This window comes from Urocitellus parryii, chromosome 11 (assembly GCF_045843805.1).
Source record: "Urocitellus parryii isolate mUroPar1 chromosome 11, mUroPar1.hap1, whole genome shotgun sequence".
Taxonomy (NCBI): Eukaryota; Metazoa; Chordata; class Mammalia; order Rodentia; family Sciuridae; genus Urocitellus; species Urocitellus parryii.
In genome coordinates, this window is record NC_135541.1 from 48,875,948 (window position 1) to 49,151,878 (window position 275,931).

At 35.0% G+C, this 275,931-nt stretch overlaps 4 protein-coding genes across 10 annotated transcripts; 1 reads left to right on the plus strand and 3 right to left on the minus strand.

Annotated features, from left to right (window-relative positions):
- Nucleotides 1-12,863: 12,863 nt before the first annotated feature.
- On the minus strand, nucleotides 12,864-15,821 carry Insl5 (insulin like 5). The gene is made up of 2 exons (XM_026409029.2): nucleotides 15,647-15,821; nucleotides 12,864-13,096 (listed from the first exon to the last, which is right to left on the minus strand). The coding sequence occupies exons 1-2, from the start codon at nucleotides 15,819-15,821 to the stop codon at nucleotides 12,864-12,866; spliced, it is 408 nt and encodes a 135-aa protein (XP_026264814.2).
- An 11,154-nt stretch (nucleotides 15,822-26,975) lies between these two features.
- On the minus strand, nucleotides 26,976-138,867 carry Dnai4 (dynein axonemal intermediate chain 4). The gene is given in 18 exon segments (XM_026409354.2): nucleotides 26,976-27,064; nucleotides 51,707-51,863; nucleotides 53,569-53,795; nucleotides 54,403-54,501; nucleotides 57,554-57,675; nucleotides 58,050-58,207; nucleotides 63,388-63,539; nucleotides 64,940-65,026; nucleotides 75,620-75,816; nucleotides 91,290-91,484; nucleotides 101,636-101,791; nucleotides 112,079-112,218; nucleotides 115,175-115,331; nucleotides 120,240-120,352; nucleotides 121,754-121,938; nucleotides 127,002-127,179; nucleotides 138,641-138,724; nucleotides 138,726-138,867. Coding segments are annotated over 18 exon segments (2,532 nt in total). The 5' UTR covers nucleotides 138,809-138,867; the 3' UTR covers nucleotides 26,976-27,022.
- A 76-nt stretch (nucleotides 138,868-138,943) lies between these two features.
- Nucleotides 138,944-197,312, plus strand: Mier1 (MIER1 transcriptional regulator). 7 transcript variants are annotated; one of them, XM_026409345.2, is made up of 16 exons: nucleotides 138,944-139,072; nucleotides 140,105-140,205; nucleotides 142,722-142,795; nucleotides 153,449-153,473; nucleotides 153,609-153,645; nucleotides 158,106-158,251; nucleotides 168,478-168,639; nucleotides 169,527-169,659; nucleotides 171,553-171,617; nucleotides 175,898-175,970; nucleotides 183,241-183,392; nucleotides 184,018-184,099; nucleotides 185,310-185,404; nucleotides 188,061-188,188; nucleotides 192,340-192,479; nucleotides 194,288-197,312. In XM_026409345.2, the coding sequence occupies exons 1-16, from the start codon at nucleotides 139,006-139,008 to the stop codon at nucleotides 194,614-194,616; spliced, it is 1,809 nt and encodes a 602-aa protein (XP_026265130.2). In that variant the 5' UTR covers nucleotides 138,944-139,005; the 3' UTR covers nucleotides 194,617-197,312. The 7 variants fall into 7 exon arrangements, with proteins under 7 accessions (XP_026265130.2, XP_026265084.2, XP_026265076.2 ...); XM_026409291.2 differs by lacking the exons at nucleotides 142,722-142,795; nucleotides 153,609-153,645 and adding an exon at nucleotides 139,180-139,385 and having other exon boundaries at nucleotides 138,988-139,072; XM_026409311.2 differs by lacking the exons at nucleotides 138,944-139,072; nucleotides 153,609-153,645 and adding an exon at nucleotides 139,359-139,389 and having other exon boundaries at nucleotides 142,719-142,795.
- Nucleotides 197,313-206,021: 8,709 nt separating this feature from the next.
- On the minus strand, nucleotides 206,022-252,707 carry Slc35d1 (solute carrier family 35 member D1). The gene is made up of 12 exons (XM_026409725.2): nucleotides 250,433-252,707; nucleotides 249,627-249,660; nucleotides 249,442-249,528; nucleotides 248,669-248,736; nucleotides 247,120-247,191; nucleotides 246,447-246,515; nucleotides 244,224-244,326; nucleotides 241,066-241,158; nucleotides 230,553-230,620; nucleotides 229,348-229,426; nucleotides 226,091-226,173; nucleotides 206,022-210,385 (listed from the first exon to the last, which is right to left on the minus strand). Exons 1-12 carry the CDS (start codon nucleotides 250,633-250,635, stop codon nucleotides 210,277-210,279), a joined length of 1,068 nt encoding a protein of 355 aa, XP_026265510.2. The 5' UTR covers nucleotides 250,636-252,707; the 3' UTR covers nucleotides 206,022-210,276.
- Nucleotides 252,708-275,931: the final 23,224 nt, after the last annotated feature.

The following is a 275,931-nucleotide window of genomic DNA, read 5'->3' on the forward strand; positions in this document are numbered from 1 at the left end:
TTAAATAAAACTGTGGGTAGTAATTATTTTATTTATCCTTTAGCTAGAAAGTTAGAATTTCCTGCAGTCCTTTTTGATGAAGAGAAATTTTGGCAATATATGACCATGTATCCTGGCCAACAGAAGATAGTGGAATAGTCAGCATGGTATACACAAATGATAAATGTTAATATGCCTCAGTGCTGCATATAAAGGAATACTGGTTTTCATTTTGCACTTAATAAATTGAGCAGCATTCATTAACTGCAATTATTGTTACATGTACCTGACAGTTGAAACTGCTGAGGTAGAATTAATGACTTCATAACAATTACCATGGTCCCATAGGGCCTCAAGCTAAAACTAGAAGCTCTTGTGGGCTGCCTGCACTTTACAAAATTGTGGAAGGACGGTACACTGGCTCTTCGATAATGGAAACTATAACTGAACAAAGGCTTTTTAGGACACTGAAGTAGACATTATATTAAATATACATGATGCTTAATAGTAAATGTATCTGTAACACATAAAATCACGTATTAGAAAGAGACACTACTTTTAAATATACACTGCCTGATGTGTCTCTGAATAGGTTCGCCCCCACTAATGAAATTTTACACAAAATGTATAGCTGGCAGCTTAACAAATAAAACATGTATACTTACCATTTTGTTCCTCTGAATTTAATACCAAAGTGACCCAGTGTGGTTTTGAATGGATGGGCATTAAAATTTACAGGGCTAAAATAGCTTATTATTCTGCTGGTTAATGTATCTTATACCATGGATCATTTATTTTTATGGAGCTTTCAGGCCTTTGTGTGCATGTAAAACGATGCTGTGTTGTTCCTGGATGGTAAGTCGACTGCCTAGAGGACATTTGTTAAAGGTCAAAGACAAATCTTTCACATATGGAGAAAATTAGCAATGTTATAGTCCCAAGGAAAAAATGATGTGTAATTCATATCAAAAAGAAGTTAACAAATGGAAAAACCAGTTATTGCTTTCTACTTTTAAATGTTTGGGTGTCTTACTTTTCCCTAAAATGTAGTACAAAATGCCTGCCTTTTAAATCCCTTTCCTTCTCCTTTTTCTGGCTTACCAAATAACTTTTCAAAGTGAATTTGTCAATTTTCAGGGTTTTTTCAAAAAAAAATTTTTAGCTATTGATGGACCTTTGTTTTATTCATTTATTTATATGTGGTGCTGAGAATTGAACCCAGTGCCTCACACATGTTAGGCAAGCGCTTTACCACTGAGCCACAACCCTAGCCCCAATTTTCGTTTTTTTTTCTGTTGGTGCTTTCATGGGAATATGTGTGTGTGTTAATCTATCACAACCAATATTTGTCCCGTCTCCACAGGTCGATTTTGGATCTGGATTACATTATAAATCTTGTAACTAGATGAGCTTTGTGTTTTTCATTACACATTTGTGAACAACTTCCTTCTTGGACCAATGGCAGGGACAATCTCACAACAATTTTGCATGAATAAAACAGAATGAAGAAACATTTGTAGTAGACAGAAAGCCAATTGTAAAAATGTTTTAAAAAGTATTTTTTTTCAGAGTGCTAAATTCTAATCCATGAAATAATTTATCAGCATTTATTCTAAGTTTTAGCGGGCATCAAAGCCTTAAAACATGGTAACAGGTAAAAAAAACAAAAGAAGCAGTTCCTCATCACATTGCCATGTACTACTGTAATTCAGATGGATTCAGAGATGAATTCCAGCAATTATATAGCAGTAGAAGAATATACAGTAAAAACCAACTTCTTGTGACTAATTTAGGAGAGTGCCAGTTACCACACAAAGCCTTGGGGTAAGAAATTTTTAAAGAAATGACACTGTAAATTTGCAGGAGTTATTTTACTCTAAAACATGCTTAACATCCCTGGCATTTCCCTAGGCTTCCTATGTGCCATTCTTCTTCCCAGACCAGCTATGTCCCTCCTCACCTCAGAACATTCACTTATGCTCTTCTCACCTCAGAACACGCCTCCCCATTCCCTGTCAGCACCTTTCTTCACTTTTCTGAGTCAGCCTCAGGTCTCTCCTTCTCTCCAAGTCCTTCTCCCCCTGTCGCATCCTCCTGCTCTCTCTTCTCTGATGACTCTCATAGTTGAACTCCTGCTTGTTCCTCAGTTAATTTTTTTGAATATTAGTTTTGTTTCCCCATACTAGGTCAAAACAATTGAGTACATGGACCACATATCCTGACAACACCTTACAAATAAAATCTAATTCATCCTTACCCTTAAGTACGTGGCCCAGAGTTGCCCAACTCCAAGCTTCACAGAAAACAGCAAAGCACAGTCCCATCTTTGAGGAACGAGATCGAATCCCATCAGAATAACAGATGGAAGGAGACCCTCATCGTTATACCAAATACATATATGATGATGTGAGGAGGAAGAAAAAAAAGAGAGAGAGAAATGTGTCACATTAGATTGGGTAGAGAGAGGTGATGGGAGGGGAGTGGAAGGGGGGAGAGGGGATAGGAAGGGCAGCAGAATAAAATAGACACTAGTATTGCTGTATGTATGTAGGTGGCCGTATAACCAATGTGATTCTGCAACCTGTACACTTGGAAAAATGAGAATTCATACCCCATTTCAATCAAATGTATGATATGTCAAGATCATTGTATTATCAGGAGCAACTAATTAAAAAAAAAAAAAAGAATAACAGAAGTACACAGGTGACCACAGTATAGGGCAGAATTTGTAGTCACAGGAAAAGTTCAGGCTGCTTTTGTCTGATTAGAGGATTTATGGACAGCTTCGTGAAGGGGAGTAACAACTTCATCTAGACTATGAAGCAGGTGAGTAGAAGTCCAACAGACACAGGAGTACAGCAAGGAGTATAAACTGGATCAAACACAGCATTTGTGAAGGTAAGTTGGTTAGAAGGTGGTAAGACTGGAAGGTGACTGGGTAAGGCAGTGACCCTCAGACCAAGGGGAATCATCAAAGGCTTTTCAGTAGAGCAGTGTAGGTGAAGCAACTGTGAGCAGATGGTGGAAAAGAGCAGGAAAAAAAGAACATGTAGGAGAGATGAGAGGTGATGAAAATCTGACCGAGGCAATGGCATTGAAAACAGGAGACAGCCGTTGTGTGCGACTTTACATGGACAACGTCTAAAGCACTCCAGCCTGGAGAGATGGCCTAAGTTTTCAAGCTCTGGGTGTTTGCAGACTTCAGACCAAATCCTGCCATTCCAGGCACTTTTTAAGTAAAATTAAATAAATCACTGATCTCACCAAGCTGCAACTTCCCTGTAGTAAAGTAATAATAATGTTGGTGCCTACCACACAGGATTTTGGAAGATGAAATTCATATTTGCTAAATTTAACAGCATAATCCCTGATAGATAGCCCCTGATGAATAGTAGCTCCTGTGATTGAAAGTTTAAATCTAAGTAATTAGAATTATGATTCTGTTAGCAAAAATAGGGATATCAACAGAAAGGGTTTGAGAAACAAAATACCAAGTTTTGTTTGGCACTGGGAGTTTCAGTTAATAGTGGAACATTAGATAGAGACAGCCTTGGGCAACAGAAACAGCAAGACTGGAGCTGAGAAGCCACATCAAGGTAAGAGGTTTAGGACTTGGCAGTCATCCAAATGGAGACTTAGCATCTTCCTCCTGCTTTATAAAATATTCATTAGCCAAATCTTCAGCAAGCATAGTCAGTACTAATAGCAAATTACTGAAAATTCAGTTAGCTCTGGGAATATCAACCAGAAACACTCCCCCAAAACCAGCAGGGAATTTACTTTTCCCCACAAAACCAAAATTAAGTGATGTCTTCCTTTATTTCTTGATTAAAAAAAAAAAAGAAAAAAAATCCTATACGATCCCTTTGGGTTGTCAGACATCAAAAGAAATGTAGTTTCTTTAAAAAGAAATGTTAGCTTCTCCAATGAAAGTATCCATGCTGTCATCTGCTGTCATTAACAGAATGACTTTAAAAAAAACACATAATGGGAGGCCCTATGACCAAGTCCAACAGATTATGTGCCCAAAAGTCAAGGCTAGTTTAGTTCACTCACTTCATAAATTCTTGGGAATTATTCTATATATGGGAATGATTTTTAAAAACAACAGTTGAAAAATTAGAGCTTAACCCTCTTAGAGAATGAACGTTCCCTTGCTGAGACCATCATGTAACCTATCCTTCTAGATAATGCCAAAAATGCATTAAGAAAACTCAACCTTACATAGTTACTGATAGTTTGCTGTGCCTTTTTTTAATATTTATTTTTTTATTTGTAGTTGGACACAATGCCTTTACTTTATTTATTTATTTTTACGTGGTGCTGAGGATCAAACCCAGGGCCTCACACATGCTAGATGAGTGCTCTACCCCAGCCCCAACCCCAGCCCCTGCTATGCCTCTTTACTTCTAGCATTTTATACAGGCGTGGCCTCCGCCCACCATCTCTGATTTTCTCTGTTGTTCTCCTCGTCTGATACTTTCACCTTCTGCAATCTGGTTCTCATTTCACCAATGCGTTGCTTTCACAAACAGTAAAAGTGTTCCCACAGGCCAAATGTGCAAAACATCCTCCTGCTGCGTTCCACCTCAGCTATCTTCCGAACTCATTTCTTTTGAGTAGCCATGTAATATAGGTGTTTGGGGGATTTTGTTTTTGTTTAAAAGCATAGGTTTGAAAATAAACATCTCCTTTTGCTGCCAATCTTTACTAGCTGTGTGCCTTTGGGAAGGTGGCTAGTTCTCTGTGCCTGTTCCCTCAAAGGTAAAAATGATTATAATTGTGGTCACCACTTAGGTTCTTTTCATGAAGACTGAACAGGAAAAGTATACATAAAGTATTTGATGCATAGTGGATGCTTACTCTCCACCTCTCATTTCTTTCCATAGAACCTGTTTCCTAAAAAATGGAGCAGATATTTTTGCAATTTCTGTTCATCACCATAATTCTATGCCTTATGTTACTTGGTTGGTTTTTTTGTTTTCTTTCTTTTTAAACCTTTAATTGTCTGCTACTACCTTCTTTGAATGGCAAATACTTTCTCTTCAAGTCCACCTTTATTATAGTCTTATTCAGTCCCAAAGTTAGCTTTTCTTTGTTCATCTCTACTTATTTGGGGGTATCTTCCATTCAGAAGTCTTAGCTCCTACAGCAGTACTTTCATGGTTTCTTACACTGATTTTGCTTTCTGCTACTTATTTTTTCCTTAGTGCCCATTTGAACTCATTTATTCTTTTCTTCACATGTATGAACAAACTGCTAGCAATTTATTGAGACTTAAATATGTTAAGTATCTAATTAAAGTCTCCTGCAATCTCTTTTCAAATACTTCTTTACCAATTTAACTAGTGCTTTTTAGTGCAAGATATAACTTGAAACTTATATGTCTCCACCCACCCATCAGGCTATTTCCCTACCTAGCAAGGCAAGGAACCAGTACAACCAGTATGGGGAGCACCGGCTTCACTTACATTGATGATGAAAAAGGGAAAATGATGTTTCCCAGAGACAAGGATGAGGGTGTCATCCAATGTCCAGAAGATAGATAATCAACCTGACTTGCTTAAGGGGTGCTGGGAAATCATTGTTTAAATTCATATTATATATGTTAAGTTTAGATACCCATTTCATTTTAAAACTGAAGAAAAATAAACTATATTTTTGTTTAATTATACAAATGGTCCTTTGTATTTCCCTTTACGATGATAGGATAGCTAAAAATATATTTTTTGAAAAACACAGCTAATGTGCTTGCTTGTGTTCCAGTTTACAAGCACAAGTAAAAGTCACCTAAGGAATCACTTCAAAAACAAATAACACCATTTATTGACTGGGTTATTTGATTTTTTGGTGTTAAGTTTTTTTTGAGTTCTTTATGTATCCTGGGGATTAGTGTTCTATCTGACCTGCGTGTGGCAAAAATTTGCTCCCAAAGTGTGGGCTCTCTCTTCACATCATTGATTGTTTCTTTTTCTGAGAAGAAGCTTTTTAGTTTGAGTCCATCCCATTTATTAATTCTTGATTTTATTTCTTGCACTTTAGAAGTCTTGTTAAGGAAGTCAGGGCCTAATCCAATACGATGAATATTTTTCCTATTTTTTCCTCTATTAGGCACAGGATCCCTCGTCTAATTCTTAGGTCTTTGATCCACTTTGAGTTGAGTTTTGTGCATGGTGAGAAATAACTTAACACACACAAAAAAAATCAAACAACCCAATCAATAAATGGGCTAGGGAGCTGAACAGACACTTCTCAGAAGAATATATACTTTCGATGAACAAATACATGAAAAAATGCTTGAAATCTCTAGTAATTAGAGAAATGCAAATCAAAATTACTCTAAGATTTTTATCTCACACCAATCAGAATTGCAGTTATCATGAATATAAACAACAGTAAATGTTGGTGAGGATGTAGGGGAAAAGGCACACGCATACATTGCTGGTGGGACCACAAATTGGTGCAACCAATCAGGAAAGCAGTATGGAGATTCCTTAGAAAACTTGGAATGGAACCACCATCTGACCCAGCTATCCCACTCCTCAGTCTACCCAAAGGACTTAAAATCAGCATACTATGGTAACACAGCCACATCAATGCTTATAGCAGCTCAACTCACAATAGCTAAACTGGAACCAAACTAGATGCCCTTCAATAGATGAATGGATAAAGAAATGTAATATTACTCAGCACTAAAAGAATAAAATTATGGCATTTGCAGGTAAATGGATAGAATTGGAGAATATAATGCTAAGCAAGTAAGCCAATCCCCAAAAACCAAAGGCCAAATATTCTCTCTGATAAGTGGATGTTGATCCATAATGGGGGGGCATGGGAAAAATGGAGGAACTTTGATTGGGCAAAGGGAAGGGAAGGTTAGGAAGGGGGCATGGGAACAGGAAAGATGGTGGAACGAGATGGACATCATTACCCTAGGTACATGTATGACTACACTTGTGGTGCGACTCTGCATCGTATACAATCAGAGAAATGAAAAGCCGTGCTGCAATTTTGTACAATGAATCAAAATGCATTCTGCTGTCATATATACCTAATTAATATAAGTTAATTAATTTTAAAAATAAAATGAGCAAAAAAAAAGAAATAGTATCAATCTGGAACATTCAGAAATTAGAGAAAGAGGGAACACTTCCTATCTTACTTTACAAGGCTAACTTAAGTCTGATATTAATATCTTATAAAAATATTGCAAAAAAAGAAAATTACAAATAAATGTTTTTTTATAAAAATGTTTTAAAAAATTCTAAGCAAAATGTTGTGAATAAAATAGTGATATGTAAAAATGGGACTACATTATTAATAATATATTATTATTATTAATATATTCTAGCAATTTGTTTGTGTGCAAATAAGTAAAAACTCACTTAAAAAGTTATATAATTAACTCTATGTGTATTGTATTTCAGTGATTTTTTAAAACTTTCACCAGGCTTAAGATACTATATTACAGCTTTTTCTTCCAAATTTTTAAAGAACAGATAATAGCTTCACTTTATAAAACTAAAATAATTTTTATTGCCAAAATATATTAGAGATCAGTTTTTCTATAGACTTGGGTACAAAAGTTCTAAATAAAATACTAACAAAGCCAGTTCTTCTGAATATTTGAAGAATACTACACCATTGTCAAACTTATTCTGAACAGAGTAATTTCAAAATAAGGAAACACCATCAATATAATTCTTCACATTAGCAAAAGAGAAAAGCGTAATATAATAAAATCAAATAAGTATTTGAAATATGTAACAACAAAGTCCATCATTATGTATAATTATAGTGCACCAAAATATGAAAAAAAATATAATAAATTAGAAATTTAGAAGACATTTCTAACAAAATAAGTACTTGATAAATATGTAGTATAATACAGCTCTTTAGATAAGCAAAAATAATGAGTATATATAATTTAGGCATATATTAAATATATTGCTTTGTTGTCTATAATTTTACATTTACTTCTGTGTGTGTGTGTGGTGCTGGGGTTGAAACCAAGGCCTTGTGCTTGTGAGGCAAGTATTCTGCCATCTGAACTATACTCCCAGCCCTTGGTGTATTTACTTTTAATCAGCAAATGTCACTCAGAGTAAGGAACACTGAAGCCATCTCCATGGAGGGATGTCCATCGCCACTGTTACAAAAATTCTTTCAGTGGCTGCCTTCCCAGTGAGACCTCTGCCCCCACCCAAGCCTCTCTATTTCCCTTCTAGGGCTTATTTTCTTCTCAGAATCAGTCATTATCTGATATTTCTCTTCTCTTTCTCTTCCTTGAAAATATTCACCTTTTTTGTCTATTTTATTCACAAATATATCCTCAGTATCTAAAACTGCGTTTGGTATCTTATTCTCTAATTAAATAATTATTGAATAATAAATAATGTAATAAGACAAGAATGTGAACCAATCAATTCAGAAGTACCTTTTTACAAATAAATGATAATATTGTATACCTAGATCCATTTACCTGTCGTGCTGTTTATCATATTTTCTCCTCAACATCCCACCAAGTTTCTTTTGGGTAGTAGAGTTCAACTTCTGCTCCATCAGTTCCTCCCATAACCTGTCTGACTGTATTTTTTAGTACTGCTGGGCCAACAGTGTGTGATCAGATGTCTCTGTACCTAGGAGACATCTGGTTTCTTTTCCCAGGCTTCATCATAGATGTGAAGTGGTTCCTTTCTTCTTCTTTTCCTTTTTTTTTTCTAATTTTGTTAATTTTATTTTTTTGTTGAGACATGATATTTGTACCTTCTTACAAGGCATTATGTGCTGAATTAATTGATATATAAATTGAGTAATGATCAAATCAGTGTAATCAGTTTATCTGTAACTTTAATCTCTCATTTCTATATAGTGAGTACGTTCAAAATCCTCTCTCCTAACTATTTGAGGATATTACAATGCCTTATTATCAATCATATTCACTCTACCATGCCATAGAACACTAGAATTGATTCCTCCTAATTGTAACATTATATCCATTGGCCATTCTCTTCCCCCTCCACACACACACACACACACACACACACACACACCTTTTTCCCCTCTTCTCCCCAGTCTCTGGTAACCACTCTCCTACACTTTATTTCTAATGTTGGAAACATTGTGTTTTCATTTCTGCAAGTCATTATGTATGTAATCATCAAAGTTGTAGAGATGTTCTCCATTGGTACATCCCAACTATTCGTGCAAGCTTGTGATTTTTGTTGACTGTTCAGTCTAAGATGGGATCAATTACAACAAAACAATAAAGGTCATATAGTTTGAGCCAGGAATGGTAGCACACATCAGTAATCCTTCCCAGTGAGACCTTCCCAAATGGTAGTAAAACTTGAAAAATAGGCATTACAAAGAAGGTAAAATAAGCTGTTATCTCATCCAGAAAAAAAAACTTGTCATTGTATATTTTCACTGGAAATTTAAACATTTACTTACAATTAAGTAAGAATCAAGGTGTTTTTTCAAAAGACCTGAAAATGTAGTCCTTTGACACCTCCTTGAGAAAAGCCAGGGGCATATATGTGTCAACCAAGTCCCATAAACAACAGAAACTCAGAGTGTGTTTGAGCAATGAGCTCCTTCCTGAAGTCTGGGCCACCTTGATTTTGCCTCTCTACTGCAGAGATAAAAGAACATTCTATTCTCATTGAATTGAGAAACCAAGACCCAGATAGCCAAGCCAACTTGGGAGAATGAAGCAGGATGATTCCAAGTTCCTGAGCAACTTAGGGAGACCCTCCTCAAAATAAAAAGGCTTTGGGGTATAATTCAGTAGTAAAGAACCCCTGGTTCAATCCCCAGTAGTTAAAAAAGAAAAAAAGAAAAAAAAGATTATGCAGTTTGAGCCCTTGCTTTACTAATTATTCTGTAGCATCAGATAGGTTATTGAATTTCTTTGTACCTCCATAGTTTCACATAAAATATGAGGATAAAAGTAATAGGGTGTTTCAATGTGTTGTGAAATTTACTTAGATAATGTATGTAAAATGCTTAGCACAGTACCTATAACACATTAATTCAATAAAATAGTAGTTTTTTTCCCAATTACTGTGGATAAAATACGTGGACCTTGCTGGTCTTTTCTAGTTTTGTTTTGTTTTAAATAATGTGTTTGGGGCTGGGGCTGTAGCTCAGTGGCAGAGTACTTGCCTAGCATGCCTGAGGCACTGGGTTCGATCCTCAGCACCACATATAAATAAACAAGTAAAATAAAGGCATTCTGTCCATCTACAACTACAAAATTAAAAAAAAAATTTAAAGGAATGTGTCTGAAATTGAGCCAGGTGCAGTGGTGCACACCTATAATACCAGCAGCTTGGAAGGCTGAGACAAGAAGATTGCAAGTTCAAAGCTACCCTCAGCAACTTAGTGAGGCCCTAAGCACCTCAATGAGACCCTGTCTCTAAATAAAATACAAAAAGAAAAAAGAAAAGAAAAGGCTGGGAATGTGTCTCAGTGGTTGAGTCCTCAGTGTTCCATCCTTGGTGTGTGTGTGTGTCTATGTCTATGTGTGTGTGTGTGTGTGTGTGTGTGTGTGTGTGTATATATATATATATATATAAAAGAATGCAACTGAAATTTATTTTCATGTTACTATTAAGTAATGGCAGTTGATTTCTGTAGGCCTGCCATCTCCAAGGAAATAAAGTCATTCTCAATTGTGAAACTTGTCTTAAATACTTATAATCTACAAATCTTTTTATACTACAAGTTGTAAGAATCCTGTATTTCTTTTGAAGTTGGCAGAGTTAATATTTTACCACTGTTGTGTCTTAAACACTTTGATTCAATATGCTTTGATTTCACTGGTTTTCTTGTTTCCTAACTATTTTACATTATGTGCTTGCTTACAATATTTGTTTTATCTTAAAACATTCTGATTATACTATGGACATTCATTAAATGAACATAACAAATAAAGAGAGAGACACACCTTGGGGGAAAGCAAGGTATGAGCATTTGAGGGAGAATGTTAAGGATGCATTGTGGAGTTCCCAGCTCTTCTTCTAAAGGACGCTTGGAGAGGGATTGAGTATGGGAAGGATGTGGGAATGGTATCCGTCTGGTGATCTCTTGGTTCTGATGGTCTGGTCAATCTCAGGATCCTTAGGCTGACATGGTCTTCATTATCTGATCAGGAAAAGTCCTCTAAATTACATCTTTTTTTCATGACATCAGATCTCTCTTTTTAATTAACAATGTACAGGTAGATTGACAGATTTCCCAGGAATCGGCAGGTTTAACAGTCCTGCAAGACAGACTGGTGTACCAAGTAACATGCTTGGAAAAGTATGTGGAACTTAAGAATTAAAATCTGGGGCTGGAGTTGTGGCTCAGTGATAGAGTGCTTGCCTGGCATGTGTGAGGCACTAAATTCTATTCTCATCAGTATATATAAATAAATAAAATAAAGGTTCATCAACAACTAATATATATAGTTTTAAAAAAATTAAAATCTCATTTCCTGTTCTTTCTTCATGCCTTTTTTCTACCTATTTCTTATTTCTTCTATCCTATCATGAGTACCTGGTGGTAAAGAACACTTTGACTATTAGACCAGTTTAGTATGACTGCTTTGATTCATACTGAGCAGCTTAAGTTTGGATCCAGTAAAACACAATCCACTTAGCTGTGTTTAGCTATGTGACTTAGGACATATTTTCTTTTTCTTTTTTAATTTTCAAAATTTGTTCCTTCTAAATATACATGATAGTAGTGTATTTTGACATATTATACACATATGGAGTATAACTTATTCTAATTAGGCTCCCATTCTTGTGGTTGTGATGTGGAATTTCACTGGTGGTGAATTCATAAATGAGCATGGGAGAGTTATGTCCAATTCATTCTAGTGTCTTTCCTATTCCTGTCCCTTTTCCTTCGTTTATTACCCTTTGTCTTAATTCTACTGAAATTCAATTTCCTTATCTGTGCATTGATGATAAAGTACTGTTTGTAATGCATGAAGGAAGGGTTTAAATGCTATGCACAGCATGTTGACATGACCACCTGACATGGAGTGGGTAGTGTTCAAAGATTGACTAGAACAGTTGAACAGAAATTTTGACTTTTTTTTTACAACACAACTGAGGGGTTGGCTGTCAGAGTAGAAAAGGAAATGTTGTTTTGTGGTTGTCTTGTCTTTTTATCTGTGAAGATATCTAACTGCACAACAATGGCTTGGCTATCTGGGTCTTGGTTTCTCAATTCCAGAATGAGAATAGAATGTCCTTTTATCTCTGCAGTAGAGAGGCAAAATCAAGGTGGCCCAGACTTCAGGAAGGAGCTCATTGCTCAAACACACTCTGAGTTTCTGTTGTTTATGGGAATTGATTGACACATATATGCCCCTGGCTTTTCTCAAGGAGGTGTCAAAGGACTACATTTTCAGGTATTTTGAGAAAAACCCTTGATTCTTCTTTAACCATAAGTCAATGTTTAAATTTCCAGTGATACACAATGACCAACAAGTTTTTCTGGATAACAGCTTATTTTACCTCCTTTATAATGCCTATTTTTCAAGTTTTACACACCATCAGCATTTTCTATTTACTGTTGGAAAGGTATTCACAAATTTTAAAAGAAAAAAAATCACAATGAGCTCGGTTTAATGGCATTTTTATTTCATTTTGCACAGTATTTTAAAATTCAAAGCATTATTTAGAATTGGAAAAGAATGCATTCACCTTGGCAAAGGGAGAAAATAGGCCTCAATGTGTTTTTAACTACTAGACACAGCTTTTAGAAAAAACCTGCCAACTGAAAGCCATGTTTTATGATGGAATACTAGCATCCTACAAGGCAGTAGAACAAGGAGATTAAATGCATGGTAAAGCTCTGCCACCCATCGAGAATTTGCTTTTTCCTTAACAAAGTGTGCTCAGATCAGTCATGGAACAGCCCTCCGTGCAGCACAAAGTTTCTAAGTCTTGTCTTGACATCACCAAATGTTTCTTTGACTCCCAACGCCTTTCCATGGATATCTGTCCATCCCCAACATGTTCCTCGCCTGAGGAATCCACTTTGGGCAGGTCCTGGGCTATGTTTTCCTCAGAAGCCTCATGTCTATTTGGGAGTTGAAAGTAGTTTCTTTTCTCACCTGTAGGAAAGAAAAAAAAAATACTACCTTAAATAGCCCAAACAAAGAAGGCAGCAGCCACCTTCTGCTCTTGAAGAAATGAATTAAATTTCTGAAATGAAATTGAATCCCACATGTGATTTTTAAAAACATTGTTCTGATTTCAGAGAGATTTGGCCTTTGAGGAACAGCCCTGTCATGTCTACTCTTCATTTTGCAGAGAAGGAAACTTCAATTTAAAGAGCTAAGAGTGACATACCCAGTGTCCATTGGCTGGTTAGAGCCAGATCAAGGCTTGACTGCTGCTGGCCACCTCTGCTCCACAACTAGCAGCTTCCCAAGGTTTTTTTTTTTTTTTTTTTTTTTTTTTACTTGCTATAAGCAAAGAAAAACCCTGTGTGTTCCCTACAACATTGATGAGAAAGGAAGGACATGGAGACTTAAACTTCTATATCTGAAAATAAAATGTAGGACATGCTGTTTTTATTTACATAGCTTCTCTCACTTACAATTCATTTAAACTTACTTTTCAGGGCCTTAGCACACTAACAGCACCAAGAAAATTAGATGAATAAATGCTGGTTGGTAAACCAGTAATTGACCATATAAAGAATGTATGGGAAAACCTGTGAAAGTTTTAGTACATAATATTATGATTTTGGTGGTGTCTAAAAGAGATCGACTTATACATTCATCTCACTTCCCCAATATTTCAGAGATATTTCAAATGTTTTTTTTTCCTAGTACATTTTGGTTTAGTATTCTAGAGAGCAACATAAATCCTAGTAAATATGCGTACTCTCTTAAGATTAAAAACCCTTATTGTTTCTATTGCTACCTAGTAATATAAGCCTCAATGTTAAAGCAGTAATGGCAAGATCATGCTATTTCAAGATATTAGACCACCAAAATATGAACGCTGTGGGTCATTTTCTAAAATATTTTGTTTACCAAGTTCATTTTAAGCTAAATTAGAATTTTTACAGTCTTATATGTAATTGCAGCATTTATTACTAATCAGTTCTTATATTTTTTATTGTAAAGCATAGCAAATAAAACCCATTGTTAAAATAGAGTCTTTTAAAATTTTTTATTTGTTCTTTTTAGATATACATGACAGTAGTATATTTTGACATATATACATGGAGTATAACTTAATCTAATTAGGAACCCACTCTTGTGGTTATACATGATGTGGAGTTCACTGGTCATGTATTCATATATAAATATAGGTGAGTTATGTTTGATTCATTCTACTGTCTTTCCTATACCCATCCCAACTCCCTTTTTAAATCAAGTACAAATAGATGCATACTGTATGATCTGACTTAAATGTGGAATCTAAAAATAGTGGAAACACAGATGGAGAGAGGAGAATAGAAGTTACCTAGAGCTGGGGCAGGAGGATGGGATGTTGGGGAAATACTGGTCAAAAGGTACAAAATTTCATTTAAATGGAAGGATTAAGTTTGAGAGATCAGCTGTACAACCTGGTGACTACAGTTAATAGCAACATGTTCTATTGTTGAAAATTGCTAATAGAATAGATTTTTAAGTGTTCTCACCACACATTCATGCACATACACACAAACACAAGATAAATATGTGGGTGTTGTATATGTTAAATAACTTGGCCATTTCACAGTGCATACAATATTAAAACAATATGTTGTACATACACAATTTTATTTGTTAATTTATAAAAAATAAAGTAATAAGTGCTGTCATTTATTGCAATAGTTTACTCCCTTTGGTGCAGTGTAGAATAAACAAATATTTTGACTCTTGAAGCCAGATAGACCTGATTTGCTTCCTAGCCACATGGCTGAACACCTACGTGGACAGTTTTCTCCTTGGTAAAATGGTAAACAGTGATAATATTATCTACTTCTTGCATCCTTATCAGACTGAATGAAATGATACATATAAAACTGCTTGGCACTTAGTAAGTGCCCAATAAAAATTTCTTCCTTTCATCATTATTTGACACCTACCCGAATTCCAATTTATTACATTCTATAGTTATCTTGGTGTGAAAATCTTGCTATGCCAACAGTCCCTTGAAATTACTTACTTCTATGTATTGCACATCGATAACACCTGCAGTAGATGCTAAGCTCATGGAAGGAGCCAGGCAATCCTACGATTTCAAACAAAAGCCTAAAGAAAATGAGATCTTATTGTTTTTTAAAGGTAACTCACCTTTTTCCCAAGCCAAATTCAGTTTATTTGCATAATCCCCCAGACTGATATAGAAATGGCTTAGCAGTTCTTAGAGAAATAGTTATTAAGATAACCGTTAAGCCAGGTGCAGTGGCACACACCTGTAAATCCCAGCAATTTGGGAGGCAGAGGCAGGAGGATTGCAAGATTGAAGCCAACCTCAGCAACTTAGCAAGACCCTTTCTCAAAATATAAAATAAAAAAGAAAAGGGTGGAGGATGTAGCTCCATGATAGGGCGCCTCTGAGTACAATCCCTAGTACCAAAAATAAAATAACTGTTAAGAAAATCTAAGGGGGAAAAAAAAAGGCAGGTCTAAAGAGTAAGGGGCACAAGGGAGCCACATTACCTTGCTGAGCTGGAAGGATCCCCTCCAGGTGCCTTCTCCACCTGGAGCTGGCGCAGATGTATATGACTGTTCTTCTGTACTCCAGCCCACAGAGCTTCACAATCTCCTCGCTCCTCGCCTCTGAGATGGCAAATAGGACAGAGAGTAGAAACAGAGTGAAAATGGAGCCCTTCATTTTGCTCAGAACTGAATGAGAATCAGATAGGGAGTAAATTGCCCCGATCAAGTTTTAAAGAAACCCTCACCCTTTTGACTAATTTATACTAACATCCCTGACACTTTATTGGTCAAAACCTCATTTTAACAATATTTGCTAAGCACAGAGGTCACACTGTGAAGTTCTGATAATGTGTTTTTATGATTATCGCTAGCTATTCGGTCACTTCTGGAAACCATTATTTAACTGTTAGTCACGTTGGTGAGACAATAAACAGACACTCTCTTGGGAGACATCACAGAGACTCATGGACTCCAGAAGCAGCCAAGCATGAATCCCAATCTCTGCTTTGCCACTTACTGACGGATGCAGGGCAAGTTTCAAACACTGAACCTTAAGAACCGTATCAAAAGAATGGGAAACCCCACCTGATAAAAGATTTTTTTGAGTATTAAAAGCAACATCTATGTCAAGGTGGTGGAGAGCCACGCTTACCCATGCAGACTGACATGTCCTGGGTTTGATTCCTGGCTTCCCACTTACCAGATCTAGAATCTTGGAGCAAGTTTTTTTCAGTGTTCTTATTTGTAAAATTTGCTGCTGGTAATAACTACGTCAGAGAGCTAATGAGATAACATGTCTCCCACTTGATACAATAAAGAGTCAACAATTTGCTGCCCTCTTCCCTAACCATCAGAATTGACTAGGAAAGACAACTTTTGTTCAGAATTCAGGAGAACCTTGACTAGAATCTTCATTGCTATTCTTCACCCCTGATTTAAGTTGCCTTTCTGAGTATACCTTTCTATTATAACAGAAAACTAAAACTATAATCCCAAACAGCTAAATAATGAAATTTCTCTTTCGGTAAGCCCTCTGAAAACATATTTCTGCAAAGCTCTTAACCTAAACTGAGAAGGATGGCACTTAAGATCTCAAAGAATTGATGACTCGCTTTTGAGCAAATTGAGAAAATAACTTTTTAGTTGATTCTGTGGGGGGAAAAAGAATTCCCTCAGTCTGTGGCCAAGATCCTATCGCCCACACTTCCTAGTCCATCATTTTCTTTTGTAGGAAACAGGAAAAGACAATAAAACATATACATTCTGAATAAAAAGTATTCTCTCAGAAATTAACATTATTTCAAATAGTCTGACTTTCTCCATCTCTCTGACTGCAGCGTGGAGAACAGATGAAGAGTGGCAAGACTTGAGATAGGAAAAACAAAGAAAGACTATGGTGATCATTTAGATGAGGTGTGATGATGGCCTAAACTAAGGCCAGAGCAGAGTGTCTAGGGCAAAGGGGTATTCAAAAGATAGGAAGCTTAGTATTGATTGGGTATCAGGGTAATAATGTACAGAGAACAGTGAAAAGTGGTATCTAAATTTCTGGCTTGCACAACTGAGAGGTATATAGAGTCATTTCCTATGAAGGGACCAAGGAAAGAGGAATAGTTTTGTGGTCAGACAAAGCTATTCCATCTTTTGATGGAGCAGAATTACAGGTGAACCTGTCTTTTGTCCAGGGGATACCTTCATCACCAAACCTAACACACCTGGAGCACCAACAACTCTTCAGTTGTTCGTAACCAAACTTCTTCCATCCTTTCAAGATTTGTATTCCCTGCCTTGATAATGCCAGTTTTCACAAAGCACTACAGTGAAGCTATGATCAGGGGCTATCAACTGGGATTTTTCACAACCCAAAGGATGATCCCTTTCTTGAATGTCAGGCATTCTGGAAACTGAATCCTTTTGTCACCCTCACTTAATCCCTCCGTTTTCAAAATTAGTTTCCTCATCTTGGGATGCTGATGAGAAGCCACTATAATCTGAACTCAGTCGATAGAAAAATGGAGGCAAGCTTATCAATCTGGTCAATTATCCTGATGAAAAAGTTAAAGGCCATAACAAAAGCCCTAGGTGTGCAGCCTCACATCTGGAGACCTCATTTTCCCCATTTTAAGTTCGGAGGGTTAGGCCGGATTGCTCAAGGGCTCTTCTGAACTTGAAATTCCAAGTCTTGCTATAATTATGTGATCATGTTATTCTTACCTCAAAAAGCTTCAGAGGCAAAGTGGACTGAATTATACATATATGATTGTGGGAAAACAAACTCCAATGTCATGTATAACTATAATGAACTAATAAAAAACATTTTTTAAAAGACAGGAAAAAAGGAATGAAAACCTAACAGGTTGTCATATAAGACTGTCCTCTCGGGTCTCCAAATAGCACTCCTTCCACATATTTCAGGGTCCAATTGGAGGACAATGAAAATGAATATTTCCATTTATGACCAACCACAGTTTACTGTTTGTACATCTAACAGGAACATTTAATCCTTTTTGTTTGTAGGTTGACATAACTATTTGCCCTCATCTAGTCTGTTATTCACTTTACTCTTTGTGTGGCTTTTAACATTGGGGCTGCTATAACAAAATAGAGTGTCTGGGTAGTTTATAAATAACAGCAATTTATTTTTTATAATTCTGGAGGCTGGAAATAGAAAGATCAATGTGCCAGCATTTTTAGATCCTGGTGAGAGCCCTCCTGTGGTCTATAGACTGCTGCTTTCTCACTGTCTCACATGGTGGTAGGGGAAACTAGTTTTCTGGGGTCTCTTTCATAAGAGCATTAATCTTAATTATGAAGACTCTATCCTCATGATCTAATCACTTGCCTAAGCCCTCAATTTCTAATACCATCATTTGGCAGTTAAAATTTCAATATATGACTTTTTGGGGACACATACATTCAGGACATAATAATATGTAATGGTCCTACATTATAGTTTCCCCATTTTCATAATGTTATTTTGAAGTTGCAATGAGCTAAAATAAATAAAGCACCTATTATAATGTGTGGTGCTTATAGATAATAACTTAGCATCATTTGCAATGGATTAACAGTTTTTATGTTTGATTGGAACTAGTTAGTATGGGAACTTTACTGTGTAACTCTCAATCCTAAACAATCCATAAATTTGCACTGCTGTAGTCTTTTTCTTTCTTTCCTTTTATTCTTCCACAAATAAATTCTAAGGTAGAGCTTTAGGGTACTGTATCTTGAAGTGTTTTCTTTAGAACATGAGTCTTTGCAGATATTTTGGGAAAAAATGATTCCATGTTAAGACCCTTTCTTAGAGATTGATAATGTATATTAATATAGTAAGGACTCAGAGAAACCTTATTGTTAGGAAATTTCTTCAACCTTAATTCAACTTTTCTCCCACATATTTAATCCTGGAAACTCTCTAATGATGGAACTAACATCTAGGATAGCCATGCATTTCCAAAGTAGACATTTCTAGTCTTTCTCTGTTCAGGAATATGATAGGATTATATTTCTCTGTTCCTTAAAGTTGGACATGTGACGTATTTGGGCAAATGTGAATGGAGGTGACATATATCACTGGAATTTAAGGATGGGCACAGACTGCCTCTCCTTTGCCTTGATAAATAACAATTTAACGCTGGAAACTGGTAGCTGCCTCTGTATATTATGGAGTAGAGAAGTCTATTCACCTATAATGAATGTGCAATACGAATGAGAAAGAAACATTTATCATTTAAACTCGCTGGTATTCAGAGATTGTTGGTTACAACAACATAGCTTGGCTTCTCTTGCTGAGTATAATTATCTTTAAGTAACTGACATCTTGCAGATGTAGAAAATGTTTATAATGATCCAAGATTTTAAAACAGGTAAGATCAGTTGTTTTTTGTTTGTTTTGGGGGAGTTTTTTTTTTTTTTCCGTTCTGAGGGTGGAACACAGGGGCACTTAATCACTGAGCCACATCCCTGGCCCTATTTTGTAGTTTATTTAGAAACAGGATCTCACTGAGTTGCTTAGCACCTTGCTGTGGCTGAGGCTGGCTTTGAACTCTCCATTCTCCTGTCTCAGCCTCCTGAGCCCACTGGGATTACAGGCGTGTGCCACTACGCCAAGCTCAAGATCAGTGATTTGACTTTAATGACTGGAATTAATTTCCACATGCTCAATATGATTATCTGAAGTTCTACTGTTAACATAAACCAAAAATTCAAATTAAGAAGACCACGGATTTAGTAAACATCTTTCACCTGTATACCATTTGTCAAGGAACTATGGCTATTGTGCACCTAGTCATGGTGTCTGAGGCAGATTGGCATCAGTTGGAAGTACTGTCTATGGCATCGGATTTGGGACATTAAATCTCAGTTCTGGCATTTAACATCCATGTGAACTTAGGGCATATTTAATGTCTCAATCTCAGTTTCTTTACTTCTAAAATTAAGATAAAAGCATGGACTTCATTAGGGTAGTTGTAAGAATTAAATGATGAGTACTGATCAGAGTCTAGCACAAAGGAAACTTTCAATAGTTTGATCATCAATGAAAATTATAATGGTGATGATTTCATCAAACAATTCCTTGTGTCTTCAGTGTTAGAATGATACAGTATCCATATTGGTACTCTAATTTCTAATAAGAGACCTTGAGAGAGTATTTTACCTGTGATTTGATTTTCTAATTTGTTAGATTGAAAAAATCACAGGATCAGTTATCATTGCTAAATTATAAAGCATATCACATATAATTATTTTATAATGACTGAGATCTCTATATGTAAATGCATTAGCAAACATTAATTTATTTTACTTTTTATTAGTTTTTTTATTTATATATGACAGCAGAATGCACTACAATTCTTATTACACGTACAGAGTACAATTTTTCATATCTCTTGTTGTATACAAAGTATATTCATACCAATTTGTGTCTTTATACATATATATTATCTTATTGGATAGTAATGTCCATCACATTCCACCATCATTTCTAACCCCATATCCCTCTCTTCCCCTCCCACCCCTCTGTTCTATCTAGAATTCGTCTATTCCTCCCATGCTCCCCTTCCCTACCCCACTATGAATCATCCTTCTTATATCAGAGAAAACATTCAGCATTTAGTTTTTTGGATTTGGCTAACTTCACTTAGCATTATCTTCTCTAACTACATCCATTTACCTGCAAATGCCATGATTTTATTCTACTTTATTGCTGAGTAGTATTCCATTGTGTATACATGCCACATTATTTTTATCCATTTATTGAAGGGCATCTTGGTTGGTTCCACAGTTTAATTGTGAATTGTGCTGCTATAAACATTGATGTGGCTGTGTCCATTCATTCTTAATGTGTCTACTCTTCATGGCACAACTATTTACCTAGCTGTTCCTGGGCGTCATTCATGACTCTTCACTGTCTCCGTTGTATAAAACCGTCTCTATACAAACATCCATTAAAGCACCAAATCCCATCAGTTCTACCTTCTGAATTTCTATGTGATCCATAATCAGTCTATCCCTTCTTGCATGACCTCAACAATCATTCTTGATTGGCCTTGTCATCAATCAATTTTCCATACTGCTGCCCAGAATGATCTAAAACGTAATTAACGTAATTATTACCAACCTTTAAAACCCTCCTATAGTTTCCCATTTCCCTCAAGAAAAACATCCAAATTTCTTTAATGTGGCCTACAAGATGTTTCATGATGTGGCCTTTCTCTACTTGTTCAGGTTCAATTGTGTTAGATACCTTCAAACTCTAAAAGTTCTAGTGATATTGAACACCTTACAGATACTGAAATTCCTTATCGTTTTTCTCTTTTTTTTTTTCCACCTTTGAAATCTGGTTAACAACTTCTGCTCTACAGGTATCTGTGGAATGGATATTGAAATACTATTTGCATAATTTTTATGGATCTTTCTTACCATTCATTTTAGTGATTTTTAAAAATGTCCTATCATAAAAATCAAAATGAGCAAGTAACATACAACACAATAGCAAACCAAACCAGAAAAAAAAACAATAATAAAATGATCTGATTTTTAAAAAATAGGCAAAGAACGTTTTTTTTTTCAAAAGACTTACAATAGCCAACAGGCATATGAAGAGGTGATCAACATCACTAATCATAAGGGAAATGCAAAGCAAAAGCACAATGAACATCACTTCCCATGTTAGGATAGCAGTTATCAAACACACACGAGAGAACAATATTGACAAAGATATGGAGAAAAGGAAACCTTTGCACACTGTTGGTGGGAATATAAATTGGTATAGTCATCACACAAAATGAAATAGAGATTCATACAAAACTTAAAAATAGAACTCCCATGTGGTCTTGACATTCCACTTTTGGTTATGTATCTAAAGGAAATGAAGATATCCTCACTCCCATGTTCCTTCCAGCATTATTCATTATATTCAAGATACAGAATCCACTTCTACGTTTCTTGATGAAAGAATGGATAACAAATGTGCAATGTTAAAATATATCTTGAAAAAATTGTTACTTAAAGCTTTATTTTGTATGAACAGAGCATCTATTTTCCTTTTATGCTTTTATTGTTGTCATTTTGCACTTCTAGAAATAAAAACTCAAGCCAGATGTGCTAATGCATGCCTGTAATCCCAGTTATTCTGGAGGTTGAGGCAAGAGGGTTGAAAGTTTGAAGTCAGACTCAAACACACACATACACACACACACACACACACACACACAACATGGGGGACAGATGGAGAATGCCACAGAGTTCAATCCCCAGGATCACACACCTAATAATCAAAATATGTGCAATAATTTGAAAATTTAAAAAAAATCAGTGAGTTCTGATGTAAGATCCCTCAAATATCCTGTTCTTCCTGGAATAATGATTCCATATCTTTTAATAGGTGACTTATTCAAAGAGAATACATATATGATAAAAGTATATTTTTAATGAGTTATTCTGAATGCTACTTAAATGTCTTGTGAGTTTTTAGAAAAGCAATGCCCATTTTTATAAGATCCATAACAATGTTTTATATGTTCCACCTTAGTGGACATGTTTCATTTTCTGTTTAATTCAGAAATTAGTGTCATGTAAATTACCAGCCTTTTAGTTTTATCATCAAATAAGTATGCCAACCCAAGGAAATGAAGGCAAATAGCCTAGTAAATGTTCTATGGGTTGGGAGATAGATTTGAGTATTGAACAGAATTCTGAACAAACAAGACACAAAACCTAAATGTTACATGAAGGAGGAAATGAGCTCATGAGCAAAATCTGTACCTCCTGGGGAAGGAGAGGGCAACCACAGCCAATCATGAAGGGCAAAGAGGTTCTTCAAAGACTAGGACCTGGGGATGTGGATCTGGGTATTATGTACTATGTACAATGCTGGCATTGTGCTGGTGGTTTATCTTGGAGAAACATCGTTCCCAAAATGGATGGCAGGAACACAACCTCACAAGATAATGCTAGTATTTGCAAAAAGACAATGATCACAGATTTGTTTTTAAGCCTTTGTCTTAAAGGGAAATAAATAATTTTACATTGTTATAGATCAAAAAAGCTGACTATATTTATCTACTTTCCAGACTGATTTATATTCTCTATATATTCCACTGTTAAAATGTTTTTTATCTTCTTTGATGTTAAAATATTTTGTTAGTATTTTGAGGAAATTATGTTTAAGATATTAAATGATGTAGTGATATAGAACAAGCATGAAACCATAGTTTTGCCACTAATTTGATAAATCATTCCTTCAACGAATATTTGTTGCATTCCTACTCTGTAGAGATAACTGTTCTAGATGCTAGACACAGTGTGATAAGCAAAACACATAGACCCTAACCCTTCAGGAACTTAGTCTATGAGGAAAGTGGATATTAAGCAAACGATTTACAGATAGACATTTAGCATACCAGGTATGAATCTCAGTTTAGCAATTCAGTCATCCAAGAAACATATCTACATTTTCCAGAACTCAATAATTTTCTCATTCCAAATTTCCATTCCACTCAGCTGGTAGAAATAAACCTCATGCAAAGCAAGTTAATGTCAGTCCAACTCAGGCTTGGTTTCCTTCCATCTTACTCTGCGCCAAGGAATTTCTAGTATCAGAGATGCTGCTTCTTCAGTGTTTGGCTTCTTCAGTTCTAGTGGCTCGTGGTTGCTTCTGCACATCACTTGTTGCACAGGGAATAGTTTTCAAAGATGACTGTGGTCCCTCCTTAGTTGCTACTTTCTGTACAATATTTTTTAGCAACATGTTTTTTAGACATGGGTTTCCTATGTTCTGTGGCTCCCCAGGCTCCCTCTTTTCTGTATTCCCCCACATTTCCCATCCCTGAGGAAACATTGTATTTCTTTTTATGTTTAAGACACTTGGGTCTATGTCCCAAATACCTTCCCTAAGTTCTATGCTTTTATAGAACAAAATGGATGTCTTTGATTTATTGTCATTTTACATGTCTCCTTAAACTCATAAGCACAGAACTGGTCATTTGAGAGGAGAAAGATAAGGAGGAAAAATAAGGATTGAAACATTTCTAGATATTGTCCCTCAACCATAATTCCTGAAATGGTGCTATGTGGGAAATCCATGGAGGCTTGAAAACATTTAATGAAAGGACCAAATACAGTCTGGCTAGTCTTATGGGATGGAGCTCAGAAACAATGTTCCTTACAAGTTGAGATATTAAGAGAGATCTGAGGGTGAGTAAAGAGTTAATATGCTGAAGGAGAGAGATGAGTTGGGAGCTGGCTGTACAACAGAACAATACATATGTGTTGAGGACGAATGGCAGGTGAATGCTGAGAAATATCAAGTTTACAAGCATTATCCTCTTTGGATAAAACCTTAATTGCAGAAAAATATTCATGCCTAAATTTTTGGGTACATTTCAGCAAATTATATGGACATTAACCATTTACTATACAGTAGTAGAAAGTATGTAAAAATTGTTCAAAGCTTTGTGCTTGTGTTCAAGCTTGACCAGTTACCAGTAGAATGGTCTTTGGCATGTTAAGTACCTCTCCAAGCCTTAATTATAACATTTGGAAAACAGATGCTATGATGATATTATAATTACTTGCCAGTCTTGTTCCATAGAATTATCTGAGGATACATGGGATAATGAATGTGAAAGTGTTCTGCAAACTGTAAAAAATGTGAATATGCATTATTACTACTATATTGATAACTCAATCTAGTCACAGTAAGATTCAACATTTTCTTGTAGAGAGACTCTTGTGACAAAATAATAAATATTAAGCATTCTAATTTATCATTTATAATTGTATATTATTCCATAGAGATGAGCCAAATCAATGCACTAAATATGATACAATTATTTAAGTAATGAGTATAATCTTCCTTTCCTATCTCAGCTGGAAGAGTAGCTAACAATATACTCTCAGAAAACAATAATGTAAGTTGTGTATGAAAGATGCCTGATAGGAAGTGACCAAATGAAGTAATGAACACCTGGCACAGTCGCCACTTCTAACCAGCACACTGATGTGGTGTGTGTTGTGTGTGTGTTTAAGGATAACATGAGATGGCTAATGGCTAAGCAGAATTTTCATTCAATTCTTAAAAACATATGGTAGGGGCTGGGAGTGTGGACCAGAAGTAGAGCACTCGCCTAGCATGCATGAGGCACCAGGTTCAATCCTCAGCAGCACATAAAAATAAAATAAAGATCTTGTGTCCACCTATAACTAAAAAATAAATATTTTAAAAAATATATATGGTAATTAGTTTACTACAAGGATTCAAAGCTAGCTAAGAAAGCAAGCAAATGACTCCTTCTGAAATTCCCAGATAAAAGGTAAAATTTAAAAATTGATGCTAATCTGCAAGTATGGGTGAATCATTTAAGACTGTCAGTGCAGGGATGGGAAGGGTGGAGTAGAGTAGGTTCAGTGCTTTAAGATCAGTTGTCCAGAATCTGAACAGAACAGCTTTCTCATTTAGGTATGAGGAACCTAAAATATGTACATTTTTAAAAGATAAATAAATATATAATAAAAAGGAGCATATTTTTAAATCAAATTTTTATTTTCTTACACAAATTGTTATAGAAAGTTCAATCTTCTAGAAAGACAAAGATAATCTTATTCACTTGTATCAGTAGAAAATTTATAATCCTTATAACCTGACCTAAACTCTCAAATCTACCTGAAAATTCCCTTGCTTTTGTTTAAAAGATAGCTCCAAAGAAATGAAGACTGTGAAGCAATGGACACTTGAAAAAGGTAGTTCCCATTGTTGCACTAATTTAATTCTGTTTAAATATATATGTGTGTGTATATATTTTTCCCTAGGGAGCTTAGTACACATGCTCTCCTGTCCACTTACAAGAACAGGCCACAGGACACAGTTAACAAACCCAGGACTTGTTAAATCACATGGAGCCACCTCTTTGCAATCTATATTTGGAGGAATCATCCCCCTATTTCCACAACCTGTCTCTAGTGTGACCTATACATCAGAGACTTTCTATTTTCTTGCTGAGTCCACTAAAGTCCGAGCTTAAAGTCCAGAGCAGATTCAGAGGAAGATGTCCTAGTTTGTTCCACATTAACTTTTCTCACTGAATTGGGAGAGTGGTGCCTGCTGGCCAAACAATATAATTCTGATATTTGCTGTTATGTTTGTCAGACAGTCTAACAAAGTTCTGTAGCTGCATCTCTCAGATCAACGAGGATAAAATTTAAGGTTACAAATTGGATATGAGAATACACTGCTCTCATTATACTAAAAACTATGTAATTATAAATCTTGGAAAACAAAGCTTAAGGAGCAGATTAAAAATTGATGGAATTTTGTATTATAAAGATTTGGTTTAAGTAATTCTAATAATTTTGCTCTTATATCCTGTGAACTTGTTAACCTTGCTTATTCTAGTAGTTTTTTCACTGAATTCCTTAAATTTTCTGTGTATAAGATTTGCATCTTCTATGAATAAAGACAGTTTTATTTCCTAAAAAAATAATAATTTCCAAATTTGGCTTCTAAAGAAATAATTTTCTAATGCATTTGGTCATTTTATAAGTGTGGGTGTATATATAGTATATATATGAGTATACAGGATATATGAGTATAGCATATATATATGTAATATAATATGTAATATATATACTCATATGACTAAGTATAAATACCTTAATTTCAACAAAATTCTTAGAACTTTTACTTTCATAACAAAGTAATCATATATTTCTGAAAAGTTCATTACATTTAAATGGAAGTTATATATCAAGTGTTGTTTTCTATAATCAAAATCCTAGCTTACAGCCTATTTATACAAACTATTAAATACTGAACACTGTTCCTTTTTCTTTAAACAACAACAACAACAAAATATTATAAATGATGAATTATCCTGGTTAGTTTGACTTGGGTCCAAGCAAAGCGTTTATTGCATCTCCCTGAAAAGAAAAGAAAAAAAGTCACACAACTGAAATGCAATAAAATGCAACTTAAAACGTAAAGTAATCTTTAAAATACCATTTAAAGTTTATAACTCAGTGATGCACATGTAAAAGGCATCCAATAAGAATGAAAATGGGAACAAATATGGTTAACTTTAAACAGTGACAGGTACTTCCTAGTATAAACTAGTTCTTTCCTATGAAAGATTCTTTTAATGAAATACGACAAATAATTTTTTAAGAATTCAATAGAGAAAAATTTTAGTAGCTCTTAGTGAACCTTAATGCTTAAACCTGAGCTTTATGTTCTGTAAAATACCTGTAAAACTTAATGATATCTTCAGTTCTTTCATGATCTGTCAATGCTTCATTTAGTGAGAAGCACCTCTCAATTTCCATGTGGTTCTGTATTTTCATTTAATGATACTTACATCTTTGTACTAAAAAATGACAAAATTATCATATATAAAAGGATTAAAACCAAAGGTTTTTTTTAAAGAAAGACAATAGAATATATAAGGAAAAGAAGCAGAAGACTAGTTTTCTCCATTGTCTAATAAATGTAATCTTGAGAAAATCAACATCTACTTCTAAAGATTGTTGTGAGAGCTGAATAGCTAATTTATGGGGAAAGGTTTTGTAACCTTAAAAAGTTGTAAACACTTTAGATAATATAAGTTTTGATAAACTGTATATGCATGGCATACATCATACCATCTTTGTCACTTTCCCATCCTTCAAGCCCTAACGTGCCAAATTAGTTGCCCAGTCCTGTTAATTCTAACCTTAATTTGTTTTTCAAACTTTCTACTTCAGTCTCTCACTTAGGAAAATGAAAATAGATCACTTCTCTAATTTGTTCAATGTTTATCCTTAGTGACTAAGGCAGAACTTGTCACATAGTACAAACTCAGTAAATAATCTTCAATGAATGAACAAATGGTCTATTTTTTTCTGCCTTCTATGTCTCTCAGAACTAATTACATATTAAACATTTATGTTTCTAAGATCCCATTTTGAACATTTCACTTTTTAAAACTTTTCCTTTATTTTGGAAAAAATGTAAATACTAAAATCACAGAGAAAAAATGTGGCAAATATATTAGATTGAACTGTAACATTAAAAATAGTATCCAAGAGTGATTCTTTAACAGTTTACTTCCAAAAAAGACTACCTTCCTGCAATGCCCTATTGAAATTGACTTCCGTCAAATTCTTTAACTATAAATCTGTTCAAGGCAAGATTACACCCCTAGCAACCAGCCCACATCATGCCAGAAGAGCTGGAGCTTTCCCATCATGAATGTGGGGCAAATCCTGTCAACAGTTTGCTACATTATAAAGTTACAGATGCAACAGACTTCCTTAACAAAGACCCTAAAACTCAAGAAATAAAATCAAGAATCAATTAGTGGAATGCCATCAAATTGGAAAGCTTCTACACAGCAAAGGAAATGATTAAGAGCATGAATAGAGAGGCTACAGTATGGGAGAAAATCTTCTTACAGGATATTAATATGCAGAATATGTAAAGAAGTAAAATCACATCAACTCTCCTTCCTAATAACCCAATCAATAAGTGGGCAAAAGAACTAAACATATTTTTCAAAAGAATAAACAAAAATGCACAACAATTATATGAAAAGTGTTCAACATCTCTAGCAATCAGGTAAATGCAAATAAAAACTATACTAAGATTTCATCTCACTCCAGATAGAATGGCAATTATCAAGAGCACAAACAATAATAAATGCTGGTGAGGATGTGGGGAAAAAGGTACATTTATACATTGCTAGTGATTGCAGATTAATATGACCACTCTGGAAAGCAGTATGGAGATTCCTCAAAAAAAAACAAAGAATAGAATCATCATATGATCCAGCTATCCCACCCCTTGGTATTTATCCAAAAGAACTAAAATCAACATAATATAATGATATAGCCACATGAAATTTTATAGAAGCACAATTCACAATAGCTATATTAGTAAATCAACCAGAGGCCCATCAATACATGAATAGATTAAGACATTGTGGTATATACACACAATGGAGTTTTACTCAGACATAAAGAAGAATGAAATCATGGCATTTTTTTTTTTGGTAAAGCGATAGAAATGGAGAACATAATGCTGAGTGAAATAAGCCAGTCTCAGAAAATCAATGGTAGTGTTTTCTCTCATATGTGGAAGCTAGAGCAAAATAGAGGAAAGAAGGAGGGGAGGATCGGATATCATAAAGATAAGGGGAAGATCAGTAGAGTAGAAGAAGATTGAGAGAGGCAGGTTGGGAAAGGGGAGGAAACATAGAATGTTTTTAAAAAGCATACTATGTATAACTAGAAAGAACCAATCAAAAATAAATAGATAAGCAAAAGGAAGATCTGTAGAGGAAGGAGAAAAGGGAGGAACATGAACCAAAATCGAATTCCATGCATAAACGAATTTGTCCTGATAGACCCACTACTATGCATAACTATAATGGTTAAATAGAAAAAATAAAGAAGAATTAAATTTATAGGTGCAAGCCTTGTGCTCTTGATAACTGCCATTCTATCTGGAGTGAGATGAAATCTTAGTATAGTTTTTATTTGCATTTACCTGATTGCTAGAGAAGTTGAACACTTTTCATATATTTGTTGTCCATTTTTGTTTATTCTTTTGAAAAATATGAAAAAATATGAAAACTAGGCTGATGTTATCCCTAACCATAAACCTGGAGCAGGTAAGACAGGACTCATTCAGGAAGGGCCAGAATGTCAGACATCATGTCACTTAAAATATCCAGGACACAAAAATTCAAGTCCTGCTGTGCAAGGCCACACAGGATGACCAGCAATCACAGAGGGATAAACATGGTCCAAAACTACTTTGATCTTTATGATTTTTTCCCTAATAAACACTTCTACAGCATTCTTGGTGCATGTACTGTCTGGTAGTTTGCCTTTTATAAACACATAGCCACCTAAATCAATGAATGCCATTTTTGCTTTGGATATTTTTAAGTTAAAAAAAAAAGAAACTTTACTGATAGCAATTAAAGCTCCCTTTATCCCCTAACCAATCTTGTTTTCCCCTTATCCCTCACTTCCCACAGGCTGCCTCCATAAATTGGTTGCATATCTTTCTTATAGATGAAATCCTTTAAACCTTTGAGACACTCTTGGTTGAAATTAATAAAAAATACAATAATGTTACTTGATAAGGTATTTTGACAAGAAATGATTTTGACATTACTTACTTTGAGACTTCAAATTACTATTATGGCTAAAGTTATTCTTTAAAAACTAAGGAAGACAAGGTATATCAATCAAGCATGAGTTCAGGTGTGACATCATACCCTATTAATAGGTTTTTGTTGCTGTTATTTAATATCACATACATATAACTGAACCTTTCAAATACAGTGCCCCAAATCATGAAAAAACATTTGTATCAATAAACTGTATTCATTTAATAATGTATGGGATACATTTATTAAAAGAAAATTTTGCTCACCAGTCTTTTTTTTTAAGTTGTAGATGGATATAATATCTTTATTTTTATTATTTATTTTTTTATGTGGTGCTAAGAATCAAACCCAAGGCCTCACATGTGCAAGGCAAGCACTCTACCACTGAGCCAAAACCCCAGCTCACTCACCAGTCTTAAATCATTAATTTGTGTGTGTGCATGCACACACACACACACACACACACACACACACATACACAAACACTACTCCTCCAACACTCACACTTTGCTAAAAATGTTCAAACTATGGGAGTTTCAATTTCTGCTTGCAGAGCATACTGCTCAAAGAAAAAGACGGTTCTAATCAATTTACATCCAAACATAAAAAAAAGCATTTTTCTCCCATACTCCAGTCTATATTTTAACTATACTAACTATAAATGCTTTCACTAAGAATATTGTTTTTATGTTTAAATAGTATTAACATAAATTTTGGCAGCTTCCTTAAATTTGCTTTTATCACTCATCACTGTTCCCTAGATTTATTCCAAGTATGTCACATTGGCACATTAAGATACACATCATTTAAATTTCTGTATTATAGTAAGACATGGGAAGATGCCACCTTTTGCTTATCTAAGTCTTCCACTGAAGATCACTTCCATATAGAAATAATAAACATTGTTCATTGTTTTCACATTAGCACGTATTTCACATTATTACTAATTAATTAAACAAAGTCCTAGGAGATGCATACAATATAATCAGATGACATTTAAACATCTCTAAGGGTTATAGTCCTACTAGATAGGAGAACTATAACAATTGAGAATTTAATGACATGGTAAATAAATGAACTGAAGTAAATCAAGTGAAGCAGCAACATGATCAGTAATACACACCCTGAGGTGAGAAACATAGGTAATATATAAGGAGAGCTTGGAAGACATATCTATGCGCCCACTACATCTGGAGGGCATTTACAATTTCAGTACAAAGCAGAGTTCAGTCCAGCAACAATGGGAGTTGGATAGCATCTCTATTTTCTTTTACAATATATTAATTTATTTTTAGAAAACAGCAACTTTATTTTATTTATTTATATGTAGTGCTGAGAATCAAACCCAGTGTCTCACACATGCTAGGCAAGTGCTCTACCACTGAGCCACAACCCCACCCCTAATTTTTAATTTTTTTAAATTTTTTCTTTTTAGATACACATGAGAGTAGAGTGTATTTTGACATATTATAAATACACTCTAATTAGGATGCCATTCTTGCAGTTATACATGATGTGGAGTTTCACTGGTTGTGTAATCATATACGAACATAGGAAAGTTAAATCCAATTCATTCTATTGTCTTTCCTAGCCCCATCTCCCATCTTCATTCCCCTTTTTCTAATCCAAAGAACTCCTTTTCTTCCCTGCCTTATTGTGTGTTAGCATCCAAATATCAGACAGAACATCCGGCCTTTGGTTCTTTGGGATCGTAAATTTCAATTAGCATGCAGTCTCCAATTTCATCTAGTTGCTGGCAAATGCCATAATTTCTTCTTTATGAATATATTCCATTATGTATGTGTACCACTGTTTCTTTCTCCATTTATCTATTGAAAGGCACTTAGCTGGTTCCATAGTTTAGCTATTGTGAATTGAACTGCTGTGAATATTGATGAGGGCACATCACTATATTTTACTGATTTAAAGTCCTTTGGGTATATGCCAAGGCGTGGGATAATTGGGTCAAATGGTGGTTCCATTCCAAGTTTTCTGAGAAATCTCCATACTGCTTTCCAGAATGGTTTCACCAATTTGCAGTCCTACTAGTAACATATGAGTGAACCTTTCCCTCCACATCCTCATCAACATTTATTGTTACTTTTATTCTTGATAATTGCCATTCTGAAAAAAATATTGCCATCCTGATTGGAGTGAGAAGAAATCTGAGTAGTTTTAATTTGCATTTCTCTAATTGCTAGAGATATTGAACATGTTTTCATTTATTTTTGACTATTCATATTTTTTCTTCTGTGAACTTCCTCTTCAGTTTCTTAGCCCACTTATTGATTGGATTATTATTATTTTGTGTGTATGTTAAATTTTTTGAGTTATTTATATATCCTGGAGATTAATGCTCTACCTGAGGTGCAGGTGGTAAAATTTCTCCCATTCAGTAAGCTTTCTCTTCATGTTCTTGTTTCCTTTGCTGCAAAGAAGCTTCTTAGTTTGACATCACCCCATTTATTGATTCTTGACTTTACTTCTTGTACTTCAGGATTCTCGTTGAGGAAGTTGGTTCTTAAGCTGACACGATGGAGAGTTGGGCCTATTTTTTCTTCTAATAGGCACAGGGTCTCTTGTGTAATGCCTAGGTCCTTGATCCACATTGAGTTTTGCGCAAGGTGAGAGATCTAATTTTATTCTACTACATATGGATTTCCAGTTTTCCCAGCACCATCTGTTGGAGAGGTTATATTTTCTCCAATGTATGTTTTTGGCGCCTTTGTTTGAGATAGCTGTATTAATGGGGGTATGTTTCTGTGTTTATTGTGTTCCATTGGTCTTCATATCTATTTTTGTGTCAATACCATGCCATGTTTGTTACTATAACTCTGTAGTAATATTTAATGTCTGGTATTGTAAGCATCCTGCATCATATTTCTCATTAAATATTGTTTTGGCTTCTCTAGGCCTCTTATTTTTTCCAAATGAATTTCATGACTGCTTTTTCTATTTCTATGAAGAATGTCATTGGACTTTTAATAGGAATTGCATTAAATCTGTACACTGTATGGCCATCTTGACAATATTAATTGTGCCTATCCAAGAACATGGGGGATTGTTCCATCTTCTAAAGTCTTCTTTAGTTTCTTTCATTAGTGTTCTCCATTTGTCATTGTAGAGGTCTTTCACCTCTTTTGTTAGATTGATTCCCAAGTCTTTTATTTTATTTTTGGGGGCTATTGTGAATGTGATAACTTTCCTAATTTCTCTTTCAGCTGATTCATTATTGGTATATAGAAACTCAATTACTTTATGGGTGTTAATTTTATATCCTACTACTTTGCTGAATTTGTTTATGATTTCTAGAAGCTTTCTGGTGTTTTTTTTTGGGGGGGGGTATTTAAATATAGAATCATATCATTGGCAAATAGGCATAATTTGAGTTCTTCTTTTCCTATTTGTATTGCTTTAATAACTTTCTTTTGTGTAAGTGCACTTCCTAGGGTTTCAAGGACTATATTGAATATAAGTGGTAGAAGAGGACAGTCCGACCTTGTTCCAGTTTTTAGAGGGAATGCTTTCAATTTTTCTCCATTTAGAATGATGTTGGCTTTGGGTTTAACATATACAGCTTCAAAGTTGAGGTATGTCTCTACTATCCCTAGATTTTTACTATTTGAACAAGAATGCATGCTGTATTTTGTCCAATGCTTTTTCTGCATCTGCTGAGATAATCATGTGATTCTTGTCCTTAAGTCTATTGATGTGATGAATCAGGTTTGTTGATTTCTGAATGTTGAACCAACTTTGTAACCCCACTCGATCATGATGTACTATCTTTTACATATGTTTTTGTGTAAAATTTGCCAGTATTTTATTAAGAATTTTTGCATCTGCTGGACAGAGTGGTGCACACCTGTAATCCCAGCATCTTGGGAGGCTGAGGCAGAAGGATCTTGAGTTCAAAGCCAGTATCAATAATAGCAAGGTGCTAAGCAACTCAGTGAGATCCTGTCTCTAAATAAAATACAAAATAGGGCTGGGGATGTGGCTCAGTGGTTGAGTGCCCCTGAGTTCAATCCCCGGTACCCCAACAGCCCCCTGCTCAAAAAAAAAAAAAAAAGATTTTTGAATCTATGTTTACTAGGGTTACTGGTCTGAAGTTTTCTTTCCTTGATGTGTCCAAGTCTGACTTTGGCATCAGGGTCATAATAGCTCCATAAAATGAGTTTGGAAGGTTTCCCTCCTTTTCTATTTCATGGAATAATTGGAGGAATATTGATGTAGTTCTTTGAGGGTCTGGTAGAACTCAGCTGAAAATACATATGGTCCTGGGCCTTTCTTTGTTGATAGATTTTTGAGGGTGTCTTCAATTTCATTGCTTAAAATTACTCTGTTTAATTTTTCTACATCCTCCTGATTCAATTTGGGTAAGTCATATGATCTTCATCATTTTCTAATTTATTGGAGTACAGATTTTCAAAGTTGTTTCTGATTATTGTCTGAATTTTAGTAGTATCTATGGTGACATTTCCTTTTTCATGACCAATTTTAAAAATTTGAGTTTTCCCTCTTTTTCTTCTTTAGCATAGCTTAGAATTTATCAATTTTATTTATTTTTTCAAAAAACCAACTTTTTGTTTTGCTGAGTTTTTAATTTTTTTCCAATTTCATTAATTTTGGCTCTGAGTTTAATTATTTCCTGTCTTCTGCTTTTAGTGTGTATTTGTTCTTATTTTTCTAGGGCTTTGAGATGCATTTGTTGACTTTCCATTCTTTTAATGAATGAAATCAATGCAAACATTTCTTCTCATAGAACCACCTTCATAGTGTCCCAGAGATTTTTGATGTTGTGTCACTATTCTCATTTACCTCTAAGTATTTTTAAATTTCATCCCTGATTTCTTCATATATCCATTATTCATTCAATAGCATATTATTTAGTCTCGAGGAGTTACAGTAGTTTTATTTCTTATTTTATCATTGATTTCTAATTTCATTCCCTTATGATCTGATAGAATGCACGGTATCATCTTTATTTTGTTGTATTTGCTAAAAGTTGCTTTGTGACCTAAAGTATTGTCTATTTTAGAGGAGGATCCATGTGCTGCTGAGAAGAAAGTGTATTTGTTTGTTGATGTATTTTTTAGTTCTGTAGTTTCTTTGTTTAGATTTTGTTTGAAGGATCTATCCAGTGAGAGGAGTATTAAAGTCACCCAGTATTATTGTGTTGTGTATTTAATTCTTGAAATTGTGAAGTCTTTGTTTAATGTATGTAGATGCTCCATTGTTTGGGGCATAAATATTTACAATTGTTATGTCTTGTTGATGTAGAATTCTCTTGAACAGTATGAAATGTTCTTCTTTGTCCCTTCTGATTAACTTTTGTTGAAGTCTACTTTAACTGATATGAGTACAGAAACCCTTGCTTGTTTACGAGATCCATGTGAATATTTTTTCCCATCCTTTTACCATAAGTATGTGGATGTCTTTGAATATGAGGTGAATCTTTTGGAGACAGCATATTCTTCGGTCCTGTTTTTTATATCCAATCATTGGATTGACGTGTTTAGGCCACTCACATTCAATGTTATTACTGAGAAATGATTTTTATTCTTTTTCATTTTGATTTATTTCTGGTTTTTAATTTGAATTAATTTCTCCTTTGACTATTCTTCTAGTGTAATTCCTCCCAATGCTGGTTTTCACTTTATTTTTCATTTCTTCTTCATAAAATATTTTATTGAGTTGGTTTTTGTGGTTCAGACTTTCTAGTTGTGGATTCTTTTAATGTTTGTTTTTACTATCAAAGGTTTTTATTTCACCATCAATTCTAAAGCTTAATTTTGTAGGTTATAGTATTCTTGGTCAGCATCCATCTTCTCTCAGACCTCCTAGCTTTAAGGATCTAGGTTGAAAAATCAGCTGAAATCTAGATTGATTTCCCTCTAAATGTGACCTGTCATTTTTCTATGGTAGCATTTAAAATTCTATCCTTATTCTGTATGTTACGCATTTTCATAATAATGTGCCTTGGTGTGGGTCTGTTGAAATTTTGTATATTTGGGTCCTATAAGCCTCCTGTATTTGATTTTCCATTTCATGCTTTAGATTTGGGAAAATTTCAGTTATTATTTCATTAAAAGATTTGGTTTGTATCTCTGAGTCTTTATCTATCTCAATAAATCTTAAATTTGATCTTTTCAGGTTATCCCATATTTCTGAGAAGTTCTGTTCATGTTCATGTTTTCTTAACATCTTTTCTCCATGGTCAATCTTGTTTTCAAGATTATATATTTTGTGTTCATTGCATGAAATTCTGTCTTCTAAGTGGTCTAGTCTGTTGGTGATGCTTTCAATTGAATTTTTAATTTGATTTATTGATTCTTCCATTTTGAGGATTTCTGTTTTTTTCCCCAGAATCTCTATATTTATATTTTTATTGAAGTGACCTTTTGCTTCCTATATTTTCTCCCTTACATTGTCCTTTACCTCACAGATCAATTTAATTATGAGCATTCTAAACTCATTTTCTTAACATTTCTTCCACTGTGGTGTCAATGGATTCTGTATTTTGGTTAGTTTGGGTGATTTGTTCCCTTGCTTTTTCATTTTATTTGTGTGTTTAACCATCTAGCATTGGTTTTGAGGCAGTAGAGTTTCTACCCTGTGGACTTAATAGTGTCCCAATTAATTAATTAATGAATTATTATTCTAGTACCTCACAGCTAAGCAAGAGACAGATACAAACAACAGCCAATGCAAATAACTTACATCATTAAACCAAACAGTTTTTGTTATGTAATCTACACTGTTGATTGTCACAATAATCAGAAATTATATCAACAGTTATTGCCCATGGTATAAACAGTAAGTTTTCAAAAAGATTTACACTTTCATGTAGTGGAAAGGGATAGAACAGAAGTGATGTAGGATGTGATGATTATGAGGGAGGAGGAGAGAAAATAGAAGCAAAACATTAAAGAAAAAGTAAATCAACAGAGATTGACTGTTGGCAGAGGAAAAGAGAAGATTCAAGGGAAGCAGGTAAGTGAGAAGAAAAATATGTATAAAATAAAAATTAAATTAAAATAAAGACATAAAAGAATATAAGAACAAAATTGATATATACTCATCAAACATGTTAGCCCTTTAAATACTGACTCATGGAAAATAAGTGTAGAAAAAATAGAAATGAGAAAAAATAAACAGATATGAATATGTGTAAGTAGCCAGTTAAAGATAGAGTGAATTAAGAGCAAAGATGAAGAAGTGGGGCAGGGTAGAATAAGATTTCAATAGGTGAAGAGGGTAAATGAAGGAGCAATGTAGGATGTGTTTATTAGGGAGAAACAGGGGAGTAAAAGAATTAAAGGAAGAGTGAAAGTGAGAACAATAGAATTTGGCTGTTAAGAAACAAAGAGAAACAGTGAAACAGACAATAAAAAATCAATCCAAAATATAGTAATCAAAATCCTAACCCTCAAAAAAAAACAGAGCACGGAAAAATAACTGCCTTAAAGAAGTGCTAAAAATGAAAAAGCAGAAACAAATATACATGTGTATAAATGTATAAATGTTCACCATGTATGAATTAGTACACATTCAAAAACAAAACAAAATAACAGAATAGTCAATGAGAGTATATGCACACTATCTATGCCAAACTGTCTTTACATTTCTCAGTTTCCCTTCTCAGCAGGGTGGTGTAAGGAGCTGTGGAAAATACTTTTGGCTTCCCTTCCAGGGAATAGTTGCTGTTGGGTTCTATAAGACAAGTTTCTGCAAGTGAAGCTCTCAGGGGTGGGGCTTAGGTCTCATACTGCTCCAGGTGTTTTATTGCTTGGGGAGTTATCGGGCCTTAATGAATCAATACACACCTAGGCCTGTACCCCACCACTCTCCCCAGGGCACCAGTCATGGGAAGGAGAGTCAGTACTATGCCCATCCTGTTGTTTGGAGATACTGCCCTTTTTGGCTTCCCAAGGGTTGTTTAGCACTGAGCTCAGTCACTCAGCCCATTCAGATTCTCCCTGATTCTGCGCGCTGCCAGGTTCAAGGGAGCGGGGAGGGCAGGCTTTCTCCAGGCGTCTCTGATCTGTATTATCCCTAGACAAAATGGTCTCTATGCCAAAAATTCTTTGTGACGGAGATTATCCTGATTTACTAGACTCATTTTAGATCTCATGGTTAGCGTCTGCTGGATTCATGTGACTCAGCCCTGAACTCAAGGATCTAAGTTCCTAGTGTGAGTTGGTGCTGTTGTCGCATGCTTGGAGGTACCAATGTCTTCAGCTTGGATTCATGTGACTCAGCCCTGAACTCAAGGCTCTAAGTTCCTAGTGTGAGTTGGTGCTGTTGTCGCATGCTTGGAGGTACCAATGTCTTCAGCTTGGGTTCCCTGTGCACAGCAGGCAGACTCATGTGACTTTAGTGCACCAGTTTAATAAGCCAAATATTCTGGGTTCAGGACAGGCTGGCCTTCTGCTCCTGGGACTCCCCACACCAAGACTTTCCTAGCACTTTTTAGTCTTTTCCAACCTTGTGTGTTAATTTTCCCTGTTCCTGCCAGAAGCTCAGCTCCATATCTATTCTTTAACCTTTTCTGATGTACCTACATTTCCCACTCTTCAAGGCTCTCTGTCCAATACTGAATATAGTGGAGTGCTTTTTTCATTCACCTCACAGAGAAGTAGTTTTCTAGCTACTTGAGTCCCGAGTCATAAAGCTGTGAAAAAAGCTTCTTCCTGTTTATCTGCCATTTTGTCCTAGCATGTCTATCTCATATGTATCTCAGTTATCTGAGATAATAATTTCCAAAAGTACTTGTAATGTTATTCTTTTTTTTATCCACAGAATAAGCATTTGTATAGAAATCATGTAGCAAATGAAAGAGGTAGTTTTGATAGTTTTAATATTTTGTGTTAAGAAATTTTTATATATTCATATTTTATTTATTATATATGAGAAATTTTCATATTAGATATTAACATTAAAATTTGATTTTTACACAAATTTGTAACTGAATATAGACTAGTAAATATAGATTTAAATTTATGTTAATTAACTTATAAAAAGCATTGGAACATTAGGGGCTGGGATTGTGCCTCAGAGGTAGAGTGCTCGCCTGCACGTGTGACAACTTGGGTTTCATGCTCAGCACCACATAAAAATAAATAAGTAAAACAAAGATATTGTGTTTAACTACAAATAAAAAATAAACATTAAAAAAATAAAAAAGCATTGGAATATTAAAGAAAATTTAAAATTTGTCATATTTCAATTTTTTAATTTATGACATTAATAAGACTACTTTAAATAATTAAGATTTGATTGTCTATAAAACAACTGAAGTACTTAAAATCCAATATTTTAAATTCCCCTTTTGCTCCTCCCTCCTCCTTCCACCTGATTTTCTTCCTCTAGTCCATGGGTCTCCTTCTATTTTTTAAGATCCCCCCCAGCCCACCCCTGCCAGTTTCCACATGCAAGAGAAAAATACAACCCTTTTTATTTGAATGTGGCCTATTTTTCTCAACATGATGCTCTCCAGTTCCATCCATTTTCCTGAAATGATATTTTTTAATTCATTTTTATGGCTGAATAAAATTACATTGTTTATATAAACCACATTAACAAAATTTAACTGTTTCAAAATCTCACTTAAAATGATTATTAAAATCTACATTACTAACTTGTAGAAAAAGTCAACCAATTTTTTACAATGATAAAATTGTAAAACAGGAATTCACAGAAAAGGAAAATACAAGATCAAAAAATTTATGAAGCAACATTCATTCTCACTGATAATGAAGAAATATGCAACTGAAATTACATAAGCTACTAGTTCACATTGATTGAATTGATAAAAATTAAAGTATTAGCCAATATCGAGTTCTAGCAAAGCTAGAGAGAATTAGAAACTCTGAGACAAGGGTAATGGGAATATATAAATTATAAGAGCCTCTTTGGACAGTATTTCAATAACACAGAAAATTCAAATACTATGGAAGCCAGTGATGCTAGAGAATCACATCCTGTATGTATAAAATATCAATGTCAGTTATATATAATGACAAGAAATGAATCAACATGCTAATACTCACAGGTATCTCTTCCACCACTATGCATAGCATACATTAATAAACATTTTAAACAGTATAAACACCCTTTTTACCACCCCAAGTTCAGAGTTTGTGGACCAGTTCTTAGAGTTCTTGTGAAATAGAACCAAAAGAATCATGAAATTGAGAGAGAGAGAGAGAGAGAGAGAGAGAGAGAGAGATTGATTTAAGCCTTGAGGCTCCATTTAGGATTTGAGGGATATGAACAGAAAAAGAAAATAATGCAGAGTGCCGGGGATCCCAATAGTCAACTGTGGGACCCCGGAGATCCAGGCCGACTGATTCTTGAGGCCTGCCCAGCAGCTACAGAAGGCTTGGTGCTGCAGAGAAGCGATTAATTAGCAAGCAGGGAGAAAAGTGGCTGTGATTCTGTGGAATCCCGCCAGCCAAGCCCGCACTGACCCCTGGGCTGAGTACGGGATTACAGAAGGGGAAGGAAGCTTTACAATTCTATCCCCCACAACGGAAACAAAACAATAGAGTGCCGAGGTTCTCAATAGTCACCCTCCACACCCAACGAACGGCAGGCCCAGAGTACAGTTTGAACTGCGGAGAACCATCACTCAGGGGAAATCTGGTCTAGCAGGAGAAACCAAGACTAGCAGGAGCAACCAGGGGACTAGAGGCAAGGCCCTCGCGACTGGGCGGCTGGAAACCGCAGGCCCGCCGGCGACAGTTCACCCACTGCCCGCGTAACTGGGAGGTAGGAGAACGCCCGCTCACTGACGACCAATCACCCGCCCGCGGCCTGTGATACTGGGCAGCTAGAGACCACCCACCTGCCGTGACCGGGAGCTGAAACCAAACAGGGACAGTCCAGTCACACCCCCCCATTAGGTCACCCCGGCAAGGAGCCTGGGGCCCCTCATAGCAGAGTAGTGTCGTCACTGGAGCTCGGAAGTTGATTTCCTTCCCAGAGGAATCCACGTTAGCAGGCATAGTTTAACAACACAAAGGAGAGACATCAGAGAAATACAGAACCAAAACAAATCTATAGAAGAGAGCAGAAACACGACAATCAAATAGAACTGGAAAGTAACATGGACAACATGAGAAAACAAGGGAAAAAAGGAGTACAAACAATGCAAGACAACTTAATTCTACAGGAGGACATAGAAACATCAGAAGCAGGGATAGGGAAAGAACTCAAGGCATACCTAACTCGAATGGAAAGGAATATTAGAGAAGACATGAGACAGCAAGTCGAAGCAATAAAAGTATATTTTGAAAATGAATTAAACAAACAAATTCAAATGGCAAAGAATGAGCTCTACCAGGAGATAAAGATCTAAAAAAAATCAAACAATAATCCTAGAATTGCAGGAAATTATAAACCAAATGAAAAACTCAAATGAGAATATTACAAACAGACTTGATGAAGTAGAAGTCAGAACATCAGATAATGAAGACAAGGTTTATCAACATGAAAAGAATATAGTCAACACAGAAAAGATGCTTAAATCCCACGAGCAATCTATTCAAGAGATATGGGATGTCATAAAAAAACCAAATTTGAGAGTCATCGGGATAGAAGAAGGCACAGAGATTCAAACCAAAGGAATGGACAGCATATTAAATGAAATAATTATAGAAAACTTCCCAGAGATGAAAGATGGAATGGATTGCCAAATCCTGGAAGCCTACAGGACCCCAAACACTCAAAACCATAATAGACCAACTCCAAGACACATAATTATGAAGATAGCCAACGTACAGAACAAGGAGAGAATATTAAAAGCTACAAGAGAAAAAAAAAAAAGCAGATTACATTCAGCGGTAAACCAATTAGGTTAACGACTGATTTTTCATCACACACGTTGAAAGCGAGAAGATCCTGGAACAATGTATTTCAAACGCTGAAAAATAATGGATTCCAACCAAGAATACTGTATCCAGCAAAATTGAGCTTCAGATTTGACAACGAAATTAAAATCTTTCACGATAAACAAAAGCTAAAAGAATTTGCAGCAAGAAAACCAGCACTGCAAAGCATTTTGAGAAAAATACTACAAGAAGAGGAATTGAAAAATAGTGCCCAAAACTAACAGCAAGAGATATCTCAGTAAAGGGGGAGGAAAATAACCAAAAAGTAAAACTAGCCAAACTAAAATAAATAAATAAAGAAGCATGACTGGAAGTACAAATCATATCTCAATTGTAACCTTAAATGTTAATGGCCTAAACTCACCGATCAAGAGAAATAGGCTAGTAACCTGGATCAAAAAAACAAATCCAACAATATGCTGCCTTCAGGAGACTCATATGATAGAAAAAGACATACACAGGCTGAAGGTAAAAGGTTGGGAAAATCATACCACTCACATGGCCCTCGGAAGCAAGCAGGAGTGGCCATACTCATATCGAATAAAATCAACTTCAAACCTAAGTTAATCAAGAAGGATAAAGAAGGACACTATATACTGTTAAAAGGAACCATCCACCAACAAGACATAACAATTATCAATTTGTATGCACCAAACAATGGAGCTGCAACGTTCATAAAACAAACTCTCCTCAAGTTCAAGAGTCAAATAGACCACAACACAATAATTATGGGTAACTTCAACACACCACTCTCGCCATTAGACAGATCCTCTAGACAAAAACTGAATAAAGAAACTATAGAACTCAACAGCACAATGAATAACCTAGACTTAACCGACATATATAGAATATATCAACCATCATCAAGTGGATACACATTCTTCTCAGCAGCACATGGATCCTACTCAAAGATAGACCATATATTATGCCATAAGGCAACTCTTAGTAAATATAAAGGCGTGGAGATAATACCATGCACCATATCTGATCATAATGCAATGAAATTGGAAATCAATGATAAAAGAAGGAAGGAAAAATCCTACATCACATGGAAAATGAACAATATGTTATTTAATGATCAATGGGTTACAGGAGACATAAAGGAGGAGATGAAAAAATTCTTAAAGTCAAATGATAATACAGACACAAAATTCCGAAATCTATGGGACACAATGAAAGCAGTTTTAAGAGGGAAATTCATTTCTTGGAGTTCTTTCCTCAAAAAAAGAAAACACCAACAAATAAATGAACTCACACTACACCTCAAAAACCTAGAAAAGGAAGAGCAAAACAACAGCAAATGTAGTAGAAGACAAGAAATAATTAAAATTAGAGCAGAAATCAATGAAATTGAAACAAAAGAAACCATTGAAAAAATTGATAAAACTAAAAGTTGGTTCTTTGAAAAAATAAATAAGATAGACAAGCCCTTAGCCATGCTTACGAAAAGAAGAAGAGAGAGAACTCAAATTACTAACATACGGGATGAAAAAGGCAATATCACAACAGACACTACAGAAATATAGAAGATAATTAGAAAGTATTTTGAAACCCTATATTCCAATAAAATAGAAGACATTAAAGATATCGATAAATTTCTTAAGGCATATGATTTGCCCATATTGAGACAGGAAGACGCACACAATTTAAACAGACCAATAATAAAGGAAGAAATAGAAGAAGCCATCAAAACACTTCCAACCAAGAAAAGCCCTGGACCGGATGGGTATACAGCGGAGTTCTACAAAACCTTCAAAGAAGAATTAATACCAATACTTTTCAAGCTATTTCAAGAAATAGAAAAAGAAGGGGCTCTTCCAAATTCATTCTATGAGGCCAACATCACTCTGATCCCGAAACCAGACAAAGACACTTCAAAGAAAGAAAACTACAGACCAATATCTCTAATGAACTTGGATGCAAAAATTCTCAATAAAATTCTGGCGAATCGAATACAAAAACATATCAGAAAACTTGTGCACCATGATGAAGTAGGATTCATCCATGGGATGCAAGGCTGGTTCAATATACGGAAATCAATAAATGCTATTCACCACATCAATAGCCTTAAAGACAAGAACCATATGATCATCTCGATAGATGCAGAAAAAGCATTTGACAAAGTACAGCATCCCTTTATGTTCAAAACACTAGAAAAACTAGGGATAACAGGAACTTACCTCAACTTTGTAAAAGCTATATATGCTAAACCTCAGGCCAGCATCATCCTAAATGGAGAAAAACTGAAGGCATTCCCTCTAAAATCTGGAACAAGACAGGGATGCCCTCTATCACCACTTCTATTCAATTTAGTTCTCGAAGTACTAGCCAGAGCAATTAGACAGACAAAAGAAATTAAAGGAATAAAAATAGGAAAAGAAGAAATTAAATTATCGCTATTTGCGATGACATGATAATATACTTAACAGACCCAAAAGGGTCTACAAAGAAGCTGCTAGAGTTAATAAATGAATTCAGCAAATTGGCAGGTTATAAAATCAACACGCATAAATCAAAGGCATTTGTGTATATCAGCAAGAAAACCTCTGAAACGGTAATAAGGAAAACCACTCCATTCACAATATCCTCAAAGAAAATAAGATACTTGGGAATCAACCTAACAAAAGAGGTGAAAGATTTATACAATGAAAACTACAGAACCCTAAAGAGAGAGATAGAAGAAGATCTCAGAAGATGGAGAAATGTACCCTGTTCATGGATAGGCAGAACTAACATCATCAAAATGGCGATATTACCCAAAGTTCTCTACAGGTTTAATGCAATGCCAATCAAAATCCCAATGGCATTTCTTGTAGAAATAGATAAAGCAATCATGAAATTCATATGGAGGTAATGCCAACAGAGCCTTCATAGGTAGTGGCCACAGGTTTGAAACGGGGCTTGGGATAGACAGTAAGGACCCACCCCTTGCATTGGTCACCCGGCAAAGGAAAACGAACTGTCGCCATTTGCAAGAGATACCACCATGGCAGAGAACTGATGTCATTAGACTGCGGTGGAGGAGATAACTTCATTGAAACCTGCAGCTACAGGTGTGTAATTCCCAAGCCTTCCCTCTCCACATATCGGGGAAAACTTAAGGGCCCCTCCCAGCTCTCCCGTGAGCGCGGTAGCCAGACGGAGGGAATTAGAGGTGGCGCGGGACCCGCGGCGCGGAACTACTGCTCGCACCAGTGCTGACACCTGAGGTCTCTTGCACCAGCTACCGGGGGCGTGGCTACCGGAGGGCAAGTAAAATTCGCTGAGGATTCTCAGCCCCAAGCTCTACAAACTTAGGGTCTGAGGGAATGGCAAACTGGAAGAGTGTGCCCACTCATTCATGAAAACAGGGCTCCCGGGAGCAGCACACGTGGCATGTACCCAGTATTGTGGTGAGCGGCAACCGTGAGAGGGGCCTGGCTAGAGGAAAAGTGGGGAAGTGACTAGACACAAGAGGAGGCCCTAGGCACTCAGGATTGGAGACTCGCACAGTCTGGGAGGAGGAGCTGCTGCACAGGGATTGGTTCCCGCGTATTGACCGAAGAAACTTGGCCTGGTGGGCACAGCGCCACCTACTGGAAGAGAAGTTAATGAAACTCTAAGACTGCATTTATTAGTTTTTTTTTCTTTTTTCTTTTCTCTCTTTTTTTTTGATTTGGGTTTTTCTTTCATTTTCATTTTTCTTTCTTGTTTTTTAAATTTTTTTTACAATTTTTTAAAGTTTTTTTTCTTGCAATTTTAATTTTAATTTTTTTTATTATTTTTTTTTAATTTTTTTTTCTTTTTTTATTTCCTATTTTTTTCTTCTTTTGTCTTTTCATTTCTTTTCAATTATCTTATCCCCCCTTCCTTGAATTCTACCTGCTTACTCTCATTCTCTTTAGTGACTTCTTCCCTTCCCTTCTAATACCTTTCCTCCCAAGCATCAAATAAATTTATAGGAGTAAACAGTAACTCAGCAGTCTAACAGAACAAGAAGTAACATGAGCAGCTTCAAAAAGCAAGGAAGAAAAGGAGTACAAACAATGCAGGACAGCCTAAATATTCAGGAGGACCTAGAGTCATCAGAAAAATGGTCATATAAAGAACTCAAGGAACACCTTAGACAGATGGAATGGAACCTTAAAGAGGATACGAGACAGCAAATTCAAGCAGCGAAAGAACACATTGAGAATGAATTACATAAACAGATAAAAGAAGAAGTTAAGCATCTTTATCAGGAGATAAGAGATTATAAAAAATAATCAAACAATAATTCTAGAAATGAAGGAAACGATAAACCAAATTAAAAACTCAATTGAGAGTATCACTAACAGAGTGGAGCAAGTAGAAGCCAGAACGTCAGATAATGAAGACAAAATATATCATCTTGAAAAGAGTCTAGCCACCTCAGAAAGGCTGGTAAAAAATCACGAGAAAAACATCCAAGAGTTATGGGATACCATAAAAAAACCAAACTTACGAGTCATCGGGATAGAAGAAGGTACAGAGATTCAAACCAAGGGAATGAGTAACCTGCTGAATGAAATAATTACAGAAAACTTTCCAGAAATAAAAAAGGAAACAGATATACAAATTGAAGATGCATACAGGACACCGAGCACACAAAATCACAGTAGACCAATGCCAAGACACATTGTTATGAAGCTATCCAACATACAGAACAAAGAGAAAATATTAAAAGCTACATGAGAAGAGACAGATTACATTCAGGGGTAAACCAATAAGGTTAACAACGGATTTTTTATCACAGACACTGAAAGCAAGAAGGTCATGGAACAATGTATTTCAAACACTGAAAGACAATGGATGCCAACCAAGAATTCTGTATCCAGCAAAATTAAGCTTCAGGTATGACAACGAAATAAAAATCTTTCATGATAAACAAAAGTTAAAAGAATTTGAGCCAGAAAACCAGCATTGCAAAGCATTTTGAGCAAAACACTACACGAGGATGAAATGATAAACAATAACCAAAACCATCAGAAGGAAGTGCCTCGGTAAAGACAGAGGGCGAGGGGAAAGATAATCATGGAGAAACAAACTAAATTTTTTAAAAATAGGATAAATAATCAAACATGGATGGAAGTACAAACCATATATCAATAGTAACTCTGAATGTTAATGGCTTAAACTCTCCAATAAAGCGACATAGGCTGGTATCATGGATTAAAAAAACAAATCCAACAATATGCTGCCTCCAGGAGACACATCTGATTGGAAAAGACATACACAGGCTGAAGGTGAAAGGATGGGAAAAAATATACCACGCACACGGTCTTCGTAAGCAAGCAGGGGTGGCCATCCTCATATCGAATAAAATCGACTTCAAGACTAAGTTAATCAAAAGGGATAAAGAAGGACATTATATAATGTTAAAAGGAACCATTCACCAAGAAGACGTAACAATTATCAATATTTATGCACCAAATAATGGTGCTGTGACATTCATAAAACAAATTCTCTTCAAGTTCAAGAATCCAAATAGATCACAACACAATAATTATGGGTGACTTCAACACACCTCTCTCACCATTGGACAGATCCTCCAAACAAAAGTTGAATAAAGAAACTATAGAACTCAATACCACAATCAATAACCTAGACTTAACTGACAAATATAGAATATATCAACCATCATCAAATGGATATACTTTTTTCTCAGCAGCACATGGATCCTTCTCAAAAATAGACCATATATTATGCCATAGGGCAACCCTCAGTAAATATAAAGGGGTGGAGATAATACCATGCATTTTATCTGATCATAATGGAATGAAACTGGAAATCAATGATAAAAGAAGGAAGGAAAAATCCTTCATCACATGGAAAATGAACAATATGTTACTGAATGATCGATGGGTTACAGAAGACATAAAGGAGGAAATCAAAAAATTCTTAGAGATAAATGAAAATACAGACACAACATATCGGCATCTATGGGACACAATGCAAGCAGTTTTAAGAGGAAAATTCATCGCCTGGTGGTCATTCCTCAAAAAAAGAAAAAACCAACAAATAAATGAACTCACACTTCATCTCAAAGCCCTAGAAAAGGAAGAGCAAAACAACAGCAAATGTAGCAGAAGGCAAGAAATAATTAAAATCAGAGCGGAAATCAACGAAATTGAAACAAAAGAAACTATTGAAAAAATTAACAAAACTAAAAGTTGGTTCTTCGAAAAAATAAATAAGATCGACAGACCTTTAGCCATGCTAACGGAGAGAAGAAGAGAGAGAACTCAAATTACTAACATACGGGAAGAAAAAGGCAATATCACAACAGATGCTACAGAAATACAGAAGACAATTAGAAATTATTTTGAAAACCTATATTCCAATAAAATAGAAGATAGTGAAGACATCGATAAATTTCTTAAGTCATATGATTTGCCCAGATTGAGTCAGGAGGATACCCACAACTTAAACAGACCAATATCAATGGATGAAATTGAAGAAGCCATCAAAAGACTACCAAGCAAGAAAAGCCCAGGACCAGATGTGTATACAGCAGAGTTTTACAAAACGTTTAAAGAAGAATTAATACCAATAATTTTCAAGTTATTTCAGCAAATAGAAAAAGAGGGAGCTCTTCCAAATTCATTCTATGAGGCCAACATCACCCTGATTACGAAACCAGACAAAGACACCTCAAAGAAAGAAAACTACAGACCAATATCTCTAATGAACCTAGATGCAAAAATCCTCAATAAAATTCTGGCGAATCGAATACAAAAACACATAAAAAAAATTGTGCACCATGATCAGGTAGGATTCATCCCTGGGATGCAAGGATGGTTCAATACACGGAAATCAATAAATGCTATTCACCACATCGATAGTCTTAAAGAACCATATGATCATCTCGATAGACGCAGAGAAAGCATTCGACAAAGTACAGCATCCCTTTATGTTCAAAACTCTAGAAAAATTAGGGATAACAGGAACTTACCTTGACATTGTAAAAGCTATCTATGCTAAGCCTCAGGCTAGCATCATTCTAAATGGAGAAAAACTGAAGGCATTCCCTCTAAAATCTGGAACAAGACAGGGATGCCCTCTATCACCACTTCTATTCAATATAGTTCTCGAAACACTGGCCAGAGCAATTAGACAGACGAAAGAAATTAAAGGCATAAAAATAGGAAAAGAAGAACTTAAATTATCACTATTTGCAGATGACATGATAATATACCTAGAAGACCCAAAAGGATCTACAAAGAAACTACTAGAACTAATAAATGAATTCAGCAAAGTGGCAGGATATAAAATCAACACGCATAAATCAAAGGCATTCCTGTATATCAGGGACAAAACTTCTGAAACGGAAATGAGGAAAACCACTCCATTCACAATATCCCCCCCAAAAATAAAATACTTGGGAATCAACCTAACAAAAGAGGTGAAAGATTTATACAATGAAAACTACAGAACCCTAAAGAGAGAAGTAGAAGATCTTAGAAGATGGAAAAATATACCCTGTTCATGGATAGGCAGAACGAACATCATCAAAATGGCGATATTACCAAAAGTTCTCTACAGGTTTAATGCAATGCCAATCAAAATCCCAACGGCATTTCTTGTAGAAATAGATAAAGCAATCATGAAATTCATATGGAAAAATAAAAGACCCAGAATAGCAAAAGCAATTCTAAGCAAGAAGTGTGAATCAGGCGGTATAGTGATACCAGATTTCAAACTATATTACAGAGCAATAGTGACAAAACAGCATGGTACTGGTACCAAAACAGGCAGGTGGACCAATGGTATAGAATAGAGGACACAGAGACTAATCCACAAAGTTACAACTATCTTATATTTGATAAAGGGGCTAAAAGCATGCAATGGAGGAAGGATAGCATCTTCAACAAATGGTGTTGTGAAAACTGGAAATCCACATGCAACAAAATGAAACTGAATCCCTTTCTCTCGCCATGCACAAAAGTTAACTCAAAATGGATCAAGGAGCTTGATATCAAATTAGAGATTCTGCGTCTGATAGAAGAAAAAGTTGGCTCTGATCTACATATTGTGGGGTCGGGCTGCAAATTCCTTAATAGGACACCCATAGCACAAGAGTTAATAACAAGAATCAACAAATGGGACTTACTTGAACTAAAAAGTTTTTTCTCAGCAAGAGAAACAATAAGAGAGGTAAATAGGGATCGTACATCCTGGGAACAAATTTTTACTCCTCACACTTCAGATAGAGCCCTAATATCCAGAGTATACAAAGAACTCAAAAAATTAGACAATATGATAACAAAAAACCCAATCAACAAATGGGCCAAGGACCTGAACAGACACTTCTCAGAGGTGTCCATACAATATCCATACAATCAATCAACAAGTACATGAAAAAATGCTCACCATCTCTAGCTGTCAGAGAAATGCAAATCAAAACCACCCTAAGATACCATCTCACTCCAGTAAGATTGGCAGCCACTATGAAGTCAAACAACAACAAGTGCTGGCGAGGATGTGGAGAAAAGGGTACACTTGTACACTGCTGGTGGAACTGCAAATTGGTGGGGCTAATTTGGAAAGCAGGTTGGAGATTCCTGGGAAAGCTGGGAATGGAACCACCATTTGACCCTGCTATTGCCCTTCTCAGACTATTCCCTGAAGACCTTAAAATAGCATGCTACAGGGATGCTGCCACATCGATGTTCATAGCAGCACAATTCACAATAGCTAGACTGTGGAACCAACCCCGATGCCCTTCAATAGATGAATGGATAAAAAAAATGTGGCATCTATACACAATGGAGTACTATGCAGCAATAAAAAAATGACAAAGTCATAGAATTTGCAGGGAAATGGATGGCACTAGAGCAGATTATGCTTAGTGAAGCTAGTCAATCCCTAAAAAACAAATACCAAATGTCTTCTTTGATATAATGAGAGCAACTATGAACAGAGCAGGGAGGAAGAGCAGGAAGAAAAGATTAACATTAAACAGAGACATGAGATGGGAGGGAAAGGGAGAGAAAAGGGAAATTGCATGGAAATGAAGGGAAACCCTCATTGCTATACAAAATTACATATAAGAGGTTGTGAGGGGAATGGGAAAATAAACAAGGAGAGAAATGAATTACAGTAGATGGGATAGAGAGAGAAGATGGGAGGGGAGGGGAGGGGGGATAGTAGAGGATAGGAAAGGTAGCAGAATACAAGAATTACTAATTGGGCATTATGTAAAACTGTGGATGTGTAACTGACGTGATTCTGCAATCTGCATTTGGGGTAAAATTGGGAGTTCATAACCCACTTCAATCTAATGTATGAAATATGATATGTCAATAGCTTTGTAATGTTGTGAACAACCAATAAAAAAAATAAAATTAAAAAAAAATAAGGCTGACAGAAAATCTAAGCCTACTAGGTAGCAACTCTTGGAATCTATGTCCTTTCCATTACAGTACACTAAAGATACTTAAAAATGATATATCCATTGCATGTTACAAAGTTACAACTGAATAGATTAATAAAACACAAATTAAATTGAGTCTCACTCGGCCAGAGTCCAAAGCAGTAGGCATATTTCTCAGTTCATACACAGCGACCTGTCCATCACTGTCTCCCACTAGAAGACAATCTGTTTGTTTGGCAAAGAGAATAGTTGTGAACTTGATTCCAGGGTTAGCCACATTCACAATCAGAGGGTCCAAACTGTAATGAAACATTTTATTTAAAAATTCAGTTGTCATATTAAAATGGTATTTGTTAACATACAAACTAAGAAAAGTTCCATATTTCTTTTTTTTTAACTTCATGTTAAAAAAAAACCCTCAAAAGCCTCAACAGGTGTTCTTGTGCACACCTATAATCTCAGTTACCAGGGAGGCTGAGACAGGAGGATCTCAAGTTCAGGGCCACACCTTAGCAACTTAGTAAGGCCCTAAAAAATTTAGCAAGAACCTATTTAAAAATAAAAAGGGCTGGGAATGTGGTTCAGTAGCTAAGCAACCCTGTGTTCAATCCTGGTACTAAAATAAACAAACAATAACAAGAAAAAGCCTCTGTTTTTCCAAACTCAAAATAACTATTTCACACTCAGAATGTTCATTGGATTCAACACTGCAACAGGATTCCTGACAAAAATTCCAGCCTGCCAGACTGTCCAGCAGACTACAAACTTGCTAGAACCCATGAATGTTTGAGTCAATTCCTTAAGGTACATCTAATATAGATATGGAGATGAAGATAAGTGATTGAGACAAAGGCAATCATTCTGCTGGTTCTGCTTCTCTAGAGTGCCTTGACTAACACAACTTATTAAATAACATTTATATTTAACAGAGGAATGCATTAATCCAAATGAATCTCTGGAACATAAGAGGACATTCTGAACAGGACCTTTTTCTTGTGTTGGTCATTAAAAACAATCCATTCATGCCCTCAAAAAAAGAATAGAAGTAGCTTCTAAATAAGTGTTGTCCTGGGAACCATAGTTTTACCAGAAAAATTAAAATCTGAGCTTAGAGCATTTAAATTGCTACTTTTTAATGTTAGTTATCTCCTACTCAAAAGTAATTAATTTTGTTATGTAGTCCTTGATTTTTGGTTGATACTGATTTATATAACAAATTATGACAAAAATTTTAAGTTATTGAATTATTAACTTCTAGAAAATTGTTACTATTAAGAATAGACTCACTGAATAAGATTATTTATTTTAAGCAAAATATACTTTCGTGCTCCTTCTGCTAATTTCCATAAAAACTTATGATACTTTCTAATGGAAATAGCAACATTAAACTTTTCATTCCAGCATGTAAAAATTTTCATATTAAGAAGAATAGATGGATCTAGATGACCTTCTATTATCCTTGGTGTAACATCTTAAACAAAAAAAAAATTAAGTACATATCCTTTATGAAGAGTTTTGAAATAAGGTAAGAGAATAAATAAATATTGCAAAAATAATTATTTTGTCTCCTTTCTTTATATTATTGCAGAAAATCCTTAGTTAGAAATGTAAGCATGCTATGTATGATATGGCAAAATAAATCTATTGTCATGTATATCTAAAAAGAACAAATTTTTTAAAATAGGAAAATAAATTAAGCATGCCTCCCTGGGTTCTTCTACAAACTAAGCAATAAATAGAATTTAAGGTAGTTATGATAATCTATATCAGCCTGTAAAAGTTTGAGAAAATGAGTAAACTATTTTCATTCAGATGCTTTAAAAATACATGTTATAAGTAATCAATGTTAATATCATATCTTGACATATATGTCTTTATTCATAAAGGACTCCTGTGAAGTAAATTATTATTATTTGTTTTAAAGTAACTATAATACTCTTTAACTGATGTCATAACTATCAGGTACCAATTAGTTTAAACAGCTTTAAGAAAACATTAACTTACGTGCTAATATGAAGGTCCCAAATCTCTACTCTGCTTTCATTAGCAGCTGCAAATATATAGGATGATTTTGGAGACCAGGCAACATCATAAACAACGTGAGTAGTTGGATAAAAACTCAAAAATGGTTTGAGATTCTCCTGATGCCATATCATAACACCCCAATCTGCAGAACAGCTTAAGAATACATCATGACAAAATGGGTTCCATGTTACTTTATACACTGGGCCCTAGGAACAGAAAATTAAATACATTGGCAAATAATACTTAATATCTTACATTTAAAACTTGACTGGCAAATTAAAAATACTAAGATTTCTAGCATATTCAACATCATCCATTATTGCATAGGTATTATGTAAGCTGAGAAGAATAATATCATAAATTTAATCCTCCCTTAATTAGTCCATATAGAGATGTAAAAATACAATGGTATCATTAAATATTAATATATTATACTTTCTTTAAAAAAATAACAAGTAGTATTAAGAAAATCGAGAAATGAAGGAGAAAAGGAAAGAAATGTGAATTGAAAAATGATAAATATATAGATTAGGTATGGGCAAGAGACAGTTTTGGGGATCAATATAGTATCATAAGTCTTTTAGAAACGAACAGTGTCACTTCCATAACTTGCAAGAAAAAAAATCAATGATAACAAGAAGTCAAATAAAATATATCACACATTATTGGTGCTTTTTAAGAAAGCACTTAATTCAAGCTACTATTTTTACTACAAATTGTAAATTTATCGCATGTTAAATATACTATATGTAATACTATTTTTGCAAAAATATTATAAAATAAATTTCCCATACCTATTATAATTAAACTAACCTTATGTCCTCTGTAGGTTTCTAGGTATTGTTCATTATATGAACAAGAACACTTGTGAATATGACCTTCTTCAGTGCCAGCCAAATAGATATTTGTGTCCTACAACACAAGAAATCAAAATGTATTGGCCTGTGATATATTAGTGAGTGTGCTACAGATAGAAGGTGGGACAATTCAGGGTCTATTGAAATCAATTAAAAAACCAAAATAATATTCAATATAGTTGTCTATTGCCTTTTTCTTTCTGTTATATATTTATAATAATGAAATTACTGGAAATATTACAGCACAAAAGAAAAAATATATATATCCTGTACTAGAATAGAGGATATTACTTAAATATCCTGTTTAAAAATTACATGGAGATAGGGAAGAGAGGTGGGAGGGAAAGGGAGGGGGAAGGGGATTAGCAAGGATGGTGGAATGTGATGATCATCATTATACAAAGTACATGTATGAAGACTTGAATTGGGTGTCAACATACCTTATATACAAACAGAGATATGAAAAAATTGTGATATTTATGTGTACTAAAAATTGTAATGCAAAAAAAGTACATGTATAATGGCATAAAAAATTACATGGAAAAACTTTGACTTAAATAAGGAAAAGACTTCTTAATGTTTAGATTTGCCTAATGATAGAGCTAACAATCTAGGGAAATGATAACTGCTTTTTTCACTGGAGATAGTCAAAAGAAAAGAGATGACAACCATAAATATTTATGTATACAATGTTGAAGAAATTGTAATTACTGGGAATGAGAGGTTGAAGCAGATGGCATCTCAGACTTCTTGAACATTAAACATGTATGCTCAATAGGGATTTAAAACATCTGTGCATAGTGGGTCATGAAAAGTCTTTAAAAAGGCTGAAAGTCAATACTCAATGTACTGGCTATACAGAGTTATGGTCATAGACCAACAACATTGTCATCACGTGGGAGCACTTCTGACCTGCAAATTCTCAGGCTCTACCCCAGACCTACTAACCAGAATCTGCATCTTAAAAAGATTCCCAAGTGATTTGTATGTACATTAAAATTTGATACACATGCAGTAGCATATGTAAGTATTTAAAACTGCAAGGTCAGTATCAAAAGGTCAGTTGCCTAGTACATAAACTCTGAAATCTCATGCAAGAGGTTTATTGAGGAGTGGTCTCAGAAACAACCTCCAAGAGGGAAACAGGACTGGTCAAAGATTTAGGTTGTTATTATGGTTGTTATTAGGTTGTTATTATTTAGGTTGTTATTATGCCAACAAATAAATAGGCAAATTCCTTAAAACACATACATTCCTAAAAGTCACTCAGGAAGAAACAGATAACCATAACAATTAAAATTTTGAATTTATAATTTAAAATTTCCCTATAAAGAAAATTCCAGGCCCACATGACTGATTAATGCAATAAAATATAATAAAGAAATTATGCTATTTTATGCTAAACCTTTTTTAAAAAAGAATTCTGTGGGGCCAGTATTACCGTGATATCAAAATCAAACACATAAAAATAAAACTTCATATCCATTTTTTTTACAAAGATACAAAAATTTCACAACAAATTTTAGCATATTGAATCAAACAGTATATTTAAAGGGTTATAAGTCATGATCAACTGGGTTTTATTCCAGGAATAAACATTCAAAAACAATAATTAATGTAATTCATCATATTAACAAGCTTAAGAAGAAAAAATTTATATATTAACATCTGAATAGAAACAGAAAAAGCATTTATCAAAATCCAATATCCATTCCTCATAAAAATTCTCCACAAACTAGTAATGTAATGGAAATTCTACAACATGATTAACTGCATCTACAAAAACCCTTCAGTAGGTTTTATACTTTAACAGTAAAGGACTCAATGCTTTTCCCCTAAGATCAGGAATAAGACAAGATTGTGTCTGTTTTCCTCACCTCTATTCATTATTGTATCAGGAGGTTCTAACCAGTGTAATCACGCAAGAAAACAGAAATAAAAGGCAACAAGATTAGAAAGGAAGAAAAAAAACTGTCTTTATTTTCAGACCACATGATCATCTGGAATTCCTTAGCAAATGGCATTTCTAACACACCAGACTAGGGTCTCTCATCCCAGCACTATTTACATTCTGGGTCAGATAATTTTTTGTTTGGGTAGTTGCTGGTAAACAGGAGGAGGCTGGTTATTGGTACATTGTAGGATATTTAGCAGCACCCCTGTTCTCTGCCCACTAGATGCCAGTAATTCTTCTTTATCTTCACCCCACTCAGCAAGTTTTAACCACCAAAAATTTGTCCAGACAATGACAAAAGTCCCCTGGAGGAAAAATCCCCCTTCTCCTTGCTCATGTTGAGAACTACTGTTTTCTAGAGTCAAAATGAAGGTGTATTACAGGATTTGTGAATGAAGTCAGTAAGAAGATGGCTACAGTATAAAAGTGAAAAATAAAAAAGGCCTGAACTACATTCACAATAGTAGCCTTGATCTGGAAAAGAAGGGACAGTAAGATTTAAATATTGTTTGAACAATAGGGTAGAATAGAGAAAGAGCTCAATTTTTGTTTGCATAGTGAAGTAGAGGTGTTACTAAAAAGATGATCATATTACATGTAACAGAGAACATGGGATTTGTTTTCTGAGAAATCAAAAGTGTCTGAATTTTCTGATCCCTAAGTACTTACAGATAAGAAGAATTGGAAAAAAAAGTAGAACTTTATTAACTATGCTCTGATTTGACTCTGGTCTTGACAGACATGAATTCAAGAGATCTTCCTAATTCCCCAGTCCTGAAAGTGGTTACTCCCACTGAAATGCAGAGCACTATATAGATTTGGGTTACATAAGCATAACAGAGTAGCAGAATGGCCAATAGGGGCAAGATAGGACATTGTTAATCACACACTTGTAAAGAGAATCCTTCCATAGTTTCTCAGAAATGCACACCTCTCCTCTATCTGGAAAAGGAGGTAAGGGGCATAGTATATATAGCCAACTAGAATATGCCATTCCACTTAGGGTTGACAGCTATATCCATGTTTATTTTTTCATGTACAAAGCACAATATTTATTAGAATGTCAACATTTTGTCTTATTTTATATCTTAATATATTTCAATTATTGGAAATTGTTATATGCAATAGTCAACAATGGGTTGAAACAATTCACCTTGGGATGAAAAGCAAAACACATTCCAGGAGCCTGTCGAGATATCAAAGCTTCACCTTTCTTCTCTTTTTCCCCTCCTTTCTTGTTGATGCCACCAGTAGTTCGTCTCAATCGCATCAAGTCTTTATTTAAGGAAAAAATATAATTTGTCATTAATCACATGAAAAATAGTTCAAGCATCATGTGTATCTTCTCCACAATATTATTTCTGTCATCTTTTGCATGTGATTAGGGTAAAATTAGCAAAAATTAGAACAATGAGCAAACACAGTTTTATTATTACTAGTTCATTAGGATATTTTAATTCCATACATTTCAAAACAAAGATAATGCAATGTTTATATCTTAATATATTTCAAAATATATTAATATATACATATATTTATATATGAATCACATATATGTTTATATTATATATGACATATACTATTTATATACTATATTATGCTAAAAATATATGTGCATTTATTTTTTTATATATATATATATATATTACCATGACAGTCCAATCCTTTTCGTATAACCCATTTGGAGATTCTTCCATCTGCTGATATAGAAACTAGGATTTCTCTTTTGTCATCACCTGTTGTTCCTCGATCTTGTTCTATCCACTGTAGTTGCCATACAGGACCCAAATGTTTTCGAGGTGATTCACTAAAACAGGAAAATGTCAAATATAGGCTCATCATCATCATTTTTTAAAAAATTATAACTAATTTATGAATGTAATGCAAAAATAGCATGTAATATCAGCAAATGAGCTATAGACATTCATCAACATCCAATGAGATTTATTCTGAGAGCTTCAAGGTAGGATAAGGTAGTAGGATAAAGTAGTCTTGTAAAGATTTTTTATCTATGTGTATTAATGGTACAGGATAACAGATTTATTGTAGCCTAATCTTACATGCATATAACACAATTTGGTCAATTTCACTCCCCAAATACTCTCCTGACCCTCTTTTCCTCTTTCCCCTTGTTGTGCATCATTCATCCTAAAGGTTGCCCTTCTACTATCATGATGTTCTTTCTCTCTTTTTCCTCCTCCTTCCTTCCCATAGGAGAGAAAACATGATACTTTTCTGAGCTTGACTTATTTTGTCAACTTTATGGTCTCAAATTCTGTCCATTTTTTCATAAATGGCATAATTTTGTTCTTTGTGTGAGAAAAATACTTCATTCTATATAGATACCACATTGTATCATTCATCCATTGACAGGCACCTTAGCTGATTCCATGGCTTAGCTTTTGAGAATTGTGCTGTGATAAACTCAGATATGCAGGTGTCTCTATAGTGTGCCAACTTTAATTTCTTCAAGTGTATACCCAGGACTGGTACAGCTAGATCTCCTGGTAGTTCTATTTTTCAGTTTCTTGAGGAAACTATTTTCCATAGTAACTGTACATCCCATGGACAGTGTGTGAGGGATCCTTTTTCCTCACATCCTCACCAGCATCTAATACTATTTGAATTATTGATGATTGATTGCCGTTTTCGCTAGGGCCAGATGAAATTGTATTATTTACTTCTAGTTTCATTATTTAGTTTTGTTTGGAAGATCTATCCAGTAGTGAGAGAGGTGGGTTAAAGTCACCCAGTATTATTATATTGTGGTGTATCTGACTCTTGAAATTGAGAAGAGTTTGTTCGATGTACATAGATGCTCCATTGTTTGGGGCTTAAATATTTATGATTGTTATGTCCTGCTTATATATACTCCTCTTAAGAGGTATGAAATGTCCTTATTTGTCTCTTCTGATTAACTTTGGTTTATCTGAGATGAGAATCGAAAACCCTGATTGTTCAGGCAGTCCATATGAGTGGTAAGTTTTTTTCCCATCCTTTCACCTCAGCCTGTGCATCCACTCAGCCCATGAGGTGAGTCTCTTGAAGGCAGCATATTTTTTGGTCTTGCTTTTTAATCTAATCTGCCAACCTATGTCTTTTGATGATGAGTTTAGGCTGTTCACATTCAAGATTATTACTGAGATATGATTTGTATCCCCTGTCATTTTGATTTATTTCTGGTTTTTGGATTTATCTTAGTTTCTCATTTGGTTGAATGTCCCTTTAGTGTAGATCCTCCCTTTGCTGGTTTTCACTTTTTTTTTTCCAATTCATTCTCATGGAATATTTTGTCAATAATACTCTGTAGTGTAGGCTTTCTAGTTGTGAATTCTTTTAATTTTTGTTGATCATGGAAGGTTTTAATTTCATCTTCAAATCTGAAACAATTTTGCTAGATATAAAATTCTTGGTTGGTATCCATTTTCTTTCAAAGCTTGAAAAATATTATTCCAGGACCTCCTAGCTTTGAGGGTCTGGGTTGAGAAATCAGATGAGATCCAAATTGGTTTTCCCCATAAGTAATTTGATTTTTTTTCTCTCACAGCCTTTAATATTTTATCTTTATTCTCTGTTACTCATTCTCATTATAATGTGTCTTGGTATGCATCTGCTGTAATTTTGTACACTTGGGGTCTTGTAAACCTCTTGTATTTGATTTTCCATTCCATTCTTTGGGAAATTTTCAGCTATTATATCATTGAGAAGAGTGTGCATTGTTTGGTTTGTATCTCTGCTCCTTCATCTATTCCGATGATTCTTAAATTTGGTCTTTTCATTTATCCCATAATTCTTGGATGTTCTGTTCATGGTATCTTATCATCTTCTCTGCCTGGTGAACTCTACTTTCAAGATTATATATTTTGTCTTCATCGTCTGAGGTTCTGTCTTCTAAGTAGTCCAGTCTGTTGGTGAGGCTTTCTATTGAATTTATAATTTGGCTTACTGATTCCTTCATTTAGAGGATTTCTGCTTGGTTGTTTTTTTTTTTTTTTCACAATCTCTAACCCTTTATTGAAGTGGCCTTTCACTTCCTGTATTTTTTCTTTGATTTCACTCATTATACTATCCTTTTCTTCACATATCAGTTTAACTATGTACAATCTGAACTCCTTTTTGGACATTTCTTCTACTATGTTATCAGTGGCTTCTGTTGTTGAAACATCTTGATTTGTTTGGGGCACTTTATTCCCTTGAGTTTTCATGTTGTTAGTGTATTTTCCCAACTAGAAATATGGATCTAAGGCAGTATAAACTCAATAGTGTCCGTAAAGGTTTCTAGCACTTCGCTTTTAATAGTGAGAACAATATTAACAGCACCCAGTCTACATGATATACAGCCTTAATCTTAATAGCTCCCACTAAGGTGTCTACTGCTTTCTTGTATCTACAGTACAAACAGAAAATTTGTTAAAATGGTTTACAATTTCAAATGCTGGATGAGAGAACAGAGGTAGTGTAGTATTCGATATTCGTGAGGGAGGAAGAAAAAATCTAGAAGTAAAAATTCACAGGAAGAGTGCAAGAGGAGCTGACAGAGATTGGAGAAAATTTAGAAAGAAAATCCAAGAAAATAGACAAGAGAGAGGAAGAATATGAACACAGAGAAAAAATTAAAGACATTAGAATACAACAAAAATGCAAAACACCATTCTTATATCATTGTCCTCCACACACTGATGCATAAAAAACATCCTGTTCCAAATATGGTAGAGAGATTAGCAAATCAAAAAATAAAATAAAATAAATCTTGCTGGAAAGTCAAACTGTCTCTGTCAGTGTTCAACAGTTTCTCAGCCCTGTCTCTGACATCTTTCAGGATTACCAAACCCAGATCAGCTCTTGTAAACCCAGTCTCTATCCCACCCATCTGGGCTTCAGATACCTCAGGCTCATCCATGCTGCAGTCCCAAGATCTCAATGCTGCTCCTACTGCAGAGAGACCACTAGGGATACACTCATGCAAAGGAGCAACTCCAAGATGGAGCAGCAAGACAAGGGCAACCAGTACTCTGAGCAGGAAGATCCCAGGCTCCTCAAACCCACAGGCATCCCCACTCTAGACCTGCAGGTCCTGGTTGGAGTTCCCAGTCAGAGGCTCTTGTGGTGGTAAATCTGTTGGCACCTGGGCCTCATGCCCTGGCTGGTGTCCCCAAATGGGTGCAGCCACATGCAACCAAACCTGGAGTCTCCTCCAAAACAGTCCTCTAGGCCATGGTAGCAGTGATAGTGGCAGTGGTTGTTGGAAGCAGCTAGCAAGTCAAAAGCAGTTGTGGCTACAGCTGCAACTGCCGCTGTGGGGACAGCATCACCAGGCAATATCTGGGGGTCAGCAGCAGTGTTGGCTTCAGTTGCATCTGGGGCAAAAGTGTCTTCTGTGGAAGCAGTATCCAGAAAGAAAACCTCCAGGCAACTTCAGGCTGGCAGTAGCAGAATCAGAGGCAGCAGCAATGGCTATAGTGGTACAGGTGGAAGTTGATTGACAGAAGATTTCCAGTTCAGCGGCAGAGACCCCGGAGGTAGCGATGGAAGTAGTGTCTGAGGTAACTGAGCCAACCAAGAGAAGAGACCTTCTGGAATGGCAGCAGTGTCTGTGGGGCAGCAGCATCTGCAGCAGTGGCCCATTATCATCATCTTTTAAAGGCCTTCAAGTGTAAGTGATAAGAGCAGCTCCCTAGAGTATTGTGACCTACTTATATAATGATGTTTTTATTGTATTTCAAAAAACAGGAAAGACAATCAATTTGCCCTAATATGCACTAATGTTTTTCAGGAAGGAAAATTTTACTGGCCTATAATTATATTAGCTATCCCTTAACAGGAATACAAAAGCAAAGATTGTATTTTATTACTCCATACATTAGGTCCTTCTCAGTTTAGTTGTGTAAATTCTGACTTTTACTTTATTTTAGACACATTGACTATAAGTGTCTTATTTTTTATAAACTATTTTTCATAGCTTAAATGAATTAGTCATTTAAATAATTTTCAAGTAAATAATTCTTGCAATATTTTGCTTTCTTGCTATGTTTCAAGATTGCACACTGTGGTTCTCTTTATGGTTGATACCTGATTGTTTCTGCAAAATTAAAATCACGTTTCAGATTACTGACTTCTATCAGAGTAATGGGGTGCTCTATTCCTAGTACTTATTCCCTTGATTTTGTTACATAAACCTCCCAATACAACAGTTTGGAACTTTTTAAAAATCAAAAGTGCCTTTTGAACATTTGTAAAAATTATGGATCCTATTCCTAGACACAAGCATAAAGTTCCATTCTTACAAAATTATGAAAATAATTTCAAAGTTAAGGTTCAAAACCTTTGCTTTAATGACAATTTCCCATTCTAACTAAGTTATTCAAACATTATTACAAGTATACCATTTTTAGGTTGTATTTGTCTAGTAAAAAACTTAACCAATTTGAAAAATTTTCATCTTTAACTTTCTCATTTTTTCAACATAACTCACTCATTCATCATTCATTTACTTTCTGCTGTTCCATGCCTGATATTCTGTGACATACTGAGACTACAAAGGTAAGACTCAATCCTTACTATTGAGGAGTTTATACATAATCTTGGGAAGTCTATCTGTCTATCTATCTATCTATCTATCTATCAATCTATTTACAAATAATGTGTATACAGTGTGACAAGGGCCATAATGAAGATATGTATAGTACACACAGAAGGAAAGAATGAGAAGCCTTCCTGGAGAAGATGGCCTGAAGCAATTGTTTAAGAATAACAATAAATTGTTAGGCTGAAATAAATTTGTTGGTGAGGTGGGAGAGAAAAAGATGAAGGAGATAATTGAAATAGGAAACAGAAATACAGATGGAGAGCATGAAGAAGTATTACATGTTTCAGAAATAACAGTAGAAATTTCAATAACACAAATATTCACTTAAAACTAAATAACATTAGAGTAAGTCTTCCTGAAAAAGTATGTATTGTATATTTACCTAATTCTTATATTCTCACCTACTATCCAGAATTGGAACATCTGTGTTGCTCTGTACATTATAAACTGCAATTGTGCCATTGTGATAGCCAACTGCTAGCAGGTTAGGTGTTCCAATTGAAAAATCCACAGCAGTAACTCCATATGGACTCTGATAAATGCGTTCTGGCCACTGAATAAAGAAATAATTATATTTTAAACTTGTTTTCATAGATGATAGATAGTAAGGCAAGATATGATGGTGGCAGAGACTAATCTGGTAGCAGTAGGGAGGTGAAAAAAATCAGTCCACATTCAGTTACTCCTGTCTTCCTGACTCTATTATAGATAAAAATAAAATAGTTTTATTTTTATCAAAGTATGAATCAATCGTACTTGATATCTTTAATAAATACGTCACTGGATTCTATAATACTATAGTATTTTGGTATTCTTTCAGCAGGATTACTATGAGCATCACATATCTACCTTCTTATGGAAACATATAATGGGTAACAAATCATCTAGCATATATTTCTGTATTCCAGTATTTATTTTAGACCTGTGTTACCTATTATATCTAACATAGAAAAATACACCAAAACATTCTAATTTGCTCTGCTGCACAAGTCCATCCAGTGTAATCTAAATTCTGTCCTCTTTCTAACCACACATGTGGAAAAGAAGACAAGTTACTGATAAATTCTCTGTGGACCCTTCCATATTTAGAACAATTTGCTTTTTTCTTTTATGCTATATAAACTTAGTGTCCTGACAGATTGGGGTTATTTAGAAAAAAATAACCACTTTTTATATACTCTTTAAACACTTCTCTAAATTTTTCACTCTGCATTTCAGTTGCTTTTTATTTATTTTGTACTGGGGATTGAATACGGGGTACTCTACTACAGAGCTACTGAGCTACTCACATTTTCATTTTCTTATTTTGAGACAGAGTATTGCTAAATTGCTAGAACTGGCCTTAAATATGCAATCTCCTGTCTCATCCTCCTGAATAAATGGGATTACAAATGTGTGCCACCTCTCCCAGTTTAGATTTCAGTTTGGAATTAAAACTAAAGTAACAGACTGACTAGGCCTTTTTTAGAAAAACAGATTACCATGATTCTTACTTATTCTCTTTTAAAATTAATGACAATAAGAAAGTCAACTTATTTTATATCTATTGAGGATAGCAGAGGTCATGTGATAAAGACCAATTCATAATGTTAAGAAACAATTAAGTCTAAAAAGAAATGTTTAATTTTTTAAGAATTTTCATTTGTATATTCATTCTTCTTTATAATTAGCTGTGATTATATAATTAATACTGGTTCAATTATGCATCATCAGATCTAACAGCATATATAAGATGCTCAATAAATATTTATTAAATGAATTCATGAATGAATTCCCTTTACCCTATATAATCAAAAACATATTTTAATTATTATGGAGATAAACCAATGAAAATGAAGAAAAAAATCCTAACAAAATTTTCTGAAGTTTATTTATTATATAAATTATAAACTTTATGAGAATTTTGTCAACATTTAAATAATTAAACATGATTATTATTTCTGTTTGGGTTACCATGGGATTCTTTATTGACCAGCAGCAAGCCAATCCTCTTTTTTGCTCTCGAAATCCAAAGTGCCCATAGCCCACAGCCAAAAGGTCCTAAAAAACAAATAAAAAATAGATTTAAAATAAGACAGGGTAGGAATGTAGCTTAGTGATAGAGCACTTGCCTAGCATATGTGAGGCTCTGCGCTCAATACCTAGCCCAGCAAAAAATAAAAAATAAAATTAAAATTAAAAATTTCAAAAATATTTGGAAATATATAAAAATATCTATTAATGAACTATCTTAAACAATGCTGGCAAAACTTTTTGATTGCAGAAAAAATACCAGTAGAATATCTGTTTTCACCCTGTCCCTCCATTTTCCTAAGTAAATAAAATCAATCAGTATAATCCTCATTTTTGGGATAAAGAATAAATATCTACAAAGAACTAATTGGTGAGTTCAGTGGTGCAATCAGTACTTAAAAGAACTCATTGCTAACAAGTTCTCTTACATATTGACATAATCTTCCCACGACTGTTAAAGACATTTGTGTTAAAGGCAGATGCTATGGAATGAACGTTTCCCCCACAAAATTCATATATTGAAGCCTTAACTTCCAATAAAATTGACTTTGAAGATTGGGCTTTTTTGAAGGCATCGGAACTCTGTCTTTTCCACGTAAGGATACACTGAGAAGGAGGATGGAAGAAATTCACTGGGAATAAAATCAGCCAACACTCTGATCTTAGACTTCCAGACTCCAGAACTGACAGAAAACACATTACTGTTGTTTAAGATGCATAGTTTATGGCATTTTGTTATGGCAGTCCAAGCTGACTAATATGGCAGGTCAGTTCAAAAATGCATATGTAAACAAATATGGACAAAAGTCCAATGACTGACCAAACCCAGATAATCAGAATAACTTGATTTTTAAAATATTATATTTTCTGGTAACCACCCAACTTTAAAAACCAATGTCATCTCTCCACAATTCCCTCTGTCTTAAGACTGTCTTCAGAATTACCCTTTCATCAGACATTAATAAACCCCTTGTCATCTCTTTGAGATTCTACATAGGCACTACTCTAAGAAGCATTCTCAGTACCAAAGAGACTCTCTTTCGTACTCCCACAGCATTATTTAATTTTTTTAACCAAAGCATATGGAAAAGTATTCTATGGGCACACTCTATGTGTAACTCAATTACTGCTGCACCTTAACAGACTGCCAGAAGAGTGACTGTCTAATAAATATCTGAAGAATAAATTAATAAATATTATATGCCATATAATGTACCATATCTAATATACTTTTTAGTTTTATTCAAAATAATTTAATCCCAATAGCAATGAATTAATTTTGAAAATGCAAGATTATTCATTTACTGAAAATGTTTCATACATCTTTATTGAAGACTGCTATTAAAGTAGTAAATCCCATTTATTTATAAGATGTTCCAAAATGTGGTTTTATGAAGACAAATCTGTAGCAAGCCTACTTTATTTTATTAAAAATAATAAACATAATAAAATGATGTATCATTTAGGTTTCAATACAAATAATTATACATAAATGACAACTATTACATTTGCACACCTAACCTGATAAAATGTGTTAATGAAGTAATAAGACTAATTCTTCTTTTATTTTCAATTTGTTCATTTTAGTTACACATGACAGTAGAATGCATTTTCACATATCATATATACATGGAATATAACTTCCCATTCCTGTGGTTGTACATGATGTGGAGTTACACTGGTCACGTATTCATATATGAACACAGGAAAGTTATGTCTGATTCATTCTGTTGTTTTTAATCTGCCCTTCCTTCCCACCATTCACCCCTGTCCAATCCAGTAACCCCCTTTCTTCCCTTCCTCACTGCCTATGATGAGTCAGCATCTGTATATCAGAGAGAATATTTGGCCTTAGCATGATAGTATCCAGTTACATCCATTTATTGGCAAATTTCATAATTTCATTGTTTTTTTATGGTTGAGTAATATTTCATTATGTATTTTCTTTATCCATTCATCTATTAAAGGGCACCTAGGTTGATTCCATAATTTAGCTATTGTGAATTGAGATGCAATGAACACTGTGGCCACATCACTACAGTATGCTGATTTAAAATCCTTTGAATTTATGTCAAGGAGTGGGATAATTGTGTCAAATGGTGGTTCCATTCCAAGTTTTCTGAACAATCTCCATACTGCTTTCTAGAGTGGTTTCACCAATTTGCATTCCCACCAGCAATATATAGGTGACCTTTTTTCACCACATCTTCACCAGCATTTATTATTACTTGTATTCTTGATAATTGCCATTCTGATTGGAATGAAATGAAATCTCAGTGTCATTTTAATTTGCATTTTTCTAATTGCTAGTGATGTTGAAAATCTTTTTCATATATTTGTGGACTGATTATATTTGTTCTACTGTGAAGTGCCTGTTCAGTTCTTTAGCCCATTTACTGATTGGGTTATTTGTTTTTTTGGTGTTAAGATTTTTGAGTTCTTCATATATCCTGGAGATTAATACTCTACCTGAGGTGCAGGTGGCAAAGATTTTCTCGCACTGTGTAGGCTCTCTCTTCATGTCCTGATTGTTTCCTTTACTTGAAGAAACTTTTTAGTCTGACACATCTCACTGATTCTTGATTTTATTTCTTACACTTCAAGAGTCTTATTGAGGAAGTTGGTTCCTAAGCAGATATGATAAAGAGTTGGGCCTACTTTTTCTTCTAGAGGGCACAGGGTCTCTTTTCTAATGTGTAGGTCCATGAAGCATGTTGTTTTGTGCAGGGTGAGAAATAGAGGTCTAATTTCATTTTATTACAAATGTATTTCCAGATTTCCCAGCACCATTTGTTGAAGAGGCTATCTATTCTTCAATGCATATGTATGGACCCTTTGTTCAGTATGAGATAACTGTATTTATGTGGATTTCTCTCTGTGTTTTCTGTTCTGTACTATAGTCTTCATGTCTGTTTTAGTGCCAATACCATGCTGTTTTTATTACTATATGTTTGTAGTATAATTTAAGGTCTGGTATTATAAAGCCTCCTACTTCACTTCTCTTGCAAAGCATAACTTTGGCTATTCTGGGCCTCTTACTTTTTCCAAATGAATTTCATGACTGCTTTTTCTATTTCTATGAATAACATCATCAGTACCTGAATAGGAATTGCTGTGAATTTGTATAACACTTTTGGTAGTATGGCCATTTTAACAATATTAATACTGCCTAACCAAGAGCATGGGAGATATTTCCATCTTCTAATGTCTTCTTCAATTTCTTTCTTTAGCATTTCTCTAGTTTTCATTGTAGAGGTCTTATACCTCTTTTGTAATTTTGATTCCCAAATATTTTATTTTCTTTGAGGCTATTGTGAATGGAATAGTTTTCCTAATTTCTTTTTCAGTAGATTCATCATTGATGTATAGGAAAGCAATTCATTTATGGGTGTGAATTTTATATCCTGCTACTTTGCTAAATTAATTTATGAGATCTATAAGTTTTCTGGGGCAATTTTTTGGGGGGTTGTTCTAAATATAAGCATGTTGTCACTAAGTAGGGATAGTTTAACTCTTCTTTTCCTATTTGTATCCCTTTTACTTCTTCTCTCTAATTGCTCTGGTTAGAGTTTCAAGGAATATATTGAGTAGAAGTTATGAAAGAGGGCATCCCTGCCTTGTTTCAGTTTTTAGAGGGAAAGCTTTCAATTTTTCTCCATTTAGAATGACATTTGCATTGTTTTACCATATATAGCTTTTACAATGTTGAGATATGTTCCTACTATTCCTAATTTTTCTAGTGTTTTGAAAATAAGTGGATGCTGTATTTTGTCCACTGCTTTTTTCTGCATCTATTAAGAAAATCATGTGATTCTTGTCTTTTAAGTCTATGGATGTGATGAATTACATTCATTGATTTCTGTATGTTGAACCAACTTTTCATCCCTTGGATGAACCCCTCTTGATCATGGTGCACTATCTTTTAAATATGTTTTTGTATAAAATTTACCAATATTTTATTAAGAATTTTTGCATCTATGTTCACCATGGATACTGATGTGAAGTTATTTATCCTTGATGTGTCTTTGTCTGGTTTCGGTATTAGGGGGCTTCATAGAATGAGTTGGGAAAGGTTCCCTTCTTTTCTATTTCATAGAATAATTTGAGGAATGTTGGTGTAAATTCTTCTTTGAAGGTCTGGTAGAACTCAGTTGAGAATCCATGTGGTCCTGGGACTTTCATTGTTGGTAGACTTTTGATGATGTCTTCAATTTCATTGCTTGCAATTTATCTGTTTAGATGTTCGATGTTCTCCTGATTCAATTTGGGTAGGTCATATGTCTATAGAAATTTGTCAATGTCTCCAAGATCTTATATTTTATTAGAATTTAAGTTTTCAAAACAAGTTCTGAATGTAGTCTGTATTTCAGTAGTGTCTGTTGTGTTATTTCCTTTTGTATCACAAATTTTAGTAATCTGAGTATTCTATTTCTCTTTGTTAGCTTGGCTAAGGGTTTATTAATTTTATTCATTTTTTCAAAGAACAAACTTTTTGTTTTGTCTATTTTTTGGATTTTTTTTGTTTTAATTTCATTGATTTCAGGTGTAGTTTTCATTATTTCCTGTCTTTTATTGCTTCTGGTATTTATTTGTTCTTCTTTTTCTAGAGCTTTGAGATGTAATGTTAGGTTATTTATTTGTTGACTTTTTATTCTTTTAATGAATGAGCTCAATGCAATCAATTTTCTTCTTAGTATTGCCTTCATAGTGTTCCAGATTTTTGATATATTATATCACTATTCTCACCTGTAAGTATTTTTTAAATTTCATCCCTGATTTCTTCACATTTCCACTGGTCATTTAATAGTGTATTATTTAGTTTCCAGTTGTTAAGAGTAACTTTTATTTCTTATTTTATCATTCATTTCTAATTTCATTCCCTTATGATCTGACAAAATGCAGGTATTATCTCTATTTTGTTGTATTTGCTAAGAGTTGCTTTGTGACCTAAGTATGATCTGTTTTAGAGAAGGATCCATGTACTGCTGAGAAGAAAGTGTATTTGGTTGTTGATGTATGAACTATTCTATGTTATGTCTGTATAAATTATTGATTGTATTTTTGGGGGGGTACAGGGATAGAACAATTGAGGGACACTTGCCCAGTGAGCCACATTCCCACACCCTATTTTATATTTTATTTAGAGACACAGTCTCACTGAGTTGCTTAGTGCCTTGCTTTTGCTGAGGCTGGCTTTGAACTTGAGATCCTCCTGTCTCAGCCTCCCGGCTGCTGGAATTAAAGGCATGTGCCAACATACCCGGCATTGACTGTATTTTTTAGTTCTATAGTTTCTTTGTTTAGTTCTTGTTTGAAGGATCTATCCAGTGGTGAGAGAGGGGTACCGAAGTCACCCAGTATTAATGTGTTGTGATTTGTTTGATTCTTGAAATAGTGAAGGGTTTCTTTGATGTATATACATGCTCCATTATTTGGGGCATAAATATTTAATATTGTTATGTCTTGTTGATGTAGAATTCCCTTGAACAGTATGAAATGTTCTTGTCAATCTTCAAATGTCCTTCTTCAAGCCAATTAACTTTGGTTTGATGTCCACTTTATGAGAACAGAAATCCTTGATGTGAATGATAAGATCCATATGAATGATAGTTTTTTTCCCATCCTTTTACCTTAAATCTGTGGATGCTTTGAATACAAGTTGAGTCTTTTGTAGACAGCATATTGTTCGTTTTTCTTTTTTTAATCCAATCTTCACTCCATGTCTTTGGTCAGCGTTGAGGCCATTTACATTCAATGTTATTATTGAGAAATAATTTTTATTCCCTGTTATTTTGATTTATTTCTGATTTTTAATTTGAATTAGTTTCTCCTTCGACTATTCTTCTAGAATAGTTCCTCCCAATGCTGGTTTCCCCTTTTTTCATTTCTTCTTCATGAAATATCTTATTGAGTATGTTTTGTACTGCAGGCTTTCCAGTTCTGAATTCAATTTTAACTAACTCTTGTTCATTATGGAAGGTTTTATTTCATCATCAATTCCAAAGCTTAGTTTTGCTGAGTATAGTTGTTGGCTGGCTTCCATGTTCTCTCAGACCTTGATATGTTATTCCAAGGCTTCCTAGCTTTGAGGGTCTGGGTTTAAAGATCAGTTGAGATCCAGATTGATTTCCCTCTAAATGTGACCTGTCATTTTTCTCTGGCAGCATTTAAGATTCTATCCTTATTCTGTATGTTAGGTATTTTCAAAGTAATGTGCCTTGGTGTGTGTCTGTATATTTGGGGTCATGTAAGCTTTCTGTATTTGATTTTCCATTTCATTCTTTAGATTTGGAAATTTTTGTCTTATTTCAATGAAAAGATTGTACATTCCTTTTGTTTTTTATCTCTGAGCTTTCTCTATCCCAATAAATCTTAAATTTGGTCTTTTCAGTTTATTCCATATTACTTGAAGTTTTAATTTGGTTTATTGATTCCTTCATTTCAAAGATTTCTGGATTTTTTTCCCCAGAATGTCTCTTTCTTGAAGTCATCTTTCACTTCTAGTATTTTCTAATTTCACTCCTTATACCATCCTTTGTTTCATGTATCAGTTTAACTATGTAGATTCTAAACTCCCTCTCTGACATTTCTTCCACTGTGGTGCCAATGAATTCTGTTACTGGAGTATATTGGTTTGTTTGGGGCAATTTATTCCCTTGCTTTTTCATCTAACAGTATGAATCTAAGGCAATAGAGTTTTTAACCCTGTGGATTAGAATGTCACTGAAGGTTTCCAGTACCTCACTGTTTAGGGAGAGTCAAATAACAGCAATAACCAATTCAAACAATACACTGCATTAAATCAAATAGTTCCTACTATGACATCCACAATGTTAATTATAATAATAAACAAATGATATGATCAGTTATTGCCTACAATAAAACAGCAAGTTTGCAAAATGGTTTACAATTTCAAATGTTGGACAGGGAGAGAAGAGAAATGATATATAGGATGTGATGATTATGAGGGAGGAGAGAAAATAGAAGTAAAAAGATTAAAGAAAGAATGAAAGAGAATAACAGATTGGCTGATAGTGGAAGAAAAGGAGAAAAAGAATCAAGGAAAACACATGAGAGAAAAATATAAAGTGAAGTATTAAAAATTAAAAATAAATCAAAATAACAGAATGTAAAACAAAACTAAGACATTACTAATCAAATATCCTAGTCCCCCAAAAATTCATTCATGAAAAATAACTGGCTTCAAAAATGCTAGAAATGAGAAAAAAATCAAGTATGAGTATGCATAAATATTCATGTAGCATTAAAGTCACAATTGAAAAGAGAAAAAGAATTTTTAAAAAATTCTTGATGATTAAAAAAGAACAAAATCATGTCATTTGCAGGTAAATGGATGACAATGAAGAAGATAATGCTAGGTGAAGTTAGCCAATCCCCAAAAAACAAATGCCAAATGTTTTCTCTGATATAAGGAGGTTGACTCATAGTGGAGTAGGGAGGGAGAGCATGGGAGGATTAGATTAATTCTAGATAGGGAGGAGGGGTGGAAAGGAAATGGAGGGGGCAGGAAACTAGCAAGGATGGTGCAATGTGATGGTCATCATTATACAAAGTACATGTATGAAGACTTGAATTGGGTGTCAACATACTTTGTGTTCAAACAGAGATATGAAAAATTGTGGTATATATGTGTATTAAGAATTGTAATGCAGGGGCTGGGAATGTGGCTCAGGCGGTAGCGCGCTCGCCTGGCATGCGTGCGGCCCGGGTTCAATCCTCAGCACCACATACCAACAAAGATGTTGTGTCCGCCGAGAACTAAAAAATAAATATTAAAAATTCTCTCTCTCTCTCTCTCTCTCTCTCTCTCTCTCTCTCTCTCCCCTCTCTCACTCTCTCTTTAAAAAAAAAAAAAGAATTGTAATGCAAAAAAAGTACATGTTCAAAGGCATAAATTGGCGTGAACATAGAGAGATATGAAAAACTGTGCTTTATATGTGTAATAAGAATTGTAATACATTCTACTGCTGTCATGTATTTATATATAAAAAAATCAATAATAAAAAAATCTTGATGAAAAGTTAAAGAATCTTTCCACTGAATTTCAAAACATTCTCAGCTTCTTTTCTTAGTGGGGTATGGTGGGGTCTTCTGGAGCATGATACTTCACCCTGGGGATTGCTGAAGTGATAGAGGTAAACCCATAGATGGAATTCCTGGAGGCAGGGTTTAGGCTTAGGTGGGCTCCAGGTTCTTCACTGAATGCTAATTGGTCTGGATAGTTTAAATCAGTGCACTTCCAGTGCCCAGAACTTGCTGGTCCCTGTGGAAGACTGGATCCCAGGGATCTCCCTGGGTTTCACTCAAGTTGTGGAGGAGCTAATTCTGAATTCCTTATATCACCTGTGGACCCCTTGTTTCCTGGTCTTGGGTTCAGTCTTTAAACTCAATTTATCCTGCCTCCACCCTTCCAAATTCCTGGCCAGATATGTCTCTCCAAGAAGGTCCTACAAACCATCAGATTGGAGGGGGAGGGATAGAGCCAGGTAGATTTCCACAACCATTTGTCCTCTATATAAACCTCTCTCCATGTCTGATTTTCTCCTGATAAGTTAAGCACACTCTTTGTTGTGTAATGTTTGCTTACTGGGCCTATATTTCAGGCAAAACTCAGGTTTGCAAGAAATTGGCTCTTTTAGCTGCCAGTATCCATGCATGTGCTGCAAAATCATTCCTTCCTTTGTCCTCTGCATGCCGTGCGGAGAGATGGTGGTTTCTTTCCCCCACAACGATATTGTGCACTGCGCCTTTCAGTTTAAGACAATTTCCTTGATCTCTAAATGCTCCATACCTAGACATGCCTCAGGTCTCCTAAAAGTGCAGGTTCCTATAATTGCCTTATCCCTCCACTTTGCTCATGGAGGGACCACTTGGGATATTGCTTGCTGCTTGGTCATGGCAGTGGCTGAGCTGCTGGGGATTTCTTCCTTATTTTATTATATCCAACCTCTTGAGTCCCCGATCTGCTTTGAATGTCTAGTTTTAAATTCCAGTGAAGTCCACCACCCTGCTTTTTTTGTTCACCCACCTTGATGAGAAGCTGCCTTTCTGCTTTTTTGGTTTCACATCATGGAACAGCTAGGAATGCGATCTCCTTTATTCCGCTATCTTGAAAACCACCATAAGGCACAATTCAGGATAGCTAAACTGTGGAATCAACCTAGTGCCCTTCAATAGATGAATGGATAAAAAAAATGTGGCATATATAGACAATAGAATATTTATCAGCAATAAAAGAGAATAAAATCATGGCATTTGCAGGTAAATGGATAGAGTTGGAAGAGATAATGCTAAGTGAAGTTATCCAAAAAAACAAAAAACAAATGCTAAATGTTTTCTCTGATATAAGGAGAATGATTCATAGTGGGGTAGGGAGAGGAAGCATGGGGAGGAATAGATGAACTCTAGATAGGGCAGAGGGGTGGAGGGGAAAAGAGGGGGCATGGGGTTAGAAATGAGAGTAAAATGTGATGGACATTATTATCCAAAGTACATCTATGAAGACATGAATTAATGTCAATATACTTTGTATACAACCAGAGATATGAAAAATTGTGCTCTATATGTGTAATAAGAATTGTAATGCATTCTACTTTCATATATAAATAAATTACTTAAAAAAACAAAACATCATAAGGCTAATTCTTAAACATATGTAATACAATGTAATTCTAAAAAAAATAGTTTTGACCACTTTAAAAACACACTATCTCAAAGATAATGTTATTCTCCAAAAGGTTTCTGAAATTGCTAAATTCCAAAATTTAGATTTAGAAATGGGAAATGTCTTCAGAATGAGTTTATAAACTCCAGGAGGAAATTGGCTTTGTTATTCTATAATTATTTCTTCTTTACAAGCAGACATACCATTTCTGAGCTTGATTCAGCTTTTTGTTTGTTTGTTTTAAAAGGATTTTTGGCAGTGCAATAGTTAAGGGTGAGAACTTGGTGCCAGGTTATCTGTTTAGATTCTGACTGTTTCATTTAATAGTTGTGATCATTGGGTAAGTTATTTAAACTTTTTGTATCTCAGCTTCCTCATCAACATAATGAAGAAAACAATAATACCTAAAAGTGTTAACACAGGTATAACACAACACTGTCTGGTTTATACTGTTTAAGTGTTTGCTAATATTAGTAGTAATAGCATTTAAAGGAATCTCAAAATTATTTTGCCTATTTGCAGAGTCATTGGATTGAAGTATATACTTCTAAATATGACTATGATGAGAATCTGAATTTTGTTACATGAGTTTTGGTATATGTTAAAATTAATCAACCATATATTACTTTCTAGCATGTGTCTTAGTATCTGAAATGAATTGAGAATACCATGTCCCAAGTACATGTCCTAAAATAAAAATGATAATGTTTTATATATATGTATGTAAACACACACACACACACACACACACACACACGATCTTGTAACTGTTTTTATTTTCCCTTTTAGAAATATGAAGTAGTTTTAGGGACATTCTAAAATTGGGGAATAATTTTAATTAATTGCCTCATAGAGGAAAAAAGTCTTCATTACTAGAATTTGACAGTTGTCCTTAAATCCTAGAGATGGAATTATTAAAATATTTGATAACTTACTGTATTTGTTTTATTCCAGGCAAGGCTGCTTATGTTAAGGCCTTTGGTTAAGTCACAGGAAAAAGACCAAAGTCGTTCCAAATTGGCTGGTTCTCCAACTATTTCTTCTATTTCTTCCTCCTCCTCCTTAACTTCTTCCTCTACTTCTTCAAGTTTTTCACCTTCTAAAACCTCTTTAGGCTCTTCAGGTTCAAGTTCTAAAATAAAATAGAAACCTCATTGTATTCTATACCTTTAGGGGGCCTTCCAAAGTCTCCAAACAGGATATCTATCTGCCACTTAGAATTTAAGCACCATAGATCTACTAGATCATATGACCAAAGTGATAGGGTACTTTGAATAGTAGCCTGGATCTGTTGCAGTCTCCGGTTGTTCTGGGTCCTACTGAAAACTAGCAGTTTTATTCACCGCTCAGTAAATGGGCCAGGCTAGAACATCCAGATTAGGAATACACTGCCTCCATTGTGCCTCCTGCTTTTCTTTTTGGTTGGAAAGGGACCAGGTGCAAAAACTTCACCTTAGAAGGTATAGCTCAACTTATCCCACCCCAAGGGATTCCTAGAAATTCCACTGAGATAGAAGTTACCTTTTTCTATCAAATTTATTTCCCACTCTGTGACGTGCAAATGTCTCACCATAGGTTTAATACTTGTTTACTAGGTCCAACTAGTATAATATTATCAATGAAATGGACCAGTCTTGTGAAAGTGAAAGACCGTGTATATTAAATTATGACACAGGGCTGAAGAACTGATATATCATGGAGATAAGATAGTAAAGGTATATAGCTTCCAACATTTTTTTATTTTGTCACAGAGATTGAAAAGGGAAAAAGGGGCATTGCCTTATCAATAGTTATACATGATATATGAAGGAGACATATTAGTTTGCTCAGACTATGAAGTTCCATCTGGAGTGCCAGTTGCCCTTGGAGTTACCACCTGGGTTAAGTTGATAATAATTCACTGTGATTCTCCAAGATTCATGTTTTCTACATAAGCCAAATGCATGAGTCAAATGAGAGATATGGTGGGAACCCACATCCCTGCATATCTCAAGTCTTTTGCAGTAGCTCTAACCTCTACAATCACTCTGGGAATGTTTCATTGCTTTTGGTTTACTATCATTACTATCCAAACTTCGTAGCTTACATTAACATTCATTCTTGGCGTTATATATTCTATGAATCTTGACAAATGTATGACATTTATCCTCCATTATAGTATCATACTGAACAGTTTCACTGCTCTAAAGGTTTTCTATGCTCTACTTTCACCCTCTCCTGCCCCCTTACCCCTGGCAAGCATTAATCTTTTCACTCATTCCATAATTTTGCCTTTTCTCAATGTAATGCAGTTGGAATCATGCAGTTCGTGGCCTTTTCAGATTGACTTCATTTGCATTTAAGTTTCCTCCATGTCTTTCATAGCTTGATAATCTATCACTGAATAGTATTCCAATATCTTAATGTACCACAGTATATTTTTCCATTTATTCTTGAAGGACATCCTTGATTGCTTCCAAGTTTTGGCAATTATGAATAAAGCTCCTATAAACATCCAAGTTCAGGTTTTATATGCAAACAAACATTTTAAGTCATTTGCATAAATACCAAGGAGAAATAGTTAGATTGTATGATAAGAATATTCCACCAGCAATGAATGAGAGTTCTTCCACACCTTCAACATCATTTTGTATTGTCAGTGTTTTGAGTTTGGCCATTCTAATAGGTGTATAGTGGTTTCTCATTTTTGTTTTAATTTGCAATTCCCTAATGACATATTTTATATGCACAATTGCCATATGTGTATCTTCTTTGGTTAAATGTCTCTTCAAATCTTTTATTTATTTTTAAATCATGTTTTTTATTCCCTGATTGTTGGGTTCTAATAAATTTTCCTATATTTTGCACAATTGTCACTTACCAGCTATGTTTTTTCCCCACATTTTATTGGTGCTACTATAGTTGTACATAATGGTGGGATCTGTCTACACATTTGTACATGCACATTATATAATTTGGCCAATATCTTTCTCCAGCTATACTTCTTCCCCTCAGCTATGTCTTCAGTGATTTGTTTTCTTATTTTCTTCCGTGATTTGTTTTCTTATTTTCTTAATGGTATATTTCACAGAACAGAGGTTCTCAATTTTTACAAGGTCCAGCTTATCAACTATTCCTTTGAGTTGTTTGTTTCTTTGATGTTTTATTTAAAAAAATCATTTCATTTGGGCATGGTGCTACATGCCTGTAATCCCAGTGACTCAAGAGGCTGAAGCAGAGAAACTGAAGTTCAAGGCCAGCCTCAACAACTTAGCAGAGACCTTGTCTTAAAAAAAAAAAAAATCTAGAGATGTAGCTCAGTGACAAAGTACCTGTGGGTTCAATCTCCAGTTCCAAAAAACAAAACAAAAAATAAATAAATAAATAAATAGTCATTGCAATACCCAAGGCCATTAAGGGTTTTCCCTGTTATTTTCCAGTAATTTTATGATTTATGTTTTGAGCCCATGATCCATTTGTGTAAATTTTTGTGAAAGTTTGAAGATCTGTGTCTAGATTCACTTGTTTTTTTTTTTTTTTTTTGCCAAATCTAGTTGCTCCAACACCACTTGTTAAAGAGACTATCTTTTCTCTGTTATATTGCCTCAGTTCTCCAACATTGTTGCTCTCCTTTGGTATTGAATATTCTAGGTATTCTAGGTCTTCTAAAAGTCCTCCCTCCCACTTTCTCAGTGACCCTTTTATCTGTTTCCACTTACTTATTTTTCTTGTAGTTATGGGTCACATTTTCCTCCTTCTTCATGTTACTAATAATTTTTATTGATGTTGTTTGTTGTGTTATAAAGCTGATGCATGGATTTTTTTTCTTTAAAAAGTGTTTAAGTTAATTTGGACAAGTAGTTAACTTACTTTTAGGTTAGAATTCTATTTTATGGCCTTTTAAAAAGATTGTTGGAGAGTTTAGACTAGCCTTAACTCTGGGACTAGTCAAGCCTTATTGTTAAAGCATCATCCTCTAGATATCTATTGAATGCCTCAGTTATGCAACAAGGTCTCTCTGTGGCTACTCAAAACTCAATATGTATCTCTCCATCTGGTGTGAACTTTGATAAATAATTGTTCTTTGCTTGACTTTATAGTGTTTTATTCTAAATGTATAGTTTAGGTTGCAGTCAAAGATTCAATGGCAGATTTTTGCAGTATTTTATCTGCTATAGCTCCCTCTTCTCTGATTCTCTATCCACAAATTCCAGTCCTCCCAGCTTTCCTGACCTCTAGTCTATGTCTCATCATATAAGCAAAATCACAACACTGTACTATGGTTCCCATTCCTGCATGTGGTCTCATAACTGTCTATATTCTAATTAAAACTAGAAGTACTATTTCACTTTTTAAAAAAGATCAATGATGGGCTTCAAATTACTATGGTAGGCTTTTAATTATTATGCATTAATCATAGTAAACTTGCCTTCCTACCATAAACAAATTTAAAAAAACCCTGGATGTGACATCTGTTGTAAATGTTTTTAGGCACTGAACAATAGATAATGCAGGACTGTGAACTACATGGTAAAGCTCATTTTAGCATAGGAACAATTTCCTGATCACAGAGCTGGGAAGTGCTTTAGGATGGTGGAAAACATAGTAATACCAGGGGATTCTCTGAGTATGAGCCCATTACTGTGCTTCTTTTGTTATGAAGTTAATTCCTTGGTCAGAAACAAAGCTGTGTATCAATAACATGACAGTACAAAAGTTGGTCTGTAGGACCATAGACCATAGTTTTAGTACAAACATACTGGTAGAAGGGAAATCCATATTTAAAGTAAGCATCTATTCCAGTAAATACAAAACAGCAAGATGGACATGGTTCTATAAAATCAACCTGTCACCAGGTAGAAGACTGTGGAATGGCTCCATATTGAGAACTACATTGGTCTCTGCTGCTGGCAAATCAGTGATTCAGCACTGATAACAACCAGGTTGACCTTAGTGAGCATAGGCCCATGTTGCTGAGCCCATGCATAGCCCTGCCACTATGGCCACTTTTTTCATGAGTCCACTGGGTGAAGAAAGGAGTGGCTGGAGAAAGAGACTTAATAGTATCCACAGTATGGGTCATACTATCCACTTGATATGAATTTTTCTTCTGTTGACATCATCCTTTGATGAACATTAATATATGACATAAATATCTTCACATCCTTTGCCCATTTAGAGTGGTCCATCCACACAACTCTTTGCCAAATTTTTTCATCACTAGTTTCCTAATCACGGTCTTTTCAAATCATTGACTCTAGCAAGTGAATCAGTTTACAATCACACACCTGGATATTTCTCTTTTTAAGCAATGTGTACAATCAGGTGTACTGCTTGAAGTTCTGCCCACTGAGAATATTTTTCTTCGCTAGTGTCTTAAGAAATGTACCAGAAAAGGGCTTTAGTACTGCAGCTGTCTACTTTCAAGTGGTGTCTGTAAACCTATTCCTAGTCCTCTTTTCCTCTGTCAACTGATTATAAGATGAAATCATAGATGCAGAATGAAAGAGAGAAGACTCTCTAGCAGAAGTAAGAACTATGGGCATTTGGGCCACTTCTTCAAGTAACTTACTTGTACCTTCAGGAACTGCTTGGGCCCTAACACTTCCATTTGATGATGAAGTACTTACTACTGTGCATGCCCAACTTCATGGCTTGGCGGGTAAGATAACACCAGTCTATGATAGTAGCTCAGGTCATATGGTAATTTGATGGCACATGGTCAAGTATTCAGTTTCCGTAAAGGCCTAGTTATAGGTAAATGGCTGCCTCTCAAAATTATAAAGGCCTGTCCTGTGATTAAAGCATTATTATTATTATTATCTGCCACTGATACCTCAAGTACCACTGGATATGCTTGATCTTATATGATCCAAGTGGCAAAGGAGTTTGTATATAGCATTCTTCTCTTCTGAGCCCCCAAGTTAGCAACATGAGGGTCACTCAGTAAATGGGCCAGAGTGAAGCATTCAAACAAGAAATGTGTTCTCTCCAAAATCCTAATAGACCCACTAGTTATTATATCTAGGCAACTTATCTTTGTAGACTGTAGGAGAAGCCAAATGCAGCAACTTGTCTTTAAACTTAGAAGTGATATCTTTACATGCTCTATACCACCTAAACCACTATAAATTTCACTAAGGTAGAACACTCCTGAATTTTAGTTGGATTTTCTATCCTCTGAAATGAAAATGTTTACCAAAAAGTCTAGAGTAGTTGCTATTTCTCATTCACTAGGTCAATCGGGATAATATAATAAATTCAATGGAGCAGTATAATATCTTTTGAAAGGGAAAGGCAACAAGACACATAACTTACTGTGAAGTAAATTAGGACATATGGTTAGAGAGTATACTCCTGAGGCGGGACAGTGAAAGGATACTGCTGGCCTTGCCATTCAGAGAGGTTTAGCACAAGCATTACCTCTTGCCAGCTGAAAGCAAACAGCTCCTGGGTGGCTTTATAGATAGATGTGCTTTAAAAGGCATTTTTCAGATAAACAGCTGCTTACCAGATACTAAGAAATGTGTCACTTTGTTCAAACAGTGAAACTACATCTGGTACAGCAACTATAATTGGAGTCAACATAGTTAAGCTTATGATAATGCACTATCATTCTCCAAAATTCATCTATCTTCTGCACAGGTTAAACAGAAAAGTTGAATGGAGATGTGATGAAATCATCACCCTCACATCTTTCAAATCCTTGACAGACTAATCTGTGCAATCCCTCCAAGGATGAGTACTGTTTTCAATTTATCAAGAGAGAAGCAGTATAATCCTTCCATTTGGTCTTTTCCACAGTAATAGCATTGACTCCATAGGTTAGGGAATCAATGGGGGGATTCTATCAGCTGCTAAATATGTTGATTCAAATTATGTATTCTCAATCTGGGAAAATAATCACAGGATGAGTTCAGGAACCCACTGGAACCTACAGAGTCAGACTTAAGCTAAAACTCCATGGATCACTGAACCTACATAAGCCCCTTTTCTGACTGCAAGGCCTCAATGACATTTTAAGTCTCCTGGAATCAGTCATATCAGATCCAGTGTCCAGTAGTCTGAAAGGTCTGATTATTCTCTTTTCCTCAATACATAGGTATTCCCTTTGAGGCAGGAAGGGAGAAATATTAACAGATTAATATATAGCTAATCCATAAATAAGTTTATAGATTAAGTATAAATTTATGATAGTATACCAGGGCCATTCCTTAAGGGAACCTGGTCTCTCTTTAATTCAAAGGGTTCTGGGTCTATAAATTGGCTCAAATCTGGGAATTGATTGAGGGGTGATAAATCTATTTTTATGATTCAAGTTAGACACATTTTACCTGGAAGTTTTCTGCTTACAAGATCAAGTAAGAATTTAGTAGGCTTTCTATTTATTTCACTTCTAGGAACACCATGATTAACTAGCCAATGCCAAAGATCTACAGAAATCAGACTGCTCTGATTATGGATTTGTCTCTGCTATTCTTTACAGTAACTAAGCCACCTTGCCTTTGATAGTTGAATGCCACCATTTGGCCCTGCCACCTTAGGATTCAATTATTCCCATTGCCTTTAAATTTTCTAATTGAGTGATTTTGATTCCCACTGTTAAGTTTTGGCATACAGAAAGAGAAACCACAAATCATTTTAATGATGTGGGACTCCCCATACAAATCTGTTTCTTAAATTCATGAAAGATATGTGAACCCTCCTAGCATGGATGACTAGATTTTAAGTGAGAAGTTCACTCTAGCATTCCAATCTCTCCTTTTCTACATGACACCAAGGGAGACTGAGCATCTCACTCATGATGGGTCAACTTTTAAACAAACCAAGAGGGTAACCTATCAGAGCTCTAACTCCCTATGTTGCAACTTTAAGTTAAGAATATCTGCTTGGTAGGCCCACATTAATAAATTTAGCCTGATCCAACTTTATGTTTTTTACACCATTATCATACTTGTAATTACCATTTTACACCATTATCATACTTGTAAAATCTATTCTTATATCTATCCCCCAGAAATTTGCTTATATAAATTAGAAAATTCAAGGAGCTCTTGTAGTGCATCACCTCATGAGTCATACTTTTTATCTCATCTTTAGGGACCTGCTGAGACTTGAATGTGATTATAGATCTAGAAGCAAAAAAGGGTGGTGGGTGTATGTCTTAAGGAGAATCAGTATTGTCTTGCTTGGGAACTGGCTAAAGGGAGGCAGACAATGAAGTTTATTTCCTCATACATGTCACTAAGTTCCTTACCACTGTGGTTTGGAATGCCACCCACTGAAGGGTGGAGAGAACATTTCTACTGGCAAAATTCATCAGAATTTAGGAGCTCACTGTCCCCAGCTTCATTATATTCCACAAATCCTCATCTCAACTTTCAGGATCCTGTTGGTTCCCAAAGATGCCCTCACATTAACAGGAGATATCCTGTGAGGCTGAGAGCTCAATTTCATTATAATTCAGCCAATCACTTTATGAAAGCTTATGTTTGATTTTCATTAGTTTTGACCCTGTGATTATAGGAGAGAAGATTCTCCTTCAGGGAATATTTAGACGGTCAAAGGTTATTTTTGTGGTGCTTGGTCCAGGAATTAAAATCCTCAAGTTCATCCTTTCTTTCCATTCCTTTGTCTAGGGACATTAGGCACAATCAACCAAAGTTATCATATTCCTTCACTTTCCACAAATGTTATAAAATATCATAAAAAGAGTCATTAAGTTCCTTCCTCTTATAAGTGTTTAATTAGGAGTATCCAATGCAGATATTTTGTGTATCTCTTATAAACAGTTAATGCTATGGACTATTAATGCTTTCTATACTCTTTGAGGTAGAATTCTTAGCATTGTTAAATCTTATCAGGTTAGACAACTAATTTTAAATCTGATAAGATTAGAGAACAAATTTCAGAAACTCTAAAGTGAATTAAGGAAATTAATCCTTAAAATTCTGTTCTCTAAAGCTGCTCTTGGTACCAAAATCTGAACTAGACAGCATTCTCCTGAGAGGCATAACCAATAGAACTGATGAATAGATGGATAAAAAAAACTTATTAGGGGAATTGAGTCCTATAATTATGTAGATTGAGAGATTCTAAGAGGTTGTTTGTAAGCTGAAGACAAAGGGAAGCCAGTACTGTGGCTCAGTCCTAATCTGAAAAAGCTCAGAACTAGGAAAGTCAGTGGTGTAATTCTCAGTCAGAAGCCAAAGGCCTAATAACCCAGAGACCTGCTAGCACAAATCCTAGAGTCCAAAAGTCATAGAACCTAACGTTCTAATGTCCAAGGGCAGGAGAAGAAGGGTATACAAGTTCCAGGAGTAAGAGAGGGGATGTAGAGAAAATTTTACTTTTACCCTGCCTTTTTTTTTTTTGGTACTGGGGTGTGGGGAGCCATTTCTGACACGTGATTGGGTGGCTCCTGTTAAGGGTCTGAGGCGTTCTGGCTGTGTCAGAACTTTCCCAGCCCTTTCCTGATGAGAGAGCCCATCCGTGTGGGGATGTGCCTGACCACTGACCCTGGGGGCCCAATCACTGACCCTGACCTTGGAGTGCAGTCCCCCCTCAACCTTCATTGGATGGAATTCTCCCCTGAATCTCTTGTTCCCAATAAAAAGCTACTCCCAGGCTGTTCACTCTCTCTCTCTCCTGCTAGCCCTGAGTAATCCTTGCTGCCCTGCTGGGCGGTTAGAGGAGGGAACCAGAGATGGGAGCCGTCTCAGACCTGGCAATAGAAATAAGGTAACTGAGTCTGTGTGTTTTATTTCGATCTCATCTAGCTAACTTTTATGCCAAGAACCTCATTAATGAAACCATTGCGCTGGCCGCATGGTGGACTGGGGGATTGAACTCACTGAGCAATGTCTCCAGCCCTAGTTTATATTTTATTTAGAGACAGGGTGTCAGTTGCTTAGTGCATCCCTGTTGCTGAGGCTGGCTTTGAACTTGAGATCCTCCTGCCTCAGCTTCCCAAGCTGCTGGGATTACAGGCAAGTGCCACCACGCCAGGCCTTACTCTGCCTTTTTGTTCCATCTGAGCCTTCACACAATTGGATAGTACCTACCCTCATTGGGTGATAGCAGATATTCCCTACTTGGTCCACTGTTTCAAATGCCAATCTTTTCTGGAAACACTCTTACAGACATACTCATAATACTTTACCAGTTATTTGGGCATCCCTTAATCCAGTCAAGTTGACACAAAAAAGTAATCATCACAGATAGCACTCAGGAGATAAAAGTCTGAATGTACCTAATGTCAAGGCTCCAGGATATACAGAGTAAAACTGATAAATGTAGAGGAACCAACACAGATAATCCGTAATCCTAGTTGGGGCCCCCCACCCAGGTGCTGGGAAATAACCTAGGCCCTCACACTATGCTATACCCCTATCCCCAAGATTTTAATACTATAATTGCCTTAACTGATAGGTCAACACACACTCAATAAAGATAAAGATTTTAACTATCAATCAATTTGATATAATTAAAGAACATCATGCCAAATAACAAAAGAAAACAGAACATTCATGAAATTCTGAGGCATAAAGTCTCTTATATTTTAAAACACAGAAATCATATAAAATTGCCATTAACAGTGTTAAATTAGAAAATAAATAGTTAAAAATTATTTAAAATTTAAAACATACTTCTTGGGCTAGGGCGGTGTAGCTCAGTGGTAGAGCGCTTGTGTAGCATGTGTGAGGCACTGGGTTTAATCCTTAACACCACATAAAAATAAACAAATGAAGTCATTCTGTCCATTTACAACTACAAAAGTAATTTTAAAAAAACCACACATACACTTCTAATCTCTTGGCTCAAAGAAAAATCCACATGTGAAATTAAAAATTATTTTCAATTGGGGGCTGGGGATGTGGCTCAAGCGGTAGCGTGCTTGCCTGGCATGTGTGCGGCCCGGGTTCCATCCTCAGCACCACATACAAAGAAAGATGTTGTGTCTGCCGAAACTAGAAAATAAGTATTAAAAAATTCTCTCTCTCTCTCTCTCTCTCTCTCTCTCTCTCTCTCTCTCTCTTTCTTTCTTTAAAAAAATTATTTTGAATTAAATAATAATAAAAAACACAACATATCAAAATTTGTGGTATATAATTGGTAGAGTACTTACAGAGAAATTTACAGTATTAAATGTCTATGTTAGATAAGAAGAAAAATGTGAAGTTAATGACCTAAACTTCTACCACATTAAACTATAAGAAGAAGAGTAAATTGAACACAATGTATATAAAAACATTTTTTAAATGGAAGAAACTTCTTAAAAACATATAATTTAAGAAAATCAAGAAAGCAAACCAATGATCCACAGACAGATTAGTAAATATCCAATTAGATTAATAAAAAAATCACTGTTACAAAAATCAAGAATGAAACAGAAGCTATAATTATTATATCTTATAGATATTATGAGATATAATTTAAGGAGATAATATTATGAATCTATTTATTAAAATATATTTAGCAAAACAGACAAAATGAACAAATTCCTTACAAGTTACCAAAATGAACACTGATAGAAATAGAAATCTGTTAAAACAAATTAAAAAAAAGAAAGAAAAACAACAACAACAAAAAAGAAATAGAAATAGAAATCTGAATAACCCTATATCCAACAAATACACTATATTTGTAATATTAAAACTCCCCACAAAGAAAAATCAGCCCAATGCTTTCACTAGTAATTTTACCCAATGGTCAAAGAATATTATAAAGATTACAGAATTTGAAAAAGTGAATGAAGGAAGATTTTCAAAACTCATAAGCTCATCATAAAATTCATGATACATTAGTTCTTTAAAAGAAAATTACAGAAAAACATATGTAGGAGCATGTCACAAAAATTCTTAAGAATAAGTATTAAAGAATAACTGAATCCATCAATATGTAAAAAGGATAATACATCATAACCAAGTGAGGATTAAGTACAGGAATTCAGTTTGCTTTAACATTTGTTAAATCACTCAATGTAATTAACCAAATGGACAAACTTAATAACTAAAAGATCACTTTAATAGAAGTAGAAGAAAAAAATAATAGATGAGAACTTTGGACAACACTCAATAACCATTTATCTTAAAATTGTCTAGCAAAGTAGAAAGAGAAATAAACTTACTGAAACTAATAAAAAGCATTTCTAAAATTCTATAATTAACAACATATTCAACAATTAAATATTGAATGTTTTCTCCCTAATGTTCTCACCATGAGTATTCGGCATTTTCCTGGAAATCCTACTCAGTGCAATAAGTTAGCCAATCCCAAAAAGCCAAATGCTAAATGTTTTCTCTGATATAAGGAGACTGATTCATAGTGGGATAAGGAGGAGGGGCATGGGAGGAATAGACATTCTAGATACAGCAAATGGGTGGGAGAGGAAGGGAGGGGGAATGGGGATAAAAAAAGATGGTGGAATGAGATGGATATCATTACCCTAAGTACATGTATGAAGACATTAATGGTGTGACTCTACTTTATATACAACCATAGATATGAAAAATTGTGCTTTATATGTGTAATATGAATTGTAATGCATTCTGCTGTCATACATAACAAATTAGAATAAAAAAGAAAGATAGAAGGCTAAAATATTGATAAATAAAATCATATTTGCAAATAATATAATAAAAATACCTTGATTACCTACTATATATTGCTTATAAATATACATACATATATATTTATAAAATAGAAATCCTAAAGAAGCCACAAAAATAATAGACCTAATAAGAAAACTCTTTAAGAATGCAAGTGGAAAGCCAATATACAACATCAATGATTTCTATACACTAGCATGAAACAATTATAAAATTAAGTTTTAAAAAACAATAACATTCAAAACATCAAAGGCTAAAATTTAAAAAGATAAAGGGAGACATTGAAAATATTTTTAATTGCTGATATTTACAAATTCTTACCTAAATAATATGATCATAGATGAAATGAATGTTGAAACAATGTTCATAGATTAAAATACTAAATATTATTAAGCTGTCAATTCTTTCCATCGATTCAAGATTCGATGTAACCTAAATCAAAATCTTTGCCAAGTTTCTAGTAGAAATTGGCAAACTGATCTATAAAACATATATGGTATAAAAAGCAACTAGAATAGTCAAGGTCATGTAGTAAAAGTTTTACAGGAGTACTCTAACTGAAATTTACTATAAAGCTACAGTAAACAATAGTGTATTGCTATAGAATAAAAAATAGCAAGAAATGGAGTGCAGAAATAAACTTACATGGTAATGTGATTTTGGAACAAGTGTCAAATAAATTAATGGGGGAATACAAATACTGTTTTAAAAATTATGCTAATGGTATTGGCATCAAAACAGACATGAAGACCACTGGAACTAAATGAAAGATACAAAGACAAATTCACATCCTAACCATCTTTGATAAAGGTGACAAAAATATATCTTGGAGAAAATATGGGTCTTTTTAACAAATGATGCTGTGAAAACTGGATAGCTATATGTAGAAAAATGAAATTAGACCCCACTCTCTCACTCTGCACAAAACTCAAATAAAAGTGGATTGAAGTCTTCGAAATTAAATCAGAAACTTTACAAATGCAAGAATAAAACATAGGGTCAACACTCCATCATATAGGTGCTGGCACTGATTTTCTTAACAAGACCCTCAAAGTGTAAGAAATAAAATTGAGAATCAATAAGTGGGATGCCATCAAACTAAAAAGCTTCTGCACCAGCAAAGAAAGTGATTAAGAGTGTTTAGAGAGAGCCTACAGAATGAGACAAAATCTTGGCTAGCTACTACTCCAATAGGAGATTAACATCCAGAATATACAAAGAACTCAATTAAAAAAGATCAATAAATGGGCAAAAGAACTAAACAGAAACTTCTCAAAAGAACACAAATAGCCAACAAATATATGAAGAAATTTTCAGTATCTCTAGCAATCAGGAAAATACAAATCAAAGCCATACTAAGATTTCATCTCATTCTGCCAGAATGGCAATCAAGAATATATGCTGGCTAGGTTTTGGGAAAAGTTACATTTGTACATTGTCAGTGGGAAAGGCTTGTACAATCTCTCTAGAAAGCAGCATAAAGATTCCTCAAAGAACTAAAGATGAAATCACCATATGACCTAGCTATCCTACTCTCTGGTATTTTCCTAAAAGATCTAAAACTAGCATACTACAGCAACATAGCCACGTCAATGTTTGTAGCAGCATAGTTCACAATAACTAAATTATGAAATCAATCCAGATGCATATCAATAGATGAATAGAATAAAAAACTATGGTCCACATATACAATAGAATTCTACTCAGCCATAAAAAAAGAATGAAATTATGGTATTTTCTAGTAAATCGATGAAAATGGAAAATATAATGCTAAGGGAAATAAGCCAAACTCAGAAATGCAAAGGTTAAATGTTTTCTCTTATATGCAGAATCTAATGCTAAAAAAAGGAAAGGGGAAGGGAAGGATAGAATAATATAAAGAACCAACCAAATATAACTTATTAGACAAGTGAAAGGAAGTCAAGTAGAACCGAAGAAAAAAAATAAGAGAGGGGAGGGAGGATGAGAGGAAAAAGTGGGGGATAATGGACTGAAATCCATTTCCATGCATTTATGAGTTGGGATAAACCCAACTACTAAGTATCACTATAAAGTTCAAATTAATAAATCTGAAAAAATTGTAAAATTATGCTGAAAGAACTGCATCAAGGGGGGGGGGAGAGAGAGAGAGAGAGACAGAGAGACAGACAGACAGACAGACAGACAGACTGACAGACTTGAAATTTATGTTACTCTGCTCACAAAAATTAATCAAAATAGATAATGTGACAGTAATTTATCTTACCATAACTATTTCACTATATATGTATCTCATAATATGTTGTATATCTTACATATATACAATGAAATTTATTAAGAATAAAAACATTAAAAAATCAGAATACATAATGGACATAATCATAAAAGCTAAAACTATGCAGCTTTTTAGGAAAAAGCCTAAAAGGAAATCACTACAACCCTGGGACAAGGAAAGATTTTTTAGAGAGGTCATGGAAAGAATTAACTTAAAAAAATTAATAGATTATATTTTATCAAAATTAAAACCTGCTCATCACGAGATTTTTTTCAGCTACCCCTAGCCTGATCAAGAGATATAAAAAATAATAAATTGATAAGCCAGAGAGTTAGAGAAAATATTTGTAATATATGTACTGAAAAAGAGTTTATATGCAAAATATATAAAAGTAAGCTTCAACAACATGATCTTTAAAGAGACAATTTTACAGTGGGCAAAAGCTTGGATTAAACATTAAACAAAGAATGCCCCTGAAATAAAACTAGGAAGTGGTAATAAAAGTCAAAAACTGAAAAGTATCAATGGCAATGGAAAAGGGAGACTGAATATGAGAGATACTGTGAAAGTAAGCAACTAATTGAATGCAGAAATATAAAGAGCCAAAGATGCTTAGAAAGGTTTTTTGGCAGTTTTTTTTTTTTTTTTTTGGAATAGATTCTCCTTAGTTATACTTGACAGTAGAATACATTGTGATAAAATTATACAAACATGGAATATATTTTATTCTGATTCAAACCCCAATCGACATGATAGTGGGATTTACTTAGGTATTTTCATGTGTACACAGGAAAATCAAGTTAGATTTATTCTATTGCCTTTCCTATTCCTATTTCCTTTCCTTTCTTTTATATCTCTTTGTCTAATATAAAAAAATTCTCTTCTTCCCCTCCCACCCTTTATTGTGGTTAAGCTTCTACATATCAGTGCAAACATTTGACCTTTGGTTATTTGGGACTGGTTTATTTCACTTAGCATGATAGTCTCCATATCCAACCATTTACTGGCAAATGTCATAAAGTCATTCTTATTTATGGCTGAGTAATATTCCATTGTGTATATGTACCACAATTTCTTTATCCATTCTTCTGTTGATGGGCATCTATGTTGATTATAAAGTTTAACTACTGTGAATTGTGCTGCTATAAAGATTGATGTGACTGTAGCATGATGATTTAAAATCCTTTGGATATATGCCAAGGAGTGGGATAACTGGGTCAAATGGTGGTTCCAGTCCTAGTTTTTTGAGGAATGTCCATACTGCTTTCTAGCATGGTTTGCACCAATCCTAAGTCCCACAAACAATGTATGAGTATTCCCTTTCTGCAGAACCCAACATTTGTTGTTACCTGTATTCTTTCTGGGGAATGCCAACATTTGTTGTTACTTGTATTCTTGATAGTTGTCATTCTGACTGGGGTGAGATCAAAAATCAATGTAGTTTTATTTTGCATTTCTCTAGTTACTAGAGAAGTTAAACATTTTTCATATATTTGTTGACTATTTGTACTTCTCTTTTGAGAAAGGTCTGTTCAGTTCCTTATACATGCTTATGAAGTTTTGAATCTAAGACAACCTTCTGTTGGTTCCCTAACCTGGACTTCACTGCTACTTACATGTTTAGTATTGAAAACTGTATAAACATGTCCTCTAATAAGTAACAACCCAGCTTGGAGATTAGATTTAGAAATATGTAAAAATACCTTTTAAATTTCTTAAGTTATCTGAGTTTATCTAAACATAAACATTTTTTAAAAATACCTTTTAAAATAGGAAGTTGACGATAAGCTGCAAGTTTGGGTTGAAATATATTTTCCATTAGAACACGTTCCATGAAAAATAAATCTTGATGAAATTTATCAGATTTTAATATTGCATCTGAGTGGTCCTCTTCATCATCATGGATTTTAGACATAATTACATTTTCTATATCCATAAGAGAACTAGCTTCACTACCTGCAAAATACAAACATGATACAATAATAAAATATCTAAATAATACTAGATGGTTCACACATTCTAAAAATTCAAAAATGACATGTTGTCATATCAATTTGTTTTCCTCCAGTTTCCAACAACTTTAACAGACATTTATTAAAATGTTTTCTGTATAAATAAATGCAATATAAACATATATTGACTTGTTTTGGACTTCTTAACCATAAAAAAAAGCTGTTTTTCAAAAGGGAAGTAATGATAACCTCCTGAAATAATGTGTATCTGCCTTCGTGTGTTTTCTGTTGTTATATCATAATGCCATAAACTAGGAAATTTATAAAGAAAATAAACTTATTTCTTACAATTCTGAAGGCTGTTAAGTTCAAGTTTGAGAAGCTTCACCTATAGAGGGTATTTTTTTACTGTTTCATGACATGACAGAAGGCATCACATGGCCAGAGACAGGAAGCATGCACTCAGGTCTGCCTTCAATCTCCTATACAGCCACTAATCCTACCATTGGGGCCCCAACCTTATGATCTCATCTAACTCTAATTATCTACCAAAGGCCAAACTTCCAAATATCATTAATATGGATTTCAGGATTATGTTTCCAACAACTGAACTTGGGGTGATACATTAAAACTTCTTAACACTGAAGTAAAATTATCAGTCTTTATATAATAAAATTCTGACTTGATGATTGTTTTATGGAAACACTACACTTCTGTAGTAGTTTTTTTTATTACTGCTATAAAAAAAGTACAGTGACTTAAAACAAGGCAAATTTACTGTCTTCTAGTTCAGTAGGTTAGAGGTCTGAACCAAAACCAAGGAGTTGATATAAACAATGTTCATTTTGAAAACTCAAGAGAAATATTTGTTTCCTGGACTTTTTCAGCTCCTTAGAGGTTTCCCACAACCTCTCCTCCATGTTCAAACACAGAAACATTGCATATTAGACCTTCTTCTGTCAGTACATCTCTGTCCCAGACCAAGCTAAGAAAGGTCCTCCAGTTTTAAGTACTCACACTAATCCTCTTACCATGTAAGGTACTCTGAGACTCCAGGGATTGGAATGCGTACAAATTTGGGGGACCATAATTCTGCCTACTACTCTGTTTAATAAACTCTTAAATAGAATGAAGGAAGCTGGGTGTGGTGGTGCTTGCCTGTAATCTCAGTGACTCAGGAGGCTAAGGCAGGAGGATTGGAAGTTCAAATCCAGCCTCAGCAACTTATTGAGGCCCTAAGCAATTTAGCAAGGCCCTGTCTCTTAAAAAACAAACAAACAAACAAACAAAAAGAAAAACATAAAAAGGGCTGGCAGGTATTACTACTTCTGTGAAAACTTTACCCTATTCCACCTGCTAAATTCAACTAAAAACACTGGAAATTTTATATGTAATAAAAAATAAGGAGTCCCCTTGAAGGGAAGAAAGAATAGGGGAAAACAAGTAGGAGGATACTTGAGAAGCAAGGAATGATACAGTGGTGAAATCCTGGGGTATTCTTTTTGTTTCATACATTCCCAAGCCAGCAATTTGGAAACGCCATTAGGCATAGACAAAAATGCCCACAGAAGCCTATTCTCTTTATCCAAAGGACCAGAAAAGGAACATCCATGAAAGAGAGATTTTAGATGACAATCATTTTACTCCAGCCAAACACTACAAAAACAAAACAACTTTGTCAGTATGAAAGTCTAGGCTCCCACTTCGCCTTGGTGGCTTGGAAAAGGTTTTATTTGTTTTGTAACAAGGTACCTCAATCCTCTGACCTTCTACTATGTGCAGTATCAGAGAAAGCACAATAAAGTCAGGATAATCATCTCCACCAAACATAAAGAAAGTATCAGAAAAGAACAGTTGGGGAGCCTAGAATTCTACACTCATCTGGAAGTAACAAATTTTCCCTTCCCGACCCTGCTGGAGTAATCAGTGTTGGACTAATGGATTATCAGAATTTTTATCACTGCCCAGCAGTAATGAACACAACCTCCATTCTGTAGTGTCAATGGAGGCTACATGTGACTCTGTAATAAGACAATCCTATACTTGCTAGCCACAAGGTATCAATGGAACTCAGAGCATCCATTACTACTCAGCAGTGATGAGGATATCAGAGGAAACCAAGTGGGATATCTGGACTTCCATTCCCACTTAGTAGAAATCAGGCAATGACTCATATTTTCCCCTGCTAGCATAGTGTCCAAAAAAAAAAAAAAAAAAAAAAAAGCCTAGTAAAATGGAAAGTTTTAAAAAGATCTGAATCCTAACACAATACATAAAATATCCAGGTATCAATTGAAAGACATTCACTACACCAAGAACCAAAAAAATCTCAACTTGAATTAAAAAACAAACAAACAAAAAAGAATAGATACTAACACTGAGAGATGGTAGATTTTATCTGTTAAAAAAATCAAAATGGCATCATAAAAATGCCTCAACAGTATTTATGAACACACTTGAAGCATACAAAAATTAGGAAGTATCATCAAAGGAATAGAGCATCTTAGCAAATAAAGAGAATCAAATGGAAAATTTATAAATGAAAAAATACAATGAACAAAATCTCAAGTCAGGGACTCAACAAGTCAGGGGTTCAACAACAGAATGGAGAGAAGTAGAGGGACAAAAATCAATAAACTTGAAGAAAGTATAATAGAAACAATCTAATTTTTAAAACAGAGAAAATAGTGTGAGAAAAGTGAACAGAGATTCAGGGACTTGTGGGACTGTAACAAAAGGTATAACATTATCATTGGCATTTTAGAAGAGGAGAAAGAAGGTATGATGGAAAAAGTACCTGAACAAATGATAGCTGAAAACTTAACAACAAAAGATTAAAGAAACTAAATGAAGCTGAAGGAGAATAAACCCAAAGAAATATACACAAGAAACATCATATTGAAACTATTGAAAATAGAAGAAAAAAATCTAGGGATCTAGTGAAAAAGGAATTATATCTTATCTATAGAGGGAAAATAATTTCAGTAGCAGTAGGGTTTTTATCAGAAACCAGAGATGCTAGAAGCAGGTAGCCCACATTCTTTTAATGTTGAATGAAAAGAGGTGTCAACCCAGAATTCTACACTCAGTGAAAATATCCTATAAAAATAAGGGAAAATTAAGATATTCTTAGACTGCAGAATACTAAGAGAATGTCTCTCCCCCCCCCCAAAGAGAAAAAAAGCCCCAAGAATAGCTAAAGAAATTCCCCTAAATAGGAAGAAAATGTGATAAAAAGGAATTTTGGAGCATCAGAAAGGAGAAAAAGGACAATGGGGAGAATTAAATAAAATATAACTTCCTACTTTTGAGATGTTTATGATTGAAGAAAAATTACATTGTCTGATGTAGTGCTATATCTAAATATCTAAATGTTTCAATATCTAAATATTTAGAAATATTTAAGACAAATAGGGAATTATGAAACACTGTAATGGTAGATAAGGTTTCCTGGAACTGTTAAAATGTTGGCATCAGTAGACTATGATAAGTTATTTGTATAGAGTGCAATATGTAGAGTAAATCCTCAAAAAGTTACAGAGATAAACTAAATATATATATGTCTTTATGTATTAGAGTAGAATCATAAAAAACATTGAGTAAACAGCAAGAAGGTATTAAAAAGATAAAGAAGAAACAAAAATAAAGAGAGCAAAAAAAAAACCCAAACAAACAGTAGCCAATTTACTGAGTAATATATAAATAAATGTTGGGCTGGGAATGTGGCTCAAGCGGTAGCGCACTCGCCTGGCATGTGTGCGGCCTGGGTTCGATCCTCAGCACCACATACCAACAAAGATGTTGTGTCTGCCGAAAACTAAAAAAATAAATGTTAAAAATTAACTCTTAAAAAAAATAAAATAAAATAAAAAATAAATAAATGTTAAATACAAATTATATTTACAACTCAAAGGCAGAAATCAGCAAATACGGGATTAAAAACATGACTCAAATATATGATGTCTATAAGAAATTTATTTCAAATATGTAATATAGGTAAATTGAAAGTAAAAGGATAGAAAAAGATAATCTATCAGGCAATCATTATCAAAAACAAAGTAGGAGAGGCTATACCATTATATGCAACAGACTTCATAGCAAAGAAAATTACCAGAAACACATAGCAATATTATATAATGACTGCAACAAAAAGATATAGTGATCATAAATGTTTATATAGAAAAAAGTAAGACTGCAAATTAGGTAAGGCAAATACCATTAGAACAGAAAGGAGAAACAAATCCAAAATTCAATAAACTAAAAAGATAGTGAATTAGCAATAAAATACACAAACCCAACAACATCATTAGCTTTTAAAAAAAAAAAAATCTTAATTACTCTCTACCCAATGCCCATAGAATACACATCCTGAACCATAAAACAAATCTTACAACATTTAAAAGAAGATAAGTCATACTGGGTTCAAAGAAGAGAGATCAAACTGTGTTTTTTAATCATAATGGAATCAAATGAGAAATCAATAGTGGTAAGATAAAAGGAAAATCTCCTAAAACTTGGGATTTAAAAAACCACCCCAGATAATCTATGGATCAAAAAAGGAAGTTGTAAGGAAAATAAAAAGTAAATATATCTAATGAAATGAAAGCACAACATATCCAAATTTGTGGAACACAGACATAGAAGCTCTAAAAGGAAAATTTGTCACATTAAATGAATATATTAGAAAACAGAATAATCAATAATCTAAACTCCTTAATCAATAACAAAGTCAAAAGAAGAAGAAGAAGAGCAAAATAAACTAAAAGCAATCAAAAAGACACAGAAAATATAATATCAGAAATAAATTAATATGGAGGTGAAAAAAAATAGAGAAAGTCAAACAGAGAGGATCAATAAAATTAACAATCCTAGCAAAACTGACAGAAAGAACAAACTGCTAAAATCAGGAATAAAATAGGAGATGCTATACCCCCTGCCAAAATTAAATGGAGCGGGGGAGCCCAGGCACAGCGTAGGCCTGGGTCCACCCCGGACCACCAACGCCTGGGAGCCCAGGTCTAACCCACTTCCATCTTGAGACAACTATAGCCATCCCCATAGCCTTTCCCATGCCTTTATCTTGGGAAAACAGATAGGGCCTATAAGCAGCTGCAGCTTGGAGAAGGCATCCCAAAGCCAGTGTAAGGCCCACCCTTTCAGCCCCATCTCTGAAAGATGTTGCATCCATCTTGGCACACCTCCACTGTTGTCTCAAGTTACCTCCTGCTATTGCCACCACCACCTATAGTTGCAGTAGTATCCATCCTGGGACATAGGCAGGAAGCCCAATACCAAGGTGAGGTACAAATAATCTGAGGTACAAATAAACTGACATAAATGGAATATTTCAATCTTCAATGTGGAAATACATTTTCTTCTCAATAGCATATGGATCCTTCTCTAAAAAAGACCATATATTATGCGACAAAGCAACTCTTAGCAAATATAAAAAAGTAGAGATACTATCCTGCATTCTATTGGATCATAATGGCATGAAATTAGAAATCAAAAAATAGAAGCTACTCCAACACCTGGAGACTAAATAGTATGCTACTAAATGAATAACAGGTTTCGAAAGACATGAGGAAGGAGATTAAAAAATTTTTAGAGGTGAAAAGGAACACAGATACAACATATCAAAATCTCTGGGACACTATGAAGGCAGTACTAAGAGGAAAGATCATTGCATGGAGTTCATTCCTTAAAAGAAGAAAAAGTTAGGCTGGGGATGTGGCTCAGCTGATAGAGTGCTTGCCCAGCATGCACAAAGCCCTGAGTTCAGTCCCCAGCACCAAACGAAGTAGAAAGAAGAAGGGAGAAGAAGAAGAAGAAAAAAAGTCAACAATTAAATGACTTAACACTACATTTCAAAGCCCTAGAAAAAGAACAAATCAACACCAAAAGCTATAGAAGAGAGGAAAAATTAAAATCAGGCAAAAGAAACAATTAAAAAAATTGACAAAACAAAAAGTTGGGTCTTTGATAAAATAAATAAAATTGACAAACCCTTGGCCATGCTAATGAAGAGAAGGAAAGAGAAAACTCAAATTACTAACATGTGATGAAAAAGGAAATATCACAGCAGACACTACAGAAATACAGAAGATAATTAGAAATTACTTTGAAAACTTCTACTCCAATAAAATAGAAAATATCAAAGGCATCGACAAATTTCTAGAGTCATATGATTTGTCCAAATTGAATCAGGATGATATACACAATTTAAAAAGATCAATTTCAAGCGATGAAATAGAAGACACCATCAGAAGCCTACCAACCAAGACAAAGTCCAGAACCAGAAGGACACACAGCTGAATTCTACAAGACCTTTAAAGAAGAATACCAGTTTATCATAGCCATATGATCATCTGAAGAGATGCAGAAAAAGCATTCAACAAAATAGAGCACCACTTCATGTTCAAAACACTAGAAAAACTAGGGATAACAGGAACATATCTAAACATTATAAAGGCTTTCTATGCTAAGCCCCAGGCTAACATCATTGTAAATAGAGAAAAATTAAAAGCATTCTCTCCAAAAACTGGAACAAGACAGGGATGCCCTCTGTTACCATTTCTATTTAACATAGTTCCTGAAACACTGGCCAGAGCAATTAGAAAGATGAAAGAGATTAAAGGGTTACGGATAGGAAAAAGAACAACTCAAATTGGCACTAGATGCCAACGGTATGATTCTATACCTAGAATACCCAAAAAATTCCACCAGAAAACTTCTAGAACTAGTAAAGAATTCAGCAAAGTAGCAGGATATAAACTCAACATCCATAAATCAAAGGCCTTTCTGTATATCATTGATAAGTTCTCTGAAAGGGAAATAAGGAAAACTACTCCATTTACAATAGCCTAAAAAAGACATAAAATACTTGGGAATCAACTTAGCAAAAGAGGAGAAAGACCTCTCAACAAAAACTACAATATGCTAAAGAAAGAAATTAAAGAAGACCTTAGATGATGGAAAGATCTACCTCGTTCTTGGATAGGCAGAATTAATATTGTCAAAATGACCATACAGTGTACAGATTTAATACAATTCAATCAAAATCCCAATGACAAGCCTCATAGAAATAGAAAAAATAGTCATGAAATTCATCTGGAAAAATAAGAGACCCAGAATAGCTAAAGCAATCCTTAGCAAGAAAAGTGATATAAGTATATAAGTATAACAAGCCTTAAACTATACTACAGAGCAACAATAACAAAAACAGCATGGTACTGGCACCAAAATAGACTAGTAGACCAATGGTACAGAATAGAGGACACAGAGACTAACCCACAAAATTACAATTATATTATATTAGACATAGGTGCTAAAAACATACATTGGGGAAAAATGACCTCTTCAACAAATGGTGCTGGGAAAACTGTAAATCCATATACAACAAAATGAAACTAAACTCATATTTCTTACCATACACAAAACTTAACTCAAAATGGATCAAGGACCTAGGAATTAAACCAGAGACTCTGTGTCTAACAGAAAAAAAAGTAGGCCCTAATCTTCATCATGTAGGATTAGACCCCAACTTCCTTAATAAGGCTCCTATAGCGCAAGAATTAAAACCAAGAATCATTAAATGGGATGGAATCAAACTACAGAGTTTCTTCTCAGCAAAAGAAACAATCTGTGAGGTGAAGAACCTACATACTGGGAGCAAATTTTTACCCCTCACACATCTGATAGAGCAGTAATCTCTAGGGTATATAAAGAACTCAAAAAGCTAAACAGAAAAAAAAAATAACCCAATCAATAAATGGGCCAAGGACCTAAACAGACACTTCTCAGAAGGAGATATACAATCAACTAACAAACAACCCAATCAACAAATGGACAAGGACTTGAACAGACACTTCTCACATGCAGATATACAATCAATCAACAAATATATGAAAAAATGCTCATCATCTCTAGCAATCAGAGAAATGCAAATCAAAACTACTCTAAGATATCATCTCACTGCAGTCAGAATGGCAGCTATTATGAAGACAAACAACAATAAGTGTTGGCAAGGATGTGGGAAAAAGGTACAATCATACATTACTGGTGGTACTACAAATTGGTGCAGCCAATATGGAAAGCAGTCTGGAGATTCCTTAGAAATCTGAGAATGGAACCACCATTGGACCCAGTTATCCCTCTCCTCGGACTATACCTAAAGGACTTAAAAACAGCATACTACAGGGACACAGCCACATCAATGTTTATAGCAGCACAATTCACAACAGCTAAACTGTGGAGCCAACTTAGATGCCCAGTTCTGTGGATAAATGGATAAAAAAAAAATGTGGCATATATACACAATGGAATTTTACTCAGCAATAAAAGAGAATAAAATCATGGCATTTGCAGGTAAACGGATGGCTTTGGAGAAGATAATGCTAAGTGAAGTCAGCAAATCCCAAAAAAAGAAATGCTGAAATGTTTTCTCTGATATAAAGAGGCTGATTCATAGTGGGGTAGGCAGGGCAAGCATGAGAGAAATAAATGAATTATAGATAGGGTAGAGGGGTGGGAGGGGAAGGGAGGAGGCAGGAAATTAGCAAGGATGGTGGAATGTAATGGATACCATTATCCAAAGACACGAATTGGGTGTCAATCTACTTTATATACAAACAGAGATATGAAAAATTGTGGTATATATGTGTAATGAGAACTGTAATGCAAAAAAAAGTACATGTATAAAGACATGAATTGGAGTGAACATACTTTATATACAAAGATATAAAAAACTGTGCTCTATATGTGTAATAAGAATTTTAATGCATTCTGCTGTTGTGTATTTTAAAAATAAAATCAATTAAATTTAAAAAAAGATGATGACTATTAAAAAAAAATACAAATGTTTCTTTTTCTGAAATTCTTCCCTTCCTTGTTCTCTGGGAAACCTATAAATAATTCACTATAAATAATTATGATTAAAACATAGTTAAAATCTACATGAATATAAATGTGATTAAAGAAACAAAAGAATATAGGTCATATACTAGAAATTTAGATTAAAATAAAAGACTAAACAAGATAAAAAGACCAAATTTAAAGATCTTAAGGATCTGAAATCTCTTAAGGAAATATAGTCAATTATAAAGTAGCTGTTTTCTGGAATTTATCAATTTTCTTTAAACTTCATGTTTAAAACTATTTAGTAACTTACTGAACTTTCAAATATTACATCTGTCTTTGGATCAAAATCAGTGAAAGTGAAAAAAGTTTAATTATGAAAATTTGTCAGAACTTACAAAAACTCTGTGAGGTTATAGTTATTCTGAAATAAAGACTATTCCTTAAATTTAGTAATATAATTTTATAAAGACTCTGCAAGAGAGATAGATAAAATCAGGTTAATCACAAAATATTTGCGAGTGGATGGCAGGCATAACGATCTATGTCTGGAATCCCAGGTACTCAGGAGGCAAAGAGGACTGCCTCCATAATTTAGCAAGAACCTGTTTCAAAAATAAAATAAAGTGTAGCTCAGTAGCTTCACTGGCTTCAATCCCTTGTACTGCTAAATAAGTTTAACAAGAAGAACAAAGGAATTTAACAAACTCTTTACAACTGGACATGGTAAAAACTTTTCCATGTTGCAAATATGCTAGGAAAGTTACAATTTTATGTACTTAATCACAACATTTTATCTTAAAATTTAGAATACTAAAAGCTAAATTGTAATGCAGGGTTTCTTAGCCCTGCATTAGGGACTTCTTTGTTGTAGGGGCTGTCCTGAATACTCAAAAAATTTTAGCAGACCCTTGACATCCACCCACAAGATGCTCTGAAATGTCTCCAGACATTGCCAATGTACCTGTGGAGATAAAATCACCTGCAGTTGAGAGTCACATTAATGTATTGCTGTTTTAAATGGGTTTTGATTAAAACATAGTTAAATATATATATATATATATATATAATAGAACTCATGTGTGTGAAAGAGTGTGAGACCAAGAAAAGAAGCCATGAGAAAGAACTTTGAAAATTCTGCAGATATCTAGAATTCAAAGCAGTGTGAAAGAATAACAGCATTATTACAGAGTAAAAGCTTTCTGTTCCATCAGAAAGAAAACTTTGCCATTGTTAAAAAACAATTTAAAATGTCATGTGAAAGCATCACTCAAAAAACTGAAATAAATAAAATCTTACTTTTCCCTATGGTACTTTGTACCGGCCCTTGATCCCAATCTTTAGGACGTACATTTGCTTTACTATCTGATTTAATTGCAGATTGTTTTGATGATAAAGATGAAAGTTCTAGAGCATTGTATGAATCAAACAAATCCCAGGTAGTGGCCATCATGCCTAAAGAGAAAGAAAGGAAAAATTATTTGAAATCAAAACTATTGTATCAGATTTACACAAAATCAGTCATAGCAAAATCTAAGAATATCTAGTACTTATTTTCTTTAAAATCACTGTTTTTATAATAATGGCAGAAAGTAAATAAAGATGACAAATAATTCATGAGACCACCTCAAGAGATCCTCTGTCATCACACTATTAGCATATACAAATACCTTAGTGCTTTAGGGATAGCTCCAAATTATCTTTACTGTAATTTCTGATCTCCACACCTCTTTTCCTTCTTTTTCAAGCTTATCTGGTATAATATCAGCAGTCTGTTATTATGGGTCCACTTAGTGATATGGACCTGGATAATAACATGATAAGATTTTTATATTCTTACATATCATGGTCAACACATACATATTATAGTCTCCAGATCTGTTTATTTGAGAAGAAATGATTCAATTTTTATCCAGTAAAAATTTCTTATATTCCTATTAATGTGAAAGGTTATACTTGTTGAGAAAATGATAGATTCTGTTTTCAAGAAATTTGTAGAGTAGTATGGTTATTATCTCTTTTTAAACCTTGTTTAAGTTTGATAAATTTGTTCATATCATCTAAAAATAACAATAGTCCCCAAACAAAAACTGGGCATATTATTAATCTTCAAATAATAATAATAATTTAAAAGTTGCAACCCCTTTCACTGCTGATTTATACCACTTTTTAGCAATTATTTTGTCAGTGATCACAAACAATATATTTCTAAATGTTAAACTTCCTAACTTTCAGTTAAATCAAGGTGTTTTAATAAAATAATTCTTTTCCTTAAAAATTAAAAATAGAATCTAAACTCAATAAATGCAGTTACTTCATTGCTAGAACTATTGTTTTCCTAATATGAAATAAAGGAGCTTTGGTATCTAATATTTTCAATAAGTAAGAATACTAACTCAAAATTTCATAATTTTCTATCTTAATGAAATTTTTTAATAGCATCTAATGAGTAATACAAAGAATAAATATTAGTATATTTTAATGAATTGGAAAGAGTACAATTTCTATGTTTATAAAGAGATCTAAGAAAGAAATTATATCCATGAATATTGAATTACTTTTTTTTTTGGTAACCTTTAACTGAAAGTTTGGTAAGCTCAGTATGTAGGAATATATTGTTACACAGTCATTAATAATATAATTGCTACACAAATAAATATACATATTACAAATTAGCAATGTTAAGATATTAGGGTGATTTAAAACTTTTTTATTTGAAGACAACAAATTACTGCTAATTTTAGTTTGAACATAATTACTTTTCTTAGTTTAAATAAGTTTAACAGAAAACCTCCAACCCATCAAACTATAAGTTAAATATGTTCATTTTTATATATCAAATAAAATATACCTCAATGATAAATAAATTTATGTCTCAAAAAATATATTTACATATCTCAATAAAGCTGTTAAAAAATAAAATCTCAAGCTACAAGCCCTAATATTATGTTCAAGAAGAGTAATAAATAAAAAATGACTGCATTTTCCAATTTTATAGTTATATATTATTAAAGCTCTTAATTTAACTGGTAACAGAAAAAAAGTAGTTTAAATTATACTTTTTTTTTTTCCAGCACTTCTGGGTTGGTCTAAGATATTTCCAGTGGGAAATGGGTTGTGATAGGAGAGTGTCCAGGAGCTTTAAACAATTAGGGGTGTTCTATTTGTTAGGCTGGCTAGTAAAGCACATGGAATTAATTCTTTCTTTACACTACACATATGTGTTATACACTTCTATTAGTGGTAGTATTTCACAATAAATGTTTTTTAAGTATTAAATACATTATTTACACTAAATATTTCAAATACAACCAAGTAAATAGTAAGGTTTAATCATACAATAAAAGCATATCTCTTCTCTGCCTGATTTTGAATGAAACTCTGGAGATCAAAATATTACCTTCATTACTGGTAAGGGTGATTGAAAAATGTGGTCTTAAATCTACAACTAAACAGATTAAATACTTCTTTACTTCAGAATGTATGGAATAAATACTAACTAGCACAGCTAGATAAGCAATAACCTATTCAGCAGGGGTGACATCAGAATGCAAGCCTTCTGCAAGTGAAAAATCATAACTAAAAAATTTGGAAGTGGTCGAGCTTTAATTTATTTTCCTAAAAATTTCTTTATCACATTAGTCACTTTTCCTTTCTTAGGAATGAATGAATAAAGTACACAGAGAGGTCAGAAATTATTAATTTAGCTGAATTACTTCTGTAAAGATTCACTTAACGTGAGAATGACTTTCCCCTGACAATATACATACAGCAAATTCTGGTAAAGGTGGTTGTTCAAATAACTGAATTTCTTCAATTTATCTAAAGACACCTAATGGAAAGGAGATCAGGAATTAAATTAAGAGCAGTAATGGCAAGCTATATACAGAGAAAAATCCAGGTAGATAACACTGTGTGAGGGGTGGTGGGGTGGGTGTCTTTCACTCCATTAATATTGTATATTATATAGATTGATTTCCATATGTTGACCCCCTCTTGCATCAGTGGGATAAACACTACCTGACCATACTGTATAATCCACTTAATATGCTGCTGAACTGAGTTTATTTATACTTTGTTAAGGATATTTACATCCATAATAATAATGAACATTGGTCTATAGTTTTCTTTTATTTCAATTTCTTTATCTGACTTTGGCATCAGAATAATCCTGGTCTCATGAGTTTCAAAATGTTCCGTTCTTTTTTTTCCCTTCTCATTTTTGAAAAGATTTGTATTAAATCTTCTATAAATGATTCATAGAATTCACCTGTAAAATCTTTGATAGGAGGTTTTTGGTTACTAATTCAATCTCTTATTGTTTTGGTAAGCTTTAGCATCACTGTGACCAAACTACCTGACAAGAACAACTTAGAGGAGGAAAAATTTATTTTTCCATATGGGTATCAGTGATCTCAGTCCATAGAGGCTCCATTCCTCTGGGTCCAAGGTTGAGGCCGAGTATGGACTCGCTAGGTTCCAGCTCTCATAATCCAATTACTATATATCTGAACACTTCTGCACGAACACAAGACACTGGGGAATGTCTTATATCCAAACTATTAAATCTGTCATGCATCAGTTGAGATTTTCTATTTCTCCTTGAGTCAGTTTTGGCACTTTGTGTGTGTCTAGGAATTTGTCCGTTTTATTTAGTTATCTAATTTATTGGCATACAATAGTTCGTAGTATTATATTATAATCCATTTTGTTTGGGGAAGGTCAGGAATCCCACTTTCACTTCTGATTCTGGTAATCTGAATCATTTCTCCATTTTTGGGTAGTCAATCTTGCAAAAGTTTTGTTAATTTTGTCTATCTTTTCAGACTACCAACTTTTTTTTATTTACGAGTTCTGAAATCTTCTTATCTCCACTCTAATCTTTATTATTCCCTTCCTTGTGCTAGCTTTTGTATCTTTACATCTTAAGGTATAAAAGTTATGTTACTGGTCTAACCCAGACCTCACACTTGCTAGGCAAACATTCTACAATGAGCTATATCAGCTATAAATGCCGCCCTAAGCATTGCTTTCACTGCAGTCCATAAGTTCTAGCATATGGTATTCTCATTTTTATTTGTCTAAAAGTATTTTTCAACTTCTCTTGTATTTTATTCTTTAACTTACCAGTTGTTTAAGAATATGCTGTTGATTTCTACATATTTGTGAATTTTCCACTTTTCCATCCATTATAGATTTTTAGTTTCATTACACTATGGTCAGAAAAGTTCTCCAGATGATGTCAAAATTTAAAATTTTATCAACTCATGTTTTGTGTCCTAATATAATGGTCTATCTTAAAGAATGTTGCATGTAAACTTGAGAAAAATATGTATTTTGCTGTTTAGAGGTTGAGTATTCTGTGTATGTTTGTTATTCTAGTTAGTTTATATTGCCATTAAAATCCTATATTTTCCTACTGATCTTGTTCATTGTTCATAATTGGCAGTGGTATACTGAAACTATTATTGTAAAATTGTCGATTTTATCCTCCAACTGTGTCCATTCTTGCTTTGTATCTTTTGGGGTTTTCTTGTTAGGTGTATGTGTTTATAACTGCAATATCTTCTTTATAGATGTTTTTGTTTCTTATAACAATTTCTCTAAAGACTCTTGCATAATACTAGTATAACTGTCTTAACTTTCTTTTGGTTTCTATTGGCACCCTTTCGCATATACTTGTGTCATTGGATCTAAAAACCCTACTCCTTACACAGCTCCATCCCACCACTTTATGTTGTTTTCAAAATTATGTTTACACATTATATGTCCATTAACATAGTCTTATAATTATTGTTTTTCTTTTGGAGAGTGGGTACTGGGGATTGAACTCAGGGGCAGTCAACCACTGAGTCCTTTATGAATCACTTTTCTATTATTGCTTTCAAGATTTTTCTCTTTGTGTTTTGACAGTTTAATTATCTGGTGTCTCTACATGGATGTCGTTGTTTATCCTTCTTATAGTTTGTTGACCCTTTTGGAAGTGCAGATTTATGTCTTTTATCAAATTTGAAAAGACTCTGGTCATTTCTTCTTCAAACATTCTTTGCATCCTTTATCTCCTTCCTCTATGAGAGTGACATTATGTATATATAGCCATGCTTATGGTATCTCATGGGTCCCTCAGGTGTTGCTCACTTTTATTTTTTTCTTTCTGCTACACAGGTTAGAATTTTTAAATTGATCTATCTTTAAGAATCAATGATTATTTCACCATCTTGCTCAAATCTACTATTGAGGGCTGGGGATGTGGCTCAAGCGGTAGCGCGCTCACCTGGCATGCGTGCGGCCCGGGTTCGATCCTCAGCACCACATACCAACAAAGATGTTGTGTCCGCCTAGAACTAAAAAATAAATACTAAAAATTCTCTCTGTCTCTCTCTCTCTCACTCTCTCTCCTCTCTCATTCTCTCTTTAAAGAAAAAAAAAATCTACTATTGAAAACTCCAGTTTTTCCAGTTCAGTTATTATACTTTCAATCTCCAGAATGATTCTTTTTACAATTTCTTTTTATTGATATTCTTTATTTGTTCATACATCATTCTCTTCACTTAGTTTAGATGTTTGTCCATAGCTTCATTTAGCTCTATTAACATATCAAATGTAATTGATCTAAATTTTTGTTTAGTAAGTCCCATCTGTTTCCTCATGGAAAGTTTGTTAATTTATTCTTTAAATGAGCCACATTTTCTTGTTTCCTTGTATCTTTTATAATTTCTTGTTTAAAACTGAAAATTTAAATTATTATTTTAATTCCAGAAACCAGATTCTTTTGTGGGGGGAGGGGTACCAGGGACTGAACTCAGGGACACTTGACCACTAAGTAACATCCCCAGCCCTATTTTGTATTTTATTTAGAGGCAGTGTCTCACTGAGTTGTGTAGTGCTTTGCCGTTGCTGAGGCTGGCTTTAGACTTGTGATCTTCTGCCTCAGCCTCCCAAGCCACTGGGATTAGAGGTGTGTTGCCACTGTTCCCTGCCAGAAATCAGATTCTTTATGCTTTTTGTTTTTAATAGTTTTCTGAGGATAATAATTCTTTGCTTCGCAAATTTTAAAAACAAAAATTTTGTAAAATTCTGTGTTCGCTGTCTTCTGTTCTCTCAGAACTCTTTGTTCTTTAGCTTGTGGTAAGCTACTGTCCTATCAAAAATTTCCTTGAATTTCTAGATCTCCCCTCAACCTCCTCTCTCTCTCTCTCTCTCTCAAAAAAAATGCTTTTTAACTAAAAAAAGAAGGAAAAGAAAAAAAAAGAAAATAAATCAATTCCCAATCTTTGCAGATATGCTCTCTGTATTGCAACTTTCCTTCAATGTGTGGACAAGCTATTTATAACTTTTCCTTAGCCTTCACTTCCTGTGTGTACTGAGCCTAGAAGTCAGTTAAAGGTAAAGACTTAGGATCTTCTCATATTCTTTTGGAGAATGTATTCTACCCAAAGCATGTATGAAACTTTTCAAATTCCTCTGTATTTCCAGGCCTTACTCAATACTCTAATTTCCAAAACAAACTCATCTGTACACTTTCCTTCACAGGGTTTGAGATATCCCTTGTTTGGTTAAGTTGTATACTCTTGCCACAAGTAGCAGTGAGTTTTTTATGACAACTTCTCCAGAGTCTCTTTTGTGAAATACTAGTATACTCATATAATTTTCTTTTGGTTACTTCTGACATATTTTAATACATATTTGTGTCATTGTATATGTTTATTTTTCTTAGAATGTTTTAGCTGTGAATGGATAATTATGAGTATAATGCATTCTACTATTGTCATATATGTAAGAAAAAATAAATAAAAATAAAAAGTAAAAAAAAAAAAAAGAATATTTTTGAAGAATGCCCTATGTACAGCTGCTTTATTGCTTGATAGAGTTTTGAGTTTGGTGAAAAAAAGAAAACTGCTTTGTCTCAGTCCTTCAGGTAACCCCAAGACAATTAAAGAAAACAAACTTAATTCTTTGAGAATACGATAGGCCAAGATCTCACACTGCAAAGATGGGTTACTGCCTTTAATACTACCACTATGTGGGGTATGGTGGCACACATCTTTGATCCCAGCTACACATGAGGCTGGAGGACGTGGATCATAAGTTTGGGCAACTTAGCAAAGATTGGGAATTGATTTCTTTTCTTTTTTTTTTCTTTTCCTTCTTTTTTTAGTTAAGAAGCATTTTTTTTTTTTTTTTGAGAGAGAGAGGAGGTTGAGGGGAGATCTAGAAATTCAAGGAAATTTTTGATAGGACAGTAGCTTACCACAAGCTAAAAAATAAAAAGAAACTTGGGATGTAGCTCAATATTAGAGTGCCCCTGAGTTCAATTCTTTGCACAAACACACACAAAAAGACCACCACCTTAGAGGGAGTGAGGAAAAATAAGTGAAGATGCCACAAAAATTTCCTAGCAATGTTAAACGGCTTTTGTCGTTTATTGCTAAGAGTTAATGGGGTGCTTTTAATAAATCTTTTATGTTACCTACATTTTACTTCTTTAGAACTCACTTTTCCTTCAACATTTTAATGTCACAATTTTGAAAGATCTAGCAAAGTTTTGAAAGAATTTAAAGCTAGTACCAATGTATTTCATTTCGTAAGTTCTCTGATTAGCTTTCTGAATACTTCCTTTATTGCATATTAAGTTGCTTTTTTCTTGATTCAGCTCTTGCTTGGTTGCTATAGACCTTTGACTATTTTCTAGAGTTCTAACAACAGTTCATTTTTTTTTTTTTTTTTTTTGGTGGTGCCAGGGATTGAACCCAGGGCCTTGTGCATGCGAGGCAAGCACTCTGCCAATTGAGCTATATCCCCAACCCCAAGAGTTCATTTTTTCTCTCTCTTTTTTTTTTTTTTTTTTGACATTTCTTTGGAGAAACATATTGCTGGAACCACCTATTCTGCCATCTTTGCTAATGTCTCATAAGACTATTTGTCAGTTAATGCTCTTGAGGTATCTGCTAGTCTAGAATAACCTCAAAAGCCTATGTGTTAAAGGCTCTGTAACCAGCATATGGCACTATTGGGAAGTGGTGCAAACTTTGGAAGGTGGGACCTACTGGAAGGAGTTTAGTCAGTCAGAATGTTCTCGAAGGAGATATTGGGATGCTTGGTCTCTCCTTTGTATTTTGCTTTTTGTCTGCCATGAGGTGAACAGAGCTCTCCTTCCACATGATCCTAACACCATAGGCCCAAAAAACCAGGGCCAGGTGATTTTATATACATATATGTATGTATCCAAAATAAATCTGTCTTACTTATAAGTTAATAATCTCAGGCATTTGTCACAACAGCAAAAGGCTGATTAATAAAGTCCTAAACAGATATTAATATTTCATACAAATAATGATCACTTGGTTTTCTCCTTAAGAATATTAATGTTCCACCAGGCACCGTGGCACATTCCTATAATCCCAGTGACACAGGAGGCTGAGGCAGGAGAATCATGAGTTCAAAGCCAGCCTCATCAAAAGCGAGGCACTAAGCAACTCAGTGGGACCCCATCTCTAAATAAAATACAAAGTAGGGCTGGGATGTTACTCAGTGGTTGAGTGACCCTGAGTTCAATCCCCAGTACCCCACCCCCACAAAAACAAAGAATATTAATGTTCTATGTCTGTTCTTGTCTTACCACCAAAGTTGAAAATGCCAATACAAATGAAAGATTACTATAATAGTGGTATGCTTTTCTGGTTCCTATATTTCCATGGGGATTATCTCAGTTAATATTGAAACAAAATGTTTACTTTTTATTTCAAATATTTTATCAAGAAAGATCCTACTATGTCTTTACAGATAACTATATCAAGACTGAATCTGAATATTTTAAATGCTTTTTTTTTTTTTGTAAGAGATATTAATCTTCTGCCCTCAGTACTCCTCATTCTAAGGTTTTCAAAGCCAGACTGGCATATACACCATTAGTACTCTGACCTTCAGGCCTTCAAACCATACTATCAGTTTTCCTGGGTTTACAAATAATAATTCATGGTACTTCTCAACCTCCATAACCATATAAGCCAATACCTTATAAAAAAATCTTTTTATACAGATATATGTTACTTAAAAACAGTTACAAATTAAGAAAGTTATGATATCATTAGATAATATAATCTAATTCAATTACCATCATATATGTGGTCCATCACTGATTGAAACATGGTTAGCACTGCATGACTATGTGTGTACATGTGTGTGTGCACCTTATTGATTCCATTTCTCTAAAGAATCCTGCCCAATGTACACATATTATAAATTATTCTCATATTTATGGATTAAGCCTCTAAGAAGATCCTTGATGTGGGCTATATTAGGGGGGGTTAGGGATTATTCTTTAGTAAAAACTTTCCCATTACTTCAATTATCAAGTAAAATTCTGTCATTTTTTGAGCAGTTTTGATAATTTTGAGTTCTATAAAGAATGATTCTTTCCTTTATTTTTAAATCTATTAATAAAAGTAGCAACAAAGAACTCCTTAATCATAAATCCTAGAATTAGACTTAGCAAATACAGCTTAATAGCTACAGACCTCTCCATGTTGAGTAATCTCTAAAATTTGTAGACTGGAGAAGCCAATCTGAACCATATTTTCTGCTGCCTGCAGGGTACCAGGAAAGGGAAAGCAAGGAATCATGCATATCCACATTTCTACTCCCTAACTGATCAATTAGGTAAGTCACACCTTTATTCCTAGGTAGAAATAAGTAAGAGAATAACAGTGGAGATGAACACACTCATTTATACTCTCTCAAATAAAAGAAAATATTAGGAATAGGGAATAAATGCTCCCACCTATAAGACAGATTAGGCAAGATACACATGTTTGCCTCATCTATTTCTACAAATGATTTAATAATTTTTGTTTTTCTAGGTGTAACACTAATTCATTAATAAAAATGTTTTTATTAAAAACTGATTAAATGTTTTTGCTAGAAGTTCATTTTAATCTTTTAAAAAATTAGTTTATAGTTTTGTTGAGTAGTAAAGGCAGTTAAGATCATCTGTAACCTTCCTTATAAGTATTCCTTTGGTCATACAGGAATGTTCTATATCTGTTCTTGTCTTACCACAAAAGTTGAAAATGCCAATACAATGATGAAAGATTACTGTAATAGTGGTATGCCTTTCTGGTTCCTATATTTCCATGGGACTATCTCAGTTAATATTGAAATGAAATGTTTACTTTTTATATACAGACTTTTGGCTATAAAATATTCTCAAGGATGTTAATTTGTAAAAATTGAGAGAGTAAGTGCAGTCATTAAGAACATAGGCTCTGGAGTAAGAACAAGTTAGCTAATTTTTTTTTTTTGGCCTATTACTTCATCTACAAAATGTGCAGTAATAATAGTGCCTAACATATAGAGTTGTGAGAATTAAACCAGATAACATACATGAAGGGCCTAAAATAATGTCTAGAACATTTAAAATGTTAATTGTGGTAGATATTCTTTGTGACATACTAAATAATAAATTTATAAATCTTTCATGAACAATTGAAGAGTACAGAATACTATGATAGAGTATACAAAAAATCAAGATTGAGTTATGTTATTCAAATCTATATCTTTATTACTTGTTACCTTATTTTTCAAATTCTGAAAACTATAGATCACAGTACATAATTACTACTGTGAATTGTCCAAATTATTCTATTTTTGCTCTCTATATTTCAACATTTATTTGTTGATTGTCAGACTCAAGGAGCATATACTAAAACATAGTAGTTTATCAAGGAGAATAAAACAAATTACCTTTGTCTTCTGTTATGATTTTATCACACTGAACATCTTTATTCTTTGGCGCACCATTAAAAGTCTGCATCATCCTTTCAACATATAAGTCATTGCCTAATCTATTTTTACAAAGGCTTTCATAATTCTTATTTCCTTGGCTGTAAATAATAAAAAAAACCAACTCATTAATAAAAATCAATTATAACTGCACATATTCTCTATGTATGTCACCATTCTCCATTTATGTCCTCAGCATCTAGATCTAGGATTTGTTACTTCTGTTTATTCTTATTCATAATGAATTATTTCTTTATTGGTTTGATGCATTTTTACTTGATATTATTATCATTAATGTGGCTATACCAAAAAGTGAAGTCAGAGTTCAAAAATATTCTTCGGAAAAGATTGACTTCCAAAGGATGCTTTTACACTGTACCTCTCAACATCTGGACTGCTTTCAGTATCCACCAGTAATATACTAGCACTATTTCTATAGAGGTTTTAATAAGTTCTCTATAGAACTTTAATGTAAATATATAAAGTTATATACTCCTTCAAAATACTACTTTTGTGACATCCTCAAAGCATATTTTCAGAATTGGTCAGTTCTTAGAACTTTTTTAAAAATTTCATTATTTTTTTTTGCTCTGAGGAATTTAGAAATGTGTTTTCTAACTTCCAAATGCGTATATGTGGATGTCTTTTAATTGTGGCTTATATTACTGTTGTTGTTGTTGTTGTTTTTCTTACTGTACTGCATTGTCAGAGAATTTAATCTATTTGATTCTACTTCTTTAAAATTTTTGAGATCTTGTTTCATGGATGTTCCATGTTCTCAAAAAGAATGTGTTCTCTAACTGTTAAGGGCAGAGGTATGTTAAGTGCAGAGGTCATTAAGATTTTGTTCAAATTTTCTGCATATATACTACTTTATTTCCTGGTTGACCTATCAATGATTAAGAGAAGTGGTAAAATCTTCTATGTGTAATGATACTTATCAGGTTTCCAATTTTGTTCTCTATATATTGAGATTATTTTATTAGGAGTATTTAAGTTTATGCTTATACCTTTATACTATTGAGTGACCTTTGCCTCTGATAGGTGTTGTCAGTTTGTTTCTTTGAAGTGATAAAAGTTTTTTTTCCTATATTTTTCTTCTATTTTAAAAATATCCTCTTTGTATTTGGTATTCTGGAGTAGTACAATGCACTGAATGTTTTTTATAGCTTTCTTATTTATTCCTATTTCTGTGAAATGGTGTCTCTCAATAGTTGAGAAAGTCATTATGACTCTGACCAGTACCTCTATTTAATTCTGTTTTGCTCTTTCTAACTGTATTAGACATATATCAGACCATTTTATTCTACTATAAACATAAACATATTTTTAACTTTTTTATACTTTGTTATTTTGTATAATTTATCCAGATCTATTTTCTAATTTATTAAATCTCTAATCAATTATGCTTACCATGTTGCTGTTTATTTTCAACAATCATATAAATATACTTATTATAAAGTTCTTTTTCCAAACATGAGTCATAAATTTGATAGTTTCTTAATGTTAATGATGTTTTAACTCTTGCTTAAATATTTCACACATATATATCTGATAATATCATTATCCATAGCCCTCAGTGTCTAGATCTAGGATTTGTTACTTCTGTTTATTCTTATTTGTAATAAATTGTTTCTTTATTGGTTTGATGTATTTTTACCAAATTCAATCTGAGGAAACAGTAAGAGCCTGAATGGGGTATGCTTTCCTCCACAGATTTGTGTTTGCTTCTGAAAACAGCCAGCATTCCTAGTAATTTAGGATCTCTTAAGATAATTTAGGTGCTTTTCTCTCTCCTTTATTTTCAAAGATATAGAGTCTCATTGTGTTGCTCAAGCAGCCCTGAACTCCTGAGCTAGGTTGTTTTTATTTCTTTTCTTTTTGTTAATTTTGGGGATTGAACCCAGAGCCTCATTATTCTAAGCACATATCTACTATCGAGCTACATCCTCAGGCCCCTTTTTTGGGGGTCCTAGGTACACTTTCCCTTACTTTGTATAAGCCGGTAAAACTGTTATTCATGACCTAATTCTCTTAAACTTTAGAGTCCAAATAATTTTATAATTTTTTATACTTTGGGGAGGGCAATGTCCTAAAATTATTTTAGCAATAGATTTTATAGCATTATGAATCACATTTAAATGACATTTGGGATGAAATAATCTGAATAATTGTATTAATACTCTATATAGATTATATTAATTTCAGACAGAAAAGACTTCAGAGCAAGAAAAAAAATCAGAGATAAAAAGGGGCATTACAAGATCATAAAAGAGCCAATTCTCCAAGAATATACAATAATATGTTTGTGTCTAACAACACAGCATCAAAATACATGAGGCAAGAATTAATAGTGTATTTATACTCATTAATAAAGAGAAATAAAAAACCTGCTTCAATAGAGTAAACTCCTTTACTTCCCCCATAATATTTTCCTTTAAGTCTTAAATATAAAAATGTCAGTTCTTTCTTTTGAATTTATGTGTGCATAAAATATAGTTAAAATCTATACTGAGACTTCTTTATTGCCTTTATTTTTGTCTTAGAAAGTCACATAATTTTTTAAGTTTAGTTAATTGACAAATAATATGCACAAATATATGGGCAAAATGTAGTGCTTTGATATATATATATATATATATATATATATACTACTTAATCTGATTTTGTTTGATAAAATCAGAGTAAGTAGTATATCTGTCATATCAAACATTTATTATGTCTTTGTGGTGAGAACATTCAAAATCTTCTCATCTAGCTATCTGAAAATACACATTGTTAATTATAATCACCCTACTGTACAACAGAACACCTTGTACCTATTGATTAACATCTCCTCTATCACCCTTCAAAAGTTCACCTGATTATTAAATATGGTAAAACCATGGATTTTTCCTCTATGAAAATTTACATATAATATAAGCATAATTTCACATGGCACATACAGTTAGTGTACATTCAGAAATCCCCCAACGACCCTTCATAGAAACAAGGTACAGAACCCCTGCTTTAGCATCTGACATATAGAAGCAATGTAGACAGTTGAACTATACATACGTTACTTTCTCAGCTTCTTCAGATTCTACAGAGATCGTAACTGTTGGCAGGTCAAAAAATCGTAGCATTTCTGACTCTGTAAGTATTATCTCTATATTCTTCTCAAGGTCTTCTTTTGTTATAGTTGTTTCAGGCACTGCCCTCATAACTCGTAAATCTGAAATACATAATAAAAGTCATTAACTAATTCATATTTTTATTTTGCATTTTTTCCTAATTGCCAAAATATATGATGAGTCATATGTTGCAGGTGAGCTTATATGATAAAGGAACAGCCCATGGTTTGAAATATAGTATATTCCACTTCTCTGAAACCAAACTGCATCTTACAGCCCAAAAAGTGTCTTCTTTGCTGACTGTAGCTATCAAGCCTAGACTAATCTTATATCCAGTCATAACTAACTCCAAGAAAATCCCCATTATAACTGTTGGCAGGGATTCTGCGCTGACTATTGGTACTACTCTTGCAGAATGTGGGCATAAGTTTACTTGGGGGGATATAGCATGTAACCCTTCTGTAAGCCCTGAAGTTAATTTCTAGTCTATATCTACAACAATCTTCTTATTGTCTTTTGATTTAGATTATAGATAACCTCAAATCATCTTCGATAGGAGCTTCAAAGCTTCTTCAATAGAAGTTCTCATTGACTATATCAATTAAAAAGGCTCAAGATTATTTTGAAAATGATTGGCAAAAAACATTTAGGACAGTCAGAAGTCTAAGATTCATGGAAAATTTTACTGAGGATAGAGTTTTGGGGCTGAGTGAATTTGGAATTGGTTATGTGGACAAAAAAGAGGCATGACATGGCATTATGTTGGAGTTTAATATATTCATTTAATCAAAGAGTGTGAAGAAGGAATCCTTAGGACTTCAGGATGAGTAAAGCTTGAACAACTTTAGGAAACTAAGAACATACAGTTTCCAGAGAACTTAATCTCTTCTAGAGAAGGCCCATAGACTTAGAAAAACATATTCTTAATAACCTAAAAAAAATTATTTTTTAAAAATGTAAACCAATCACCAAAATTTGGAATGGCTAAACAAATTATACTCTTCTGCGAAAACTAAATAGTAGCTGAATGTAATTTTCAAAATCATGAAAATATATTTGTGATAGAACACAGAAAAGTCTGGAGGAGTAATCAGAGAGGGTGCACCCCAAAGCAGATGTCAACAACACACCTGCCTAAACTTCCAGAAGGTCTCCATTCTTACAGACCTATAAAGAAAGTACGTCACTTGGGCACCAGCACAGTAGGCACAGTGTTGAAATCCACTAAGTGGCCTAAGTCATAGGGAACTACACTAAGAACTCTATTTGGAATTGAACTCAACACTACACACAAACTGACAGACATGGTCAAGAGAAGGCTGCTTACTTAAAGAGGGCCTTCATCTTAAAGTGAAAGAAAGTTCCATTCCAACAAATGCATTAATCTCAACATAGAAACAGAAGAAATATGAAAAACAAAACAAGGCTTATCTGAAAGTTAAGTACTCCCTAGAAACTGATTCCAAAGAACTGTAGGACAAAGAATTCAAAAGATTGATTTTTAAAATAATCAATGTATTCAAAGAGTATATGAATAAATGGCTGAATGAATTAAGAAAGAATGAATTATGAAAGAGCAATTCAATAAGAGATATAGATTCTAAAAAAGAACCAAACACAAATCTTGGAAAACACTCAGTTGGAAGCCTCATCAATGGATTAGATAAAAAAAATAAATAAAGAATATCAGGATTTAAAAATAAACTCATCACATTTAGAGAATAATAGAGAAAATAGAAAACAATTGTGAACAGAGCATACAAGATCTCTGGGACAACATTAAAAAATCAACCATACAACTCATACAATTTGATGAGTAAGTCAAACTACAGGCTAATGATACAGAAAACCTATTCAATGAAATAACATCAGAAAAATTCCAAGTTTGGGAATTACATGGACATCTAGGTATTGTAGGCATTTAGAACATAAAACTGACAAGACCAGAAAACAATCTGCATGACATATTACAGTTAAACTGCCAAAAGAATAGAACAAAGAAAGAATGTTAAAAGTATGAAGTCAGTTGTAAAGATCAAACCATCAGAATAATTGCAGAATCTCACAACAGAAATTCAAAAGGGCAAGGCATGGAATGATATGGCTTAATAGCCCTGAAAGAAAATAACTACCAACCTAAATTACTAAATCTAGATTTTTATGGTTTGGATATGAGGTGTCTCCCAAAACCTCCGGTAAATGTAGGCATATTCACAGGTAAAATTATTAGACTATGAGAGCTCTAATCTCATCAGTTCATCCTACTTTGAGTGCTAACTATAGACTAGTATGGCGTGGTTGGAAAAGGCATCTCACAGGAATAGAGGGCATGATCTGGAAGGGTGCATCTTCCATGTGACCCCCCCCCTCCCGTTTCTTCTCCTGAGCCTGCCATGAGCTAAGGAGCTTTCCTCCACTGGGCCCTTCCCCCATGATATGCTGCCTCAACTTGGGTCCACAGCAATGGAATCAGTCATCTACAGATTGAGACCTATGAAATCATTAGCCCCAAATAAACTTTTCCTCCTTTATTTGTTCTTTTGGTCACAGCAATGGAAAAGATTAATAAAACACAGCTGTTCCTTCAGATTCAAAGAAGAAATAAACTCTCCAAGATAAGCATAAAATAAAAGGATTCATGACCACTAAATGGACATTACAGAAGATGCTTAAAGGAATCAGATAAGGAAGCAAGGTAAACATAACCACGACAGCATGGTAAAGAATAAAGCTTACTAGATGAGTAGGTAAACAAATGAGAAGCAAGAAAGAATCAAACAAAACTATTTCAATAAACCATTCATTCATTGAGGCCATCTAAAGAAAAACTGCATAAAATGCAGTTTGAGCCCTACCTTACAAATAAAACTAAAAGCATCCCTAATAATAAACTTCCTCCTGGTTATGCAATGTAACAATGGTTCTCAAACTTTAGCATGAATAAGAATAATTGAAGGACTTATTTAAGGTTTTACTAAATTTTTAAAAAATCAATAAATTTCTTATTTTAGAGTAGTTTCAGATGTATAGAAAAGTTGCAAGAAGGATGTTGGAATGTAATGGACATCATTATACAAAGTACACATATGAAGACTTAAATTGGATGTCAACATACTTTATATACATACAGAGATTTGAAAAAAGTTACATTAATTGTAATGCAAAAAAACACAAAGTACATGTATAAAGGCATAAATTGGCGAGAACATACTTTATATACAGATACGAAAAATTGTGCTCTATATGTGTAATAAGAATTGTAATAAATTCCACTGCTGTTGTGTATTTAAAAAATAATAAAATCAATAAAAGATAAAAAAAAGAAAAGTTGCAAGAATATTAGAGTTCCTGTATACCCTGCATTGAGTTTTCCCTTTTTAATACTATCTATCATATTTAATACAACTAAAGAAACTATATGGATACTTCATTATCATCTAAAGTCCATATTTTATTCCAAGTTTCTTAGTTTTTAACTGTCATTTTTCTCCTTCAGAATCTCCTCCAAGATATCTAACATTATATATAGCCGTCATGTCCCCTTAGATTCCTCTAACTGTAACAGTTTCTCAGACTTGTTTTTGATAACTGAGTTTTGAGGAATACTGGTCATACATATATTTTGGAAAATGTGCTTCAGTTTCGATTTGCTTGATATTAAACACAGTTATGGGCTTTTCTAGAGGAAGACTACAGAGGTAAACTGTCATTCTAATCAGATATTTAGGGTACATGTTATTAACATGACTTATCACTTATTAACCTTAACAACCAGGCTGAAGTACCATTTTGTCAGGTTTTTCTGCTTTAAAGTTATTCTTCTCCTCCCCACTATATATACTGTATTCTTTTAGAAGTAAGTCAAAATGAAAAGTTCCACCTTCTTGAGGAAGGAATGTCTACATTATTTATCTAGAAATCTTCTGTAAAACTGATAAAATCAGCATACTGTAACAATATAGCCATCTCAATGTTTATAGCAGAACAATTCACAATAGTCAAATTATGAATTCAACAATATGCCCATCAATAGACAAATGGATTTAAAAATTGTGGTACATACACAAAATGGAGAACAACTTTTTTTTTTAGTTGTAGATGAACACAATACCTTTATTTTATTTATTTATTTTTATGTGGTGCTGAGGATTGAATCCAATGTGTCACCCATGCTAAGCAAGTGCTCCAGCACTGAGCCACAACCCCAACCCACGAACATCTTGCTGAGTAAAATAAGCCAGTTTCGGAAAATCAAGGGTTGAATATTTTATCTCATATGTAGAAGCAAAATAAAGCAGAGGAGGAGGGGAGGATTGGTATCATAAAGACATAGGGAAGATCAGAGAGAAGATGGAGGAGAGGAGGGATGAGAAAGGGGGAGGAAATGCAGAATGAATTTTTTAAAATAAAAAATGTGCTATGTGAATATGTAAATATACCATAGGAATTTCACCTTTATGTGTAAGTAGAAAGAAACAATCAAAAATAAATAGATGAGCAAAAAAGAAGATCAGGAGAATGGGAAGAAGAGAGAAAAATTAATTAAAATTTAATTGCATGCATATATGAATTTGTTAAGATGAACCCAACCAACTACTATGTTGTTAACTATAATGCTTTAATAAAAAAGAAAGAAAAAAGAATTCTTCCATAAAGATTAGTCTAATCTGTGTCTTTTATTCATTCATTTATATCAGTATGGATTCATAGTGTTTATTTTAGTGATGGATCCAATATGTTTATTATTTGTTGGTTATTTGAGATAAAAAGAAATATGAAAATGATTTCTATAGCTACCAGAGATACCATGGGAGTATCTATCTATCTATTTATAAATATAATTAAGACATGGAAGGATTCTACAATGGTATCAGATTGTGACAAAATAATTTAATAGCTTTAAAAATGTATGAAAACCTCATTGAAGGAGTTCTGGGAAAGGTATGAACAGAAATATCAGTGGAAATGAGTAGACACTGTACAATTAAAGACAGTAGTATTTTCATTACCTGTTAAACTAGATAGTCTTTCTCGTCTAAAGGATGGTTCTTCTAAGTCTTCTGCTATTGATTCAGTTGTTGATATACTTGACTTAGAAATGGTACTGCTTCCTATAACTGATCTTTAACAATATTAATAACATTGACATTTAATAACATTACTCATTTATTTAAATGTTCTTATGGACAATATATAAATTAGAATATATTATCAGAAGGGAGAAATCAAATATACTATAATCATATCAACAATATAAGTCAAAATAAGTTGATAAATTAACTTTTAAAATACTAAGTTGATTTTTTATCTTCTTTAGATAAAAAGTAATTCAAAATATATTTTAGAATAACACATGCCAGATGTATGTTTAAACAAATTCAATGTATTCCCAATGTATTTAGGACAAAAATCCAAAATATAACCTACAATCTCAGCCTCTTCATCTCTATTCTCTCTCTTGCCTTAAGATTATTTTGTTGCTTGTCTGTTTCTCAATCTTATAGAGCTCATCAGAGCCTCACCCTGAAGTATTTATCCTTTCATTTTTCACCTCCTTTCTGCTCATTATTCAAATTCCATCATAAAAATGTGATTTGTTCAATTTATAAAGATCCTCCCAAAACTAAATAAAAAACACATCTATGTACTCAGCAGGAGATCAATGGAAGAATCCAGAAATAATTTTCTTAAACATATGAACTTAACACCATTCCATGATATCATACAAATTTTATTTTTTATTTATAGTTTTCAACTGCCCACTTAAAGAGTGGGTCAACTTTATTGGAACATTCTTTTGTTTTACCTTGCTTTCCCATGACTTTCATTGGCAAACTTGGGGGCAGTCTCTAGAGCAGTATATAATTGTTCTGTATTCAAAAATAAACTAGAAATCAAACCCTAGCAGAATAAGGAATTTCATGGGAAAGGGAGCAAAATCCTCCCCTTCCCATAAAAATATAGCATAAAAGAAGCTGAAGAAGATAAGGAAAAGTATATAATGAGTATTTGCAATCAACTCTGTGTGATGTTAGCCCCTTATTTTGGTTCCCCAGGTATTCTTAAGTAAAATCTACATACTTTTTACAAACCTTTTCTTTTTTGGGGGGTTTACCGGGGATTGAACTTGGGGCACTTGACCCCAGGGCCACATCCCCAGCACAATTTTGTATTGTACTTAGCGACAGGGTCTTTTAGGGTTGCTTAGCACCTCACTTTTGCTGAGGCAGGTTTGAACTCAAAATCCTACTGCCTCAGTCTCCCAAGGTGCTGGGATTACAGGCGTGCGCTATAGCACCTGGCTCACAAACATTTTAATGTGAGAGTGCAGGAAGTCAAATCATTCAGAGTTCTGCAGCTAATTAAAACATAAGCAACATAGAGAAGGCACACTAGGAAAATAGGCTTTAGCTGAGAAACTAGAGACAACTGCTATCTAAGTTATATATACGCAATTTAAATAAAAAGACATATATATATATACACACACACACATATATATGGAGGAAGAATAGAACAATACCTTGTAAACTGCCCTAACATACTAGGATTTACTGTATTCTGATACAGGCTATAGGAAGAAATAAATTCTGATCCAAGTGATCCTTCTTGTGATGTCAGTAGTTTACTTGGTTTTGCTGTACCAACATGTGGGTCTGGACAATAAAGAGGTCGGGGAGTAACATCAATTCCATTTGCATCAAACACCTGTAGAAAATAGTATTTTAAAATTAAATAATTTAAAATGATGGGATTTCTATTATTTAGACTTAGAAAATAGAAACAACTCTACTATAAAAAAAGTTCATAGGATAAGATAAACAATAATAGAAAATTTTATACACAAAATTTCTTAACTAGGCATATATTTTTTAAAATCTATGTTTTATCTATATATAATAAATAAGCCATGCATTACTTAATAATGAGGATATATTCTGAGAAGTGTTAAGTGGATTTTGTCATTGTTCAAAATACAGTAGTTACCTAAACCTAGATGGTATAGGTGAATTACTCAATGTGGCCTCTCAGTGCAATCAAGAAACAGTATAAACACAAAACATATGAGGCTGTGCTGGCATAATAGCCATGCTGTTTTACAGCAAACTTTGAAAAATAATTATAAAAAGTATTTAGCATAGTAAATACACAAACCAGTAACACGTTTATTATATTTTGTACTATACATAACTGTGGCACAATTGAAGGTTTGTTTACATCAGTATCAACACAAACACCTAAGTAATGCTTTGCACTAAAATGTTACTATGGCTATGATATCAGCAGGTGATAGGAATTTTTCAGTTCCACAACAATCTTACCGACCATTGTCATAAATGCTGTCATTGACTCTTACATTGGTATGCAGCACATGATGGCATTAATTGTGGGAAATAAGAAAGGTAGAAAGATATCCAGTTGTTAATATTTTAGCCTATTTAATTATTATATATACAGACTTTAAAAAATTCATTATTTTAAGTTAATATTTTATTCTCAATTTGTTATATATTTCTGGCTAATTTTTAATTCTTTTAATCATAAAATTTTAAATACAAATATGTAATTAAAATAGAACTGCACACTTAAATAAAGTAAATATCTTGTAATCAGAACTAACATAAAATATTAGAACCCTGATAGCAACTCCAGAAACCACTCCCTAGTCTTAAACCCTTCCAGATTATAGCATTCTCTCTCGCTGATGATAATCATTAACTTAAAAGTCTTTCTTCTTTTTGTTGTTTTATGGTGTGCTTCCTTAAACAATATATTTTTTAAAACCCGTGTTGAAGTAAAATATACAGTACACCCATAAATTTACAGCTGACTTTTCAACAGAACACACACATAACCAGCATACAGATTCATAAACACAAAATTACTTTATCACTGTGCTACATCACCTGTATTTTCTATTTTGAGAAGGATCTCACCAAGTTATTGAGACTGGCTTTCAACTTATGATCCTTCTGTCTCAGACTAGCAAGTTGCTGGGATTACAACCATGTACACTACTCCCGGGCGAATCCTTGTTATTTTTAGCCTTTAGTATTTTTGTATAAATTTTAGAATTATCTTAATAAATGTATAAAAAAATACAGATTTTGATTGAACTGGCAAAAGATCTGTGAATCAAAATTTGCACAAAATCTACATACTTAAACATGACCTTTCTATGCATGAAAATAATCTCTCTATTCTTTGGATCCCAATAAAAAATTTTAGTGTAAAAATATTGGTATGTGCATCTTTTATTATACTCTTACACAATTACTTGATACATTTTTGTGCTATTACAAATATTACTCAAAATATCTGATTTTTAACTATTTGTTGCTTGCATGCAAATTCATATAAATATGTTTTTTCTTTGTTTTTAAGTCTGGTATCCAATAAACATTAATAATTCACTAGGTGACTTTAAATTTTATATGTAGATAATTCAGTAATCTACAAATACTCAATATTTTGCTTCTTTCTTTCCAGTTTTTACTTTCATTTCTTTTTGATGCCAAATTGAACTAAGACTTCCAAAAATGTTGGATAGAAGTGGCATTTTTCCCCCCAGATGTCTTCCCATTTGATACAATCATTTCTGTAGGACTTAACAGATACCCTAAATTCTATTAAGGAAGTTCCTCTTGATACCCAGTTTTTAAAAATTTTTGTGTAAATCATGAATATTCAATATTACCAGATATTCTGTATTGAGATAACCATATGCTTTTCTTTTTTTTTCCTTCCCCCTTTAAGCTATCAATGTGTTGAATTACATTCTGGATTTTTGAATGTGAAACCAATTTGATTTCTTGGTATAAATCCAAATTCCTTATGGTATATTATGCATTTTTGTTGTTATTAAATAGCATTTGCTATTATTTTATTGGCATATTATTTTCTTCATCTATGTTTGCATAGATGAATTATTATGAGAATATGGTTGTATTCATAGTTTAATGTCAAAGTAACACTACCCTCATAAAATGAGTTTTGAAGTACATCCACATTTTGTGTTCTGTTTTCATCCATATATGCTTGGCATGTATCACAAGTAAAGCCATCTGGGCCTAGAATTATCTTTGAAAGAAGGTTTTCAAATTACTCATAAAATTTCTCTAATAGCTTCCACTTTTAAAGAATTTTTCCATTTTATCTAATTTTTAAAGTTCAAATTGGAATAAAATTACATGTAATATGCACTAATTAATTCTTTCAATAGCTTTTAATATATATGATTGAGTGAGTTTGAGTATTTTCACAGATAAGTGCAACTATCACCACAATTAATTCCAAACATTTTAATCACTTCAAGAAGCCCTGTATCCTTTAATTATGACCCCTTAACCCTTGTCTGTCTCCTAGTCCTAGGCCAGCACTAATATACTTCAGGTCTCTATAGATTTCATATTCCGGACTTTGATATGAGTAGATTAATACACCATGGAATATTTTGTCACTGGTTGTCTCAATTATCATGTTTTCAAGATTCATCCATTTTGTGATATACACCAGTGTTTTATTCCTTTTCCTGCCTGAATAATAATCTATCATACAGATATATTACAGTTGCTTAGCCATTTTTTCATTGAAGGACCATTTCCATATTTTGGCTATTATGAATAATGCTGCTACAAACATTTATATACAACTTTGTTTGGGAACACTTTAATTTTTCATGGGGTATATATACCTAAGAGTTGGGCCCTAAGGTAAGTAAGACTGTTTAAACTTTTAAGGAACATTAAAGAAAACACACTTTTCAAAATTAACCAAATCATTTTACATTCCCACCCACAGTGTATGAGGGTTCTGATCTTCAAATCCTTACCAACCAATGTTATCTTACTCTAATTACAGCATCCTGGTGGGTGTGAGTTGGTTATAATTATGATTTGAATTTCTGATGATTAATATTAAGCAACTTTTCACATACTTTGTGACCATTTGTGCTTTCCTTGGAGAAATGAGCAATTAGATTATATACCCAATTTTTAATCAGGTTATTTGTCTTTATTGATGAGTGGCTAGTGTTCTTACATATTTTAGATAAAAGTCTATGTACCTACCCTGCAGTTCAGCTCTGAGCTACTGTCCCTCTGTAAACATTATAATTCAAGACCAAGATTTTGCTATCTATCCCTATGGAGGTGGCTGGCATTCTCCCGTGAATGTGTATTACTTGTTTTACCCCAAAAGCTTCACTTTCAAGGTGGCTAACATTCTCCTTTACACTCTCAAGATGGCCAGCATTCTCCCTTGAATGTGGATCCACTTTCTTAAACAAACCGGTCTCTGACTGGCACATGCTAAAATTTTTTTGTCACATATTCCAAGGACCTCTTATCTTGAGTTGAGGTCCTCCTCTCTGGAACTCCTCTGGTGATAACCACACCACCTTTACTGTCTTAATCATGGTTTTACTTTGGTGAACAAATTTATAATAGCTACTTTGAAATCTTTTTTGTTAAATCTGACCATCTGATCCCTCTCACTGGCAGTTTCTGTTGTCTGCTTTTTCTTGTGCATGGTTTGTGCTTTCTGTACTTCTGTGGAAAACTGGAGATTTTAGATGATGTATTATAGTAACTCTGGGTATTGATACCTCCCTTCTCTTCAGAGCCTGATATTATTATTATCTTATTTGTTTAGTGATTGGTTGAATTATTTTATTGAAGCCTATATTCCTAGTATGGATTAACTATCCATTAAAAGATGATATTGAAGTCCTAGTTCACTGAGATTATAACCTTATTTGGAAACTGAGTCTTTGAAGATTTAATCAAGTCCAAATCACTGGAGTAAGCACTAACCCAACGACTCTTACCCTTAAAAGAGGACATTTGAACAGATATACACAGAGGGACAACAAAAAAAAAACAACACATGGGGATAATATGATATGTGATGATATTGGAGTGATGCCTCCACATGGAAAGGAATACCTGGAACTACTAGAACCTAGAAGTGAAACATGAAACAAATCGTACCATTCAGACAGCACACCTTGATTTCAAATTTCTGACTCCCAGAACTAAGAGACAATAAACTTCAATTATTTTTTAACAATTTCTTGCCCTTTGTTAAGGCCTAGGAAACTAATATCCCCCATCTCATTTCATAGCCCTTTGCTGTTGATTCTCAGTGAGATGGTATAGTTTGGGTGGGCTCACAAACCTCTGGGAATGTTCTGACAGAATTAAGGTTCTGTTCCCCTCTTTCCCTGTCCACACTCAGTTCTTAATTGCTCTATTATTTTCAACAATGCCCTAGGGCATAAATGCCCTACAAATTAATCCAATCATGAAGTCTGATTTGTCTTTAAAAGACTGTGATTTTAATGTCCCATCTAAAAAATCATTTTCTGATCCATTCAAAGTTAAATATTACGCACTTTTCTATATATGTTATGTTTTGATTAAATGTTTTAAAGTCTTTTGTTATGAGACAATTCTGATAATTAATTTGATGACATTTTCAAGAGTACATTGCTGAGGAGAGTAGATGACAGTAGTATATTAGCTATAATTAACAACAGATAATTCTTAATGTTCTAAGTAGACTTTCCTTATTCTACTACAATATTCCTATTATTCATAGTGAGTTACAGGAGCCATTTGCTACTATTATGCTGTAAGGAATGTTACGGAGTAAAAATTTTAATCAAATCAATATTTCTATATTTGAAGTGATCAGTTGATTATTCTAAAATTCCAATAGTTTTACATGATGTCATTTTAAAATAAACCCAGAATTCTCAAGAATATTACCTGTATTGACTTAATGTTGGGAATATTCAATTTTTCTATTGATCTCATTTCAGGTGGAATAAGTAAGTTTCTTGATACAGTCAGTTTGCTTTGATTTGAACCAATATATCCTTTGTTTGGAGCTTTTCCTGTGGCATTAAAGCTAATAGACCTCCTTGGTAATAGTGAGGCATTATTCCTATATCAGGAAAAGACAATACAATACAAGGATCCATGATTGAAAAGAAAAATCAATACAAACAAAAAAGGTACACTTTCATTTATAAACATGAATAATCTAACCATATAACATGAAATAAATAGCTGCTTAAGAGATTATTTTGCATAAGCATAGTTCTAGAGAGTTTATATACACTATGTGACTTTTCTCCTCACAACAACTCTAAAGAGTTGCTGTTAACTTTTTTTCTGGTGTGTGTGTGTGTGTAAGGGTGGAACCCTGGGGGTACTTTATTACTGAGTAGATCCCTAGTCCATTTATTTTTATTTTGAGACAGAGTCTTAGTAAATTCCTGAAGCTGGCCTCCAACTTAACATTCTTATGCCTCAACCTCCCAAATTGCTAGGATTATACGCATGCAACCATGTGCACTATTAACAGTTTATGTAAAATCACAGAGGCTTAAATAGGGAAAATTGAGTTGAGATTTGACACAGGATGTAAGATTCAAAGGCTATACTGACTTTTGTGAGTCTTATATTCTTACTTACAAAACAGGGATTATAATAGTATCTAACTCAGTTTCTTATGAGTAAATGAATTAACTTTGGTATTATGGTTAAGAAGTGTCTGGCACCCAGAAAGCACAAACACTCTGCAGTTACACAGGCAAATTTAAACAGAAAAGAATATCATGTTCCCATCTGAACAAATAATGATTTTTTGAAAAATTTTTTTAGTTCTAGTTGGACACAATACCTTTATCTATTTTTATGTGATGCTGAGGATCAAACCCAGTGTCTCGAATATGCTAGGGAAGTACTCTACAGCTGAGCCCCAGCCCCAAATAATGTATGATTTTTAATAAGAAAAGTTATAATCTAAATATTTGTGTCTGAAAGAAAAAATTTTACTTTTGGATTTACTCTGTAAATTCCTAAAAACAGAACCTACTTTCTATTCTTTCTAGTGTTCTGTACTATAGTTTTCTATAAAATGAGGATGATCTTCCCTTAGCTTATAAAAAGGAAATATGCTGCCAAAGAAAACATTTTAATAATACTTTAAATTTTTTAATCATAAAAGATCAAACAAGAATAAAATATCTTTAAATGACAATTATCAATCCAGTTTTCATATTTATTTTCTTCACAGCATTGTTATTACTATTTGACATTTTGTTTCTTGTTTTCCACTCTTCTTAGAATGTAGGCACATTCAGGGTAGAAACTGTCATACTCATTGCTATGTTCCTAGCACACAGCCTAGGGCCTAATATATCATAGGCGCTAAACACATACTTTTTAAATTAATGTGAAAATGAATTCCATTTGCACACTATTTCAAACATGTTCAAGTATCCTACCCTATTTCGTTTCTAAAGGACTACACTATCCTGACAATACAAATAAAAGGTTTCAATTATGTAAAAACGCCTTCATATCTTTTCTCTACCTGCTTAAAATTCTGCTTCCTGCAAACTCATCAATATATTCTTATCTTTTTTCCTCATTCAATAAGAGTTGATATTCTATAAGACTAATATTTCTAATATTTTTATCTATGTTTTGAAATGTGTCTCTTCTAGGGAACTCTTCTCCATGAGTTAATCCCAAGTCTTTTAATCGTATTATTTCCCCATGAACATGCTTCAATCATCTCATCTTTTCTTTAGCTATGCCTTCCTCTACCTATTAATACATCTCTTCTCCCTTTCATAGTTCAGTTTTCTAAAATATTAGTCAATAATACTGTCTCTTTTCTTTTTTCTTTTTTTTTTCTGTGATGCTGGGGATCAAACCTAGGGCTGCATGCATCCTGGGCAAGTGCTTTACCACTGAGCTTCATGTCCCACCCTGTCTACTTTTTTGCTTCTCTTATCTAGTTCCAATTTTTCATTAATATCATCCATTCCTTCAAATTGTTGAATCCAAGGCACTCTTCACCTTTGTAGCATCTGACAGTTGACTATTTCCCTTTATGAAAAATTGACTTCTCAAATTGGTTTCTATGACACCAGTTTCTTATTCTTTAACCTCCTTGAGACCTCTGATCTTCCATTTTCTACTAATTAATCTTTTAGATTTCTCTTCATTTCTAGCTAATTCAAAAATCCACAATACGTCAGTAGAATCATTCCTTTGTTGCTACCGTCCAGTCTCTTATTTTTCTTTCTCCTTAACTTTTTGCCCTAAAGTCCTTTTTACAAAGTCCAGTCCTCAGGGCTGAAGTCGTAGCTCAGTGGTAGCTCAGTGGTAGAGCGCTTGCCTGGCACATGTGAGGCACTAGTTTCAATCCCCAACACTACATAAAAATAAAGAAAGAAAATAAAATTATTGTGCCCAACTACCAAAATAAATTGACAAATAGATACATAGATAAATAAATATATAAAAGATGCAAAATCCAGTCCTCATGTTCTATTTTTCCTTTAATAAACTCCTCTTTCATATATTACAACAGGCTTGAACCTCAGCAATCTATTTTCTCATTATATACACCAAACCTGGTTTCAGTGGCCATGTATATTCTACTGTCTAATACCATCACTTCTGTCTCTCTTCTTCCATCCTCTGAAGATTTTTTACCTTGAACCATGGGTGCTCTCTCTCCAATATTATCCCTGCCATAATTATTGAGTATTTCAATATCCATGAAGCTAATCCTTCTACTACCGTAGCTTATTAGAAAACTTAGATAAATGATGTTATATTGCTACTTTAACCACTTACCCTAATGATCAATATGCTTGACCTTGTCTTTAGAAAGGTCAATGCTTACTTCCTATTTTTTCAGTTTAAACACTCTCTTAAACCACAACATCAACAATCCTTCAACTCTATTATGATCTTTAAGTCCAGATGCTACCATCTTATGTACCTCTATGTATCTCTTCTCTCTTGATCTTAAAAGTTATCATAATTGATAACTTTTAATTAATATTAATTATTATAATCATTCCTTTCTTACATTCTCATCCCCTTTTCCCTTCTTTTATGTCATAACACTTGCTGGTAAAACCAAAACCATGGTAAATTCCAATCATGCTCTTACTTTAACCTTGCACCTATGTATTAACCATGTTTCTAGCTTCTATAAATCTGATGTTTAAAAATGTGCCCTACATGTACAAGTCAGACGTAGCTTGTTCTGGACAATATGGAAATATGCCTAAGTTACTGTGCCTTGGTTTCCTGCCTCCCTCATATCTCCCAACCCCAGAAGTCCTCCTCTTAGGAGGGGATTTTTCAAATACATATCGATCAACAGCAAGTCCACACTCCTGACAACCTCTTTTGAAATCCCACATTCTGGACCACAATACTTGTTCCAATCACTCTACTGTCAAGTGCCAACCCAATAGATAGCCTCTATGCTTCAAAAACAACTAAAATTATTCAAAGTAGTCAATTCTGTTTATACTGTCTTACCCATTCCTTCTGGAAGAAACCAAAAGAAAAGCTCTTATTCACAGTAAACCTCCCCATACCTACCCTCTACACTAAAGCAAATAATCATTTCAATATTCTTATCTTACTTATTAGCAGCATTTGATCTAGCTGTTCCTTTTTTTTTTTTAAACTTGGATTGTGGGACACTCCCTTTACCTGGTTTTCCTCTTAGTTTTTCTGTAGCCTTCATCATTAAACTTCTCTTTTCTTTCTATATTCATAGTCTAATGAATTCATTCAATGCTATGACTTAAATGCCATTATGTGAAAATGAATCCATAATACACAACTCTAACCCATATACCTACCTGCCTACTTGACATCTATTAAGGAAATTTAGCAAGTCCAAAACTGAATTCCTGGTGTTAACCACCATTACCATTTCACCCTTTTCAGGAAATTTACTTCTTATAGTCCTTCCCATTTTATTTTTTAAGGATATTCTGTTCTCCCAGGTGCTTAGGTGAAAAAAAGTAAAAATATATCCAGAATCCATTCAATTATCATCATCTTTATTGCCACTATCCTGGTCCAAACACAATCTTATCATTTTTGGATTACTGCAGTGCTCTTTTAACTGTCTTTTTACTTTACCTGGATCCCCTGAAATCTATTCTCCACACAACCTTTTAAAAGCACAAGCAAGATCAATTCAATTCTTATTATAACTTGTGACATATAAAATAGTCATATTTCACAAGAAAACTTAAATCCCAAAAGGACAAATGAAATACCCAAATTTAATCAAGAACTCATAGGCCATGTGTTTGAGCAAATTTCTTAGTCTGTTTCTTTACTTCTCTGTAAATTAAGGTTAATAACAATACCTAATTCAGAGTTAGGGTGATCATTAGTTTTATTTCTAAAGTACAATGAGGAGATAAAAATTATAAAATAAAAATTTAAAGACTCAAAGAGAAGGTAATAGGGTCAAGGGAAAAAACTGGAGAGAGAAAGAAGAACCAGACAGGAGGCATTCAGGCAGGCAATAAATGAACCAGTAAAGTCCAAGGTTAAGGAAATTAAAAAAAAATCTTCAGGAGGATAATTATTGTCAAATGCTCAGAGAGATGGAAAGAAAGATTGAATCTGGTGACCTTTGAAATCTTTAGGTTATGATTTAGGTTATAATCCTTTGAGTAGTTTCTAAAAAGCAATAGTGACAACAGATAAGAATTAAGGAGTGAACAGACTTTCTTTTTTTTTTTTTTTATTGGTTGTTCACAACATTACAAAGCTCATGACATATCATATTTCATACATTAGATTGAAGTGGGTTATGAACTCCCAATTTTACCCCAAATGCAGATTGCAGAATCACGTCGGTTACACATCCACAATTTTACATAATGCCCAATTAGTAATTGTTGTATTCTGCTACTTTTCCTATCCCCTACTATCCCTCCTCCCCTCCCCTCCCATCTTCTCTCTCTACCCCATCTATTGTAATTCATTTCTCTCCTTGTTAATTTTCCCATTCCCCTCACAACCTCTTATATGTAATATTGTATAGCAATGAGGGTCTCCCTTCATTTCCATGCAATTTCCCTTTTCTCTCCCTTTCCCTCCCATCTCATGTCTCTGTTTAATGTTAAAATTTTCTTCCTGCTCTTCCTCCCTGCTCTGTTCATAGTTGCTCTCATTATATCAAAGAAGACATTTGGTATTTGTTTTTTAGGGATTGACTAGCTTCACTAAGCATAATCTGCTCTAGTGCCATCCATTTCCCTGCAAATTCTATGATTTTGTCATTTTTTATTGCTGCATAGTACTCCATTGTGTATAGATGCCACATTTTTTTTATCCATTCATCTATTGAAGGGCATCTGGGTTGGTTCCACAGTCTAGCTATTGTGAATTGTGCTGCTATGAACATCGATGTGGCAGCATCCCTGTAGCATGCTCTTTTAAGGTCTTCAGGGAATAGTCCGAGAAGGGCAATAGCAGGGTCAAATGGTGGTTCCATTCCCAGCTTTCCCAGGAATCTCCAAACTGCTTTCCAAATTGGCCGCACCAATTTGCAGTCCCACCAGCAATGTACAAGAGTACCCTTTTCTCCACATCCTCGCCAGCACTTCTTGTTGTTTGACTTCATAATGGCTGCCAATCTTACTGGAGTGAGATGGTATCTTAGGGTGGTTTTGATTTGCATTTCTCTGACTGCTAGAGATGGTGAGCATTTTTTCATGTACTTGTTGATTGATTGTATATCCTCCTCTGAGAAGTGTCTGTTCAGGTCCTTGGCCCATTTGTTGATTGGGTTATTTGCTATCTTATTGTCTAATTTTTTGAGTTCTTTGTATACTCTGGATATTAGGGCTCTATCTGAAGTGTGAGGAGTAAAAATTTGTTCCCAGGACGTAGGCTCCCTATTTACCTCTCTTATTGTTTCTCTTGCTGAGAAAAAACTTTTTAGTTTAAGTAAGTCCCATTTGTTTATTCTAGTTATTAACTCTTGTGCTATGGGTGTCCTATTAAGGAATTTGGAGCCCGTGAACAGACTTTCTTTTGGCTTCCAGTCCAATATGTAAAGCCCTTGAAAGTAATCTTTTTATTTTTGGTGGTACTGAGGATTGAACCAAGGGGTGCTCTACCACTGAGCTACAGCACAAGATGTTTGTTTTCTACTTTCGTTTAGGTCCACCAGAAAATTGAGATCATAGGGAAAAGAACTACCTTGAAAATTAAAGAGGTAGGTGAAAACAGAATAGCAGTGTACAGAAAGCAAAAACTGCCAATGGAATAAGTAGTAGTAGGAAAACTTAAAGGACAATTTACTAATTACTGAAGACTGAGTGCAGACTACCTTGAGAGATAAAAACTGAGGATCCAGCATTATGGAGGGGCCCACACTTTCATTTTCACCTCCATGAGTTCACCAAGTTCCCCGGATGAAAATCAGAGACAAATTCCCTCAGGGTTCTAGCAGATGGATGGAGAGTAACAATTCTGAAATACAGACAAAATGTTCTGTTCTCCTTAACAAAGGCCCATCTTCAAGGAAACTATTTTAAGAACTTAACCAACTTGGGTTTAACAACAGCATAATGGATGCAGGAAAAGAAAATACCCAATTCTAGCCTGGCACGGTGGCATACACCTGTAATCCCAGCAGCTCTGGAGGCTGAGGCAGGAGTATCATGAGTTCAAGGCCAGCCTCAGCAAAAGTGAGGCGCTAAGCAACTCAGACCCTCTCTCAAAATATACCCAACTCTGATACCTATTAGTTATCTTGTCCCAATTAAAAAGAAGAAAAAAATGCTAAGAAACACTCATAAAGTTTACACCTCAGGGATAAAGGCCCACTAAAAGATTTAGTTGTTGGATTACAGAATACATACCCTTCTCCCTAAATCTTGCCACCACCACACCTGGGCTCTGTTAATAGGACTAAATTAATTACCACTAAAGAACTACAAGGCTCAAACTCCACTTAAGAAGGAGGCTCCATCTACTATGGTAATAAAAATGGCATGCTATTGGCACCAAAACAGACCCATGGTACAGAGTAGAAGACACAAAGACAAACCCACATAAACACAGTTATCTCTTACTAGACAAAGGAGCCATAAACACACACTGGAGAAAAGATAGACTCTTCAACAAATGATGCTAGCAAAACTGGAAATCCATATGTAACAAAATGAAATTTGCAAAAAACTCAAAAAGTTGATCAAGGACCTAAGCATTAGACAAGAGTTCCTGAGCCTACTACAAGAAAAAGTAGGTCCAACTCTCCATTATGTCAGCTTAGGAACTAACTTCCTCAACAAGACTCCTAAAGAGCAAGAAGTAAAATCAAGAATAAATAAATGGAATGGTATCAAACTGAAAAGATTTTTCACAGCAAAGGAAACAATCAAGAACGTGAACAGAGAGCCTACAAAATGGGAGAAAATCTTTGTCACCTGCACCTTAAATAGAGCATTAATCTCCAGGATATACAAAGAACACAAAAACTTAACACAAAAAAATCAAATAACCCAATGAATAAATGAGCTAAGGAACTGAACAGGCACTGTCAACAAATACATGAAAAAATGTTCAAAAGCACAAGTATTTAGAGAAGTGTAAAATGTAAAACTACACTGAGATTTCATCTCACTCCAGTCAGAGTGGCAATTATCAAGAATATAAGTAACAATACATGTTGTCCAGGATGTGGGGGAAAAAGGTATATTTATACATTGCTGGTGGGACTGCAAATTGGTACAACCACTCTGGAAAGCAGTATGGAGATCACTCAGAAAACTTGGAATGAAACCAACATTTGACTCAACTATCCAACTCCTTGGCATACACCCAAAGGACTTCAAATCAGCATACAACAGTGATGCACCCACATCAATGTTTATACCAGCATACTTCACAATAGCTAAGCTCTGGAACCAACTGGGTACCCTTCAACAAATGAATGGATAAAGAAAATGTGGTATACATTCACAATGGAATATTATTACTCAGACATAAAGAAGAATGAAATTACGGCATTTGCTAATAAATGGATGGAACTAGAGACTGTCATGTTAAATGAAATAAGCCAATTCCCAAAAACCAAAAGTCAAATGTTCTCTCTGATATGCAGATGCTAATACACAACATGGAGGCAAGGGAGAGAAGAACAGAAGTTTACTGGTTCAGATAAAGGTGAATGAGGGAAGGGAGGGAGGGAGGATAGGAATAAAAAAGACAGTAGAATGAATCAGACATAACTTTTCACGTTCATATGTATACATGAACAGTTTAACTCCACATCATGTATAATCAAAAGAATGTAAAGTATACTCCATGTATGTATGTCAAAATACACTCGACTGTTATGTATATCTTAAAAGGAAGGAGGCTCTAAGGAAACTTAAACAAACAGAAGAGATAAAACCAAGAACACTGGAAGAAACTAAAGCTTTCCACAAACAGTAAATATAAAGTCATAGCCACACAAAAATAAAAACTCACACTGAAGGCCTATTTATCTTAGTTCATGTTACACCATACAATATGTTCTATTTTCAACAGAAAATTGTAAGGCATATCAAAAGGAAAAAAAAATGGTGTGAAGAGACAAAATAAGCATTAGAACCAAACTCAGATACAGCAGAAATATTAGAACGGTTCAACCAGATTTAAAATAACTTTCCTGAATATGGTAAGGGATCTAATCTAACAGGTGAATAATATCCAAGACAAATGGGCAATGCAAACAGATGAAAATACTAATACAGAATTGAAAGGAAATATGAACATATAGGGAATCAGAATAAAGGAACTAGGCAGTGTTAGCACAAAAGGACCAGGCCAGGTGCAAACTTCACAGATCATCAAAAGCCTTTATTCAGGAACACAGAATAAAGCCACTGATGGACCCACTTTCCTGGTGGAAAATAAGCCACTGGCCAAAGGAGGAATCTGGGCTCCAGTATATAGGTTATACTGAGAGGTGACTTAATTAATAAACATGTCAGTTTGGGCACTCAGGAATTTGGTTTTTTGTTGTTGTTTTTACTGGGCAAAGTAGGGTCTGGGGTAATCGGTCAGCATCTGGGATTTGTTTTTACTGGGCACGACGGAGGGTTGGAGGGTCAGTGGCCAGCATCTAGAAAGGAATTATTTTGGGAGAGATCAATACTTAAGTCTCTTCTCAGGGGCTGTCATTCTAGGTTTGATGGACACCTTCTCCCCAGGACTTGTTTTGTCACTGGGAAAGAATGTATTGTGAAAGGATCAATGCTATCAGTGTATGGCTTTCTTTTTCACTCCTTTTTCCAGGGTCACACTATCTTGGGGTTTGTCACTTCTCATATGTAATAGGCATAAAAATGAAATAAAGGTGTTAAAGAAAGAGCCAGTGGTTATTTTTTCCACAATGAGAGATTTGTCCAATATTATTAAGCCAATGGGAAGGATCTAATTCAGGAGAAACTGAATTGAGAAAGTGGAAAATTGATAAATGATTTGAGAGATTCTTTACAAGTTCAGGATTAAATCCTAAAAGGAGGAAAAGGAGAAATAATACATCAGGTCAAGCCAACAGGTTGCAAACTTTAGTGTCTTTTTTTAAAATTATATAATATGGCAATACGGCTACCTCAAAAAGATTACATTGCTTCCCATTCTATCCCATCCTTTCTTTAATAATTAATTTATTATTAATTTGTCATTATTTAAGAAATTCCCAAGGGAATTTTCCTAACACTCTCAGCCACTAAAGAGCTGTATGACTTTTAATTCACTTTGAGATTTTCAAACCTAAAGGTGGAAACAAAAACCAGACAAAATGAACAGTAACCAATTACTTAAGTACATCTTTACACATTCCTTTGTTTAATCAATAAATATTTATGAAGCATGTTCTTTAGGCTAAAAGACACATCAGGGAACAAAACAAAAATCTGTCCTCATTGAGTTTAACTACTTGTGAAGGCAAATTAATAAGCAGGTATATAACTATAGGGATAAATTTTATGGAAAAAATAAAGGGTGAGGGATCAAAATGCTGGATGTATTATTTTATGGATGGTGATATCTGGAAAAAAATGAGTTTAAGAGATTATCTTGGAGCATAATATTCCAAAGAATGGTAAATGTAGACAAGCACAAATACGAATAACGTGCCTGATGTGTTGTGTAACAAAGCATGCTGAGAGTAAATTACCCAAATAGCACCCTGTAAGAATGTGAGCATTTACTCTAGTAAAATATGAAAAAACTTGAGGAAGGTGTTCAGTAGACGAATCACAATGATAACTTTATGGAGGGTGCTGGGAAAAAGATTAGGCACCATAATGTAACAATGAGTTATATGATACTGCTAGTCTCAATTTATTTTGCAGGTAAAAATCATTGATTTATTGGGGTATAAGAGAGACGTCCAAGGTACTCCAGAGTTTTTCACCTCAGAAACTGCCAAGTGGAATTCACCATTTACTAAAATGGGAAAAACTTGCAAAAGAAGGATTTGGGTTTTGAATATAAATTTTGAGATGTCTTATAATTTCTAAGTGCAGATGTTTCCTTTTTCTTGGGAGGTCTTGGATAGAGCTAAAACTTGTGAATTACCCTTATCAGTGATTTTAAAAGGAATAAGGCAGTAGTGAAGAGAACAGGTTAAGGAATGACCCAGCAACACTCTTGATGTTCAGTTATGGGACAGGTGAGCAGATCCCAGTTAAGTATTTTAAAAGAAGAAGTAGCCATGAACCAGGGGAATATCTAGGGAAGAGCGAAAACAAAATGAAGTATTTCAAAACTCAAGAAGTGATCAATTAGATCAGAGCTACTAATGGGTCAGTTAAGAACAAAAGTGTAAACTGGCTACTGTGTTTGGCTGGATGGCTATTGTTGACTTTCACAAAAAGGCCTTTTTTGGTGGAGTGGTAGGATGGACAAAAGCCTGAGTACCATATTCAAAGGCGAACAGAAGGTTCTCTTCCAAGAACTTTCAACAAGTTGCGATGAAAAAAAGATCAATTGCGCTGAAGAAGATTGGAGAAAGGGATGTTGAAGGTTTGTGAAGAGAGAACAAAAGTGATCTGGAAGTGCCAGAGAGATAAATAAACTGGGGAACTTCAGTGGAATTTAGTGAGGAGCCCAAAGGAACCGTTTCAAGTTACAAGCGAGATAAGTCAGCAGAATTTTAAGGCAGGGTAGTTAAAAAACAAAATCATCTAGTATCAAGCATAGTAATGTTTGATCTGAGGTTCCAGAAGCTGATGAACCTGAGCATGTGAGCACAGCATAGAAGCATCAAACCAGAATGTAGATGGGCGGGGGGGGGGGGCGCCCCCAAACTCTAAGTACTAGGAGGACAAGTGGTCCTAAACAAAACCAGGTCTTCTCAGAGCAAGCAGAGCACTATTGGTTTTTAAAAGGCTGCTCCAGGCGAGAGAAGGAACCACTGCCGCCTGGGAGGGCTGCTGACCATACCCAGATGCAGTAAAATGACCCCTTTCCAAATCTAGGGAGAGTATCTAGAAGGGCTCCCTCGGCTGCCCACGGGAATTGAATACGATTTTCGCGCCGGAACTTACGGCGAGAGGTTTGGCTGCTTGCGGCTGTTTGTCGGAGAAACGGGCATGGTGGCGACGGGTTTGGGAGTTGTCGACCACCCTTTCCAGGCTGCTTCTGGAGTCCCCTGTTCCCCAACCCGGGGCGTTAGCGGGTAGCGCCGAGGCTCAGAAATGTTTGCCGGGCGCCATGGAGACGGTGGAGCCCTGGCTCAACAAGCGGCCGCGCGGTTGGCTGGCGGCTCGAGGCCGAGGAGGAGGGCGGAGGCGGAGGGGAGGGCAGAGGGTTGGTGGAGCAGGAGGAAGCTCCGGACGACGACTGGAAGGAGGAGGCGGGCGGCCCGGGCCCCAGGCCCCTCCCAGGCTCTGAGTCTCCCGGCTGCAGGCGGATGGATGGGGCTTCTTCAGGCGGTGGTGGCAGCAGCGAAGGTGGCGGCGGCGGCAGCGGCAGCGGCTGTAAGTGCAGCCTCTATACACCATCTCTCCCCTCTCACTCCTCTTGGGATGAGGGGCTCCTGAGGTGTCCTCAGTCCCCTTTCTCTCCCTCCCCTCCCCCACTGCAGAGTACCGCCCGGAAGACTCTTAACTTCCGGGGAGGGGCTGCCAGAGAACGCGCCTGGTCGCGGGCCGAGCGGAGGCGCCAGCCACCGGAGGCGCATGCGCAACTCCCTGCCTCCGCCCACCCCCTCCGCGCCCGATCTTTCTGCTTCGCGGTGGCGGCAGCGCGGGTCTCCCTGGCGTCCACGGCGCGCTGGGAATCCGCTGCGGAGTGAGTTCGCCTCGCCCCGGTTGCTCCAGCCCCTTTTACCAGTCGGTCCTCGATCCTGGTCGGGGTGGGGTCAAATGATCACTCCCCTGTGGCTCCACCCCTTTCCCCTGTGTTTCCCCAAATGTGTCCGGCCCTGGGAGGCTCCCTCCGAAACACTGCAGCCCTTGTGGAAGCGGGGTTCTGGGCCAACCTGCCCTTTCTAAGGGAGCAGAGGAGGGAAGAGACTGCAAAGATGGGATTGCCTTGAGGGAGCTAGGCGTGCTTGCTTCCTTTGGTGATGTTTCAGCTTATAACGGAGAGGTCCTGACCTGGAGCGCATCTCTGGTCCTTGCATGCTGTGTGACCTTGGGCGAGTCGCTATCCTTCTCTGGGCTTCAATTTTCCCCATTTAGCGCTCCTCCCCAAAACGCTAAAACTGTAATTTTGCAGGAAATCTTATCGCAATTTTATGACCAGTCTAAGGCCGCTTAGCACACACGACCCCGAGTTGACCGAACCTTCTTTCTTAACTCGTAGGTGAAATACGGCGACCTATTTATTGGGTTACTTTTATTCCTTTACTGTTGGTTACAAATTGCATTAATTTTTTCCCAAAATTGTACTGGGATACTTGACCTAGTTCCCAGTAATGTTTTTAAAAATTTGAGACAGAATGGTGATCTTGGGATAAAAATTGTTTCTGACTCTTTGCTACTGAGGCTCTCTTTCCTTTAATCCAGATGGTGTGGTGGCTCGATTCTCCCAGTGCCTGGCTGAGTTTCGGACGTGGTTAAGAACCAACTGGTTGAGGTTCAATGCAGACAAGACGGATGTGATGCTGGTAGGCAAGGGCACACTTGGAGATGAAGGGAGGGAAAAATCCAAACTCCCTCAAATATTATAAATATTACATTACTTTTCTGTATGTTCCAGTGTTTGAGAACTACTAACAGGCCAATAATTTCCAGAATTTGAGTGAGATACTTAACATCAGCGATGTATAAAATCTTAACATGTTAGTTTGTAATATACTGATGAAATAGGGCCACTGGATAAAGCCACTAGATAAGAATTATGAAAAGAAAACCAGAACTGTTCTCTGAAGAACCAAAGGCTATATAAGTGTTTGGGGTGTTAATAATAAAAAAACTAACAAAAGTATGATGCTTATTGTTGCATAGATATGGGCTTCCAAATGTAATACATTACTGCTTTTGCAACCTGCATTCTGCCTACTAATGTGAAGGTAAATCTAAAATGTTATTTAAGAAAACGAGTTTTAATAGTTTATAAAACAATCTCAAAAGGACTTGGACCCTGAAAATTATTAGATACAGAATTTGGTTTTAGGATTTTCGATGTGTTGTGTTCACCTATTTCAGTATATCAGCCCCGGAGTTAAAATTGTCACTAGTCTTTCCTTGGTGCATTTTGAGAGCTTCCTTTTTGACTTGCATGAACATGTTCCCATAGTATAGGTGTATACATTTCTTGTATTTGAATCAGGAGTTGGTCCTGAATAAAAGGTTATATTTCTTAGGCATAAAATTGTCAGATGAGTTTTTTTTTTATGGGTTAGTTTAAGGTTGAGGTAAATTTGTGACCCTAAATGCATCTGTCAGTAGCAACATAATATCTTTAACGGGTTCATGTGTGTTTGTGTGTATGTATGCATTTTATAGTTTCTGAAATTGTTGAATAACTTTTGAATGGAGGATTCAGTAAGTTGCTCAAAAATATTTCCCAATATAATAATAATTGTGAGTAGCTAATGTAGAAAATTAGTATTAGTTTGCTTAAAAACAAGGAGAGAATAAGAGCAAAAGAGGCATTTATTTAGACTTTCTGTAGGGATTTTTTTGTTTGGGGATATAAGCCATAATACTCACATAAATTTGGAATTAGTCACAATTTTTTGACTTGTACAGTTCTAACAGAGCTGCCATTTTGGCTGGAATTAATAATATACAGTACAATAATTTTGAACAAGTCATAGTTAACAATGATTTTTCTCACGCTTTTAGCTTTATTATGTCCTGTTTGTAGCTCTCTTAATAGCAATAGGATTTAAAGATATAGTTTTGTTAAATTAAATCAATGACTGTTGGCATTTGAATACAAAAAAGATATCTGTTGAATTAATACAAAGTACCAAAGAACTAAGGGTAATAGATGAAAATGACTAAGTCAGATTCTGGCTTAATAAACAGAAGAATGTTTCAAAATTTGAGCTTTTTTTGAAAACAGCAGTCACTTTATGAGATATGGTGAATCACAGGAAGTGTTTAAACATAAGCAGAAAAGCCTGGTAGTAGAAGCATTCTGAGGAATTCCTATGCCAAAGTATAAAGAAATTGACTAAAAACCTATAAAGTCCCATCCAACACTAAGATTGTATGACCAGTGAATAGTTAGTTCTTATGTATTTTATACTTAAGAGGTTAAGCAAGAGTTTTGAGAAAGATTTTTTTTCCTTAAAGAAGCTCTGTAAAGAATAAAATGAGTGAAAGTAACTGAATTCCATAGTGACGTGTTACCTATAACTTAGAGTACTAGAACTTTTTCTCCTTCCTTTAGATTGACTAAACCTACATTTATAGGAAAAAAAATGTGGAGGGAATTTTTTTTCCTAAATAACAATGCCATTTAAAGTTAATAGCATTGATAAAGAATTATTAAACTTAAAAGTTGTTTAATAGCAAGATAAATATCCATTTAAAAATGTCTTAGACCCAATTTCCTAACTTCCAGTATTCATTTCAGTACTTAACAGGACCTGATCCCTTGTTCTTTATTCCAATTGGGATTTTTGTATATGGTTGAACTGAAGAATCAAAGAATTAATGGACTAAAGCAAGCAAGTTATTTCTGTGCCTTGTATTTTAATAATGCTTTAGTCTTTCCCTTGATAGCCAGCTCAATTTCATATATTAACTTTCATGTTTTAATGGAAAACTTTCCCTAAACTTTCTGGTATATAAAACCTAAGTTTCTTCTACCTCTAGGCCTTTTGTTGTTTTTATCTGTACCCACCTCAGGGCCAGGCAGATACATTGTTTTTTGCCTTTAGCTTTTTTCATCAAGTGTATCAAGAAAACGGTTTATTAACTGACATTTCTAAAAAGTCATTTTACTTTCAGACCAAAATAAAAAAATTCAACAGGGTAACTCATAGAAACTATATATCTGTGCTAAAATATTTATTCTCTCAAAAGAATCCTCAAAAAAACACTTTTATATATTTTCTTAAAGATAAATGGAAATACTGTACAGTACAGTTAATGGTAAAAATTGTTTGTAGACTTGGGAACTTTAAAGTTTTCCTTTCTCTTCTTTCCCTTGCTTTTCTTTCAGTAGAAAATGTGCATCAGATGTTTATGTTTAATTGGTTTACAGACTGTCTGTGGACTCTTTTCCTGTCAAATTACCAGGTAATGTCCTTTCACTTAGCAGCTACTTCATATACCTGTAAATGCAGTTTATTCATGCACAAATTATTGGACATAAGAGTTTCAAGTTAACATTGTCTTTGGAAATATTTAGGAAAATGCTTGATAGAGCCTAGAATTTTAAGGGAACACAAATAATTTTTAAAACAGTGTCCCCCATATTGCATTGTAAACGTTTAAAAAATTGTGTATGTACACATTTATGCAATATATTATAGTCTCACATTATTTAGAAGAAATGAATAATTTTCATTTAATTATTTGATTTTTGGTACTAACTTTTGTTGAAACTGCATTAAGAATCCTTAAAGATGGGGGGTGGACAAAAAAGTGTCTTTTGAATAAGTCTTTTTAAATTCCTGGTTTAGTAAAGTATTAGTGTCCACTTTAATAGTGCCTTGGTATTGGCTAGTATCTACTTTAGTAATGGAAGTGAAACAAGTTTGTTACTTTGAAATCATTGGCTCTGGCAGTCATCAGTATTGGTATCAAGGCCAACTGGCAGCTCTAGGCCAATACATTAAAACTTTCAAATCGCAGGCATTGCAAACAAGTAGGTTCTTCCATGCAGTCAAGTAGATTATTTATGTCAATCAAAGAATGACTTCTCATTATTTTACATTTAAAATTTTTGTTTAGGTGTGCAAAAATTCAACCATTGATGTATGTTGCTACTGGCGTCATACAGTGTGTGAGGAAAAACAAATGAAATTTGAGGATGGCAGACTACCTAACAATCCCTTTTCTTAATCTTTGCTCTGCCCCTTCTAAATTGAGGCAGGATCTCAAGTTCAAAGCTGGCCTCAGCAAAAGGGAGGCCCTAAGCAACTCAGTGAGACCCTGTCTCTAAATAAAATACAGAATAGGTCTGGGGATGTGGCTCAGTGGTCCAGTGCCCCTGAATTATTCAATCCCCGGTACAAAAAAAAAGATTTTGGATGTGGGATGTTACATTTCCTGTCGGGAATCACCGAGAAATATTTGTAAAGGGATAACCGCTTTACAGTTCGTGCCGCTGTTGCATCCCAGCAACATCCGTTCTCCAGCATTCAAAAATGACCGACTTGTAAAATAGAACGTATTTTCCACTGCTATGTAAATGCTGGACGGGGCTCTGGTACCCTCTCGCGCCCTCTCCGCCCGAGAAGCGCGGGCTCCAGACGCAGGTCCTTTGGGGCGGGCGCCTGGCGCGAAGATGCCCAACTTCCCCACACCCACCTTGGCCCCGCCCCGTCCGCGCTCTACCAGAAGGGCTGGCCGCGGGGCCGCGCGCGCGTTCTCGCGTCCCTGCTCCGCGCGTGCTAGCTGGCCTTTTCCCTCCAGTCCAGCCCAGCCGGGGCGCCGCGAGGGGGCGGAGTGGGGTGTGGTGGGCGCGCTCGGGCGGCTCCTGCGCGTTCCCGCCGAGGCAGCGGCGGCGGGAGCGGCAGAGGCGGTGGTGGCGGTCGGAGTCCCGTTGCCGAGTCTCACATCCGGGTTCTGGCCGTGACCCAGCCGCGGCCGCCGCGGAGATGTGACCCGGCAGTACGGCAAATATGGCGGAGGTAAGGGAGCGAGCTCCCCCTCCCTGTCCCGGAGCCGGGCGCCCCCGGGCCCTGGCCGGGGAGGAGTGGAGTGGGCCTGGCCAGGAGAGGCCCAGCCCTGCTGGCGCCACTGCCCACCTGTTGTCCGGAACAGGCCGCGCTCTGGGCGGGAGCTTTCCCTGGAACTTAGTTGGGATGGGTCCGGGGGTAGGAGAAAGCGGAGACGTAGTTGGACTTCGGGGCCAGTTTGAAGGGCTGGGTGCTGCGCAGTAGTGCAGGGCGAGGGGGAGGGGGCGCTGGTCTGGGAAGGGGTGCCTGTGGCGCAACTTCGCCGGCCGGTGCCAGGGCCGGAGAGGAGCCGCTGCTTCCTCTTGCGAAGTTTCTTCCCTCCCTAACCGAGATGCTGTTGCGCCCTTCCGCGTCACCCCCACCCGTTTGCTACTGACACCCATTCGCTGTTGGTGGAGAAAAGGCTGAACGGCCTTTAATTCTCCTAGTAAAGATAAAATGAGCGTGGAGAAAATCACGTTCCCAATTCCGCCTTTCAAACTAGGGGAATCTCCCCATTTCTCCGAAGAGTTAACAACTCCCTCCCCCGCCTTTCAACCTACACACCGCCGCCGCCAGGTAGAACCTCTGGAGTTGCTTTTCTACCCTTCAACTTAACTCCCTTCACCGTTTAGCACACCCCCCCAAATCCAAATCAAAGCTTATTTTCCTTCTGATTTTTGTTTTCTTAAAAATCCCCCCCCATCCTTTCTTGTCTTTGCTCATTTTCTAGTAAACAAGTTTCCAAAGCCCCTTTCTGCTATGTTAGATTGGTTTGCATGTTTGGAACACGAAATTGATGACAAACAACCACTTGTTGGTTTATAATTAATTGGAACTTCGTATATGCTTTTAAAAATCCAAATTTTGTCTCTCGTTTAAGGTTTTAAACGTAGGGAAGTTTTGTGATTTATTTGTTTTGTTTACTTTTTTTTTCCACCCATGTGAGAATTTCATTACTCTTTATCCCTGAGTTCGCAGTCCTGTATTTGGACTTGTGTGTCTCCTTGAAAAGCCACTCAACATTTGGTTAATATGGCATTACTCTTGTTAGAATTACCATATTCATTTTTAGAGACACCTAAAAATAGATTCAGGAAGTAGGTAATTTTATTTGTCCTTTAGCCCCCAATTTTTAACTCCTTTATTTGCTAACTAAAATCAGTCGTATTTTTGTCAATACCATAATACCCTTTTTAGACCTTGGAATACAGAAAAATGGTTAGATTGTGTAGCTTTTTTTAGGTACCTAAAGGTTTGTTTTCTGGAAGCTCTTAGGATGTTATTTCTACTTGTCTTATGGAAACGAGATTTATATCTATGTCCGGGAGTATTTGATGTTAAAGGAGGAAGAGGTTTTATTGTACCATGACTTTGTGCCGCTAGTATTTAAAAAAACAATATTTCTGATGTATATCTAAATTTAGATCTTATATTTTCATTTCTTTGGCTTTTTGTGGTTAAAAAAATTGCGTTTCAGAGCACAAGAGTTGGAAAGCATAGTCGTTTCTGTTTCACTTAAATGTGACTGGATTTAATCTAGTAGTCTGATGGTTTTTACCTAGATTTTAGAAAGCAGTGAGGATCGTATTGTGTATTTTGCTTGATACGTAGAGAAGGAGTAGTAATGTAGCAATGGACCTCCTTTCGGTGGGTTTTCATTAGATAAGTAAAATTGTGTTAAGGAAGTAGTGTTTCTTCCCTTGTGGTGCTCAATGGTTTAAGCTTTAAGTTGTGTGATCATAATCCAAGATAGGTTACTAAGGAAGAAAAATAACTTTATATGAAAATACATTGAAATTTGATTTTTTAAAAAAGTCATCTAGAAATTTTACTGCCCGGTGTACTGAAAACATGTTTATTAACATCTTGTTTCAGAAATTAAAGATGGTTTCATTAATGTAAGAGGGGAGAAACAGTATTTGGAGTCACCTATCATTTCCTAATATTTTCTAGTTATGCTTTTTATTACAAAGTGTATATTTTTCTTAAATATTTCATTGTTTGGAGAATGGAACTCTCATGTTTTCAGGAACACATGGATGGTTCAATTTCAAGAAGAAAAATGATTTTATTTAATGACTTGATATCTTTAAATCATTTTTTATATTCTTCAGTTACTTGTAGATGGTTTTATTTATTGTGACTTTAAAGGAAAAGTAGAAGAACCTTGGTGTGTCCTATTAAACAATCTAAAATAGATGAAGAGGTAAAAAGTAAAAATAATTTAAATTTTTTGGTCTCAATACTTCAGTAATTGAGCTGGGGATGTAGCTCAGTGGTAGAGAGCTAGAATAGCATGGATAGACCATAGGTTCTATCACCAACACTGCCATAAACAAACAAAAACAAAACCCTCAAACTTTAGTAATTGTGATGATTTTTTAAAGACTGTTGGTTTCAAAAGATTAAATGAATGAGAAATGCTTTGTTTATAGCATCCTTTTACTTTTTGTGAGCTCTCAGATTTATTCTTTATGATACATGTGGTAAAATAATTCATATACTGAACTGTTGTGCTTTTGATTAAGTAGACCTGAGTATTGATGTTAACTTAAGAAATAACAGTGCAGAGCAGCAGTAAGCAGTTAAATCTTCGGGGGGAAAAACAGTTATTGAAGAAACATGTCTCCAGAGGAAAATGTGGGTTTTATGCTTCTGGGTTTTCTTTTTGTTGTTGTTTCCTACATAAGAGAATGACCCTGACTTTTTAAGAAAATATTTTAATTCTTGAATTCAAATTATTTTAGATGTATTAAATATGCTAATTATTCATAATTTTGATCTAATCATCTTAATTGAATCCATAATAGGAAGTATGTATTTAATGGTTTAAATTGTATTAGTATTAAAAACACTTAATATACTCAGAAAAATGGTAAATGCTCCCTTTCTTAGCACTTTTTGGTAAATTTCACTTTGTTTATTCCTTAAAATTATTTACCATCCTTTTAAAAGGAGGCTCTCCTTGTCACACTTAAAAGAAATTAAAGGGTAGTTACAGTTTTATGAAGGCACTGAGAGAGAGGAAAAAAAGAGGAAGAAATAGTTGATCCTTAGGGTTTTATAAGGAATGTGTTATAGGGACCTTGGGAATGAACAATTTGTCATTTATTTTCAAAGTTTATAAACATGTAAGGGACTTTCTTCTCAAGGAAAAAAAAGCTTCAGCACAGTGCAAGACCTGTTCTTTTTAATTTTTTCTTCTTTTATCCTATGTCATATTTCTATAATAAAATGAAAAAAATAATTAATTTAATACTGCTAAGTATTTTAATATTTTTAAAGATGGTACATGAAGTATTCACTCACTATTTATTTCTTTTAAAAATACTCCTTAGTACTTTTTTTTTTTTTAAGAGTACTTGGATTTTGTGCTTTAAGGAAATAGGATCATGTCAGTGTGTGAATTTCTACTGTAAGCAAAACTTGTTCCACTGCAATGGATTTAAGCCTTAAATAATTCTATATTCTGGTATTTATTTATTTATTTTTAGTCTATACTTCAAAAAAAATTAAGGTTTTATCCAAAGTAGGCATGAGCACCAATGCATTAGAGTCCTAAAAAGCTTAGTTCAGTGGAAGTATGAGAGTTGAAATACCTGAAAACTTAAAAGTTTGGTGGGACAAAGAAAGAAGTGAATCACTGGAACTGGGGTTGTGGCTCAGTGATAGAGTGCTTGCCTCACATGTGTGAGGAGGCACTGGATTCTTAGCACTGCATATAAATAAATGAATGAAATAAGGTCCCTTAACAACTGGGGGGAAAAAAGAAGTAGTAGTGAATTATTTTAAGATAATTCTGGAGGGACTAATCAGTTTCTCAAATAATTTAGAAATAAACACTTCTATTGAATCTTAAGGGCACCGAATCTCTCACCCCCTTACATATGAATAGTAAACAGCTTCATTGAAATTTCTTGATTGATGTTCAGATCAGAAGATTTGCAAATGGTTTCAACGTTTATTGCAGTAATTAAACTGTTCACTGCTGGGGGTCTATTCTGTTGAGCTTATTTTGTGGCTTAGAAGTATGACTGTTATATTTTGTAGATAAGCAGTTTGTGAAGTAGCACCCTAAAATAACTTTTTGCAAATTGAGGTTGTCTTTTCCTTATAGTTCTAGATTCAAAAAAAAAAATTATTCAGAAGAGAAAATATGTTCATTCATTTAGCTAAATACTCTTTAGTAGTATTACACATTTCAAACAATTCATAATAAAAGTAAGAAACTTGGGTCTTGAAAATTGAAATGATCTAAATTTTTCATCATAGAGAAAGTGGAGCTTGAGCAGAGTTTATACAGTTTTTCCTAAGTCATACAGTTAGTCTGGCACAGTTAAGAGTAGAACACAGCCTTCTGCATTCCTAATGCTTATTTTCCATAATATCATTCTATCCTCTAAATTATTCTTATTGTTGTAAGTTTATTAATTTTAATTCCAAAACATACTTAACTGTTTTATACCCTAGCATTTCTGAAAGTAACAGCAAAGTATGGGACATAATTTTGTATGGCAGGAGACGGTACTAAGCCCTGGGCATAGTATCCCTGCAACTTTTATCCAAAAATAGGGTCCCAAACTCCTTCCTGACCTCTGTCCTTAATTGCTTTGAGAATCTGATTTAGCCTCTATAACTTACGGAGATGTTGGCTACACTTAAAGAAATGGTGATGGAATTGGTTTGAGGGGGGGAGTTTTGTTCACTTATTTGCATGGAAAATAAGCTTTTGATTGGCTGAAATAAAAGAGCCTAGGAATACTTCCTGACTATACTACCTTAATTTTTTTTTTGTAAAAATGTTAATAGTCTAGCCTTTTTCTAGAATCAATCTTTTATCTCCAGATTACAGTTTTCTGTTGCATGAAACACTTCCCACCATTTTCCACCATGTTCTAGAAAAGTGAAAAGAAATATTTGAATAATTAGGAGGCATTGAATATTTGTTATAACTGTTAGTAACTTTATCAACTAAATCTTAAATATACTGACAAGGATAACATGCTATACAAAAGTTAATAGAGCACTTTTTTCATTTGAGTTAGCATACTAATTACTTTTATTTTATTTTATTTTTTTAAAGAGAGAGAGGAGAGAGAGAGAGAGAGAATTTTTAATATTTATTTTTTAGTTCTCGGCGGACACAACATCTTTGTCGGTATGTGGTGCTGAGGATCGAACCCGGGCCGCACGCATGCCAGGCGAGCGCGCTACCGCTTGAGCCACATCCCCAGACCACTAATTACTTTTAGGTTTGTCTTTCCAGTATTGTTTCCCATCTCTGATAAAACAAGTATATATGCACCAAAAAATTTTCAAAATTATAACTTTGAAAAAACAGTACCAAGTACTAGGTTTTTTTAAAAATTGAAAAGAGAAAAAAATGAAAATGGTTTATAATTCAACAAAAGAGATTGGAAAATTCCAAGAGAACAGAAAAATTTAAACTGAAAAAAGCCTCTTCTCCCTAATTTATCCCCTAGAAAAAGCTATTATGAACAAATTCTTATGTATCTTTTTGAGGAAAAAAAAATTTATGCATATTCTACCCCAGTTTGTTGCACATTCTACATTTTTTAAATCTTAATTTTCTTAGCATTTTTTTCTCTTTCAACACAAACCTGTCTGTCTCATCCTTTTTAATGAATTTATGGTGTCCCATGGTTTGAAGGAGCTATATATTATTTTGAACTAGTTAAAATGGATTTTGGTTTCCCCCCAACTTTTTGCTTAGAACAACATTGTGGTAATGAATGGTATACATATATCTGAATGTACTGTTTTAGGTATATCACAAGGGGAAGTTCATGTTGGCAAAATGATGTCAAAAATTGTTGAGCTAACTCCTTTCTACCAGTAAGGTCTAAGTGCATTTTAAATATTCTTAAACCACAATTTAAAAATTTTCCAGCTTACACTCATATTTTGATCTTTTTCTGAAACCAAGTGTTTCTATAAGCACTTGTTTACGTTTAATTTTTTGTTTGTTTTCATTTTCCCCCTCTCTTACCCCTTTCTAATTTGCTGTAGTAATTGTAAATGGTGCAAGTTTTCTTGGAGGGTATTGTTAGATAGAGATATCACTTCCTAAAAAGACATAGGTTACAGTCTGGTAAGACAGATGTCAACTCTGTTCACATTTTAAACGTACTTTGAACTGATAAAAACCATTTTAGAAGGAAATAGAAAGTAAGGGGAAAGAGAAAAAAGTTAGCAAAAAATTATGAGGTTCTTTCTCTGGAAGGTATAAAAAGAACTCTGAGGTGTCAGAGGTTGTAGGCTTCATGTCTGACTTCATTACCACAGTGGAACCTTTATCTCATTTTATATCCCTGGGTTTACTAATCTATAAAATAAGGTAATGTTAGATTTACGGTTATGATCAAGAAACTATGCCTTTGAAAATGTGTAGCATTATGTAAATATAAATTAGTTCTATATTTTTTCATAGCTAAATAAAAATTGCCCTCATTCCACCCTGAAACTTCCCATATTATAATATAAGCTCACATTTTATCTTGAAAGATAATCATTTTGTCAGTTGAACAATGTAATGTTCACAGTATGAACTGTTTTCAGATGCTAGTTTTAGAAGCTCATTTTTTATTTAATTGGATATAGTTAACTTGCAAGAAACTAATCTCATTCCTGTCTCCTAAACTGACACCATAAAATTTTATTTTGGATGTAAAATACTAAAATGTATATGGATACTAAATATGGGCAAACCATTCTGCCTTTTGCTCTTCCGTGCTAATCAATGCTTGACACATTACAGTATCTCTGATGTAATGTGATCTTTGATGTAATCTTTGAACTTTGTGTGCTTTGCTCTATGTGGGCTATACTTACAAATGCTACCAGTTCTCTAAATATTGGTATCTGAAAAAAAATGGAAAATATTTGGAACCTTTTCAGAACTTTAAAGTGGTAACTATTGACCAATAAAATAATGATTATTTAGGGTTGGTGAGGCCTCTTGTAGATACCATTTGCAATTCAGCATCCCTAGAATTATTCTAGGTAGTGTCAGTAAAAACATACCCTTCAATTTTAGTAATTTGTTTTTAATCAGAAAGCCTTTTTTATCATAAGACTGTCAAATGAGATAATTATTGGAGTGTAAATTAAAACTAAATATTTGCCTAAGAACTATTTCTCTTAAGTTTCTAATTCATAAGTAATGCATGTTTTTCTTGTTTATGTCATATAAATTTTGTTCTAAAAGTTCTCTAAAAAGAAAACCAGCATTGCAGGTGTGATGGTACACTCCTTATAATCCCAGTAGCTGGGAGGCTGAAGCATGAGGATCACAAGTTCAAAAGCCAGTCTCAGCACCTTAGCCAGACCCTACACAACTCAGTGAGATCCTGTCTCTAAATAAAATACAAAACAAATGGTCTGGGATGTGGTTCAGTGGTTAAGTACCCCTGAGTTCAATACCCAGTACTAAAAAAGAAAAGAAAACCAACATTGTAAGACTACTCCCTGTGGTAGTGAACAATCTGATGAAGGTGGTCAATAATGTTCCTGTAGCCTTGTATGGAGATTGGGTTTATACTTGGAAAATAAAATTTAACTGCATGAAACATGAGTGAATTAATATTTTACAATATTATTTTGCTGTGTAATAATTGTGATGGTTAAAACCATTTCAAGTCGTAGCTGTGCCCCAAAAGATGTTAAGCAAGCTAGAAACCCTTTTTGTGGTTACATTACTCTCTTCATGTCACCCCCACTCTTCAGGAGTAATTAATTGGAAGAAAAAAGCATTATATTGGCTGTTCCAGCAGAGTAACTTTTAAATAATTGTAGTGTTGTGGCATTGGAAATAAAATACTAGATATTGTTAATTTTTTTAGATAATGCTATAAGAAAGAACCATTCCAAGAATTGATAGGGAAAAAAAATAGGACCTTTGAAAAAGTGTGCCCCAAGAACCCAAGTCACCATGAAATTTAGAATGCCATACTTAAAATAGTACACTGTATACAATTTTCAAAATGGAACTTAAAACATTTTATAGGAATTTGTCTTTGACCCTAGCTTTTGAAAAATTAAGCATCATTTTCCTAATTTCTTTTTCTTCTTGCCTCTCTCTGTCCCATTGCTTAGCAGAAGCAAAGAATACTACAGTATCCCTATCATTCTATTGCTAGTGCTTTTGGCCTTCCTCCCTGTCTGTCTTCTAATGGACGTGAAATAGGTACCTCTGAATGAATTGGCAAAGTTTTATTTATAAATTTATGTCATTTAAACATCTTTTACTGAATTTGTCTTGTAGGAATATGTAGATAAAACTTGTTTATAGTTGTAAATTAACAATTGAGGTAAAATACAACCACATACTTACTGACATAAGTTCCTACAAATTTTCATCTTCATGTTTTCCAGTTGCTTGTGGTTAAATTTATGAGAGATAGAATGGTACAGTAGAGGAAACGTTATAATTGGAAATCTTGCAGTCTCCCCTTAGATAACCTACCCTTTCTAGTCTTTAGTTTGAATGGTTACTAATTCTGTGATAACTTTTAAGAAATAATTATTTTTTGTTAAAGTTAGCCTATACTTCACATAACATTTTTAATTCTTTCCTTTTTCTTTCTTACAACATAATTTTTATTTATAATGATACCTTTAAGTTGTTTCTGCCTCCATTTTCACAATTCATTTTTTTAAAGCCATAGACCAGTTTGATAGCAAACTTTGTGCATAGTTTTTTCTTTATTGGAAAGATAAAATGTATTTCAGAAAATTCTAAGATCTAAAATCATGCCTCTTAATCCACATGTTATGAGGCCCACTTTTGCTTTTAAAATCTGAATGAATTTCATATTATTATCTTCTTTCTAGATTCAGTAGTATTCTAGATTTTTCTCTATGCTTAAATATAATAGAAAGTAAAGGGTTATGTTGAAGGTTTTAGTTTATTTTAAAACAATTCAGACATTAAAGCTTATCATAGTTTTTGGTGTGATGTTTGTCATCAGATGCTTCCTATATTGTTTGGGAAGATGTGCTATACAAAAATGCTAATTTGTCTTTTTTTTCTCCCCCTCTTCAGCCATCTGTTGAGTCTTCAAGTCCAGGTAAGTATTTTCTATATTTTTTTTATGATCTATAATTGCCTAACATTTGTCCTATTAGTTGCATAAAGGCTAGAGGAGTTAGACTGTTATCTGACTTGCTTTTTTTCTGAATGCTTCTTTTCTCTGGGGAAAAAGAAATGGATGAAATGTTTGACTGCCCATGAAAGTACAGGTGAGGCTGCTGTGGGTTTGTCCTCATGACTATTTTTGGGTCCTCTTCCTCCCTTCCCCTCCTTTCCTCTTTTTCATTGATGAATTGATGAATTTTTATTATGATTTCAAGTTGTTATTTGAATTGAAGCATATGCAAAGTGTATGCTTTAAGAGGGAATCAATTAGGTTAGACATTTATTTGTGTAGGACATTCAGAATGTTTCATTTGAGAAAAAAAAACTTATTAATATATTTATTGGGGCAGGAAAATAGAGTAAAAAAAGATTCAAGAATTGAATAGTATTGTAAGTTAAGGAAGCAATTCTTAAATTTAAGTAGGATCAAGTTTTATTCTCTGTCCTTTCATCTAGAATTTTTTATTTTCCCTCAGATACAGTTCTTTTATTCCTATCTTCAAGGTGTAAACTTGTGATCAATTAGGGTCACAGATTTTTTTGTTTGGTCACTGTAGTGGTGTTTAAAAATTAGAATATTTTATATAAAATCTAAATTTAAGATTTAGGGTTCTCATGATCTCAGGATCTTTGGTACTTCTGGGTACAGCATTCATATTGAAGTTCAGGAGCAGGAAGGAAAGAGTCAGGTACTAGTCTTTTTGCCATAGTTTCCAGGGACTTTACCAAGTCATGGGTTATTTGGATTAAGGAGCATCCCTATGTAGAAGAGTGTGAAAGGGAGCCTTCTGAGGCCTGGTAATGTTTTATTTAAAACACATCTCACATATATTGAATATTTAGATATGAGATACATTCCACATTATTCCATATTATTGTAGCAATCACCTTTCTGTGTCTTTAGTTTTAGGAAGAAAGCTTTTTTTCAGAAATGCTTAAAATAATGGTCCAGGGTCCTTTTCATGATTAAAAATCATTATATACGTTAGGGTTGGACTAGATTACTTCCGGAACCCTTGTAAATAACTAGAGTGCTCAGTTTACAGTTGATTTTGTCTTTATTTCAACTGAAAACATTTTACTTTTTCTAACATGCTTTGTGACGTTTCTGAAACTCAAGGATATTTTTAGCTTTCTGGTTTATAGATATGTTCTGGATGGGTTGAAATTGGAAGTAATCTGACCTCACATAAGTATTATATCATCATATCTTTTTTAGAAAGTAGAATTGTTTCCAGGATTTTTTTTCAAACTGATCATTTTCATTGCAAAAAAAAAGGTTCTAGTGTTCATTAATATTTAGACTGTTTAGATTTTTTTTATCAGTTTTGAGGCATTAAGCAGCAAGTGCATAAATATATAAAAATAACTTCTCCAAAACTAAACTCAGCTTGCATCAGCCTGGGCAGAACAGAAAGAATAATGGAGGTTAAAGAACACAAATATCTTTAATCACCTTTGCTACTTGTTGAATACTTATATATGTAGATTATTTTATTTTTTAGATTGTTTTCAGACTGAGGAAAATATTTAGAGTTAGACAATGTTTTTTAATATCAGGCTTCTGCAGAAAATAATGTTTGTTGTAAATAATGCTAGTAGAGAATTAACAAAAGTTAATGGAGAAAATCAAGAATTAGAAGCCCCATGTTAAAAAAAAAAAAAAAATTGGTCCATGGCAAAAGACTGTGCCCTTTATAGCATGTGTACTTTGGAATCAATGTTAATAATTATAATCACATGACCATACTAAGTGGTTTGTTCAAGACTTCAGCCAATGTAACCTGTAAACCAAAGTGGAGGTACAATGAAAAGCTTTACCTATGACACTAGTAGCCATTAGAATCTTTGAAAAGGCATAAACTACCTTTTATGCAGTAAGATGGCATTTTGTGATAAAGCTGTGATATTTGCCTTAACACTGAAGCAAATTTTTATGTATACAACGCACTAGACTCCCTACTCCTAAGAATTTATTATTGTGGTATCCTCCCCGATCCTCACCCCCGGTCCTGTAAACAGCCTAATGATGGACCTAGCAATTGACAGAAAGGAATAGGATGATTAGTTAGTTAGGATGATTAGTTACCTAAAAAACAAGGTAAAAAGTCAGATAAAACAAAACAGTCAGATTAAAGCTAGAAAAACAACAGAAACTGAAAGTTAATAAGTTAACAGAAAAAAGTGCAGTGTGTATGTGGGCGAGAATTTGGAATGAAACGGGAGAAATTCACCTACACCTTGTTATTTAATGTACTGAGGCAGTGAAATGTCTTACTTGGCTTTACAGATGATGACAAAAAATAGGGACTTCTGGTAAGTTAAATAGTACTTGTGATTTGATACTGTGTATTCATGGCTTGAGGTTTGTTTGTTTTTAGTTGGTAAGAGAGTAACGAATAGTTAGGAATTAGTGTGATTATTTTTGATAATACATGCATTTAAGAATTATGTTATGATTAGGATAATGTACAAAGAAATGGTATGAGGTTTGGTTTTTTTTTAAGGGTGTTTCTGTCTATAAAGGAGAAGAAAAGTAGAGCATCATCTGTAGAAAGACTTAATTATTGATTGCTGTGTATCTCGGAAGATTCCTGTGTGAACTGAAAGTTTCCTTTGAAAACTTGGAAAAAAGAGATAACAATTAAGACAAAAGTCTACATCTAAATTAATCATTCTTAAATTGTGCTCCTATGGAAACCGTTTCCTCTGGAAACCCTCACTCACTGTTAGGATGCCCTTCTAAATGTATGCCAAGTTTTTCTTAATTCCAGTAGAAATTAAGATAGTATGCTTTTCTAGGTTTTTTGTAATTCTAAAACTGATAATTATTAATAACTCATTTTAATATAATCTTATATATGATTTGGCTAACAGTTATATATTTAGTAATTCATATTTAATACCATTTTTTTAAATGCTCCTCTGAGCACACTGCCTTCATAGTGTGCTTTGCTGTCTGACCTGGCTTGCGATTCACTCATCTTAGTAATAGGCTGTTCTTAAGTACTCTTTGAAACAGGATACTTAAGGACTTACATAAGGCATGGAGTGCAGTAAAAACATAGGAATTGGAATTAGACACAGGATTCAGATTCCATCTTTGCCACCTACAGTCCCTATGAGTTCTGGGGTGCTACTTAAACTCTCTAAACCTAAAGTCTTTTTTTTTTCCTCCTTTTAAATGGTGTGACGATACCTACTTGATAAAATTGTTTGAAGATTAGTGAGGTACTGTATGTGAAGTGCTTGAGCATACTATCTGGCAATACTAAGCAGAAAAAAATGGTTCTTATTTTTAAAAAATTTGGAAGGTGACTGAAGAGCTCTGAGCTTTTGGTATTTTCTTATCCCTAGTAGTCTGGCTTTTAAAAGTCAACCTGTATGTCTCTTTGTTTTATTTAATAGTTCTCTTATTAGAGTGAAAAAGGATTAGTACATCTGTTAATATAACTTCAAACAGTTTAAATTGATGTTAAGTAATGCTTTTTCAAACTTAAGTCCAGGTTTGGCAATGGTCAAATTTGTTGATTAATTTATAGAAACTATAATTCCCAGCCTTTACAGTCTACCATTACAAAGATTGACCCTATTGAGTCTAGCAAAATTCCCTAATCACCAATATAAAAATGGACAGGCTTCCATAATAGTTACCCTAGACTATATTTAATGGTTTCAAAGAGAGTTTTTGTATGCAATTTTAATAAATTTTGCTTTTATCTCTGTCTTTGAGGAATTTCAGAACAAAATCAACTTAGTAAGTTAAAGTCACCTACTCAAATATTAGAATGTGTTCTCAAGGAAGTGCTGATAGAAGAATACTTGAGTTCATCTGTATTTTCACTATACTATATTGTGTCCCAGGTAATTCAATGATATGGATACATTCCAGATAAATGTGTCATTGAAGAGTGTGTATACATAAACCTAGGTGGTATAGTCTACTACACACCTAAACTGTATGCTATAGGCACCATTGTATATGCAGCCTGTCATTGACCAAAGGTCTTTATGCAGCAGATAAGTATATTCAAATGACTGTTTATTTCACATTACAATGTATTCTCAGGGGGCAGAGGGATCCTTACTCATTGCTCATTGAGTCTATCAAACAGTATTTAAATGGTTAAGATTGTGAGTTTTCCTACACCCAAAGTCATTTTTAATTGATATGATCAATTCTTTACAACTTAAGCTTCACAATCAGAAGATTACAGCACAGTTTTTAAAGCTATAAATATTTACCCTCCCTCAATTTTGCAGTTGTAACTGAACCTATAGGAGTAAAAACAGGTCAAACTCTAAACTCTTAGAAGAGTGTTTTATGTAGGACTGGGGATGTAGCTCAACAGTAAAGCTCTCTCCTAGAAGAGTTTTGTGTGTGAGTGTGAGTGTGTCTGTGATAATGAATAAGTTCAGGAATTTTAAAAAGCAGTAATATTTACTGTTATAACTTTCTGTGATAATTTTTTTACTTATATGTGGCTTCAGTAATGTATGTACACTAAATTAATAAGATATACCTAATTTGGTTTACCATATTTTTTAAAATATTCTTTACCAGGAGGTTCAGCAACATCAGATGACCATGAATTTGATCCATCAGCTGACATGCTGGTTCATGATTTTGATGATGAACGAACATTAGAAGAGGAAGAAATGATGGAAGGAGAAACAAACTTCAGTTCTGAAATAGAGGATCTTGCAAGGGTAAATAATATTAAGAGCTAGAGGATGAAGCAGTTATAACTTTTTTGTGGAGAGAGAAAACATTGAAATTTTGATGCTCTGGTTTCAGGGAATATCATTTGATCATAGGTGGAATATTTAAAGTTTGAAATTAAATAGTGTTTAAAAAATAGTTTTATTATGTGAAATAATAGAATTCAGTAGTGAATTTGGTAAGGGGTCACAGGGCTGGGTCAAAATGAACTATAAAGTAAAACAATTCTAAATTTCCTCTTACATTCCTACTACTTTTCCCTAGTTACTATACCTTTTATTTACTTCCCTTCAAAGCCAAAATATTTTAAGAATTGTCATCATCTCCCATTTACTGCATAAAGTGTTCTGGATTGTTCTGTCCCTTCCTATCAAGGTGACCCTTGACATTAATTGTTATATTCTTTATTATATTCACTTTTCTCTGTCTACCTCACTTTTTCTCAGTGCTGATAAATGCAGTTTACTGTTCCCTTCTTCTACTTGAATTCTGGAGTACCCCACTTTACTTTTTTCTATCCATTCTCTCCCCCTCGCACCATTGACTGTCTTGCAGACTCTTCTTCCTTTAGCCAAGATTTAAATGTTTGCATTTCTTGATTCTCAGTTCTGGAACTTGTGTTTTTTCCCTCCTGTTTCTAACTAGATAAATGCACCTCAAAGTGTAGTTATGAGGGTCAGCTGCATCATCAGAGTTGTCATAGACTTATATTTTTTTAATATTTTTTATCTATCTATCTGTCTATTTATGTATTTATTTATTTGGTGCTGAGGATCTAACCTAGTGCCTCACACATGCCAGGCAAGCAATTTACCACTGAGCCACAACCCTGGTCCATAGATTTATTTTTAAAACAACAGATTCCTCTGCCTCTCTCCAGGCATATGAAATCAGGATCTCTGGGAATGGGATTCAGGTCTTCAATGTCATTAAGCAGGTTTGAATTGTGTGCACAACAAATTTTGAAAATCTGATCAACCTGTTTTTGTATATGTTCAGTTTTTCTATATTGCTAGTATTAAATTATTCCCTATCTCCAATTTGTTCATCCAACTTGGCATGTCTGCTTGAATATTTCAACAGACATCTCTAAATTTTAAATATCCAAGCAAGAACTGTTGATTGTTCTTTCTGTGACTGTTCCTTCCCTACTTCTCTATCTCTGAAACATACTATTACTGTTTACCCTTTTGTTTAAGTCAGAAACTAGGGAGTTAGCTTCCTTCTCTCCCAATATCAAATTTCTAAATAAGCGTATCATTTCTACCCACAAAAATATTTCTTGTCTGATTCTTTTGTTCCCTCTCTTCCCAGGTTGCAGTCATTTCTATCCTAGATTATTACTATAGCTTCTTAACTTGTTTCCCATTTCCTCTTTTACTGTCTTGCTCCTACTATATTTCTTCCCAGCAGCCATGATGGTCTTTTGAAAATGTAGTTGAGTTTATTTCAACCTCCTGACTTCCTGTTATTCCTAAAGAAAATTCAACCTTGTGCAAGGCTATCTGAATGATAAGATTTCTCATCCATATACTGCATTGCCCCTGTTATTGCTATTTTATAACCATACTAGCTGCTTTGTTCTTGGATATTCCAGTTTCTCCCTGCTTTGAAACTTTTTCAGCAAATAAACACTCTGGTACATATTTTCAAAGGCTAGCTGCTATGGATTTGTTGTTGCTCCTACAGAATGGTCTTTCCTATTCCTCAGTTAGTGTTATTTTTCGTTTCTTGGTTTTAACCACTATTGTATCCTATTCAATGCTTTTTTAAAATCCTAACTCAATTTTTAAATTTTTATTTAATTTATTATTTGTAGCCTCCACGAATTTAGTGAGGAGAAGGGACCTGTCAGTTTTGTTCACCAGTGTAATTTATGGTACATAGCAGAGTGATCACTCCAAAAAAAAAAAAAAAGAATGAATGACTACATAAATCAATCTGGCATGCTCTATAATATGATCTGCTTATACTCCATGTTAAAAAGAACATTAGATAAATGACAGTGCCAACTTTTAAGGATTTGGAATATATAGTATGGAAAAATGACTGTTTTTACTTTCATAGTAATAATGACTATGTTTCAGAATTTTAGTTTGAAGCTGGCATGATAGTATGTACCGGTAATTCCGGTGACTCAGGAGGCTGAGGCAGGAGGATTGAAAGTTCAACGCTAGCCTCAACAATTTATCAAGGCCCTAAGCAACCTAGCAAGACCCTGGCTCAAAATAAAAAGTGCTAGGAATGTAGCTTAGTGGTAAAGCACCTCTAGGTTCAATCCCTGGTACAAAAAAAAAAAAAAAAAAAAATTAAGAGCTTATAAAGAAATTCTCTTGCCATTTAGGCAAGTCTTATTAGATGGTACCATTTTGGATCATTTAGTGATTAGAGCTGACTTAATCCATAGTGCCTAAGCAATTTAATAATTTAATTATTTTGAGCCAGAGAAGAATATCGGTCTTGGTGGCAGTGATGTATATTGGTTATCACAAAACCTTTCAAGAATTGATTAAAAGCACATTAAAAACTTAGAAGTCTTCTTTAGATAGCATTAGACAGGGATAATTTGCTTGGAATCAAAACCTAGGTGAACATCAAGGGAAACAATTGATTTATGAAATGGATGTTGTGGATGGTACTGAGGATTAAACCCTAGGCCTTATGCATGCTAAGCAAGCACTCTACCAAGAGATCCATCTTCAAACAAATTTGTATATTTGGGGGCAGGGAACAATTAATTTATCACTCAGTAGCTTCATATATTTCTGAAATGGAAAGGCAGTTATTTTCAATTGTTTGCCTATAGTCACAGAAACTTTAGCTATATTTTCAAATAATCTATCATGGGGTAAAAGGCATAGGCATAGGAGGGACATGTTATATTTTCCATATTATCACATTCTGTGTTAGTACAGTGTGTAATAATTTATGAGGTGGAATGATGGTTTGCTTCTATTTCAGAGAATGGGCTATTAACATTTACTCAGTATAAAATTGTTAATGGGTCCTGTTGATATTATAGGTATATCATTATCTTTCCCTGTTTCTCTATTTCACATTTCTATCTCCTCTTAGTCCCCCCAAATTTGCTTTCAAATAATCCCTCTTTAGGAAATAGTAATTAAAATAGAATTATTTATAAAAGTTAGAAAAAGTAACAAAAAAGACAATGGAACCAATCCTTTTATTTCACCCAGTCTTATTCCTTCTCACATTCTTCTTTTAACTTTTCTCAAAAACTATTGAAATCTTAGGTTTAAGAGTATCACCAATGCTTTCGTATGTAATCTGAAGCTAAGGTGTTTGAGGGCTGGTATGTTATATTTCCTATAGTTATAAAGTTGTTAGGTATGCATCAAACCAAATTTGTTTTTGTTCTTATTTTTAAAAAATGCACAAGATTTTATGTTGATTACATTTGCTTTTATAGAAACAAAATATTAATTACATTAGAAAGTGACAGTGTGTTTTTCACCTGACATATTGGTTGCATGTAATGATTTTATGAAGTAATTGTGAACAAACTCCTAATAATTCGTTCATAAAGTGACTGTAACTGCATAGTATGGCTTTAAGTTTGATTTGAATTCTAACTTTTTAGTGGAAACTGTTGATAGAAGCAGCTTTAATTTGTACTATTATAATTGTATGTATGTAGTCAACATTAAAGGTATTTTAATTAAATAAATTTAGTATTTAAATGTTTTAATGGGGGCTAGGATTGTAGCTCAGTGATAGAGCACTTGCCTAGCATGTATGAGGCCCTGGGTTTGATCCTCAGCACCACATTAAGATAAATAAAATAAAAAAGGTATTGTATCTATCTATAACTACAAAAAATTTTTTTTAAATGTTTTAATAGATATAAATAGGTTAGAATTTATTGTAGTGATAGTAGGAAGAATATCAAAATCATTCCCAGAGTAAAGAAACTTCATTTGCCATGAATTTAGCAGTTCTCAAGTTTAACTTTGTTTTCCAAATACTCTTAAAATTCAGATATTAGTAATTGGACACAATTATAGCACTTCATTTGGGAAAAGAAAGATCAGGATTAGCTGTATCTTTATGCATTTAGATATATTTTTGGAAAAAAATCACACTTTAGCAATATTAATATTTAATATATATTTTTTTACATTTGGCATGTTCCCAATGAATCTCCAGAGCTGGAGAATAAAAATTAAAATGTGAGAGACTGAGATTTTTCTTGAAGTATACATACAACTGAATTATATAAATACAAAAGAAAGCCCAGCGAAGGGATTATAAAGAGTTCATTGCCTTCATCTCTTCATAGTTTACCTTCTAACCAAGCCCCAACCCCAAGAGGTTGGATTATCTTAGGAACCATCTCTCTAATCTGAATGTGGTCCCTTAGGTCTTCCTGGCTGGAAATAAGGTTCTTTCCTTCTTTCTCCTCTCTTCATAAGCATTTATGGTTTTGTCCAATTTGGTACAGTAGATATAAGAGGAGTCTACCCACTTAATGGCCCTAACATCTAGGCTAGCTAACATCTGTTGCCACATACAATAATTTCTTAATGACTAACCCTTTGGTGCAAGAGAGAAATCACCTCTTTTTCAGCCAGATGATTGACAACACTCCAGCCTTATTACTGATGTGTTTGATAACTTTACCCTCTCATCTTACACGTGGAACAGACTTCATTTTAGATATTTTGTCTTTTTAAAAAGTCTATATTTTTACCTTTATTTGGCTTCCCTTTAGCTTATGCAGATATGATTGCCCCCTTTTTGTTTCAGTGCTTAGATAGCTTATTTCTTAAAGCACAATATATAAGTAAATGCATAGTCTTATATTTTTGTTCACTTGTATTATGCCCATTTTCACTGTTCCTCATAATCTATTAACCCAGTACTTTTTATCTTCATACTACATCAAGGTAATGTGCACTTACCACATTAGGTTTCCAGGAATTCAGGAAGGCAATATATATACATATATAAGTAAGTGAGTTAGCTGCCTGGGTTCATAATTCAGCTGCACTCCTTAATCAGCATGGTGACTTGGGATTAACATTGTTAAGGTTCAGTTGTTATTATAAAGACAATATATCTAAAGCACTTGGCTCAATATCTGGCACATGATGACCTCTAAATAAATCTTAATTTCAAAGCTATCTGTGACCCACAGCTATGATCTACTGTGTTCCCTCTTTGTTCCCCCTTTTCTATTCTGTTAATATTTGTATGAATGGGAATAAAACACTGCTAGGTTATTCTGATGTTCCAATTTAAGTTGAAAGCCCCTTCCTTAGTCACCTGGTAGAATGCAGACTTGAATAACATGAGAAGTCTTCTAAAACAGGTGACTAACAGCTCCTAATATAGTAACGAACTGTTGTTCGAATTTATTCATCAGTTTTGTTTTTTCCCAAGAGGGAAATAACAATATTTGCTGTATAAGATAGCATTACTGTGCATAGCATCAGAACCTGTGGAGTACAAAGACAGAAAGAAATCCATCTAGAATTTACTGCCAAAATGAAGAATTTGGCATAAGACTCAAGGGATTTCATTAAGGGTAACCAGGCCTTGGGAGCTCCAGGGCCACCAAGATATATTTTCTTTGCTTCTACTTTTCTGGTTTTCCTTTTTCATATCAACTTTTGTCACCTGGTGCTGTCAGTTTCTAAATGTCCCAGATTCACTGCTTGTGACAGTTGTCTTTCTTTAACTGGTATCATTCCAGAAACAAATCATGAAGCGCCGGTTATCTGGGTCATACTGTGTCTGCCTACTACCGAGTAAGGGTTACTTCTATTTACAGACCAAGGAAAACTAGAGAAAAAAACAAATCTGTTCACAGTTGAATCATGGATGACAATCTGAACATTCTCAACTTGGTTATTGAAAAAAAGGACAGAAGGACATGTCTGGACTGATGAATACTGCTGTACATTGTTGCCTGGGGTCTAAAAGAGCTAGGAGAAACCTATGAACTTTTCAGTCTGTCTGAAGATGATGACCATCATATGTTGTCAGAAACTCCGTAAACAAAGAATGTATGAAATTCAGTACCAAATCATCCAAGAGTTAACACCTTGTTATCTGCACACAAATACTGATGAATTGCTCTAAGTAAACAGTGTGCTAAGAAATGTAAGAAAGAGTATACAGTATATAATAAATTATTGTTCAAGAGAATGAAGGAAGTTAAAGAAAAACAAGAGGAACTGATTGTCAAGAGATGCAGACTGTTCTAAGAGATTCTACTTCTGAGTCCAGTCAAAAATAAGAATTGTATACTATCCCTCTGCAGGTTTTTTTATGTTTTTCTGTTTATCTTATATACACACATACACATATACAAACAGACAGTTCTTTTAATTGAGATGTTTGTACATATTTATGGGGTACATTATGGTCATTCAGTAGATGTGTACAGTATATCATAATCAAATCACGGCAGTAAGCATTTCCTTCTCTTAAGCCAGTTGTCATTTTTGTGTGTTGGGAATTCATGCTGTCCTAATCATTTTGAAATATATGTGATTGTTTTAACAAGTAGGTACCCTACTGTGTTAAGGAAGAAACAAAAATAATTTCTATATTTTGATTTGGGGCCCTTATATCCCCTTCTCAGTATCTAGTGACCATTATTTCTTTCTGTCCTTATTAATCTCCACAAATGAAAATTTGCATATTTCTCTTAATTGACTGAATAATGACCTCTAATTTCATACTTGTTGCAGTAAATGAGATCTCTTTCTTTTTTATGTTCAAATAGTATTCTATAAATATTTCTCATCTTCTTTATCCATTCATCCACTGAAGGATATCTGGGCTGATTGTATATTTTGATTATTGTGAATGGTACATGGGGTGGCAATGAACATGAGTGTGCAGATATCTTTTTGATATGATTTCATCTCCTTAGGATATATACCCAGTGGTAGAGCTGCTGAGTTATATGGTAGTTCTTTTTTTAGATTTTTAAGGAACCTGCATACTGATTTCCATAATGGCTATACTAATTTACATTCCCACGAACAGTGTATGTCTTCCCTTCTCTTTTTGATGATAGCCCTTCAGACTGGGGTAAGATGATATCTCATTGTGGTTTTTGATTTGCAGTTCTCTGGTGATCAGTGAAATTGAGTTAAAAACAATATTTCTAATTTAACAGTAACAATAAATCATCATACCTCAAAAAAGTTCTTGAGTATAACACTTCCTTTTAGAAGCTAAGTAACCCTAGAGAAACCAGGTTAAAAACAAAAATACCAATCCTAACTTTATCTATAACTGATCTTTCAGTAATGTGTAGCTATTTGAAATTAATTTCTTTTTGCTAGTTTCTGTAAAGTGTATCTGTTGTAATCAAGTTGACCTGATTTTTCATTTTTTTTTCTGTTGCCACTTCCTGTCTTCTTTCTGTCACAGTTCTATACTGTTTTCTTCTAATTCAAATAGTTCTCCTTCAAATGCACTATACTGAGGCCACTTTTCACCCTTTCTGTTCTTCACTTAGTCAATATTGGAAGGATTGCTAAATTTTTCTTTGAGAAATGAATTTTTATGCAGTGAGTCACACTATCTTTGCATGCAAGAGGGAAAAATTTTGATGAGATCATGGATGTCAGACATTCTTCTTCGTAGTGGAATATTCAGTTAGTATATAATCTTTTGTAGGGTAACAAAATGGTGATAAGCATTATTAAAGAAAATATTCAAGCCTTACTACTTTCACTGGAAAGGCCGATTAGCTGATATCTTATACTAGACCTCTGAGATTAGTGATTCTCAAGGTGGTCCCATACTAGTACCAGCAGTATTACCTGGAACTTTTAAAAAAGAAAGATTCTTAGACACCTCATCTAAGTCCTATTAGGTTAGAGACTTGGGTGAGGCCTAACATCCTGTTTTAATAAGCCTTCAAGGTGGTTTTACTTCTTGTGAATAAGAACAACAATAGAGAACTGGAGGATATTTATTTGATAATCTATATCTTAGAGTAAATCAAGTGTTTTACTCTAGTCTAGAAGATGAGTTCAAAGTAGAGCACTGCCACTTAAGTAGTTGTGTGGTCTCTCAAAATATGTTAATTCAGTTTTAAAAATTTGAAGGTAGTTGGGCACAGTGCTGTGTACACCTGTAATCCCAACTATTTGGGAGGTTGTGATAAGAAATGTGAGTTCAAGATAGTGAGACTTCATCTTGAATTTTAAAACATGAATAAAAATTAGGGGAAATAGTAACATACATTTGGATGGTTTTGAGGATAAGCTAAATGTGGAACAAGATCTTCATGAATTCTTAAAGCCTATATAAATCTTAGTTGCAAACCACTCTACTAGTCGTTCCTGCTTGGGCTCTTATTCATACTGGTGGCATTAGTGACTCTTGTTCATAGTAGTAACTTAGGTACTGAACCTGCTTCTAATTTGGGATGCAAGGTGAGTTTAATATTATATGAGGTGGGATTAGGAGGTCTGGGTATTACAATAAAGTTTTTATCTCAGTGCACTCTGTTTGTCTGCTTGTTTTCCTCATTTGCAAATAAAGGTAGCAAACACTCCTTCTAGGTTTGTTTGTTTTTTGTTTTTTTTTTTTAAGATTATCTAATGAGATTGTGTAATGTTCTGACTGCTTAAGAGAGAGAAGCATGTATCATAGCTTCCTGGAACATAAGAGATACTTGATAACAACTATTTATTATTGTGTATAAAACTTTCCTTTTCTGTATCTTTTCTTTCTTCCTCTTGATTTTGAAGTTCTGTTTTACTAAGTACTGACTCCTGATTGGCCAGTTTCAGTGTCCTATACCAGATCCTTGGTACATGGGCCAGATCTGCATAGACCAGATCCTTGAACACCTCAAACACTATATGCTGTACATAACCATAGTGTAAAAGTTGTCAGTTAAGTATGTCAACTGGTCATTTCAGCTGGAGTGACAATATCTTACATGATAGTTAACACTTTTCAGGTTATACCTTCTGCAAATCCTTGGTTTCTCTTTCAGATACAGGATTACAAATTGGTTTCCATTTACAATCGGAAATAGAAGTATCAATTGGTATTTTTTTCCTGTAGCAAATTTTCAAATTATAAGCCAGATATGGTGCTGTACACCTGAAATCCCAGCGTTTTGGGAGGTTGAGACAGGAGGATTGCAAGTTTGAGGTTAGCCTTAGCAAATTAGTGATGTCTTCAACAACTTAGTGAGACCCTGTCTCAAAATAAAAAAATAAAAGGTTAAAGCACCACTAGGTTCAATCCCTAGTACACAACCCCCCAAAAGAAAGAGTTTCAAATTATAATTGTTAGATTACTTACTGAGTGTGGATTCCTGATGATGGGGGTTAATTTTTGTTATCTATGTGATAATATCAGATTTTATTTTACATTCTGACATACTCATTGTCTCTGAGCAATGTGTTCAACACATGGGTTGAACTGATTTCTTTCCATAAGTAAGGCACAAAATGCTGGGGAAATATAAAACATGTCTTATTTCACAAGTACCATTTTTCTGAGATTTAAACTGACCAACACTTCTGTTTTTGCTCATTGTGTGTTTATGTGTGTGTGTGTGGGGGGGGGGTTAAATAATTAGGATTAAACTTTTTATAATCATAATTTTGTCATGTCATCCTGATACTTATATCACTTCATTACTGATTAGAGTTGAGCACCTTCTACAGAAAATTGGCATCATTTCACTGAATAAGGATATATCTATTTCATCCACAGAAGGTTTGTTTGTTAGGAGGATTAAAGAAGGTTCCTGGCTAAGGCACCATTGTGTACTGATAAGTTTATGGACTTTTTGAGTTAGCCAATTTAAATCTGGCTCCATGATGTGTAACTTGTGATTTTGAAGGAAATGTTTACCTGTATTCTTTTATCTGTGAAATGGAGATAACGGAAGAGTTCCATAACATAGATGGCAAGGATTGCTCAAGTAAATGATTCTGGATTATGATAGCCATATATTTGTTACGTAACTAATATATTCAGTATCGTTCCTGCATATGTTATCACTATTTTTCAGTGATTTGGTTGGAATTATAATTGATGATGTTTATATGAATATTTAAAAGATTTTAGGATCTAGGCTTTAGAAATATTTTACCTTTTATTATTTGAAAATTCTTGATGTTATCTTTTGTATAGTTGTGGTATAGTCTACAAATAAGAAATCACCAATTTCAGAAACTGACTTTTATTTTGGTTTATTTAGGAAGGCGACATGCCAATTCATGAACTTCTCAGTCTTTATGGTTATGATAGTACTGTTCGACTACCTGAAGAAGATGAGGAGGAAGAAGAGGAAGAAGAGGAGGGTGAAGATGATGAAGATGCTGATAATGACGACAACAGTGGCTGCAGTGGGGAAAATAAGGTAAGGTTATACACTGTACAGTATTTGCCTTCGTATTGGTGGAGGATATATGTTCTAAGACCCTTAATAGATGACTGAAACAAAAATACAAAGCTCTTTGAGGTTTGTAAATTAGGTATAATAAGAGATTGAATGTTAAATTTTAAAATATTATGGAAGTTTATAATATAATAATAAACAGCAATTTGGTCATTGTCATCTCATATTTCTTTTCAGTACCTTTTCTCAATCATATGAGCTTACATAAATTTTTTTTAAGTTATTGCTTTTAAGTAATAAAGCAAAATTGGCAATGTGTGTTCATTTTTCTGTTTTTGTTTTTTAATATAATCTTAGATGTAAGAAGAGGTTCACAATTGCCATAGGAAGTTTCTTTACCCTTCAGTCAGGTCTGTTGGCACACACTGGTAATCCTAGCAAATTGAGAGGCTGAGGCTAGAGGATCACAAATTTGAGGCCAGCCTCAACAATTTAACAGGATCCTAGCTCAAAAAAATAAAATTAAATTTAAAAATCAAAAATAAATAGAAAGGGCTAGGATGTAGCTCAGTGGTAGAATAATCCTGAGTTCAATACCCAGTATTGCCAAAAAAAAAAAAAGTCAGTTTCTGCATTCTTCACCCAATTTCCCTTAATTTATGTTAAATAAAGATTAATTGAAACTGAGAAATCACTGATATAGTACTGTTAACTGTAGACTATTTGAATTTCGCCAATTTTTCTACTAATTTTCTTTTTCCTATTCCAAGGGCCAAACCACAGCATCATGTTGCTACTAGTTTATTTTAGTCTTCTAGTTATATTTAAAACAATCTTTGAACACCATGGTGTTCCATCTGCAGTGCAACTGTGTTCTTTACATCTTAAATAAATTTATTATTTCATAGGAAGAGAATATAAAGGATTCATCAGGTCAGGAGGATGAAACTCAGTCTTCCAATGATGATCCATCACAATCTGTTGCTTCTCAAGATGCCCAGGAAATAATTCGCCCACGTCGATGTAAATATTTTGATACAAGTATGTGATGTTTTTAATATAGTTGGAATATAATTTTTACTATTTTAAACATTACCTGTGATTCTAATGTGTCTTTCACTATTCGGTTTGAATTCATTTATTCTGATATCTATTTCAAAATTAAATGGAGTTTATTGTAGATTCTTTGTTGAGCAATGTTAAGGCCCTTTTGTCAGTAACTATATAGTAATTATTATATCATGTACTACCTCATTGGATGTGTTCCTTTTATTTCTTGTACTCTTTCTCTTAGTTTTCCTTTTTTCCTTTTGTCTCAGCCTTTTTTAGGTATACTCATGTATCACTTAACAAATGAGATGCATTCTTTTTTTTTCCCTGTTTTTTATTGGTGCAATATAATAGTTCATAATGATGGGATTTGTTATTACATATTCATATATGCACACAATGTAACAAGATAATTTTGGCCAGTATCATTTCCCAACAACTAGAATATGTTCTGAGAAATGTATTATTAGGTAATTTCTTGGTTGTGAGAACATAAAGAGTGTACTTATATGAACTAAGTGGCTACATCACCATATACTCTTATGGGACCACCATAATATATGCAGTCTGTTGTTGACTTAAATTAAGGTCATTATGCAGAGCATGAGTACATTGCTTTGTCCACCCTTGTGGCTCCCAGGTCTAAAGAAGTGGTTGATCTTGAGGTAGAAACATATTTGTATGTTTCATCTAAGTCCACCATGTTTCATTGTAAGTCCACATTACTCTAGAAGATAGCTTTTTGATAAGAATAAGTCAGCTGCCAATATTATAAAATTGTTTATGGTCTAAATTTCAGTACTTTAAAAAGGAAGAAAATTGTGTGAAGAAAAATAACCTCATGAAATGTTGTAAGGAAATAACTAAATTAAACATGGCTACTACTTTATGTGATTGATTGTTACACATTTAATTTAGAAGTGAACTTAGTACTGCTAATTATAATTTTTGTGAAATAATAATTGTGAGTTTTTAATCAAAGATGGTCCAAGTGAAAGTGTTAGTGCAAGAAGATATTAGTTACTGAAATAATTGTTAATTTTCTTTAAGGAAAATGTTGTTTTTCCTTTAAGTTAAATCAAGATCCACTTGCCAATGTTTGATTAAAAGTAGGATGCTAAGTGGCTACTCTGCCTCTTTGAACAATATTTATTTCAAACTTCTAATCTGGTATTTCAGTTATGCTAGATATGTAGAAAATATACATATACCTCCTATCTTAGCTTCTCCATGGCAGGCTTACGTTATTTTTATGTGTAATATCTTTTTGAACATTGTGAGCCATTTTAGATTTGAGAAAATACTGACACTTTAATAATTTTCTATTTTTTACCCTTTTGTGTAAATGCATTCTTACTCCAGAATGTAAACAAACAACAGCTTGCCACTTCTGAATAAAATGGAGGTTGGGAGTATTGAGGTCTTTCAGATGTAACCCTTATTGCACATGTTCCACCTTATTGCACTAATTTTGTAGTAAATAAATTAGTTTTCCAAGAGCACTGTTTGGAAACCACTATTTTATCTAGACTCTAAGAAATTGAAATAATGTAATTTATTCCATCACAAAGCTGTTGGTAGCAGAATGAGGAGGATTAGAAGCAAATTATCTTGACTCTAAATCAGTTTTCCAGAAGTCTTTATAGGAAATCATTTCCTCAGAATATATTTGTCCTAAAAAGTTATGGGTTTTTTTTTTTTATTATTTGCTTTTTTATTTGTTTATTTTGATGAGAGAGCAATATTGATTAAAAATATCTTGGCCTAACACAGCATATGCCTTTTAACATATCTAAATTTTTATGTTAAATGTAAAATTATTTTAAAGACACATAGATGTAGACAGAATAACTAACCATTTTATACTATTGTTATTTATTCTAGATAGTGAAATAGAAGAAGAGTCTGAAGAAGATGAGGATTATATTCCATCAGAAGACTGGAAAAAGGTAAATAGAACCATATTTTCCCAAAACTTAGATAAATCAATATTTAAAAAGCCAAATGTAATTGTTCTTTTATTATGTATTTTGGTAAAATTGATGTGTCAGCCTTTTGTGACAGGTAAGCATTTGGTAAATGTTCAAATTTCCATTTAAAATGGTCAGATAATCTTCTTTTAGTACTAGGGATTTGTATTAGTGAGGATTCTCTACAGGAACAGAATCAACAGGAGATAGATGGGTGGATAGGGGTGTGTGTATGTGTGTAATAACCACATATATGTGATTATGAAGAGGAGTAGTAGGGATTTGTATTAGGGTTCTCTAGAGGAACAGAACCAACAGGACGTTTATTTATTTATTTATTTATAATCATATATATGTGAGTATAAAAGGGAGATATATTAGATTGACTTACACAGCCAGAAGCTGAGTAGTCCCTCAGAAGAGTGAGTGAAGGAACTAGAGTTTGATGTCACAGCAGCAATCAAGAAGCTATTCAAGAAGAATCAAGCTTGCATCTGCTGCTGCTTTCTTGTTCTTCCAACTTTTCTTCCCATCCAAGCCCTTCAACTTTTAGTTGGTACTACATACTTTGGGTGGGTCACCAGTTCACTGTTCCAGATGCTAATCATTTGTAGAAGCACTCTCATCAACATCCAGAATCTAATCAAGTTTACAGTTCAGATTAACTCTTACAGAATTGAATCCAGGAATACTTTATCCCTGAGCTACATCCCTATCCCTTTTTATTTTGAGACAGTGTCTCACTAAATTGTCCAGGCTGGCCTCAAACTTGCTATCCTCCTGCCTCACCTTTGCTGGGATTACAGGTATGAGTGCATGGGCCACCATTCCTAACATTTTAGGTCTTCTTTGTTTTTGTTTTTTGTTGAGTCATATGTGGGATTGAACCCAGGACCTTGCACATGCTAGGCAAGCACTCTACCAGTGAGCTACATCCCCAGCCCTTGTCTTTTATAAAATAAAATGATAATATGGAAAAAAAATTGGACTGTGCTAAGCAAGTCAGTACTAAAAAACCAATTTTAGAAATCAAAATTTCTGAACTAATCCTGAAATGATGCTTAATTGGGCTCTTATTGCCCTGTAATAAATATCACATATGACTTTTTAAAGGTATATATATGGAAAACAACTGTGGGAACTTTGATATTTGTTAAATAAATGTTGACAGTTTAAATTGCAAAATTTTCATTCTGTATCATTTTATAAAAGGAAAACTCTCAGAATGATTGAATTTAATGTTATTTGTAATTGATAAGGCTATTACGTAAAGAAACATTTGGCTTCTGTATATACACAAATAAGTCAATTTCTAAAAGGAATCTAAAGTAGTTTTTTTTTTTTACAGGATATATATTATTATATAATTAGCCATAATGTTGAAGAATTAATTTTAAGTTGTTGCAGAGAAGTTGACCTCTTAAGAAAATCTATCAAATGTTACATGGACTTGGTTAAAATCATTTACACAGAAGAAATGACATAATTCTTGTTGAAATAGAGGACCTTGTTCATAGATTATCTTGTTGAAAGATATTTGCTTGATATATCCTCTTTTATTTTAAAAAAAAAATCTAGTTGACTTTTTTGTTTTTCGTCTTCCTGGGTTTGATTATAAATTTAATGCATGAACTATGAAAAGTCAAGATTCTTAAATCAGTTAATACTTTCAAGCCATTTCCATGTTTTTGGTTAGATTTTTTTTTTCTCTAGAAAAAAATCTTTTTTTTAAAAAAAGAGCTGATCCTTTTGATGATTAAAATAGGGAAACATTTTAGAGTTTCTGTTGGAAAGAGGGAAGTAGTCAGATGTGCTTGGATTGTACCACCTAAAAATTCTTGCTTCAGCCAGAATTGATTTAATTATGGGTTTTCAAAGGGACATTTCTCATAGGCATAGACACACATTGTATCTGTTAGCAAAGGTATAGAGGCTAGATAACTTTGAGTAATTATTGGTGTCTGAAGAGTTGGAAAAGCATAGATTGTACATTCAGAAAGTGACTGAATACCTGTAATTTGCATAGATATTAAGAACTTTTCTCCAGAAGCTTAGTTTTTTGCTTCAGGAATGGAGGAACATCCTTTGCAACATGTTATATAAGTACATATATTAAGTGTTAAATTGAATGAAAGCAACAAAAAAGATGTAAAAGTTAGAAAAGAGATATCACTGGAGGCTAGAATGCTCAAGGGCAATTATCCTAGCATGTTTTAATTAACTGGAGTGAGTGATGGAACTGAAGACAAAAAACAAGGATCATAAAAATTACTACCTGTTGGAACTAGTGTAGTTAATGAAGAACAGAAGTTTAGAGAGGGAGAACTTAGGAGAGGTGAAACCTTTTTTATTGGGGGGTTATTTCTTCCTCAGGAAAAATTACATAATAAAGCAGGCTATAGCAAATGTAGATCATTTCTTTCAGTATAATTTTGTTATAGCAAATAATGTCAAGATTGAGAGATTTGTTTTTTAAAGGTTTATAAGATGAAGTTGGATTTTAATAGAACTAGGGTAGTAGAATAGCTTTTAGGTCAAACCTGAGTTAAGTTGTAGCTGTAGAACTTACTAATTCTGTGTTCCTGAATTTAGCTTCATCTGTTCATAGATTATTTGAGAATAACAATGACAGCCTTATGGGGCTTGATGGAGAGTAAATGAAAGTTACATATAAGATATCTGGCACATAATGACCTCAAATGCAATTTCCCTTCTTTTCTATATTACTACAGAACAAAGCAGGTGAAAAGAAATATTCTGAACTTAGTAGACAAAAGGAAGTATGGTGTTTTCATACTAGCTCAGCTATTCCCAATCATGGCTTCATGTTAAGAGTCACTTGGAAAACTTTTAAACATCACCAGGGCCTTTATCCATATATTATTTAATTGGTCTAGAACAGATCCAAGCATTGATATTTTTACAAGCACTGCCAGGGTTGATAACTTGACTATTCTTTGGTAGGCATGGGTGACTAAAGTTAAAAATAGGTACAGGGAATGACAATAAAAAACTCTCTTAATAGCGGGAAAAAAAGAGAATTCCTATATAATTGCAGAGAAAATTTTGTTCTATACAATATTCTTTTTAGAAAACTAATCATAAGAAAGACTGGTTTTCCTCTATAGGTACCATAATAACTATTACATACAGTATGTTTTTGGAGTTAAAATAGGTAAAATGAAGTTCTAACATCAGTGGGATAACAATAACAGGAAAGAACTTTTCAAATCCTAAGAGATAAATAACTTCCTAAACCATGATTTTGTGTCTTTCCTGCCCTAGACTTTATTTTGAAAATGTCAATTAGTTTGTTTCCATCATTTTGCCACTAGCCAGAAGAGGGGTTTTGTAATCTTGATTCTCATGAATTGTTTTTTTGTTTTGTTTTGTTTTGTTTGGTGGTGCTGAGGATTGAATCCAGGGCCTTGTGCATGCTAGGCAGGCACTCTAAACTGAGCTATATCTTCAACTCTGGTTCCCATGAGATGTGAAATCTCATTAGTGTTGATTTTCAGTTGCCTTTCTGAATAGCCAGTTTCACCTAATCTGATAGGACTATATAGATTTGATTACCAGATTTCCTGTGATAATTTAATTCTGATTCTATGGAAGTTCTTTTAAATTTTATATTGATTTAATAAAAGTTAGACACTAACCTGCTTATCCATTTAGTTTGGAGTTTGATCCATTTGGTCTCAACAGAGCTTTATACAAAACTTCCATAACCCTAAAGCTCTGCTTCCCAGAATTAAGTTTATCTCCGAATCACCTAGAGAGTGTTAAGATACTGAGTTCTATCACCAGCATTTCTGGTTCAGTAGCTATGACATGGGACGCAAGCATTTGGGTTGCCAACATTTCCCAGGGAATGCTGATGATGCTCCTAAAACAAATACCATATTTTAAGACCACTATCTTAAATATAGATACTCTAGAAGGAAATGCTGTACTTTCAGGTGCTTTGTGATTATCTGATTAATTGAATATAGAATTCACTTTTCATTTTTATTCATTGTCTACATTGCATTTCACCCCATTGTTATTGCTAATATATTCATCCAATCATATCCAAGCTCTTATCTATTATTAACTCATTCATCCTCACAATACTGCACTGAGGTAATTAATTGGCTGTATCTGTGTTTTATGACAGAGAAACCAAGGAGAGCTTACTCAAGAAGATGGTTAAGCTAGAAAATGAATATAAAATCTATGTTACTAGCTCTGACTATTGTTTTATGTTATTTTTAAAATAGGAGATTATGGTGGGCTCCATGTTTCAAGCAGAAATTCCAGTTGGCATTTGTAGATACAAAGAAAATGAAAAAGGTGAGTTAGTACTGAACTTACATAGCTGCTTAATCTGTTAAGGTGATGAACTGTTATTTTATATTTAAAAAGAGCTAAGAACTTGACAGCCTACTAAATAACCTCATTGGTTTATGAATGAGAGCCCTGTATTATATTAAGAACTATAATCTACTGTTTTCTAGTTTTGCCCATATAAGTCTAGCAAAACAAAAAGTGAATGCTTTTTTGTTTTTAAGTAACTTAAAGCATCCCAACTATTTATTTTTTAAAACAAAAATTTTAGAAAGAAATTTGATATTTTAAATGCTCTAACTTTATCTTTTTTAACCTTATGAAGGAGACACATAAACATTTATTTTAAATTTAGTTTTTTAAAACAGGCTACTTTGTGTCAAAGGTTTAAAAATAAACTAGAGAGTAAACAACTGTGTTTTTGGTTTTTGTTTTTTAAAAAAAAAGCTTATTTGCTTTTGAAACTTATGTTACTGAAAAAGATGACTTTGGTATTTGTGTTTTTAAAATGATTTGCAAATACAATTTATTTTCTTAAATGAGCTCATATACAGTGTAACATCTCTCAAAACTTGACATTTTTCTTCATTTGTTTTTAGTCTTTTCCACATTTCACCTTTATGTACAGAACTCTTTAGAGTTAGGAAGTCTTTTGTCAGTTTATTTTCTTTTGCTTATTTTCTTTCCCTCCAAAAACTTATTTTATGTTTTAAAAATGTATATACCCTCAAAGCAGTCAAGGAAACACCAGAGGCCAGTAAATTTTTGTGACATAAATTTTGTTTTGATAGACCACTTAAATGTTTACCACTTTCATTCACTTTTCAAATTCTGGTAACGTATAGGACTTGTTATATGTTGAAATTCTGTGCATATATTCTGAGAACATGTTTTAATTGTGTGCAGAAATGAATCATCCATTGGCTTTTATATTTACTTTTTTTTAAAATTTTTTTTTAGTTGTAGTTGGACACAATACCTGTATTTATTTATTTTTATGTGGTGCTAAGAATCGAACCCAGGGCCTCACACATGCTAATCAAGCACTCTACTGCTGAGCCACAATCCCAGCCCTATTTACTTTTTTTTTTTTTTATTTAAATATATGTGCTTTACTTGTGTAGTGGATAGTACCATGGATTTCTTTTCTTTTTTCTTTTTCTTTTTTTTTTTTTTTTGTTTGTTTTCTCCTGCAAATAAATGAAGAACTGAAAATTCAACCTTTGTTCCTTTTTAAAATGTGGCTAATTTTGGCTTCGTGTTTTCAATTTTAACACTATTTTCAAAGCAGATACACATGATTCTTTTTCAGGAAAAGATATGGTTTATGAAGCACTCTCATTTTAAGAGTTTGAACATATTGGAATTTGCATGGAAGATTAGACTTAGAAGAGTGACCTTGTTTTGGAGGGGTCACTGTGGTATAGGGCCTTTCCTCAGATGCCAAGTTCTGAAAATGTAGGCTTTTATCAGGATGCCCAGAATTTGTCTTCATTTATGGTACCTCTGTACACAATCTGAACCCAGGAAATCATTTTGTAAAGTATCCTATACAATTAGAAATAAAACTTGTCAAAAAGGTAGTGTTAACTAGTACTAGTGCATTATTATGGAAAATAAATTGTAGGATATTTTTCATGTTTAATATAAACCTAGACTTTTTAATAAAAGTGTCCCCCAAACCAAGATATCCCCTTATCTTTATTATAGAGATTATATGACAGATAGATCAGCAGTCACTTTTTTTTTTTTTTTTTTTTTTTTTTTTTGGCTACTAGAATTGAACACAGGCATGCTTTTAACACTGAGGTAGCCCTAGTTCTTTTAGCATTTTATTTCAAGATAGAGTCTCACTAAGTTGTTGAGGCTGGCTTTGAACTTGCAAGCCTTCTGCATCAGCCTTCCCTAGTCTCTGGAATTACAGGTGTGCACCACCAGGCCTGGCAGAATTCTCCTTTTCATCAGTATCAGAAAACCACTCTCCTGATTATCCTGGAGGGTTACTGACACATTTTTTCCTCTCTGCCCTTGGATATTCTTTCTAATAGAAACACTTAGACATTTGTTAGTTACAGTCATATTTCATGCATGCTTCTTTGAACCTGTATCTATTTTGGTTACAAAATCTCCTTAGCTACCATTAAAATTTTCTTAAATTTATGTAAATTATAATTTATACTCAACACAGTATACAGTCATCCCTTGCTATATGTGGGTGTTGGTTTCAGGACACCCCCTCACCCTGACCTTGTGGATACCAAACTCTGCAGATGCTCAAGTACCTTATATAAAATGTCATAGTTTTTGCATTTATCATATGCACATCTTCCTATATGCTTTAAAATTATCTCTGGATTACTTCCAGATACCTAATATAATGTCATTGCATTTAACCAGATATATCAAGAAGAAAAGGTTTGTACATACTCGGTACAGTTTTTTTTAATTCCAAATATTTTCAATTCATAGTTGGTCAAATCCACAGGTGCAAAACCTACAAATATGGAGGGTCAACTATATTATAACCATTTTTTTATCCATCTGTGTATCCTTATTGCTAAATAGTTGATTTTTACTACATAGGTACTTAGTAAAACATTTGGTATGTGAATTAATAATTGGGTACAGAATGGTGTTATCAGAACTGGATATGTAGTTTGTAATTTCGATCAGTACCCTTAGATACATTGGCCTTAGATACATTATTTATTTTTCTCCTTATCTATAAAATTACAACAGTAATATGTATTTATAGAGTTTTGTGATGTTTACAGGTGAAATTTTCTGTAGAACAAGCTCGTAAGTGCTTAGTAAGTGGCATTATTAGTCTTATACATTGTTTAGTTTTTACCAGCCAGTCTTCAGAAAGCATCAGTTGACATTTGATACCCTTTTGCCTGCCAGTGACAAAAATCCAGTTCAATTATTTTAAGCAAACAGAATTACTGGGTTGCTTTACTGGAAATCTTTGCTGATCTGGCTTCAAACACAACTGGATTTAGGGAGCTCTTATGCTCCCTTTTTGATTTATTGTCAGGCAGTCTAAGATGCCTGTTGGGAACTTTTACTTATAGCATGAGAGCCAGCAAAAATGAATTACCTCATCCCCTGGAACTCCCAACAGAAGTCCTGGAGAGATCCCCTATTGACTTAGCTTGAGTCGTGTACCTGACCAGAGGAAATCACTATGATCAGAGATGAGTTTATACTCTAGTTTGCCCTTGCCTGTCGCTCATTTATCTGTTCCTGGGGCTCTTGGGGTATTATAAGCCCTATCCAAACCGTAAGAGAAAAGGTTTAATTCTGAAAGAAATGAAAAAATATCCTACTGTTCATACGGTATTTTTCAGTTATGCTTTATCATTTCTCCCACATGCTAAACTGAATAAACACTGTGGTTTTGTGAGAAGACCAGATAAAGAATAATGTTAAACAGTCTACGTTGTACAGGACAGCCCCTCACTACTAAGTACTATCGAACAACAAAAAAAAAATGTCAGTGCCAAAATTGAAAAACTTGGACTAGATAAATTGAAAATGATGGGGCTGGGGATGTGGCTCAAGCGGTAGCGCGCTCGCCTGGCATGCGTGCGGCCCGGGTTCGATCCTCAGCACCACATACAAACAAAGATGTTGTGTCCGCCGAGAACTAAAAAATAAATATTAAAAAAAATTCTCTCTCTCTCTCTCCTCTCTCACTCTCTCTTTAAAAAAAAAAAAAATAATGAAAATGATGGACTGTTTAGGAAAATGAAAAAGACAAGGGAAAGGAGCATTCATTATGTTTTCATACTTATATGACAACTTTTAGATGGCCAGGAATTATTAAGTAGTGAGTAAAAAAGGACCATGTAAATTGTATCTAAATAACATTGTGTGAATTATTTTTCTGTGTTGTTTTTGAGATGGGATCTCACTGTTTCATTGACAGGCTGAATTCATGGGCTAAAGTGATCCTCTGCCTAAGCCTCTTGAGTAATTGGAACTACATACAGGTTGCTTTGTGCATCTGGCTCTTATTTTTATTTCTTAAGTAACTGAACTAGAAAAGTGAATAAATGCATTATTCTTAATTGATACAAGTTGAATATACCTTTTTCAAACTGTTTGGGACAGAAGTATTTCAGATTTCAGAGCATTTTGGATTTTGGATTTTCCAATTTGGTATGCTCAACCTATACTAGGATTGTTAAAACAGGCAGTTTATTAAACCTGTTGGAAAAAGTTACATAACTTAAAGACCATGTCAGTTAATCATTATTGTTACATTTTTAAAATGTGATTTCTGCTGTGTACCCCATTATTACACCAAAGTACTGGTTCTAGATCAGCATTTTCATCCCTAGCTATTATATTGGATTAGATAGAATTTTTACTTACGCATTAAAAATGAAATACTTTTAGTGATACTGGCAGTTAATAAGTAGACATTTATTCATTGAAAATTAGTATCCTAGATGGTGAAAGTTCATTTATAGTTTTGTAGTGGTGGTCTGTCAGTTTCCTATGTCATTTTTTTTTTCATTCTCAGGTCAGAATGCATAGTAACCCCCTCCAGTTTCTTGCATGCAGTCCCTGCTATCCCAGCCACACATGGTGGATTTTGTGAAATTATTTCAATGATCCATTTTGCTTATTTAACAAGCTTAATTTGATTACCATCAATTTTTCAAATTGTATTGGGGAAAATAAAACAGCTGAAATGAGACATGTCAGTGCCTTGCTGAGTGTGGTCTGTAGACCAGCACCATCAGAATCATCTGTGAATTCATAAGAAATGCAGAATCTGGGGGTCCTATTTCATACCTATAGAGTCAGAATCTTTAACAGACAGCAGGAGTACTTCCTCAACTTGCCTCAACTTACTAGTGAATTCTTGCCTTCTGAATTCAGTCATTTTATGATCACATGAGATCGTGTTTTCTAGTAATATAGTTGCATATATTTGTGCTTGGCTTTTAAAAGTTCTGTTTAGATGTGGCAGTTGATTTAGAATGAAATAGTTTCAGAAGATTGTGTCACATTTCAGTGATTAAGATCTTAAAATCCAGCAGGCTTATGTCATTTAATGTAATTATGATGAAGAGTAATTTTTTTTCCATTCTTTTGATGGTTTTTTGTTCTCATCTTATTATACATATAGACATTATTTCTCTTTTGGTCTTTGCTGTGTTTTATCATAAGAGTGGAGTTTTGAATTTTTAGTCATTCCATAACACATTTCATTAAAGGCTCCTATTGACTATGTTTTATTCAATCTGTTGTCAGAGCTTACATATTTTATTTAAGTGTAAATTTAATAGGAAGATCATTTGGTCTGTGTCTGGAATCAGTAAAGGTTTATTCTCTTTGTAAATGTCATTTGTTCTCGCCTTATGGTCATTATTGAGTTCACTGTAATTGTGTAAATGAAGTATATTATTCAAAGGTTTTTGAAATTCATCAGGGCTAGCCTATTGTGTTTAGCCACAATTCCAAGAGTCTGACTTTTGTGATTTGGTGCCATCTGGTGATGGCAAACTTGACTTAAGTAAGACTATATTTATATTCCATGACCCCAAAATATTGATAGTGATAACAGAAACATCTTCCAGGTGGTTTGTGTTTATGTCACAGGCCTAAATGGGATGATATAGCTGGGAGAGCACTTGAGACTCAGGGATCCAACTTTCTGAAATAGCCTTGTCCACCCCCAGAATAAAAGTAATCTATATTGTGCTGTTTCTGAAGAACAGACTTGAGAAGAGAACAGAAATCAAGAGCAGTACTCCAGATTCACTCTTGTGGGAATTTTTTATATTTACCATTTAGAGTTTAACTAGAATTATAGCAGCCAGTTAGAAAAAGAATGATGTTTTTTAATGATGTTTTTAGATACCGTCCTTTGTACTTTAAAGAAGAGTATCTATTTGGGGGAACACCAAAAAAAGTAGAAAATTTTAAGGAAATACATGTGTTGTTGGAAGACAAGGTAATTTATGTGGAACCACTTAAAATATTGCTTGGTACATAGGGGATAATTAGCTGTTAATTCCTTTTCATAGTATAAAATTATTGATGTTAAATTTTCTCTCTCAAGTGGGTTCCTTAAATGTCTGGAATTTTAATAGTTTTTTTTTTTTTTTTTTAAGAGGGAGAGAGAGAGAGAGAATTTTAATATTTATTTTTTAGTTATCAGTGGACACAACATCTTTGTATGTGGTGCTGAGGATCGAACCCGGGCCTCACGCATGCCAGACAAGCGCACTACCGCTTGAGCCACATCCCCAGCCCATGTCTGGAATTTTAAATGACAAAAACCATTTAAAATCTAATAAAAACAATAAAAACTCTAACTGTTGTGCTGTATCTTCACCCTCACAACCAAACTCTTCTGTAAGAATTTTCTGCTTTATTTCTTCACTTTCCATTCACTCTTCAGACTGCTCCATTGTGGCTTCTGTTTTCACCTCAGTACAGAAACAGTTCTTACAATATTTACCTCCTTGATAATAAATCTAGTAACTTTTTCAGTTTTCATCCTGGTTGTTCAGTAAGATTTAATCAATCTTTGAAACACTCTTCTCTTGGCTCCTAAGATGCCCTACTCTTTATAATCTGTGTTATGACTGTTCCTTCTTAATTTTCTGTTTTCAACTTTTTTTGGTAGATACATTAGTAAGTTGACATGTAGAATTCAATTATGACTTTTATGGAAGTGATATGTATACATTATAATACGTTGTTGATAGTTGTAGAAAAATATGAAAGTGACAGTAAAAAATATTGCTCCAAATCTCACCACCAAAAAATAACCAGTGTTAACATTTGCTGAGCATTTTTCTGACATTGTTTCAAAAATAATCACGGCTAACATCCATTGAGCTCTCATACATTAGAACGGTTTTAAAGTGCTTTAAATTCTTATACCTTCACAAGATAGAGTTATAGTTATCCCACAGATAAGAGGAAGTAACTTGCCTCGGGTCATATAAGTAGTAAGTGATGGAGGCAGAATTCAAATGAAGAGAGCTTTGGAATTTGGGAAACTTAAGGAAGGTCAGATTATATCTGAAGGGCCCATAAAACAGTTCCTTATCTCTGTGTAGAATGCTTAATTCAATTTGGCTGTAAATATTACCCAAGAAAGAAGTGAAGACAAGTAGTAAGACCACATTTTACTTTTTAGTTTTCAGCATTTTGCTATTAAGTACAAGCTATTTGTTCAATCATATGTTTCAATACAAACTCATCAATTTTGGGCAGTTTTCATTAACATTTTATTTTATTAATTTAGTATATGAAAATGATGATCAGCTCCTGTGGGACCCTGAGTACCTACCAGAAGATAAAGTAATTATATTTCTTAAGGATGCATCTAGAAGAACGGGTGATGAGAAAGGTGTAGAAGCAATTCCTGAAGGATCCCACATAAAAGACAATGAACAGGTACATGAATAAGAAACAACTTTAGAATTTTTCCCAAATAAGTTAGCCATACACATTTATAAATGTAAATGTTTTTCATCTCATTTCATTGTTGTTAATTGTGTCCCCCAAAATTCCTATATTATTATTAACAGGGAATCTGAGGTTATAATCAGTGTAAGACTTTACCATACTTACTACATTGGAATGATTTCAACTCGAATTAAAAAAAAAAAAATCTTGATGTTTTATTTTGCCTGTACGTACTTTTGATACACTTTTAAAAATACCTTTGCCTATCCCTGAGAATCTGGATATTATCAAGTTGGGATACTCATTTGAGATATTTATATACGCGGTAAGACCAGCACCTACTATATCTTTTTTATCATTGTTTTTTTTTTCCTTTTTCAATTTCTAAATTCCTAGGGTTCTATGGCTACAAATTAAGAGTACTTATATATTCTACTCTACCCATTTAGAATATCAACACTGACTTCATGTTTATTTTTCTTTGGCGCTATGCTGCATTCACTAAAACTATTCAGAAAAGATACAGATAACTACTGGAAAAGTCTTTAAGAAATTATAGCAGTGAACTGAACTGTTCATAGTCTGGATCATACATTAAGTTTTATTTTTCTAGGCTTTATATGAATTGGTTAAATGTAATTTTGATACAGAAGAAGCATTGAGAAGATTAAGATTTAATGTAAAAGCAGCTAGAGGTAAGCATAAATGTTAAATTTTTATTTGTTTTAATGATTTGGCAGAAATTTTAAAATTTAGCTCTTCAGGTTTACCTAAATATATCCTAAACTTAATAATACTGATTTTTCTGGATTTAATAAATATTTGCACAACATCAGTGTTAAAGAAGGCCTTATGGGAATGGGATTAAGTCAGTCTTTTCTTTTTTATAGGGAGGGAGAAAAGTCTGTTTAAGTGAAAAATATAAAAAATATAATGCCTTATAATTTCAGAATATGTTTGTAAATATTTTATTATTTATTGGTAATATTCATGTGAGCTAAATAATATAACAAATGTTGCCTTCACTTCGATCTCTTGACTAAAAGTAACTTGGCTAAAATAACTCATAAGTAATGAAGTCATAACTAAAATGCAGATTTTTACTGTAGATATGGCTTTCACCTTTACTTATCTATAGTTAAGTAACAAGTGAGAGATACTTATTTATTCAACAAAAATTTGAGGGCCTTCTGCATTCTCAGGGTATAATTTTGAACCAAAGTCTCTGCCTTCGTGATACCTAGCAGGCTAGAGAGAGAAATAGTTATGATGAGTTCTTCCAAGAAGAATTAGGGGTGCTATTACAATCTATTGTAGGTAGCTCCATGGAAGAATGCTTGCCTAGCATGTATGAGGTGCTAGGTTCAATCCTCAGCACCACATAAAAATAAAATAAACATATTGTATTCATCTACAACTTACAAGAAAAAAATCTGTTGTAGTTAGACTTAACCTAGCTGAGGAGAAAGTAGGATTTTAGAGGAGGCTTCCAGAACAAAATATTTTTTCTGGCATGTAAAAGAATTGTCTAGGTGAAAGAGGGGATAAGTATTAGGTCAATTGCAGGGAGTAATTCTTAGCCAACCTGTTACCATGCACAGAGTCTGAAGTAAGAAATAACTTAGTAAATTTAAGCAATTGAAAGTGGATAATACAGTTGGATCAAGAAGAATTAAGGAGAAAGTTGAGGCTGGAGAGATAGAGACCAAATCATTCAAAATTTTATTAAAATCAGGAGTTTTTGTCACTTTATCTTCTCTAATGATCTATACTAGAGCTAGGGAATAAAGTATTTCCCTCATTTTTTACCAGAAAGTTAGATTTATATTTGCAGTTTTGTTTCCGATGTGCAACATTTGAAACAATATTACTTACCAGTCCCCGCCCCCCTTCCCTTTTTGTCAGAGGAATTATCTGTTTGGACAGAGGAAGAATGTAGAAATTTTGAACAAGGGCTGAAGGCCTATGGAAAAGATTTTCATTTGATTCAGGCTAATAAAGTAAGTAATGATGCATGTTCTCATTTTTACAGAAAGAAAGTTAGTTTAACCCAAATAATTATATTATCTTAATTTGCTGTATTTTTTATGCTAAAGTTTTTATAATGAATAATATAATTTTGTAAACCTCTTGACATAAATTTGCCAAGTGACTGTTTTTAGTGCATATTATTGGAAGTATTTGAGAATTGAACTCAAGTATGTTAACCAATTTCTGGTTGTGGTGTTTGTGTGTAATGCAATTACTGACAGCTGTTTTCTGACAAGTAGTGTGTCTGTCTGTCTGTCTCTCTCTCTCTCTCTATCTCACTGGGAATTGAATCCAGGTCCTCCCCAAAGTTCTCTGCCACTGAGCTACACCTCCAGCTCTTGTTAAAAGATGTTTTAAGGAGGGTCTTTTAAATAATTTTGAAATTTTGAAGCACTTTTAACATGACATTCTTGACAATTAAAATATTTATTACATTTGCATAATTCCTGAGTGGTTTAAAAATCACATTATGTTTTAATGTTTCAGAGGCATCTATTATTTATGGTGATGATAAATTATCACCATAAATACCATAAATAGTTAGTTTTATTTAGCATGATTATTTATCATTCTATATTGATAATATAGTCTCTCTCTCCAAAGAATTTCATAATTACTTGCAAATTTGGGGGTTTAATTATTGCAACTGAATTCAGATATGATTTTTAATAATACCTACCCAGTGATAGTATAGGAAAGTAAGTTGTTTCTGTGGGAAATTAGGACAGACAAAATAAAGACTCAGAATTTAAATATAGGAAATTAATCTCTAAGCTTATGAACATCATATTATTTTTAGCAAATTCAAGAAGCTTAGCTATACATATTTTCTTTTATATCGTAGCTTGTGTAGGACCATTTTGAAAGTGCCTAGCCTTATGGCTGAAGCTCTAAAATAGTCTTTTACTATAGTCCTCTTTTTTTATGCTTCTATGATCAGATAGTGTTCACTTGATTTGTTTCACAACATATTTAACATTAATTAGTTCATGTTCACTAAAAAAGAGTTACTTACAAATTCTATTAGTTTATTTTTCTTAATCTTGATATACATTAATTAGTTCATTCCCAATTACCTTGTGTTTTGGTAATTAGCAGCAGACTATGTAATAAAAGAGAATTTTTGAGTCTTAGCATTTAGGATAACTTAAAGAATAGATACAGTTGGTATCAAAAAATGTATGACCCTAATGTGTCCAGATCATCTGATAATCTCAAATATTATCCACACTCGAGGAAAGGACTATATTGTGCCAATGATTGGCTGTTTGTGTGTTTCTGATTTTTTTTTAACCCATTACTTCATGGATGAAAGGGACATTTCTGATCAGATTTTTCTATTATTTTTGCTTGAATTCAAATACTATTAATCAAACCATGCTAGATTACCTGTAGAGGGCATCCCTAAAATGGTAACTGATGTAACTAGCAGAAGCACCAACCCCTACCTATACAATATCTTTTTTTTTTTTTAAGGAGTAAGAACTTCCTAGGTGGCTTGAAACTATGAGCCAAAAAAGTCTTAATATTAAGTCTCATCAAGAATAACATCTTGTTTCTTTATAAAACATTAGATAAGATGATCTTTTAATGTTATAGAAGTCATCTGACATATGTACTAGTTACTTCAGTGAACAAAAGGAGGACAGTAATTCCCTGAGGAAGAATAATGGTTCATTGAAAATATCAGGACTTTATTTTTATACTTGGAATCAAACTTCAGATCTTAATCATAATCTATTATGAAGGCTTATTTTGTTGAAGTTTTTTGACTTGGCTTAAATCTGAGAAATAAGATTCTTTTCGAGGCAAAAAAAAAAAACTTAAGAGGTTGATTTTTTTTTTTTAATCATATTGCTTTCATTATCAAGAGAAAAATGGTTCAAAGTTGTCAAGTGTAAGCAGAGAGGAAGAAAATATATATTGGATAAGGAAAGTCTGCTTCAGGATCAGAAATTTTATGGGTTAAAGTACTATTACTATACATTCCAAACACTAATTCATATTCCCCAAGCAAAATAATGACAAAGGAGATTTTGTCAGTATAATTTGTTAATCCCCACAAGTCTTGAACATTATATGAGAGGGGATCCATTCATTTACACACATAGGTACAGCACAGTAAGGCATAGGAGTGACTTAGTAAACAAAGCATAAGCATAATTATAATCACTTTTATCACACTGGCATATCCTCAGACTTTTTAGAAGGTAAATTGAATTAGTCTGGATTATTGTTGGGACTAGCAAGAGAATCTTTTGAAAGAGATTAAAGGTAGATTCCCTACGTGCATTATCAGTATAGAAGTATTTTTAAACAGTTCATAATTCATTTTTCACCTAAATGCCATTTCCAGACATTTTCAATAAAAGAGCATTTACTTTGTAGTAAATTATTAGGATGGTGGGGTAGCCTTTAAAAAGTAGAATGTTATATATCTGAAGATCAGTTGCCAATGTATTAATTCTCTTAATAGTATCAACATAGTTGCTGCAATATTTTATTTCATATCTAATATAATAGATCAGTTAAAGATTTTATGTTTATTTTCAGACTTCAAATGTTTTTCATGGAATAACTATTAAGAAGTAGATGATTCTTAAAAAACGGGTTTGTTTGTTACAGGTACGAACAAGATCAGTTGGTGAATGTGTAGCATTCTATTACATGTGGAAAAAATCGGAACGTTATGATTTTTTTGCCCAGCAAACGCGATTTGGAAAAAAGAAATATAACCTTCATCCTGGTGTAACGTGAGTTAATTTCTTCCTTTAAGGCAAAAAAAAAATTTTTTTCTTTCTTTTTACTTTTCTAGCACTTTCTTAAAAGTGTAATGGTTTTTAGACTCTTACTTTTGTAATAAAATTACATTAGTTTAAATTTTTACCTTTATAGGGCATTTAGACTTTTCAGTGTTGTATAAAAGATTGTAAGCCACATCTCATATTATTCGAAACAGCAAATATATCATTAAAGCAAAGTTTAGAGTGTATATTTTTGTTATGTACCCCTGAGAAAAATATATCAGAACAACTGTGGAAAAGTGTGTTATTATACAGTTTTAATCCCTAATAATTCTTTGAGAGCAGTGGAAATAGGAAAATTTTTGTTTTCTAAAACTAGGTGATATGACTAGTAGAGGCCCTTTAAAGAAGAAGGAAAATTAATATTTTTCCTTGTCCAGTCTTTTTTGATCCCAGGAACCAAAATAAGATTTGAATATGATGTTCTAAAAAGGGAAAAGTAAAGGCATATAATAAATCCGGTCAAATTGCATCCTCTTTTTTGCTACCAACTTTTTATAGAAGAGAGAAAATGCACATAGTGACTTTCTTTTTCCTAGCTGTCCTGAATCTTTAAGAGAAGTAATATTTAATAATCCAGCTCTAGCTTTCTCCCAATGACATAGATATAGGTTGTTGAATGTACTGTATGCAAAATGTTTTGTTATACCTAATATAGTTCTCATGCATCAAATTCTTTTAGCCTCATTCAGTCTGGTTTTGGAATAAAACATACATTCTACCACCAAGAAACAAGTAATTGTTAAAAGTATATACTTAAAGTACAAAGAGTATTGAACTTTTTTTTTTTTTTTTTTGGTCGTATGTGGACACGGTACCTTTATTTTACTTATTTATTTTTATGTGGTGATGAGGACCAAACCTCACACATGCTAGGCAAGCATTTTACCGCTGAGCCACAACCCCAGCCCAAGTACTGAACTCTTCATCTCACACAAATCATTGTTTTAAAATATCAATGAATTGTTATGGCAGAATTAACTTTATATGATACTGCCCTTGATTATTCCCTAATGTTTGCAGAATATAAAATAATGCAAAGCTAGGGCTTGATTTGATCAGTACCCATCAATAAAGATGTTCTTAATTAAGGCTGTCAAAATAATTGATTTTCAAAGATCTGCTTTACATATATATTTGATTGTGTTTTTTAAACTCCTAGGCTGTACTTTCTTGGTTGCATTAAATTGTAGGTATGTGTCTCTCTTGGTCACTTCCTTGGAGGATCCAATATTCAAAAGCCCAAAAGCAAAATAGTTTAAAAAGGAATAAATGAGTATAATTGGCTCTTGGAAATCATGAGACCATGGACTGTGTACTTCATCCCTTGTTATTCAAAGCTGGTGATTGGGTGTAATTTTATGTAAGCAGCATTCCAGCGTTTAACTACTTAAGTGTTATTGAAATAAAATTTTTATGGGTTATTCATTGGTAGTATACAAGCATTATGATATAGGACTAAATATATCTCTCCAGTAGGCAGCGTATATCTTAAAATTTTAGTCTCAGTTTTCAACTATTCTGTAGGGAAAAATAATAGTAACATCTTTCATTTTTTTCACCCATTTCAGAAATAATGTTCACACATGAACTACAGTCAATCTGTCATCATCAGCAGTAAGAACATAAGAGTTGTCATTCTGGGTCAGACTCATGGTTCATCCAGTTTTCTCTTTGAGAAAGCATCACCAAGGGAAGTGTTGTGGGCTGGCTTAGTTGGTCCTCTGTGATGTCAAGCTCAACAGGTTAGGTAGGGATGTACCACCAAACATACTAGTTTCTATAATAATCTCTCCATCATAATTTATGAAAACTTTTTGAAGATACTTATATCTAATAAGCTTGAATCCTGCTTAAGTATTCTGGGATGCAATAAGCATAGTAACCCATATCTTATGTTTCTCAGGCTATAAGAGTTAACAGTGGTCCCTTATTGAAATGGTATGATGTGAACAAATGTGTTTTTTCCCTTAGGCCAGTTTACCATGGTTTTGTAGACATCAGTTATAACTCCTCTGGGTCTTTTATAATGCTTTTTAAAACAGAAAGAACCATAATTTATTTTTAAGTAAGATTCATCCTTTTTAGCTGTACAGTCTTCAATAAGAAGCAGTAACCAAACCATACATGATTTTTCAGATAGGAAGAAATTGTGGGGTTTTTTTTTTTGTTTGTTTGTTTGTTTGTTTGTTTGTAAGTGTAGAGACATTTTTCTGGTTTGCTTCCATTTTCTATTAAAACTTGCTTTTAAATGCTGTATTAAACATGAAATTACTGCCTATAGGGAAAAATTTGTGAGTTTTTCTTAACCTTTATAAGTTCAAACTCTGTAGTTCAGAACACATTATCCTGAAAGTTATTTATTTTTCCATTAAATTGTTACCTTTCATTTGTTTACCACAATGAAGCATGTTTGCTACTTTTCTATCTACAAATAGTTTTTTGAAAGATCTAGCCACACACAAATTTGAGATTTCATTCATCTTTAGAAAATGACAATCATTGTTCTTTATATCATTGCCATATTCAGAAATTTAAAATAATTTTGATATCTAACAACTCTAGCTTCCTTTTGGCTTTTAACATCCTTTATTTTTCATTCCCACTAAGCTATATTCATTTTCACCCTTCTTAATCATGTATCTTCTGTTCTCTTAGCCTTAGTTTCTGATATCCCATCGGTATTCATCAAACTCATTTCCATTTCTTTGTACTTCAGATTACTTATGTCATTGTTCTGTAATTATAATCTCCTTTTATAAATGAGGAAAATAATGCCCTAAAATGATTAGTCATAGTGATATATGTTTCTATGATATTCATTGGCTTTATGCCTCAGACTACTTGAATCATCTTGAGGTTGGATACGACATTCCTCTATTTATGATAGCCTCATAACCCAGGTGGCAGTGGTCATAATATAGTTTAAGTTTATAACTACAATTAATAGTATATTGTAGAATATTTCCATGGAATTTCATAAAAGTCCTAAGAGGTTTAACTGTTTCCTTCTTACATTCTTAATTTATTGCAAAGTTCTAAGAGACTCATTTACTTTTAAGGAATTTTAAAATAAGTAAGTATTTATTGAATTTATTGATGCAGTGGTAAACAAAATAGACTAAAGCTCCTGCCCTTGGGTAATTATATCTTAGTACAGGAATAAGCAAACACTTGTATGTAAAGAGATAGAAAATAAATATCTTAAGCTCTGCAGATCTTAAGGTCTCTGTCACAACTACCCAGCTCTGTTGTCATTGCATGAAAACATTCATAGACATTAATATGTGTGGCTACATGCCGATAAAACTTAACAGATGGCTAGCCACAGGACATAGTTTGCTGACCTTTATCTTTTACAAAACATTTTCAAACATACCTAATAGAACAACCATGTGTGATAGGTAGGACAGGTATAACTTATCTGCATTTTATAGGTAAAGACACTAACCCTCAAAGAGACAAGTATTTAAGCCCAGATCTTCTCACCCTAACCTAGTGTCACTTACCACAACTATGTAGTTATGAATAACACAGGGAAGAATTGTGCTCATCTTAAAAGTTACTGACAGTATAAAAATCCACTGATAAGCCTGAGAACTTAGCTTATTATAGCTCAGATTTCACAGAAAGGTAATAACAGAAGGTATTTAGAAAGATTTTTGGAGATGGTCAGTCCTCTTCATTGTGTCCCAGTTTATCTTCCTTGTGCCTTTAGGAGCTTTAAAATCCAGCTTTTGTTCAGAACTTATTTTGTATTCCTGATGACAGCATCCTGATCTCTTCACTTGCAGATGCTTCAGTTTTAGTTGGGCCACACTAAGCACTTGCCTACAAATTTAAGTTTTTAAACTTCCCATGGGTCTTTAAATTTTGCTAGTTTAAAGCCTTTATGCATTTTCCCTATAAACATGTAACCAAAAGAGACTTCATTTAAATGTTTAGATCCTGGTGCAAGATATGAGGCATTAGATTTAATGGAAGTGAAAATTAGGATATTTTTGTTAATGAAAACTTAAAAATTTAACCTCAACTAATTTAAATTTTAAACTTTTTATTGTAAGAAAATAATTGTATTATTATTTAACTTAATTTTAAAGGGACTACATGGATCGGCTTCTGGATGAAAGTGAAAGTGCTGCATCAAGTCGAGCACCATCCCCTCCCCCAATTGCCTCAAACAGTAGTAACAGCCAGTCTGAGAAAGAAGATGGCACTGTAAGCAATAGTAACCAAAATGGTAAGTAACTGATAAAACATTTCTATTCCTTCATGGTGACGGACACTTTTCTTTCAGTAGTTCAAGAAACTCAGTTTGTGTTTTTGCCAGACTTCCAAAGCAGAGAGTGAAAAATTTTAAGTAATGTATGAAACATATATAATGTCAGCATACATGTATTTTAAAAGACATAGAATACATAGTAATTGGAAAGAGGTTCTCATTAACATTCCTAAAAAATAAATTTACTAAAGCATACTACCAACAATGTCCATTTCTTTTTAAGAAATTTGTTTTCAGTAGCATCTCTTATCTAGATGAGATGATGCCTGGATGTAAGTATTGGTGTTAACTTCTAAACCAGAATTATAGGCATTTCACATCAAGATTATAATTATTTATAAAATACCTTGAATGTTTGTATCATTTAAGTGCTGTAAGCCTATAAAGAAAAAAAAAATAGGTAATAAGGGCACTGCTTTGACTATTTGGATTATCTTTAGTAGCATAATAACCTTGAAGATTTTCTTCAGTATCTCATGATACATTAATCCCTTTGTGCATTCAGGTTGAGTGCATTTTTGAGCTAGGGAAAGTAGAATATTTTCTTTGAACTAGAATGTAATTCTTTATGCTGAATATTTTTCAGGTAATTAAACTTTAATTATCTCTTGTGGTGGGTCCTGTATTTACTTTTATCACCAAAATTTGAATTCCATTTTGCCATCAATTCTATTATGATCTTTCTGTCATTCCTTACTTTTATTAGAATAATTATCCTTTAACTTTTCTTAACCTATTGTGGAGGAATTTGTATTTACTTTTAGCACTTTTTTTAAGTGTACATTTAGACACTGCAACATTAAATTTTTACAAAAAGGATTATTTAAATCCCCTTAGATAAATATAGTGTGTGATCTTTTAAAGCACAAAACCGATAGATTTTATTAAGAATAAAAAAAGTTATGGCATCTTGATTTTATATGGCTGTAGAAAATTTTAAGCTTCTATAATAATAACTATTGATTTTGTTTTTATATAGATTTAGAAAGTCAGCCCTTTTGCTAAGTCTGGATAGTTTATGCGTATCTCTTTGGTTCAGCTTATTTAAGCTATTAGATCCAGTGCCTCTATTTTTTTTTTTTTGTACCAGGGATTGAACCGCTGAACCATATCCCCATTCCATTTTTTTATGTTTTATTTAGAGACAGGGTTTCACTAAGTTCCTGAGGCTGGGTTTGAACTCCCAGTCCTCCTGCTTCATCTTCCCAAGCCTTCACTGCCTCTTTGTTGTCACATAATACCTAGTATTCTTTTAATATATGCCAAAATTTGTGAGGTGCAGTGGCACACACACGTAATCCCAGCAACTTGGGAAGCCAAGGTAGGAGGATCACAAGTTTGAGGCCAACCTCAACAACTGAAGACACTCTCAAAATAAAAAATACAAAGGGCTGGTGATGTAGTTCAGTGATAAAGTACCCCTGGGTTCAATCCTTAGCACAAAATGAAGAGAAAAAAATTAACATGCCAAATTCTATTCTTTGTTTTTTACATTTATTAACTTAACTTGATTTTTACAAGGTATGTTGTAAGGTAAACCTGTTCTGATCCTCATTGAGTATATGTGATGAAAATGAGGTATAGAGAGTGTAGGGAGTTGGCTTAACATCACACAGCTAGTAAGTAATGGAACCAAAATTTAGACCATATCTGCTTTGCTTCTTTGAAAAAAAAAAAAAAAAGGTATTTTGCAGTAGCTGTTTATAATAGTTTACAAATTTAACTTTTTTGTACTAGCAGTTTTATTTATCTTTCTTTCTACTTAGGGGTGTCATCTAATGGACCAGGTGAAATATTAAACAAAGAAGAAATAAAAGTTGAAGGATTACATGTCAATGGACCAACAGGTGGAAATAAGAAACCACTTCATGCAGACATGGATACTAATGGTTATGAAACAGATAACCTAACCACTGATCCAAAACTTGCCCATATGACTGCAAGAAATGAAAATGATTTGGATGAAAAAAGTGAGAGACCTGCCAAAAGGCGAAGGGTAAACAGCAATGGAAAAGAAAGTCCAGGTTCTTCTGAATTTTTCCAAGAAGCAATATCACATGGAAAATTTGAAGAACTTGAAAACACAGATGACTAAATTTTAGGCCTATTTTACTTTATTTGGAAAAATTCTGGTGTGACTAAAATTTTCAGGGTTGATGGGTTACCTTAAAAATTTTTTATTTCCTATAAGCAATTGGTTAAAATTTGAAAATTTGAATTGAATCCTAACTTTTTAGGAAATAAGATTTTATAATTCTACCTTTTTCAAGATCTTTTTCTTCACAACTATCAGACCCTTTCAAGATATAAAAATAATTAGCAAATTTGAATGAAGTAAAGATATCAGTACCTTTTCATTTGATGTATTAATCATAAAATCTCACTACAAGGTAATTTTTCTTTAGTTTCATATGGAGGAATACCAGGAAAGAAAGGAAAAAAATAATAAGTTTAGAGTTCTGCTTAACATCAATTTTTCTGAGTTTCTTGAAATATCCTTGTAACAGGCATTGTTTCTCCATATAAATTGAGTATCATTATTAAGGGAACCCTTATGAATCCTGAAAGTTATGCTAGCATGATTTTTTTATATATAGAAGTTTAAAATAAACCAAGTCAGGTTTGTATATGTAAAATTGTTGACATCAATGATGTCTTTCCATATTCTTATCTGGGCTTAAGAAATACATTCTGTATTTTTCCAGATTCTTTGTAGCCTTTGAAAGATTTTTACAGTACATATGTCTTGACTGAGCTGTCCTTTCTTAATACAAAAAAGCTTGTATAATTTTCTTAACTTGTACAGTTGGTAAACTTTTATGAGAGGAGTTGATATCCTGAGTCTGTCAGCTTTCATTTTATTTTGCTAAGGTTTTTCTAATGAATTTTTAAGTGTTTATGTAGTTAACTAAGTCCTGTTTCTTATCCAGGTGGCAAAAGCCTTCATTAAGAATAGTGAAAATTTGGTTTTTTTCAAATTTCTTCTATGGACAAATAATTTGAGAATTCTGAAATTAAGCATGATGCTTAGATTGCACAGTTTGTTTTTTATTTGCTATAATTTTCAAAGTTATTTTTTAAGTAAAACAAAGGTTTAATGTCAGCTTAAATGTGTCATGCTGACTAGACTCCTGTTTAGTTATTTTTATATGCATTATAAAGTTTCCCAGTTTTGCATTAAATCAATAGAGGGGAAAAGGTTAAGTGATATTAATATATTGGCACACAGGAGTAACTGTTGATAGGCAACAGTATTGATTTTATGAGAAAAATGATGGAGTTTGAAGAGTTTTCAGACCTTTGCAATATAAGCCAGTTTCCAGATTTGATAATGTTTTTCCAGAATGAAAATAAGATATATAGATAAAACCATTTCTCTGTGTGATGACAAATGGGATTATCCATCTGCATAGTCATGTAAGGGTGCCATTTTATTTTTAGTGCAAAATTCTTGTTAAGAAAATGTAGTTTTATACAGCTAATAGACCAACCTATATCCAGACTTTTATAAAAGATTATTAACTATTCTTTTCTCACACAGACATATCCCCAAATGCTTCTTCCAGTTCATTTTTAGCCATCAGTTCAAGAAGCCAATGCCTTTTAAAAATAAATCTTCAGTAGTCTTCTTTTTAATGACTCAATTGTCTAATGCAACTGAGTAGAGGTTTGCACTGAGAAATTGTCATTTAGGCCTTACCCCCCCACACAAAGTGTTATTAACATTTGTTCAGACTGCTTCCTTTCACCAATATGAACAACTTTTTTCCCCAAACAGTGTTTAAAGCCACTTTACAACACTTGATGTCATATAATGTACATTCACTGTTGTTACATAAATATACAAGTAAATCAAGTTTTGGGTAGAAGTGTCAAGAAGCAATGAATTTTTTGTTGTTTTTGTTTGTTTTTACCTAAAACATTAATTTATCCAGAATGATGGTAGTTTTAGCAGATGGTCACAATCCATTTTTAAACCAGATTTTATGAAATGAATCCAAAGCCTCCTAGCTCTTCGTCAAAGATGGTCTTTAGAATAGCAATGCTGTGCTTTTTTAAATGGTTGCAATATTAAGATGCCGTTTTCACCTTTTTTAAAAGATACATTTTGTTTGCTGGTTTGTGAAGTTCTTACAAATTTATTATAGGAATGTTTTAAGTAAATTCTCAGGCATGATTACAAATGCGGCACATGTATAAATGTTGGGAAAATTTTACTTTTCTTTTTAAAATATGCATAATGAACATTCCACTATTATAATACATAATGTTCAGCTTTTATTAAATATTTAATTGTATTTTGTGTTTATACAGGCATTTCACACTTCTTTATAACACAGCCACTATAATTTGATAAGTCATTACACTATTTAAAAATTTTTAGTAATATCATGAATTTAATTTGCTTAAGATTTAGTACATTTCATAACTCTTGAACTCTTTGACAAACTGCATTGGGAAAAGAAGCCTTTGTTAGTAGTTACTTATCTCCCTACCCCACTCCCACCCCAGCAAAGCACTATCATTTTCCTTTGGTATTGTTTTATGATGTTTTCAGATAGAGTTCAGAATCTGCAACTCAGTTCAACACAAATATGTTGAGCTTTAAAATGTATTGAAGTAATATTTAAATAGGCATTTAAAATTATGAATTAGATGTTTTTAAATTTATGCATAGTAATTTTGCACTGTAAAATATTTACCTTCTCCCATTCCCTTCTGTCATTTCTGAATATGCTTATTAAAATATTTTTTTAACATATTTGTGTACATAATGCTGTGTGAATGATTTTCATTAGGTTTTAGTTACAGATTTTTAAATCTATATGATGATGCACATTATTTTACAATGCAAATATTTACAGTCTCTTTCTTCCACTCCTATGCATATTGCACCGAGTAGTTTTTCAATGGTTCTTCTTTTCTTTTACCTGATACTGGGTGATATATTTTTGTCCCCACCCACCCACCCAGAGATACTTTAGTCCTAGAACTTCCATTCACCCTGTATCTCTTTCTCTGGACTATATAATTAAAAATAATTTATTCATTTCTTTTGCAGTGGAGTTCACATCATATAATACTTTGCAAAATAAAACTTGTTTCTTCACAATATTTGCTTTGCTATCAGTGGATAATTGAGTGGGAACTTTGAATAAGTGAAGATTGGCAAACTTCCATGGCAGTAGTTAGATGTGTGCTGATGTGCCAAGGGATTAAATACCAAATCAGAAATTTCTAAGGTTTTCCCAGCTATTATTCATAACATCAAAAATGCCACTGTAGAACATTATCAGGAGGAATAGGAATTTTCAGATTTTAATCTTCTATCTCACTGAAAAGGACTTTTTCTAATACATGTTTACTGTAAACTTCTTTACTATGCACTCTTAAGATTGTCTGGATCTGGGGCTGGAGTTGTGGCTCACAGGTAGAGCATTTGCCTAGCACATTGAGGCCCTGGGTCCGATCCTCAGCACTACATAAAAATAAATAAAATAAAGGTATTGTGCCAACTACAACTAAAAAATACTTATTAAAAAAAAAAAGATTGGATCTGCTGGCTGTAGTGTCTTACACTTGTAATCTCAGCAACTCTGAAGCTGATGAGCCCTTGGATTATAAATTCAAGGCCAGCATCAGTAATTTAGTGAGGTACTGGACAACTTAGATGCTGTCTCAAAAAGGGGGGGACTTGAGACTGTAGCTCAGTAGTACTAAAGTACCCCTGAGTTTAATCCCTAATACTATCCCCCATTTCTCCCCCCCCCTTTTTTTTTTTTTTTTTTTTTGGTGTGTAAATCGTTGGGCATGGAGTTTTTCCCTTTCTGAATATGATGTTTTCTCATAGCTTGTCTATATACTGGCTCATGTGACTTATTTGGGATGTATAAGGTACTTTAAATATTTTTTTTCTGAGTAAGAAGTAGTTTGAATATACTTTTAAAGACTGAAGGAAGGTTCATATTTAAATGCTAGCAGTGACAAGTTTTCTTTGTGTTTACCTTATTATCCTGTATATATTTGGGCTTGTAAAGAAGAAAAAAGAGATCTGGGCCCTGAATTGGGAATGGTTTCTTCCAGAAACTGAACATCAAGCAGATTATATAAGAGTGATCTGAACCATTTTAAATTCCTGACCAGGAAATCTAGGGTTAGAGTAAGAATTTATTCAAAATAGGAACTCTTCAGTACCTTAGTCCTGAGCTTGTCACCAGCTGAGCACTATTCTTGTCACTAGTTGGACTTTTGCCAAGTGAACATGAAAAACCAGTTCTGGTATAAGGAGCTAATAGTGATACCAGTCATTCAGAGTATGCTCTTTTGAATTTATTATTTTAAAAATACTCAATCAGGCATGTGTGAGGCCCTGGGTCCTATCCCCAGTTCCACAAAAACAAAAACCTCCATTACGTCCCTCTGAGCATATGTACGTACATATTTTGCATGATGGAAATTTATTTGGGTAGCTGAGCATATGTACGTACATATTTTGCATGATGGAAATTTATTTGGGTGGCTGCTGGTCATGACCTTTCGAACAGCCTAAATTGGGAGCTTCATGAGCTGCTTTGCTGTATGGTGTCTGCTGTTATCTGCATTTGCCTCTAGTGTTTAAGTGACAGTTGTTTGCATTTTAAAAAGCACTAATACCTGCAAAATTCATAGGTGGCTAGTGCAAGTACCAAGCCAAAGAGAATGAATGACACAGCTTACTGTTGTGTCAGATATACCTGTGGTTGAAAAGAGCAGGATGACCCCATTTTTTGTGAAATGGACATATTTTTTCCATTACGTATGCATAGGGAAATAAGTCATATGCCAAAAGCAATAGTTACTTCCAAATTGTGGAATTACTGTGGTCAAACACCCTTAGTCTTCTGTTACAGCATATGTCACAGATGCCCTTTTGGTTTTACAGAATTCTTTTCCCTATCTGGCAGTATGCCTCTTGAAAACAAAGCATCTGCTCGTCAAACAAGTTACATTTTTCAATTGACCTGTGAACATTTGTCTCATCTGCTCTAAAAGGCAAGCAAGCCTACCTTTGGTATTTCCCTGTGCCTTTGGGAATAAATCCTGAGCTGTACTTTGTATTGCCCCCATTTCTTCTCACTTGCACTGAGAATAAAGGGGTATTTTTTTTTATTCTACTTAACTGTACATAGCAATGCATTTTGACAAATCATACATAAATGGAGTATACTTTCCCATTCGTCTGGTTGTACATGTTGCAGAGTTCCACAGGCCATGTAAACATATATGCACATAGGGTGGTAATAGCCAATTCATTCTATTATTATTACCCCCATACCCCCTACCCCCTTTTAACTTCCCTCTAATTCAAAGTATCTATTCTTCCCTACCCACCCTCCTCCTCCCATTGGGAATTAGCATCTGCATGTCAGAGAAAACATTGGCCTTTGGTTTGGGGGGATTGGCTTATTTGACTTAGCATAATATTCTCCAGTTCCATCCATTTGCTGGCAAGTGCCATGATTTCATTCTTCTTCTACCCTTGTGTGTATATACCACAATTTCTTTATCCATTCATCTGTTGAAGGGCACCTAGGTTAGCTCCATAGTTTAGCTATTGTGAATTGAACTGCTATAAACACTGATGTGGCTGTGTCGCTGTAACATGCTGATTTTTTTTAATATGCTGATTTTAATATGCTGGGTATAAACTGAGAAGTGGGATAGCTGGGTCAAATAGTGGTTCCATTCCAAGTTTTTCTGAGCAATCTCCATACTGTTTTCCAGAGTGGTTGTTCCAATTTGCAGTCCCGTCAGCAATGTTTGAGTGTGCCTTTAAAAGGTGCATTTTCATCTAGGCACAGTAGTAGTAACCCCATTGCTGGTAAAGCAACTTTTTTTGGAAGTTTAGAAAACCTTTCTTTCCTTAGATGGCTCTCAGAGTAACAGCACCTCCCATTGGTTGTGTGCTTCTATACATCACCCCCTAGATTACACACAGGTCCAAGTCCAGTTCTGTGGCTTGAATAATGACTAGTATTCAAGTGGGGACAATCTGTTTAAATCTTTTAGAGATTATATTTCTTGTTACAAATTTGAAAAGTGTTTCTGAACCACTGTCATTTTCTGTCCATGTTGATATTCATGAGGTAGATCCTGTAGCCAGCGGAGAAAGCAATATAATTAACTTAATGCTTTGAGCCAAGCTAATGTCTGTTAGTACTTCTAAATACTCTTTGCAAACTCCTCCAAGCCTGACCTTGCATTTCCTTATCTCCAACAATACCTCATACTGTGTTTCAACCAAAGGAGTGCCTAAAATATGTGTTTTGTTCCTCCTGTTCAACCTACATGTAGTCTTCATTCCTTCATTTCTTTCTTCCTCCCTCTCCCTTTCTTTCTTTGTTGCCAGTACTGGGGGTTGAATCCAAGGGTATTCTACAACCTACATTCTCCACCCTTTTGAGACAGTAGTCCATTCGAATTATCAATCCATTTAATTGACTAGATCCACATATTTACAGCTCTCATAATCTCATCATTTCACCTCTGAACATTTACTTGCATTGTCACGTGAGCTCTCTGTTTTGGAACAGCTCATACCCAAACCATAAAAGTAGCCTCCAAATTTCTGCTAGCATTCAGTTGGCAATTTCTTGGAACTGTCTTTCTATGTGAGTGACAAAGAGGTAAGAAAACTAGCAGGTGTACTTTGACATGTACAGCAGCTACAACAGAATCTTGCACTCTCTGACCCTTCTGCAGGGCCAACAGGAATCCTGTAAACAGCCTGTGAAGTCGAGATGTGGCCCTCTGGAGCCCCATAGCAGTCCTTTCATTTTACAGAAGGGAAAAATCTAAGGCCTAAAATAGAAAAAAAAAAAAAAAAAAAACAGCCTTGTCCAAGGTTCAATAACCTTAGACTTAGCTTCTTAGACACTCAAATCCCCCTATCGTTTTCCTTCCCAGCACTTAATAGTTTACATGTATTCATGGCTAGGGACATGTGCTCAGCCCTTGCCCAATAGGTACCTATGGCAAGGGAACGGGGTACCATTAGCAGCTCTGTCACTGTGGCTATGCAATTCAGTCTTCATCCTAAAATGGCAGCTCTCTCGAGTCATTTGGCTAGATGAGCTGTGGAAGAGTCATTTCCTCAAAAGGAACATGTGCTAGTCAGAGAAGGATAATTACGGAGATAAAACATGGCAAAGGTCTACATTATTAAGTGGTCACTGTTACAAGCACTGCGCTCAACACGTGTATCTAAACCAATCTTCACAACAGTGTTTCCAAATGAGGAAAACTGAGCTATGAGAAGTTGAAAATTCTTTCCAGTGATCTGAATTTTGTTCACCTATTTTCCTAAGTCTTTGTGTTCACATAAGTGTATTGTAGGATAGAAAACCTGCTGTTTGCAATCAAACCACTCTCCTAGCTCTTTCCCCACAAGTCAGTCCTAGAGAAAGGAAATTCCCTCAAGATGGGTGCAGGGGAAGATGAACATAAATCAGTATGCTCTGAGAATAGGGATGTGAACCTCGCTCTATTGAGAAATAAGAGGAATGGGGTATAAGACAGGCTGGACTCCAGGCCACTGAACTTCAGTTATAGAAACTACTACCCAGGCCAAAATTAAGGATCTGCAGTGCTGTTTGTCTTCAAAGGACACCTCAGGGTCCATTGCTATGGAGTTCAACAGTGACTACAATGGAATAAAGACAACAAAGTCCCTCTTGTATTTTCCAGGGACCAGACTATTTCCCTGGATCTTGTATAACTTCAGGGAAAGACTGAAATTGAACCCCCTGTTAGGTGGCCCACATTGGGGACTCAGATTTAATTTGATTTATAAAAATAAGTAATATGACATTTTTTTTCATAAACATTACATTTCCCTGCTTGTTTTAAGCAGCTTCATCATCACTTAAAAACAACAACAACAAAAAAACAGACTTCATTGTCACCTGTTAATTCTACCTCAGAAAATAATTTAAATCCTTTTTGTCTTCTGTGCTTGCACGACTACACTTTAGAACTTCTCACTTGGAAAGCAGCCTTTTCTATCTGGGACACTTAGTTCCAGTCCTGCCCTTCCATGCTCCCCAGGCCCTCCCTGCAGCACACAGCATTCCTGGTGATTCTATTACAATGCAGATCTGATCTGGAACAGTTCCTCAACTTAGTCACACAGGTAGCCAGAGAGCCAAATCTTCCTGGCAGATTTTTGTTGTTGTTGTTGTTGTTTTATTTCAATTCCTTTGAACAGGTGTGCAACCATAAATCCTACCACTCACTCACTATTGTATTTATTGATTGCACTCATTTGGATCCACACTCCTGCCTGCCCCTGTGAGGCATTTAACCTTGCAAATCTCTGACTTCAGTGTACAACCCAAATACTGTGTCTGGTTTAATCTTTCTAAAATGCAAGTGAGGATCTGTTTCTTTCTTGCTGTGCTCAAAAAAATGTAGCTTTTAATCAACTACTGTTTAGAATTTTCATTAAGCAAATATTTATAGTGTATCAGCGTGCTAAGCACTGTTCTAGGTGTTGGGGGTAACCCAAAGAACAACCAGACACAAATCTCTGCCTTCATAAAGCTTAAATTTGGTTAGAGACAAGTGCTATGGAGATAATGCAAGGGAGGGAGGAGAACAGGGATTGTGGCAAAAGCAGGTTGCCATTTCACTTGGTGTGTGTGTGTGTGTGTGTGTGTGTGTGTGTGTGATGAAACCCAGGCCAAGGGCAATTGTTTTTCTGCCAGTGCTGGGGATGGAACTTGGTCTCATGAATGCTAGGCAAGTGTTCTACACTAAGCTAAACTTACCAGGCTGGTCAGGAAAGACCCGCAGCAAGGAGAGCGTGCACCCTAAAGACACCAAGGGAGGATGCATTCCAGACAGGGAGAAGTAGGTAGTGGAGGCCCCAGAACATTGGGTTATCTCCTCCAATACCTTCTCAAATTTTAGTTTTACTTCAGGAATCACCCCAAATACCATTTCCATAGGAAAGAATGAAATTCTCCCGTATGTTCTTAGATATAGCTCAGATACACATTCATGGTTTTTGCATCATTTGTAAACACCATCCTCAAAAATATTCACTGAAAAAATAAATAAGGATAAGCTAACATTAGACATTCTTAAATAAATCCTTCTATCGAATTCTTTTAACATAGGAATGTAACCTGGAATGTACTCTAAGGAAAGGGTTTTGGAATCAAAGTCCGGATTTAAATTTCTCGGGTGAAGCTGAACAAATCTATTAGCCTTGTTTAATCCCTCTGTATTTCAGTAAACTAGAGTAAGGACCAAATACCGCAAAAAGCATGTTTTAGGGCTAACCCAGTGAAAGAACATAGTTGGCCCTCTTTCCCTCTAAGCAAACTATTTATGCCCTAAGGACAACTATTGCCACAAGAGGGCGCCATTAAAACATCTGGAAAGGAATGGCTGCCTTTTCCGATTCAACCAATTGCCAGTTTATGCTTAAGCTTTACATCTATGGGGTATGAACACTAAATGAATGGCATCTGATAAGCATGTAGCAGTGAAGAGCTTGGTAACATTAAGCCTACTAAAGGTGCACTAGAAGAATTAAGAATCTGGCATGATTTGTGAAGAACAAAGATGTATGAAGTCAGTGAAGTCAGACTGATGAGGTTTGAGTTTCACAACCACAAAGACAACTGTACCTCCCTGAACTTTATCTATAAAATGTGGTTGTGACTTGATGGATGGATGGACAAATGGATAAACTTCCCACTCACGCCTTCCCAAACTATGGGTACTTGGCAACTGCCCACCTCTGGTGGGTACATAACATTACCAGCTCTGTTCTGCTATTCTCAGCATTGCTTTGTCTAGTGTTCCTCCATAATTGCTTTACAAGAAACCAGCAAAGGCTAAATGGAAAAAAAAAATGTATCTTTAACAAATTAGAAACAAAAGTCAAACTAGAGATTTTTAAAAGTTGATTGAAATGCATGCCTTTAGAACAATCTCTTCAACAAAAGTGAGTATATCCACATGCAAAAGCGTAAAGTAGGGCCCCTACTTGACACCACATACAAAACTTAAAATGTGTCCAAGACCTAAACATAAGACCTAAAGTTACAAAAATCTTAGAACAAAACATGAAAAGCTTCATGACACAGGGTTTAGCAATGATTTCTTGGTTATGCTACCAAAAGCACAAACAAGTAAAAGTAGATAAAATGGACTACATCAAAATCTGTGCATCAAAGGATATAATCAACAGTGAAAAGGCAACTTATGGAATGGGAAGCGTTTGCAAATAATATATCTGATTATGGGTTTAAATGTAGAATATTTATAGATTTATTACTCAACAAAGAATCAGTCTGATCAAAAAATAGGAAAAGGCTTTGAATAGACATCTCTTCAAAGAAGATATATAAATACCCAACAAACATATCAAAAGATGTTCAACATCACTAATCCTCTAGGAAATACAATCAAAATCATAATGAGATTATCATCTCACACCCATAAGGATCAGTACTGTCTAAAAAGCAGGAAGTAACAAGTGTTAAAATGTGGAGAAGTCAGAACCCTTATGCAATTGGTGAGAATGTAAAATGGTTGTTTCTCAAAAAAGTAAAAATAAAATTACTACATGATCCAGCAATTCCAGTTCTAGGAACATATCCAAAAGAACTGAAAGCGGGATCTTGAAAAGATTTTTGAAGACCCATGTTCATAGAAATATTATTCACAATAGCCAAGAAGTAACCCAAGTATCCATCAACAGGTAAACAAAATATTATTCAGCTTTAAAAGAGAAGGAAAATTTGACGTGTGCTATGTGGATAACTCTTAAGTACACTATACTAAGGGAAACAAACCAGTCACAAAAATACTATTATATGAGTTCACTTACATATGGTACAGAGTGGTCAAGTTCAGAGAAATAGTGTTAGTTATCAAGTCTGGGGGAAGGAGAAAATGGGAAGTTTTTGTTTAACAGATATAGTTTCAGTTTAGCAAGTGAAAAAATTCTGGAGACTAGTTGCACAACAATGTGCATATACTTAACACTGGTGAACTACACACTTGAAGTGGTGAAGATAGTTTTTTTTTATTGCCTTTATGTGCTCCTCCCTCTGACAGGCCTTAATGTACATCTGCTCTGTTGAGTCTACCTGTGCTAAAATGATTCTCCTTGCAGAGCACATTTTATTTGAGAGTTATTAATTAATAAAGCTGCTCAGAGGCTAAGAAACCTGATTATGTAAATGAAATATCCTGAAAGCAGGTTATCATTTCTTCAAATTCACCACAGTTATGTCAAAGACACTGGATATTTAACAATATGTACAATTTTTCAAAGCATTAGTAGGGGGAAAATTATTTTTCCTGTTACTAGTCTCAATCAACTAACTGGATGCTATCCTCTTAAATATGAGTAGACTTCTGGCTCTTGATTATCCTCTGTACACATTTAGAAAGAAATCTTAATGCATGTTTTCAGGAAAAAGTATTTATTTGACACCATTACAAAAATATTTAGGTACACAATTTTCATGTTTATGTCACCTGATTTACATAACTCAATCCTCAGTACCTTTTAAAAACACTAAATAAATCGGTCAATAGAATCTATATTGAAAAAATATTATGAAAGGCTAACATTTGTAGACAAAAATCAGTTGATCATCAGCATGAGAAAGAAAGTATTTGTGAACAAAATAATTTCTAAAAACAGTCTTCTGAAACAATAAATCTAGCCAGTAGATTTCTTTTTAAAAAGTATTTTTAATTATAAACAAAGCTAAAAAACAAAACACACAAACAATGACATCAAAACAAACACCAAAGCATCCTGACACTAAAAACTGGAAGACGGGTTTAGAAAACAGAGGTACGAGCGCCAGGGACGCACATATGCCAACAGCTCATGCCTGGGAGCAGAGGCAGCACACAGTCAAGGGCATTCATTCTGAGAAGGGAAGGAAGACGGTCTGGCTGTAGAGTTAAGTGACAAACTGAGGAAGTTTTAACTGAATTACCATTATGAAATGTAATGATCTTCCTCTGATATAGAAAATAGCTTTCCTTTTTTGAAATTTACCATCATACTACGAAAGTAACTTTTTTTTTTTTTAACAGAATCACCTGCATCACACAATGGTTACAATTATATCAAGCAGCTATTTAAAAAAGAAAAGACAGTGAACAGAAATAGGTAACTAAACATTCCAAGGTCAGGAAATACATTGTCTAGGCCTCTTTCATTTAAGGAGCACAAATTAAGAACCTTGTTTTGCCTACAATCCCACCATGAAATAGGGACAGTAGCCACATTTTCTATATGCCTAAAAGGTACTAGACACTGCATTAAGTTATTTCATATTTATTATCTCATTTATTATAAATATTTTTCCTCAGGGAGGGAAAAATCAATTACAGCCTTTTTCGTTAGGAGGAAACTGTACTACATAATTATGGGGAAGCAAGAACATTAGCAGCTGAGGAGGAAGAACCCAGGCTATGCACAGAATCCTCAAAGTTGTGTCTTATCTCAAACTTAGAAGACTGATTTGAGTTACAAAAGACCTCTCAGATTAAAAAGTTGCTTTCCTCTATGGGAAGGGCACCATAGTACAGTGACCTGGTAACTGTGCATGCAGCTCTAGTTCACAAGTCATTGACTCCTTTTATCTGTTTCCCCTCTCAATTTGGGTCCAGGCCACCACCTTTAGCTAAAGAATTGTATACTCCTTGACAGCGAGACCCATGTCCTATTCATCCATTCCCCCACGCTTAGCAAAATGCTTGATATACAACAGCTTTTAATCAAATACTCACCCACTGAACAAGCCCATGATTAAAAAAAAGCAAAGGCAGCCCCAAAGCCCTAGGTACTCTTCCAAGCCAATCAAATGTGAAATTCCATTATTTGGGTGAAGAACCTACCTCAGCTTTATAGACTGAAATCTCCCAAGGATTTCTGATATGATAGGATTACAGAAAATTTGCCAATGCATGTTTTTTTAAATCTAAATGCAAGTTGGATGTTACAAACGACTAACTCATAGTTGACAGCCACATGCAGCAATTAAAATTAAGTGACATGGTAGCAATGTGCAGTCTAGGCAACCAGGATTATTCTAATCTATGTCACATTTACTACAAGCAGATTGGCCAGAGGACTTCACCTTCATTAACTCAAGGAGAGGAGCCATTAGCTCCTTTCAGAATTCTCAACATAGTTCATCTGTCTTAGTGGGCAAACTAAGGATTTAACTCTATACTGCCTCTTTTCCTTTCAGAAGGGAGTTAATAGGTCAAAGCATTTTTGCTCATCAACCTTGGAACAAAATCCAGACATTCTGAGAGACACCAGATTATTGAGCAAATGTCTACACTGTATTATACCAGAAAACCACAAGCTCCAAAAAGTGGCCAGCCACTCTATTCAATCTCAAACTTACCCATGTCACTCTGTCTTATCTTGAGATGGTGGCAATAGCTGAAGGAGGTCTCTCAGGATCAGAACACAGACAGAGCAGAAGCTGTAAGATGCTGTACCTGCTCCTGTCAGTCAGAAGGTTCAACACAGACAGGGGCTCTGAGGTATAGTGCATTCCATGAGCTCTACTTATACATGATTTTCTCAAATTAACCTGGAAGAGAGACAGACTTCTAAGGGAACCTGATCCTCAAGAAGCAGTTCAATCCCTGGAGGAGTTCTAGTCTTGACATATCCAAAGGGCTTTCTAATAACAAAGTTACCTCCTTCATGTGGCTGACAGAAGGAACAGAATTATTCAAATTATCTCTAGCTAAGCTATTGCATCCAAGCAAAACCAGGCAGTTACAGGCAACATTCATAGCCTAAACTACATATCAACTGAGATCAGCCTGGAGGTTGAATAAAGGCTCCATGATAGAGGGTACCCTGTCCCTCTCCCTAATTTGCAAAGTCCACTTCTTTCTGACATCAAATTCAGTCAAGCACTTGCCTCTTTGAAAGAATTCAAGCTAACTCAGTTGGCATCCCTGTTTCCTTACGGAAAGGCTGTTAAATCAAATGGAGCATGGTTTAATGGAAAAAACGTGGAGTTTGATTTATAAACAAGTCATCTATTTTCTCTGATTCCTGTTTGTCTAATTAGTAAAATAGAGACAAATAAGACACAATATTCTTGCACTAGAATTTTTTTAGTTCAGATGATCCTGGAAAAAAGTGAGCCTATGGTGTGGGTTCAATATAATCTTACAAATAGAAAGAAAAAAATCAAAATTTTCCTAGTCTCCTGTTGAGACACCAAAATATTAATAGTTTTAGGTCAACAGAGCCCAGTAGTTTCCAAACTCAAACAGAAACTATTGTGTACAGTAGGGCAAAGGTACCAGCTTCTGGTACAGACTGTACAACCAGCCTGACAAACACACTCAACTCCAGTCAATGGATGTCTCTGAGCCAAGCCATGGAACTGTGTTTAACACTTCCCCACGAGGCAATTCAGGCAATGTTCCTTCACAGGTCCTGTCCCAGGATGCAGCAGACAGAGCATCTAGGTGGGTAGACCCAAGGAGAGGTACGTTCATGCCATTTAAAAAGGAAGGAACGCTGACACTGCCAAAGAAAGGTCCAGCCCTGACAATACAAAAATCCCAACCAGCTTTTCCTCTCAAACCAATCATTCACAAATGTGGGACCTCATCATACTGATCTGAGAAGTAAAAAGAGAAACCAAACTCAGAGGCGGCAGGCATAGGGAAAGAGGTGGTGATCACCTTGCCTGTCTGCCATCCTTGTAGACAAGGGGTCAGTCCTGAGCTGAGCTGGTTTACAAAATGCAGCTTTTCACCTCAATGTCACATTGCAGCATTTGGACTCACACTGTGTGGGATAGGTAGGGCAGGTGTTTTAACCCCATTTACACATCTGCAGTTTCTGAGAGCTGAAACAACTTACTCATAGTCCCAAAATCTTCCGAATGATCTAAGAACTAAATTTTCCATCTTACCCTTTAGTCACTAAGGCAGGAAGGAGATCTTCCAATTACTTCCCCAAATGGTGTCCAGCACTTAGCACAATGCCTGACGAATACACTCAGTACATTGTAGTTGGATGAATGAATGAGTCAAATAGATGAGTAAAGAGTACAATGCCTACTTCCTCCATCCCTTCATTATTCCATTCTATATAACAGAGAGGGAACAACATTTTAAAGGAATCACTCTGCTCATCCCATCAGTTCTCAAGAAAGTGAACATGGAAAGCAATACATTCCAAAACACCATGTATTTTTTTTAGTACCAAAGTTGCTATCTTTGGCAAATATGATATTTATGAAGACAATGCAATCAATAAGAAATAAAATTCAAAGAAATTTCAGATCGGCTGCATTTCTGGCAAAAGAAAGATCAAACTACTCCAGACACAGCAATGATTTGAATGATAAGGCTCCAGTAGGAGCACATTATATATGCAGCTCTCAAGGACCCCTGGATATCAAACTATGGAATAAAATACTTTCAAAACACTGATGTTTCACTGTCAGAAAAGAAAAATAAATTAAAAAGCCCAGTACATTTTCCAGTTTGATATAAATTAATTCAAACAATATACTTAAAATAGAGTCAATTATAAGTTTCTCTCATAAAATTTCAAAAGGCAGCAATCAATCCTTGGATTGTACAAGTGCAAAAGGAATGGCATTTTCTCGTAATCATAGTGGCATCTGCCAGAGTTCTGAGTTGATCAGAAACTTGGGCACATGCAGTTGGAGCAGTCCTCTGGTCACACTGCTCCTTTCCCCTTCATGTCCAGCTTGTTACTGGCCTCTGACTGTTTGCTCAGCTGCTCTTCAGTGAAAGTGATGTACGAGTATACCAGACTCCCAGCAATACTGCAAAACAGAAAACCACCATGAGGCAAGGAGGAAGGGGAAAAAAGATGAAGGAAAGAATATTTATAACAGCAAAAAAAAAAAAAGATAAAAAATAAGTGTTCCACAGTGGGAAATTACATAAATTCATATAATCAAACACTATGCCATTAAAATTACCTAAAATAAAGACAGGCAATGACATCTTAAGTGAGAAAGAATTCTATAAAACACTGATCCTCTTTTATTTCAATGAGCATGAGTATATGCACAATCTGCATCAGAGCAGAAAGTTTGGAAGGAACACACCAAGAATAGTGGTTACATCTGGATGGTGAAATTAGAGTGATTTTTCTTTTTTTCCTGCTAAAACAAGTTCACAGTAGCAAACTTCTCACCTTAGCCCTCAGCCTGTGACAGTTCCTGGTACACCGGTCTGTCCATCAGAAGGGTTCACTCTTTGGTTTATCTAATCTAGGGCCTTGCATATGCTAGGCAAATGCTCTATCACTGAGCTATACCCCCCACTCCAGGTTCACTCTTTGAGGATAGTGATTATTCTATAAATTTTCTGTGAGGACCTCAAATCCACTCAGGATCTATAACCTCCTTTACCGATCACTAAGCTAAAAGCAAGCAGAAAGAGCCCAAAGATCAGCATTTCCAGCCTGCCCTGTCCTGCTCTTCAATGAGGGCTGCTACCCAGGGTTCTCTTAGATCTCCAGCCAGCTGGGTGTCTGGGCTGGGATCTGCTTTCAGATTTTTCTGCCATGGGTTTGGCCCTCATCTTCTGCCTGACCACAAGGTTCATAAACATGCTGCTGATTTGAAAATCATTCTCTTTTCCTCTGAGCTTTGACATCCCAGCCCCAAGCCAGCTACTCACAGTGAGAGAGCCTGTCTCCTGCTCCCACAGGAAGGAAATGAGGCACTGGCATTTTACTGCACATGCTTACATAAAACTATCCATTCTCTGAAAAACGTCAACCAGTCATACACAAAGTCTTCTCCAAGCCAACCTTCCCAATCAGTTTCTCACTGTTTCTCATCTGAGCCTAACAGCACACAGTAATAAATCAAATTGTTACTAATTATTAAAGTCTATTATGTGTCAAGCATTTTACATTCATTCCCTGCTGTTGCAATATTCCTCCAAGGTATAATATCCCTGCAAAGTACCTATTATATAGACGAGGAAACTGAATCCTAGAGTCATAAGAAGCTTGCTCAGCATCACAAACCATCTAATGATGGACCGGAATAAAGCCCAGGTCAATCCTTCTCCACTGTAGTCGCTGCCTACTTGATGGCTCCTATCCATTGATATTGCACTTACTTGTTCTTAATTGTCCTCATCATCCTGTAAACTTCTCAAGGCCTTATTCCTTAAGCTCTACAAAATTTCTTACACAGGGCCTGGCACTTTGAAGTGACACAGTAAGTAATTGCTGAACTGAATGTCCTTTATCAGTCAAAAACCGGCCTGGTGGGCCCAATCCCGAGAGTGCCAGTGTTCACAGCGCTTCCTCTTTTCCTTCATATGGTAACTTTTTTTTTTTCCATTTTATTGTTTCCAAATTTGATCTAACTCTTCTGGAAACCATTTGTTTTTCTAGTGTATCAAGTTGATGATTTGCCTAGCAGCTGGGCTGGGACTCAAGGAGATGGCTTACTGAAGTTTTACCACTAAAGGTAAAAATTCTTGGAGGGCCATACTGGTATCCACATGACAGTCAATTCTCCTTTGCCTCCAAACAAAGAAGAAGGGCTGCTCCTTTATTCCTTCATTCCTTCCCATAATAACCTAAAAATAATACTCTGTTATTTTTTCCTTTCAAGACAATCTTTGATGTTCATATTGAGCCCAATTCACCTGACTAGAAACACTGGGAAATACAGAGCAGAAGAAGACAAAAGAATGTCCTGAAATTTATTCCAGCCCAGTCCTATTCATGCTCCCAGACCCTATTCTAGTAGCACAGTCAGTATAATGAGAAAAAAAAACGTAGACTCTAGGGTTAGGTCTTAGTTCAAATCCTACTAGCTCTGGGACCCTGGAAAAATTAATCTGAGATTCCATTCCTGTATTAATCTAGTAAGAATGCTATTATCTATCTAGGCTAGTTTGAGGATTAAATAGGATTAAACCCATAAAGAATCTAAACCTACTTCTGACACAGTAAGCAATCAGGAAATAGCATCCTCTTTTTCTCCCACCTTCCCTGCCAGCCCTAACACAGACCAGAGAGGAAATGTACTGTTAACAAAAGATAGTCCATCCCAGCGGCTCCCAGCGGCTCGGGAGGCAGAGGCAGGAATATCATGAGTTCCCTAGCCCCAGAAACTTAGCCAGGCACTTAGCAATTCAGTGAGATCCTGTCTTTAAATAAAATTTTAAAAAGTGTTGGGGAAGTGGCTCAGAGGTTAAGCTTCTCTGGGTTCAATTCTCACTACCAAAAACAAACAAACAAACAAAAAGACAGTCCATTCAAGCTCTTATTAAACAAATAAATGGCCGGGGCATGTGGCTCAGTGGTAGAGTGTGTCTGGCACATGCAAGGCCCTGATCTCCAGCACGGCGGGAGGTGTGTGTGTATAATACAGGGAAGCACAACTATAAACTAAACTAGATGGCTTACAAAGAAATTTGCTTAGCATAATTCTAGAGGTTAGAAAAAACCAACATCAAGGCAAATTCTGTATTTGGTGAGGAACATCTTCCTGGGTCAGATGGTGCCTTCTTACCTTGTCCTTGAATACAGGAAGTGGGGTGGGTCTTTAAGGAATCTCATTTAAGAGAGCTCCAACTCCATGACCCAAACATCCCAAGGCCTCACTCCTAATACCATCAGCTTGAGAGTTACAACTTAAACATGAATTTTGGAGGAACACAAACATTCAGTCCATATCAAGGAGACTTGGCAAGATGCAAAAGGAGAGTCACATTGTGCCATATAGTTATTCAAATAACTAGAGCAAAATCAAAGCACAGAACCTACTGGTCCTAACTCTGAAGCTCAAAGAACAAAGAACAGTTGTCTATTCAATGTTCACAAATTCCAACTTGAGGCAACAACAATAGATTTTTTTTTTTTTTTTAGTACCAGGAATTTAACGGAGGGGTGCTTAACCACTGAGCCACATTCCCAACTGTAATTTTTTTGAGACAGGGTCTCACTTAAGTTGCTGAAGCTGGCTTTGAACTTGCGATCCTACTGTCTCTGCCTCCCAAAAGCACTGGGATTACAGGTGTGTGCCACTATGCCCGCAACAAAAGATTTCTTATTTCATCTTTATTCCTGACTTGATTATTACCAAATATTTACATTTACAGAAACAGAAATTCATGAATCACTTGAAGAGGACTAAATACTCATCAATAAGTATATTATGTGTCAAGCAGCAATGAATTAATATTTTGCAACGGAATTTTAAATTGCTCTCCAGTAGCATTGGGGAGAAAGAGATGGAAGAAGAGGCAAAAGAAGATAGGGGAAAACCTAGATATTAGGTGGGGTGGGAACCTGTATCTGAATCGCTACCAAAGTCTAAATCACAATCTTCTACTATTGCCAATTCATTTTCTACTGGCTCCTTAAATGTTCACTTCAGTGTTGAGAACTATCAGTAGAATTTATATGTTGGACCTTCTTAAATATTCATTAAATTAAAAAAACCTCAGAACTGATCAACAAGATTTTTAAAAAATTCATGTTAAAAATAAGGTACAATCACTACAAATCTTTTTTTAAATCCAAGCCATTTTCCACCTGCATAATATTCAAACCACAGACCTACCAAGCTGCTGTGGCAGAAACAACTGGGAGATGCTTGGAAGAAAAAAGACAAAGCTACAATTTCCTATAAACAGGGGTCTAATCAGAACACTGTGAGTCTGACTGTGTAGTGCCGAGTTGGCTTTATCTGCTCTGAATCTATTAAATATGATGACTCTACGTCATTTATTCTAATCTACTTCTGATCTTTCAAAGCAATGCAAACAGCCTACCTCTTCTAGACTGAGTCATGAAAATACTAGCTTTCAATAGTTAAGATGTCTGTTATACAAATAATGTATAGTAAAAATGTCTTCAATGGACCGACCCCACAGCCAGATAACAAGACTGAAGTCCAAGCTTGTCTTCATCTCAACCACTAACATGCTTATTAATGTGTCTAGGCAGATGGCTCTGCCTCCTAGATTAAGCAGTGCCTTCTACGTATAAAACATGCCAAGCCACATCAAAATCTAGGAACCAAAAGGTTCGATTCCCGCTATTTCTAAGAAACACAATTTCTACCATATAAATGAAACTGGGTGTCTAGAAATCACGTTCCTACAGTGACCAGGGATCCCATCTCAATGTCCATACAGCACTGTGAGGAGCCCCTTCCTATCTTCCTTCTCATCAGCTAAACAAAGCAGAGCTGCATTGTTGCGCTCTTTTATCACCATTCAGAGCTTTCAAAACTGAACAGAAACAGAAGAAACACAAAAGTTGAGTAAAAAGCATCTAACTATGGACTCTGCTGCTATAAAGCTGTAACATTCTGCAAATTATTTAACTCCTCAGAGCCTTACTTCCTTCATCTGTGAAATGAAGATTATAATAACACTCTTGTAGGCCGGGTACAGTGAGCATGCCTGTAATCCCAGCAGCTCAGGAGACTGAAGGCAGGAGAATTCAAAGCCAGCCTCAGCAACTTGGCGAGGCCCTAAGCAACTTGGCGAGAACAAAAATAAAAAATAAAAGGGGCTGGAGATGCAACTCAGTGTTTAAGTGCCTCTGGGGTCAATCCCTAGTACCAAAAAATAAATAAATAAAAATAAAAAACATCCTTGCAGGACTAACATCAAATTGTTAATATAATTATTAATAGAATTAGTATTTTACTTACTATATAATATGCAATTAATCAGTTAATGCATAACTAATGCATTAAATTTTACACTTAAATTATATATGGGACAATAAACCATTTCAAAAGGCATACAGTAGCCATCCAACAGGGGTAAAAGACAAATGCTAGGCCTGGTGCAGTGGCGCACACCTTTTAATCCCAGCAGCTTGGGAGGCTGAGGCAGAAAGATCGCAAGTTCAAAGACTGCCTCAGCAACAGTGAGGCGCTAAGCAATTCAGTGAGACCCTGTCTCTAAATAAAATACAAAATAGGAGTATGGATGTGGTCAAGTGCCCCTGAGTTCAATACCCGGTTCCCACCCCCCCACACAAAAAATGTCAAATGCTAAGATATATCAGGGGCCAACACTACCAAAGGTCAAAAAGAAGATAGAAGTTTTGATATCTGCTGCTTCTTTGTACAGCTTGGCACTCACCCACTCACAACATCAGGGAGGAGTCCCAAGTATAACAGGGCCTTCCTGTTTTGGGTCATCCTGACAAGGCCTTAACTGTACTACAAACAGCCAAGCCTCAACCACCTATTATCCACAGTTTATTATTAATAACTCTCAGAATGTCTTCCTATTTAGGAGCTCATTCTTCCTGTTAGGAGACATTTGTGGTCTCTCATACTTGGGTGCCAATCTACTTTTACAAAATTACCTTTTGGAAACCAGTCTCAGGCAAGCCACACTGGTATGCCTACTGCCCACCCTACCCCACACCTGCTTTTCCAGCTCCATGCTTTTTTTTGTTCAGCCAGTATTTAAGAAATGGAATACCCATCCTTCTCTTTCCATATCTCTTAATCCTGCCTTCTCATCAAATATCCTTTCTTCTATGACATTTTCCAAGCAGCTTTGTATGATTTTATTTTCTGAGACCACACAATCTGTATTACTGATGCCAGCTATTCTGTGACATTTAATGTGATGATAGTTATGAAAGCTCTTTGGAGAAATTGTACAAAAAGTGGTTACTGCTGTCAATGCCACGTAAGTGCTTAATGTTACCATAAATGCAGTATGATCCCTATATAAATGAAAGTTATTGCCAATTAACATAATTATTCCACATTTCTCCTCCTCCTTCAGGGTAATCTGAACATAGTGGCTAAAACTAAGTCAGATCATATCACTTGTTCAAACTTCTCCAACATCTATCTATCAAAAATCATTTTGTAATGACTAAAAAGGTCCGCCCTAATCTACTCGTCTAACTCATGGTTCTCATGGTCCCATCTCCTTTTACTCATTCCACGCCAGCCACATTAGTCTCCTTGTTTCTAGAATATTCCAGGAACATTCCCACTTCAGGGTCTTTTCACTTACTCTTCCATCCAGAATCAGCATGGTTCACTACCTCAATTCCCTTATGTCTTTACATGAAATCTAGTTTTCTCAGTAGGTGCTCCCCACTCCCAAAAATTTCCTTAACCCACTTCCTCCCTTTATTTTTCTTTATTATTATTTATCTCCAACTAACCAAGCATGTATTTCACTCATTTATCTTTATTTTGTCTCCACCTTTAGAAGGAAAACTCTATGAGGGCAAAAATTTTAATTTGTTTTTAGTGTAGCGCTATTCTCATTGCCTAAAAGAATGTCTGGTTGTGGGAGGCATCTACCAAGCATGTGCTGATAAACAGTGGGTTCCTGGGTAGATTACAAACTCCCAAAACGAAATTCATCTTTGGTTTTTCCATGCACTAAGCAATCACTTCCTTTAACATATGTACAGAATGGGTTCACAGTTGACTTTTACCCTGCCTGCCAAGAGAGAGAGAAAAGAGCAGTAGTAAGGCAGGAGGTAAGCAAGACTTCAGAAATGTCTGAAATCCAGAGGAACCATTATAAACCCTCATCTTGTGTCCCCTCTGCTTCTTACTATAGTAGCTCCATGACCTCAGGCAAGTTATTACACCTCTCTGAGCCCCAGTTTCATTCTGATGTGAAGTAGGGGATGAGTTCATGAAATGAAAAGGGGGCTGTCATATACCAGGTGCTCAACAAACAGTAATAACTCCCTGTTGTCTTCCCGGGTGCCTAGTAATATCATTTCTATACTAAAATAACTGTTGATCTTTGCACAGACTTTAAAAATAAAAGTGCTTTCATTACAGAAGTCTGGCCAGAATAGGAACCATTCCATCTGCCTAGGAGTTTTTGAAGTTTGCCCAGGAATAAAATTTTTAAAAGCCAAAAATATTTGAAACCCTGTTGTGATGTTTCACAGCCCTTGACAAGGATATTATTTTCTTTATTAACTGGTAAGAGTCGGGCAAATGCTCTCTTTCAGATCAGAACTCTATTAAGGTTCCATGTGTATACACAAGTTCGTGGAAGGCTGCACTACAGAAAAGTCAAGGAAAAAAAAAAAAGTCTGAATACTTGTTTCCTATCAATTCCTTCTGTTTGGGTGTTTTGGAAGAAGTTTCTTAGACTTTCTGGAACAGTCCTTTTTTTGCTCTTTCGACATCTTGAGACAAAAGTATTTCCATTATTTTCTTCCTTGCTTCTGTGTTCTTCTTTCTTTACTCTTAAAAACCCATGAATATGGGTGAAAGACCCCCATCAGAACTACAAGAATACATGCTATGTGTTTTCCACATGTAGACAAACTTCCTTCAAATTCTTGAATCTCTTGCAAAAGAACCTCAGACCTCCTGACCACCTAACACACCTCCCTCAGAATATCCTGGGGACTCACTCAAAGAAGCTGAGTGGCAGAACTAAGAAAGACAAGTCTAGCTCAAGCCCCACATTTTAGAGATGGGAAAACTGACATCATGAAAACTGAATCATAGATAGGTAGTGGCAGTATGAGCAACAAAACACAAGATTTTTTTTTTTTTTGCTACATTTCAGTTCAACTCTATTCTGTTATGAACTTAACATTAACTAAGGAGTTAGCTTTCCTCCCTATCACCTACTCAAAAGTACAAGGTCTTCCAGTGAGAAGACTGGTAAGTGTTACATCAGCAGCAACTAACTGATGACACAAAACAAATCCTTTTCTATTTCCAAATGAGCAAGCCACTGAGGAAAGAAGAACTTATGAAGAAGCTCTTCAGGAGAAGGCTGAAACCAGAACAGACTATAAGTATGGAATTATTCAAGAAGAAAAGCCCTAGCACTAAGAAGCCACACAGACTTCTAAAGAAACAAGTAAAAGAGTCCAAAATGAGAACGCTAAGCTCAGTAGCTAGACCAAAGTCCTGGGAAGCAACTCTACAGCTGTATTTTGAGCTGCACCATGTCCCATCCAGAGACTGTGGAGACAGTAAATTGGTTTTTGTTACACAAAAGGTACCTGGTTTAAGAGCACATAACTAATGTGGTTCACATTATGAAGGGATATGAAAACAATATTAATTCATTCATCTATCTACTATTTACTAACAATATTAACAATATTAACAATGAAGACTCAGGAGACTCATGGACAAATCTCTTAACAGCTGGGTAATACAGGGTAAATTTCCTAGTTTCTCTGTGAAACGGAAGTTACAGTACCTATCTCACAGGGCCATTGACAAACTGGGACTTTATCTAAATTCTGTAATTTTGTTTGTCAAAAAAGACTGTTAATGAAAAGCCCCAAACTGGGAAAAAAATCTTTGCAAATCATATATTTGATAAAGGATTTGTAACTACAATACACACAGAACTCTAAAAACTTAAGAAGAAAAAATATATACCAAATTTTGGAAATGGGGAAAATATCATTTTACCAAAGAATATATACAGACTGCAAATTAGCACATGAAATGATACTCAGCAACATCAGTCATTAGGGAAATAATTAAAATCATAAAGAGATACCCTTACAGGCCTATTATAATTGTTAAAATTAAAAAAACTGAACAACAACAACAACAAAACCCTGCGGATAATCTCAAAGGTCAACACTAGGAGCAGCTGGGACTCTAATACATTGCTGGAGGCTGTGCAAAATGGCCCTGCCACTTGGAAAACAGTTTGGGAATTTCTTAAAAAGTTAAACTTATTTACACTACAACCCTGAAATTTTGCTCCTAAGCATTTATCCCATTAAAATTAAAACTTATATACACACCTTTCTAAGTAAATGTCTATAGCAACTAACATATAATAGCTAAAACTGCAAACAGCCCAATGTCTTTCAAATGTTGAAAGGATAAAGTGGAATTTCATTCAATAGGACAGTACTCAGCAATAAAAATGATACATGCAAAAACATAGATGGAGAGCTGCAGCAGTAGCTCAGTGGTAGAGCGCTTGGCTCGCACGTTTGAAACCCTGGGTTCTATCCTCAGCACCACATAAAAATAAATAAATAAAAATAAAGTTATTGTGCCCATCTACAACTTAAAAAGAAAAAAAAAGGAAACTTGTGTGCAGTACACTAGCTAAAAGAGCAATACATGTGAAAGAGCAGCTCAGGAGTTCAAAAGCCAGCCTCAGCAAAAGCTAGGCTCTAAGCAATTCAGTGTGACCATGTCTCTAAACAAAAACAAAAAACAGGACTGGGGATGTGGCTCAGTAGTCAAACATGCCTGAGTTCAATCTCCGGTATTTAAAATTAAAAAAAAAAAAAAAGCTACAAACATATCATTTACATAACATTGTGGAAACCCTACAAACAGAAAACACCTTCACTGGGATCTCAGGGGAGTGGGAGGGGCTAAATGAAAAAGGGCAAGAGGAGATTTTGGAGAGCAATAGATTGTTTTGTTTCTTGATTGTGGTGGTGGTTATAGGAGAGTATACATTTGTCAAAACCCAGTACAGTACACTTTTGCTATATTTAATCAGACATTATAATTTTTTAATGGCAGAAAAAGAATCATAAGAAAAGGTGACTTCCAGACAGTCTAAGAATGCGAAGCTGTGAGGATGATAATGTTTTCTGGAAAGGCAGCATTATTCTTTTTTTTTTTAATTGGTTGTTCAAAACATTACAAAGCTCTTGACATATCATATTTCATACATTAGATTCAAGTGGGTTATGAACTCCCATTTTTACCCCAACAGATTGTAGAATCACATCGGTTACACATCCACATTTTTACATAATGCCCTATTAGTAACTGTTGTATTCTGCTACCTTTCCTATCCTCTACTATTCAAGCCTAAGTCACAGGCCGTGGCCCAGACTTGGATGGAGTACAGAAACATGTTCCCTCTTCATTCTACTCATTCCCCATCCTCTCTGCTTTTTTTTTTTTTTTTTGAGGCTTGGCAGAGCCCTCAGGATCCTGTCACTTGGAAAAAGGACTTTAGGAGAATTGGAAACAGGAATCTCAATATAGCTCAGATCAGGAAAAAAAAAAAAAAAAAAAAAAACACCACCACCACTACCCATAACAAAAACCCTCCCTAAATCACAGAATCAACATTGGATTAAGCCTGAAAAGATACTAAGCCTCCTATCTCTAGCACCTGAATCATACCAGAGAGGGCTCTTCAAAAACTTTTCTTAAAACAGCAAAAATACTAGGAAGGGTGCAGGGGAGCAAGATAAGTCCAAGTGTAATCATAGGTTATTTTAAGAATACAGTTCTATTAGTGATTTTCTTCAAAGCACAGTCTGTCAATATTAACTGACATCATTTTCAAACAAAGTGAAATCTAATAAGTAGCTCCTGTAAATATGGGATTTGTTTGTTTATTTGGGCACTGAAGATTGAGCCCTGGGGCACATAACCACTGAACCACATCCACAGCCCCTTTTTTGGGGGGTGAGAGGGACAGGGTCTCGCTAAATTACAGAGGCTGGCTTTGAACTTGCAATTCTCCTGTCTCAGCCTCCTGAGTTGTTGAGATTACAAGTGTGCCCCACTATGCCTGGCTGTTAAGTTTGGTTTATATATTAAAAATGAAAAAAGTATCTACAATCTCTGATTCTGCTTACTGACTAGTGGAAGAAAACTAAAAGAAAGGTAAGCAATGAAGTCATAATTTTCATTTTGAAGAGAAAAAGTGGGGATATATTAGATAATATACTTTCCTTGCCAAAAGCTAATGAACACATTATAATGGAAATATTTAAATAGGAATCAGGATACCTAAATTAAAATGCCAACTCTGCAAAGAATTTGAGTGCTAATTGGCTGAATAAAGCATATTATATATCTCCCTAGCCTTGTAATAAAATGGGGATTAAAGAGAGATATGGAACTTTAAAATTTATTACAAATGAAATGTGAAAGCAATTAGAAATTACTAAAAATGTCAAGAATACCATTGACATCATTGTCATATAGTCTAATAAAATGGTACCCCTTAAAAAACTTGAACCAAGACTATATAATTAACCAGAACTACCTGTTACAATAACTCCACTAGAACAATTTTCAAGATGTTCCTTTTGATACATATTAGAAGATTCATGTTATAATATTTCAACACTTTCAGATACCCAGGAGGTTTTCTTTAAATAACCTGAAATGTGAAAAAAAGATAACCTAACTTTTATTTATTTACTTCTTTATTTTATAGCTTTATTGAGATATGATTAATACATTAAAAAACTATATACTATTTATTTATTTAATAGTTTTACTGAGGTGTGAGTGATACGTAAATGCCTACATCTTTCAATTATTTATTTTGTAGCTTTATATATATAAAACCTACCTACATTTAATGAATACAAATTTATGATATACAAAAACCTCTGATACTATCACCAAAATCAAGGTAGTGAAATCTCCATCAGTTCTAAAAGTGCCCTGTGTACCTTTGCCTTTTTATTTTCTTTTTGTAGTAAGAATACTGAACATGAGATCTTCCCTCTTAATAAAATTTTAAGTGTCCAACACTACATTAATATAGGTACTACAACGTCAATACATATCTATGATTTATATATTGTGATAATTTCATAGCCACTGAACATCTCCTCCTCATTCTCCCTCCTCCCATTTCCTGACAACCATCATCCTATTTTCTGTTTCTATAAAAACAGTCAAACAAGTGGAGTCATGCATTATTTGTCCTTCCATGACTGACTTCTTTCACTGAGCATGATGTCTTTCAGGTCCATCCAGGATAATGGAAATGATAGGATTTTCTTGGTTTAAGGCTGAATACTATTTCATTTCACATTTTAAAATCTATGTATCAGAGAAAATTTGGGTTGTTTCCATATCTTAGCTACTATGAATAATTTTTCTATGAGATCCTGATTTCAATTCTTGTGGATGTATGCCCAGGAGTGGAAGTGCTAGGTCATATGGCATTTCTACTTTTAATGTTTTGAGGATCCTCCATACTGTTTTCCATGGCAACTGAACATTTCCACCCATATTCTGTGGATTCCAATTTCTCCACACCACTGCTAACACTAGTCTTTTGTTTTTTGATAGTAGCTATTCTTAAAGGTATGAGATGGTACTACACTGTAGTTTTGATCTGTGTTTCTCTGATATTGGTGATGTTAAGCACTTTTTCCTATACCTGCCAGTCATTTGTATGTCTTCTTTGAAGACTGTCTTTGCCCAATTTTTAATCAGGTTATGTTTTTGCTATTGAGTTATGTGGATTTCTTAAGTATTTTGGAAATTAACCCTTTATCAGCTACATGGTTTGCTAAGTCTTTTGTCCCATTCTGTGGGTAGCTTTATCCCTCTGCTGTCTCCTTTACTGTGCCAAAGCTTTTTCATTTAATGTAGTCCCAATTATCTATTTTTGTCTGTGCTTTTGATGCCAGATCCATGAACTCAAGACCAAGGTCATGAAGTACTGTCCTTATTCTTTTAGGGATTTTACAGTTCCAGGTCTTATGCTTAAGTCTTTAAACCAATTTGAGTTAATTTCTGTATATAGTGTAAGATAAGAGAGTGATTTCATTATTTTGCATGTGGATATACAATTTTGCCAACACCATTTATTGAAAGCATTATCCTCTCCCCACTGTATGTTCTTGGCATCTTTGTCAAAAATCAATTGATCACAAATATGTGGGTTAATTTCTGGGTTCTCTATTTTGTTCGCCCAGAAGGCTTTATGCCAGAACTCTATTTATTAAATTACTTCAGCTTAGTAATAAATTATGAAATCAGGAAATGTGGTACCTCTATCTTATTCTTTCTCAAGACAGCTTTGGCTGTTCTTGGGTCTTTTGATACTCTGTATGAATTTTAGGACTTTTTTCTATTCTGTAAGAAATGCCATTTGGATTTGATGGGAATAGCACTTAAATCTGTGCACTGCTTTGAGTAGTATGGGCATTTTAATAATATTAAGTCTTGAAGAAAGAATATACAATATCTTTCCAATAGCGCATGGGGGGGGTGGGGGGGGTCTTTGATTTTTTTTTATCAATGTACCATAGTTTTCAGTGTGTAATAAATATTTTGCTTTCTTGGTTAAATTTATTTATAAATATTTTATTTTTGATGCTATTTTAAATAAAATTGTTTTCTTAATTTCTTTTTCAGGTGGTTTAATATATAGAAATACAACAGTTTTTTGTATATTGATACCTAACCTTTCTATCTTACAGGAGATTTGAGTGGCAGAGATCTGAAACAGAAGTTCTTACTTCATTTTGGCCATTATATCATTTATTTCAAGGAAGACAAAAAGAAAACCAACTCATCCCTGAGTTGGGTCTATATTTGTGTCACATGATCCTTTAATTCAGATTTTTAAAAATGAAATTCAGGGCACACTCAGAACAGATTCTCCATTTTACCCCATCCTGACCCTCCTCATATATATTCATGAAATATTAAGACCGATATTAAGGAGTGAATGGGTACTTTATATTTATCATTGTTTCACTCTAACACCTCTAAAGAAATAGTTATTTTCATTCCCAACACATAAGAAAACAAACTCAGAAGGGATAAACAATTTGCTCAAAGTCACAAAGAAGGTAAGCATCAATGCAATTCCAATCAAGGTCTCAAACTCAACCTCTTAAAATATTCATTCTTCAGTTATCTATATACTATACCAATCTTCCTACCAACCCCTGATCCTTCAAATAACAAATGATTTTTCCTCTAAAAGACAGACAACAACAGTGGAAAGGCCAAAAATGATTTATTAACCTGTTAGTAATATTAGTATTAATTTTCATATTGATTCATCAGGAAGATAGAATAGTTATTATCATTGGTTTACATTTTAAGAACTAAAAGATAAGAGAAATTAAACAATTTGCTGTATGTTAAAAAGATATTACCTATACTACTAGAGATCCTTACAGTTCCCAAAGTGCTTATTTACCAATCCATACAGAATTCAGAAAGCAATTATTATTAAGCAACTATCAGGACTCATCCTAGAAGCTTGAAAAACATCAGTGAAAAATAAAAGCAGAGATTTCTATCCTCATGGAACTTACATTCTAGCAGGGGAGACAGAAATAGTAAATACAAGTAAGCAAATTATACATGATATTAGATGGTGATGCTCTGGAAAAGATAAGTAGAAGAGACAGGGTAAAAGGATGTTAAAAGAAAGAACATTGCACTTTAAAATAAGGTGGTCAGTGTGGATTTACTTGAGAAGGTAACATTTCTGCAAAAATTTACAGACATAAAGGAATAAGGCATGCAAATGTTCCAGGCAGAAGAAAAATCTAGTCCAGCAGCCATAAAGAGAGAGCATGCTCAACATTCTAGAGAACAACAAGAGGTTTAAGTGGATGAAGTGGAGTAAGAGAGAAGGTAAGAAAATTAGAGAGGTAAAGAGGGGACAGATATTACAGGATCTAGTAAGGACTTAGAAAGCTAAGGTAGTTATTGGGAGAATTGAAAGAATGATCTAATTACCTTTGATAAGCCTACACTGACTATTCTGTTGAGAATTGACTGGGAAGAGGAAGGTTCATGAGTCAAACCAGGCATACAAGTATTTAACACTAGGGTAAAAATCTAGACCAGAGATGCTGAGGTTAAATGATGATGAAAGTAATGCAGAAGGTGAGAAGTGATCCTTTGCTGGATATTTTCTGAAGATAAAGCCAACAAAATTTGCTAACACACTGGACATTGGATACAAGATAGGAAAGTCAAGGATAACTCCAAAGTTTTTGAATTGAGCATCTAGAAGGATAGCATCTCCAACAACCAAGATGATAGAGACAGTGGGTGGAGGAGAAGTGGAGGAAATAAAAGGAGCTCAGTTTTGGACAGGTCAGCTAGATATGTCAAGTAGGCTGTTAAACAAATTTAATTTTAGAACAGGGGTCTGTCCCAAATATAAACGTGATAATTTTTAGGCATACAACTAACATTTAAAACCGTGAAATTCAAATTGCCAAAACTAGAAATGATTTTTCATAAATACCTGAACTGATAAAGATTAAGTAAGATCTAAAGAAAGTTACTGATATATACAAATCAATTGTAACAGGGCTGGTATTCTTTTTTTTTTTAGTTACAGATGGACACAATATCTTTATTTATTTATATGTGGTGCTGAGGATCAAATCCAGTGCCTCACACGTGGAAGGCAAATCTCTACCACTGATCCACAACCCTAGCCCAAGAAGTGGAATTCTTTAGCTCTTAATTTTTGAGAATGCTTCACTGCCAGCTAGTATAATTAAACAACCATCCTTTGAAAGCTAAATAAAGGAAGTTTACCTACCAGAAAAGATTTCCTAAATACTGTGCACAGAATATGAAATTATTTTCTCCCTTTTTCTCAAAAAGCATTATGTAGAGACATTAAATATCTAGCACAATGTAAGCATTCCATAAATATTATTTAATAAGTAAATAAATTTGCCATTAAATAACACAAGCTTACTGTGACATTATTTTGACTATCTAAACCCTATTTGTCAATGAGGTTATATTTAATTAAACATTTTTATTTACCTGATATTTAAGCCAATGAAATTTGTCCATGTGAAAATATAATCTCCACCAAAGACCATTCCAATGTAAGTTATTAATATATTCTAAAAAGAAAAAAAGTGATATATTGTTACATAGGTTTAACCAAGTTTTTTAAATGTACATATAATCTCATCCATGCTGTGACCTTAAATACCCTTAAAATACAAAAACAAACAAACAGTAACAACATAAACCCATTAACCCTAAAGTGAGTGTAGTATGAACAAGGACACCAGTAAGAAGTCAATGACATTAGCCTGTTCCCAAATTATTTCTCCAGAAGTAAATGCTTGTAGATCATTAACAAGATTATCAAACTTTCCCTGCCTTGTGGGATGGCTGACAGATGGCTTTTTACTCTAATTGGGATAACTACTGATTATGAGAGAAAGAATAAAGAATGAAAGAATGCTAACATGCAAACATCTTTCCTCTTCTTTTAAAAAGGAAAAAGGGGATGATGGGAACTTTGCCAACATGAAGACTATTATTAGAGAAATTTTCCTTGCTATCTTCAATAACACATGGGAAGTCATTTTGAAGTATTATATCTAAAATCACTTCTGACACTCCTAGGTATAAACATCCAGCTCTCTTTAATTATCTTCAGATTAAAAAAGCAGAAAACGACTTTCTAAAGTTTAAACTATCATTCAATTCCTTTCAAATATTCCTTCTTTTATATTCATAAGTTACTGCTTCCCTCTCTTTTGAAACTACCATAAACTGTCAATGTAGCAACATTTCTGGATCAGGCCTAAAGGCCAGGACTTGGTTATAGCTTGGTGGTAGACTGCTTGCCTAGCTAAGGCAATCAGTGCAATCTTCAGTAGTGAAAAAAACAAAAACTAAAAACAAAACTTCGAAATAACTTTCATAAGAGTGCTCTTTCAGAAAGCATTCAAAATTACACCAGCTTCTTCTAGGTCTAAGGACAGTGACAGCAAGTTACCTTACAGCAGGGTTTTTTGGTTTTTTTCTTGTATTTGTAGACAGACATCAGGACTTTATTTTATTTGTTTATTTTTATGTGTGCTAAGGATCAAACCCAGTGCATCAGACCAAGCTATGCCACTGATCTACAGCCCCAGCCCTAGAGCAGATTTTGTTACTGAAGGATAAAATATATGTATTTTGTAATAGTAAATAAGGCCAATAGGTATGCTGGAAAAGTAAATAACAGGACCTCTCTTTGAATACAAAGATCCAGGGAGAAAGTGAATTAATTTGCATAAACTGTCCAGGAAACTTCAGAAAGGAGGGGGGCCTACCAAGAGCACAACTTGCTGCTCAATATCAGAAAAGTTGTAGGTATATATTAGGGTATCTTAAGCAACATTTGCTATCAGGAGGACACCAACCTCCCCCAGACAGAATGTTACAGGAAGCACAGAAGAGTATACTGTGAGCTCAAAACTAAGACTGTAATTCTCCAACTTTAGTGTATCTGAGAATTACCTGGAAACCTTGTTAAAAATGAAGATTTCCAGGTTATACTCTACAGATTGTGATTTAGTTTATCTGCAGTAGGCCTGGGGATTCCTTTTTTAACCAGAAATACTAAGTGATTTTCCTATCACACCTCACCAAAGAGACATGAGGAATCTGACAGAGGGTTTGTGAAGTTGGGATCCTTAAGAACAGAAAGAAGCTTAAAGCCGCCTGAAAGAACAGCTGAGCAGAAAAGCTAGTAAAAGAAAAGCAGAAAAGTTAATGAAAGAAGCACCACTGTAGCTTTGGTAGATTCTAACTCCCATCTATTAGCTCTCCTTCAACAGTGAGACCATGCAGCAGTGAGGAGCAAAAGCAATTAATCCGGTAATACAGTTTTTCCCTCAAAGGTCTGAAATAAATCTGCTCCCTTGGGACTGAGTAAATCCTTGGTTACTTAATTATATCAAAAGAATATATCAAAATTATATCAAAAGTATACCAAAAGAAAAGTATAGACACACATTAGGTATCACTGTGTGTGTATCCCATGTTCACAACAGTCAAGTACACACTAAGAAATTCCAAACAAGTCATTTAATTATTTAAACCAAACATAGGCTTTCCTACCCCATCCTTCTCCTTAGCTAAAACATGGTACCAAATGCCCTATCTCCTATGTTCCAACTGCTCTTATTCTAAAGATACAAGCCATCCACTTTGCTCTTGAAGCATCACTATGCAAAACCAAAACACAGCAGAGAGCTATTTTGAGGGGCTAAAACTATCTCAGTCAGCCCAGTCTCTTGTCTTTAGCTTTCTGGGAGAATTCACACAATTGACTTGTTATAGCTTAATTTAGAATTCTATTCATGTCAAACACTCTAATTTCATGATTCGAAGCTACAGACTTTAGGAAATTATAACCCAATCTGATTTCTAACAGGAGATTGGACAGGCCTCATTCCACTGGGGGTGCAGAACACCAGGGATGGGCCCCACTCTACTGGGGGCATTTTTTACTTAGTAGTCAGTAAAAATGTTACCTCTACTGATGACTATTGAAGCATCAGAAAGGAAGCCACCAAAGTAACCATCCTCTTCTTCCCAAATGATCATGGACTTACCTCTCTGTCTTGTCTTTTTTAGAAAGTAAACCCACTTGGCTAATTCAGATATGCCATGACCTCCTTGATCTTAAAGAGCTAGAATCACAAAGTCAGATGAAAGAGGTCTCAGGCTTCAGTGAACTTTAGCTCAATACTCAAGTCAACTTGGCTCTCTTGGCTGAAGACAAATGAGTCTCCCTCAAATAAAACAGTTCAGGAGGAAGCAACATTACTGAAAATGTCAGACACAATTTTTAAAAGTGGGTCATATAAGGTCTGGCTCAGTCATAGGAAAAGCACCCTTGATTAGCTTTTGGCCAGCACCTCTTCACACAGAACACCAGAACTCAGTGAAACAGAGCAGTTCTTGCTTCGGTTAATGGGATGGGCCTATCACTACTAAGCTATTCATCTGCCCTGTCACAAATAGCCTAAATTTTCTTTCTTCCTCTACTCTAAGATAATACATTTTCCTTTTCCCGCACTCCTCAGAGCTAAGTTGCCTGCAAGCAGACCAGGCCCTTCCTGAATTCTTAAGGACTGTTAGAAATGCAACACAACCCATCAAAACTAATAAGATAGAACAGGAAATAAGGATTATGGGACTTAAGAACATAAAAAGATTATTATTTTAGAGGATCAATAATCAAAAAAAGCACATACCAAAAAGATACCAGTATTTTTTTTTCAACTTACCTTAATACAGCCAACTATTGTAGTTGTAAGAGCAGAATTATACTGAGTGCAGAGCACTGTGGCATACATCAAGATGAACCTAGGGTGAAGAAGGAAAAGGTACATCATAATGAAGACCCAGTGCTTACTTTAAAATAATCTGTAGCCAAGAGAAAATAGTCAGTGTTGGCCATGCTAGCTCATTCTGGTCACCGAGCAACTGTGCGCTTTCTTCACCTCACTGTTGTTACACTGAAGCTTCAGATTTTTTAAGACTTCTAAAGAGAAACACACATCCAATTCCTGTCCTGGTGTTTTTCTGATCCCTTCAACAAAACCATGAAACTATTACTTATAATGATGAGTATTCTTTAGCAATCATGCTTCCTACTATCTCACCTAAGCTAGACAGAAAGCTCAGATCTCACAACCCTAGCTCACTTGTATACCTCTCATGAGGACAATGTGACCTCTGGACAGGATGAAGGCAAGAGGGATTCTTAAGGATGGAAGAAAATCAAACTGGAACTACTTTAAGAGGGGATACAGGCCCCCTCAATAACTAAGTAGCAGCACTTGGAAATCCTAGGTTTCCACTGAGGCTTTTGAGCTGACTTAATCCTAGGGAAGCATGTCATTATATTCTGAAGCACCTGCTCACTATGTGGCAGGTCCAGTCACAGATGAGCTGACTGGCTAAGGGAAGGACACATTATAGAAACATGATAGTGAGGAGAGAAGCATGTTTGCAGATACTCTTTGCCTTTTACATCTTCTCTTCTAGACAGAAGACAACACGGTAGAGAGAAGTCAATTAGCCCCAAAGTCAAATGCAGCCTTGCCATCTACTGCTTGTGCAAACTTTGATAATTAATTTTTGAGCCTGCTTTCTCATAGGTAAGAAAACAACAACATGTGTCAAACTGTCAATGTATAGATAAAATAATGCATACTGAAATATAATGATGCTTATTATAGACAAGGCCAATGGATAAACATCAGCTCTTTTCTTCCTCTAACATGACTTTGGGATCAACTCAGCAGCCTTAAGAGCACACTCCCAGGTGGTACTATGAAACCACTTGAGTCTGGAATTGATTATCCTAAGCTGACACACTCAGGAGCCCAAACAGATACTGGGTAATGAGGCAAATGAACTCCTGAACAAATTTCTCTAATCTATGTCTCTAGGAAAACTACCTGCTAACAAGGTGATAAACACTCACCCCATCACACAGGAGAGGGTAAACTGTAGAAGAAAGAGGGTGTCGGCCCAACCTTCAAACTCCATTGCCTGTAATACGCAAGGAAGCATTAGATTTTAGAGCAGGCCCTCAGAAGGAGCTCATTCATTCATTAATGAAAATCCTTTTATGTGTGTACCCCCAACATGCACATGCACTCATGCACATGCACACGTGTGCGCGCACACGCACACACACACACACACACACACACACAGGCATGCATTTCCCTGCATCACTCCCAGGATAGAGTGATGTTCAAGTTTCAAATATATCAAACTGAACCAACAAAAATTTTTAAAAGACATCCTACTTTCTAAAATGTAATGTGGGGAGATTTTTGTACTTCTCCCTACTGGTGCAAAGAAATATCTATTTTCTTCAGGCACACTTCCACTCTGGCTAAACTCAGCTATTCTCCCAGATGGCTGTTAATGTACTAGCATTAAAGGTTTTCTCCAACATTAAAACACATTTCTAGCCAGGTGCAGTGGCGCACACCTGTAATCCTAGCAGCTAGGGAGGCAACGGCAGGAGGATTGTGAGTTCAAAGCCAGCCTCAGCAATTTAGTGAAGCACTAAACAACTCAGTGAGACCTTGTCTCTAATAAAATACAAAACAGGGTTAGGGATGTGGTCAAGCACCCCTGAATTCAATCTCAGGTATTTCCTCCCCCCCTCAAAAAAATTTCCTCCTTGGCAATATGTGAAAACTCAAGTATAGAAGTAATTATACAAATACACCTAAGATCTACTCTGGGAGATTTATTGTTCATATATATATGACATGATATCATATATATATATATATATATATATATATATATATAACTTATATATATATATCATCACACACACACACACACACACATATATGCACACACCACAATTTGTTTAGTCAAGAGTCAATGGACTTTTATTTGGGCTGTTTCTACAATTGTTATTATAAATAAAGCTGCAATTAACCTTGGAGTAAAAGTCTATTAACACATTATTATTTGCCTTTGGTAAATATCTAGGACATTAGATTGCTAGTTCTTTTGGTAAATTTATCCTTAATATTATAAGATAAACTTTTTTCTTATAAACTGTAAACTTTTTTCCAAAGTAGCTACATAATTATATATTCTCCCCAGCACTGTATGAGAGCTCTCACCATTGTACATGTTCATCAATATTTAGAATTCCCAGAGGCTATTCTGGTCAGTGACATGTGGCATTTCAGAATTCTAATTTGTTTCCCTAATGACTAACAAGGATTGGGTATCTTTTAATGTGCTTATCTGACATCAGTATTTCTTTTTTTATAGTCTACCCAAATCTTTTGCCAAATTTTAATTAAAAGTCTTCTGATGATTGAGTTTTAAGTTTTTTTTATACATTCTTGATGAATATCTTTAATCATGTACATCTGGTACACACACACATGCATGGATGACCTAAGAGTAAAAAATAATCAGAATTATATAGCAAAAACCTTAAATAAATCTCTCTATACTCTATATACAGGAGATCCTTCCCTCCTTAATCTCCTATGCTAACGGGGCACGACTCTGACATGTATTAAGTCAGGCCTTGGGGCACTATGCTAAAGAGGATTTAATTAGGTCTGCTCATAATGAAATAGAAAACTACAGCAATAAATAATACTGCCTAATATTTGTGGAGTGCTTCTGAATAGATCATGTCATTTGAGTCCCGTGATAACCCTCTTAAGATGAAAAAGCCAAGTCATATTATCCCCAGAAGACATCAAATGACTAACTAACTTTAGGTCACATAGCTAATATATTAGACTCAAATCTACACATTCCAAGTCCATGGCTCCTTACAATGAACATTAAATTTTATTCAGGAAAAATGCCCCAAATATATACTGCATAGGCCCCCCACCCTTGGGGACATAGTAACTATTCTGTAGAATATTAAAATAAATCTTATGGCCATTATTCTATTTATACGATTCAAAAACAGAAAAATAATTCTCAGAGGATTTATTTTCCCCATTTCCCTAAGTATTTGGCCTATGTCTGAAGAAAGCCAGTCTATGGCACAAGTAGCCTGCTGCATTCCTCTACTTTACCACAAGAATAGATCTTTGACAGCAACAAAATCAGCAGCAGCCATTTGAAAGTACAGCTGAAGGACAAATATGACCCATTTAGTCACCTCAAGAGCCCACCCTCCCTGCCATCTGCCATAAGGACAGCATTAAGAAAGCAATAAAAGCTACCACTTATTACAAGCTTCCTATGTGCCAGACTCAGAAATATTCAGTAACTTTTCCAAAATTATTCAGCTAGTAAGAGCTTGTTCAGCTCCACAGCCTACAGTCCTTCTATCTATACTTCTGGGAAACAACACAAGTTTTTCTACTCGATGGCTGCTCTTATCAGATCTGTGAGTCAAAAGCAGGAGTTCTACTTGTAACTCTGCATTAACTTTCTGTGAGGTCATAATAAAGTCATTTAACCTCTGTGAGCCCTTGTCTATATTACAAAGGTAGAAAACAATCTGCTCCTTCTGCTTTTTGTTAGAAACAACTGGGAGAATAAAATAAGATATATAAATTATATAAATATACACAGAATTTATAAACAGAAGAGATTATTTACTTAAGCTTCCACCACTACCATTATTAACTCATGGTGGTAGATTTGCAGGGAAGAAAAAAAATTTTTTTAATGTTCTGGGGACTGAACCCAGGGCCATACACATGCTAGGCAAGTGCTCTACTATTAAGCAACACCCACAGCCCCAACAGGCAAACCTTTTTATTTTCCCTATGATAGGAGATACAGAAGGCACAACGATCATGTACTTTTTTTAATCAGGAAAAATAAAATGTTTAAACAAAACTTCTGCCTCTAGAGAAAACTCTGATAAAGAGTCACTGTGACGAGAATGACCTGACTGGTCATTCTGTGCATAACACAGAACTAAATAGGATTCTGCTACAAGCTCCATGATCTGCAATCTTGGCCAAGTGGTGGCTGTGGTTACAGACTGAACATACAAAGATGCTTTCTTAGGCTTCCTTCTGTTTTGAATGAAGTCTCCACCTCTACAGGTGCTGGTGGTATCATGTAATTCCACGGGTCAAAACCTCCAGGAGTGAAAAGAGTGTCATACAATCAAAGGGCAAAGGTTATATGGACCTACCATGTTCTGTGTAAGATTTTTAGTCAAATAAAAATATTTGAAACAAAAAAGGTTAACTATAAAATTTGTTCTTTACTTGCTTAGAAAAGGAAATTAAAAGATTTAGGGAGTATCTGAGTAAGATTAAGCACCAAAATGACATACAATAATAAAACTAAAATCTAGTCCAGGAATGCAATCAGATTTTTTTTTTTTTTTTTTTTTTGGTACCAGGGATTGATCTGAGGGGCACTCAACCACAGAGCCATATCCCCAACCCTATTTTGTATTTTATTTAGAGACAGGGTCTCACTAAGTTGCTTAGCACCTCGCTTTTGCTGAGGCTAGCTTTGAACTCACCATCCTCCTGTCTCCGCCTCCAGAGACACTGGGATTATAGGCATGAACCACTGTGCCCTCAAGATTTTTTCTTTTGTACCAGCTCTAATTGATTAATTCTGGCTGTCTAAACCACTGTAGTGGGAAACATTCTGAGGCTATGTCCAGGCTCAAAAAGGAAAGTACTGTGACTATTCGTCCTTGACCATAAGAGCACAGGATAATATCTGCACTGATTTACCACTCCTGATCTAAAGAGAAACATGGAATAATTTCATTGTGCATTTCAGTCTTAAGTGCAACCATTCCCACTTTCAGGGAAACTTGCTAAACAAAAAGTCAATAACTTATTTTATATGCAAACTAAAATCTGAAGTATAAATGAGACATTTTCTGTGTTTTGATTTCTCCCTGCTTACCTTGAAAAATCTAAAACAATTTAGGCTTTCTATACTCTATATAGAACATCATGGTAAAAGGTTGTAAATGATGTAAATTTATTTTGAAATTTCTTTCTCTTAAAAAAAAACTATTGAGAAAAAAATGTGGCCTTTTCTAAAAGTAAACTGCTAGGAAACTTGCTAAGGCAGAACAAAGATAATGTTAGTGGTGCAAATGATCTGCCATAGTTCTCTCTCTGCCTTGGGAAAGTCAGGTGAGTTCCCAGAATCAGTGGTGCTGGGTTACCCACCTTGACACTATTATAACCATTTTCTACCTCTCCTGCTCTGCCCCTTCTCCTAGCTTAAATGAGAATATGAGCTCAGATATTTTCACTATCTCGCTGCTTACTACGCTCTGCCACCAATATAAAACGTATGTATGATGACAAAACTACACTTACTAAACTTACTAACCAAGTTTCTTGCTCCTGTTGAAAAGTCACATCCTCAAAAATAAAAATGACTAGTAACAAGAGTAGTCACCCTGGACAGGCTACCCCAGTAGCCTAAAACTTTTTCATAATTTAAACAGCAGTGCTTCGTAAGAGACACTTCCAGACAGATGATTTGTGTGGCAACTTTTCTTGTCATTCCCCTAAGCCATGGAATATAACCAGTGATATAATGAAGACATTATACAATGTCCCAGTGCCTACAGTACTGGCCTTGTGAGATTCACAGCAAGAGGTCTGTTCTTCCATTCCTACGTGAGAATACCTAGCAGAGTGTGCTGCCAGAAAGCAGAGCTCCAACTCCTGTGACTCTGAATCACTGGCTTTGTACTGCAAACATTCCCTTTTGGAGGCAGCAACTAATGAATTTAAACACAATCTGTCCTAACACTTTGGAAAGTCATTAGTGAAGTGATGTCCACTCCACCTCTACCTATATTAATTAGATATCTTTTATTAACAGTAAGCTGGTCTTCATATAATATGTAGGGACTTTTTAAAATATTTTAGAAGATATGTATTTTAAAAACATTAAGTGCTGAAATATTGGTTCTTTGGTTCAAGGTAAATGCAAGACTTGCAAACCTTGAATAAACTTTTAAAACACAAACATACACACACACATACACACATACGACCAGACTAGTTTCTGAGAATGCTTTCCCAAGGCTTTCCCTTGTACTAGGTGCTCACTGGGATGCATTGTTCAATTGGAACTTGCCTTTTAATCTTTAAGGTAATTTAGTTTTTTCATCCTTAACCTCCAATTCTTCCTTAAAGATTGTATCAATCCTGTCAAATACCTCTCTGGACCTTTCAGAGCCTCTTGTTGGATTCTTGCCCTAGCAGAGGAAAATTTTTCTTCCTTTGCCTACTTAAGTTAATAGTGAGACTTTGAGAAAAATAATTCAAATCTGATTTTGCTTTAGTTTGCATCCAGTTCAAGAATCTGCAACTCTAAAAATGCAAACAAATAAATTTGTTCTATCTTTCCCAGTTATTTTTGAAGTTAGGATTCATCACAGAATATTCATCATTTATTCAAAAAAAATAGTTTTCTTATTGTTCACTTTATAAAGTACAGTTTTTAAATACCTTCACATGATTCTACAATAAAAACAATTCAGAAAAATGAAGAGTTTGGAAGTGTCCCTTCATTCTTTTCTATATACCTATTCCCACACACAAACACAAAAATTGATGGTTACTTTATTAGTTTCATATATAATTTTTCCAGTTCCTTTATTGAAATAAGTGAATAAACTATGTGTGTCTTATTTTTCATTTCATTTGACTCAAAGAAAGCCTACCCTTTGCACCATGCTTTTACATTTAACCACTCATCATGGAGATCTTTTCATTCAATACAAAGAGAGCTTCCATGCAATAAGTGGCCTAAGCTCAGGAGAGCCAGGAGTCCCACAGATGAAAGCAGTTGATCAGCACTGATTATCTGGGAGCACTAGATTCAGGCCAGCTGGGAGGACAGCAGCCTAGTAGTGTCCACACCAATATGACTTTTACTGCTCATAAATTCTGTCTCTTCCCAGAAAAGGACCTACTTTGAGAACATTTTATCCCAACCTCCCCATTTTATACATGACAAAGCAGAGTGGGAGAGCAGAAGGACTTATCCAAAATCAGCTAGTGCATGGGGACAGACCTGGAGGTTGCTGGTTTTCTGCACGTAGGCCCAAATTTCTCTTCATTGTACCACTTATATCACTAGCTTTTAAGGACTTGTTACTACTTGGAGAGTAAATTTCAAATTCCTATGTCTAGCACTGGTTCTAATTTAGAAGGAAACAGGGTGTGATATAATGAGAAGAATGACAGCACTAGTCTTACAATCAGGAAATCTGGGAAATCTAGACCTGGGTCCTCTCTGGCCCCTATTTCCTCATTTATGAAATAAAACGTTTGAACCAGATGCTCTCCAAGGCCTCTCCAAGTCTTACACTTCTATCTTCTAACAACACTTGCATCTATGCCTGTGCTCATGCTTAGTTCTGCCTGGAACACACCTTTCATTTATCCTCTTCCACCTTTCTTTCTCAAGGTCCACCTTGGCTTTCCCTGATATGTACCCATTCAGAAAATGCTAAGAGCTCATTTCTCAGGATTCAGAACATGCTTTTTCCTCAACCTAGATCTAGATTACTTCCTCTCCAAAAAGCCACACAAATTGGTTTCTCAATCCATTCAGTTCATGTCTGCTTAAATGAATCTTGTAAAGACATCTTTCTTAGCTAACTTACTAAAAAACAGCATTTCCCTTCATTCTCCTCATGCTCTACTTCTCTTCATTGCTCTTAGTATATAATTTATGTGTAGTCTATCTCACCCCACTGGAATCCAAGCACAATTAAAGCAAAGACCTTGGTCTTTGTTGTTTTTTTTTTTTTTTTTTTTTACTTTTCAATTCTTAGAAGAGCATCTGACACATAATAAGCACTTAATATGGTCTTTGAAAGAACAGTGATTGTTTGTAAATAATTAATGACAAGGACAAGTTGCTGACTACTTCTAATACTACTCTTTTAACCACCACTGAGTTATTTCTCACATTTGAGGGCTTGTCCTACAAGAAGTCCCTGCATGAAGTCCCAAATGGAAAATGTAAGTCAGGGACAGCAGATGGTTTTGGGAGATACATGTACTCAGGCAAAAAGCAAGGGTTCTGGAGCCAGACCGGTTCTAGTTCTGAACCTTGCCAACTGGGCTTGAGCATGTTTCTAGCATCTGAAAAACAGATAACAACCTACTACAGAGGTATGTAACAAAGATCAGGGGAAATTATTTATGTTGAAGTATCTTGTCAGGTAGAAGGCATCATACCAAATAGGAAAAGTATACTAACGGCCAGAAACAGTCTTAAATTGTTTTTTGGCAACAGCCTCATTTAAAAATGTATGCATAAACACTCATGTTTGTCCAAATGTACATATGCACATGTAGGAAGAAAAGCACACTGACAATCTGACAATGAATCAGACTCTTAGAAGAACATCTGACACATAATAAGCACTTAATATGGTCTTTGAAAGAACAGAGAAAACTCTTACCTTACCACATATCCCATTCTTTAATGCAAACCCTTTTAGATAAGGCTTCAGACAAACAAACCACTGTCTACTGTGAAAATCAATCCTCCAGTGGAAAAACTAAACCTCAGACCTCTTGTAGAACACTATGAACCTCCTGGACACGCTGGGTTATGTAGGCTTCCACCTACTACATATAGACTGTTTTAAATAAAAAAATAATCACTCAACCACCTTTGTAAGTCTTGTCTCTAAAACAAGCCCCAAAACAGGCTAACACTGCTTATTGCATTTGGTGGTTAAGAAAACAAGAACTGGGCTGGGATTGTGGCTCAGTGGTAGAGTACCTGCCAGCACTCATACATACATGACCAGTTCATACATGGCCAGTTCCATGTTTCTGGGCCTGAGGTGAGGCAGAACATCATGGCAGAAGAGTGCAGTGGAGGGAAACAGCTCAGGAGTGGTCAAGAGGAAGAGCTCCTATACAAGGAAAAAAGAAAAGCCCCCAAGGCAAGGCACACCCCCAGTGACCCACCTCCTCCAGTCACATCCTACCTGCCTACAGTTACAGAATCACTGCTATTTCGAAGAATATATATTAAGTGCTTATTATGTAACAGATGCTCTTCTAAGAATTGAAAAGGAAAAAAAAAAAAAAAAAGATCAAACCCAGTGTGAGGCACTGGGTTCGATTCTCAGCACCACATAATAAATAAATAACTAAACAAACAAATAAATAAAGGCATTGTGTCCATCTACGACTAAAAAAAAAAAATTAAACAAAAAAGAAAACAAGAACTACCTCATTAAACAACAATTATTGATACTTAACTCACACCATTTTCTTCCTAACCTGAATACTCATAGTACTTACTAATAGGCATGCACTTTGATATTGTCTCATACCTAGGCTTTTGGGGGATACCTTATATCTAAACCGTAAGGAGTATGTTGCTCTTAGAATGGCAAGTCTGCTCCCTAATAAGATGGTATGGTCTTTAAAGACGATACCATTTTATTGCAGCTTCTTTTTTCTTATTTTCTGAGTCTAACACAGTGAGATATACAATAGTCTTTAACTATATGAGAATGTTGAGATGGAGAAGATGTTAAGGAAAGAATGTTTAGAAAAAGAGCATGGGATTGTAAGAAAGCCAATATCCATTTGTACCACAATAAATGTTTTATTAGTAATAAGAATGAGAATAAACATTTATACAAAATCCAAAATAATGATGGAGTTTCACTATAAAACAATGAGTTCAATTTCTAAAATTAGTTTATCATTCTAACTGGAAAATATTTAAATGAACTGACATTCTTCAAAATCATTATTCTTCTAAAATAAACCTTTCTTGACTTTGCCTGGCACTTTTATTAGAAAAACAAAAGACTATTATACAAAATTCTACTCTTCTGCTTAGAAATGGAAGGAAAGAATAAGAGGAAAACTAGATCTAACATAGGTGACAAAGCAAATTTTCACACTATGAATAAACATTCTTAACTACACTAAAGCATTTCAAAATGAATGTGAGTTACTGAATTTCAAAATGTGCAAATTATAACTTTTTACATAAATTGTCATCATTCTGGAATGAAGAAATGTCTCCTTTGGTCAATTTTTTCAAATAGCTACAAGCTATTGGTCAAAGTTTTAATATAATGAAAATTCTGTCTTTGCTAGGTCCTTAGAATACCTAACCATATTAATTCTTCTAACTTTCTCATATACAAATTGGCCTAAAGAATTGGAACCATCTTGCCATTAGGGGCTGGTCATTTTACATCACATTCTTACTCCAAAGAGTAAAGGGTACTTCAGTCAGGGTCTTGCTAGGAGGAAGCAGACCACTGTGGAAAGACCCTAGTCTTTGCTATAAGGCTTGGGTTTAAATTCTGATCCTACTACCCCCCATCCCCCCACCCTATACCCCTTACCCCTTAGTATGGCTTTGGTACTTTCTCTGAACCTCTACTCTCACATTAGTAAACTAGAGATAATGTAAACTTTCTAAGCTATTATGTTATATATAGAAAGCAACTAGCAGATAATACAGATTCAAAAAATGCTAGTTTTTCCTACCATTTTCTTCACAGTCACAGAAATTTACTCATCACAACTGGTCAGAGCAGTTAGCTCTGTTTCCTACTTGAGGGCCATTTCTAGATCTTCTAGTACTCAGGTCACATCATAGAACTTTACACATCTGTTCCATCCTCAGCACCACATACAAAGATGTTGTGTCCGCCAAATACTAAAAAATAAATATTAAAAAATTCTCTCTCCCACTCTTTCCCTCTCTCTCACTCTTTCTTAAAAAAAAAAAAAAAGAATGATTGAGTAATAAGTATTTGATGAAGTACTAGCCAGGGGGATTATCAGAAAGAATCTGGGACAGAAATCCTTGGTAGGATTCTGAATTTCAATTTGATTTGCAAAATGTTACAAATTCTAACAATATGGAATTAACTTTTTCCCTAGGAATACAGGTTTATTTTAGAGAAAAATTCTTCTCTAGATTTACTTTAGTACTCTATTTTGGATTTACTTAACTAAACATTTGCAGAAATTGGTTACCAACATTAGTTTCTATTTATATGGTCATGGCACCACATGGTAATAAGTATCTCCTAAGGAAAAAAAAACAACTTGGAATTTAAGCCAGATGACAATTCTAGTGATGCCTAGAATCTTGCTTAGGGTTTTGAAGTTTTTACTATTTCAAGATTCTTTTGCTTCTCAAGGATAGTTTGCTAAGATTCCTATTTTATAGTTTAATAAAAATGTAAAAATTCCCTTCCTCTATTCTGGCATATATGAAAAGGACACTAGTTAGCATGTACTATTTTTATGTTGACAAGAGCTATTTTGAGGCACCTTAGTACTCTCCAGCACTTATGCCAAGAAGGAAGTTAGCATGACATAAGTAAACTAAAGAGTAAATTCTCAGTGTGTGGTTACTTAATAAGCACATTTCTTTTTAACAACCCCACAGTCTATTTTTTTTGGTCAAAAACAATAAAGTAATTCATCAACATAAGCCATTTAACCATAATTAGAAAGTCCTACCTTTTGTGCATCTCCTGTGAAATATGCAATGGCCAGGGTGGGCAGAATCATGAACAGTGCGTTGTAATAGAGGAGACCATATTTCCCCAGCTCCTAGGATGATAATAATAATAATAATAACGACGACAACGATGTATGATTTTGTGTGACTTTCTTAAGTTAAAAAGGCTTTAATTTCAACAGATGCATTCAAGTCTGAAATGCAGCACTAAGCTTTATGCTGTATGATTCACGTTCACAGGACCAGGATTATAAGTAGTCCTGAAATTATAGGTAATAAAATTTATGATTTATTTAAAGTATCTCCGTGTTGGCCATACTAGGATAAACCAAATAATTAATTGTTTATGGTCACAAGTAAAACTGAAAAGTGGACCTCATTTTGTATGGCAGCAAGCAAAAAGCCATAGAGAAACAAACCAATCTTTAAGAATAGGTGCCCAGTCAGCCAGAGACATGTGCTATCCAGGAATGGAGAATGTATATAGAAGCAAACAAATGATCCACATCATTCACATAACTGACAAATAACAAAAATAGAAATGCCAAAACTGTTTTCTTTTCACATTTTAACTGTTTTGAGTACTTTTTAAAATATTTTTTAGTTGTAGATGGACACAATGCTTTTATTTATTTATTTATTTATTTTTATGCAGTGCTGAGGATCAAACCCAGTGCCTCACAAGTACTAGCCAAGTGCTCTACCACTGAGCCACAACCTCAGCCCTGTTTTGAGTATCTTTCTTCCCGACTCCTGAATTTTTTTTTTTTTTTTTTTGTTACTGGGGATTGAATCCAGAGGTGCTTTACCATTGAGCTACACCCTCATAGTTTATTATTTTTTTATTTTAAGACCAGGTCTCATTAAGTTGCTGAGGCTAGCCTTAAACCTGTGATTCTCCTCCTCAGACTCCTGAGCTGCTGGGATTACAGGCATGTACTACCAAGCCTAACTCTCCCAAACTTCTTAAACACAGTTCACCAACTAAATTTTACTTAGGGCATCATCATAAACACACATTACTATAGCATGTTCTCATACAGTGCTGCCCTTAATGCTGTTTAATTGCTCCTGTGCTATTTTTTTCATCAGTATTTGTGTCTGTTTCAGAGTTTTTCTTTCTGTTTCTCTTGTTGCAGATTATCTTTTACACTATTGGCAAGCCTTTGCCTCTAAACAGAACGCCACTTCTAGTTTGCTGATTGTAATCCATGAAATGAAAAGCAGATCAATGAGCTTAAAAGTTCTAACGTAAATAAGTTCTAAGTCATTTCTAAGTGAGGAACTAAATGTCTCTCCTAGGAGTAAAATACTCTGAACTTTTTTTCCCCCTAGGTTCTAGGATGTATTCTAGACTGCACTGTTCAAAAATAGTAGCCACTAGCCACATGTAGCTATTTAAAGTTAATTATAATTACATAAAGCTTCCAATTCAGTTCCTCAATTATATCTGTCACTTTTTAAATGTTCAATATCCACATATGTCTCGTGGCTATTAGTAAAAAACAGCAGAGAGAGATAAAGAAGACTTCCAACATCAAAAGAAATTCTATTGGACAGCATTGCTTCAGACAATTGAAGCTGCTGGATAAATGTTTTAATTAGTATTTATTCTCCAAAGCAGTAAATGGATTAAAAGGAAACATACACACACACACACCAGAGTAAGACCAAACTTCTATCTGCTCTCTTTACTTAAAAAAGGCAAAAATGTTTACTAGCATCTTCCTTTGAAATGCAATCATCATACAGTCATCAGGCAAATAAATGAAGGATGAGACATAAAAGGCATACTTAGAGAAAATGTATAGGAAAAAAATCTATACTGTCCCTAGTTCTTCAAGGATATTTTTTTTAAAAAAATTCTCTGAGAATAATGAATGGGATAATCACACAATCTGTAATTCTCTGGAGGAGAAGGCAAAGCCCTGGCCAAAAGGATTCCAACTCAATACTATTATAACTATTGAACAGGATATTTATATATATTTATCATCTGAATTTCAAAAAAAGACCTGAAGTAATTTCAGAAATATTGTAAGTATAATATAGCAGAGTACGAACTAAGCAGAACAGGGGATTGTGGCTCAGCAGTAGAGCACTCGCCTAGCATGTGCAAGGCCCTGGGTTCAATCCTCAGCACCACATAAAAATAAATAAATAAAATAAAGATATTGTATCCAACTACAACTAAAAAATAAATATTAAAAAAAAAGAACTAAGCAGAAAAGATCATCTGACTGAAGATAAAACACGGGTAGAAAATAAGATAAAACCATCATCAGTTACAAGACTAAATTATGAGATAAAAACATACCAGCTGCTCAGGAAAAACTATGGTAACATCTAAGATAAAAATCTCATATGGGTACTCACCTAGGATACATTATGAAATCAAGAACAACTCCTTCAAAAACAACCCTATGATGCAGCAAACTGAGTTCTATATACCTGTTTTTTACTGTAATACAACCTCATAATGTATCAAAAGAATTGTGGGTCAAATACTCAGCTTTCTGATGGTCTGGCTTGATCTGAAAATAAATTTAATGTTTGCATACTCAAAGTATATAGCAAACAAACAAAAAATATTCTGAAATGCCTTCATGTCCATGCCACCAATAGAAGGCAAAGAGCTGGATGTACAAAGGTCACGTATGAGATCCAAGCCAGGAAACTCAGCAGTACCCCTGAGGGAGCGAGAAACTAATGCTTCCTCAGGATTCCTACCATTTGTCGGGCAAGTACACAAAGGTCATCCTGTTCTGCAAGCGCCTTCCAACACTCACTTCCCTTCAAGATTGCCCAAAGGCTTCAGGATATTTCTCTTGTTCCAGGTCCCTCACCAAGTATCTTCAGAACAGAGCCATGAGCATTTATGACATTTTTCTCTATGAACTTTGTAACCTTCCTACCCCACTCTAAGTCAATATTCCCATAATCCCTTCCCAAAAGCCATCAATAAACCTAACTGCTAATTTAAAAACTTTCTTATGTGAACACCAGAATATAGGCATTTACCCTCAGAGAACCCCCATGTCTCTCCCATCCCTTCTAAGTATTTTTCTTTATTCCATACTTTTTACCCTGATGAATTGCTATTACCATTCCCAACATCAGTAAATATCTAATAAAGAAGTTTTAGATAGCTACCTACTTTTGAATCTAATTTTTGTTTTATGTATGCACCATTTGCTGCTGTCAGTACATCGTTTATCAGAATAAAAACATATCCTTCCAGATCAAATGCCAAGTCAGAGCTGTAAAACATAAGCAAAACTTTAAGAATAAGTTAGATTTAAAGAACATGCACTTAATTTTTAATAGGTCTGAACTACAATATTTGCAAGAACATTTCTTTTCCAGCTAAATGAACATTAGGTTATTTTATCAGCTACTAGTATTTCTTGAGTCCTGGTCACAGTTGGCAATTCCATACTCAATAGGGATTATTTTAGAAACAAAAACACTAATGCTTAAACACATCATAAGGAATAATCAATCATGCCAGTTAATAATAAACTGTTCTGAATTCAAAGTCAGACCAAATCAGGCAGAAGGCATCAATCTCACAAATAAGGAAATCAAAAGTTCTTAACATATCATTTTTCAAAAAGTTCACGCAAAAGATGGGACTAACTTCCACAGGTAGTTGGGCAGAATTTCTGAAGTATGGATCACAGTAAGTTGTGAGAGGGCACATAGTAGGAACTCAAATACTTACTCAATGAGGTAAAACTAGTGAGACTGGGGAAATTGAAAATCTCTGCTACTTAATAGGGTAGTAAGCACAAGATAAGAAATCTGTAAATTTAATAGAATAAATGAATAATCTAAGCAAAGTATGCCTTCATGGTACTTTAGCACCCCAGCCAAAATGGTGGCCTCACATTCTATGACTTTGCAGAGTCACGACAATGCTTGTAGCTGAACTTCTAAATGGAACCAAAACCTGAGGAGCTGCATACTGCTGCAGTTTCAGACAGGACTAGCCTAATGCACACCCCTAATCCAAGCATCTGGCAACACTCTAACTTCAGGTTCTCTTCTTCTCCATCTTTTTCACAAGCCAAAGGTTCTAATTAAGCAGGGCTAGTTAGAAACCCTTCTCAAAGCTTTCTGCAGGCCAAAGTGAGTCCTGAATAAACCTGTTGTACAATTTTGGATCTCACTGGCTTCAAGGAAATGCTTCAAAATGTTCAGAGGTTAGCAGAACACCTTTAAAAAGAAAGGCAGATACCTGGTGTAGAATTTTTCTCCAAGGAGACAAATACAACATTTGGCTATAAAACCAAATTCTGGTAACAAATTTTGCCACCCTCTCTTTTTTAGAATGAAATTTCACTTGGAGATGTAAGATAAAATAGAATTTAAATTATACTTCCCCCTAGTTACACCACAGGGATATGATGAAAGTAAATGAGCCATCCATTGGAATACCCAGATGAAAATGTATGTCAGGTAGAATCTGTGACATCAGTAAATCCATCTATGCATGCCCAGGGCTGAGTAAAATGTATCAGGCTTCTAGTGATCATTTTCATTTTCTGTCTTTGGGTATACATTTTCCCCATGTAATTTTTTTTCTTTATTTATTTTTAAACTGCAGCAAAATAATCATGTATATTTTGGGTGTATAGTGTGATAATTCTATACATACACAATGTGTAATGATCAAATCGGAACAATTAGCATAGTCATCTCCTTAAACATTTATCATTGCTTTGTATTTTCCTCATACACTTTAAAACTAGAACTTTTATAAAAAGGGGGAATGTTCCAGTAATCTAATAAGACTAAGTAATGACATCTGTAATGTATCTTAAGTGAGGCCAAATAAAGCAATGATATTATTCATTATTCCATAAGTCAAGGTATTCATTGTCATTTGCCTCACCTCACAAAAGAGCAGACACCATTTTCTTTAAAAATTTGCAAAGTAAAAGAATGCCACATGGTTTATGAAATCGCATAGGCTCTGAATTCAGGCACACATTCAAATTCCAGCATTTATTAGCAGTGCGACCTTGAGCAAGTATAGAACTTTAAGTTTCCTTTAACTATAAAGTAGGAAAATTATACCCATACCATTCAGCACTATGAAGAATAAATAATGTGCTCAATGCTGAAAATATTTTGTGGCACACAGTATGTACTCAGTAAGTACAAGAGAATAACAAATCCTAAATTACATGAATTTAAGAATCCCCAAAATTTGAATTTTGCCAGCCTTGACCTTAACACAGCCAAAGATTTAACTTCTGAAGAAGACACGACTTTTACTTAGGCTACAAAAAAATTATTCTGATTGGTAACTGATCATTTATTATCAAAATGTATTGACAATTTTTAATATGCTATCTATAGGCCCTCATCTTACCTGGCAGCTACAAAGGCTCCAATAATCATTGCAAATACGGTCATCTGAATACCCCAAGAAAAAGTCTTCCTACAAAATAAGATAATTAAAAAAAAAAAAAAAAAAATATATATATATATATATATATATATATATATATATGTGACTTTATTATTCGTACAGACACATTTCATAACAGGCAAAAAACATAAACAATTGTATTTTAAATATTTCCAAGGAACTGGATATTTAAAAGAATCTCATTGATGAAGCAAAAACTCAATTTGCTATGTAATTAATTGCAGTCATTTTTCTTATTCTTACCATTTGTTATTGAGTTGGCATTTTTATAAGTCAGGATTTTTTTAAGTAGGAAACACACATTTTCAGTAAAAGATATAAATGCTATTTGAAACCTAGAACTGTGATTCTGACCCAGCTTCACTCAGTGGCAGCAGTAGACAACAGAAACTGTAGAAAATTAAAACTCAAGTTCAGATAGGTTTCCAACTCGTTTAACCTTCCCAACTACTGCTCCCACAAACTATCAATTTGATGGCAAGGAAAGAATTTAAACTTCTCAAGAGCTGAAGTAGAACCAAGACAAAAAATTTTAATATCTCACATATGCTGGGCACCTATTCAAGGTGCTTTAAGTTGTTTAAAGAAAAGATGTATTAGAAATTTTGCTCACTTGAGTAAAACTCCTTCAGCAAACATTGTAAACAGGATGGAGAACCTTCTTAAAACTGTAAACATTGGTAAGCTGCAAAAACAAAGATGATTAGGTAAAATAAAGTTCAATTTATTTTTTTAAACCAAGATTTTTCAAATTGGTAATTTAAAATAATGCTAATCATTTCCTTTCCTATGGAAATTCCATGCTGATTAACTTCTGATTAAATTAAATCCTTACTTCTCTCTAGAAATAAATGATTTAAAAAGCTAAAAAAGTTGCTTTTAAAAAACTACTAAAAGTGAGAAACATTAATTTTTACAATGGTAAAAATCATACATCATAAATAATACATGTATTTTTAAATTTTACTTTGCTAAGTATGCAAACATCCTGATATACAGATGTTAGTCTTGAATGTAAAAGGGCCTATATCACCTTTCTTCACTAGATCACCCCAAAACACCTAGGAAAATCTTACCCCATAAAGCATTCCTTGCTTGTCCTTTTGTGAAAGTCTTCCATTAAATTCCTAGATCATTTTGCTTGTACTAATAAACATATGGTTATTTCTGAATATGTCTTATCTCATTACAAAGTGCCTTTTATTTAGCTGGCAAACAAAGGTAGGGGATGGATGGATGGATGGATGGCAGGCAATGGATGAAAAAAAAGCAAACTATAAGCAGCATTTCACAGCAGACCTTCATTTCTTTCCAAGTGGGGTAATGAGATGGAAAAGAATGCCCCACCCATGACAATAAATCTGTCTCACTTGGAACTCTCCCCAGAGATACCCCTGGCCATCCTGTCAGGTTACTTGCTTTAAAAAAAGGAGGAAATGAAAAATGATATACCACTGATTCTCAAGAGATCTCACTACTCATGATTATCCAAAATGCCAGAGCTTCAGCTCATGTGGAAGTAGTGGAGCCATGGGTTTCTGTCAAACTATTTTCCTATGGGTGTCTGTGGAACATCACAAACCACAAAGGGGAGAAGCCAGGAACTGGAAGGTTAGAGGGTAATAGACAATGTAGTCAGAGAGAGCTACTGCTTCTTTCTAAAAGTAAAGATGCTGCCTCTATAATTACATGGCAGTGGGTAAGATATTAATCATATTTATTATCAGGGTTCCATCTCATTTTAACTATTTCATGTGAGAAGAAAAACTGAAAGTTCTCATTTCCATCCTTTTTTGCTGTGTGGAATCTGCCTAAAATATAGTACTAATTAACTATATTAATGAATAGAAATCCCAGAAGCCTTTTCTCTCTCACTACTGCAGGTCTGGGAAAATAATGAAAATCCCCTATCATAGCATTTTATAACATCTTAAATACCTCTAACATCAAAATGAGACAGGATAAAGCAACTATTCTTTCTCTTCAAAAGAAATGAGCTTACACTAAAGCCTTCAGTGCAACCTTCATTATTTAGTAACAAAAACTTTCTAGTCCTTCCATTTTTTCCAGAATCAGTAACAATGCATTAAGTATTTGACATTTACATACAACTTTAAGAACACATTATATTAACCTCACTAGTAAAATAAAGTTATCCATACTTCAGTTTCTTTGTGCTGAACAGTCCCGTGATTTGGTTCCCAAAATATAGTAGAGGTAGTGGAAACGTCTAGAAAATTTAAAAAGGGATAACAAAACTCAATAATAAAGATAGCTAAAACAAGGTCCTTTCAAACAGAAACAGTTTTGCTTTTATGATCAAATTCTTTCCACTTGAAACTTAAGATTACTTCTCATAAACAATTCTGAGCCCCAGGAAACACCCAAACAATATTAACTATTCTCTGAGACACAACACTAAACTGGCAGAAAGCGAGGGAGGAAGACAGGGAAGAAAAGAAATATGAAAATGATTGACCAATGTAGAACAGAAACACAATTTGCTTTAAAATATGATAATGTATTAGCACATGGCTCTAATATCAGCAGAAAAAGGTAGGCATTTTATCTTGATGTGGAGTCAAGCAGAGGCAGACAGAAGAACATGAAAATAAACCCAAGAATAATGAATGCAGGATACACTGGCTAGATTAGATGGATATAGAAACTGCAGAACTGTTGCACTCCCAACAAGTGAGCATTAATTAAAACAAAAAAGATTCCTGGGGTTTTTTTCTTCCTTAATTTTACAGAGACTGTGAACTTCTCTAACACACATTACTGCATTTATTCTTTAACTTCATAACATGTGCTCTATCTAGATGTGGATTTCGTTAGAGTTAGTTTTTAAATATGCAAGGCTGGGATTAAAAAAAATACAGTGACTCCTTCTCATAAAACAAAGTACTACTTTAAAAAAAAAAAAATCTTTTACCTTTCGAGGTACATTTCTGTCAAAGTCAGGAAACTTGACTACTCTGAATGCCTTTCCCACCCAGAGAACTGCCACTGTAGCCACCATCTGTAAACAGAGAACACAGATGCACTGTTCTACATATAAAGACACACAGAGAAGTTCTGACAACATAAAACCATGTAATGCTGAAGATTCCAACTAACCTGGCCAAGTCCAACACATAGCGAGGAGGGAAATCTATAAAAAGGGCAAAGAAAGAAAGAAAAGAAAAAAGTCAGAAAACCCAAACATAGCTCTGTGAATTCAACTTTTGCACCGACAACCTTAAAATGTCTTTTGATACAAATCCACACCAACATCTGTCCTTTATTCAAATAAAAATCTTGTGAGAAAAAAAAAATTCCTGCGGGTTATGAGGCCATACCGCTGATTTTATAGCCTCGGGCGGCCACTTGTCTCATCTTGTCCGATTCTACAATTTCGGTAGGCTGCTTGCAACGGATTTTTCAAGGAAGTTAAGAAACAGATCTTTTCAACGGCTTCACATCTTAAAAAAAAAAAAAAAAAAAAGCTTCTGCTCCAAGTCCCCGTGACAGCAGCAGAATAATCGTAAATGGGCGTGAAGATGCGCACGTCCCCAGAGGCTGTCAGCAGCGCGGGGACAGGCTGCGGAGGAAGGAGCGCATCTCACGCTCGCTTCCCCGCAGGCAAGCACAGGGCCCCTAAAGTCACCAAGCAACTTTGCTCCAGGCAACCAAAGGCAGGATGTTCAGGGAGGGCGCTGCACCCAGGGCATGGCAGACACTGCCGAAGGCGGCCCGGAGCGCGCGGCTGTCTGGAGCTCCGCGTGCGGAGCCGGACCCAGCCCCGGCCGGCGCGGCCCCGCCGCCACCCTCCCCCGGATCCCGCCCAACTTTACTCCGCTTCAACTTTGGCAACCAAAGTCCAGGGAGCCTGCGCCGCCGCCCGCTCCTCCTCGCGGCCTCGGCCGGCGCCGCCGCGGCCCTACCTGTAGTTGGTGAGCACGCTCTTGTTCACCACCACGATCAGGAAGGAGCTCACGCCGTAGAAGCCGGCGGCCAGCAGCTTCAGGAACACGGTCAGCGTTTCGGCCGACGCCATCCCCAGCTCCTCCTCATCTCTGTGTGTGGAGGATTTCGCGGGGGCTTCTCCTTTAACCCGAGCATGCTGACGTCTATGGACTTCCGCCATGGCTGCGGCGGCGGCGCGGGCCTGTGAGGGGAGCGGCGGGCGGGCCTGGCGGCGGAGCCTAGCGGCGCGGGGGTTTGCGGCCGCGGCTTGCGGGGAACTCGCGGGGTCGGGGCCTGCGGATCGCGCCGACAGCAAGCTCGCTGGCTCCGCTGCCTGCACAGCCGCCGCGCGTCCCCGCCCAGGGGCAGGGAAAGCCGGGTTCACACCCTCGGGGACTTTGCTCCCACATTGTGCAATGCAGGGTTAGAGGGGAGTGGACGCCAGGCTTGGCCAGGGCAGGGGCTACGGAGGACCTGGAGAAGGGGCAGCGACGACCCCGAGCCCGGCGCGCAGAGGCAGAAGCCACTCGGGGGCACTGGAGTACCAGGCGGCCCTGGATGAAAGCTACACAGTGGGCCTGCGCCTGCGCAGGAGCACGTGCAGGGGTCTCTGCGGGCTGTGTACCTGGAATGTGCGAGGCGGGCCGCCCGGGCTAGCCGCCGTATTCTCCAGATTACTGCCGCAAAGAGAGTGCCGACCCCTCGCTGTAACAGGTGGCTGGCCGAGTAGTGATGGTTTGTTGAGTCTAGACTCAATTTGAATGTGGTTTGGTTTGTGGAGGTGGTTTGGGTGTTTTTGTTTTTATCTCTCTTACAAGGGGTCCAAGCCATTTTAAAACTATCAGATGTCACTAAACAGTAAGCACACAACAAACATTTCATTCTGCAAGGCCTCAGACTTCTCATACTTTTCTAAACTCAGAATACACTGAAGCAATTCTTTCTCTGAAGATTTGAGGAGGAATTTTTTTTTTTTTAAGAAAGATGTTGACATATCCAAAAAAGTAGCAAGATAATCAAGCCCCTTGGGAATTGATAAGAGTGTAAGGTGTTTGCAGTCTAAAAGACTTCAGTTGTAATTCTAGAATTTCTTAGAATGTCCCCTGCTCCCAGCTGTGTGTTTTGGGGTCAGTTAGATAACCTCTCTAAACCTGCATCTTCCCTTCTCTATGACATAAAGCTGGCACAGAGCTTGTTTTCAATACATAGTAACATCATTATGGAACAGTAGCAAAGAAATCACATTTTGTTCACATCTAATTTTAATAATAGGAAAGAACTTCAAATTGGTTTCCCTGAATGCTAGGTCTGTGTGTGTTTTGTTTCCTTTTTCACTATTTTCCAAACTGGTAACATATACATAACAAATGTATCACTTAATCATTTTTACTGGCATTAAGTATATTTGCATTGTTGTGTAACCATCACCATAAAATCCATCCTCGAACTTTTTCACCATCTCAGACAGAAATAATCATCCCCATTCTCCATTCCTTCCCTCCCCCTGGTAGCCAGTGTTCTACTTTCAATTGCCATGAATCAGTATACTCTGTACCTCAAATAAGTGGAGTCATGCAGCATTTGTCCCTTTGTCACTAGCTTGTTTGACTTATTGTAATGTGTTCAAGCTTCATCCATGTTGTAGCGTATTCAAAATACGCTACAACATGGATGAAGATGTAGCATATTCAGCATGAAGTTCTTAACACGGCCTTCAAAGGCCTAGGTGCTATGGCTCCTGTCCACATCTCCAGAGGCACTAGCCACATTTCCCTCCTAAGCTGCAGCTAAATCAGCAGCAGGGGTTCCTGCTTTGTATCTTTACTGCCATTTTTCTCTTATTTCCCCCACCCCAGTGAAGAACTGTCTCCTGATAAACTCTTATGTCTCCTTCTGTATTTGGCAAAACATTACCCCTTCTCTGGGTAGCCTTCCTTCTTACTTCCCCTCACCTCATCTTTGTTGAGGGCAACAGCCCAGTCCAATGACATGGCATCTTTGCCAGAAAGGAGTGGTTGAGAGGTGACCAGCAAGCCATTGAGATGATGATGGTTGTGTTAAGCTGTGTATTCAACTGTGTATTAGACCCCTGCTGTCTGCCTCGGCTTGCTACTTTGGAGTTCTTGCAGGGTTGGTTGGTTGGGGAAGTGCTGGAGGAGGGATTTCCAGAGGAGGGATTTGCGGTTGGTGTGTGGTGTGTCCCGGGAGAAGGCCGCATGCGGGGCGTTCTTGGGAGTTCGGAAATAAAGTTTGTTCCAGCTTGAGTGGCTTGTGATTTGTGCCCAGCCAGACTGAGGCACATCTTTATCAGAATTGTTATCTCTCCTTCATGGCCCTCCTGTTCCATCTTTGTATACCCCATTTATATATTGCCTCACTCTGTCCATGCTGCTGTAACAAAAGGCCTGCAACAGGGTAAATTATAAAGAACAAAACTGTTTCTCACAATTCTAGAAGCAAGTCCAAGACACTGGCAGGTTGGGTGTGTCTGGTGAGAGCTGACCTCTGTTTCAGAGATGGTGCATCCTCAGCAGCTGAAGAACACCATGCCCTCAGATGGCAGGGAGGTCAAGGTCAAAAAAAGTTAAATGCTGTGTGAAGACTCTTCTAATGCATCATCACATTGAGGGCAAAGCCCTCATGACTCAATCCCCTCCTAAAGGCTTCTTAAGACTATCACATTGGCAGTTAAGGCTTGACTATAAATTCTGGAACACACATTCAGAATGTAGCATAGCGGCTCTGGTTTGCATGTTTATGTGTCATTCTCTTCCACTAGACAGAGGACTGCTTGAGAACAGCAGCTGGCCAGGGCACCTACCATGGTTCAGATGTTTTAGTTGGATGAATCAATGAATGGTAACTATAACTAGCAAAAAGGAAAAAGACCAAATCTCTTCCTTGAATTCTAGCAGCAGCAGAAAAATGACTAGCATGTTATATTTTGAATGTATAGATTTTGTAAAAAGGATAAGTAACTGCTCATAATAAAAGTAAATATGTCCACATATATGTATATATGTTTATACACATATTCTTGTACATTTTTTTAACATAGAACTAAGGCAGAACACTGATTCTCAAGCCAGGCTTTGCTTCTGATACTAGTTTTGTGACTTTGGGAAAGTTATTAGACACCACTGTGCTTCAGTTTCCTCCTCCATAAAGTGATGATAACAATAATATCCACTGTTAGGATTATGATGAGAATTAAATGAGTTAATAAATGTAAAGTGTCTAAAACACAGTAAAATACTTTACAAGTGTTATTATAATAACAATGATTACTGTTATTATTATTATCATCATTGCTATCATGCATACCTTTCTCTTTTCACTTATGATTCCTTGAGGAACAGGCAGACATGACTCTCTTCCTTATTCTCTTCTAAAAACTTCAAAGTATCCCATTACCTAGATGATCATAATTTATATAACCTTTCTTGTGGATATTTAAGTTATTGCCAATTTCTCAGTTTATAAACCATCCTTGTCCATTCAACTTTGTGCAGTAGAAGTTTCTAGATGTAGAATTGCTTAATCAAAGGCTACCTTTTTAAAAATTAATAAAATCAAGAAATCAATCTCCAAAGAAGTTGCACTAATTTTATAGTACCACTGACACTACATAAAAATAAAACTTGTTTTTAAAGTCAGAAGGCATCAACAGTGGGGAAAAAATATGAAAGAGGCCAGATAATAGTTCTTCAAGTTCTACCCTGTGGAGATAAAAATCACATAACAAATTTGTGCAATAAATCAATTGCAATTATACAAAATGAAAATAATCTCCTAAGAGCACTGATCCAGGTAACACCTATTGTTTTTCTCATGTGACTACATTATTTATTGACAAATATTTGTTAAGACCTACCACAGGCCAAGAACTACATTTGATTTTCTCAACGCCAGTAATGATTGGGTTGCAGTGAGCCCTCTGTAAAATACTGTGTCATCTAAAAGAGTCAAACATTCTTGGTAGGTGCCCAAGAAGATAAGGTGGGTTGCCATACTCTAACAGGATTTTGTCCCTTTTGCACATTATAGGTACTTACACTATTGGTTAATTTTTGGTATTTTAAGCACTCAGACCTGTTTACTAACCTGAGTAACTATAAATGGAGATCCACACATTATTTAGAGACTGCCTTAAATGTTCTTACTGAGCTAAATCTACTCTATTTGGAAAGGCCAACTTTATGGATTGATCAATTTTAGATCTAGCTAGATAAAATTACTTGCAGAAAATCTTTGTAATTCAATCATGTCTTTTTTTAAAAAATAAAAATCCATCATGTTTCTTCATCAGGGAAAATTGTTTCTCTACACTGTTTTTTTAAACATAACTCATATTATTTCTTTTTCTCTGCCCCTCTTCCTTTCAGTTGTAAACATGGAGTTTGAAATGTCCTTGTATTTCGTGCCTATCTTGGGTGCCTGGTATGGCATTTGTGATGAGTCATCATTGACTGTGGCTTCAACAGATTGAGCCACTTGCTCTTGTCCTGGCATTCTCATAGGCCATTTAAGGTTCACTTTCATTCACCAGCTTTATGTTTCAATGCCAGCCTAGATCAATGACCTGCTGTGCTGTACTACTGGTGACTTTATAGTCAGAAAGCAAAGGTCATACAGGTTCTCTATTTAAATTGTGCTGTTAAAATTCTGAGGCCCAAAGGATGTGGGAAGAGTGTGAAGCTTCTCTGCACTGCCTCATACTTCTCTAGTTGGGCTGGGAGAAATGAACCTGTTGATCACTTATGGTGGGCCTGGCGATGTATTACTCATATAATTCAGTTTCACATCTTGTCCTTACTGTCGCAATGGGCAAAGTTGTGACTTATGCAGTTCTGGGAGAGAAATAAAAAAATATCCACATGCTTCTGCCCTTTTCAATGTTTATTCACTCAGATCACTCAATATGATCTCACTCTATAGGTTCTTAATCAAGAAAATGGCAATTCTTAATGCTAGGCATATTAGACATATAGACATAGTTCACAGCAAACAATTCTAGATTAATTTTAAGCACAGCAAACACTTAGTCATGACAGACATTCCTTCTGCATGCTAAGCTCAAGTGTCAGATCAAAAGTCTCAAACCTTAGGCTCTAAGTCAGCAGCTGCACACTCACTCAGAAGGTGGTGATCAGATAAGGAACCAAGGCAGGCTTCTCCTGGGGTGAAGCTGACAGCTGGCTGAGGAAGCAGTCATAGGGAGAAGTCCTTTACTCACCAGAGTCAAGAGGCTGCTATAGAGTTTGAGAGCAGTGAGAACAATGCAGAAGATCAGGAAGATGAGAAGAGTTGGGATATCAGTCTAGACCCTCATTAGGCTCTCAGCCTTGTGTGCATCAGTGTTAGTTAGCTGAATGTCTGTTCATTTGCTCCATCATTTATACTAAATTTGGGGGCTTCTGACCGTCCCTTCAATCCCTATCAGCTGCTACGAGATTTTTCAGTGACATCATTTGTCCTGAGGTTAAAGCATCTGGTCTGGTGGTCCCCACACTGATTTTTCTTGCTTCTCGCTCTTATCAGGGATAGGGCAACAAGCCAGAGGCTTCACTCTTGAGTTTATCAGGGTGGGAAGAAGTGAATTATTTGTGCCTGAGGGCCATACTGGAGGGCTCCATAGGTGTGCCTGGTGAGACTGCAGGTTTCAAACTGAAGTTTTAAAATGGAGTTGCTTAGGCTCAGGCCTAAGGCCATCCTTATATTTACCCCTCTAAGAAGTAGGCATGGTAAAAAAATGTATAAACATGAAAATAAGGGCTAAGAAGCATATACTAGATCTCTCAGCTCTAAGTGACTGGGTACAGATTTGCCCAGAGGTCCATTCAGCACTGGGTCTGTACTCTTTTCCTAAACAATCCTGCGTCATTTGGGGCAGGTGGACAGAGCTGCTTTTTAAAGAAGTTTTGGCAATGTCGATACTTCCTTTGATTGTGGTTAGTGGTTTTCAACACTATGAAGAAGAATAACTAGGATAAAAGAATAACAGTCTATGGAAGACATGGTCTGTAATGACTCATTCACAAATATACCAGATACTAAGTTAGGCATTGGCAATATGAAGATACATCAAACTCAGTATGTTTATATCTGACCTTTAAACAAATCTCTTCCCAGTCAGCTGCTTTTTCTATCTCCAGTCTTGGTAAACTGACCTCACTGTCTACCTATGTGCCAGGGCAAGCTATTAAACATCATTGAGCTTCAGTTTCCTATAACTACTCCCCAATAAGTCTTCAATCCCCACCAAACTAGTTTTGCCCATCCCACTGCACTGAAGTTGCTCACTCCTAAGTCACCCAGGACTATTGTGGAGTTAAAACCCCAGTGGACACTCTTGGTCTCTTGCTTGACTCCTCTATGACACTACAAACCCTTCCCTTAACTTCTGGGCCACTCTGCTGCCAGGAAGTCCTCCTGGTTCTTGGGCTGCTCCTTTTCATTCTGCTTTAGTGTCCCCTCCTTTTTGACCAGATCTTTTAAGTTTCACATTCCTCAATCTCGAGTATTTTCATCCTATTGTATTTCATTCCATGGTTTCAATTATGATTTGTTGTTTTGCCAGTGCTTCCCAGATCCACGTCATTTGTGTTCTTTTGAACTCCAAATTAATAAATCCACCTGTCTCCTGAATATCTTCAACATGTCTAAAACTAAGCTCATCATTATCCCTTTAAACCCAGCATCCTGCTTCTCCTCTATTGATCTGTATTTCGCTCAGATAATATCAGCTGAAATCCTGGCTGGCTTAGCCATCCAAAATACTTCCCATTGATCAGATCTAAACAAAATTTAATCCAAGTGTTGAATCAGTTGATTCCCACTTATATGGGAATATTAATATGATCAAGATCTCTATGACCTATATTATGGCAGAGAGAGGAGATTTGGTATAATCTTAAATAAGACTATGATAATATCCTGCTAGCCCTTATATATAAGAGATAAACTGCTTTTAGTTGGTTATACAAATCAATATATAGAGAAAGCATTTTCCATGTTAAAGTGTCTGAGTATTTCTATGACTAAGTATCAGGAAATGTAATTTTGATTTGCCCCAGTAAAAATACAAGTTGATAATCACTTACCAAAAATGTGTGGGACCAGCAGTGTTTCATATTTCAGATTTTTTTTCCAGATTAGGGATGCTCAATCTGTAGTACATTTGAAACCTCAACTACAATTGGAGTTGCCTCCTGATTAAGTTTAGAATCATGTTTGCTCAGGTTTGCCTTCAGCATTGGACAGACATGGGAATGTGACAACTGTTACCACTCACTCATCTTTCAATGCTTTCATGATGGTATTAATCCTCAGTTCCTTTATATACATGATAATTCTTTCTGTTTACTCTCCTGATAAGGAAGAAGTTTCAGAGGCTTCCTCTTTCTACCATCATGGTCTTTATACCATAAGTGAAAGAGTCGATGTCAGGATTTTGTCAATTGTCAAGTATACCTATTATGTCAAATATATCAATATATCTCTCTTCTAATTATACATTTAAAAATGGGAGCTGGGTGTGGTGGCACACACTTGTAATCCCAGCTACTTGGGGGGCTGAGGCAGAAGGATCACAAACTCAAGCCCAGCCTGGGAAATTTAGCCAGATCCTGTCAAAAAAAAAGAAGAAGAAGAAGAAGAAGAAGAAGAAGAAAAAAAAAGTGCAGGAGTGGGGCATGGAGAAATAATCACATGGACCTGCTGAACACATCATTTCAAATTTAGTCTAAGATTCTAATTATCACCTGACCCACCTAACCCATTTCTATAGTCTGAATGTTTATGTCTTCCACCCCAAAATTCCTATGTTGAAATCCAGTCTCCAAAGTGATAATATTAGGAGGTACTTCTAAGAGCATCCTTTGCAAGTGATTAGATCATGGGAGCAAGACCCCCATGAATGAGATTAGTGCCATTATAAAAGAGGCCAGAGAGACCCCCTCACCCCTTTCCATCATCTGATGATACAGCCAGAAGGCACCAACTATTAACCAGATAGTGGGTCCTCACCAGACACCACATCTGCCTGTGTGTTGATTTGGGACTCATTACTCCAGAGCTGTAAGAAATAAGTTTTTGTTGTTTATAAGCTACCCAGTTAATAGTATTTTATTATAACGGCCAGAACAGACTAAGATATCCAAGTAAACCCCCAATTAGACCCCAGGACTGTAGGTGTCCAGTAAATACTATCAGTTAGCCAGTGTTTGAAAATCCCCAATAGGCCATTTCCTTTTCCTCAGTACTATAAATGACTACAAATTCCTTTGGGGAGGGCTTGGAGGAAGATATACAGTATACATTTGTGGCTATTATCCTCATAGATAGTTGAACTCCCCTTAAATCCATGGGATTCTGTTCTGTAAGTAGGCTGAGTTCTGAAAATTGAGGAAAAGACCATGACTCTCAATTTCAGAGACTCGGGTCAGGTATTTTTGCTATCAGGCCTTTTTTTTTCCTATTATGTAGATTAAGCACCATTTTAGTAGACTGCCTGTCTTTTTCATTCTAAGAGAAATTATAATTGATTAACTACTGCCAAGAGTTCTGTGAGCCAAAACACTATGTTACTGTTTTCCTTTTATGGTAAATATGCCCTACAGCACCTTTGATGGTTAAAGTACTGCTACTTGCACCAGAACTTCTTTATTAAATTTGAGAGCCCATCTCAATGGTGAAATTTCCCATCACAATTGACGGCTACAACAGAACTTCTAAATGATTTACATGTTCCATACAGAAACATGCTTCTTGATATGGTAGAGATGGGAGGATCCTCTGGATTCTTTTAAGGATGTGGTTGAAGAATGGGTATGGAGATGACTCATGACAGATAAATTCCAACATCCTGTCTCTTTAAATCTTGAGATTTCTTCCTCTACTTTAAAATAGGAAATTCTGGTATCTGAGCCTCATTAAACATGGGCCACTGTTGCCCAAATCTTAGTCAACCAAAAATTAAATTGTTAGAATATTTCCATCTGGAAGAACTAACACATTAAATTCCAAACCTCTGGTAAGTACAGTCTTGTCAATATATTTGACCCAATTCAGTGTCATATTTCATCTTCCTTAAATTCCTATACATATTCCCCAAGTTTACACTGATGTAAATTAGGAAAATTATATAATTTTTTGGCTCATGAACTGGATTAGACTTTGTACTTATTCCCTGGTATATGCTGATATCTGATTCTAGTTATGGGTATAGTGGATACAGTTTTCAAGTAAAAGAAGGTTAATTTCCTCAGACACAGGAAGATAAGTTGCTGCACTGTCAGAAGCTCAAAGTAACTTGAGAATTCAAAATTCTCAACTCTTTCGAAGTCTAAACACATGTGATCCTACTCCAAGTTTTAAGATCCTTTTTCTTCCAATTTTCCTAACTTCTACATGAGAGACCTGGCAAAGTTGTCAATCAGCTGATGTTGTGAATTCTGTAAACTAGACAAATAAAGTATTGTTCATTTCTTTACAATACTAACCCTGTGGCTACAAGAAGAGGGAGATTCTTTAGGGCTACCATAAAGTCTCTCTGGTTCTCTGATGAGATTTTACAGACAGTGTAAGGGCCTGAACTTGTTACTTTCTTTCTGTAAATATTTTATTGCACTCAAAATTCTATCACACTCCACAGTCCCATAGTAATTATAATTGCTAATGGCCAAATGCAGTAGGCACATGTTCCTGAAGCATTTAATTCAGTGGGCACTTCAACACAGTCAATTGCAGGTGATAATTTAATTAATCATGATACTTCTACATAACATGGATTACCAGCATTCATTTCCCTTTAGCAAGGAGCTCAGCATGACACTCAAGCTTAAGGACAAAAAGTAATTCTAAGTCCTATTTCTAAGGTATGTTTCCTGGGACAAATATGTATATGAATCAGGGTCCAGTTGAGATACAAAATCCACACAGGTTTTTGCATTGCAGAGAATTTAACAGAGAAGTTAACACGTGTTAACTAGGTAAATGAAAGATTGAATAGAAACTTTCCAAAATAGAAAAACCCTAACACATTATAGAGGGAGCAACTGCCAGAAGAGAAGAGAGAACAAAAGAAAGAGGCTGGAATTTTTAAATCTTAGAAACTTAAAGGAGGAAGCCCAATAGCTAAAACTCAGACCTCAGAGGAAGTCATGCAATTCTACTGATACTGGAGTCTTTGAGTTAAGGTCTGGGTGACAGACCTTTGAAGAGAGCATCATATGACTGGTCCTGTTGTTCAGGTGGGGGAAGGGTATGATGAGGCTGTTTGGAAATACAAAAAGAAAAAAAAAAACGGCTGCAAACTGCATTCAGCTACAGCTATAGGAAGGATTTTGCTCAGCTTAAGTGAAGAATAATAGCTGTCAGGAAGCAGATAAGAGCCTTTCCTTCTTTCTCCTCCAGCTTTGCAGCCTCTTTCTACTGTCACCTATGACAGAATGTAACATAGATCCAGCCAGCCAAGCAGGCATATGATTTTCAAAAACGCAAACAGCAGCTTCACAAAAACAGGATACAAAAGATTAGGTTTGTAACTGAGAGACAATAACTTAATATTTGTTTTACTAAAAATTACCTCCATCTGCCAATCTGCTTACCTTAGAAACCTAGTAGTCATTTTCAGGGCCTCTCTCTTCTCACCTGCCTATATAAGCTCCTAAATATCTCTCAAGTCTGAATGCAGTGACATTACCATCATCCTTCATCGAGACTACCACAATGGCATTCCAACTAGCCTCCAGTCTAGAAGACTGTTTCCCCTCCAAATTTTCCTTTATACAGCAGCCACACTGACAGTGAGTGATTCTGCAAAAATGCAGATCTGATTAGGATAAAATCTATCTCCTGATTTATTTCACTACACTCTCATTTTGACTCCTCCTTCTCTGCTGATCCTTGACATTCTTTAGTTCCTCAAACACATCCTCTCATTTCTGTAGGTTTGCCCCTGCTTAATACTTGACTTATAGATTAATCTCCCATTCCTACAAACTCTATCTCTCACCTCTGGCTAACTATTTCTGGTCCTCAATTAGATAAATAATACTCAGTAAGTATTGTCACTAATCCTAGACACCATTTCTCCATGCCCTTACGAGGCATAACAACTTGAGTCACTAACATGTTCTTTTTCTCCCTTATGCTTTCCCCCCCATTCACATTCAGACCACAATGCACAGGTAACTGTTATCCCAGATGGTTGCTATTAGAATGTATTTATGCTATTTTATGCTATTCACAGTATTTATGCTGTGAATTTTTAGATTCTGCACTTAAGTCCAATAGTCAACCACCATTCTACTTTATGCTTTTCTGAGTTTGACTACTTTGAATACCTCATGTAAGTAGAATCATACAGTATTTGTCCTTCTGTGACTGACTTATTCCATTTACTATAATGTTCTCAGGATTAATCTATGTTGTAGCTTAGGACAAGGTTTCCTTCTTTTTTAAGGCCAGATAATATTCCATTCCATTGTAGTAAGCACATACCACATTTTTTTTGCCATTCACTTATATATAGACGGTAACTGATTACTCCTCTTGACTGTTGTAAATAATGTTTCCAGGGAACATCAGAGTGCATATATCTCATTAAGAGCCTATGTGAGGGGGAAAAAAAAAGAAATGTGTCATATTAGATTGGGTAGAGAGAAGTGATGGGAGGGGAGGGGAGGGGAAGCGGGGATAGGAAGGGCATCAGAATAAAATAGACACTAGTATTGCTGTATGTATATAAGTGTCTGTATAACCAATATGATTCTGCAACCTGTACACTCAGAAAAATGAAAAATTATACCCCATTTGATTCAAATGTATGATATGTCAAGATCATTTTATTGTTATGTGCAACTAATAAAAAAAATCCTTTCTTCTACCTATTTTGAGATTGTATTGAGATTTCTTTCATTGCTTCTAAAATTAGAAAATTACACTTCATAATAAATAAAATAAATATTTACTTCTATTTCACTATAAAAAAAGAGCCTACGTTCAATTCTTTTGGATATTTATGTTCAAAAGTGAGATTTCTGGATGATATGGTGATTCTAATTTTAGTTCTTTGAGGAAATGCTATACTTTTCTACAGTAGCTGCACCATTTTAATCCTCACCAATGATAGAGCACAATGGTTCCAATTTTCTATATTCTTTTTAAAAATGTATACTTTAGTTGTAGATGGACACAATACCTTTATTTTATTTATTTATTTATGTGTGCTGAGGATCAAAACCAGTGCCTCACGTGTGCTAGGCAAGTGTACTACCACTGAGCCACAACCCCAGCCCTCAATTTTTTATATTCTTGTCAACAATTGCTGTTTTCTGCTTCATTGATAGTAGTTATCCTAACAAATGTGAGATGACATGTTTTATTGTGGTTTCAGCTTACACTTCCCTGATGATTGGTGATGTTGAGTATGTTTGCATATACCTGTGGACCATTTGTATGTATTCTTTGGAGAAATGTCTGTTCAGTCCTTTTGCCCATATTTTAAATCAGGTTGTTGGTGTTATTGTTATTATTTTGCTATTGAATTATGAGAGTTCCAAATACCTTTTGGATATTAACCCCTTTTCAAATTTATATAGCTTGTAAAAATGTTCTCCCTTTCCATGGTTTGCCTTTCACTGAGCTACTTGTCTTCTTTGCTACGTAAAAGCCTTTTTTTGGTATGAGTAGTCCCATTTATCTATTTTTGTTTTAAAACCTGTTTTTGGCATCAGAACCAAGAAATTTTTATCAAGAGCACTCGTGGGAGGGGCTGGGTTGTGGCTCAGTGGTAGAGTGCTTGCCTCTCATGCATGAGACCTAAGTTCAATCCTCAGCACCACATAAAAATAAATAAATAAAAATAAAGATTTAAAAACAACAACAAAAAAGAGCACTCGTGGGGATTTTTCTTTATGTTTTCTTTTTAGGGTTTTTATGGTTTGGGGACTTAACTAATCCATTTTGAGTTGATTTTTGTGTATGGTCTAAGATAAGGGTTTCGTTTCATTTTTTTTCCACGTGTATATCCAGTTTTCCTAGCATCATTTGTTGAAGAAACTATCCGTTATACATTGTGTAGTTTTGGACCCTTATCAAAGACCATTTGATCATACACATGGATTTCTGTTGTCTCTGTTGTGTTCTCTTGTCTGTCTTTATGCCAGTACCACACTGTTTTGATTATCATAGGTTTGTAATATGCTTTGAAATCAAGATGCATGGGGCCTCTCCAGCTTTGCTCTTCTCTCTCATGACTCTTTTGGGTTTTTCAGGATCCTTTGTAGCTCCATATGAATTTTATGATTGTCTTTTCCATTTCTAAAAAAATAAAAATAAAAATGCCAGTGAGATTTTCATAAGAATGGCACTGAATCTGTGGATTGTTTTAGGTAGTATGGACATCGTAACAACATTAAGTCTTCCAATCCATGAATGTTAGGTGTCTCTCCATTTATTTTTGTCTTCTTCCATTTTTCTCAGTGACATTTTGTAGTTTTCAGTGCTAAGTCTTTTGCCTTCTTGCCTAAGTTTATTCCTATCTATTTCATTCTTTCTTGGTGGGGAGAAGCATGATGGAAATTGAACCCAGGGCCTCATGCAACCTAAGGATGAATACCACCATGGAGCAAAACACACTAGCCCCCCTTTTTTTGGTGCTAATATAAGTGAGATTATTTTTAAATTTCTTTTTTAGGTAGCTTATTGCTAAACTATAGAACTGCAACTGATTTTTATAGATTGAAGTTTTTTAATCCTGCAAACTTGTAGAATTTATTAGTTCTCATAGTGTTTAAAGGAATTTTAGTTTTGGGGTTTTTTTTAATATACCTTTATTTTATTTATTTATTTTTATATGGTGCTAAGGATCGAACCCAGCATCTCGCATGTGCTAGGCGAGTGCTCTACTGCTGAGCCACAACCCCATCCCCAGGAATTTTAGTTTTTAATGGGCATTTCAGACTATGTCATTTGCAAACATATAATTTTACTTTGTGGGAAGTTTCATTCATTTAGAAATACTAGTATTGCCATTTTGTTAGCTGTCTTCTATCTGGCCTATAACATTTTTGTCCCTCTTTTCCTCTCTTTCTTCTTTTGTGTGTTTTTATTTTTTGTTTTGTTTTGTAGTGCACACTATGATTTCTTTCTTTTTCTTTTTGTGTATTTTCTATAAGTATTTTTTTGTGGTTACAGTGGGGCTTATATAAAACATACAACAATCTATTTTAAACTGATAACCACTTAACAACAGTTTTGCATATGAAAATTCCACTCTTTGACTTCTCTTCCCCTTCATACTTTGTGTTATCAATGTCACAAATGACATCTTTTTCTTCCCCTGTGGTGCTGGAGATTGAACCCAGGGCCCTACACGTCCTAGGCAAGTGGTATATCCCCAGCCCTCACAAATTATATCTCTTTATAATAATATCTATTAACATTTTATAGTCATAATTTTTAACTTTTATACCAAAGTCAGAAGTGTTTTGTGCACCACAATTCCAATACTACAGTATTCTATATTCAAATATATGTTTACCTTGGCCAGCAAGCTTTATGCTTTCACATTAGCATGTTATTGCTTTGCATCTTCATTTAAACTTTAAAAATTCCCTCTAACATTTCTTGTAAAGTAGACCTCATGGTGATTAACTTTTTCAGCTTTTGTTTATTGGGCAGTCTTAATTTCTCCTGGATTTTTGAAAGACAGTTTTGCCAAATATACTATCTTTTTTGGCAGGTCCCCCCCCCAATGCTTTAAATATGTTATTCTACTCCCTCTGGCCTGTAAGATTTTTCCCTGAAAAATCCACTAATAGTCTTCTGGCAACTCACTTGTTCTCTTGCCCTATTCAACATTCTCTGTCTTTGCCTTTTGATATTTTATTATAATGTCCTTTCCCAGATTCGGGAAGTTTGGGGCCATTATTTTTTCAAATAAACTTTGTGCCTCTTTCTCTCTTTACCTTTTGAAAGCTCCATAAGGCATATATTGGTCCACTTGGTAGTTTTCCATCCCTGCCTTAGGCTTTCTTGACTCATTTTCATTTTTTTTTCTTTTTTGTTGCTCTGACTGGATAATTTCAAGTGATCTGCCTTTGATTTTGTTGATTTTTTCTGCTACTTGATCAAGTTAGCTATTGAACCTCTCTAGTGAATTTTTCAATTCGGTTGTTGTATTCTTCAGCTCCAAAATTTGTTTGGTTCTTTTAATTATTTTCTGTTTTTATTGATATTATCATTTTGATTATAACTTTTTTCCTGTACTCATGAACATCTTTATAATAGTTATTTTAAATTCTTTGTCATAATTTTTTGAGGATTTCCTTAAAGTTAGCTTCTGGACATTTATTTGCACCTTTGATCAGATCATTGGAAAAAATAGCAACCTCTTCCAGTCTTTCTAAACTGAATTTGTATAGTGAAAAACCTTCCCCAATTAGCCCATCTAGAAATTCTGAGGACCTCTCAAGACTTTTTCTGCATATGCTTTTCTTAGAATTGTACATGTACATTCCCAAAAAGAGAGATCTGCTAGTTTCCTTCCTTCCTTCCTTCCTTCCTTCCTTCCTTCCTTCCTTCCTTCCTTCCTTCCTTCCTTCTCTTGATCTATCTATTATTTGTCTGTAATACTACTACTAGTTCTCTACAGCTCCTAAAAGTCACTCAATTTTGTTCTTAGTGTACCCCCAAATTTCTAGAACATACTGGATCCCATTGATGACACAAGTCAGATGAAACAAACTAGACCCTTGGATGGGCCCCTGAGAGACAGAACATTGGATATACCCTTCACTCTTTCCCCTCTCTCCACAGGAAATGCTGCTGAATATATACCCTTTATATGCTATTCTGTGGGTCCTCTAGAATAGCAGCAAAACACCCACCTCTTCTTTGTTTCCAATGCCCCTCTATAATATACTGGATTCTGTCCATGCTCTGACACAGGAGAGGCAGAAAACCAGTACCACAAAAGATGAGAACAGGGCTGGGATTGTGGTAGAGCACTTGCCTAGCATATGTGAGGCACTGGATTCGATTCTCAGTACCACATACCAATAAACAAATAAAATTTAAAAAAAATTTAAAAAGATGACAACATTGGATACATGCTAATTCTTTCTCTCTTTTGGAAGAATAGATTTTCTCTCACTTGTTCTGTACTTATCCAGGTATTATGAAGGTATTATGTGAGTCAGTAAATGCTGGTCCATCTAATGTCAAATTGATATTTCCTTTTGGGTAGGAGAAAGTCTGGGACTTCCTATTGCCCTAATTTGTTGACATCATCACTTTCTAGTGATTAGAGTTTAGATATGTCATCAAAAACACATTCCATAAAATTTTTAAAAATCAATAAATTGGATTTTATTCAAATTCAAAGCTTTCTTTTTGCAATAACATTAAGAAAATTATAAGGCAAACCACATACAGGGGAAATACTTACAAATCACATATGTCAACAGATTTTTGCTCCAAATATATAAGAAGTTTTTACAACTCAATAAGAAAAAATATAAGCAATTAAAAATGCAGAAAATATCTGAACAAACACCTCACCAAAGAAAATGTACAGATGAAAAATGCATACATGAAAAGATGTTAAATGTGTGTCTTCAGGGAAATTATGTGAAAACCACAATGAGATACCTCTACACACATTACAGTGTGTGTCCATAAATCCTTGATATTTCTTTCTCAAGGGAATAGAGTTTAATTTCTTACCCTTGAGTGCATGCTGGTCTTAGTTACTTTAACAAGTATTCTGATAAAGCATGGAAAAATAAAATAATAACTTTATATTAGAGAACATGGCAGACACCACCTTAACCAAGTGTCACCAGTGAGTGAAGTCATGTTATTGACCTATTCTCACCACTATAATGAGAATGCACACTTCTGTGGTTCCCTTCTCTAAAGCTCATAACCTTCATCTAATAATAAGAAAGAAAAATCAGACAAACTCAATTTGGGAACCTACTGGTTCCTACTATGAAATCTACTATGAGCATGCTGCTGTCACATATAAAGAAAGAAAGAATTAGAGAAAGAAAGAAAAGAAAGAAAAGAAAGAAAGAAAGAAAGAAAGAAAGAAAGAAAGAAAGAAAGAAAGAAAGAAAGATCTACTATGAAACACACTCAAGGTAATAAAAAATAAGGAATGACAGCTCAGAGGACAAGTACGAGGCATGCTGACTAAATTCAATGTGTTATGCTGAATCCAGATGAGAAAAAACACATTTTTGAAAAGCTAGTAAAATTCAAATAAAAATCTTAGTTTTTTTTTTTTTTAAAGTGGTCTTCATTGACCAACCTATTTAAAATGTTGCAGGTTCCTAGATTCTCTGTCCTCTAATCCTAGCTTGTAGTCTTAGTTTTGCCAGTTCTTCTTTTTTTTTTTTTTAATCTTTTTTTAGTTGTAGATGGACACAATGCCTTTATTATTTATTTATTTTTGTGTAATGCTGAGGATTAAACCCAGTGCATATGTGCGAGGCAAGCACTCTGCTGCTGAGCCACAATCCCAGCCCAGGTTTGCCAGTTCTTGACTACGTTATATTTGTTTATTTTATGTGTCCTCCCAATAAAATATTAGCTCCATAAGCAGAAGTCGATGTAAGGTTTATAAGACTTGAAGTTTTGGGGAGCCCTTTTTAAGAAAAAAAATATAACTATAAATGAAGAACTGTAGAGAGCAGATGAGCCCCAGGTCATCGCTGATCCTGTGGTGTTGGCAAAAGCCAAACCTGGGAAATATTCCTTGCCAAAAGGCGAGGATTTTAACAGCCTTGACACTGGCTCTGTTGCTAACAGTTATCCGATGTTCCAATACAAGAGGCTTCCTGGGTGCAGCAGGGTAATAGCAGGATGTTCTTAGCACTGTGATGGTAGGACAGCTGCAAAAATGTTTCTAGCTTTGTAACTTTTTAATACACACACAAAAAAACTCTTGATAACTCACAAGCCTTGAATAATTTACAATGCTCATATAGTTAAACTTCCTGATTATGAGACCCAATATAATAAACTTGCAGAGCTAGTTCTGGGTCACTGTTTCTCCATCAGAGTGCAGTGTCCCATCTGGTCCCAGCTTTGCTTAAAAATTTCTCTGTGTTTTCTTTGTCTCTGTGTTTTTCTCCATCTCCTGTTGCCCCTACTTGAGATTCTTTTTTGATGCCACACAGATCATGGCAAAGTATAAAACTTACTGTCTACTCACAGGGAATCAGGACTAAGACATTTTTAAAATGTGACAAGTAGCAGAAAATTAATAATAATTTTATTAATTTTCTGTCTTCAGCTATATATATATATATATTTACCTCTGTATATGATAGTAATTCTGTAATATAGTTCTCATAAATTAATTGAAAAATAACTCATTTTCTCTTTTAGTGCTTTGCTAGTTTATTTTTATTATCAATACTTGGGATTTATAAAACATGCATATTCACACTTAACAGACTCACTGAAGTATAGCTACAAATCTGTGTTCTACAAACACAGGAATTCTGATGACTTCTATTTTGCATAGTTCCTATGAAAAAATTAAGAATACAACATATCTTTCACTGTATACACATTTTTAGCATATTTTCAACAAGCAAGAACTTATTCTAAGTATTGATGAAACCTCAGTTCTTTGCTAGTAGCTGTATTGGTAATGAAAATGTGTTTTACAGCTAGCTTCCAACTTCCAACTTTCAAATCTTGTTTCTGCTTCTAGCCAAAAACTTCACAGTGGCCACCATGGGACACATTTTATTTCTTGTTATGTCCTCTGAACTTGTACCATTGTGTCCTGCAGTAGATAAGACAGCACAATAGGCAGTAGTAGTATTCTTGGAAGCCATTAATTAAATGCCTCTGTATAGATGTGGTTGCATGCCACCTCTATAGATCCAGATTAGATTTATTCTTAATGCAGCTTATAGCCACCCTATAACTAGAATTCCTAAAATATCTTTTGCCATTTAAATATCATCTATTAAAAAGGCAAGGGCAAAAATATTGGAGTGGAAAGGGACAGCATCTTAACCATTTGCAAATAAGATATCTTCTGTATGTTTTTTAAAATTTGTAAAATACATAAGACAGGTAAATATATTTTGCTAATGCCCCTTATGGGGCCTAAGAAAAAGTTAATGCAAGTGAGGAACCATGAAATTAAGTTCCATTGTTACCTTCATCCACGTCCCTAAGAGTGGGGAACTCAGTTTTTGCTCACAGCTCTATTTTCAGTACTTAGAACAGAAGGTAAACACTGTATGTATGTTAAATTAATGAATGAATAACAAAAGGAGGGAAGGAATAAAGGAAGGAAGGAAGAAAAAGGAGAAGGAAAGAAAGGAAGGAGGAAGGGAGAGAGAGATAGAGAAGTGGAATAATTCTTCACACATTCTGGATTATAGAAGCATGAAATAGTTTCTCCATACTTAGAGAAAAATAACTACCATTAGAGTAATTTCCAAGGAAGGACATTGCATTGAGCCAAACAAGACAGTGTAGGACTCTAAACCATTACAAGTATTAGAATAACATGTCGATACAAGGAGGTGATGTATAAACCTATTTTTTTTTTCTTTTTCTTTTTCTTTTTTTTTTTGCAGGATCAAGGATTGACTCCAGGGCTTTGTGCATGCTAGGCAAGTGTTACACCACTGCACCACAGGCTCAGACCCTGGATAAATCTACTTTGAACTCAGAGAAAAAGAACTGTGAAATGGCTCAGGAGAAGGAAGTCCTGGGTAGAAATTTGGGTAGAGTCAAATGAGCAAAATAAAATTAAGATTGAAATTAAAATTAAGATTGTCCAAGTAGACATTGCTAAAAATGTTAGAGGTATTATAGACTTTGGTGATCTTGGCAAGATCAATGCTATTGATAAATAATATAGCTGGGTGTCCACATTAGCTCATCAATTCTACTTAGGGTTTGTATTCAATAGTAGCATAGCAGTATGGCCACCCTATAACTAGAATATTGAATCATTTCTATAAAAACTGGGGGAGAAAAAGTAACTTCCCCAAGTCCTCCAAGACTTGACCTACTACCATGGTCACTCTGGTCCCTTCTGTGGAATCTGCCAGACCTCATCATACACCAGCAACCAAAGGAATAAGTCTAAGAGTGACAACATATTATAATCATAGTTTGTTCTGATTGGCTGATGTCTGTTCTGGGTTCCTTGTAGAACCATTTGCATAGAATCTCCAGTGCTGTTCCGCAGTTAATAAAGGTGCATGGAAGAAATCGTGAACTGAGGGGAAACCTAGTCTCACTTTCCTAGTACCCTGTAGGTTAACCCACAGGGTAGACCACTTGTACTCTCTAGAGTCGAACATTCCCAGGGTAAAGCATTGGGTAGGTAGCCAGCTTTCCCACAAAGCTACCAGAGGACAGAAGCCAGCAGGTAGCTCAGTGATGGCACATAGTAAGCACTCAATAAATATTTTTTTTTAAAATTGAAAATTTAATAGCAAAGAAGAAAAGTCTAAACCTAGAAAGATCATCCAAAATCTTAGGAAAAAAATCAACATTTTTTCCTGTTATACAGGTGGGGAACCTAAGGTTTGAAGAGGTTGAAGGTCTTTACCAAATGAACATGAGTTAACAGAACTGGTTGTTGAACCCTGGCCTCTTATACTCTTATATCTTCATTCATAGTGTGTGTGTGTGTGTGTGTGCGCGCGCGCGCGCGCTTTTGTTTTTATTCTTGTTTTTGTTTACTTAGCTTCCTCTCTTAGCTCTAGGTAGACAGGTAACCCCAGTTTGAATTTCTCACAGAATGAACAAATTCACTAATATTTATCATCCCCATGAGAATGGGAAATTTTAAGTAAACTCCAGAATTACATGCAGAAGTGATCTCATACAACAGTTGCAATTGGTGCTGTTTGCTTCTCTTCTGGCAACTGGTGGGCAGGATGAGGTCAAGAGATTGATGAGAGTGGGAGAGTTTGGGATGGCCACAGGGACTGAATATATGAGGGGGAGTCAACAGGAGTTAAATAAGATTGCTGAGGGCTGGGAGAACAGGGCTAAAGTCAAATGGTTCCTACCCAGCAGGACAGATGTGTTTTCTCTGCAATGTCATCAACAACAAATAATTATCCAGCCCCAAGTATTAATAATGCTGAGTTTTAAAAGCCCTGCACTGGAAACATTCTAAGTGTTTCAGAGTCACATGTGGCTGGCAGCTACTCTACTAAGCAGCAGTGATACTGATAGTTCTATCATTGCTCATAGAAACTCTATTAGACAACTCTAGTCTGGAAGATTTACAAGACCCTTTTTTGTCTCTAAGGTCACAAGCAAAACAATGAAAGAAAAGAGGGAAAAAAAAAAGCAAAAATGATAAGGATGCCAGGAGAAAAGGCAAGAGAAACAAAGAAAACTGTCTCTGAAGCATCAATTACTTGGAACCACTAAACAGGTAGTTCACATCTGAAACAGAGAGCCCATATTTTGGTTCTAGACATATTGTTCACAGAAAGTGCAGCATTTGGATCAAATGAACTATTGTCTCTCTATAGCCCGTTGACAAATTAAAGGCCACCTTGGAGGCTACCATTGCACACTATTTGTCTGACGAGTCCTTTTCTTATTTCTTGTGGTCTCACTGTTAAAGCTGTACAGGCACAGCCCCATGTCTTTTCTGGGCAGAGAATGTCCACAATAAAGGTGTTCCTTAAGAGTAAAATAAGCAGTAAATAGGATTTACAATTAATATTATTTCCTTGGCTTTAATTATGAGTGGTTTTAGTTTTCCCTTTGGGTTCCTGAAATAAAACACTCTTTTATTCACACCACACCTGCGTCCAACTCTGGGCACCTGACTCCCAGAGAAAGATGAACCGTTCCTGGTGTCACTGAACATCTGAATGGCTTCCGGGAGAAGAGAAATGTGCAAAAACATTATCCAGTACTTAGAGATAGGAGAGGTGATTACTGAATGCATTGCAGTGGAATGCTGGGAATTATCTGATGGATAGCTGGTGGATTAATTAAGTCTAAGACTATTTAGAAGAGGTTAACTCATAGAAAACCAATAATAATGCAAAGAGTACCTGCCCATAGCAATGCAAATGAAATTATCTGTAGAGATAGCATTGATTTCCTTCCAGCAGAAAAGATAGCCCCAAAGTTTTCAACTTATCACCTTTACGGTATTGACCAGCTTCCCATTCGTTAGCATATTCACTTTAGCATTTTTTTTTGGCTGCCTTGACTATTTAAATGTCCTCATATTTTCTTTCAAACTAGTTTAGCATCTCTTTATTAATTAATGGGTTGAATAAAACTTAGAAGTGTTCAGTTTATATTTCTATGAGAGTCAAGCTCAACTTTTGAAAATTATACTTAAAAGAAATCTAACTGGGTCAGGAATTGTTTCTGGATCAAGCACAGTGGATCAAGTGGGGTTAGTGGAAGCCACAGTTTTATGACATATGACAATGAGAACTTCCTGACAGTTTGTGCTCAATATCTTCCAGTTCACCTTCAAATCTATTTGTCATGCTAGGGAGAACAAAACAGAATTAATTTATATGAATCACTTCACTGGACTCACTTAACCCAGGGTTGGGACTAAAATGAGGCAGGAGAGGCACCTAGACACAGAAGGGGGCATTTACTTGCAGGCTTGACCTTGCTATTGCTCAGCACCTTCTTACAATTTGTGCCCTTTCTTGCCTCACTGTAAATCCCAATTTTTGGTTGCTTTTAGCCAATGAGATACACCACAGGCTTAAGAGGGCAAGAGGAAATTAGGGTTCAGGAATTATTAGCTAAGCTTCCTTCCCAAGGCATTACCATGGGCTGGCATCACATCCTGCTCTATTTGGATTCTGTGAATCCCCACTTCCTTTCAGCCCATAGGCTACGGGATGACTAGGGCTGGGGAACGACAGGAACCCTCACAATAGCCTCTTATTAAATTATTCTCAAATTATCCATTTGATTGTATCACCCAATTCCTGTCTGGTGTCTTTTAGTGAGGCCTGAAAGTAGCACAGGCTGCTTTGAAAACAGTGCCTGCTCCATTCCAGAGGTATTCTAGCCAAGGCTTCAGGGACACTGCTGGGAAGCAGCTCTCTGCTCCAGGAAAAGGCAAAATCATTTCCCCTATGATTTCTAAATACAGAGGCTGCAGAGTTCAATTAAAAGCTATAGAGTGTGAGTGTGTGTGTGTGTGTGTGTGTGTGTGTGTGTGTGTGAGAGAGAGAGAGAGAGAGAGAGAGGTAGAGACAAGGAAAAAGAAGAGTTAAGTCAAGAGAAATCCATTGCCTTGTTATCATATTCATAGTAAAGCCAGGTGTGTTAATGTTAACTAGGACAGTTACATTAATAAAAGTGCTGGAATTGAGAGATTTTGCTGGATCAAACTTATCAAAAAAATTTTTTGATGTGACTATCTGGCTGTGCACTCCAACTAAAGTTAAATAAATTTTATTATGCTCAGGTATGGATTTGATTTGCTTATGCCAAGGACCAATTACTTAATTCAACTGGAAGAAAAATTTCCAGATGTGCTGCATATAATTTGACAAAGATAGTAAAATGTCATATCAAATTTAACTATGTGATGTTCTCGTAGAAAGCGTTCTTTGTGAGTAGATAACACTTGCTAAATGTCCATTATTCATGCAGGAACAAGTAGGGATTTAGACTGAACCAAGCTGGAGCAGGCATGGAAATGGGTGAAGATGGGCCAGGGCACTAGAATCTGAGTTCCATGAGAGTGTGGCTCAGAAAGCAAGGCAAGATTGATGACTTGCAAACAGTTTGAGTTGCTGTAGCAGTTTCCCCTGCCACCCAATCCACATTCATTCTGGGCCTGTACCTGTGCCAGGTGCAAAGAATCCAAAGGTTCTAAAATAAAAATCTGCCCTATGAGTCTTTCCCAATCCTGGCAGCATTGATTTTTTAAATCTTAAATGCTATGTGATAGAATCAGAGAAAGTACATTGAAAGAAATGTATTGGGATTTGTGATGGCTCATTTTGGTTGTCAGCTTGACTAAATTTGAGGAATACCTAGAAAAGTAGTAAAGCATTTGTCAGTGTGTATCTGTGAGGGTGTTTCCAGAGAAGACTGGCATGTGGGTCAGCAAACTGAGTGGGGAAAACTGGCCCTATATGCAGGTGGCATTGTCCAGTAGGTTGGAGGTCCAGACAGAATGAAAATGTGGAAGAAGAAAGTTCAATTATGCAACTGAGCTTGAACTTTCTTGACTGGGTGCATTTTTTTTTCCTGCTGCTATCATCCATGGACATCAAAGTTAGATTCTTTAGCCTTTGAATACAGATTTGCTCAGTGGCAGATTTGCTCCAATATCTCTTCAAAGGGCTTTCCAGACCATCATTCTGACTGGGGCTGCCTTATTGGCCCATTTTGTGCTGAGGCTCCCAGCTTCTTGGACTGAGCTGCTAGTGGGTTTCCCTGGCTCTCCAGCCTGCAGAGGGTTACTGGAGGACTACTCAGCCTCTGATCATGTAAGTGAATCCAACAAATCCACTCTTATAACTACATATATTCTATCAGTTCTGTTCCTCTGAAGAACCCTAACAGAGAGTCTGAGGAGGCTTAAGAAAATAATGCCTATCTTCCCCGCTCAAATTTGAAGGCAATTGATAGATGTAGAAGGTAGATTGATGGCAATCATAACAGAGTTTAAGCTGTTTGACAGCATGGCTTAGTTTTGAGAGAAAAATAGACTCAAGTAGGACTGTTCTGCTTCTTGGTCCCCAATTGTAAGATTGCTCATCCAACGTAACATGTGAGTCTACAGAATACACACGTTTACCAAGGATTGCTGCTCCTTTTGAATTAGGGCAAAAAGAGAAAAGAATCAATTCCCTTCTGCTTATAGTCTTTTAATGGATGGGTCTTATCCAATCAAGAAACTTGGGCAGACTGCTAATACCTCTAATCAGGTTTCACACTCCTAATGAGGAGAAGTAATGGGTGAGGCAGGAGATCATTGGTGCTATTATAAGGAAGACTACACAGGAAAACTAGAGAGGTAGGGAATAAGTGTTCTTTATTCATTTTTCCTTACTTACTATGCATAATTATTAATTTTATGGTAAATCAGATGAGTTCCTATCATTTCCTTTCATATTAGGAAAGTTATGCTCCCACTTTTATGAGACTGTCGCAGTAGTACCTTAGTGACCATAGACCTGTGCGTGGTAGAAGATAGACGTCTTGCCTACTGTGGGCTGGGGCTATAGAAATGTTAAAGGAAAAACTTTAGACAATTTAGATTTTAGCACGGTTTGAGAAAGAATGATCGATGAATCAGGCAGCACTTTAGAATCAGATGTTCAGAGAACTCTGCCCAGCAGTGTGAGCAGTGAGCTTTTATAGGCTGAATATAGAAGCAAAGTAGAGAACTCACATGAGTAGTTACAACTAGCCATCTATTTGGGCTTGGTGTGATGAGGCATTTGCCTTATTGGGT

What these genes read in the sequence shown, in the direction of transcription:
- Insl5 (XM_026409029.2), bottom strand. Translation starts at nt 15,821, where the DNA reads ATGAAGGGCTCCATTTTCACTCTGTTTCTACTCTCTGTCCTATTTGCC. An exon ending in GATCCTTCCAGCTCAGCAAG is followed by an intron (nt 13,097 to 15,646) that starts GTAATGTGGCTC and finishes TCTTTCCTACAG; the next exon opens with GTGAGAAAAGAAACTACTTT.
- Mier1 (XM_026409345.2), top strand. Translation starts at nt 139,006, where the DNA reads ATGGATGGGGCTTCTTCAGGCGGTGGTGGCAGCAGCGAAGGTGGCGGC. An exon ending in ATGTAAATATTTTGATACAA is followed by an intron (nt 169,660 to 171,552) that starts GTATGTGATGTT and finishes TATTTATTCTAG; the next exon opens with ATAGTGAAATAGAAGAAGAG. An exon ending in AAGCAATAGTAACCAAAATG is followed by an intron (nt 192,480 to 194,287) that starts GTAAGTAACTGA and finishes CTTTCTACTTAG; the next exon opens with GGGTGTCATCTAATGGACCA.
- Slc35d1 (XM_026409725.2), bottom strand. Translation starts at nt 250,635, where the DNA reads ATGGCGGAAGTCCATAGACGTCAGCATGCTCGGGTTAAAGGAGAAGCC. An exon ending in ACAGAAATGTACCTCGAAAG is followed by an intron (nt 248,737 to 249,441) that starts GTAAAAGATTTT and finishes TAAATTTTCTAG; the next exon opens with ACGTTTCCACTACCTCTACT. An exon ending in TTCAGCACAAAGAAACTGAA is followed by an intron (nt 247,192 to 248,668) that starts GTATGGATAACT and finishes TTGTTTTTGCAG; the next exon opens with CTTACCAATGTTTACAGTTT.